The sequence below is a fragment of the Balaenoptera borealis genome (genome assembly GCF_965194805.1).
Source record: "Balaenoptera borealis genome assembly, chromosome: 8".
Taxonomy (NCBI): Eukaryota; Metazoa; Chordata; class Mammalia; order Artiodactyla; family Balaenopteridae; genus Balaenoptera; species Balaenoptera borealis.
The window spans coordinates 121,682,218-121,898,168 of NC_138865.1; the positions used below are offsets into that span (position 1 = coordinate 121,682,218).

The 215,951-nt window shown below is 61.9% G+C and overlaps 16 protein-coding genes and 6 long non-coding RNA genes across 50 annotated transcripts; 11 read left to right on the forward strand and 11 right to left on the reverse strand.

The window, feature by feature from the left end:
• Window positions 1–18,924: 18,924 nt before the first annotated feature.
• DIPK1B (divergent protein kinase domain 1B) lies at window positions 18,925–27,132 on the forward strand. 6 transcript variants are annotated; one of them, XM_082403217.1, is made up of 6 exons: window positions 18,925–19,187; window positions 22,615–22,749; window positions 24,866–24,982; window positions 25,187–25,294; window positions 25,398–25,574; window positions 26,007–27,132. In XM_082403217.1, exons 1-6 carry the CDS (start codon window positions 19,125–19,127, stop codon window positions 26,817–26,819), a joined length of 1,413 nt encoding a protein of 470 aa, XP_082259343.1. In that variant the 5' UTR covers window positions 18,925–19,124; the 3' UTR covers window positions 26,820–27,132. The 6 variants fall into 6 exon arrangements, with proteins under 6 accessions (XP_082259343.1, XP_082259344.1, XP_082259346.1 ...); XM_082403218.1 differs by having other exon boundaries at window positions 18,926–19,187; window positions 24,917–24,982; XM_082403220.1 differs by lacking the exon at window positions 22,615–22,749 and having other exon boundaries at window positions 18,928–19,187.
• Window positions 27,133–27,614: 482 nt separating this feature from the next.
• LOC309633902 lies at window positions 27,615–32,688 on the reverse strand. Of its 3 annotated transcripts, none has more exons than XR_014247754.1 (6): window positions 32,378–32,688; window positions 31,868–31,909; window positions 31,413–31,501; window positions 30,439–30,504; window positions 29,276–29,366; window positions 27,615–28,117 (listed from the first exon to the last, which is right to left on the reverse strand). It is a non-coding gene; the product is annotated as an uncharacterized lncRNA (long non-coding RNA). The 3 variants fall into 3 exon arrangements; XR_014247755.1 differs by having other exon boundaries at window positions 30,439–30,509; XR_014247753.1 differs by lacking the exon at window positions 30,439–30,504.
• A 6,600-nt stretch (window positions 32,689–39,288) lies between these two features.
• On the reverse strand, window positions 39,289–42,689 carry LCN10 (lipocalin 10). 9 transcript variants are annotated; one of them, XR_014248101.1, is made up of 6 exons: window positions 41,645–42,629; window positions 41,226–41,296; window positions 40,794–40,901; window positions 40,589–40,623; window positions 39,722–39,820; window positions 39,297–39,408 (listed from the first exon to the last, which is right to left on the reverse strand). XR_014248101.1 is itself a non-coding variant. In XM_082404495.1 (5 exons), exons 1-5 carry the CDS (start codon window positions 41,947–41,949, stop codon window positions 39,380–39,382), a joined length of 612 nt encoding a protein of 203 aa, XP_082260621.1. In that variant the 5' UTR covers window positions 41,950–42,629; the 3' UTR covers window positions 39,289–39,379. The 9 variants fall into 9 exon arrangements, 5 of the variants coding, with proteins under 5 accessions (XP_082260621.1, XP_082260622.1, XP_082260620.1 ...); XM_082404495.1 differs by lacking the exon at window positions 40,589–40,623 and having other exon boundaries at window positions 39,289–39,408; XM_082404496.1 differs by lacking the exon at window positions 40,589–40,623 and having other exon boundaries at window positions 39,323–39,820; window positions 41,645–41,739; window positions 42,540–42,689.
• A 90-nt stretch (window positions 42,690–42,779) lies between these two features.
• On the reverse strand, window positions 42,780–50,482 carry LCN6 (lipocalin 6). The gene is made up of 6 exons (XM_082400883.1): window positions 50,240–50,482; window positions 49,921–50,060; window positions 45,440–45,510; window positions 44,807–44,917; window positions 44,353–44,454; window positions 42,780–44,044 (listed from the first exon to the last, which is right to left on the reverse strand). The coding sequence occupies exons 1-6, from the start codon at window positions 50,327–50,329 to the stop codon at window positions 43,998–44,000; spliced, it is 561 nt and encodes a 186-aa protein (XP_082257009.1). The 5' UTR covers window positions 50,330–50,482; the 3' UTR covers window positions 42,780–43,997.
• Window positions 50,483–55,958: 5,476 nt separating this feature from the next.
• Window positions 55,959–57,287, reverse strand: LCN8 (lipocalin 8). The gene is made up of 4 exons (XM_082400652.1): window positions 57,074–57,287; window positions 56,465–56,569; window positions 56,140–56,241; window positions 55,959–56,064 (listed from the first exon to the last, which is right to left on the reverse strand). Exons 1-4 carry the CDS (start codon window positions 57,204–57,206, stop codon window positions 56,039–56,041), a joined length of 366 nt encoding a protein of 121 aa, XP_082256778.1. The 5' UTR covers window positions 57,207–57,287; the 3' UTR covers window positions 55,959–56,038.
• Window positions 57,288–59,506: 2,219 nt separating this feature from the next.
• Window positions 59,507–62,625, reverse strand: LOC309632940 (epididymal-specific lipocalin-8-like). 4 transcript variants are annotated; one of them, XM_082401022.1, is made up of 6 exons: window positions 62,416–62,625; window positions 61,309–61,439; window positions 60,796–60,866; window positions 60,380–60,484; window positions 60,212–60,301; window positions 59,507–59,631 (listed from the first exon to the last, which is right to left on the reverse strand). In XM_082401022.1, the coding sequence occupies exons 1-6, from the start codon at window positions 62,497–62,499 to the stop codon at window positions 59,525–59,527; spliced, it is 588 nt and encodes a 195-aa protein (XP_082257148.1). In that variant the 5' UTR covers window positions 62,500–62,625; the 3' UTR covers window positions 59,507–59,524. The 4 variants fall into 4 exon arrangements, with proteins under 4 accessions (XP_082257148.1, XP_082257147.1, XP_082257146.1 ...); XM_082401021.1 differs by adding an exon at window positions 60,089–60,114 and having other exon boundaries at window positions 60,212–60,484; XM_082401020.1 differs by adding an exon at window positions 60,089–60,114 and having other exon boundaries at window positions 59,507–59,756; window positions 60,212–60,484.
• A 16,202-nt stretch (window positions 62,626–78,827) lies between these two features.
• Window positions 78,828–80,797, forward strand: TMEM141 (transmembrane protein 141). The gene is made up of 5 exons (XM_082401904.1): window positions 78,828–78,943; window positions 79,221–79,287; window positions 79,495–79,578; window positions 79,847–79,954; window positions 80,355–80,797. The coding sequence occupies exons 1-5, from the start codon at window positions 78,890–78,892 to the stop codon at window positions 80,366–80,368; spliced, it is 327 nt and encodes a 108-aa protein (XP_082258030.1). The 5' UTR covers window positions 78,828–78,889; the 3' UTR covers window positions 80,369–80,797.
• Window positions 80,798–81,444: 647 nt separating this feature from the next.
• On the reverse strand, window positions 81,445–84,762 carry LOC309633291. The gene is made up of 2 exons (XR_014247412.1): window positions 84,673–84,762; window positions 81,445–81,633 (listed from the first exon to the last, which is right to left on the reverse strand). It is a non-coding gene; the product is annotated as an uncharacterized lncRNA (long non-coding RNA).
• Window positions 82,963–92,206, forward strand: CCDC183 (coiled-coil domain containing 183). The gene is made up of 14 exons (XM_082401906.1): window positions 82,963–83,192; window positions 83,732–83,853; window positions 84,324–84,401; window positions 84,607–84,774; window positions 84,973–85,077; window positions 87,718–87,840; window positions 88,982–89,107; window positions 89,184–89,238; window positions 89,748–89,848; window positions 90,465–90,625; window positions 90,819–90,987; window positions 91,073–91,183; window positions 91,254–91,350; window positions 92,007–92,206. Exons 1-14 carry the CDS (start codon window positions 83,123–83,125, stop codon window positions 92,123–92,125), a joined length of 1,605 nt encoding a protein of 534 aa, XP_082258032.1. The 5' UTR covers window positions 82,963–83,122; the 3' UTR covers window positions 92,126–92,206.
• Window positions 89,883–92,109, reverse strand: LOC309633289. 2 transcript variants are annotated; one of them, XR_014247409.1, is made up of 3 exons: window positions 92,011–92,109; window positions 91,145–91,292; window positions 89,883–90,572 (listed from the first exon to the last, which is right to left on the reverse strand). It is a non-coding gene; the product is annotated as an uncharacterized lncRNA (long non-coding RNA). The 2 variants fall into 2 exon arrangements; XR_014247410.1 differs by having other exon boundaries at window positions 92,046–92,106.
• A 339-nt stretch (window positions 92,207–92,545) lies between the features above and the next one.
• Window positions 92,546–113,162, forward strand: RABL6 (RAB, member RAS oncogene family like 6). Of its 3 annotated transcripts, XM_082401839.1 has the most exons (16): window positions 92,547–92,925; window positions 98,641–98,775; window positions 100,459–100,506; window positions 102,760–102,812; window positions 103,770–103,861; window positions 103,999–104,139; window positions 104,676–104,781; window positions 106,610–106,713; window positions 108,844–109,163; window positions 109,391–109,541; window positions 110,193–110,246; window positions 110,427–110,642; window positions 110,724–110,958; window positions 111,317–111,488; window positions 112,318–112,382; window positions 112,488–113,162. In XM_082401839.1, exons 1-16 carry the CDS (start codon window positions 92,796–92,798, stop codon window positions 112,677–112,679), a joined length of 2,214 nt encoding a protein of 737 aa, XP_082257965.1. In that variant the 5' UTR covers window positions 92,547–92,795; the 3' UTR covers window positions 112,680–113,162. The 3 variants fall into 3 exon arrangements, with proteins under 3 accessions (XP_082257967.1, XP_082257965.1, XP_082257966.1); XM_082401841.1 differs by lacking the exon at window positions 98,641–98,775 and having other exon boundaries at window positions 92,546–92,925; XM_082401840.1 differs by lacking the exon at window positions 110,193–110,246 and having other exon boundaries at window positions 92,548–92,925.
• A 126-nt stretch (window positions 113,163–113,288) lies between these two features.
• AJM1 (apical junction component 1 homolog) lies at window positions 113,289–121,026 on the forward strand. Of its 2 annotated transcripts, none has more exons than XM_082401837.1 (3): window positions 113,289–114,616; window positions 116,170–116,327; window positions 116,403–121,026. In XM_082401837.1, exon 3 carries the CDS (start codon window positions 116,455–116,457, stop codon window positions 119,380–119,382), a length of 2,928 nt encoding a protein of 975 aa, XP_082257963.1. In that variant the 5' UTR covers window positions 113,289–114,616; window positions 116,170–116,327; window positions 116,403–116,454; the 3' UTR covers window positions 119,383–121,026. The 2 variants fall into 2 exon arrangements, with proteins under 2 accessions (XP_082257963.1, XP_082257964.1); XM_082401838.1 differs by having other exon boundaries at window positions 116,244–116,327.
• A 508-nt stretch (window positions 121,027–121,534) lies between these two features.
• Window positions 121,535–123,156, forward strand: PHPT1 (phosphohistidine phosphatase 1). The gene is made up of 3 exons (XM_082401903.1): window positions 121,535–121,840; window positions 122,212–122,336; window positions 122,889–123,156. The coding sequence occupies exons 1-3, from the start codon at window positions 121,681–121,683 to the stop codon at window positions 122,979–122,981; spliced, it is 378 nt and encodes a 125-aa protein (XP_082258029.1). The 5' UTR covers window positions 121,535–121,680; the 3' UTR covers window positions 122,982–123,156.
• Window positions 123,157–123,976: 820 nt separating this feature from the next.
• Window positions 123,977–126,346, reverse strand: LOC309633290. Its single transcript, XR_014247411.1, has 2 exons — window positions 126,227–126,346; window positions 123,977–124,997 (listed from the first exon to the last, which is right to left on the reverse strand). It is a non-coding gene; the product is annotated as an uncharacterized lncRNA (long non-coding RNA).
• On the forward strand, window positions 124,994–133,458 carry MAMDC4 (MAM domain containing 4). The gene is given in 24 exon segments (XM_082401905.1): window positions 124,994–125,450; window positions 125,453–125,570; window positions 125,644–125,817; window positions 125,897–126,032; window positions 126,034–126,061; window positions 126,063–126,477; window positions 126,628–126,753; window positions 126,926–127,063; window positions 127,155–127,501; window positions 127,761–128,349; window positions 128,510–128,641; window positions 129,189–129,305; window positions 129,468–129,602; window positions 129,742–129,878; window positions 129,949–130,168; window positions 130,271–130,408; window positions 130,518–130,636; window positions 130,723–130,813; window positions 130,967–131,113; window positions 131,301–131,435; window positions 131,538–131,665; window positions 131,771–131,879; window positions 132,402–132,580; window positions 132,708–133,458. Coding segments are annotated over 24 exon segments (3,990 nt in total). The 5' UTR covers window positions 124,994–125,360; the 3' UTR covers window positions 132,750–133,458.
• A 432-nt stretch (window positions 133,459–133,890) lies between these two features.
• On the reverse strand, window positions 133,891–137,593 carry EDF1 (endothelial differentiation related factor 1). The gene is given in 7 exon segments (XM_082401891.1): window positions 133,891–134,341; window positions 134,901–134,994; window positions 135,283–135,443; window positions 135,804–135,855; window positions 137,373–137,477; window positions 137,479–137,526; window positions 137,528–137,593. Coding segments are annotated over 7 exon segments (573 nt in total). The 5' UTR covers window positions 137,579–137,593; the 3' UTR covers window positions 133,891–134,279.
• A 225-nt stretch (window positions 137,594–137,818) lies between these two features.
• LOC309633287 lies at window positions 137,819–144,779 on the forward strand. The gene is made up of 2 exons (XR_014247407.1): window positions 137,819–138,178; window positions 144,260–144,779. It is a non-coding gene; the product is annotated as an uncharacterized lncRNA (long non-coding RNA).
• A 4,578-nt stretch (window positions 144,780–149,357) lies between these two features.
• Window positions 149,358–169,463, forward strand: TRAF2 (TNF receptor associated factor 2). 5 transcript variants are annotated; one of them, XM_082401849.1, is made up of 11 exons: window positions 149,358–149,454; window positions 156,396–156,612; window positions 157,073–157,151; window positions 157,315–157,413; window positions 161,703–161,864; window positions 162,587–162,661; window positions 164,233–164,307; window positions 165,770–166,111; window positions 166,618–166,795; window positions 167,338–167,486; window positions 168,138–169,463. In XM_082401849.1, the coding sequence occupies exons 2-11, from the start codon at window positions 156,425–156,427 to the stop codon at window positions 168,354–168,356; spliced, it is 1,566 nt and encodes a 521-aa protein (XP_082257975.1). In that variant the 5' UTR covers window positions 149,358–149,454; window positions 156,396–156,424; the 3' UTR covers window positions 168,357–169,463. The 5 variants fall into 5 exon arrangements, with proteins under 5 accessions (XP_082257975.1, XP_082257976.1, XP_082257977.1 ...); XM_082401850.1 differs by having other exon boundaries at window positions 149,374–149,450; XM_082401851.1 differs by having other exon boundaries at window positions 149,406–149,415.
• A 7,240-nt stretch (window positions 169,464–176,703) lies between these two features.
• Window positions 176,704–181,063, reverse strand: FBXW5 (F-box and WD repeat domain containing 5). Of its 3 annotated transcripts, none has more exons than XM_082403123.1 (9): window positions 180,905–181,063; window positions 179,858–180,073; window positions 179,518–179,675; window positions 178,987–179,161; window positions 178,642–178,790; window positions 178,162–178,567; window positions 177,816–177,963; window positions 177,536–177,730; window positions 176,704–177,464 (listed from the first exon to the last, which is right to left on the reverse strand). In XM_082403123.1, exons 2-9 carry the CDS (start codon window positions 180,048–180,050, stop codon window positions 177,215–177,217), a joined length of 1,674 nt encoding a protein of 557 aa, XP_082259249.1. In that variant the 5' UTR covers window positions 180,051–180,073; window positions 180,905–181,063; the 3' UTR covers window positions 176,704–177,214. The 3 variants fall into 3 exon arrangements, with proteins under 3 accessions (XP_082259249.1, XP_082259247.1, XP_082259248.1); XM_082403121.1 differs by having other exon boundaries at window positions 177,536–177,748; XM_082403122.1 differs by lacking the exon at window positions 180,905–181,063 and adding an exon at window positions 180,575–180,761 and having other exon boundaries at window positions 177,536–177,748.
• Window positions 181,064–181,450: 387 nt separating this feature from the next.
• On the forward strand, window positions 181,451–183,224 carry C8G (complement C8 gamma chain). The gene is made up of 8 exons (XM_082403124.1): window positions 181,451–181,504; window positions 181,684–181,846; window positions 181,929–182,065; window positions 182,233–182,303; window positions 182,376–182,483; window positions 182,738–182,839; window positions 182,927–182,965; window positions 183,051–183,224. The coding sequence occupies exons 2-8, from the start codon at window positions 181,709–181,711 to the stop codon at window positions 183,062–183,064; spliced, it is 609 nt and encodes a 202-aa protein (XP_082259250.1). The 5' UTR covers window positions 181,451–181,504; window positions 181,684–181,708; the 3' UTR covers window positions 183,065–183,224.
• Window positions 183,225–188,419: 5,195 nt separating this feature from the next.
• Window positions 188,420–191,724, forward strand: LCN12 (lipocalin 12; the record flags this gene model as incomplete). Its single annotated transcript, XM_082400646.1, has 4 exons — window positions 188,420–188,536; window positions 188,898–189,034; window positions 189,402–189,437; window positions 190,342–191,724. The coding sequence occupies 4 exons, from the start codon at window positions 188,420–188,422 to the stop codon at window positions 190,526–190,528; spliced, it is 477 nt and encodes a 158-aa protein (XP_082256772.1). The 3' UTR covers window positions 190,529–191,724.
• Window positions 191,725–196,486: 4,762 nt separating this feature from the next.
• On the reverse strand, window positions 196,487–201,064 carry LOC309633757. The gene is made up of 2 exons (XR_014247710.1): window positions 198,777–201,064; window positions 196,487–198,457 (listed from the first exon to the last, which is right to left on the reverse strand). It is a non-coding gene; the product is annotated as an uncharacterized lncRNA (long non-coding RNA).
• Between the last annotated feature and the right edge of the window lie 14,887 nt (window positions 201,065–215,951).

A 215,951-nucleotide genomic window follows, 5' to 3' on the forward strand; every position in this document is an offset into this window, starting at 1 on the left:
CGCTTCGGGTCCGCTCCAGCAATTGAGGGGAGACCCAGCCTTGTGCGGCCCAGTGGGCGCAAGGACTGAGGGGAGGGGGCTCTGAGTAGGCATGAGGCGTGTTTCTGGGCGGGGCTGGGAGCAACGGCTTTGGGTGCCAGGGCCTGCGTGTTATCTACAGCGCTCCCGGTGCCAGGCCAGGGCCGGTATCAGGCGACTGTTCACCACATCAGCGGATGGGCCTGCGCTGGCCTTGGGGAGGAGCAGGGACCCTGCCCGGTGCTCCAGGTCACCCCCTGTGGGCACAGCCAACAGGCCTCAGAGCAGATCGAGGCTGTAAAACCAAGTTTCCTTTCTGCACAAGTGCCCTCCACCTGTGGCCTGGGTCCCGGGTTTGCCGCAACTTACCAATGGCCGCACGTGTGGAGCCCCAGGGGTCTTAAGAATGCTGTTATTGGCCTCTTCCCTTTTTCAGATGCTGAGGTGATCTGTTACTGAAATACTTCACTGAAGCCTCCCCCCTCCCCAAACTGCTATTTTGGCTGACAAGTACAAAAGTTTCCATCATGGAGTGAATGGGGGTCTCAGGCCCAAAGGGAAGAGTGGTTTCCCTGCTGTGGGTGGAGTACCCCATTCACAGGTGTTCTTAGCTTTTCACAAAAGTGGAGCGTCATTTCCTCTGCATTACACCTGCGGGCGATTTACAGTAAAACCTGTGAGAGCATTCTCTGGTTCAGTCTTGCTCCAAATCCGTCTGGCCATCATTCTGCATCAGATAGAACAGCTTGTCTCTTTTTCCACTCTTGGAACAGGATACTGCTGTCCCCTCTAGAGGAGGCCTGAGAGCCCCCCCGGGGAGGGGGTGCTCCTCCTCCCCCGGGGAGGGGGTGCTGTGCCAGGGCTGGCTGCAGGATTTGGGGCTCCCTGGACAGACCACAGCGAGACTCCAGAAAAGGCTCGTGGGTCAGGTGGGTGCATGACAGCCAGCAGTGCTTCAAGGAGCTGGGCATTGGGGCAGGAGGCCGGGTTCCAGGAGGGCTTCTCGGAGGGGGTGTAGAAATACATTGAGCTGGAGGCCCCAGAGGGTCCTTACAGAGGAACGGAATCCCACGCTCACGACCACCACGGGCAGACAGAGTTGCTTTACCCAAGGGCTCCTTCTGGTCCTTTAGCTCCCAGCCCACCACCCTTGCCAAGGCAGCCCCACCCACCGCTCACATCCCTTCCCGGGCTTCACTCTTCCGAGCGCTTCCCAGGACTCAGTTACGCGTTCGTGGGTTTTCGTGTTCGTGGCCGTTCTCCCCCACCTCCCAGGGCTGCGCCACTGAGCCGTGCCTGCTCTGGCGTCTGACACCCAAGAGAATAATGCCTGACACACAGTAGGTGCTCCACAAATACCCCCCAGAGCAAACACCTCCCCATTTTACAGAGGTGACGGGGAGAAGCCGGCCCCCGTCCCCATATCCCACACCCACTGCCCCGGGAAGGCCGCTAGCGCCTGCTGCGCTGCCCTGTCTTCCTGCTCCCAGGGGCAGTGGTTCTGGACGCCGCTGTTTTGTCCTCAGACAGACAGACAGGCTGTTGCTCAATTTTGCCTCCTTTCCCAGTTCCTTCCTCCTCTGGGGAAGTGTTGAAAGAAAACGTCCACTTTTCCCCTGACAGGGAGGGGGAGGAGGAGGGGCCTCAGACTCCGCTGGGTCTGAAACAAATATTCAATATTCTCCTGTAATGCCCCATTTGGAAGGCTAACAATAACTCTTTTTGTTTCTTGAAAGTGAATCACCAGAGAATCTTCTGGGTTGGTGGAGATACCGAGACATGAAATTTTCCTCTAAAATGAGTGATTCATGACGAAGCAAGGCCTGGTGTGGGCTCTCTCCGGGCTCCTCCCACGTGGAGAATGCTACTTTAACAGGCAGGGATGTACCGGCGTCCTGCCTGACCCTCTTGGGTGCCCCGAGTCCCCACAAGCACCCAGGGAAGGTGCTGGGTGAGTTTGTTGCTAAGTCAGTCCCATCCCCTGCTGGACGACAGCTGAGAGCCCTCCTGGGCATTAGCTGGGACCTGCCCAGCCAGACAGCACCTGACATCAGGTGACACAATCGGGGCTGAACCGGCACCGCCTCCTGAGGCCACAGGAGCCCGCAGCCGCCGAGGGGAGGGGCCCTGAGGTCCTTGTGTTTATCTGGGGTTGGGTGGGGTATCTGGAAGGAAGGGCCAAGCCTCTGGAGGCCCAGATAAAGCACCCCTCCTCGCCATGTGGCTTTAGGGGCAGGGGTGGGATGCCCAGCCTTTGAACTCCAGAGAAATGGCTAAGCTCCAATATCCCCGAGCCTCAGTTTCCCTGTGGCCTGTTTCCAGGAGGCCAGCGGGAAGCAAGGCCACTCCTGACTTTGCCTCTGGCATCAGGAGGTGGATTCCTCTCCCTTCAAACCTGCCCAGGTAAAAGGCCAGGACGCGAAAGCCAGGGAGGGGACAAAGTCTCAGCAGTCGCTGGAGATCAGGGACCATTTAGATGGAGAGCAGCCAGTTGCATAGCTGGTTGGGGGCGCAGGGAGGAGCCCCACTCCCTCCGGGGAGGCATCTCCAGGAGTCTCATCTGCTGGGGAGAAGCTCCTTGGGAGGAAGGAAGGTGGGGAGAGCAGAGCAGGGCCCTGCAGAGGGAGGCACCTGGGCTGCCCCGGGGCACTCAGGTGAGCTTGCTGGGACCTGTGTTCTGGGACCTCTTGGTGGGTGTGCCACTAGGCACCAGTGCCATCCCACCACCAGTAAATAAAGTAGCCTGTGAATCTTTCATGGACTTGTGCTTAAAAATAGATGAGGTGACGCCTCTGGGCCTGATTCCCAGGTCTCTGCAGGGGGCGGTGCTGGGGCCACAAACTCCCCAGGGAGTGGCGAGAGGACTGTACGGCCGGGCTCCAGGGGTGCTGGCCAGGGCACAGGGAGCCAGTGACACGGAGCCCGGGCTCCGGGGTCAACAGGAAATCGCCATCTGGCTGTAATGTCAGGAGCTCCTGGGTCACAAGACCGGGGGGAGGGGCTGGGAGGGCAGAGCAGCTTTTCCTCCCAGAGAGGGTGTCTGGGCTGGGAGACAGAGGGCCGTAGGAGCGCAGGGAGCGACGGGGGAGTGGGGCAGATGCCGCTGGACAGAGCAGGGGAGACAAAAGCCCCAAGAGGAGCCAGAGCTGAAGGCCCCGGGGTGAGGCCCTTTCCGCAGCAGCCCCTCCCATCGCTGGAGAGCTGGGCCCCCCCGTCCCAGGTGGCGGCCCCCTCGCACAGCCCCTCGTGGCCACGACACACGTGTCTGAGTGCCAGGCTTGGGTGGGAGGGGGAGCAGGGACAAGAGGGGCTGAAGGCAGAAAGCATCCAAGCAGAGGCCAAGCTGAGGCCCTGGAGCCGGCGCCCTAAGGGCCCCACCGGCCTCCCTGCCTCTGACATCAGCCGGTACCCCAGGTCTCCGATGGGTCCTCAGAGATGGCCTCACTCAGCCCCGCACTGGACAGACAGGGGCCCAGAAGGGCGAGAGGGCTCCCCAAGGGTCCCCGGCCAGCAAGATGGAGCAGGAGACAGGGTTTGGTGCCTAGGGTCGGACCCAGGCGTCCCTGTCCAGCCCCCTGGATAACCTCGGACCAGCCCTTCCTCTCTGGGCCTCAGTTTCCTCAGCTGTGTGTGGGGCCCGTGAGCTGAAGGGGGACAGGCTGGGTGGCGTGCCAGGCCTATCCTTGGGCAGCTGCCCTCAGCCGCCTCACCCCTGGCCCAGCTGGCATCAGACTCCGTCAGCTGCCCCGGCGCTCCGCAGGCCAGCCCGTGGTGCTGGACAGGCCTGGAGGCCAGACAGGTCGCCCGCTGCCTTACGCCACCCACTCCTGGCCTCGGCTGCTGCCCAAGGGGCTGCCTCTCGGGCCATGGGGCCTCGGAGGTGCCCTGGTCCCTTCTGTCCTGCCTCACCACCGCAGAGGGAGGAGGCCACAGATACTAGGGAAGCCCCCCACCCCAGGGCGGGTGGGGGCGTCCTCTCCACCGTGAAGGGGGAGGGAGGGGGAGGGAGGGGGAGGGAGGGGGAGGGAGGGGGAGGGAGGGGCCAGGGCTCTGCCCCGCTGACCAGGCCTCCTTCACCCTCCCCTGCATGTGCTGAATTGAAATCCCAAATCGGCCTGCTCCCCTCACGCCCGCCACCCTGAGCTGACTGAGGTCAGGTGGGACGTCTGTCTGGTCCATCATGTGGTCGGGAAGGGCCTTTGGTGGCAGCTCTGCAAACCCACCCCGGAGACTCAGACTCTCCGGTTCAGGGAGCGGCTCTTCACTCTTCCTCAGGCGGCCCCTTGACCAGAGGAGGCGGAAGGTGGGAGGCTGGGCGCTCCACTCTGCAGAGACCCGGGCCTGGGTTCCGCCCGCCATCGCTGGCCGGTGGCCTTCCCCTGTGTGGGCCATCGTCCCTCCTGGTCCAGTGGGAATAACGGACCGGGGGAGGCAAGGCCCTCCCCGTGGTTTCCTTCTGCCACGTTTCCTCTCTGTCCCCGAGCTGCGCTGGGTGACCCATGGCTGCCACCCAGGGCCTCCAGGGAGCCCCCAATCCCCCTGCAGCCAGGCCAGGCCTGGGCCGTGGGGTGCTGTGTGCATGGGAAGGAGCCGGTGTCCCTGGGTCCCGCTGGCCCTGGGGCTCCGTGGGCAGAGGTAGGCGGCTTCCTGCCCCACCTCGCCACCGCCCGTTGGCTCAGTCCGGCTGTCCGGCCCCTGAGACCTCTCCACGCAGCTCCCTGCTCCATGGCCGGGGCCTCAACAGTTCACTGGTCAATGAACGAATGAGCGCGAGAGTGAGTGAGTGAAGGACTCCTCCCTTACAAGTCCAGAGAGGAGCACGCCTGCTGCCTGCAGCCTGCCAGCTCCCGGGCGGTCAGGGGACACTCGAGGCCCTGAACTGCTGAGCTGGGCCCACCGCCCACAGAAAGGGACCGAGGGACTCGATCATCAGGGAAAAGCCACTGGCGGGAACGGCTGGCTTGCTTCTGCGCCAGGGATGGCCCTCCGGATAAGCAGACACAAGAAGGCACTGGTCATTGAAATGACCTGCACACAGGCCTCAGGTGCTGTTGCCGTTTCTGTCTGTCCTGCCCTCTCCGCCTTTCCCCGTGGAGACCCAGTCCCAGGAAGCGGGGTATCTGAGCTCTGGCTTCTGCCCCTCTGCGGCACTCACACACACCCACTCAAGCGAGCTGTGGAATGCTGGCCACGTGACACTGGGGCAGAGCAGCCCCAGGCGGATGGGAGAGTGAGTCAGAGACCTTATCTCCGTTCATAAACCCAGTGAAACTCCAGGTGAATTCATGACCTAAATATGACCAAGGAAACTCCTGTGGGAGCACAGGGACCGTGGTGGGAGCAGAAGCCTGGCAGGTGGAGATGAGGGAGAGCCCCTGGGTGAAGAGGCAAACAGAGACACGGCCCAGGACCACCTGGCACAGTTACGCAGGTTGTGCACTGCACAAGTCTAGAGAGTTCCAACAACATGAACTACAGCAGCCGTCCCTTTCAGAGTGAGCAGACCCAGTTCTCTGGCCTTTGACCCTCACCACACCCTTCACCATTCAGAGGCCTAGATAAATGAGTCAAAGTCAATGGGTCCTGCTACCTCTGGGTAAGAGGTCAGAGGCAAGGTTCCAGAGCTCAGTCTAAGCCACCCCGCCCTGCCCTGCCCCGCCCAGCTCTGCCTGGATGTCAGCCAGCACCACTGCCAACATTCACCTGAGTCACCATGCAGGGCAGGTGGCGCCTCCTGGTGACCCATGCGGACATCAGTCACTGAGCTGATGGACTTGGAGCCGGGGCTGCAGCCCCAGCCTGGACTCCTTCCCTGCACTTGCCTGTGCTGTCCCAGGAATGGTCAGCAGACCTAGCAAATAAAATAATAAAATACAGGGCACTCTGACTTCCCTGGTGGCACAGTGGTTAAGAATCTGCCTGCCAATGCAGGGGACACGGGTTCGAGCCCTGGTCCGAGAAGATCCCACATGCCACAGAGCAACTAAGCCCGCACACCATAACTATTTTTTTTTAAATAAATTTATTTATTTATTTATGTATTTATTTATTTTTGGCTGCTTTGGGTCTTCATTGCTGCGCACAGGTTTTCTCTGGTTGTGGTGAGCAGGGGCTACTCTTTGTTGCAGTGTGCAGGCTTCTCATTGCGGTGGCTTCTCTTGTTGCGGAGCACGGGCTCTAGGCACGCGGGCTTCAGTAGTTGCAGCATACAGGCTCAGTAGTTGTGGCTCACGGGCTCTAGAGCGCAGGCTCAGTAGTTGTGGCGCACGGGCTTAGTGGCTCCACGGCATGTGGGATCTTCCCGGACCAGGGCTCAAACCCGTGTCCCCTGCATTGGCAGGCGGATTCTTAACCACTGCGCCACCAGGGAAGTCCCACCATAACTATTGAAGCCCCCGTGCCTAGAGCCCATGCTCAGCAACAAGAGAAGCCACAGCAATGAGAAGCCTGCGCACCGCAATGAAGAGTAGCCCCCGCTCGCCACAGCTACAGAGAAAGCTCGTGTGAGGAACGAAGACCCAATGAAGCCAAAAAATAAATAAATAAAGTAAAATTACTTTAACAAAATAAATATCAGTAATAAAATATTTTTTAAAAATACAGGGCACTGGGCTTGCCTGTGGCTCAGTGTTCAGGAATCCGCCTGCCAGTGCAGGGGACACGGGTTCGATCCCTGGTCTGGGAAGATCCCACATGCCGCGGAGCAGCTAGGCCCGTGTGCCACAACTATTGAAGGCCGAGTGCCTAGAACCCACGCTCCGCAACAAGAGAAGCCACTGCAATGAGAGGCCCGCGCGCCGCAACTAGAGAAAGCCCGTACACAGCAACAAAGACCCAACGCAGCCAAAAATAAATAATAAATAAATAAATTTTTAAAAAAATACAGGGCACTGGGTAAGATCTGAATGGCAGATAAACAAGGAATACTTTTTTAGAACAAGTATGTCCCATACTAAAAAATGTCATTCGTTGTTTATCTGAAATGGAAATGTCACCAGGTGTCCTGTATTTTATCCGGTGACCCCTTCCCCAGAGTAGCGCCCCATCCTGTACCCCAGCCCCAATTCTCATTCTCGGCTGCACCTGCCAAGCCGGCCCGGCCTCTGCCGACGGCTGAGTAGCACTGCCTTCTAGTGGAAGCAGCCCTGGCCGCAGGGGGAGGAACGGAGGGAGGAGCTCCGGATTCCCGGGCCCGCCCCCCCTTCCCGGGCCCCTCCGCTCCCCAGCGGGGCACAACCCCCTGAAAGTCAACCTGGCCCAGGGCTGGCTGCCCCGGCGCTGCACACAGTGGTTGGCCCTGGACGGCCGGCACTCTCGAGCTCTTGTTGGTGCCCACCCTATGGCCGAGATGGTGTCGGGGGTTGTGCAGGGTTTGGGGGGACTTCTCTCCTCCCACCCGCTGGAGCTCCGTTTGAGCTCCGTTCCCTTCCTCCGAACCCCGCCCACCTGTGCACCCGGCACAGGGTCGGAGCCCGGCGCAGGCCGTCTTTCCCTGTCTCCTCGGTGCGCACAGAGCGGGAGTGGCAGCGCCGGCCCACGCGACCCTGCAGGCTGGGGGCAGCAGAGCTTGCCACCGCCACCAAGGCTGTGGGCTCCCAGCTCTGGCTCCGTGACTGTCCTCCCCCATCTCTCCCTCCCTCTCCTTCCCTCTCGCTCCCTAACCCTTCTCACCTTCGCCTCCCTGCTTTCCTCCCTAGCTGGGCACTGACAGGCCTCCGTCTCCGGTCCAGCGCCCCTGGTCCTCCCCGCTGGGGCCAGGGTGGGTCCTCGACCCTTGGCCTCCGTGGGCTCCTTCCTCTGTGAAAACATTGAAGATTTATTTTATGCCTGTGTTGTTATAAAAAGAACCCTAGGAGTTCTTCAGTATTTTTTCCTTCTGTTTCCTTTCTGATCTGAAAAGAGGTGAAAGCACTTCTGTGGGCCCCTAAAACCCCGTGGGCCCAGGGTCCTGAGCTATGGGCCTGGCAGACAATGGCCCTGCTCGGGCTCCGTGTAGGGGTCCTGGGGGGGGGGGGGTCACAGCAGCCATGAGCAGATGTGTGCGGCCCCGGACGTCCTGCAGCCTCTCCGTGCCCTGGGCCGTCCTAGCCGGCAGGTGGCTTTTCCTAGTTACCCTTGGGGGTCCTGACCCATGGGAGACCCCGGGCCTGGTCACCAGCTCTGCTTCCAGGTGGACCCGGCAATGCGGCAGCCACGACCCCTACGCGGACGGGCGCCGTGAGGGGGCAGGGGCTCCCGGGCAGATCCGCTCACCTCTGCCTGGCCCTGGGCCCCCCCACACCTGCCTCAGCCCCCCAAATCCCTCTAAGGCCAGCATCGGGGAGGCCCCGCCTGCTCTGTTGGGGCTGATGGCCCTGCCATCTGAATAGAACCCCCACTGAAGGCAGTGGCCGCTGTGGCGTGCTGGCTGGCTCGCTCCTGGCGCCACGGGCTCCCGGTGCACGGGCTGCGTGGGGTCAGTGGGGCACTGCCGCCCCAGACGGGAGGGATGTGTGCGGGGTCCACGCTGGCCAGGGCCTCCCCAGGGCATACGCGGAGTCCTCCCACCGCACTGTGCTGCCAGACGCAGCCAAGCCCAGCCGGTGCGGGGCCAGATCCTGGGCTCTGTCTGACGCCGAGTGTCCGTGAGAGCCCGGTCCCTGGCCCACGGCAGCCCAGGCAGCGCTGAAGGTGGATCTGTTTTCACACCACCCTCTTAATGCCTGGGCAGAAGCTCAGGCCTGCCCAGGGAAAATGGCCTGGCTGGCGAGACAGAGCGTAAAGAGGCCTGGCAGGCGCTCAGCGCCTGGCCCAGTGAGACCACAGCATCACAGGAGCCCGTCTTGAAGGCCACAGGGGTCCTGCAGGGTGCTGCCCACATGCTGCCCTCTGAGGAGGACCTGCCTTCAGAAGACTGAGCCCCGCAGGGCAGCCTCGAGGGAGAGGCCTCGCCCCCCAGGGCATGGCCTGTGGGTTCTGATCTGCTGTGGTCGTCCCGCAGAGCAGCCTCTAGGTAAACTCTTCCCTTCCTGTGCCCACCGGGCCCTGTCCCACAGAGAAAAAGTTGGGCAAGCTTCCCCTCCGTGTTTCTCTTAGAGGAGCACTGCACAAAGCGAGGCCAAGATGCCCGCACCGGGAGTCCACCCCAGCCCCCTTTGCCCTTTGGAGACCGGATCGAGCTGGCGTCCCACGGCGGGGCTGGCTGACGCCTTCTCCAGACCCTCAACGTGCGTGAACAGTCCCTGTATGTTTGCACACGCACCTACACACGTGCACAGCTCCCCTTTCTTAGGGCCATGACATTTGTCCTTCTGCGACTGGAGTGGCACTGCGGGGTGTCTTCAAGTGTTGTAGACGTGAAAGAGCCCAGAGTGGGACACGAGCCGTTTTCATGATCTGTGTTGATAACAGTCCGAACTTTACCTCTTGCAGATCCTGACTGTCAGGTGGGTTGAAGCCCAGAAGCAGGTGGGGGTGGAGGAGAAAGGGAAGCAGGACGGGAGAGGGGAAGGAATTGGGAGAGAAAGTGGGGAAATGGCCCCTGCGGCTGACTCATTCCTTCTCACGGAAGGTCTTAGATGATCTTTGTAAAAGATACAGGTAAATGTGCATCCACTGATGAATGTACGTTTCTGTTCATGAATGGAATAATAGTCCATTGTACGTGGTCCATCCATACAATGGGATACTGTTCAGCCATGAGCAGGAACGAAGTTCTGACACATGCTACCACACAGATGAACATCAAAAGGTAATTTTAAGTGAAAGAAGCCAGACACAGAAAGGCATATATGGTACGATTCCACTTATATGGAATATCCAGAATAGAAAAATCTTTAGAGGCAGAATTCAGATTGGTGGGTGCCAGGGGCTGGAGGGAGGGAGGATGGGGAGTGACTGCTTATGAGGTACGGGAATTTCCTTCTGGGGGGATGAAAATGTTCTGGGATTAGATAGAGATGCTGATTGCACAACATTGTGAATGTGCCAAATGCTGCTGAATTCTGCAATTTAAAATGGCTAATTTTATGTTATGTGAATTTCACCTCAGTAAAAAAGATACAGGTGGGCAAGAATAAACAAAAGTCACCTGTACCCTCAACATCTAACCAGTGTTATCACTGTAGCATCTAAGTGTGTGGCTTTCCAGATTTTAGGATTTTTTATTATACGCACCCATCAATATACCCCTGCATACCTGTGTGTAGTTCCCACAAATGGGGTCACACTCCCCCGACTTTTCTTTGCTCTGCTTTTCTCAGCAGAATTAGAGTCCTCAGCTATATTCTTGGGGATCCACAAATTCCAAGTGAAGTTTTTAAACGTTGTTTTTTCATTTGGATGACACGTAAAAGAATTTGTCTAAACGTCATCATAAAAATAAGCTTCCTTTTGGCATCAGAAAGACTTGTTTCTCCCCCAGATCGTGGACTTTTGAAGGCATTGAAGCAGGCTGTCGCCTCCCTGTGGGTGTGGGGCAGGCCCCCGGGCCCTGGAGAACGTGCATCTCTTGAGAAGCGCCCAGCGTTTGAGGGCCCAGGGCTGTAGCTCTGTTTTAAGGTTTGCACGATACTCTGTTGCCTGAACAGACCTCCATTTACGTAACCAGTCACCTCGACGGGGGCGTTTAGGGTGTTCTGAACTTTTCTCTTAGCAAGGCTGGTTGAGTGACCGGCGAAATCTGTGCCCCTTCCTTAATGATTAACTTAGGACGGGTTCCAGCAGGTGACATTTCTGGGTCAAAGGCTTTTAACCTGCTGCTTTCCACGGTAACACTGCATGGACCCCCCCACCCCGGGGTGGCTGAGGAAGAGACTCCGCCGTCCCCTGTCCCCGGGCCGCTGATGGGGGAGGGGCCAGGCCCTGGGCAGCGCTAGCTAACCGTGAGAACGCGGGGCCGCATTCCGGGGGGATTCAGCCTCCTACCTGCTTCCCTCGCTCCCTTCCGGGCAGCAGACTGTCCTTCCCGGTGATCCCACCCTCAGCACCCCCTCCCATTCTTCTTTCAGCCCCCGGAATGCGTCTGCTCCTTCCTGCCTCAGAGCCTTTTCCAATGCTGTTCCCTCTGCCTGGAGTTCCACCCATGCCACCTCCCCTCCACAGCAGGCCCCTTTGGGTGGGTCCCAGCCCAAACGACCCTCTCACAGAGGCCCTCCTGATCTGCCGGTCACTCAGGCCCCCTTAATGCTGGGCTTCCCCGTGGGACCCCCCTTCCATTCTCCCGGCAGTGTCAGGCTCTCCTCTGACCCTGAGGCCCCCGCAGCCAGGGCCGAGTCTGTCTCTGTCCAGCCCCGATCACTGGTGGATTCCTCATCCCAGCCCAGGGCTGGGCGTGCAGGCACCTGTGAACCTGCACGCGTGCACACACACACACGCGCACACACACACACACACATACATAAACACACATACACACACACACTCATACACAGACGCACACACACATACACACACACATAAACACACACACACATACACACATACACACACGCGCACACACACACACACATAAACACACACACACATAAACACACACACCCATACACACACACACACTCATACACACACACACACAAACACAGACTCATACACACACACAGCAGGGCCCGGCCCAGGGCTGGGCATGCAGGCACCTGTGAGCCTGCATGCGCACACACGCACACACGCACACACACACGCACACGCACACTCATACACACGCACACTCATACACACGCACATACATAAACACACACACTCATACACACACACAAACACACACATAAACACACACTCATACACACACATAAACACACACACTCATACACACACACACTCTCATACACACACACACACACACATAAACACAGACACACAGACTCATACACACACACAGCAGGGCCCGGCCCAGGGCTGGCTGACAGACGCGTGGCCCTGGGAACGCTCGTCAGGAGGGTGCAGGCTCGGGCCACTGAGACTGCGGCCCTTGCGCTGCCGAGTCCACGGTGCCCTCTGTCTCCCCGAGGCCGGCTGGACCTCGGCCTGGACCAAGACCTTGAAGGACGTGACCTCTGCCTCCCTCCAGAAACAGCAAGGGGGTCAGGGTGGGGATGGAGGAGGTGGGGGGAGGGGGAATAGAGGGAGGGAGCGACAGTGAGGGGAGAGAGGACACAGGAGGGAGGGCGAGGGGACCACACAATCTAAGGGCGTCAGGGGGCCTCACCCAGACAACAGGCCTGTGGCACTAGGCCAAGACAGCAGGGGTGTCGGGGGGGAGGGGAAGGCTGAGCCAGAATCAGAGGATGGGATCCAATCCTGGCCCCATCACCGCAGCGCCTGGCTTCTCGACCCAGCTTGGCCATCTGTAGAGCGTGCAGGAAACGTCCTCCGTCTCAGGGCTCCTGTGAGAACCCTCTGGGAAATATACTGCATTGTTTGGTGTCACGCTAAGAAAGTTCTGTGCTGGGTCTAACCTCAGGGTCTCCTGCTGTGGCTTAATCCCCTTGCAGCCTCCCTGTAGACCTGACTCGTCCTTGGGGTTGTGTAGTGCAGGCCCCCAGGAAACCCCAGGGACCCTCACTCCCGGCATAGGGAGGAGTGCTGGTGTGCAACTTCCAGGGACCGCGGCTCTGGCCTGGAGCTCAGATCGCTGGCCACCACGTTGTGAGGCTGCTCAAGCAGCCCCGCTGAGAGGTCAGCATGGCCGGGAACTGACCTCCAGCCAGCACCAACCTGCCAGCATGTGGTCCTCCAGTCCCACTTAAGCCTTCAAAGGACCGAGAGGCCCGGCTGACGTTTTGACATCGATGTCATAGAGATCCTGGGTCAGAATCACATGGCTGAGCTGCTCCGGGGTTCCTGACACACAGCACTGCTCACTGTTCTGAGCTGCTGGGTTTGAGGTGCTTTGTTATACCGCAGTGGATCACTGATACGGGATGCTTTTGCAACTGGATGCGTGGAAAAGAATCCAAAAAAAGAATCCATAGGGAGAATATTCTGGAAAGAAGAAGAGCAAGGAGGAGTCCAAAAGGCATTTTGAAAAGAATCCCTGAGCGTCTGGAAAATAAGATCAGTCCAGACTCCGGGGCAGGAGCTGGAAGCCTCACAGGACCAGGCCCACCAGCCCCATCTGTTCAGGGCCCCTGCTGCAAGCCACATTCCAGACACGGAACTTTCTGGTTCTTGAAAGCACCGCCCGTAACAAATTCCCACGAAGGGTGACTTAAAATGACAGAAATTTAGTCTCCCAGTTCTGGAGCCCAGAAGTCCAAAATCCCGGTGTGGAGGGCCGCACTTCCTCGGAGGCTCCAGGGGAGGGCCCTCCCCTCTCCCAGCTCCTGCTGGCCAGCTGTTCCTCAGCTTGCAAGCACGGCTCCTGCCTCGGCCCCGTCTTCTCCCCTGTGTCTGTCTCTCCTCTGTGAGTCTCCGATAAGGACACTGGTCATTGGATTTGCCCCCCATCCCCAAGGTAATCCAGGGTGGTCTCCTCTTCTCAAGATCTTAACTTCATGACATCTGCAAAGATCCTTTTTCCAAATAAGGCCCCATTCACAGGGTCCAGGGGTGAGGATGTGAACACATCTCTTTTGGGGGCAACTATTCAGCTCACGGCAGGCAGTGCACTAGACACCCAAGGGACCCTCCCACTGCAAAAAAAAAAAAAAACTTGGATTCTGGGATCTGAGAAGCGGAAGTCTCCCAAGACCTCTGACCTCTGTGGAGCAGGTGAGCAGTGAGCGGGCAGGAAGACCCCGGCCCCGAGGGCAGATGCCCGCAGCTGTGCCCTGAGCCCTGCACCTCCAGCTCTGCGGGGCCCCCACCTGCATAGGCGCAATCCCTCCCAGCACCCCGGATCTAGAGCTACGGGATTCCCATGGGTTAAAGTCAAGCAAACATGAGTCCAAGATCAGACTGACAAGCACGTGGTGGAGACGCAGCGTGAGTGAGAGAACGGGCCAACGCACGTCGGATTGAGACCCCCAGGACCCTCAGACACCTGACTAGACAGAACAGCGAAGTGTAAGTGCAGAGAGAGGCACGAGGGACTCACAGCCCCGCTGCTGCGTCACCTGAATCTGCCAACATCCATCGTGCAAAGTGCAGGTTCCATGTCTGCCCAGGGTCCACTGCCTCTGGGCCTCTGCAGGTTCTGTCCCTCTGCCTGGACTCCATCCTCCCCTTCCCTCCCCCTGCCCCCATCCTTTGGGTCTTAATGCAGACATCACATTCCCCAGGCCTGGGCTGGGCCTGAAGGCATCCACACCTCCCAAAACACCTGTCTGAAGGGAACTGCGTGACCCCTGACCTCAGTCCTAGGTCATCGGGGCCTGCGGCAGTGGGATGAGCTATGTCTGGAAGGGCAATGTGCCCAGGGCCCAAGTCTCCATTTCTCCATTTTCCCCGTGACGTACTTGTGCCCGAGGCTGAGGGGTACCAGAAAAACCTGGAGTTTAGTTGAACACGTGGCTGCCCAGGAAAAAAAAGACTACATTTCCCTGCATGCTTTGCAGCAAGAACGGTCATATGACTAATCTCTGGCCAATGGGATGTGAGCAGAAGAGATACGCTTTTCTAGGTCTTGTCTTTAAAGGGAAAGTCATGCTCTTCACGTCCCTTTTGCTCTTCCTCCTTGCTGGAGTGTGGAGGTGATGTTTGGAACTGGCGCAGCCATTCTGGACTGCCAGACAGAAACCAGGTGTTGAGGAAGTCCCTGAGAAAGTGCAGTCTCCATATCAGCCCTCGGACGCTTACACTCAGAGTGCTGCATGAAAGAGAAATACCCTTTCCTCCTGATTAAGCCATTTCTATTTTGGGGTCCCTTGATAAAACGTGTTATATTTTCACTGACTCTTGGGCCGTTTCCAATGATGTATCTGTTTGGTCTGTGTATTGGGTTGGATAGTGCCCCCCCCCCCACCCCCGCGCCGGGTTCATGGTCACCCAGAACTTCAATTAGCAATAATTGCGCCCCGGATAAACCTCACTGGCTACCATACTGCCACTGCGCAAAGCTACACCCAGAACTTCAGAATGTGGCCTATTGGGAAATAGGGTCTCTGAAGGTCATGTGAGGACACAAAGACAGAGAAGGCACAACATGGCTCTGAGCAGTGTCGTGTGTTTGGCTTCATTTGCAGCCTGATATGGTGCTTCTTCGTCACAAAAGCCGCCCCACAGTGGGCTGGCAGTCAAGGTGTCAGAGGCCCTTCCCCGCTTCCCAGTGCCCACAGCCGCTGGTGTCACAGAGCATTGGAATGGCCTCTCCAAAGTTCGCTTAGGAGATTTCTGCCTCTACCTCCATCCCCTCCTCCTGGCCCACACACCTTAGCCAGGCAGCTTGGTCACTGAATGTGGCTGTCCCCAGAGAGGAGCACCTCTGTTTGGTCACCTTGGCAATGACCAGCATGAAAGGGTGGGGGTGGGGCTATGCAGATCCTTTGGAGATAATCAGGATTCTACCCCAACCCCCCTGAGCAGATGCTTCTCCCTTCTCCTAAGGGGACCCTTTGGCCAGCCTGGATGGTCCACAAGGGGATCGAGGGGATGCAAACTTAATTCTGGTCCAGCCACCTGGACTCTCTTATGGGACCATCCTGGTCATTAATCCAAGTATAACGATCATTTGGTTGAGGACATTGGGTACCTGCAGGTGGGCCACATGGTCCAAAGTGTGGGGTGTAGTGGGTCTCCATAAGTTTTATAAAAATGTCTATGTCAGGAATTCCCTGGTAGTCCAGTGGTTAGGACTCTGCGCTTTCACTGCCGAGGGCCCGGGTTCAAGCCCTGGTTGGGGAACTAGGATCCCGCAAGCCGTGCGGTGTGGCAAAATAAATAAATAAAAATAAAAATGCCCATGTCCCTTTTGCACCGGACCTGTGTCAGTTGGGGTCCCATCAGGAGACAGAAGGCACATGGCAATCTCAACTGGGAAAGTTTGCTACAAGAATTACTAACTGTAACGGAGGATTGGAGTGAAGAACAGACACAAGAAGTAACCTGTAGGGAATTCCCTGGTGGTCCAGTGGTTAGGACTCCACGCTTTCACTGCCGAGGGCCCGGGTTGGATCCCTGGTCAGGGAATTAAGATCCCACAAGCTGTGCAGCAGAGCCAAAAAAAGAAGTAACCTGTAGGGCTGAGCTGGAACCCCTGCACCCAGGCTGAGATCTTGTTGGCAGAGCTCAGCTGTGGCTCTCGGGACAGCAAAGAAGTCACTGTGGTGTTGGCAGAATTGCAGGAAATCTGTCCTCCGGAACTTGCTGGAAAACCACTATCTGGGAGCTGGGGAAGCTGCTTGCAGGGCAGTGTCTTGTTGGAGGCACTCCGCTACAAAACCATCCCAGGGCTCATCTGTTCAACAAATGTGCTGGAACGATTGGATATCCATGCAAAAAACCCCACAAACAAAAACCCCCAAATCCCAAACCAAAACACTGTCTTGACCCATACCTTGCACCATGTACAAAAATTAGCTCAAATTGAGTCACTGACCCAAATGTAAAACCTAATACTGTAAAACTTCTAGAAGAAAAACACAGAAGGAAATCTTTGTGCCCCTGGGTTGGGTTAAGCAAAGATAAGATTTCTTAGGGCTTCCCTGGTGGCGCAGTGGTTGAGAATCTGCCTGCCAATGCAGGGGACACGGGTTCGAGCCCTGGTCTGGGAAGATCCCACATGCCACGGAGCAACTGGGCCCGTGAGCCACAACTACTGAGCTTGCGCGTCTGGAGCCTGTGCTCCGCAACAAGAGAGGCCGCAATAGTGAGAGGCCCGCGCACTGCGATGAAGAGTGGCCCTCGCTCGCCGCAACTGGAGAAAGCCCTCGCACAGAAACGAAGACCCAACACAGTCAAAAATAAATAAATAAATTTATAAAAAAGCAAGCAAACAAACAAACAAAAAGATTTCTTAGACTGGACACGTGCAAATGAATAAAAGGAAAAAATGGACAAATTGGACGTCATCAAAATTAAGAACTTGTGCTCTTTGAGAAGCACTGTTAAGAAAAGAAAAGACAAACCGCAGACTGGGAGAAAATCTTTGCGAATCACATATTTGATAATGTACTGGTTTCCAGAAGATATAAAAGAATTCTCAAAACTCAACAACAAGGAAACAATACAAAAAAAAAAAAAGATGCGCAAAATTTTTGAATAGACTCTTTGCCAAAGATTATATACAGGTCGCAACTAAGTACATAAAAAATATTCAACATCGGGCTTCCCCGGTGGCACAGTGGTTAAGAATCCGCCTGCCAATGCAGGGGACATGGGTTCGAGCCCTGGTCTGGGAGGATCCCACATGCCGCGGAGCAACTGAGCCCTTGCGCCACAACTACTGAGCCCGCGCTCTAGAGCCCACGAGCCACAACTACTGAGCCCATTCACCTAGAGCCCATGCTCCACAACAAGAGAAGCCACAGCAATGAGAAGCCCGTGCGCCACAACGAAGAGTGGCCCCCACTCACTGCAACTGGAGAAAGCCCGCGCGCAGCAACAGACCCAACGCAGCCAAATAAATAAATAAATAAATAAATTTATATAAAAAATTTTCAACATCATTAGTTGTTAAGGAAATGCAAATAACAACCACAAAGAAACACCATTGCACACTCAGTAGAATGGCCAGAATTTTTTTTTTTAAGATTTTTTTTTTTTTTTGATGTGGACCGTTTTTAAAGTCTTTATTAAACTTGTTACAATATTGCTTCTGTTTTATGCTTTGGTTTTTTGACTGCGAGGCATGTGGGATCTTACCTCCCCGACGAGGGATCAAACCCGCACCCCCTACATTAGAAGGCGAAGTCTTAACCACAGGACCACCAGGGAAGTCCCAAATGGCCAGAATTTAAAAACGGACAATACCAAGTGCTACTGAGGATGTGAGGCAACCAGGACTCCCATACCCTGCGGTGGGATGTCAACGTGCAGCCAGAAAGCGTCCTGGCAACTCTGGAGGAAGTTAAACCTACCCTGACCACACCGCTCAGCATCCCTGCTCCGTATCACCCCAGTGAAAATGAATTTCCTTCACACAGAAACTCGAACGCAGGCTTGATGGCAGCTCTGCTCCTGATCCCCCAAAGCCAGAACCAACTCCGAGGGCCTTCAGGTGGTGACTGGCTGATCAAGCTGGTGCCTGGTGCCGGGAGTGCCCCTGGCAAAGAGGGGGTGCTGAATTTCCAGGGCCCTCTGCCTAATGACAGAGGCCATACCTGAAGGCTGTGGCTGCTTTATTCCACTTATGTGACGTGCAGGGTAAGAGTCCGGGCTCCCCAGGGCTGGGCCACGGGAGGGCTTGGAAGGAAGAGGGGCCCCGGGGTCTTTCGGGGCGGGGGGGGAAATGTTCTGTAGCCTGAAAGCGCTGGTGCCCACAGGGCTGTCTGTGTAAACACCAGCAGAGATGCACAGTGAAAGGGCGCATTTTCCTGTATTTCTTTACACAGTGGGAGAAAGAGGCAAACGCTGCCGCAGTGTCCACGGCCCCTCCAGGCCGGGTGGTTGGCGCAGGACCCCACTAAGGGACCTAGCCGCGACACGCTCCGGTCCCTGGGCTCACCGCCCCTCCCGCGCCCCCGACCCTGCCCCGTGGGACCTCCTCAGGCCGCCTGGCTCCACCACCTGTCTCTTCCCTGCAGGGGCGCGCGCGACAGCCCCGCCCGTGACAGTCCCCTCCCGTGACGGCCGCGCCGCTCAAGGGTGCGGGCTGGGGGCGCGGGTGGGCGGGGCCTCGGCGCCCTCCCCTTTCTCTCCAGGGCGGGGCGGGGCGCGGGGAGGGGGGGCGGTGGGGTGGAGGCGGGGCCGCGGGCACCTCCCACCAGCACCGCCGCCGCGCCCCCGGCCCTCCCTCCCCCTCCCCTCCTCCCCCCTCCCCTCCTCCCCCCTCCCCGCCGCGCGCCCCCGCACCGCCCCCTCGCGGCCACGCGCCCTCTCCCGCCTTCTGCTCCCCGCCCCCACCCCGCGCGCGTCCCCGCCGCGCCCCCTCCCCGCGCCTCCCCTCCGCGCGCGCCCGCCCGGCCGTCAGAGGCGAGCGCTCCGGCGCGGACGCGGGGCGGGGAGGAGGCGCGGCGGCCGTTGCGGGCCGGCCCGCGGGGCTGAGGCCGAGCCGAGCCGAGCCGAGCCGGGCCGGTGCACGGCCCGCGCCCACCATGCGGCGGCTGCGGCGCCTGGCGCACCTGGTGCTCTTCTGCCCCTTCTCCAAGGGCCTGCAGGTAGGCGCGCCCCCGCCCCGGCCCCGGCCGGCTCTCGCCCCCGCCCCGCCCGCCGTGGGGCCCGGGCCTCGGCGGGGGCGCGCGGCGTCCAGCCTGGGGCCCGGGGCGGGTTCGGGACTCGAGGCCGATGAGCGCTGCGGTGCGTGGCCCCCGGGGAGGCTGGGGGCAGGGAGGGCCCTGGGGACTGGGGTGAGGGTTGTCCATGCGGTGAGCGGATGCTGCAGGGTGGCACCCCTGCCGCTGGGGCTGAAGGAGGCCCCGCCCCGCCGCGGGCTGGACCTGCTCCCGCAGGCCCAGAAGCCACACCAAGTCCGCCCCGCTTCCCTCGACTTAAAAGACCAGGTTTGTTTTTCTGTGATGGAAAACTTGGGACACACAGAACCACCCTAAGAAGGACATACCCTCCCCCCGGGCCATCCCCCAGCCAGCCCGAGATTAGGAGTGTGCCCTGACCCCACAGTGACCTTGGACGAATCACTGCCCCTCTCAGGACCCTGCCGTCTGCAGGGGAGGCCCAGGCTGCCTCAGGTGCCAGCTGTCAGGAACCCTGTCACCTCTGCTTTGGGTGACCTGAGCCAGGCCCACATCAGAGTCTCAGATCATCCAGGCCACACCTACGACCTCAGTGCCCTCCAGGACCCCAGCCCCTGGGCGGAAGGAGACAGCCCTGATCAGAGCCCAGGCCACGGTGTTCCCCTCTGGGGAGAAGGGTGGGAGCCAGGTAACCCGGTGCTTGTCTGCGCCAGAAGCCCTCCCTGCCCGCCTGGGGCCTTGGGTTCGGGGTGGTCCCCACCCAGCGCTGGGCAAGGTGGGAGCTGAGGGTCTGTGTCCACCCCCATGCTGGGAGGCAGGGGATGCAGCAGCCCCCGTCCTGAGGGAAAGGCCTTGACCGAGCTGCCGCAGGGGAAGCCAGAGTCGCGGGTCCCGGACCCTGGGTGTCAGGCCTCTGAGCTCAGCCCGGGAACGGCAGATGGGCATGGACAGGAGAGGGGTTCTGGTGGGTTCTCAGTGGCTTGAGCCCAGGACCCCCCTTAATGTCAGGACACACCCCGAGCCTCAGTCTCCCTGCCTGTGAAGTACACTTCTGGGTTGGTAGTGAGGGTTGGAGGTCGTGGCGCATGTGGGTCCCTGGCCCCAAGTGACCCCCCCACGCGGCTCCACGAGGAGCCGGGCAGGCCCCAGTTGGGGAGCAGCTGCACCGGACCCACTGAGGAGCAAGGCCCTCCCTGTCCTGGGGGCGCACTCGCCCATAGGTGACAGGACCCACGGGGCCAGGGCAGGGACTGCTCCTGGAGGAGGTGCCCGCCTAAGATAAGGGCCCGGGGCTCAGTCACAGCTAGCCAAGTGCGGACGGTGTCCTGGGAGCGGGGCCGCCACGCGAAGGCCCGAGCTGGAGGGCGTCCGGCGGGACAGTGGGCAGTGTCCAGGGTGGGCCCTGCAGTCAGTCTGGGAAGCTTGGGTCTGGCCCAGGGCAGCCCTGGGTCCAGTGCAGGCTACAGCCTGCCCTCCTCCTGGCCATCCCCCCAGGACTCCCAGCGCTGGCCCCCCCAGAGGCCCTGCCCACCTCCGCCTCGGGGCTTGGTTCACCAGCGGCTGGAAGTCCTCTGACCTCGTCCTGCCAGACAACAACCCCAGCTCCCCGGCCCCCCACCCACTGTTCCTCTGCTTTCCTGTTTTTCCCTTTGAACAAAACTGGAGGAAACAGATGCAGTGGCAGGGACTAGTGGGCCTGAGAGCCAACCCTCTCCCTCTGCCTCAGGGCCACCCCAGGCCCCTGGAGCTCTCAGAGGTCCTCCTGCCTGCAGCCCCTCCCCGGCTGGCCAGCCGCGTGAGTCGGTGCTAGGGAAGCAGGAGGTGAGGACCCCGCCTCTCCTGGAAGAACCGTAAAAATGAGCACAGATGCCTGGGCTGGGCCTGCAGGCCCCTGCCCTGTCCTCAGTGGGGACCCGTTGGCCGCATTTCTGGGCCCCGGCCCCCAGGTGACTAGGACCCAGGACTAACCAGGACTGGAGCCGCTCCCTGGCCCGCGGGTGGCAGGGTGCGTGACCAGGGCTGGCAGTGGTTCTCCTCTGGGGCAGGCTGGCCTGAAGCCCCAGGCCCTCCTGCCCTCCTGCCCTCCTGGTCCCTGGGCCCGGGCCCTGTTCTCTGGGGCTCAGCTGCCTGGTCAAGGTGTCTGAGCTCTTGCACGGGACAGCGCCTGGTAACCCCATCCCATCAGCTGGCCGCCCCTGGACAGCAGCCAGTGAGGCCTGTGAATTACCAGGGTAGGGGTAGGGAAGGAAGTTGATGCCCCTGCAATCCCGGCTTGGGGGCTGGATGGGAGACAGTGCCCCCAGCTCCTGCAGGGCTCTGGGACCCTCCCACCCTGTGATTCTACCCGTCAGCTGGGGAAACCTGGCAGAGGGGCTGAGCCCTCCATAGAAGCAGTTCCCGGCCCACCCCAGACTTCTGGGACAGAGCCTCTGGCAGCAGGGCCAGGGGCTGCATGTCTTAGTTATCTATTCTTTATCGTGGTAAATTATACATCACATAAATTTAGCATCTTAACCATTTTTAAGTGCACGGTTCAGGGGCATTAAGCACATTCACATTGTTGTGCAGCCGTCACCATCCGTCTCTAGAACCCGTCTCATCTTCCCAAACTCAAACTCCGTCCCCTTTAAACACTCACTCCCCATCCTCCCCAGCCCCTGGCCCCCCCAACCCTTCCTGTCTCTGTGGATCTGACTCCTCAAGGCCCTCGCCTGGGTGGAATCAAAGGATCTGTCTCCTTTGGAGACAGATGACTCTGGACATGATGTCCTCCAGAGTCACCGATGCTGTAGCCTGGATCAGGATTCTCTGCCTTTTCGTGGCTGAATAATATTCCGTCGTGTGGATGGACCACATTTGGTTTATCCACTCATCTGTCAACAGACAAGCGGGCTGTATCCACCCTTTGGCTTCTGTGATCGTGGGTGGGTGAGGCCGTGTCTCTTAAAGGCTCACAGGGTGACCGTGCCTCCAACCCCACGCCGCGTGCTGGCCCGGCTCCAGCCCGAAATCTCCACCCGCCAGGGGGACAGTGCGCGGGGGTGTGGGTGCTTCTCCTGCCTGACCTTGTGCAGAGGTTACATGTCACTATGAAATGCGGGCAGGACAGGAGGGAAAATTGTTCAAAATCTCTTTATTCAGCAAAATAAAGAGCGAGCGTCTACCCCATATCTCCCTCATTTTGGAATTTATTTTTACCTGCCCATGAGATTTAAAGGTCTGGGAGACACCAGGCCCCGGCCCCACCCATAGTGGGTAGGCGGAGGGGGAGGGAGACGTTGGGCTGGGTGGGTGCTGGCCCCCAGATGGGGGGCACCCCTCGGGAAGGCTGGGGTCCGGGACGTGGGGTCAGCACCCCAAATGCGGCGCTTCCTCATGGCCCCCTCCCCCGCAGGGCCGGCTCCCGGGCCTCAGGGTCAAGTACGTCTTCCTGGTCTGGCTGGGCGTCTTCGCGGGCAGCTGGCTGGCCTACGTGCACTACTCGTCCTACGCTGAGCTCTGCCGCGGGCACATCTGCCAGGTGGTCATCGTAAGTGTCACCTCGGGCCAGGCCTGTGGGCTCCTGGGCCAGTGCTCCTGCCGTGGCAGCTTAGAGATGTGGCTCAGAGGCGCCGGCTCAGCGGGTTTTAAGACACATCTGACTGTGCCGACTGCAGAGCTGCCCCCGGTGGGCCATGGGGGAGGCCAGAGAGGAATGCGGAGGCCAAGGGGAGGCCGCGCAGATGCGGGTGGCCGGGGACGGACAGATGGACGGAGACAGCTGTAGAGGTGTCCGGGAGGGAGACACTTTAGCCCAGACGGCGACAGGCAGGCACTGGTGGCCTTGAGGGCCTCTCCTGGGGCCAGGAGTCCAGCAAAGGAGGCTGCGGGGCATGGTCTTCGGGGCCTCAGACGGGAGACAGCGCTAAGTCGCCACCATGGCCTCTACAGCAAGGCCGTGCACGTGCACGTGAGGGCGCGTGAGCCTGCGTCTGCTTGTCCACGCGAGTGCTTGTGTGCCCACGAGCGTGCACACGGGGTGGCTCACTGCTCCTGCTGATGCCCTGTGACTGGCTGGAAGGCGAGGTGATGCCAGCCGAAGGGGCCCTGGCAAACCTCAGACTCTGATCCCCCGGCCGCCCTGCCTGGCCTCCCCGGGCAGGTTGGAGCCCTTGGCGAGCCGACCAGGGTTCTGAGGCCTCCATGCCACTTGGGGGCGGACCTGGGAGGACCTGCCCTGCCCCAGCAGAGCTCCTGGGGTCTCGAAGGGGGAGCCGTGGGAGACGCCCGGCCTTGAACCCGTCTCCATTTGCCTCGCACCAGCCGGCGGCCTGGAGTTTCTCCTCCTCTGCAGGATGAGGGCATTCCTCCTGGGGGTCTGTGTGGCGCCCCGGAAGGGCTCAGCAGGCCTGTTCTGGGCAAGGTCCCAGGGGGGCCACACTTGGGAAAGTCCAGAGGTGGCGGTGGGAGGGGCACGGGCGTCCAGAGCGGGAGAGCCCATGCGTCGGGACTTGTAAGGGGCCCATTGATGGTTGGCTCAGGCCTCCTGGGGGCGGGGCTGCCACCAGGCACCGAGGGCACAGTCCCAGCTCAGAGGAGAAGGCCTCGGGCCTCCCGGCCATTCTCAGGCAAGCTCGTTTATTCCAGAAAGGCTCACTGGGGCCCTCCAGGGGCCGGCCCGAGCTGGGGGGCTGGGGAGACCCAGGGGCAGGCGTGTGTGGGGATGGAGCCCGTCCTCTGGGTGGGGGCGGGGAAAGGCCCTGCTCTGGGGACCCCTCGGGGGTCCGCCTGGTGCTGGCAGTGGGTGGAGGGGCCTTTGCGGGCAGCAAGACCTGGGAGGAGGCATGAGATGGGGTCTGGCCAGTGGCATGCAGTGAGCAGACGCTCAGAGCTGGCGGGTGTTTTCTGAGTACCTCCTGTGTGCCCCCAGCAGCGCCCCAACATGCAGAGGACTGGGGGGCCCTGGGGGAGCAGAGGAGGAACCTGCCCCTCCCAGCCAGAGGAGCTGCAGCTTCCGTTTTCCCAGTGCCCTGGATGCTGGGCCCCGCGCTCCTGAGGCCCGTCCCTGGCGCCGTGGGGACACCCTCTCCTTTCCAGAGGAGACCTGCCCGCCTCATGGGGGTATCAGCTGTCTCCGAGATATTCCACAGCTTGTCCAAGGCCACCCAGTGTGTGTGTGGGGAAGGCAGGACCAGGGGCCGCGGAGCCGGTGCCCATGGACCTCTGGGTGCTCGGCCGGGTCCCCACCACCGCCCAGTCTGCACACAGTAAACAGGCTGGGAGGGGAGATGTCTGATGGGCCGCAGGAGCCCTGAGGCTGATGGACACACTGCCCACCTCAGCTTCCGTGGAAGCCCCTCCCCACACTGGTGGGCGGTGTGGCCGACAGGTCCCTTCCCCCGCCCTGGCCCAGCCCTGCCGCCCACGCTCCCTGGCAGACCACCCCACAAAGGCCCTGTGGCCCTGGGGCTTTTCAGGGGTCAGAACAGACCCCTGTGGCGGAGGGCCTCCCTCCAAGGTGGCAGAATGAGTGTGTGGTCTCTTGGTTTTCCTCTTGAACGGCTGTCGTGGCCTCCTCCCTCGTTCCCATAGGTGAGTCCAGGGCCTGTGGCGCCTCCCGCCCCTCAGCACACTCTCTGCACCGCCCTTCCCTCTCCTTCCTCCAGGCCCTCGCCACCAAGGGCCTGGGCACCATGGCAAGGGTGATGCACACCCAGGAGTTCACCCCACACTCGCTCCAGACTCCACGGCTCCCCCCACCCCGGCCTCACCTTCCTGCTCAGGTCAGCCCAGACCGCCAGGACTCAGGGGGCTGCAAGGCCTCATCTAGAGCCGAGAAGGGGCCAGCGGGGGCGGCAGCTACTCCAGAGCCTGACCTAATTACTGCAGAAAGCTTCTCCCTGTGCATCTGGCTAAAGAAGGGGCCGTTGGGCGGGCAGGACGAGCCCCCGCCCCCCAGGCCACTTCCTGCGTCTTCCTCTCCTCAGTGTGACCAGTACCGCAAGGGCATCATCTCAGGCTCCATCTGCCAGGACCTGTGCAACCTGCGCCAGGTGGAGTGGAGGACCTGCCTCTCCTCTGTCCCGGGCCAGCAGGTAAGCCCAGCAGGGTCGGGCCAGGGTCAGCCCCAGGGCTCAGACGCCCTCGGTGCAGCCAGAGGGGCACATCTGCACGGAGGGTCCCTGTGGTCCTGTGCAGGTGTACAGCGGGCTCTGGCAGGGCAAGGAGGTGACCATCAAGTGTGGCATTGAGGAGAGCCTGGACTCAAAGGCTGGGGCAGACATGGCCCCCCGGCGGGAGCTGGTGCTCTTTGACAAGCCCACCCGGGGCACCTCGATTAAGGAGTTCCAGGAGATGACCCTCAGCTTTCTCAAGGTCAGTTGGCCCTCCTGGGGGCCAGTCAAGTTCATGCCCAGGGACGTGTGACAGGGCAGGAGGCAGGCCGGGTGGAGGCCACATGGGCCAGCCAGGTGTCTGGCTAGCCCCCCAGCTCCAAGCAGACCCTCCCTCAGGGAGCACCCACAGGCTTGAGGCCCCGCCCCAGGGGCATCTTTGGGGAGAGCAGGAGGAGGAGGAGGAGCAGATGAGAGGTGAGTGGGCCCCAGGCTCCGAGAGCGCTGGGGGAGAGACGACGCAGGTGGGCTTCCAGGAGTGGCGAGGGGGCCTCGCAGGTCCCCGGTTGTCCCCTCCGTCCTGTCGGCTGGAGGCGGGGCTCCCCCTGCCTGGCAGATGCGCGGGGTCCGGAGCACAGCCTGCTGGCCGGCTGCCCGACTCCCTGGCCTCCTCTCTCCTGCTCCCAAACCTCAGGCAAACCTGGGAGACCTGCCCTCCCTGCCCGCGCTGGTCGGACAGGTCCTGCTCATGGCCGACTTCAACAAGGACCACAGGGTGTCCCTGGCCGAGGCCAAGTCAGTGTGGGCCCTGCTGCAGCGGAACGAGTTCCTGCTGCTGCTGTCGCTGCAGGAGAAGGAGCACGCCTCCCGCCTGCTGGGCTACTGCGGGGACCTGTACATCACCGAGGGGGTCCCGCACAGCTCCTGGCCCGGGGCTGCGCTCCCGCCCCTGCTGCGCCCGCTGCTGCCACCCGCCCTGCACGGGGCCCTGCAGCAGTGGCTGGGGCCCGCGTGGCCCTGGCGCGCCAAGATTGCCATCGGCCTGCTGGAGTTCGTGGAGGAGCTCTTCCACGGCGCCTACGGGACCTTCTACATGTGCGAGACCACGCTAGCCAACGTGGGCTACACAGCCAAGTACGACTTCAGGATGGCTGACCTGCAGCAGGTGGCGCCCGAGGCCGCCGTGCGCCGCTTCCTGCGGGGCCGCCACTGCGAGCACAGCGCGGACTGCACCTACGGGCGCGACTGCAGGGCGCCCTGCGACACGCTCCTGCGGCAGTGCAAGGGCGACCTGGTGCAGCCCAACCTGGCCAAGGTGTGCGAGCTGCTGCGGGACTACCTGCTGCCCGGCGCCCCTGCCGGCCTGCGCGCCGAGCTGGGCAAGCAGCTGCGCACGTGCACCACGCTGAGCGGGCTGGCCAGCCAGGTGGAGGCGCACCATTCGCTGGTGCTGAGCCACCTCAAGACCCTGCTCTGGAAGCAGATCTCCAACACCAAGTACGCCTGATGGCCGGCCGGGCCCTCCCGCTCTGCCCAAGAACCACTCCTGCCCTTGGCCCCCTCCCCCTTCCCGCCACCAAAGGACGGGGCTGCTCCAGGGTCCAGAGCCTGCGGGTCCCCAGAGCTCGGGCAGCCGTGGGGCTCCTGCCCCTAACCCCGCCACCCCCAGGGTTTTCTAGGCTCCCAGACAGGACTGTTCAGCTGGAACAGGAGAGGGAAGGACCTAGAGCCTGAGCACCAAGGGCTGGCCGAGGGACCTGCCCAGACCAAGGTTTTGTTACTTTGGAGAACATGTGTGTAAATAAATAGATTTTCCGTGAGCACCCCGAGTCCCCACAGCCCACTCCAGACCCCAGCCTGACGGTCTGCTGGAGGGCGAGGGCAAGGTGGGGGGCAGCTACATCCTGGCAGTTGGTTGGTTGGGGTTACGACTGGAGCCAAGGGCAAGGGCGCTGGAAGCTGAGCCCCCAAGCCGGATCCGGTGTGGTTCAGACGGGGACGTAAGGGTGGGCCGACAGAGGTTTCTTCTCCAGTTCTTCTCTCGTAAGAGCTTCTACACTAACTTCTCCCTGTACCGCTTGCTGCACAGAACAGTGCGGCCCAGCCTAGGAAGGCTTCTCCACTGATGCCAATGAGCCACTAGGTGTAACACCCACTGTCCAGGAAAAAGTCAAGGGTCCCCTTTTCCCTGTGCCCGCCTCCCCCCAAAACAGAAGCTGTGAGCCCAGGAGCCTGACCCTCTCACGCCCTCAACTGCTGCTGGGGCCTCAGCTGATCAGACAGAGAAACGCAAGTCAAGACAGTTTATTCAAGACCCATTTATTCTCTAGTTCTGCCCACATGGAGACACCCTCCTTGAAAAGGGGTTGAATCCTTCCGTTCACTTTAACACCCTGTGCTGAAAACATGTCTTCCGAGGTTTCAACCCCGAGATCCACAGTCTTAAAGCACTGATTCTTAAACCTCATCTAGATTTCTCCCCTTGGATGGGGGGAGATGACCAAACACAGAGAAGAACAGCTCAGGACTGTGGGCTCTGCTCGCCCAGAAGACCTTGCAGCTCCTCTGACCAGCCGGCTGGAGCCAGGATTAGGGCCCTGAGACGAGGGGCGCCTGCTGGGCTGCTGCCACCGCAGATGGGCCACGCTGCTGTTGGGCGCCTTCCTGCCCCACCGCCACCGGCCCCCAACTCCTGTCCTCTTCATTAGGCTGGCTGTCACCTTTAGTTTCCCTGGAGTCTGGGGATTCCAGACGGTCTCTGCTCACACTTCTGGATCACGCCTGCTGCCTCAGAACTGATTCACACTAGGGGGGAAAAGCACACAGAACTGCTTTTCAGCACACCAATGTTCCACACCAAAGTTATTTCATAAGCCCGCAGGTTCTTTTTCATCACAGGAGACTCCCAAGGCCATGACTTCCTCCGGCTGCCCACTGCCCTTGCCAGCAGACTGGACGTGCGTGGCCACCGTGCTGAGTCGGGCACACCCCCTGGCTCCCCTCCCGCGCTCTCCTGGGGAACTGAGGGCGGTGCCCTGGGCACATCCGCAGATCTGCAGACAGAGAACCGAGATGACCCACTAGCCGCGCCTCCCCGTGCTGGACGGACTGGACCACAGTCAAGCCTCCTCAGCAGAGCAACTGCTTCTGGAATGCAAGGTCACAGCTGCTTAAGCCTCTTCAGCCTCTCCTGCCAGACATGCCAAGCCCTGCTCCCCTCCTTCTGAACATTCCACCCAGTTTCTAGGGGAATTCAGCCAGGGAGGTTCTACCAAGTAGGATGGGACAGGAAACCCAGCTGCTGCCGGGCTCAAAGGTGGACCTACCGGAGGTACCGCCACCTGCCACCCTCTCTGCTCAGCAAGTCTGCTTGCTTCCGGCAATTACACTGTCACCCCAACCCCACTCCAGTTGACAAGCCACAGCGCACGATACGAGGAAGCGGGCAAAAACTCTGGTAGCTGCTTAGTAGCGGCCAAGAGTAGCCAAATGTTCAAGATTCTCAAAAAAACAAAACACAACAAAAAACAACAAAATAAAGAGCACACTCCCAAAACTTGGATTAAGAGCCAACCAGACACATGCTGTGCAGGCAGCTCCCGCCCGCCCTATGGTCCCTCCCAAGGGCATCAGCATGAGGGCTGGCTCTGAGGCTGGGTCACACTAGCTCTGGAGGGAGCCAGCTGTCGTGTCGTGAGGAGCCCCGGGCCCCTGCTAGCAGCCAGGCCGCCTGAGCCACAGGCCTGGCAATCTGCTGCCAACACGCCGTCTAACAGGGAGGTAGCCGAGGTCAGGCCACTGTCCTGCCTCACCACCAGTTCTGCCCACGGTGGCTTTCACTGTCAGCTACTTGGACATTCTCACCTCTCCTCAAAGCACACCCACAACTCATACCATGTGCTTGTATTAAAGGGTCCAAAAATTCTGTCAGACCCCCAGCCAGGCACCCCGCTCCCAACTTACCTGTCCTGAAGCCAGTCCTAGAGTGACAAGAGCCACACCTGCAGGTCTATTCCACTGACCAGACGCACAGGACCAAGCTGGGCCCACGGACCTGAGAAATGGAATCCAATCTGTGAATCCCTCCCAAATTATTTTCTATAACAGCGTTTGTCAACCTCGACCCTATCAGCATTTGGGACCCTGTAGCTTTACTGTGGGGCCGTCCTAGGCACCACAGGACATGTAGCCACAGCCCTGGCCCCCACCAACTAGATGCCAGCAGCACCCCATCCCTTTCCTGCCCTGCAAGTTGCCACATGCCCTGGGAGGGGGACAAACTGCCCTTAGTCGAGAGCCACTAACCTATAGCTTTTGTTCAACCCTCCAACTTAAACATTTCAGGAAACAGCAAAATGCACTCTCCACCTGCAAGGAGACCAAGACACCCCTGGTTTGGATGATCATTTTTTATAGGGTTACGGTCGGCCCGTCGAGGGGCTCCACAAAGGGGCCCGACTTCTGCCTCACCGAAAGGACAAAAGCCAGGAGCGAACCTCTGGCCTTCCTTCCAGAGTGACTCGTCTCAAGGTCCTCAGAGTACGCGCGCTCGTGGACCAGCGGCTCTGGGCCCCCCTCATCCCCACCTAGGGTCCTACTCTGAACAGGGCTTGGAAGCCCCACAGGACCTTGATACCAGCTCAGCGGCCCTCAGCCAGGGATGCAGGTCAAACTTGCCCAAGGATTCCTAAAAACTCCTCGCCAGACAAACCAACAGAACAATCATTTCCAGTAAGGAGACGCTCTCCTGGTCAATCCCATTGTGCCCAAAGCTTGCCATATGCCTGTACACATATCTCATTTAATTCTCACAACGAGCTTTATTTTATAAAGAAAAAGAATATCACTGTCTTCAAGGGCCTGCGCACAGCTCCCACCGCAAGCGCACGTGGAAACAAGGTGCTCCCTCACGCAGCTTTTGGGGATGTCCGGCTACAAACCATTCTTAGTGCCCACTGTTCTGAGCACTGAGCGTAGAAATAGCCGCTTCCTCTCCGCCCCAACGTCACAGGTGCAGCAGGGCAGCCGCACCCGTGGTGCCGGCAAGTCCGGCATCTGCAGGGCAGTGTCCCTCGCGCCCGCCCAGCAGGCCTCCAGGAGGAGCTCAGAAAAGCACTGCCTCTCACCTTGGTCTGGACTGTGTCGGCTGGTCATTCTTGCCTAGCTTCACAGGCCAACAGCCGCTGTCCTTCCTGTACTTAACAAAAGTGGTTGGCCCAGAATCAGAGTGCAAGAAAAGCTGGCTGCCGTTATTACTGTTGCCAGTATTTAAAACTAGTGAAGGCTGGGCTTCCCTGGTGGTGCAGTGGTTAAGAATCTGCCTGCCAATGCAGGGGACACGGGTTCGAGCCCTGGTCCGGGAAGATCCCACGTGCCGCGGAGCAACTAAGCCCATGCGCCACAACTACTAAAGCCCGTGCGCCTAGAGCCCGTGCTCCAGTGAAGAGGAGCCCCCGCTCGCCGCACCTAGAGAAAGGCCATGTGCAGCAACGCAGCCAAAAATAAATAAAATAAATAAACATATATAAAAAAGAACTAGCGAAGGCTGCTACTGACACATGAACCCTTCACCTTTACACTGTCACCTTTCAGACCCGCAATGGGCAGCCCGAGGCAAAAATTAAAAAGGGCTGCCTATGCTGGCACCTGGCAGTAGGCTGGTGTGTGACGAACCCAGGGGATCACAGTGCAGCCAGGAGGGCCCTCCTTAGAAATCTCTGCACCCTCTCCCAGGGAGCTACTAGTGAGGTCCTAGATGGATCAACGGATCAAAGAAGTACACTAAACAAGGCAACACAGGAAACAGTTCTCTAGAATTTAGAAAAACCTCACGTAAGGTAGCACAGCTGGCCTTTGGAATCGTCTCTGTAACGTTTAAACCTGGCAACTTTATTTCTAGAGTTTCTGGCTGCACAACCCATCATAAAATTTCTTTTAAGAGAGAGTAACTACCCATGGATCCACCTAAAATAAGTAAAATTATTTCAGATTCTTCGGTGGTACTATTGAGCTCACGCTGGAAACGAAAATTCTAGTGCCACCCTTTTTTAATCCAATGTGACAAATCTTCAGCAAGTCAGCCTTACTGAAACCCACTCACCTTTCTTGCTCATCACTGCACCAGCGGGTCACTCCTACCTGCTGCCGTCACACACCTGGCAACCTCGTGTTCCGCGGCCAGCCATAGAACTAGGAGGGAATTAAAGTGCTTTTACACGATAGGCTTCAGGCTGCCAGTAAACACATACCCCACCCCCCACCGTCAGCACACCGTCAAGTGTCAGACTATCAATCATCCAGATGTCCACGGGCCAGAACGCTGGGCAGAGTCAAGCCTCGCTTCTCTCCGCCCCCTAATGACACAAATGCGGCACAGCAGCCGCATCTGCAACGCCTCTAGGGGCAGTGCCTACAGAAGATTAAATAACTCAAGTTTTTATTCCCTGACCACATGGGTGCCCTGGCCCCGTGCTTAGGATGTAACAAAAAAGGCATTCCACTAGTACAAAAATTATTCTTCAGCGCAAACCTGTCGCAGCACACGTGTCAACTCACCTGAGACCCCAGCAGGCCCCTAGTTCCCAGCAGGCAAACTCCCTAGAGAAAAAAAGAAACCCACGCTTTATAACAACCTTACAAGCCCACAAAAAGGCCCTTCACCCAGGCTTTGTTTTGCTGCATTTGACCTCCAGGCCTACACGTGTCTACACACCAAACCCAGATACCCTCCGTGTTTTACTCCCTGTGTAATTTGGGGGTGTGTGTAGAAATTGGAGGTTACAATACAGTGGTGCAGACCGCAGGTGATCAAGGGACCACGCTATGAATGCAGCCACCCCTTCCACAAGGAGGCCACCGCATTCACACCCACTGTACTACACACACACACTATAATTCGGAAACCGCCTCACTCTTAGAGCCCAGTAGCAGTGACAACCAGTCCGTTTAGAGACAAAACAGATGGCTAGGAGTATAAAGTGACTTCCTCAAGGTCGCAAGCAGGGAAAGCAGTGGCGCTGAAGGGGGGGGGGGTGGGCAATTTCTGAATGAAATGTCCCGACTCACCCATTAAACTACTGCTGCCTAGCCGTGTTCTCGAGGCTTCAGAGCCGGGAAAGTGCGGAGAAGATAGCAATCCGCGGCGCCCACAGCCCCAGACCCACGATGCTCCGCGAAGGCGCCGGAACCTCGCCGCACCCACCCGCGCCAACACAAAGGAGCTCTGCGCCCGCCTGTCCCGCGGACCCGGGCGCACACCCGACCATCGCGACCCACGATGGAGACGCGGAGGGCGGGGCTCGGCCGGCGGCGGGCGCTGGGGCGGGCGGGAACCCGGGCTCCGATCCCGAGGCCGCGCAGACCCAGCCAGCCGCCCGGAAAGGACGCGCGACTGCGCGCCGCGCCTTTTATAGCGTGGACGGCGGCCCGCGAGGCCCAATCCGCGCCCGCCCCGAGTTCGCCGCCGCCGCAGCGCCCTCTAGTGGACCCTCCAGGCTGCACCGCGCACGTGGCGCCTCCGGACCTCGGCCGAGCTCCCCGGCCGGGCCTCCTGGGCTCACCTATCGCGTCCACGGGCCCTTCCCGAGCCAGCCCCTCCCAGCTGTAAGAAAGTCCCGCCTTCCCGCCCGCGCGTATGGCCCGGACCCGTGGCCGGCGGGACAGCACCAGTCAGCTTCTGCGAAGCACTTAGAACAGGGCCAGGCACAGAGGCACTTGATAACGTCTCCCGTAGTTACTGCCCCGACCCCACGAGCGTCCCTGAAGCTGGGGCCATCTCTTTGTTCCCTGCAGAAGGGCCTCCCGCTTTCTGGGGAGGCTTGGCTGAGCTGCTGTCTCTGCCGCAGCCCCCCTGGAGCCCCTGCCCCTCGGGCTGGGTCTGAGGCCCTGCTAAAGCCTTCACCTTTCCTACAGCGTAGGGAACTCTGCCTTCGCTCTCTCAGGAGGGCTCTCCTGGGTCCCACCTCTGACACGGGGTAGGGGCTGCCAGGGGGCGCTGGGGAGCGACACTTTGCCCCCTTTGACAGGGAGACCTCTGAGGTGGGGTCAGGAAGGACCCACCATGAATTCATTAGTCCCCTGAGATTTCTCACACGCTAACAAGTTATTGCTGACTTGGGCTACACCCCAGTGTAAGGTGTTGCCAACGAGGCAACAATCCTACAGGATTCTCTGTGGTTAGCAGCACCTGTCCTCGGAGCAGAGTGGGGAACCCCAGACCTGCCCCTCTGGGCAGCCCCTTTGGCCCCTTAGCCAAGAGCATTCCCAGCACCACCCTGTCCCTGGGCAGGGGGGGTGCCCTCCGCTTGAAGCACGGTGCAGACAGAAGGAGCAATGGGGTGTGGTTTTGCGGGCACAGGCTTAGCTGGTTTGGGGAAGGAAGGACCCGTCCCCACCCAACAGCCTGGAGGAAGCTAAGTCCCAGCCAGAGGGACCAGCTGGCAAGCCAGAGACCCAATTCTCCAAGAACAAGAAGTTTCCAAAACCGGAGAGGGATTTCCCCTGCCCCTCTCACAGCATCGCTCGGCCACACCCGGATCGAGTGCTCCACCACCCTGGCCCTGGCGCGGGCCGTCACGCTCCGGTCCCCGAGGCAGGTGGTGATGACGCAGTTGGCCACGCTGTTGAACTGGGCGACGGTGGCACGGACGGTGGGAGCCAGGTGCTCCTTGCCCCTCTCGTCCCGCTGGGACCAGATGGAGCCCAGGCAGTGGTAGGGCACCACCTTCTTGAACAGCTCCTGGGGGCAGGGGGAAGGTCACCCAGCTCTGCCGCACCCCAACACCCACAGTCCTCCCCAGGCCCAGGCAGGGTCACTGGTCAGAGCTGGAGCTCTGGAAGCTGGGGACGTAGGGCGCAACCATCTTTGCTCCCGGCCCAACCTCGGCCTCTGGGGACTGCTCCCTGTGGGTCCAGCACAAACCTTGTCTCATACGCTCACGCCCACCCCCCACACAGCCCCGCCTCTGCCGCCCTCCCGGGGGTCTCAGCCCCAGAGTGTGGACCCCTGCTTTCCCAAACAAGGCTCAGAGTGGTCAAGGAGATCTCAGATGTTGGAAACTGTGACCAACGTTAAAATCATGTTTGCATTAGACCGAGTCTCTCCACTTCCAGGGATCTGTTCTAAACAAATGAAGAAGTATGGACGCAGATGTTCCCTTCAGCACAGTGATGGGGGAGAAAAATAGGAAATGGACCCAACATCCACAGTAGGGGCTCTTCGGAAATTCTGATTCAGGGCCCCAGAAAATGCAAAAGAGGAAGAGGATGGACTGACCAGTGTCCACCAGGGGAAACCGGGTTCTGGAAGAGCACATGCCCCAGAATCCTCCCTGCCCGATTCCCGCAAAGGCACAGGCACACACAGAGGGGGAGGGCGGGAAATGGGGCACCACCTGCTAGAGTGGGAGGACTTTGTTCTTTACTTAATTCTTAAATCCTTTAGAATTCATTATTTTACATTTATTGTCCTTGGAGTAAAAACCTTTAAAAAATAAAAATGAAATAATGTACTTTACTCCATAGATGAGTGCTAGATAACATACAACCCTCCAGGTCCTCCCGTCCTGTCTCACCTCGGCCTGTGGGTGGGCCGCCCCACGTCGGCTCCCAGCCTCCCTGCCTCTGCCACACATGCCTGTGTCATCCTTCCCCTGAGGGTGGATGGGCTTTGGGACTGGGTTCAAACGAATAGAATTGGGCAAAAGGGATGGGCGGTTGTTTCCAAGACTGGTTTATGAAAAGTCTGTGACTTTCTGCCTGGTTCCCTCCCTCCTGTGTTCATTCTCTTTCCCTGTCTCTGTCTCCCTGTCTCTGGTCCAATGTTCTAGAGAAGCAAGATCAGGTATTAACGAGCTGCCCTAAGAGGCTCCAGTGCAAAGAACCGACCCGGCCCACAGACAGGAAAGACCCGAGCCCCCGTCCAAACTGAATCCCGCCAATAACCCGAGAATGATCTCAGAGACAGACCCCACCCTGACTGAGCCTCAGCTGAGACCACAGCCCAGCCTCCTGGGGGACCGCGGGGCAGAGGCTCCCAGCTGAGCTGAGCCTGCGTCCTGGTCACAGACACTGAGAGGGGCAGTGTTTGTCCTTGCACGCGCTAAGTTAGGGGATGCTGTCGCATGGCACAGACACCAGGACGTCCTTCCAGCCCCGGGTCTGGCCCTGCCCCCCCCATCCCCCCACCTCCGCTCCTCCCCGCTCTCTCCAGCCACACTGGCTCCTGTCTCACCGGCTCTCCGGCCAAATTCTCTTCTGCCTCCGAGTCTCTGCACCTTTGAGCTCCCCCCCAACTCACTGCTCACAGAGTGTGCAGGGCTGGCTGCTCTTGTCTTTCTGGTCCTGGCATCAGTGTCACCGTGGAGGCCTTTTAGACCCCCAGGGGCTCCCGGCCCTTCCTCCGGGGCCCTGACTCATTTCCCTAGAGCACTTGTTCTTCTCTCTCACGTGGATTTGCTTTATCTGCCCCTCCAGGCTGTGAGCTCCTGCAGGGCAGGGACCATCTGTCATGTCAGCACCGCCCCCGGGCCTAACACAGCCCCTGCTCAGGGTGAGTGCAGGGGGGACAGTAGCTGAATGATCTATAGGGGGTCTCAGAGCCCCCTCCCACCTCTGAGCAGCTCCCACTGTGTGTGGGCCTGGAGGCTAACAATAAAAGGTGCATGTTGGATCCGCGGCAGGGGGACGCCCAGAATGACCCCGGGTGTCCCTTCCCTGCTCCAGTTGCTCCATCCAGTAGAGTGTGCACAGCCCGCCCCCTGGTGGTCAGCCCCGGAACTGCAGCCCCAGGCAGGAGACCAGAAAACTAACCACAGAACTTGTTGGGGGTCCTCAAGGCAGTGGTTCCACCGGGGCCGAGGGAGCAAAGGAGCAGGACCTGCCGGCTCCTGGGGGACGAGAGGGACCTCTGAGCCTCTCTTGGTCCCCTCGTTCCCTCCACTGTCGTGGTGTCCAGTTCACTCCGGAGGCCTCCTCATCCCAACCAGGGCAGTGACTCCACCCACTTCCAAATGAGGACCCCCCCAGGTGCCAACAAGGAGGGTCTTGCCCCTGGTCCCCGATGAGTGGTCCAGTCTCTGCCACCTTCTGCACCCCACGTCCCCAGTCCCCCAAGTCCCCAGGCTGTCCCCTGCTCAGAAGGGCCTCAGGGGGTAGAAAGCACTTTCCAAGGACTCAGAGCACAGTGGGTCAGGGATGGAGAACCAAGGCCAGCAGACTCCTCTGCAAGCTTATGCGACCTTAGGGATCACCCCGTCTGTGCACCCACTTTACAGAGAAGTAAGCTGAGGCCTCCTCTCCTGTAGCCCCTCCACAGTAGGGAGGGGGGTCTCATCCTAGTGCCCGGTGCCAAGAGTAGTGGACACAGGGCCCAGACCCTGTCTTCTCCAGGCAGCTCTAGCGATGGCCCAGGCCAGGCAGCCCCCTGCGCACCCCTTCCATCAGCCTGGCATCTCTCGCCTCCCTATGCTAGGGCCGGGCATGTTGCTAGGGGGTCATTATCCCTGCCCCGTGGCAGAGCTGCCCCCAACCCCCTCCTTCTCACCCCTTGTTCCTCCCCCGTGTGCACTCCCCTCTGACCCCCGGCAGGACAGTCAGTGTGTGAGTGTGTGTGTGTGTGTGTGTGTGTGTGTGTGTGTGTGCACCTGTGCCCTTGTGGGGAGGCCCAGAGGGATGGGCTCCGCATGGGAAGGGTGGGCAGGGGTCCTCCAGGATCTGAGGGACTCTTATCTCAGAGTAAACCCCATGGGAGGGTTGAGGTTGGCCAGGGATCAAATCTAGGACATGGCTGTTAAAGTGCAGACAGGCAACAAAATTCAATCCTGGCGCCGCAGTGAGACACGTCCTCAGGGTACAGACCAAATCAAGATTGGGGTGCGATGTTTTTGTTGGACCTCTGGAAGAATTAAGGTGCCAGGGAGGTCCTCGAGGTGCACACAAGGGCCTCTAGGATGCTCGAGGCTGAGGGCCCCCAAATTCTAATCATCAAACCTGGAGAAAGAGGCACATTTCCCAAGGGACCCTGGGTGTGGCCCTGGGCACCTGGAGTACATTGGAGTCAAATGTACAGAAAACCCTCCAAGTGTCGGAAGCCCTGCGTGGCTGAGATAGGGGTGCGTCTGCCGCGGGGCGACTTCTCCAGGCAGGAGACGGGCTGAGCGCTTTGCACACTTGGCGTGCGTCCCGGCGCCTCCTTCAGACGTGGCCGGAGCAAGTGAACACGTGAAACGGAAGCGTCTCAGAGGACAGAGCCAAGAGGACAACACACCGGAGCCGCAGAGCCAGTGCTTCAGGGACACCCGCCCCCAGAGGGGGCCGCCCCTCCTCCTTCCTGGACGGGAGCTCCCAGGCCGCCATCTGCTCTTGGTCCACTGGGGATGCTGACCCCCGGGCTGGGGCCACTTCTCGTTTAGCTGGAAGGTGTGTGGTGTAGCGGAGCCCCTGCAGGACGCAGACCACAGGGGTCCACGTTCCAGCGCCCCGGTTACAGGAGACTCGGGGGACCTGAGACGCAAGGTGGGATGAAGACCCCTGACGTGAGCTGTTGTGGCCGAAGTGAGGACCAGGCAGTGACTCAGAGGATGAGGCAAAGTGACGCTGTGCCCGTTCTGAGCCTTCAAAGGGCCCATGTTCCTTCCCGGCCTGTGTGCCTCAGTCACGGCCACGAGACAAGCGCCACAGCTGAAGCACAAGGGGAGCAGAGCGGGCCCAAATCAACCCACCTCCCGCTGACCCAAAACTGCCAGAACAAATGCAGCTGAGCTCCACAGCTGAGCCCAGCCTACATCAGCCAATCCCAAGCTGAGCCCCAGGCAGGGAAGCTAAATGCATTTGTAGGGGGGAATTCCCTGGTGGTCCAGTGGTTAGGACTCGGCACTTTCACTGCCCAGGTGGTTAGGACCAGTGGTTAGGACGTGGCACTTTCACTGCCCAGGTGGTTAGGACCAGTGGTTAGGACTTGGCACTTTCACTGCCCAGGTGAATCCCGGGTTCAATCCCTGGTTGGGGAACTAAGAGTCCACAAGCCATGTGGAGTGGCCAAAAAAATAATAAAAATAAAAATACATTTGTGTGGTTGTTTGTTAAGCAGCAGGAGCTGACTGATTCAATCCTGTTGTTTTCTCCTTAGGTGAGCTCATCCATGTGCAACCTCCGTCACCAAATAAATATCAGTCACTCCAAAATATCTGTCTCCCACCTTGACCTCTGCTCTAGACTCCCACTCCCTCAGGACACCTGCATCTGGGCATCCCCGAGCTGCTCCAAGCTCGGCCCCAGCCCTGCACCCACGCCCTCCCCTCCATCTCCACCACTCTGGGCTTTTTCAGACTGTTTCCTCTTCCAGGGAGGGCCTGCTCCCTCCCAGCCTCACCATAACTTTCTCAACCCGCACCGTCTTTCCTTTCTCAGCTCAAACGTCACTTCCTCCAAGAAGCCCTCCCTGACCCCTCCTCCCGACCTGGAATGAGCCAGGCCCGCCGTGGTGCACTTGGCACCTCTGGACGTATTCCTGAGGGTCTGTGACTGTGTGCTTGGGTGCCTGAGTCCGCGTCCGCCTCTCCTAAAGAGAGAACCACGGCTGCCCGTGGGCCCACTGCTCTCTCCCCAGCAGCCAGCACGATGCCCGCGACATGCATGTGGTGTGTATACGTGCACGGCTTCCTGAGACAGTGTAGGGTGTCACGGGACGCGGAGGATGGTGGCAGAGACTCACTGCAGAGAAAGCACGTGGCACATTACACGGGACCTGTGGTCTATTTTGCAGCAGAAAAGGCCCAGCCGCATCTTTTTTGCCGCGTAATCCAGAGGACACAGGCTGAAGGGGCCTGGCTTCGCACCCCCCGCCTGGTCAGCATGTGCCCCTCACCCCATCCCTCAGTGATCGTAAAGGACCCTGCTGGGCTACAGCCACGGGCCCCGGGTTCCACACCATCAGAGGCCTGGGGTCCCCAAACCCCTCTCAACAACCAGTTGGATGTGAAGGCCTGCAATTTGGAACAACACTCCTGCGGTCTAGGTGGACCACAAGTCGAGCCTCAAAGGGAAGAGCAGGTGGGTGGCAGCTCTCTCTCATGGCAGGATGGTGTGTGCACAGGAAGCTGCGGGAGAGGAAAGAGGCAGTGAGGGGGTGGAGGGCTGGCTCTCCCGGGGGCCTCGGGCACCGCAGAGGGCAAAGCCGTGCAGCCCCGGCCCCCAGCCACACGGCAGAGACCTGGCCAAGGCAGCATTTGTACTCTGGGTGCCGCGGGCTCGCACACGTGGCCGTGCCTTCACGGTGGCTTCAGATCTTTAACAAGTGCCCTTGTCACCGCTCCACCTCTCCGTCCCCCACGGGAGTCAGCGCCCCAGCGGGACGGGCATGGGGCCGGGAGCGGTGCTGCCCGAGCCCGAGCGCTTGCGGCCGCACTTTACCATCTTTCGGGAGAACTGTCACACTGCGGGTGAGCTCCAAAGCCTCACACACGTCTATGAACTTTCTCATACTCAGGAAGCTGGCCGTGCTCTGTCTGCCTGCGGTGGGGAAGCAGAGTCGTGGCATCAGCCGTGCGAGGTTGCACCTGCCCCCCAGCACGGGAACGCCCCCAGGCTTCGGGACAGACAAGGAAGGTGCGTGCGCTCAGGGGCAGGCGGCTACTGTTGGGTGACAGGAAGCGTCAGCCAGGGCGGGTCCCCAGAGAGCCTTGGGAGGTGGGGTCACCACACAGGGTCACCACGCAGGGCCCTCTAGTTCCTTCTGGCCAGTCTGGCCGCTGCCCCTCTCGCTGCATCCCTGGACGGGCCCACCCCGATGGAAACGCCCCAGGACCCCCTCCCGCCCTCTGTGTACCACCCACCCAACCCGGGGCAGAACCTCTTCCTGGTTCACCTCCTGCCCCGCGATCCTGCTGTCAGCCTGGGGGCCTCTGCATCCACATGGACAGCCCGCCCCCTCCCGGCCTCTGGCTTTCTGACCCCCCTCTGCAATGGCCTCCCCACTTGCCCCTGGGGGTACCTCCCAGACCCTCCCGCATGGTCTCCACGCAAAGGGTCCCGCGCTCTGCCCACCCTCCCTCCCTCCCTCCCTCTGCTCGCATCGTTGGCCAGCCCTACCTCCCCACTTCACCCCTCCTGCCAGGCCGCACCCCACGGGCCGTGACCGACCACTGTGGGCTACGTGTGTGTGTCCCCCAAATTCACGTGTTGAGTCCCCAACGGGGTGGTCATAGGAGGCCTTGGGAGGTGATCGGGGTAGCTGAGGTCGTGAGCGTGGGGCCCTCATGATGGAATTGGTGCCCTTACGAGAAGAGGACGAGACCAGAGCACCGCCTCAAACCCTGTGCGAGGACACAGCGAGAAGGCGGCCGTCTGCAAACCACCAGACCCCACAGGCTGGCACCCTGGACTGAGGGGTGAGTGCCCGTCGTGTGGCCACTGGTCTGGGTGTCCGTCACGGCTCCCGCCCGGCCCCCACCCTCTGCCCCGCACGCCAGGCCGCTGGACTCACTGAGGAGCAGCAGGGTGTTGGTGGTCTGGCCCGCCCGGCGCAGGCGCAGGTAGACCACGCTGTCGCTGTAGTCAGTGGTCAGCACGTGGAAGCCCGCCACCCCCTTCACTGGACGGGAAGAGAAGCACGGAGTCGCCTGCTCGCGCCTGGACGGTGGGCCCCGACCCCCTGACCCCGTCCGCCTGCACGGCGGGGGCGTCTGGAAGGGCCGCAGAGTCCCCTCCACCCAGGCCCCCGGGCACACGCCTGCCACGTCGGCTCTGGGCCACGGTGGCCTGACTGCGTGTCCTGGGCGTTCATCCCCACCGGCCCATGTTCTCGGGGGAGGACAGCCGGGGCCAGTGCGGTCGGTAGCCCAACCCTGGGTCCCGGTGGCCAGGAAGCCCTGGCCACCCCTCCCCCTGCTCTCCCGAGGGCCCGGCGGTTACGCACAGGTGTTCCTGAACACAGCCCTCTTCCTGTCTTTCCGCAGGATCAGCGAGTGTGCCTGGCACCCTTGTGACCTGGGGGGAGGTGGGCTGTGAGCTCGGGGCCAGGGAGCCCCTTCTGGGCTCTGCTGCCCTGGGACTTTCCAGCGTGGACCCGGGCCGGTCCCACAGCTCAGAGGAAATACTCCAAACACCCTCTGCCCACTGAGCCCCTGGTGGACTGCGGGAGCCTCTCCCAAAAGCAGCCATTTGAGTTTTAGGGGCAGAGAGTGATGGGTATTGGGGTTTCGGGGACAGTCCTTGTGGGATTTCCAGACTGACCCACGGGCCTGGTCCCCGCCCCCACCCCCCGGCTCCCTTTCCCCTCCCTGGGCTCAGGGGTCTGCAAAGGATGTGCTGGGACCCCTGCCCTGGTCCACTCACCGGTTAAAGACGAGGACCACCTTCAGCTGGCCCATTTTGTGAACCTTCACTACAGATGCCCCCAGCTTTCTCTTGTCTCTGGCCGGCAACAACCCCTGGGTGTCAGAGGCGATGGCAAGGATGTACCAGAACCCTGAAAACTGCGGAGAGGGTGCTGGGGGCACGGGGTCTGGGCTGCCACACGGGTTCGGCCCCCACCCCAGGTCCCAGAGAACCCACAGGACAGGTGACCCTAGCCTGAGGCCCAGGGCACGTCCAGCACCCACAGGCTGGCACGGCCCCTGCCTTGGGGCCCTCGCTGCCATCCCAGGCTGAGGATGCGGATGTCCGGCTGCTCTAGGGTCCGAGGCAGCACCAGGCAGGGCCCTGGGCACCGGCTGTCAGAGCTTCCTGCCCACGTGGGCCTCGTGGGGGCCCCTTCCCTCCCAGCTGGCCCCTGCACCCCGTCCCACTGCTCTCCCTGCAGCAAAGCCCCTCCCAGACGCCCCCCAGTCTGCTCAGCCTGTGCCCGTGGCCGCCCCCACAGGAACCTTCCACCCGGCCAGCAGCCTCATTATTCCAGGACGTGTCCTGCTCGTGCTGCCTCCCCTCTGCCCACCTGGCACCTCCGGGCCACCTCAGGCCGCGCCTGTCTGGGGGCCTTTGCTACGGCCCCTCCTCGGGGCTCCTGGCTTGTGGCCCACGGCCGTCAGCTGAGTTTTGAAGCCCCAGCCTGTCCCCAAAAGAGGCCATCGGCTGCCCCACGGGGCCAACAGAAGCCTGTGCCAGAGCCCCCTGAAAGCCCGTCCAGCGGATTCCGGTGGCTCTGCGAAGATTTCCAGGGACTCCTCTTCCTGCTGCCCCTGCCCTCCCTGGCCCCGGCGCCCGGCCAGTGGGCTGGGGGCACGAGACTCACCTTGACCCAGTTGAGGTTTTGAGACTCCCTGGGGAGCTGCTTCTGCGCCAGGGACCCCCCAGGCAGCTCCAGCACCAGGACCAGCACGGGCAACAGCCAGCCTGGCCCCATCCTGGCCCTCCCCACAGCCGCCCGCCGGACGCCGCGCTTAAATGTCGCAGGCCACCAGCCCTTCGTGGGTGTCCAGCCAGCCTGCAGCCGCGAGCCAGCCTGGTGGGCCAATGGCTTGGGGAGCTTGGGGCCCTCCCTCCCCGCACGGAGGGCCAGCCCTACCCTCGGCCCTCGGAGCGGCACAGCTGCTGCCCCAGGATGCCCGAAAGATGGAGACCATGATGTTCCCGAGGTCACCTCCTGGGCTTCCGGTCACCACACGTCCCCTGGAGCCATTGCACCTGGCAGGGAGGCTCCTGGGCCTCCTGTCCTAGCCCCCCGGGGACAGAGGCAAAGGTCGGAACGTGTCATTGAGTCACTTCACAGGGACGAAAGTGAAGGACGTGAAGACGGGGCTCAGATGGTGCCGGCGCTGACGCGGGGGCTGCCTTCTCGATGCCCTTAGCAGGTACTGACGTGCTTGCATATGTGCACGTGCGTGTGTGTGAAGAGTGTGGCAGCCTGTGTGCACCTGACCTCACCTCAAGTGAAAGGCAGTCCCCACCCTGCTCCCAGCCCACCTCCCCTGACGGCTTGTGCTCTGCCAGGACTCCAGGACACAGGAGGACCGACAGGCTCGAGCCCTCTGGGGTCCCTGCTCCCCCGCCCCCCCATCCGAGAGCTCCAGCCAGGAAAAGCCAATCTTTCACACCCTGGGCATCCCAGCCCAGCGCCCTGCCCACACTTCATCCAGATCACAGGGTCTTCCTCCAAATTGAGCGGACCAGCCTCCTGCCTGCCCGGGGCCGTCGTGAGCCCTGCGGGAGGAGCAGCTGCCTCCAGCCCAGCTCCCACCTCCGGGCCAGAGGGACCCTGGGGAGGGACGGGGCGGCAGGCCTGCACTCACGTCCCCAGGCTGGCTCTGTGCTCTGTGCTCAGCCCTTGACAAGCCCACCCCGCCCATCCTCCTCTCTCTGCAGCCCCCCGGCCCCGAGGAGGCAGCTCCCTGTCGGCTCTTCTGTCTGCTCTCAGCCCAGGGCCCTGCTTGGACACAGGCGAGAGGCATGGCACAGGTTTGTGGAACCGCTTTATTTGAATCTGCATCGAGAGCCCCTGGGAGCAGCCGGCCCAAAGCCCAGCACCCGGGAGGCTGAGCAGGGAGGGTGGCGTCTGGCCAGCCTCCTCCGGTCCCCTGGGGGCTGCAGCATTCACTGGAAACCAAGAGGAACACTGGGGGACCCCGGGCTCGCCCGGAGAGGCAGCAGCTCCCCCAAGCCCCCAGCCCTGCACGGCGGGGGTAGAGCCACTGGGATGGAGGGGCCCCCAGGGCCCCCAAACTCCTCCCACCACACAGGAGCTCAGGGACGCTCACTCGGGAAGGCCGCTTACCTGGAAGACCTTGTGTGCACAGGTGACTGGGGGAGAAAGCGAGACAGTCGTGAGGACGGGGCGGGGCTCCCTGCCCAGCCGGGCACCTGGGACAGACTGTGGCCGCAGAGCACCCGGGGCCCTGCCGGCCCCTGCACACAGCCCCCCACCCCCCAGACGGGGGCCGTCCCCCCAGTTCTGACTTTGGGCGGGGACTAGGTGACTCCTTGAAGACCCCCGAGCCCTGCCTGACTCCCTGAGGCCTGGAGGGTCCCCCAGCGCAGCAGAAGCCAGCCAATGGCCCCACGGTCCGTGCCCCTCAGCGCACGGTGGCGTCAGGCACGGCGACACTCACGGTCCTTCTGCAGCTTGGCCTGCTGCTGGGACCGGAAGCCCAGGCTCCTGCTCCACTTGGTGAAGAGGCCCATGGCCTCCTGGCTGGCCAGCTCCGTCCGGCCTGCAGGGGAGGTGCCCCCGAGAGCCGGGCTGGGGGACGGGGGCGGGCAGGGGGTCCGCAGCAGGAATCAGACAGACACCTGGGACCCTGCGCTCTTCTGACCCCAAGGCCCTTTACCACGTGCAGCTCCCACCCCGTCCCTCCCTCCAGGCAGGGTCACGTCTCCCACAGAGGACAAGTGTGGGGAGGGGGCGACAGGGAAGGAAGGCTCGGGGCCCCGGTGGGGATTTCATGCAGGGATGAGTGAGGAGCAGAGCGGCCGCCAGCCCGCTGGGCTCTTTCAAGGCTGGGACCCTGGGAGGACGGAGGCCCATCCCGGCAGGGAGGCCACCACGCCCGCGGCCGCACTCACTGTACAGCTCCACGGTGCTGAAGGCCTCGTCCTGGAGCTCCAGCTGCGTGAGCACTATGGCGTAGTCCCTGAAGTTGGTGCCCAGCACCCGGTACTCCAGCACACCCAGGGCTGGGAGACAGGTGCCGCCGGGGTGGGGTCAGACCTCATGGGGGCCCCCCCCCACCAGCAGGCCGAGAGCCGCCCAGCTCTGTCCCCCCGGTCCCTGACCCCCACCCGGCTCCGGCACACAGAGGTTTGCAGTGGCTGATGGACAGCAGGCGAGTCCCAGCTCCTCCTGGGGCGCCCTCCCACGATCCTGTCCCCACGGGGCAAGAGTGCCAGCCGCCCCACCCGCGCGCACTACAGTGGGAGGCCTGGGGTCCCAGCTGAGCCTGCCTGACACAGTCGAGTCCTCGGCCCTCAGGACTGGCACCAAACCTCTCACAAAATGAGGACCTTTCACTTCCCGGGGGAGAGCGCCACTGAAGCCTGGGGTGGCGTCGCCCCCTCCCCTTCCCTTCCTGCGTGCTGACCCTGCCTGCAGGGGCAGGCGGCCCAGGGCTGCCAGGGGCAGAACCCGGCCCCGAGGACGGTCAGGGAGATGGAGCCGCCCACGCTGCCCGGAAGGACCACCGCGGCCGTCATCCTTACCGGGATTCCCGAACAGCCATCCGGAGGTTTGCTTCACCAGTTCCACAGCATGCAGGTGGCACCTCTCCAGCCTGGGAAAGAAGGGGGTCTGTCATCACCCAGGGTCTGTGTGCAGGGCAAGAGGTCTGGCCACCCAGACCCGGCCAGGGGCCAGCGTGGCTGCAGAGGGGATTCTGCCTCCCCCTCGGGGGCCCAGGTTACCCAGAAACCCTGCTCTTGACCAAAGCGAACCCGTCAGGGAAACGGGCCGGCTTGGGACCTGCAGAATGCGAATCTGCTCCGTCACCTCCCCAGAGACCCGCTCTGCCAGATCCGCACGGAGAAAACTTAGAAGTTTTGTATTGCTGCTGAGGGCACAAAAGGAGCATGAGACAAACAGGGGGTCTGCAGTTTTGTTTTGTTTTGTTTTTGTTGTTGTTGTTGTTAATTAATTAATTAATTAATTCTTTAAATTTTTGGCTGGGTTGGGTCTATCGTTGCTACGTGCGGGCTTTCTCTAGTTGCGTCAAGCGGGGGCTACTCTTCGTCGTGGTGCGCGGGCTTCTCATTGCGCTGGCTTCTCTTGTTGCAGAGCACGGGCTCTAGGCGTGCGGGCTTCAGTAGTTGTGGCGCACGGGCTCCGTAGTTGTGGCTCGCGGGCTCTAGAGCGCAGGCTCAGTAGTTGTGGCGCACGGGCTTAGTTGCTCTGAGGCATGTGGGCTCTTCCCGGACCAGGACTCGAACCCGTGTCCCCTGCATTGGCAGGCGGATTCTTAACTACTGCGCCACCAGGGAAGCCCCAGGTCTGCAGTTTTGGATGAGAGACTCAACACCAAAAGGGACCAAATTCCCTAAGCCGCCAGTCTGTAGAACGAGCAGACCCACTTCTGAAAGCGCAGCAAGATCAGCTCATGGCCCAGTTCCGTGCAGGACACAGGAATAGCGAGGAAAAGCCTGAAAGGACGTGTAACCAGCAAAAACAAGCCAGTAAACTGACAAGGCGTATTGTGGGGCCCTGAGAGGGAAAACAGTGGGACTTGGCACAGAAACAGACAAATCAAAGGAACAGAACAGAAAGCCCGAAAATAAAGCAAAACGCAGAGGAGGTTAGCGCGAGACAAAGTAGCATCTCAGTCAGTGGAGGAAGAGGGACCACTGGGTGAGTGGAGCTGGGCAACTGGGCCCTCCAGCGAGGGTCACGGCTCGCGCATCCCCAGGCTCAGGCCCGAGCAGGTCAGAGGTCAGAGGCCCTCTCAGCTCCAGGGAGACAGAAAGGCTTCTGAACACAAAACCCAGAAGCCCTGAAAGAAGCCAGGCGTTTACACCTGCACAAAAACTAAAAGAGCCCTTCCTATCAACAACTCCTCGGTGGTATAAGAAAAATGACCAACTGGGAAATATATTTGCATCTAACTTTATCGCAAACATGGCTAAAATCCCTAATACTTAAGGGTTCTTGCAAGTCAATAATAACCCACCCGAGGGAAAAATATGCAAAAGATATGAACAGACGTTGGGCTGGGAAGGAAACACAGAAGGAACAGGTACCGAGATGTCTCACTCCCTTGTGATCAGAGGAAGAAGCAAAAACTAACGTGGGGCAGTTTGTCGCCTATCAGAGCACAGAGGGAGCAAACGCCGGGTGCTGGCACCACCTCGGGGGACCCGCCTCATGTGACATGGAGCAACCTCTCCAGAAGGACAGATGCACTTCGGCTCCTAGGGATTTATCCCTCTGAGGCCAGTTCACCAGGGTCCACGCCCCAAAGTGTGTTTCCAGTTGCAAAAGACTGGAGACCACTGTCTGCCCATCAGCAGAGCCCTGGAAGACAGCCCGGTAGAGCATTACCCAGCTATAAAAAATAGTTCCTCAAAAAATGTCACATAGAGTCACCATATGACCCAACAATCCCACACCTGGGTGTGTCCCCAAAAGAGTTGAAAGCAGGATCTCAAAGAGATATTTGCACACCCGTGTTTACAGCCATGTTATTCACAATAGCCAAAAGCTGGAAGCAGCCCAAGTGTCCACTGACAGATGAACGGGAACAGGATGTGGTCCATCCATACAACGGAATATTACTCAGCCTTAAAAAAGAAGGAAATTCCGACACAGGCTGCAAACTGGATGAACCTGGAGTCCGTTATGTTTCATGAAATAAGTCAGATGCAAGACAAATGTAGGACTCCCCCAGGTGAGGCCCTAGAAAAGTCAAATCCACAGGAAGTAGATGGTAGGGCCTGGGGCTGGGGGAGGGGAGGAGGAGTGAGTATTTAGTGGGGACAGAGCTTCAGTTTAGGAAGATGAGAAGGTCCTGGAGGGACTTCCCTGGTGGCCCACTGGTTAAGAATCTACCTCCCAATGCAGGGGACGCGGGTTCGATCCCTGGTCGGGGAACTAAGATCCCACATGCCGCAGGGCAACTAAGCCCACATGCCTCAACGAAGAGTCCCGCGTGCCGCAACAAAGACCTGACGCAGCCAAAAATAAATAAATTAATTAAAAAAAAAAAAAAAAAAAGTCCTGGAGATGGATGTGGTGATGGTTGCACAACGATGTGAATGGACTTAATGCCCCTGAACTGTACACTTAAAATGGTAAATTTTATGTTATGTTTATTTTACCACAGTCTTTTAAAATTTTAATAAAGACAAAAGAGAATAAAATTTTAAATGTTTCAAAAGAGGGCAGATTGCCTGGTGACGCAGTGGTTAAAAATCCGCCTGCCAATGCAGGGGACATGGGTTCGAGCCCTGGTCCGGGAAGATCCCACATGCCGCGGAGCAACTAAGCCCGTGCGCCACAACTACTGAGCCTGCGCTCTAGAGCCCACGAGCCACAACGACGGAGGCCGCGTGCCACAACTACTGAAGCCCGCGCGCCTAGAGCCCATGCTCTGCAGCAAGAGAAGACACCACAATAAGAAGCCCGTGCACTGCAACGAAGACCCAACGCAGCCAAAAATAAAATAAATGAAATAAATAAATTTATTAAAAAAAAAAAAAAAAGAGGGCAGAGACCCCAGGGACTGACACAGAACAGCATTCGGCCCTCGTGTTTAAATGACGTGCGTGGGCCTGCACGTCCCTGAGGAGCTGCAGCAGATCAAAACCGTGGGCCACCTGTGGGGAGGGGGCCACTGGCTGAGGTGGGGGAGGAAGGACCCCTGCTTTCCACCCCTGGGGATTCTGAGTTTTCTTTTGGCTGTGCCACGCGGCTTACAAAATCTTAGTTCCCCAACCAGGGATCGAACCCATGCCCTCGGCAGTGAAAGCACCGAGTGCCAACCACTGGACCGCCAGGGAATTCCCAGGGCACTCTGATTTTTTGAAACACGCAAATGTGTTTCCTGTTCAAAATCTGGCAAATGAAGTTCACGTTAAATGACAAAATGAAACGGCTGCTTGCCTGTCCTGTAAGCCCTGGTCTGAGTGTGAGTCCTGTAGAGGGTCTGGCCGAGGTCCTCAGGCAGAGGCACCTTGACAGGGCTCAGAGCAAGGCCACTCACCAGCCACTACCACAAGCAGATGCCAGAAAGAGTGTCGGAGACCCCCCTCCCCCGCGATCGCCGTGGTCCTCTCCCCGTCCACGGCTGTTGCACAGGGCCCAGGGCTCTCCAGAGGCCTGTTTTCCCACCAGCCTCATCAGGACTCACCGAGCCATGTGGCTTTGGGGCTGCCACCCACGCCACGTGTGACCCCATGTCCACCCAACACAGAGGGGCCCCCACCCCAGCACAGACCTCCTCTGTCCTTGCTCGTCCTCGGCCAGGCCGGCCCAGGTGGACGGCAGCCCCGCCATCTCCTGAAGGGCGTGAGGGCGCCTCGGGGAGCAGGGGAGAGAGTTCTCCTCTCAGGCCGCGCGGTGGCTCCAGATACAGGGTGGAAATGCCCGTGGTGCACCACCAGCTGGTGACTGCCTGGCCTTCCCCACGTGAAAGGTGGGGGCGCTAGAACGACACCTCCCCCAGCACGCCATGCCCCCGCCCCCTGCCTGGCTCCCCCCAGGTGTCCCAGGCAGCAAGGTCCCCCAGCAGCACGACCCCTCCTTCCAGCATCCCTTCCCCCAAGGTGTGCGTGGGGTCTGCTCCACTGGCCCAAATCAGCCAAGGCTCAGCCTGACACCACAAGTCCTGTCTGATAAATGACCTCAGTGACCACGTCTTCTGGGGATTCATTTTCCGAGAGAACCAGGGCCTCGAAGCCACAGATGCACGGACCCACCTTAAGTAGCAGCTCAGAAGGGCCTTAAGCAAAGAAGAGGCCTCTCCCACTGACCAGAGACCCTGCCAAGCTAACCAAGGGCCTGGAACAGCAGGCGGGGCGGTCAGAAGCTGTGCCCGGCCCCGGTGGAGAAGGCGTGAGTCCCACCCAGGGGCGCCCCAGCCGGGAGTCCAGGGATGCAGACCCCAGACGCCAGGCAGAGGGTGGCGCTCAGAGCAGAGCCCAGCGCGGAGGGAGGTGAGGGCGGGGCCCGCCGTCCAGACCCCAGCCCCACGCACCTGTGCCGGGAGGACAGCATCTTCAGGGTGTTCTCTGGCGTGAGGGTCACCACGACCCCCTCGATGTTCTTTGTGGCCTTCTCCACCACAAAGTCCTTCTCCCCCGAGGCCACGGCGAGAATGTACCAGGACCCCAGGAGCTGACGGAGGAGGAGCGGGTGAGGGGGCCTGTCCCTCCAGCCCTGGCCCATCCTCTTGATCTGGGGGCCCTGACGCAGGTCAGCCCATCCACCCACAGCCCCCGTGGTCTGGGCTGGCACTGGGGGAGCCCAGAGGCTGTGCGGCCCCAAGGCATGTGCTGGCACAAGAGGGCTGTCACCTGCCGAGGGTCCAGCCTCCCCAGCCACGCGGCCCGGGCCCTGGGCACTAAGACCAAAGCCAGAAGGGCGGCGAGCAGCACACCCCTCATCCTCTCAGAGCTCTGCACACCAGCACACCTGCGCGGGGGCCCAAGGGTGAGCGAGCCCTCCAGCCCCTGGAAGCCTGTTTATATGGCTCTGAATGCACTGCTGTGGGCGGCCGCTAACCGCCGGGGCACCATCCTGGCCTCTCTTCTAGCAAGGTGGCAAAAGTACTGGGTGGTGCGGGGGGCGGGGGAATTAATCCTCCAGACGCGCCAGAGAGTGGGCAGTGGGCCCTGGGGAGCGTGTGCGAAGCCCCTCCTACGTAGACACCTTCGCGCCATCCCCGCTTCTCTCACTTGGAAGGTTCCAGAAGGAGCATCCAGCCCTCAGCGGCACCATCCCCTCCCCCGCCCCTCCCGGGAGCCAACAGTCTCTGGCTCAGTCTGGGCGGGCCAGGGACCCTGCCCTTGAACCCAGGCCAAGGTCATGTCTGAGGAGAGGGGCAAGAACAAGCAGCCCCTCCAGAAGCTGCAGCTTTGCGTATCTTTTGTTTTCATCCTTAAAAGTACGAAAAGTCCCCGCGCGGTTTTTTGGAAAGTTCCCACCTCCTCCCTGCCCAGCCACCCTCCTGCTGTGCGGGCACGGGCTCCTGCCCCGTCATGGCAACACCCAGCGGAATGCCCTGTTCCTTCCGCCCGCCGCCCGCCCGTCCGGACCTGCCCACTCTCTGGGCAGCCTCACCCTGCTGCCTCCTGCCCCTACTCACCATGACCCTGGCCAGGCCCCCAAGGCCGCATGGGAGCTCTCCCTGGGCCTGGGCTGCCCGCCCTGGGTCATCGGAGACCCTGCCTGGGCGTGAAGGGCAGGGGGCTCGGCAGGATCTGTCTGAGGCCCCGAAACCCAGGCGGAAGTAACTGGGAAGATGCCTTGCCGGGGTGGGGGACCCTGCACGCCACAGCTCCCAGACCCCTCTGCTGGTTGGCTTCCAGGGGTGCTGCGGACACAGGACAGGCAGGGTTTGGAAGGTGAGGGCAGATGAAGCCATCTGTCCTGCCGGGCCTTCCCAGGAGAGGAAAGCCACTCTGACTGCAAAACTCCGATGGACACGGAGCAGCTGCCAGGACGGGACCATAGGGCAGCACCGGACTCAGGAGGAAGCTTCAGAAAAGCGTCACTTCTGGGAGGGAGGAGTGCTAGAAAGGGCAAGGGTGCCTTTCCTCACTGGGTAGCAGGAGTTAAAAAAACTCCTGTAAACATAAGACCCTTCAAGGACTTCCCTGGTGGCACAGAGGTTAAGAATCCGCCTGCCAATGCAGGGGACACAGGTTCGGGCCCTGGTCCAGGAAGATACCACATGCCATGGAGCAACTAAGCCTGTGCACCACAACTACTGAGCCTGCGCTCTAGAGCCCGCGAGCCATAACTACTGAGCCTGCATGCCACAACTACTGAAGCCCGCACATCTGGAGCCCGTGCTCCGCAACAAGAGAAGCCACCGCAATGAGAAGCCCGCGCACCAGGACGAAGGGTAGCCCCCGCTTGCCGCAACTAGAGAAAGCCCGCGTGCAGCAACGAAGACCCAATGCAGCCATAAATAAATAAATAAATAAATAAAATTTAAATACACAAACAAAGACCCTTCAAGACGAAAGAGAACCAAACTTCACACACACACACGCACACACACAACCCGGTACCCAAAATGCCATTCATTAAAGAGAATTTTCTGCACTCACATTAGCAGATGCATATGAATTAGGAATCTTGTTAGTCACCCAAACTGCCAGCCCCATGCAGGAAATGAATAGACTTCAGTAGTCTTTATACTTTGCTCCTAGAAGAAGAAATCAAAATAAGAATGAAAACACTTCCTCTAATGGAAATCCCACCGAGGGGAAAGGGGGGTGCGTGGAAAGCAGAATAAAACCGTAACATAACGTTCCAAACGGAATTAAATATGCTGAAGCTTTGAAGGGCATTAAAGGAACATCTTGAATGAAGAATTTTTTTAATTAACCAAGAGCAGAAATGAGCAAAAACAGGAAAGAATTAAGTAAGAGCTAATTGTGTTCAGGAAACAATTTGACTATTAGACTTTACTGATAAAGAAAAATTCTTCAGGGTCTCCAGGCAAAATGATCAAATCATTTTCAAGGGTGAGAGACATAAGCTGGCATCAAACTTCCAAGAGCAAACTACCAGGCAAGGCAAACAGAATTACACTCACAGCAGATGTGCACACACCACTTCAACAAAGGCAGGGCTAATGGACCCACTGCAGGTGAGGATAAAGAAGCTCTAAAAAATCTAGGACAGGTCTTGAGGGTTTAATATATAATTGTACTCTTGATAACAGAGAGTAAAACATGCACAAAATTGATTGGTCACAAAGAAAGCATCGATGAGTTCCACAAAGTAGAAATATTACAAACAACGTTCTCTGACCAAAACACAATAAAACTGGGACTTCCCTGGCAGTCCCGGGGTTAAGACTCTGTGCTTCCAATGCAGGGCATGTGGGTTTGATCCCTGGTCGGGGAACTAAGATCCCACATGCCGTGCAGCACGGCCAAAAAAACCCCCAAAAACATAACAAAATACAGTAAAACTAGATTTTTTTTAACTTTCTATTTTAACAAATACTATTGGATGAAAGGAAAAATACAAACTGAAATTACAGGATTTATTTAAAATAAATATAATAAAAATACCATGTAATTCAGGGTCAGAGGAAACATCATAACCTTAAACACACCATTAAAAATAAAAGAATGAAACTAAATGCATTAAATTCCCAACTCTAAGAGCTGGACAAAGAACAAGATAAACCGTAGGATGTCACGAGGAAGGAAATAATAATGATAAAAGTGGGAAATAATAAATAGAGTATAGAGAACAGCAGATATAATTAATGAACCAAAGTCCTCATCCTTGGAAAAATGAACAGAATTTTTCTGTGAATTTGCAGAATTATTACCAAAATCATTAGTATTCTTTTTAAAAATAACAGAATTAACTAACATGAATAAGAAAAAATGGAGAGACCATAAATACATGAAGTAAGAAGTGACAAAAGGGTGGGAAGTGACCTTTGGGACAGAAGAAAAAAGTGTTGCATCAACAGAAAGTGCTTTGCTGACCTCTAAGCAAATCACTTTGAAGTCCTCAATGAGATGGATAATTTTACAGGAAAATTCAGTTTGCCAAAATTTACCCTATTAGACAAAGAGATAGATCTATAGATAGATAGTAGATAGATGATAGATAGGTAGGTAGATAGATAGATAGATATAGATAGATAAAAGAGAAGCTATGAGGAAGGACTAGATTAATGGATGGCAGAATGGTACCCACGCGGGAATAGACGGGACAGTGGAGCAGAGTAAAAGTTCAGAATGTAAAGGCTGCTTTAGACCTTCATCTTCCAAATCCAACTCTGGCTCTTCTCAGGATCACTTTTTATTAACTTCTTTTTTTTAAACCATAGGTCGTATTTTCCTGTTTCTTTGTATGTGTAGTAACTTCTGTGCTAGACGTTACTGATGATGCATTGTAGAAGCTCTGGTCTCCATTATCACCCTCTGATTTGTGTCCCCCCCCCCCAAGATCCTGTGCTAAAGCCCTCATGGCCCGATGTGGCCAAATTTGGCGTTAGGGCCTTTTAGGGGGTGATAAGTTTAAGTGAGGTCATAAGGGTAGGACCCTGATCCGGTAGGGCTAGCGCCCTCAGAAGAGGGAAGGGCACCAAAGATCTATCTCCGCGTGTCTGCAGAGAAGAGGCCAGCGGGGGACGCAGCAGGAAGGCCACCGTCCACAAGCCAACAAGGGGGTCTCACCAGACACCAGCCCTCTCAGCACCCTGATCTCAGGCTTCCAGCCTCCAGAAACCTGAGAAAGTAAACTCCTGTTGTTTCTGCACCACGCCCAGCAGGGTTCTGTGTTACGGAACCAAGCAGCCCAAGCCCAAGCAGACATCCTAGAACCTTCTATGGGGAAGTCCAGCTGAGGCAGACGACCTTGCTCCCTCGAGCTCTGGCCTGACAGATCTGGGGAAAAGTGCAAGTATTCCCCAAGCACCTCGAATGCGTCAGAATTCGGTCTCCAAACATCTGCCCTGTGGGTCTGTTGGGACTCGGTTCAGGATTTGCTAAGGCGAGTCCCAGGTAGGTCCTCCCTCAGGGCTGGTCCTTACTCCTGCAGGGCTTACTGGTGGCTGGCTGGACACCTGAGGGTCAGCAGGGTCTCTCCTCTCTGGCTGGACCAGCACCCCAGCACCCCAGCCGTGCTTGGAACCCGGTCACGCTGCTCTGCACGTGGGTAGGGGGCTGACACCCGCCCACATTCTCTACCCTGCCCCAGCTGATGGAAGGGGGGGGGGAATCACACATCACAGCGCAGGTCCTGGGGTGAGAGAATGCAGGGTGCCCCCAGGCACTGACGAAGGCTGGGCTGACCTGCGGGTGCGAGCCAGTGGGGGGCCAGAGGGCAGCCGTGGCCGAGGGCCTTGGACCCAATGCCCATGGATTTGAGTTCGGGGCAGTAGGGAGCCATGGGCGAAGGTAGACAGGCGCCGGCTGTGGTCACCTTTCATTTGAGAGGAGCTCTGCTCAGGGAGCCCAGCCTGGGGCTGCCTCTGGCTCTCAGGGACCAGAGAAGACCCTAGGAGTGTGGCAGACGACGCCCCGTCCCCCTACCCCCGCACCGCCCCCAGGGCAGCCTGGCTTGCGGCTGACTGAGCCCCCTGCAGGGGGACGTCCAGCCAGGGGTGGGACAGACGTGGTCACAGTAAACCCAGGCCACCTGGGAGTTGGGTTTGCTGTCCTTTTTAGGGCAGCCACAGAAAACACACCCCAACCACTCCCACCTGTCACCCCTCGGCCCCAGGAAAGACTCGAGGCAGCGGGTTTGGCAGTAGAGTTTATTCAGAGCAGGTGCAGGCGGGCCCCCCAGGGCTGGGCGGCCAGGGGAGGCTGGGTGGGCGAGGCTCCGAGCATCCCGGGTGGGGGCAGGGGCTCCTCTAGATCAGCTCCTGTGACACGGAAGGCCAGGGCCTCAGGGCGCTGCCTGGCCTCCGAGGACCCCGGGGGGCAGCGGTTGGAGCCATGGCCAGGAGTGGGTGTCCTAGCTGTGTGGCCTGGGCCTCAGTTTCTCTACCTGCAAAGCGGGGTAATAGTCCCAACCTCTCGGGGCCGTTGAGACAGAGGGGGTCGTGTAGCTGACGTGTTAGCACAGTGGGGGACCCGGGGAGCCCGAGAAGGGGCCCACAGGGCCTGTGCCCAACCCCCCTCCCCCCAGCAGGACCCTGCTGGATGGAAACGGGGAACGAGGGCCAGCCTCCTCCCCTCCCCGGCCCAGCCCTGCCCTACCCTTCCAGCCTCCAGGGTCCCCTCCTGGCAGCCTGATGTCACCACCCCGGAGGCCCAGGAACTAGAGCGAGCCGGGGCTCCCCTCAGGCCGGGACTCGGGTGGGGCTCAGACCGGGGCAAAGGCTTACCTCCCGATAGAACAGGACAGAGTGAGGGGCTGCAGGACAGGTGCCCAGACCGCACTCTCAGCCCAGCCTCTGTGACCAGAGGAGGAGCTGGCCCAGAACAGACAGCTGACGGCCTCGACCCCCAGGCAGCCCCTCACGGCTCGGCCCGCTGTCTGGACCTCGGCTCTGTCTGCCCCAGACAGCCCCACCGCCCCTCAGACCCCAAACTCCTCTTCCAGGCGTGATGGGAAGGCCTGGTGGACGGAGCCCCAGCCTCAGAGTCAGGGCAGGACCTCACCGCCTAGGGCAGCAAGTTCACGCAGGTCACTGTGGAGAAGAGAAGACGGTGACACGGGGAGATGGGTGCCAGGAGAGAGGCCTCCCCGGGGCCCGGACACTCACGGTCCTTGGAGAGCAGCTGCACGCCCACTGCTGACAGCCCGTGCTCCAGGGCCTTTACGAGGAACCTGTCCATGGCTTTTTCGTTGTGTTCCACCATCCGGCCTGCGAGGAAGGGTTGCCGCTGGCTGGGGGGGCACAGGAGGAGACTGGAGCCACAGACACTCTCCCTGCCCTGTCCTGTGCCCCTTCCTGCCCTACCCCGTCCCCCTCCCTGTCCTGTCCCTTTCCCTGCCTGTCCCACCCATCCCATCCACCTCCGAGCCCTCTCCTGCCCCCTCTCTGGGCTGGGACAGGGCAGAGGTAAAGAGTCCCCCCGTGGGCTCACTATAAAGTTTCAGGACACTGTGGGCCTTCCCTCCTTTGCGGAAGACAACGTTCATGATGGCATACGTCTTGCAGTCCGTCGCCACCACAGTGACCTCTTTGCCTCCTGGGAAATGAACCAAACACAGGCCTGCCAGGCTCTGGGTGGGGACCTCCCACGGGCCACGCCCCTGGGCGCACCCCCGCCTTGTGAAGGACACACACACACGGGTGGGCAGGGAACCCCGCTGACCAGGACAGGGAGACGCCCGATCAACATTGTCAGGGATTTCAGAGAGGAGGTCCTGGCAGCTGAGGCCAGAGGCTGGGGGCTGGAGACGGCGGCTGGGGGGCTTCCATGCGGGCTTTGCACTGAGCCTCGCGCCGAGGGCTCCGGGCCGGGTGACCGGGAGCGCCCCACGGAGGCCAGGTCCCCACGGGAAGACCCTCGGTGCCCAGTGTGGCGGAGCAAGGGCCACATGTGGCGGGACACAGCGTCCCCACCTGGTCCAGTCCACAGGGAAGGCACGGCTGGAGGACCCCAGCCTGCTGGGCACCATGCTGACCTCCAGGCTGAGCGGAGTGAGGGCAGGGAGCGAGGACAGGGCCCCCCGCAGGCAGCTCGCCTTACCCGACTCCATAGGAAGCTTGAACTTCCCGGGGGCGTCCCCCTTCACAGCCTGGCTCTTCTCCTTCACACAGCGGCTCACGCTGCAAAGAGCAGACGCCTGCCAGCCCAGCAGCCTCCAGCCCCGCCACGCCATTGCTCTGGGCCAGGGGCAGCCCCGAGACCACCCGGGAGCCCCCAGCCACCCGGCCGGGCAGGAGGAGACTGCCCTCTGGGAACAAACTTCTCCTGCAGCGAAAGTGTGCCCACCTCTGAGGCTCAGACTAGGGGTCCTCGGAGGGGCCAGAGACACCTCCCCAGCCCGTACACGTGCTGGGGAGGTGGCCAGGCCGGGGGCGTGCGAGCCTGCAGGCAGCATGGGCTCGTCCACAGTGCCTGGGCTGGGGCAGCCTCGCGGGGACGCCCCGACACCCGGCAGGGAGGGGTCCCGGGCGGTGGGGCTAGAGGCCGAGCCCCAGCCCGCACTGGCCCTGAGGCTGCAGGTCACCTCATCAACCGTCTTAGAGAATGACGGCCCCGGGACTCCTGCTCTGCTCTGCGGACCCCTCGTCTGGGAAGGGTTGTACCCCCAGTGTCCTTCTACCCAAAACCCACCCTCATCCCAGCAGGGTGACCGCGTGGCACAGGGGAGGGAGGCGCCACTCACTGGTCAGACACGGAGGCCAGGGCCAGGTGTGGCCCCTCCTGCTCCACCATTACGGCCCCCATCTTCTTCGTCCGGGGCGAGCCCTGGGGCTCCAGGTTGGGAGCGAAGGCAATCTCGTACCAGTACCTGAAAACTGGGGGGACGGAGAGCTGGAGGGGGGCTGCCCCGGGGGAGCCGCAGCCCGGATCAAGGGCCACCCCCGACCACAGGGCAGGACAGTGGTCCGGGAAATCCCGGGGCCCCGCACGCTGCGGAGCTGGCAGGGGCTCCAGAGGCAGCAGGCCCTGCAGGGTCTCCCAGGCACGCCGGGGCGGGCCTGTCCCCCACGGCAGGCGCCCTGACCCGGCCACCTGGGCAAAGTCGAAGTCCTTCAGGCTCAAGTCCTCCACACCGGCCGCCAGCGCCACGAACAGCCCCAGCAGGGCTGCGAGCACCTCGCCCCTCATGTCTGGGAGGCGGGGGCTGGGGCCAGCTCCCCAAAGCCGCAGGACATGGGCCTCGGCACCAGTCCAGGCTTATACCCTTCCCTGTGGGCGTCGGGGAAGGCACAGGCTGGCTTCATTACGCGGTCTGGCAGCTCGCGGCTGCCCACCAGCCGGCGGGGTCAGGCCCGAGGGGGACCCGCCCACGGGGCGCGGGTGTCGCCCAGGCTCCCTCCTGTGTTCATTCGCCTGATCCGCTCGCCTGCAGGCTGGGCCCAGGCCGCCCAGGTGCTCAGACCACGTCCCGTGGCCAGCGGGGCCTCCAGGGCCCCCAGGCTCCAGGGTGAGGGGATGGTGACATGAAAGGGCACGAGGTGCCCTGGGAAGCACTTTGGGAATGTGTGCTGAGGGAGTTCGGCGGGCAGGGCCCCTCACAGCAGCAGGACCCAGCAGGAGCCCTCAGCAGCACCCAGGTGGCTGGCTTGGGGCGCAGTACACGGCCCACCTGGGAGCCCCGGGCATGCTCAGGACGCGGGCGCGTGCCCCCCAGGGCCTGCCAGCTGAGCAGGCACGGGCCCGGTCAGCGGGGCAGGACCAAGGACATGGGTGCCCACGCGACGCTGACGCTGTGTAGCCCAGCCCACCCCGGGCTGCGGGCAGCGAGGAGCGGGCCAGGACGTCCTGACGCCTCCAGCCCTGCTGGCCGACTGAGTCCTTTGAAGAAGCCACACGCTCAGCAATTGGCCAATCAGCAGCAACCTGCCGACCAGACAGCGGCCAAAGGCAGCCCCACCTGCTGGTACCCGCTTTTCACCCACAGGATCGTTCCCCCAGGCGGGGACAGCGTCTCCCCATCTTACGGGTGAAGAGCTTCACCGGCAGAGGGCGGAAGGCACTCGTCCGAGTCCACGCAGCAGACACGCGGCGGCTCTTGTAATCCCAGCTGCCCTCTTTGCCCTTGACCCCACCCCACCTCCAAGTGCCACAGCCATCCTCACAGGCAGACAGGCCGGGTGAGGGCTTCCCAGCACACAGCAGACAGTAGCCAAGCCAGAGGGGTGGGGGAGAGACAGAGGAACAGAGACAGAGAGAGAGATAGACACAGAGAGGCAGAGACAGAGAGACCGAGAGAGAATACGAGGGGGGCAGGGTGGGAGAGCTGCACACGGAATGCAGAAATGACTCCTGGGGTCCCTGCTCCAAGGAGAGCTGAGAGGTTGTGCCCCTGCAGATGGAGCAGGGCCTCACGGTGCTCGACTCAACCCACCTCCTCATGGCAGAAGCTCCAGGGCAGCTGGTTTCACCTCTGTTGACCCCGCCACCTCCACCTGTCACCCCTCGGCCCCAGGAAAGACTCGAGGAAGCGGGTTTGGCAGTAGAGTTTATTCAGAGCAGGTGCAGGCGGGCCCCCCAGGGCTGGGCGGCCAGGGGAGGCTGGGTGGGCGGAGCTCCGAGCATCCCGGATGGGGGCAGGGGCTCCTCTAGATCAGCTCCTGTGACACAGAAGGCCAGGGCCTCAGGGTGCCGCCCGGCCTCCGAGGACCCCAGGGGGCAGCGGTTGGAGCCACGGCCAGGAGTGGGTGTCCTAGCTGTGTGACCTGGGCCTCAGTTTCTCTACCTGCAAAGTGGGGTGATAGTCCCAACCTCTTGGGGCCGTTGAGACAGAGGAGGTCGTGCAGCTGACGTGTTAGCACAGTGGGGGACCCGGGGAGCCCGAGAAGGGGCCCACAGGGCCTGCGCCCACCCCACCGCCCCCAGCAGGACCCTGCTGGATGGAAACGGGGGACGAGGGCCAGCCTCCTCCCCTCCCTGGCCCAGCCCTGCCCTCCCCCCCGCCCCAGCCTCCAGGGTCCCCTTCTGGCAGCCTGGTGTCACCACCCCGGAGGCCTAGGGGCTCCCCTCAGGCCGGGACTCGGGCGGGGCTCAGCGCAGACGGGGGCAAAGGCTCGCCTCCTTCAGGAGCTTGGCACACCTCCCTGTGGGACGGGACAGTGTGAGGGACTGCGGGACAGGTGCCCGGACCCCACCCTGGGGGCCCCTAGCCCAGCACCCACCCCAAGGTCTGGGGCTCACCGTGCCGGGCCACCAGGTACAGCCCCGTGTCTGCGGTCAACTCCCGGAACTTCCAGAAGCCTGGTTCATACTCGCCCTCAAGGCTCCGAGCTGTGGGAGCACAGGGGCCTGGGCTGGGCGGTCCCCAGGAGGACCACAGCGGCCCCGCACCCCCCAGGGGCAGCTTACTGAAATACTTGAGCACGTGGAACTCCTTGTCCCGCCAGTGGAGGGACACCCTCAGGATGGCGAACTGTTCGTAGTCTGTGTCTATCACCTGGATCTCCCTGTGGCCTGTGCAAGCAAGTGGGAGAGACAGGCCTGGGCGGACCGGGCACCCTCGGGGTGGGCGGACCTCAGAGGCCAGGGTCGGCAGGGCCGGATTCCATCCTCTCGCCACCCAGCCGGGACCCTCTCGGGATGCCAGGGTGGGGTAGGGGAGGACTAGAGCGGCCCTGGCAGGATGACCAGTCTCTTGATGGGAGAACGGGCGTCTGGGGCACGAGGAGGAGTGCAGGGAACAGCATGAGGAACAGCATGGCCAAGCATAGCCGGTGCGCAGGGCCAGAGGGCTGTGAGTGCCGCAACAAGGAAACGGCTCTTACCAGGAAAAACAAATCTCCCCGAAACATTTACTTCTGAGCTCACTATTTGTTCAGTCTCACAACTTCCTGAGCTGAGAGGCAGGAAAGTGCTCATTAGGAAAACGCCAGCCTGCATTCCTTCTGCTGGGCACACTTCCAGGGCGGGGGGTGTTGGGGGGGGTGGGTGCGTGTCTTCAGGAAGGGCTCTGGCAGTGTGTCCGTCCCCAGGAGAGCCTGGAGCAGGACAAGGAGGGCAGAGGCACAGGATGGGACCGTGCCAGCCTCTCACCCAAGGATTCTGTGACCTCCAGAGAGCCACCTACCCCTAAGTGCATTTTCCTTTCTTGTAAACAGATGGGGCTTCATTAAGACCCCGTGCTTTTATTTGGGAGAAGATGCAGCTCTAGGAGCCTGGGGGTCTGGTCTCAGGGGAGGGTCAAGATAGACACAGGGAGGCCTGGTCCACCCAAGTGACAATGAAGTCCGCATCCACAGCTGCAGCCGGTGCAGCCGGGCTATGCCCAGGCCCCTTACCTATTATACGCAGCCTTCACGGTCAGCTCCTCCCCAGTCAAGGTCAGGAACAAGGCCTCCAGCCTCTTTGGGGTCTGCAGTGCCAGGTTTTGGCTGGAGGCCACCCCAACTTCCCGCCAGAACCCTGCAATCTAGAGAAAGGGGCCGGAGCCAAGCCCGTCTCGGGCAGACGGACAGAGACCCCACCCCTGGGCCCCAGGAGGCAGACCCCTCTCCCCGGACCTCCCAGGCAGGGATCTGGCAGGCTCTGAAGCAGCAAGTCGTCGGCCTTCTGAGGGGTCCCTTGGGGGGCGACAGGGCGAGCCCCTCCCCGCACAGGCCTGTCTGCAGTTGCCACAGGGCTGGATCTCAGTCTCCAAGGGGAACCAGCCTCGCTGCCGCCTGTCCTCGGGGACGGGACGCCAGGGGCACTGGTGGTTAGAGCCTGAGAGAGGGGGGCTGGAGAGGGCCAGCCGAATGTGGCAGCCGCCGGGGAGCGCTGGCCAGCAGCGCTGCCCCCGCGGAAGAGGCCCGGCTCTGCCCGACCAGGCTGGGGGACCGAGCGCCTGCCGCAGAAACGGCCACCCGGAGCCCAGGCCTTCCATCTGAAACTTTTGAAAACTGATCATTTTTGCAAGAGAAACGAATCCATGTCCGACATTTGTCACTTCTGAGCCTGCTGATGTGCTCCTGGCCCAGCAGCCGACACAGAGCCGGCGAAGAAGGAACTTGGGCAAAGAAGCATCGGGTTGGAAACCAAAGCCCGCGGCCGAGGTCTCCGCACCAGGAAAGCCTCCTCTGGCTCCTACACTGTGCGGGGTCAGAGGGTACAGGGGGGACCCCACACCCTGGAGACCCCAGAGGACCAGCCGGCCGGGCTGAGGACACAGGCCTGCCCACAGGAGGCCCTGAGGGAGGGCGCCGCCCCTGCCCAGCCCTGGGCACTTGCCTCACACCCACTCGCTAGGAGAGGAGAGACCAGGCGGGGCTGAGCTCAGACACCCCACCACCTGCCCTCACAGGGCTGGCCTGGGTGAGTCCTGGGGCCCCGACGCAGCTGCCCAGCATCAGCTGGGGCGCAGGCGGGGCCTGGAGTAGCTGCACACGCGGGCCCAGAAAGAAAGCCACCTTCTGCAGGTCCAGGTCCTGCGCGGTCATTTCCACCTGCAGCAGGATAATGCCCAGGACGGCGCTCAGCAGCCCGGCCTCCATCGAGGGTCTGTGCTCCCCGCTCCTGTGGCCCCCGCACCCGGGTTTATATCGGGAGGGAGAGCTGGCAGGTGGCGCAATCACCCAAGAGTGTCCTCGGCGAACTTGGCCTCCAAATGCTCAGGGGGCGTGCATCCGGCCCCGTGACACCCACAGCCCCGGGGAGGGGCTGGGGGTGTGGCCTGTACTAGAGCAGCCGGCGCCACCCCCTGCCTGGCCTGGGGCTGATGGTGGACACTGCGGCGGGGCCCACCTGGGGGCTAAGAGCAGGACAAGGCCCCCCCTCCACCTGCACGGGGGTGACCCAGGACCGCATCTCCCACCCCGGGGGCGCTGACGGGATGGATACACCAAGCCCAGACCCCCAGGGGCTCAGAGCTCCGCACGCACACCCGGGCCCTCCTCCCAGGACACATGGTGGTTTTCAGGCTCTTTCTGATGGCTCTTGGGACAAGTGGGCGTACGCTCCACGGGCCTGGACCGCAGAGCCGAGTGGGGGGTCCTCCCCCGGGTGGGGGAAACGATGGCGGGGGGTGCGAAGCTTGCGTGGGAAAGGTCGTTCCCTGCAGAGGGAGCAGCGCCTGAAAGGCACAGAGGCCCAGTGGGAGGGGAGGGCCCACGGGAGGCGGCAGTGGGGCGCGGTGGGGTCGCACCAGCCCCGCGAGCCTCTGCAGGCGCCAGGGAGCCAGCAGCGGCTCCGCCTCCTTCTTGTGCCGGGGGCCTCCCCCACCCGGACAGGACCCACCCCACCCCATGCGTCCACACCGCACAGCGCAGTGGGGCCCGCAGCCCAGAAGGCCGGCCCCGGGGACACCCTGTCCGGCTTGCGCTCCACGGCCCATGAGCCGCCAGCGTCCACCTCCTCCCCTCCAGGCCCCAGGCCCCCGACCGCCCCCAAAGCGTTTCTCCTGGGCTCAGGACCAGATGACAAGCACGTCAAGGTGAAGATGGAGTCAGGCTTCCTGGGCACCAGCCCCGGCCCTCCAGCTGTGTAACCCGGGCGAGCTGCTCTGCCTCAGTTTCCCCACCCATCATGACAGTGAAGCAGAGCAGCAGGGGTTAGGTGCCCAAGAGGGGTTCCAGGGCGCCCAAAGCAACCACTACCCAGATCAGCACCCCTGGTCCCTGGCCGGTGGGGGGCAGCCTTCCCACCTTCGAGGCTAAAAAAGTCCACCCGGGAACGGCTCCAGGCTTGGTCAGCTAAAAGGGGAGGCCTGCTCACCAGTGGCAGGGGTACTGGCCAGCTTGACCCCGGACGCAGCACTACCTCCAACAAAGCCTGTGGGGTTGGGTCACAGGTATGGGGGTCAAGCTAGGACAGGGCAGCCCAGAGACCAGGGGGGCCATCCAACAAGCAGGAGCAGCAGGGGCCCCCGAGGAGGCTGAGCGCCGGCTGACCCAGCCCCAGGCTGAGCCCAGAACCGGGCTGAGGAGCCAGGGCCCCCCCGGGGGCTCGGCCAGGCAGGAGAGGGAGGGCAGGAAGTGTGGGGGACACCCACTGTCTCGGGGTGGCCAGGGCCAGGATGAGGACAGATGCACTCAGGGCTAATGGCTTCCAGCTCCGGCCCCGCGAGGGCTGCAAGACGCCGGCGAGCAATGAAGCGGGACGTCCAGCGCCCTCCTGCCCCACCGCAGGCCTGGCCCTTTGAAGTGTGTGCACCGGACAGAACTGAACGCTCTGAGCTCCACTGGGCACGACGTCGGGGCGGGAGCGGCAACGGTCCCCGGGCGGGGGGCTCCCCTGGTCCCACACCTCGTGGGGGGTCAGCACAGAGCCCAGGCCCTGGAACCTGGCCACCGGCCCTGGATCCCAGCCTGGCCTCTTGCTAGGCAAGTGGCCGTCCTCTCTGTGCCTCAGTTTCCTCATCTGGGCCCAGGGGTCCATCAAGGAGCGCTCAGGCGGGGCCGGAGGGTGGGGCTCGGACTGCACTGGCCATGACCGTGACCCATTCCCAAGCCTCACAGAGGCTCACATGACTTGCCCAAGGCCACGGTCACACCAATACCAAGAGGGAAACCCCAACAAGCGCCACCCCGCAGCCCCCCTGCCTCCGGGCCTGTGGAGGGGAATCTGTGCACCTCGAGGAGAGCCAGCCGCAGGGCTGGGCTGCACAGGGCACCTCGGTTTCCCCACAGGTGCCATGAACCCACGGGGGCTGGGCGGGGGCACCGGACGCTGCCTGTGGTTGCCGCCCCCACAGGTGCCATGAACCCACGGGGGCTGGGCGGGGGGCACCGGACGCTGCCTGTGGTTGCCGCCCCCACAGGTGCCATGAACCCACGGGGGCTGGGCGGGGGCACCGGACGCTGCCTGTGGTTGCCGCCCCCACAGGTGCCACCCTTGGCTGGCGCCTCCTGCCCTCAGCCAGGAGCCCAGCAGCCAGAGTCCCCGTCCTCAGCTCCCGAGCCTCCCTGCCTCAGTGGCCTCAGGAGCCCGGGTCAAAGCAGGGCCCGCTGTGCCCTCCCTGACGGTCTCTCCAAAGAGGCGAGGGGCCTCAAAACTGCAGAATCTGTTTATTGAGTGCCAGGGGGAGGCCCAAGGAGCTGCCTGCGGAGCACAGGGGATGGGGAGGCCAGGAGGGCCTTGGGTCCAGACGCCTCCGGGTGACAAGGCCTGTTGCTCCGGTTCCCCCTGCACAGACAGGAAAGGTCTGGTCACTCCTGGAACACCCCGAGCTGCCCCCCTCATGCAGCAGGGCCCCCCAATTTACTCATCACCAGAAAGGCCAGTGCGAGTGGATCCTGCCGCCAAAACTTCTGCAAATGTGGAAACGCACCCCCAGTGCCGCCCCCGCCCCCCGAGGGCCCAGGCTGGAGGCCGCCCAAGCACCAGCGCCGCCCCTGCCCCGGGCTCCTGGGGACCCAGCCACTCTCCCCAGGGCCTCGCTCACTCCCTGGTTAGCAGTGAGGGGCTGGCGTGGCAAGAAAGCCCCAGAATGGCCACTAAACCATGCCGGACCCAACAGACTCAGCACCTGAGAGAGGGTCCACATGGGGCACTTTACTCCGAAAGCTGCTTTTTCTAAGATAATCCTGGAGGGTGGGGCACAGAGCAGGAAGACAGGTTCACACCTTCCGCAGCTAGAACCTTCCTGAGGGTGATGTGACACGATCCCTAACCGCCCTCCTCGCACCCAGTGACATTGCTGAAACAAGCTCCCATGTGACAGGACACAGGGCTGGGGTCCTGGGCAGGGTCATCCAGACCCGCAGAAAGACGCAGCAGCCCCGGCGTCCCCAGGCCGGCCAGGAGAGCAGATGCGGTGAAGGCCTGTGAAGGCCGGAGGGGCACTGCCCGCGGGCCACTCAGGAAGCCCCCACCGAGCGACATCTGATCCTGCCAGGAGAGGCTGCAGGGGCGCCTCCCAATGCTGGCGACTGTCACGTCGCGTCCCTTATTTATTGTTTTACATAGGCTCCCAAATTCTTCACGATGAACACGGGTGAGGGGCCCGATGGTTTCCTGGTGTCCACTTTGGGAGAAGGTGTCCCCAAGAGCCCACCTGCATCCGTGTCCCAAGGGCTCCCGGGGACCCAGCCCTGTGATAGCAGCAACCCAGAAGGCTGCCTCGTGGGACCCTCAGGAAGCGAACGAGGACAGGGGATTCCAAGGCAGGACCCAGTGTCCCAGGGGTAAGCCAGGGGCTACGGGGACACAGAATGTACTGGGTTGGACCGTCTCCCCACAAATTCAAGTCCACTTGGAACTCTGAAAGTGATCTTATTTGGAAATAAGGTCTTTGCAGATGTAATTAGTTCAGGATCTCGAGATGAGATAACCCTAGATTTAGGGTGGGCCCTACATCCAATGACTGATGTCCTTATAAGAAGAGGGAAATCTGGCCAGGTAACAACGGACGCAGAGGTGGGAGTGATGGGTCTACAGGTCAAGGAACACCAAGGATTACCAGCACCACTAGAAGCTGGAAGAGGCCGGGATTCTCCCCTACGGCCTCCAGACGGAACCAGCCCTGCCCACAACCTGATTCTGGACCTCTGGCCTCTAGACTGTGAGAGAGTAAATTTCTGTTGTTTTAAGCCACCCAGTTTGTGGTAGTTTGTTATGGCAGCCCTAGGTAATCAGGAGAGGCTCCCTGGAAGAGGCGATGTGTCAGCTGAGGCCTGGCGCACACAGGTGAGTGTCCAGGCAGAACAATGGATGTTGGCGGGGGTCTGCACCTGCAGACCTCAGAAGGTGAGAGGGCAAGAGGCATGGCGAGAAGGGGCAGCCCACATGCACAGGCCCTGGAGAACGGCAGGGAGGAGTTACCCTGGCCCCCACCTGGGAAGGGCCACGGTGGGTCTCCCGAGCTGTCAGGGTGCTTCCTTGCCCCCGAGGAGCACGCATCTGTAGAAAGGCAGAGGGTCTGTGAGAGGCTGGGCTGGCTGGGAATGCCCACTTGCTCCTGGGACCTGCCCGGGACAGCCCCCCACAGAGCGTGGGGCCCCCGGCCCCCGACTGCCCCAAACATCTCCCTCATGTGTGTTACGGGGAAGGGCGGGGTGTGAAGAAGAGTGGCTGGAACGGCTGCCAACCCATCCTTAGAAGAGAAGGCCACCTCCTGCCTGTACCTCCCAGGACTCCGGAAAGGGGGCGGGGCAGGGCTTGGTGGGGCGGGGTTTCCCACAGGGCGGGGCTCGGCGGTACCTGACTTGGGCAGCGTGACCACCATGTCATCCGGCAGCCCCACCGTCGGGTAGAAGTCCTGGAAGGCCTTCAAGGCCTGGGGGCTCGCTTCCTGGGTCCGGCCTGGGGCCGAACAGGGGTCCCTGTGAACCCCTGTGGCTCACAGAGGTGAGAGAGAAGGGCAGATGAGGGTCTCCTGGCCTCACTGCACTTTCTTGAAGGCTGACAACAGGTCCGCCACCCGAGGTTGGGCAGGTTGTGCACTGCATGAAAGTGCCTGCCTGGCCAAGGGACCGGCAGGGACGGGCAGCTGCCCAGAGGAGTGCCCTTTCCTAATGCACACGGCGGCATCTGGGAGGTTGGGGCGGCCTCGCTGTTCTCCGGGACCAGGTTCCCCTGGGCCCACCCCCTTCAGGCATCCTTACCTGCAGCTCCCAATGCCAGCCTCCAGCCCTCACCCCAGCCTCTCTCCTTGGGGACCCCCCCCCGGTTCACTGTACCAAGCCCCCCAGAAATGAAAGCAAAATAGTATCTCAGCCCCCGCTCAGGGTGTGAGGCAGTGGGCCAAGCAGGGGAGGGTGGGTCCCCAGCCAGAGAGAGGCATGAGCTTTGGCCTGAGTGCCCAGCCCTTGGAGGCCCCTCCAGTCAATCCCTACCCAACCAACGTGCTGTGGGGTTCGACCACCCCCACCTTGACCTGGTCCCTGCAGACCCAGACCTGGGAGTGTGTGATGAGGGGGGGCAGGAGAAGAGATGGGGACAGGGCCTGAAAAGGCAGCCAGGTGAGGAGGGGAGTTGGTGGGGTGCACCGGGACCCTGGGCCACAAGGACGCAGATTTGTCTGAAGCCACACAGCCGGGGGTCTCCGGAGTGTCCATCTCTTGGGTCTGGGTCCCTGTTCTCCCACTCACCTGGGGCAGGTCTCATGGCCACTGTGAGCCTCAGTTCTCCCAACCGTGAAGTGGGTCGGTAATTACCCACACACATGATTGTTTCAGGATTAAATGGAGAGGGGCTCTAAAGGGTGTGCGGGCCCAAGGCACCGAACAACTGCTCCATGGAAGGCAGTAGGTACTATTATCACGTCGTCGCTATTGTTTCCAGTGAGGGCTCAGCCCGGACCCCCACCCGCGTGGCACAGCTCGGAGGCCTCCGATACCTTTTTGGCATCAAAATCTGGCTGTGCCAGGACCTCAGCCTGTGCCGAGGTCGCTCAGAGCAGCGCCAGGACGCAGCTCAGCAGGGGGGCCTCCATCCCCAGGCCAGTCCTCTGGCCCCTGGCGCCCGCCGGCCCAGCTTGGCAGCCCAGCCCGGCAGTGGGGCTCGGCCGATGAGCAGCTTGGGGAGCGAAAGGCACCTTGGCTCCGCAAACTCCAGGCCCTCTTTGCTCACTGTCTGGCACGATCGCTCGAGTGTCCGCACCTGCTCCGGGAGTCGTTTCCTGGAGGCTCCAGAGAGCCTGGCCCTCACCTGCCTCGTGTCCCGGCCACCTCCATGACCGCGGCTCGGCTGGTTGGGTTGCCCCCACCAGCGAGCTCCCCTCAGAGCCCCCAGAGTCCCCACCTCTCGCCTCCTCGCACGGGAGTGGAGCCACCACTGGCCAGGCCTCCGGACCTCATCTTGGGGTGACAGAGGTGACGTCAGAGGCCTGAGCACCCCTCACTTCCAGACCCCCAGCTGGGCCTCCAGCAGCCCAAGAGGAGGGTGGGTCTGGGCTGCCACTTAGGGTGGATTAGGGTGTCCGGCCACCTTATCCCTGGTTGCATAAGCGTGTGGACCAGAGTGTCGCCCGGGGGGCTCCACGGGCTGGAGGGGGCTCAAGCTGCCGAGGCCTCTCCAGGTGACCTCTCATGTCCACTCAGACAGAGGGCCCCAGAGACACTCTGAGGAACAGCGTGTGACCTCGGGACACACCACCCAGAGGCCTCGGGTCAGAGGCAGCGGTGCCCAGGGAAGGCCAGCACTGCGCTCTGGAGTGGAAGTGGGTTCAGAGTCAGAGGAAGACCCCATCGGCCAGCGGGGAGGGAGGGGCAGAGCCGAGGGCTCCCTCTCGCAGCCTCCACTGGGTTTCAGGCCACGCCAGCTCTCAGTCAGGTCCCAGAGTCATCAGACAGTATGCAGTGAAAGCCTTCCCGTGAAAATATTTACAAAACACACATCTATCTGATAAAGGACTTAAATCCTGAACCTGTAGAGAACTCTCAAGACTCAATTAAAAAAAATTTTTTTTTTAAAAACAGACAAAAGATTTGAAAAGATTCCCAGACAGAAAGCAAACCCACGCAGAGAGGCTCACGGGCGTTTGTCCTAAGGAGATGCAGCTACACACCAGCAGGATGGCGATTCTGTTTCTAAATCAAGGCTGTCACCACTGGGATGGGGAAAACGAGAGGGTGCAACACCCTGGGAAATGGTTTAGCAGATTCTTATGAAGGTAAACATTCATTACCATACGGCTCGACACTCGCACGCCTAGGTATTTACCCAAGAGAAATGAGACACACACAAAACCTGCCGGTGGCTGGTCATGTGATTTTACTGACAATCCCTAAAAAATGGAAATGACCTAATGCCGTTCGCGGGGCCCGATGAACAACCTGCAGACCCCTCCGGGGACCCGTCTGAGTCTCAGAGGTGCAGGGCAACCTCCCAGGCTGTGGAGAACCTGCCACCGGTGTGTCCCCGGCCGTGGTTTGGGGACTCTCCATCACGAGTCTTCGACGCCCGGTCATCTCCTGGCCTCCCCACTCACCCTCACCCCCCAAGTCCACCCTCCACAAAGTGGTCGGAGCAAAGCCTGTAAAGCATCGATCTGATGCGTCCCTGCTTGAGATGCTCCTGAGTCATCATGGCCCTGAGCACAGAACCCGCACGCAGCCCAGCCCTGTGCCCACCCCTGTGCCCACCCCTGTGCCCAGCCCAGCTCCCCAGCGGCCAGCCCAGCCCTGTGCCCAGCCCTGTGCCCAGCCCAGCCCTGTGCCCACCCCTGTGCCCAGCCCTGTGCCCAGCCCAGCTCCCCAGCGGCCAGCCCAGCCCTGTGCCCAGCCCAGCTCCCCAGCGGCCAACCCAGCCCTGTGCCCAGCCCTGTGCCCAGCCCTGTGCCCAGCCCAGCTCCCCAGCGGCCAACCCAGCCCTGTGCCCAGCCCAGCTCCCCAGTGGGCAGCCCAGCCCTGTGCCCAGCCCTGTGCCCAGCCCAGCCCCCCAGCGGGCAGCCCAGCCCTGTGCCCAGCCCTGTGCCCAGCCCTGTGCCCAGCCCAGCTCCCCAGCGGCCAGCCCAGCCCTGTGCCCAGCCCAGCTCCCCAGCGGCCAGCCCAGCCCTGTGCCCAGCCCAGCTCCCCAGCGGGCAGCCCAGCCCTGTGCCCAGCCCAGCTCCCCAGCGGCCAGCCCAGCCCTGTGCCCAGCCCAGCTCCCCAGCGGCCAGCCCAGCCCTGTGCCCAGCCCAGCTCCCCAGCGGCCAGCCCAGCCCTGTGCCCAGCCCAGCTCCCCAGCGGCCAGCCCAGCCCTGTGCCCAGCCCAGCTCCCCAGCGGCCAGCCCAGCCCTGTGCCCAGCCCAGCTCCCCAGCGGGCAGCCCAGCCAGCCCCCGCCCCACCCCAGGCCTCTTGCTTGCACCCTCCCACCCAGCGGCCCTCTGGAGGTCCCATCCAGCCCCCTCACCGGAGCCCCCTGCTCCCTGGGCTACTTTTCACCCTCTGCATCCTCCAAGCAGCCTTCCTCAAACCCCAGCCTTCACCTGCCAGTCGTTTTTCTGGTGGCTTTAGCATCATCCGAATTCTCTGCTGTGTTTATTTGTTGTCTGCTCTCCCGCACACACTGTAAACCCCGTGACAACAGGAGCTGTACCAGCCTGCTGGCAGCCTGTTGGTGTCTGTTTCCCCAGCCTGGAGCGCAGGGCCTGGCGGTGGAAGGGGCTAGTTAATGCTTGTGAATGAACAGGGGCCAAGTCGCTTTGGCCCGCAGGTCTGCTAAACTGGGATCTTCACAGCACACATTTGCTGCCGGGGCAGGGTTTGTGTGGCCACATCTGGCCTGCGTGGTCCGTGGGTGCAGCTGGCACTGCAGGCCCAGAGAGCAGCGGGTCAGTGGGAGCCCCGCACCCCTCCCCGCAGTGCAGGGGCACCGCTGCCAGGGCCTCCATCGCTTCCTGCCGGCCTCAGCTCCCTGGAGGAGACTAGGAGGAGGGCACAGGAGGCTTGCGGGGGCTCAGGACGTGGACGGGGGCACTGGCAGGAGAGGTGTGGGCAGTGGTCAGACCAGAGCTGGCAAGGCTCTGGACCCAAGCACAGCAGGTGCAGTCCCAGCAATGGCCACAGGGCAGCAGCAAAGGGACCCTGCTTGCCGGGCTGGCAGAAGGGCTTACATGGGGCTTCGTGCCTGCTGGGGCTGGGGAGGGGTCCCCGGGAAGGAAGGTCACCTTATATTGAAGTGGGGTCCGTTGCAGGGTTTCCAAGCTTCAAAACTGCTACCAATGAATGGATAAACAAACAGGGTCTATCCACACGTCAGAAAGTTGTCCGTATGAGAAGGAACAGGATGAACCGTGAAGACAGGGTGCTGGGTGAGAGACCAGGCCCCAAAGGCCATGTGGTGTAGGAACCCCCCTGTATGCAAAGTGCAGAGAGGCAAGTGCATGGAGACAGAAAGGAGATTAGTGGTTACCAGGTCCTGGGGCAGTGGGGAGCAGCTGTTTAATGGGCACAGGCTCTCCCTTTGGGTCAGGGAAATGTTCTAGAGTTGATGGTGGTGATGGTTGCCCAACTCTATGAATGCACTAAACCCCACTGAATTGTACACTTATATGGGTGAACTATACAGTCCCTGAATTAAATGTCAATAAGGCTGCTGGAAATAAAGCCCACTGCCAACTGCTATTCCACTTTTCATTGAGGACGGAAGTTGTGATGCTGCCAATGCCAAAGACTTAATTTCAGGAAAAAAAAAAAAGTACACGTGACGCCCTCCACCCCACCCCACCCTGTTCCAGCTCAGGTCACAAGGGCCAGCAAAGCGGACAAACCCAGGGGCCAGGGCCTCAGGCACAGATAGCCCACGAGGGGCAGGGGTGACTCCCCACGCCCTCCATAGAAGAGGCCCAGGGCACCAGAGGGCAGGGGCTGAAGGACGACTGCCTAGGAGGCAGGAACCAGAGCCCCTCCCAGCACTCTTCGCTGGGGAGGTTGGACTGACAGGGTGGACGCCAGGCCAGCAAGGGCCCCTCAGGGCAGGAGCTGCACTCAGGGCACTGGCAACGGTCAGCCTGGTGCTGGCATAAGGGGTGAGCTGGGATTGACCTGGCTGCCTCGCGCCTCCCCGCTGCCCGCCCCCTCCCCTCCCCCTCCCCTCCCCTCCCCCTCCCCTCCCCCCTCCCCTCCCCCTCCTCCTCCCCCTCCTCCCCCTCCTCCCCCTCCCCAGCAGCCCGCAGCCTGCTGTGAAGACTGGCGGGCGCTAGGGGGCGCTCCTGGGGGCTGAGCCTCGTGGGAAGCTGGTGGGGACGCCGCTGGTCGGAGCTCAGTGCCCCCCGCGTGGCCTCGGACCCAAGGCTCCCCTGGACGTTCCTGTTGGTTCCTGCTCAGCGCCTGGAGCGGCCCCAGTTCCCGCCACTCGGTTCTCCAGCCTCCCGCTAATCCGGGAGCCTGACATCCCTCCTGTGACCCGCCCTGGCTCCAGTTGTCCAGGGCTGCCGTCGTCCCCCCAGGCCGGGCCCTGTCCCCCTGACGTGGGGCCCAGCTCAAAGCCAGATGTCGGCTTCCTGGCACGGCTGGGCCACTTCTCGGTCCCAGCCCTCCGCCCTCAGAGGAGGACCTTCAGGCCGTGCCTCACTCCACCCTGCTGACCACGGAGGGACCCAACCTGAACGCACGGCGTCAAGGACCCCCGTCCCCTGCCCTGCTGGGCTCAGCCAGGGAGCCCGACGGGAGATGGGGAGGAGGGGGATCGAGGCCACCAGGTGCTGGCCGAGCCCCCCACCCTCAGGTCACTGGTCTCGCGGCTTGGGGAGCCTCATCCACACGGTTCTCCTCTGAATTCTGGATGCTGCCCTCCCCTCCACCCTTACGCCTGGGGACCGTCAGCTCTGCTGCTCTGGGCTCCCCTACGCCCCACCCATGTGTGGATAGATCGTTTCTTTGTAAACAAACTCCCCGCTTTCTCCTAATTAGAGTCTGCCTCCTTGTCCCTGCAGGAAATGGGTCAGGGCTGAACAGATGCTGGAAAAGCAACTTGTTCCAGGGATGACCCTAAAAAATAAACCACATTATCATAAAGACACCAGTTCTCCCTGAATCATCATCTATACATTTTTTAGAATTCCAAGTTTTAAAAAATTTCAACCAGAAAAAAAATTTTTTTTTCTAATTTCATATGAAAAAGTAAACATGGAATAAAAACTTAAAAAATTCTACAAAGGAAAAATAAACCCAGGCAACTAGTTCTACAAGACATTGAAACCTGTTATAAAATCATGAGCAGTAAGAGCATGATTGTAAATAAAATAACAGAAGAATCTAGAAAAATGGGAAGAGACACAAATGACAGGGGAATTCAGCATACGATGAAGGACATGTTTCCATCTGTGGAGAAAAGCTTGAATACGCAGTCAACAAAACTGTCACCACTAGGGACCATTTAGAAAATACATACGTAGCTAGATCACCACCTCACTCCTAACATCAAAATAAATTCCAGATGGATCAGATTTCCACATAAAAATGAAATTTAACAGTGCTGGTAGGAAAAAAAATTTTTAATTTGGTATGGACCAAGTCTACGAAAATCAGAAAAGGTAAACCTGATAAAGATTAACCAGTTTTCTATAGGAATATTTAGAACTTCTTTTTTAATAACAAAAAAGATGAAAAACATAAAAGACCGATTACAACAGTGGAAATAAATGAAGACCACCCAAATGAGAACAGGTAGGCATCCCCTGTGGTTGTTTAGGGGGCATATTTGTCTTTCTCCAGTTGGTCCTGAGTTGAAGATGCGGACAGAAATTATTGTTCGTTATCGTTCAAGTCCTGGCCATTTGGGCCAATCGTCACAGGGCACGTGTCCAGCTGCCCGTGATTCTCGGAAGCACCTTGGGTGGGGTCGGGCGAGGTGCCTGCCCTCCTGTTGGAGAAGGGTCTTGGGGCACAGATGAGTGAAGCTGGCCAAGGTCGGGGAAGTGGTGTGTTTGCACATGACTTGGGTTCCATTTCTGTGGAGAAAAGCTGAGCTGTGAGGAATGGGAGGCCCAGCCAGGCAGGGGAGGGGTCATGCCTGCACCTCGTTAGTGAGCAGGGCCCCTTGGTGGGGGTGGGAGGTCCAGGTCTGGAGCCAGAGAGCTGCAGCATTCTCGGAGGCATGGGGTGGTTTCCCTCTGGACCCTCAGGCCTCTCCTTTATGTGAAAATTAATAAAGGGAACCCTCACTAAACTGCAGTCAGGAGGCCAGAAGGGGGAGCTCTCACACCCTACCATGCAGCCTCAATTGCAGACCCAGCAGGAAGGTTACTGCTTTCTACCCAGCAGGAGGAAGGAAGATTTTCTCCCAGCCCAGCAACAGCCCAGCCAATGAGAGACCATCACAGTTCAGCCAATGAAAAGTCACTATACTGCGAACTCCCAGTTTCCTCCAATGGACATTTTGTTTAGAACAGCCCCTCTCAACTCCCTCTTCTCCTCTATAAAAGAGTTTCCTCTCCTTTGTTCTCTGCACTTGCTGTGGTTTGCCCTAGATTGCTTGTCCTGAATTGCAGTTCTTTACTGTTCCCGAATAAACCCATGTTGCTGTTTTATTAAGGCCAAGGGAGATTATTTTGAAATGTTGAGCCAGTATCTCTTTATTGGCTACATTGTTTTTTTTTTTAATTTTTTTTTGACATGAACCATTTTTAAAGTCTTTATTGAATTTGTTACAATATTACATCTGTTTTATGTTTTGGTTTTTTGGCCCTGAGGCACGTGGGATCTTAGCTCCCTGACCAGGGATCGAACCCGCACCCCCTGCATTGGAAGGTGAAGTCTTAACCACTGGACCTCCAGGGAAGTCCCAGGATACATCATTTTTACAAAAGTTTGACAGGCAACAAAATGCAGAATTTAAAATATTCGTACAAAACAGAATTAAGAGTAACATGACAACTCTAAATTGTGTGATGGTTCCAAACATGGATCTTATGCCTGAAGGTGGCCAACTGAACAAATCAAAGGACCACAGACAGGCAGGTGAGACTTGCAACTATGCCTGCTTCTATGCAGTTGAGTTTCCACTTTTTTTTTTTTTCTGGCCGTGCCACGTGTCTTGTGGGATCTTATTTCCCTGACTAGGGATTGAACCTGGGCTCCCTGGCAGTGAAAGCACTGAATCCTAACCACTGGACCTCCAGGGAATTCCCGAGTTTCCACTTTTCTGGTCATTTTTCATTGGTACTTAACTCTGACCCAAGGGAACAAGGCTCTCCCCATGGAGGGAAATCTGCAGTCAAATACGCCTCCTGGAAGTTCCCACTTAGGCAGCCATGAAGGTTTAGTAAAGTGGATCAATGGAAGGCCTCCGTTTTGTTATGAGGAGGAAATAGAACAGTAAATACAGAAGGAGCACACTCAAACTGAAAGAATTTCCTGAGTATGTTGGGAAGAAACAGCACAGAAATAAACGTGAAGCGATAGCTGATGAGCTCTGAAAAAAGAGCAAAACTTCAATTAAATACTATTAAACAATACTATTTACTATTAAAAATAGTATTGTTATCTCAAAAGAACTGTTTGGAACCAATTATATTATGAAAAATACAGCCTGTAAGTTTGCAAATTCAGAGAGTGTAGATAAGAACCCAGAGTCAGTTAATAGTTCAGATGAAATAAACACTGTGAATCCTGAACCGTCTAACGCTTCCCAAAAGGCAAGTAAAAGATTAATTTGTCACGGGATCATGATAAGGCTGTTTCCAAAAGGCCATAATCAAAAGAAGAGGTTTCCCCCTTTCACAAGGGTTTGGGAAATGTGGACAAGGGTGTTGTCTTCCCATGAAAGAGAGAGAGAAGCAGCAACAGTGAGAAAAGGGCGTACAGGCCTGGTCCAGACATCTTGGGAAAGCCGTCTGGTCAGATGTCACCTGCTTTAATTCCTGGAAATCTTTACTTTCAGGTCACCAGATGGTATGCAGCTCCAGTCAGGGGTTGGTGCTTTTTCAGATGTGATGCATGAATCCAAGTGTCTGCTCCTTGGAGCTTGGTGGCACATGGATAGGTTAGCGATACCTGGGCGGGGCTTCTTCCTGAAGATGGAGCATTTGGCAGGAACGCTTCTGCAAGGTTCAGCCTGGTCTGAAATGTATCGGTTGTGCCCTTTCCCTGAGAAGTGCAGAGGCCCAGGCCCCAGCCCGCTGACCTATTCGTAAGTCAAAAGAGCTGTTGAAGAAAATGGTAAACTTCAACAACTCAGTCCACCTTCAGATTATGGAGCCAAGAAGAAATGAATGGTACAAAAAGGGAATTTGGGAAAGGCAATGGTTTTTTTTGTGTGTGTTTTGGTTTTTGGTTTTTTTGGCTGCGTCGTCTTAGTTGCGGCACGCGGGATCTTTGTTGAGGCATGCAGGATCGTTTTTGTTGCGGCGCGTGGGCACTTCGTTGGGGCGCGTGGGCTTCTCTCTAGCTGTGGTGTGCAGGTTTTCTCTCTCTAGTTGTGGCCCATGGGCTCTGCAGTTTGCGGCATGTGAGCTCTGTAGTTGTGGCACGGGGGCTTAGTTGTCCTGTGGCATGTGGGATCTTAGTTCCCCGCCCAGGGCTCAAACCCGCTTCCCCTGCGTTGGCAGGCGGATTCCTTACCACTGCCCACCAGGGAACTCCCAAGGCAAAAGATTCTGAAGCAAAAGAATATTTCATATGTCAGTAGAATTTCCACACTGTCTCTTCAACACAAGAGAAGATGAAACGGCTTTCTGAGTTCATGTATTCTAAGACTTCCAAAGCTGATCTACAGGAGTCTGTAGGTGGCTTGCCTGAGAAACTAAATACTAAGATTATCAAAGCATCAGCCAAGGGTGGAAAATAGCTGCCAGTCAGTCCTAATGACTCTGTACTAAGATAGCATTGCACCCTCTGTTTAGGCTTGAAAGCCAATTTCCTCAAGTGACTTCAACAGTAAATTGTTGACCCACTTCGTGGTGATACTTCCAAAGACACACACTAACAAGTAGCAACTTTGGGTTTAACTGGAGTAGAAGTGAACCAGCCACACCTTGTCACAGAGGCAGTGGTGACTTCGATCACACTGCACCTGGTGAAATCGCCCTGCCCCCCTCCAGCCCACCCTGAGGGCGCCCCGGGCACTTCTCTCCAGAGCCCTGGGAAGGAGCAGGCGCTGGCAACGGCTGCACCCTATGTCTCTTCATCACCCCACGTCTCCCCCCATCCCCCCATCGCCCACCCCCATCACCCACTTGCACAGGGAATGTTCCGGCCAGCGCCCGCATTGGTGGTGGGGGACGTGCATTTTACTTCAGGAGCATCTGCACAGCTTTAATTTTTATATGGAATATACACTATTTTCATTAACAAGCAATAATAAATTTTTCTTTAGAGAAAGCATTTTTAACTACAACCTTGACCTCCCCACTGGGTTCCAGATTCACACATCCCAGTCTCCTGTCTCCAGACATCTCAGACCCGACAGAGCCCGAACCGCCTCCCAGTGTGCCCCACACCATCAGCTCCCCTCAGCCCCCACTGCTGTGCCCACCTGTGCTCAGGGCAAGCCCTGGAGGCCGGCCTGGGTCCCCTTCCTTCCTCACTGGCACCTCCAACACAATGCCGAGGCCTGTTAGTGCAGCCTCCAAACACACCCCAAGAGCACCCTGACAGCACTCTTGCACCCCAGTAGCCCCCTATATCCTGACAGCACGCTGCACCATGACAGCACCCCTGCCTGCTCCACTGCCGAAACACTCTCTAAACCTTAGCAGATGCACTCCTGGAAGGCTGGCCCCCCGCCGTGCAGGGACAGCGAGGTGTCCACTGAGCTGACATCCCTGGCTGTGCCTGGCTGTGCGCAATCAGAGGAACTTAAGTTCCCACCAGGCTTCAAGGCCCAGCCCAACCCTCGCCTCTCGCCCTCAGATCCAGCCACGTGGGCCTCCTGAAGCTTCTGCAAATAGGCCACGCTTAGTCCCGCACAGCAGCTCAAGGTTGAGGGTCCTCTGCCTGACCCTCCCACGCGGGTCTCTCCTTGAGGGCGGGCGCGCACACACACACGCACACACAGGCCCTGGCCTCTCTCCATACCCTGACCCATTTTGTTTTCCTGACCTCCTCCCAGGTCTGTTTACCTGTCTGCTCTATGAGGGCTAGGAGCTCTGACTCCTCCGTGGGACCCCCAACTCCTAGCACAGAACTGGCACCAAGTACGCGCTTACGGTATTTTTGGAATTAACTCGCTATATCATCTTCGGATACACTATTCCGCGGTCGTTTTCAGTAGATGTAATCCCGTAAGCAAAGCCCCACCCCCACAAATAATACTAACAGGAATCATTATGTCTCTGAGAGCTTGGAAATGAGGCGGACGACCCAGGCCGGGCCCGCGGGGAGGAGCGCGCGCCGGCGCCCGCGTTCGCGCCGCCGCCTCGCCGCCCAACGTCACAGAGCTGCACCTGGGGAAAGCGCGGCCGGCTCCGCCCCCTGCCCTCCGTCCGGCCCTGCGCAGGCCCCGCCCCGCCCCATCCGGCCCCGCCCCTCCGCCCGGTCCGGCGCCGCTCTGCCCCGCCGGCTCCCCGCGCCCCGCCAGCCATGGTGAACCTGGGCCTGTCCCGGGTGGACGACGCCGTGGCCAGCAAGCACCCGGTGAGAAGGCTGGCCTGCGACGCGGGCCCCTGACCTCAGAAGCTGACCTGAGCGGGGCGGGGGCCTCGGTGGGAGTGCCCTTATCAGGGAAGAGAAGAGGGACAGAGGTGGGGGACCCTCTTGCTGTGGAGATCGAGGCATCCTGGGTGGGCATGGGGGCAGGTGGGATGTGTCCAGGCCCCCAGGGCCTCACGATGAGTGGTCCCCTCCCCCAGGGCCGGAGTGTGCCCAAAGGAGGGACGGGGAACTGAGCCTTCAACCCCCTCCCCCATCCCAGGGACTGGGGGAGTATGCCGCGTGCCAGTCGAACGCCTTCATGAAGGGCATTTTCACCTTTGTCACAGGTAGGCTGGGTCCAGGTGTCTGTCCTTGGGGTGTGAAGAGACCTCACCCTCCTGTCTCACCCTGACTCCCCAGCAGGTGGCGCCAGGTCGCCAGCCCGCAGTGCTCGGAGCCTGGCAGGTGCCGCGAGCACTTAGGCCGAGAGCCCCGGTGGTCCCCTGGCCAGCCCCGTGGACGGGCTGGCTGACGTGGACCATGGCTCTTGGCAGGCACCGGTGCGACCGTCGGCCTGCAGATGCTCGTTCAGAGGAAGTTTCCGTACCCCTTTCAGTGGAACGTGCTGGTGGCCGTGGGTGGGTACTTCAGGGCTGGTGCCTGGGGCCCCTGAAATGCACCCCCGTTGCCGCTGGCTCTTCAGCAGAAGTGGATCCCACTAGGGGTGGGGGGGCTGTGGTTCCGGGCATCCCTGCCTCCGGGGATGGGGCTCCAGTTCTCAGTGGGAGCCCTGCTGGACCCCACCACTCCCATCTGCCCGGAACAAGCCTGCACCCTGCTCCCTTCCCCTGACAAGTGCAGAGGCCCTGGCCCCCTGCCCACTGGCCCCTGCCCCCCACTCCCCAGTCGCAGGCTCAGTGGCCAGCTACTGGGTGACCCGAGTGGAGTCGCAGAAATGCAGCAACCTCTGGCTCTTCCTGGAGACAGGGCAGCTCCCCAAAGACATGGACACAGGTGAGGGTCCCGGGGGCAGCAGGACGCAGAACCAAGGCTCCAGTGCCCGGGCCCAAGGTGTAGGCGGGACAGGCCTGTCCCCTTGACACGCGTGTGGGGGTGGGGGCTGGAGGGAGGGGGCCTGCGGCAGACAGAACTTCCAGGCCCTTGTGCAGGAGGAAGACCCAGGAGGGGCTGGGTGGCCCTGGGCGAGTGCAGAGTGAGGAGGGCGGGCACCCCAAGAAGAGCGGCCAGATTGAGAGGCCCCGCATTGGACACCAAGCTGATTGATCTCAAGCCTGGCCTCCACTGCCTGCATCCCTCCTGTTACGGGCCTCAGTTTTTGCCCTGGTAAAATGGGCACAGGGACCAGGAGCAGCTTTGGGGTGTGGTTCTAGCTGTCTCCCTTTGCCTCTTACAGATCGGCACAGCTAGGAGAGCTCCAGCCAGGGCACAGAAGACCTGGGGCCGGAGAGTTCTAGAGCACAGCCCTCAGCACCTCTGCACCCGAGGCTGGCCTCCCCACACCCATGTCCCCTGCACACATGCATGGCCATCTCTGTCAGACCTGAGCAAACTGCTCCTGCCCAGCCTGGACGCCCAGAAGGTCAGACCAGGAGGTGCTGCCCCTGGGGTGGCTGGCCTCCTTCAGGGCAGCGAGAAGCGTGGTGGACACAGAGCTGGAGAAGAGCAGGCCTGTCTCATGCATGTTTGGGGGTGGCAGCTCTGGGGTGGGGGGTTGGGCCTTCTGCACTTCCTGCTGCTGATATGCCCTTTCTGACCCCTGCATCCCCCCGCCCACCCCAGTCAGAGCCGACAGCTTCTGCTGGGGGTTGTGGGACTAATAAACGCTTTCCCGCTTCCCGCCTGAGTTCTAAAGCAGTTGGGAAGCAAGTCAGAGCAGTAAGAAGATGAGAGAAATGTCACCTCGGTACCATACAGCTGATTGGAGGAGGTGCCAGGGCAGTTCCTAACACTGAACCCCAGAATTCGACACTCTGGGCAGCCCATGGGCCCTCCACGCGGGGCTGTGCTTCTGCACCACCTGGCGCAGAGAAGCAGAGCAGACGGTGTGCAGCCAGGCAGCACCCGGCTTCCAGGAGACCAGGGACAGGAAGTGGCCGTGCCCACCTGCCTATCATTGCAAACCCACCTATCAGATTAAGTCACTTCTCCCCCGGGGAGGAGGAAGTGAGGGGTTCAGGGGACCAGAGTCAGCTTACTGGAGCTCTGTCCACATGGAGGAGTGTTCCTGGGTGGGCAAGACTGCCCACCTCACCCACCCGCAACAGAGGGAGAGGCAGAGATTATATAAAACCTGGGCAAATCCATCGTCCTTTATAAGCAGGCTTCCCGGTAACACTGAAGGCACACAGGGCCGCGCTGCTCCAGCCCCAGCTCCGCCCCTGCGCCTGCTGACCTAGCCAGTCATGCAAAAGAACATCTACTGCACACTCACTATGCACCAGGGAATCTGTTCGTGGGAAGGCAAAATGACAGGAAGCCCAAGATAACCATGGCATAAGCAAGCTAGAGTTCTCATTTTCTTTCATGGAAAAGTTCAAGTGGGTGGTCTGGGGCTGTGTGGAGTCAGGGACCCAGGCTTCTTTTAGCGTGTTCCGTGCTGTAACGGCCCTCATTCCAAATCCACCTCATGGTCCCAGGCAGCTGTGCTGGCTCCGGCCATCAGGTCTTCATCCCTGTCAACAGGAAAGAGAAAGGGGGAGGAGGAGGGCAGTTCACTCACTTCTCTGAACACTCCATTGGCTAGAACTAAGTCACGTGGGACGCCTAGTGCAAAGGCACCTGGGAGGGCAGCTTGCTCTGGGCAGCCACGTGCCCACTAAAATTCAGGGGTTCTCCATTGGAGGAAAGGAGAACCAGTATTGGGGGACAGGCTCTGCCTCACACCCTGGGAGAGCACGGGCATCAGGGGAATAGACCCTGCCCATGGCAGGCCCTCCCAACCCCCTGAGGGAAAGACCTGGGCTCAGAGGGAGGGCAGAGGGTGAACTTGGAGTTTCAGAGGGGACTGGACTCACTTTTTAAAAACTGAGAGTGACCAGAAAAGTAAAGGATCTGTGTGAGAGGTCACAGAGAAAGATGGCTGCTGTAACTGCACATGGGTGAAGACTATTGTTAGGGCTGAAATGTGTCTCCCCCATACTCACAGTTTGCAGCCCTAGCCCCCAGGACCTCAGAATATGACTGCATTTGGAGACAGGACCTTTGAAGGGGTGATTAAGTTAAAATGGGGATGGGCCCTCATCCAGTCTGACTGGTGCGCTTATAAGAGAAGGCGATTAGGACACAGGTGAGTACAGGGGAAAGACCCCATGAGGACATGGCCGTCTACAAGCCTGGGAGAGACGCCTCAGGAGAAACCAGCCCTGCTGACACCTTGATCTCAGACTTCCAGCCTCCAGGATGCGAGACAATAAATTTCTGTTGTTTAAGCTGCCCAGTCTGTGGTGCTTTTTAGCAAACTCATGCAGGTTGGAAGAAGTAACCCATCTGATGTGCACCCTTGGAACCCCAGGCTTGGGCCACATGGCTGTAAGGGAAGCTTGTGCTGGGGGTGCAGAGGGAGGGGACTAACTCCTCCTGGAGTAAGTGACAGCTAAAGCTGGACCCAGGACTTCCCCAGGGAAGTGGGGGTGGAGCAGGGAAGGTCAGGGAGAGATGGGGTAGTCAGGGCCGAGGCTGGGGGTCTCACGAGCCAGGTCACCAGGGTTGGAGTTTGAACTTGGGGTGGGGTAAAGGAATGGAGACCCTGTAGGCAGTGAGCAGTCAGAAGTTTTAGGAGGCTCAGTGGAGGACACTGGGGGTGTGGGGGGATGGGGAGGGTGCAGTGGGGCCACTGGGGTGCAGTGTCGCCACCGTGGGGTGCAGTGCCACCGCCAATCACCTCCCTGTGGAAGAAAGCTGCCTTGACCAAGGTATCACACTTGAGCGGAGAGCAGCCACGAGACTCGTATCCAGGAGAGCAACCCCAAGGCTGGCTGGGGGCAGAGGGTGGGGTCGTGGGGTGGGCCAGGAATTACTGGGTTCCCTGGGCGTTGAGAACCTCAGCCCCCGTCACAATGGGCCAAGATTCCAGGGACAATCTGAACTGTGGTTCTGCGGGGCAGGCTCAGCACAGAGAGGGTGGGAGGTGCGGACGGGCCCTGGAGGACCCAGTGGGCCACCATGAGGATTCGTAGTGAGGCAGAGATGGAGGAGCAGATCCGGGAGCTGAAGACCATCACTCGGCTCCAGGGTGCGGCTGCCGCTGGGGTGACCCAGGGGCTCCGGGGATCCTGGGTGCAGGACTTACGATCTTAACACAGGGACAGTCCAGGGCATATGGACTGGGGGCCACTCGACTGCTCACCCCCAAACAGAGCTGGGGGGAAGGGATAGGAGGGGTCTGCCATGCAGGGGGCAGGGGGAGGAGAAGCTGGGGGCTTCAAGGAGATTTGTGAGCATAGTGGCCTCAAAGCCAGAGGGGACAGGAGAGGATCCACCCACTTCTGTGGCTAGAGGGTCTGGAAGCAATCACAGGCCTGCCCGTCCCTGGTTTGCACCCCGCCCTCCCCACCTCCCAGCACTGCCGTCCACTGAGAGCCGTCCAGATGAGCACTGCTGAGCAGCGAAGCGGGCCCCCATGCAGGCTGGGAGGAAGGAGCGCGGCCTTGGAGACAGCAAACTCACGCCCCCACCTCTGTGCTCCCCGGCGTGGGGCCTACCCCACCCGGGAATCCCGGCCAGGCCCTTGGCCCTCGGCCTACGTCCTGGCTGCCCTGTCCCTCCACACAGAGCAATGTCGGGCGCTGCAGATCCAGGCGGTGAAGGAGACCACGGTCAAGAACAAGGCCACGCTGGCTGTCCTGCGCGGCAACATTCGCCGCGGGTCCCGCGAGTGGGCTTTGGCCAAGAAGGTGGACAGCGGGACCCTCCCTGTACCTGCTGGCTGGGGGGGGGGGGGGCGGGGGCGGGGCACGTGCTGAAACAGCCCCTCCCCCAACACAGGTGGACAGCAGGCACCTCCTCTCCTTTCCCCACTCTAAGCCCAACCATTCTGAAGCGGGGGGTGGGGGGGGCCAGTTTCCCCACCACCCACCTCAGAGGGCAGGGCCAGGGGCCCGACAGGGGTCCCTTTCCTGGGCTACCCCCTGCAGCAGCCATATAGGGGAGCCAGGGACCCGCCTCTCTGGACCCCCATCACATCGGAGCAGGGATGGCCCGGATGGGGTCCTTCAGCACTCTGCCCCTTGTAGCCCCAGGAGCTGGGGTCTTGCTGCTGGGCTAGCACATGGCAGAGGAGACCCGGGGAGAATCCCTGGAGGGGCCGGAGGCCGGGGGGCACGCAGAGGGGCCGGGGCCCCAGCTCAGCCGCCGCGTCCCACAGTACGACCAGCAGACCATCTCCAAGGCCTGCGGGAAGGACGTGCCCATGAGGCTGGCGCACAGCCGCTGCACCATGGAGGTAAGGCAGGAGGCGGGACCCCTCAGCCCCGCCCAGCCAGTGCACCCCCAACTAAACTACGATGTGGAGCCGGTGGGGAGCAGAGCGAGTTCCCAGCCCCAGCGTCCCTGTGGCGTTGCCACGGCTCCCTCCCCGCCCGCCCGGCGGCAGGAGCGCTCCGTGGCCCCTGAGCACCCACGCGCGGGGAGTGTCCTCCCCGACCCAGGTGGCGCGGGAGAAGCTGCGCAAGTACGTCTTCGACCGCGTGAATATGCACAACGTGCTGACCCACCTGGTGCGGCGGCGCGAGCAGAAGCTGGAGAGCATGCAGCTGGAGCTGGCCACCCTTAAGAACCAGCCCGAGGCCACCAAGGAGGAGCTGCGCATGCTGCAGGTGGCGGCGGGGAGCGGGGCGGGGCCTCCAGGGTGATGGGGCGGGGCCACAGGAGGAGAGGGGCGGGGCCCTGTGGAAGGGCGGGACTAGATGAATGAGGCCCCCTTGGAAGAAAGCCCAGCCCCGCCCCCGCCGGCCTCTGCACTCCCAGGTGGCCTGTCCCCACGCACCCTCAACGTGCCTTTCCTCCCCGCCCAGGTCATCCGTCAGCTGGAGAACAACATAGAAAAGACGATGGTCAAGATCACCACAAGCCAGAATATCCACCTGCTGTACGTGGACCTGCTGGACCACCTGAGAAAAGTGAGCCCCCTCACCCCACACCCTGAGACCGAGACCACATCCCGGTCCCAGGGAGCCCAGCTGGCCAGGAGGGGCGGGAATCTCAGGCCCTAGCCTGTTCGCCGCCGGGCTGGAATCTCGGTGGGGGCGTGCCCTCCGGGTTAGGCCGCCCCGCAGGCGCGCAGCTCTCCTCCAGGCCGGGTGACCCCGAGAAAGGCTGAGCCCTGCTTTGGGCGCCAAGCTGAGCAGCGGCACCTTGTAGGTGGGAAACGTTCTTTCAAGAATTTATTTGCTACTCCAAAAAGGCATATCATGTGCTACATCAGAATTGTTTGTTTTTTGGTTTTTGGTTTTTTATAAATTTAGTGATTTATTGACTTATTTATTTTTGGCTGCTTGGGTCTTCGTCGACGCATGCAGGCTTTCTCTAGTTGTGGCGAGCGGGGGCTACTCTTCGTTGCGGTGCGCAGGCTTCTCATTGCAGTGGCTTCTCTTGTTGTGGAGCACAGGCTCTAGGTGTGCGGGCCTCAGTAGTTGTGGCTTGTGAGCTTCAGTAGTCGTGGCTCGTGGGCTCAGTAGTTTTGGCTCGCAGGGTCCAGAGTGCAGGCTCAGTAGCTGTGCTGCATGGGCTGAGTTGCTTCGCAGAATGTGGGATCTTCCTAGACCAGGGCTCAAACCCGTGTCCCCTGCATGGGCAGGTGGATTCTTAACCACTGCACCACCAGGGAAGTCCTGTTTGGGTTCTTTACTTTTTTTTTTTTTAATTTATTTTTTATTTTTGGTTGTGTTGGGTCTTCATTGCTGAGCACCGGCTTTCTCTAGTTGCGGCGAGCGGGGGCTGCTCTGTGTTACAGTGCACGGGTTTCTCATTGCGGTGGCTTCTCTTGTTGTGGACCACGGGCTCTAGGCGCACGGGCTCAGTAGTTGTGGCACATGGGCTTAGTTGCTCCGCGGCATGTGGGATCTTCCCAGACCAGGGCTCGAACCCATGTCCCCTGCATTGGCAGGCGGATTCTTAAGCACTGCGCCACCAGGGAAGCCCCCCTGTTTGGGTTCTTATTTGATGGTTTAGTGTTGTTTTTACGTTGCCCCATCGTTTCTCATCCCCTGGCTTCTGAGGCCAAGAGATGGGTCCTGCACCCTCAGAAGTCCCCTAACATCATCCAGGGCAAGCTGCCTCTGAGCAGGTCAGTAACCTCCGCTTGCTGCCCACCTCTTCCAAGCCAGCCACCCTGCTCCCTGCCAAGAAGGCCAGGGGGAAGCCCCCAGGGGCCGTGAGCCCTGCTGTGAGGCAACCCCCCTTCACTGGAGGCCCCCCTTGGCCCCCACGCAGAAGAGCACAGGCACCTGCCACAGGCCAGGTGGTGGAAGATGGGGAGGACGAGGACAGTCGGAGAGGAGGGCTGGAGGGTGGGTGCCAGGGTGCAAAGAGGAGCAGCTTGGCAGGTGGGGCCCGGAGAGAGAGGGAAGACTCCACCTTCATCCTGGGGCTGGGGGAGGGGAAGCCCTGGCGGGCAGTGTGGCCGGGAGGGTGACAGGTAGAAATGCGTTTGGAGGAGGGTGTGGGATGGGTGGGCATTGCAGCTCTTCGCAGCTGGGGTCATGTCCCCCAAATCCTGCCCAGCAGCACGCTGCTTTGTCCTCCAGCCTGTCCCTCTTGCCTCAGGCCCCGCGTCCTGGAGACTCACCTTGTGGCCCTGCCCACGTCTCCTTCCTGGGCCCACTCCGCCTCCCCACACCCCTTCCCACTCCGACTGCACTCTGGGGTCCAGCCCCTCCTTCGCCTGTATGCATTATGTCCTCCCAGTGGTACTTGCTTATATTTTCAGAACATATGCACTAAAAAAAAATAACTCCTGTGGTCATCTGCTTTTTTTTGGCCGCACGGCACGGCATGTGGGTTCTTAGTTCCCTGACCAGGGATCGAACCTGTACCCCCTGCAGTGGAAGCGCCAAGTCTTAACCACTGGAACACCAGGGAAGTCCCCCTTGCATTAAAAAAAAAAAAAAAAAAAGTGAAGATTCTACGTTGTAGTTATCAACAACAAAATACTAAGAGCCAAGATATATTGGACATTTATGAACCTGACCCTGTGCTAAATATACATCATTATACCTTCTCAATCCATCCTGACAGTGACCTCCTGAAAGAGCCATTATTACCTTACCTTTACACATGGCAAAACCCAGGTTAAGTGGCTTTCCTAAGGTCCCACGCTAGCTGGTCAGGTTACAGACTTGGCCTTGAGTCCTGAGTCTCTGACCCCACACCAGTGTTTTGAGCCTCTCTGCTTCACTTCAGACAGCAGCCAGCCTCCCGGGGTTTCACAGTCACCTCTCCCACGTGGTGGGACATCCCATCACAACTTCTTTGGAAGTGTCTCTGGACTCTGGCCCTGGGCAGTAAGAGAATCCACCAGGAAGATGCTGTTTTCCCTCCCAAAACATTTCCTTTCACCTGCTTTGGGCCCGGCTGGGGCCATAGGCCAGCCTATACTTGTCCTCTGGGCTCGCACGGTCCGGGGTGAGAGGTGGGGAGTAGGCGTGGTCCACTTTGGGGGCCAGAAGAGAACGAGGGAGGGGCCAGGGGAGCCTGTGGTTGGCCCGCAGCCCCTGGACTGTCAGGCTCTGTGCCCACCTGCCCTTGCCCTTCTGCTGCAGAAGCTGGCAGGATACCCCACAGAGCTGGACAAGCTGCAGAATCTCGTGGTTGACTACTGCTCGGAACTGTCGGACATGGCAATCATGTCCCAAGATGCCATGATGATTACGGATGAGGTCAAGGTGAGAGCAGGTCCCAGGCTGGGGGCCCTGCAGGGCTATCTCTTGAAACTGTCTGGCCCAGGGTCCGTCGGGACACCCCCATGCCCACACCCCCTGTCATCACTGGAGGAGTCCAGTGGCTGCCCTGCCGGCCTGCTTGCCTTACCGCCTGTGAGCCTGGGCAGAGGGGGTCCCACCAGGCACAGAAGCCACGAGGTAGACAGAGAAGGCAGAGAATTGACCTGGACGGGGCAGGTGCCACCCCTTCACCCACTCTGTGCCGAGGCCCTTGCCAGGCCAGCCTGCCCCCTCCTCATGAAGTGCGGCCGCCCTGGGGTTCAGACCTTCTCAGGAAGGCAGTGAGTGGCGGATTCTGGGGGTTGGAGGTTGGGCAACACAGTCTTGGGGTGTAACAGGGCCAAAAGGAGGCGCGTGGGCTGGAGCCTGTGTGGGCAGCAGGTGGCGGGGCTGCAGTGGCGGCCCTCCTAACCTGGAGCCCTGGGAGGAGATGGGGGGAGACGGGATCAGGTTCGTGTCTCCAAACGGGTGTGCTCTGGCTGCAGAGACTGGAGGGGACCAGGGCCAAGACGCTGGTCACTTGGGCCAGCCCAGTGGTGGAGGTGGGCGGCCGAACTCGGACGGAGCCGAGAAGCCTTTAAGAGGTCAGCCCGATGGGGGGTGGGGCGAGTGAGACGTGCAGGCAAGGGCAGAGCATGGCATCCAGGATGCGTGAGCAGGCACAGACAGACCGTGGATTTAGCCACCACCGCGGGATGTGCTGGGAGACAGGAGGTCTGGGGGAAGATGATGAGTTTGTGTTTAGACACGTGGAATCCACTCTAGTGAGTTCTAAGGGGAGCCGGCAGAGGCAGCGGAGGACCGGAGCTGGAGAGAGAAATCTGTGAGGCACGTCCCAGGCGGTCCCTGAGCCTATGGCTGCAGCCGGAGTGACCCCAGCTGGAGGGGTGTAACGAACGCCAGGGAAGGCTCAGAGGCCAGGCAGGAGGGGGGCGTCCCAGAGGAGGGCAGATCGCACGGGGGAGGGTGATGGTCGCAGGCGCAGCGTCCCAGATCAGGGGGACGGGGCCTGACACTGACGCTGGCTCAGCACCCCGCGTGGCCTTGGTGGGACAGACCCCCGCCCCGCTTCCTGTGTCCCCAGATGAACATGAGGCAAGGGGAGGCCACCTTCATCAAGGAACGCCAGGCACGGGAGAACCGGCTGAACCAGCAGAAGAAGCTCATTGACAAGATCCACACCAAGGAGACCAGCGAGAAATACCGCCGGGTGAGTCCGGGCCACGCCAGCCACAGCAGCCCCTGCCCCAAGAGGACCCCCCTCACCTCCTCCTCCCCCTCCTCAGGGCCGGCAGGACTTGCACTTCCCCTCCAACCTGATGGGTCCCGAAACTCTGAAAGGTAAACGCTCAGCTCCCGCCGCCCCAGCCAGGGTCCCGAGAGGTGGGTCACCGTGAGGTGGGGGTAACCTGCGGGGGCCGGGGTGAGGGAGACCGACGAGCCCCGGCCCCGCCCTGGCTAGACCTGCACCGGTGCACACCAGCGGTCACAGCGCACGCTTCAAGGTGCTGCTGCCGGCTCTAGGCTCTTGGCCAGGGGTGGCTGAGCCCCCGGCTTCTCAGCTGTAAAATGCACTCGGCGATGCCCCCTGGCACCCCCGAGCCGCCTCTGAGAAGCCCCCCTAAGCCCCCCTCTGCCAGGCCGCTTTTGGTCCTCCTCTGGATGGAGCTGCCTTGGGGCATCCCTCGAGGGCTGGCCGAGGGGGGAGCCAGTTAAGGCGAAGGCGACTCTGACGGGTACCCAGCTCTTGCGTGGCCTCCCCTGACGACGTATGGGGGCATCCGACGGCCCCGCGCAGAGCTCCCACAGCATTCCTGCATGCCGGCTGACCTTCCCTCTGGTGTGCCCAGTGAGGAGAAGGGAGACCTCCAAGGCTGATATCGAATACCAGACGGACGTGACGGCTTTGGTGGAGAAAGTCAAGACTGCTGTGCGGTGCTCTCACCTCTGGGTACTGCTCCCTGGCACTTCTGGGGTGTGGGCAGAAGGACGGGTGGGGACCCTGCCCAAGCCCAAGGCCCAGCTGAGCTGGGCCAGGCTCTGCAGACACCTTCTGCGTGAATGGACACACAAAGCAGCGGCCCCACAGCTCAGCGTAGCGGGCGCTCCAGGGACGCAGCTGGCAAATCCGAGCCGTGCTCCGGGGGCTGCACAGAGCCTGCTGGAATTTGAGGCTCAAACCCCGAGGAGGTGGCCTTCACCTCTTAACTCCTTCCCCTTCCCAAACCAACAGCATCCTGACGAGCAGCTGCCTCTCCACCCCACCCGCTTTATTTTAATCCGCCCTGGATTTATTATTAGTAAGCCTTCAGCTCCTGTCCATGGTCCTGACGTAAGCTTGTCCACCCTCGGACGAGTGACTCAAAGCCACGCAGTCTCTTGGCGGTGGTCTCTCTGGCTCTTCCTTGGGGTCAGCTGGCCCCTCTGCCTGTCATGAGGGTGACACACACAGAGGGCCTCACAGGTCCTCAACACCCAGCCACGGTCAATGTTACTGACCACTGGGAGCCAGAAGAACAAGCTCCCTCCTGGCTCACACTGGCTCCTCGCCCCACTGGTCCCGCCAGGACATCGCCGGCCGGTTCCTGGCTCAGAGCAACACGGAGGAGAACCTGGAGCTGCAGATGGCAGACTGTGAGGGGAGGCGGGCGCAGCTGGAGGCCGTGATGAAGGAGCTGGAGATGAAGGAGGTGATGCTCAAGATCCACCAGACGCCCAGCTCCATCAGGTACCCGGGGGCCCCTGACTTTCTCCTCACTAACGGCCCCGTGGCTGGCACCAGGCTCGGAGCTGAGCGCGCCCGCTGCCGAGGGGCCCCAAGTGCCCGCCTCTGAGCTCCTGAGCCCGAATTAGCACAGCGCCCGCTCGGGACTCCGCTACCTTGCCCTCGGTCCGCTACCCACCTCCCTCATCCTCAACAGCGTGAAGTCTGTTGAGAAGAAAATGAAGGACATGCTGAAGGAGGAGGAAGACCGGCTGCAGCTGGCCCGCGCCAACATGGCCAAGAGCCAGAAGCTGCTGCTGACCATTCAAACCGGCATCGACAACCTCCACATCCGCCTGGTCGGCGTCCCCCTGCCCACGGCCCAGGTACCGGGGAAGCGTGGAGGAGCCCCCGGTACACAGGGTCCCCTGGAGGGGCCAGAGGGAGACGACTTGTTCCTCCTGGCCACAGAAAGAAGCGCTGCCCTCCGACACCCTGGATGTGCACAGCAAGCTGGCACACTGCGAGGAGAAGCTGCTGTACCTGGCTGACCGAGTGCAGATGCTGGCCAGGACAGAGGAGGTAGCCCTGGCCCGGGGGGTGCCCACACGCCCCGTGTGCCCTCGGAGCTGACAGTCCCCATGCCCTGCAGGTCCTCACGAAGGTGAGGGATGCCCTGGAGTCCTCGGCCCTGAAGGAGAAGCAGAACACCAGGATCAGCTTTGAGGAGATGGAGGAGGATGTCATAGGTACAGGCCGCCCAGCAGCTGGTGCTGGGCCTGAGCTGTGCAGAGGCAGAGGTTGGGGATGGCGCTTGCTGCATCTGACCAGGGCGGCCTGGAGGGACAGTGGGGGCTAAAGGGATGGAAGGGGTGTGTCAGTTGCACCCACAGGATTTTTAATTTATGGTGGTGACTTGGTGAAGTTAATGCCATTGAAAGAACTTACCACCTTTTGTGACACAGGGAGGCACCAGTGCCTGTAGGCAGGCAGGGGGGAAGGACTTGGCCAGGGCCCTTATTAGGGTTTCTGTGGGAAGGGCAAGGCAGGGCAGGGCACACAGCTTAAGATCTGCCCGTTCGAATAATTCCAGCAGGTTTGGGGCACAGGGGCTGTCCCCAGTTGCCTGGCACCTGGCCCTGGGTGATTCAGGCTTGGGGTGTGAGTTAGACAGAGGTGGTCGGGTGTGGGCTCTGGAAGGACTGGGCAAGCCCTGGTCTGTCTCTCTCCCTGGCTGCGCGAGACCCCAAATGCCAGAGCATCAGGGACACAGAAAGTAAGAAATATACGTCGTTGGTACAATTGGCCCTGCGGTGAACGGACGCCAGGGGACAATCCAGGATCTGGGGACCCTCGCGGGGCAGACGGGCTCCGGGCGCGGCTGCCCTCCCCCCCTCCTTTGCAGAAACTTTCCAGTTTGCCGATGTGGACCACAGTTACGTGCCTTCGCGGGCCGAGATCAAGAGGCAGGGCCAGCGGCTGATCGAGGGGAAGCTCAAAGTGGCCAAGAAGAAGAAGAAGTGACCGGAAGAGGAAGAACCCGCCTCGCCAGCACACCCCGCCCCCATGCTGTCATTGGTTACACAAATAAACTTTTTTCCAGGACTGCGGGGCACCTGAGGGGACGCAGATGTGGGGGACAGCGTTGGGAAGTCTGCGGGGAAGTGGGGTGTTCGGTGTGGATCTGGGCCCGAGGGTTCAGGGGTAAGAGTGAGTAGTGGGTACGGGCGGGGATGCGGACGGGGGTCTGGGCTGGGCTGAAACCGTGGAGGCAGTTCGTAAGGCGGGACTGCGGAGTCCGCAGCCCCGCACCTGCACCGCCCCGCGCAAGAGCGCACCTCCGCGCGCCACCCGCCCGTGGCCCTCGCGGCGCCCCGTAGCCGCACGCCCCGAGACCGCAGCGCTCTGCGCACGCGCACCTCTCCGCGCGCCGCACTCCCGTGGCCCTCGCGGAGCCCCGTAGCCGCGCGCCCCGCCGAGCCGGCGCCAAGATGGCGGCGCTGACGAGCGCGGAGCGGCCGCGTCGGGGGCCGCGGGGGCCGAAGCCGAGCCTCCGCGGCTGAGCCCCTGAGCCGCCCTCGAGGCAGGCGCCCGGTCGCCGGGGCCCGGGACATGGTGCGATCCGCGCCGCGCCGCCGCCGCCGCTGCCGCTGAACTCGGGAGCCGCGCCGGGCTCGGACGTGGGAGCGGGAAGATGTTTTCCGCGCTCAAGAAGCTGGTGGGGTCGGAGCAGGCTCCGGGCCGCGACAAGAACATCCCGGCCGGGCTGCAGTCCATGAACCAGGCGCTGCAGAGGCGCTTCGCCAAGGGGGTGCAGTACAACAGTGAGTGTGGCCCGGCGTGGGGTTCCTGCGGGGGCACGTGGAAAGTGGGGGCACGGGTGCCGGGGGCGCCGTCCCGTGGGGTCCGCAGGCCCGGCCGCGCCGTCCAGGACTTGTGGTAACCGGGGCGGGCCTCGCCCGGGAAGCGCTGGGGGGCCCGTCGCGCTCCGAGGGCCTCGCCGTCTGTGTGCAGGTGAGCTGAGCCCTTACCTGTGCCGGGCACGTTGCGGGTGCCCCAGGGGCGTTCCCTTGGGGTTGGGAGGTGATGCGGGCCGGAGAGGAGGTCCTAGAGGACCCCAGGGCCAGAAGGTGGGCTCCTCGGCCCGCGGCGCTCCCCTCTGACCTGTGGGTCATTCCCGAGGAATGCTGGCATGATGGGACATTCGAGTGAAATTGGTCCAGGTGGTTCCTGGTGCGTCTGCGGTACCCTCATTGGCCCAGGTGACCTCGTCTAAGAGAGATTCTTACATAACGTGGGGAGAGCCTGTGGTGTATGACGCTTCTTAAAGGGGGTGGTGGAGCTCTCCATCCATGAACCGTGGGGTCACCCGCAAAAGAGAGCGGAGGACTCCGCTGGCTCTGGTAGTTTGAGCTATGGGATTTTTCTTTGTAGACTTCGTACCCCGTTTGAAGACGGAATGTCAGCTACGCCGCACGTTCTTGTCCCCCTTTTTTTTTTAAAAAAAAAAAAAAGCATTTGTAAGGGATATATTTAGAAAAGCTCCAGAAGGCACAGGCTCTTACTTGTTATTGTAGAGATTTCTTTTCTCCTACGGGAAAGAGGAGTTATTTACCAGATGCCCTGAAAGCCCAGGTCGTTTCCAGTCCTCAGTTATAAATTATGTAAATTGTGTGGCTCCTAGAGGCTGACCGTCCTCTTGACCTCTTTAAAGTTTTTCCATCTTGCTGGCTTTTTGCTAGGAGTATTTAAAGATTTTTTAATGTTGTTCTTTGCTTTTAAATTGTTTCCCTCTTTAAGTATTTCCATATATTGCTACAAGATACTGGACATTTCCTCCCTTTGCTACTTTCAGGGGAGCCTTTCAGTCTCTGTGATGGCCCATATTTCAGTAACAATGTACCATATTAAGAAACTGATTGGAAAGACTTCGGGTTTAAAAGAGGGATCGTTTTGCATGTATTTTACCCAATTTTGTGTGTATTTCTCTCACATTCCAAGAAGAGGATAGTAAGTCAAACTACGCATTTACACAAGTCTTTACAACCCACCTTTGGTTTCCTTATTTAATTTTATTATTTATGGTATTATTTTTTAAAACTTAATCTTAGTCCTTTGGAAACTGGACCTGAAAAATGTTCACCTTTGGAAAAGCACTCCCTGGTGGGCACACCCCCTGGTCCTGGGTGGGCGGGAGTAAAAAGTAGAAAGGACATTGGAGTCCTTCCAGAAAAAGAAGAGACCCGCCTCAGGAAGTTGGGGGGAGGGGGGGCAGATTCTGATCTGGAACAAAATGAATGAAAGGTGGTGCAGTTGAGAGAAACGGGGTGCTGTGCCCACAGGACATTTCAGGGTGGTGCTGCCCCTGTAGTTGGCTAATACTGCAATTTTGAAACTTTTAAATTTATTAGTCAGTAGAATAGAACAGTTCTAATATTTATTTCCCAAAACATCTTACTTAGGGGAGCAAACCAGCAATATGATAGTTATAGACTCAGGACTTTTATGGGTAAGAATTAATGATTGTCTCTTACAGAACCTTGTCCTCCTGGGGCAGATAAGTCGTTTTCTTTTAAATTGCTATGACGATGAGAAGTGACACCCATGCAGTGTCCCAGCATACACATCCCGTTTAGAATCAAAACCCAAATGAGCCATTGGACGGCGTCCATGGTTTGGAAGTCATTCGCGTGTAAGGTGGAAGGACGCTGCCTGTGTGTGTTGGGTCCGGTGAGGAAGCACCGGTCTTGTGCATTTCGCCCAGACTGCCCTTGCTCCAGGCTGCGTTCCTTACTGAGAAAGCCTCCAGACGCTGGGACAGCCAGAGTCCTGGCCAGTCGGATTTCAGTGTTAGAACTTAAAATGGAGTTAAACACTTCCTTACCAAGAAACCTTTGAAAGGTCGGTTTCTGGGTAAGAGAGCTTTTTCTTTCGGAAATAAACAGCTGTGTTTGGCAAACTATTTGACCTGCCCCAGCAGGGCCAATTTGCAAATTCCCGAGCCTTTGCGGCCCGTGATCTGCCACGTTTTCATTTATAGGTTTTCCTTCCCTAGCGTTCCTTTACTTAGCAAATATTTACTGAGCGTAGATCAGTGAAAACCCAGACAGCAGTCTCTGCCTTGTGGAACTTCCATTCTAGTGGGGGTAGAAAGGCAGACTGTGGGCACTAAACATGATCAGGAGGTAACCATATAACCTATCTGAAGGGTGGAGGAATGGAGCAGGGTGGGGGCTGGGGTTGGGACTTTAAGTAGAAGGTCAGAGCGGGCCTTGTGGAGAAGGGCCGAGGGGGTCACAGCGGAGCGAGGTCAGGAGAGAAGCACGGGGGGCCAAGCCGCAGAAGTGCGGCCCTCACACCATCCTGGGGACTCTGTGAACGGGACACCTTAGAGGGCTCTGAGCAGAGGAGCCACTGCTGCGGTGGGGGTGAGGGGCTGCCCAGGAGGAGGTGGCCAGCTGGGCATCTGTCTAGTGATCCTGCTGCTGGTACGGAGAAAGGGCATCGTTGGATTTCAGTTGTGCCTCCTGCAGAGTGGTTGATTGCATCATTTGCATCCAAGATAGACCATACCTTTTTTTTTTTTTGTATGAAAATACAAAAAAAAGATTCCCTATCTTGCAGGAAATGGGTGGCAGTGTGAGTGAATTACTGTTGAATCAGGGAGTAGAAGAGATTCTTGGGTCCTGTAGTAGATCCCTGTGTCTTCTGCATTGTATCTTTACTTAGAATAAAAGAAAAGACGTAGAATAGAAATAGAGAGTTATTCTGTTTAGTAAAACGGCTTGCATGCCGCATGCTTCTTAAGTAAAGGGCTCCTCATCACTTCTTGGGTGAATCTTAATTAAAGGTTTTTCAGTGAATCACTTATTTAGCTTATCTGAGCCAATGTCTAAGGTTCTGAGATTGATTTGAATTTTTAATTTAAAAGTAGAGGCCAATTCCTTTTTTTAATGGATGAAACCAGATCATTTTATTTATTTCTGACATTATATGGTTTCTTCTAATTAACTTTTTTGAAGAGTAAATTTCAAGTTTTAAAAGGATTTCAGTTGAAGAGAGAGAAAATTAAGACTTTTCATTCTCAAAACAGAATAGAAAACAAATATCAATATATGTTAAAATTGGTAAAGATATAAAAGAAGGAAACAGTTCTAAGATTATATCAAGACTCTGGACAGACAAGCCGTGTTTGAAAAAAGAACCAAAGAGACCCTCCAGAAATGAAAGAGCACGGTCACGAAAACAAAAAGCCGGCAGGTAGGCGAAGCAGCATAATAGCTGAAGGTGGAGTTGGCACCTGGCAGGGAGATGCGGGCCCAGAACTGAGCGATGCCCACACACGTGTGATCCGAGGCTCAGAAGGAAAGAATAGCAGGGATGGAGAAGAGGCAGTTACTGCAGAAATGCAGGCTAGGACTTTCTGGAGTTCCCGGAGTACATGAAACTCCAAGAAACCCAAGGCCAGGGCTTTCAAACTCCCAGAGTTGGACACATCATGGGAATTTCAGGACAGCAAAATCAAAGAGGAAAATTGTAGAAGCGACCAGTGCAAGCAGAGGGACAGCCAAGAGCCTGACAGCACGCTGGCAGTGATGGTGGTGGAGGCGTTCCTGAGGGGAAAGCCTGGTCGGCCTAGAAATCTACACCAAGTAAGCGAGTGCGATTAAACCCCTCTCCAGTCTAAGATGGACAGTTTCTGTGCGAAGGTTCCTGCTGAAATAAATCCTGGAGGAGGTACTCCAGACAGATGGAGGGGGAGCTCGGGAGACGGAGGAGGTTTGCAAGGCACGGGTCAGCACGGAAATGGGTGAACAAGCATCGTGACCCCCGTGGGGGACGCAGAAGGAGAAGCCAGAACGCTAGCAACCAGCGTGTAACTCACGATGGCACTGACCAGAGCTGTGTTTTAAGTGGGAGCCAAGGACATGTATTAACTTCAGACTTTATTGCAGCAAAGGTGTGTGTTAAAAATTTAAGAATAGAAATAGATCTCAAATCTTCCAAATAAATACCAGGCAAAAGAGGAATAAAAAAAAAAAAAACCTCGCCCAACATGAAAGAAGGCAGAAAAGAGGGGAGGGAACCCTGGCAGTGACTGGAAATGATCACACGTGGAGGAGGGGGTTACCCGCCTCTGTTGGCAACCAGGGAATGTGAACAGGCAGACGCACCAGTGAAAGAAAGACTGCGATTTGATTTCTTTCTGGCTGTGTGGTGTGTAAGAGACACGTCCACCACACGATGGCATAGAAAGGTTGAAAGCAGGCTTGTGGAACCAAGCAGTGGGTCAATATCAGCCACAAGGAAGCTGCACCCGTGGGGTCCTCGTGCTGGAACTGTGGGGATTCACACTGGCTGCAGGTCAGACAGCCGGCCGGGTGAGAGGAAGACTCAGGAAGGAGCAGGTGTCTGCACCCAGCCCCGCTCAAAGCAAGGCGCGTTCCTGAAAGCGACAGTCCGAACAGACACCCAAGAATATGTACCATGCAGACCACATTCTGTGGCCACAGTGAGTAAAACTGGATAGGAATAACAAAAAAGTACAACTTTTGGGGGGAAACTTAAAACTATTTCTAAGTAATTTATGGGTCAAGGAAGTATTTGTAATCCAGTGATAATGAACACCCCACATACTTGTGGTGGTCATCGACCTGAGAATACAAGGTGAAAACCCAGAAGAACAGGGTAAACCTCAAGAAAGTAGAAGGAAGTAAGTGACAAAGAAAAAAGCAGAAGCAAGTGGTTTTTAAGAAGGATCAGTGGAGGCATCCAGCAAAACACACGGGGTGTGTGTACGCGACTGGTCAAGTAGATGAGCCTCTGGGAAGATTAATTAAAAAGACAAATATCCGGAAGGATGAAGAGTACACAGCAGCAACCACGAAGTCTAGAACATAAAATGTCATGGATGACTTTGTGCCACTACATTGAAAACTTAGAAGACGGCGCCCTGGAGGATGACCGGGTGAGAAGCACGGAGCCCACGCCAGCCCTGCCCGGCGCTCGGCGCCAGCGGGGGAGGCACTGCCCCCAGCCCTCCACGTGCACGCTCCTAAGTACTGGTTGAGCAAGCAAAGCAGAGTCCAGGCTTCCTGCTGTCACCCGAGTGTGGTCTTGAGGAGCCCTGCGTCCTGCAGAACCCTGCACCGAAGATGCCAGGGCTCTGGGAAGGTAGGGTGAGAGCCGACGTGCGAATCGTGCGGCCTGCAGAGGTGAGCACAGCCTGCCCCACGGGCACCCGGCTCTGGAGCACTGCGTTCCTGAGAGCAGAGTCCCGGGGTCGCCCACCTGCCCCGGAGGAAGTCCGTCGGGGGCCTGGGGGAGAGCAGGGCTGCCGGTGCCCCGAGTGAGCGAACGTGTGCCCACGGCCTCGTCCCTCCGGGGGCCCCCGGCCAGCCCACCTCACTCAGCTCTCGGGGCTCGCCAGCCACACTGGCCACGTCTGTGCACAAGAAGCCGTGCATGCACTCCCTCGGCGGAGTGAAAGTTTGCCTTTGCCGGGACTGTTTGCCTGATCTGTGCTTTCTCCCCCGCAGTGAAGATCGTGATCCGAGGGGACAGGAACACGGGCAAGACAGCCTTGTGGCACCGGCTGCAGGGCAAGAAGTTCGTGGAGGAGTACATCCCCACACAGGAGATCCAGGTCACCAGCATCCACTGGAGCTACAAAAGTGAGGGCGGCGGTGGGTGGGGGGCTTCCCGGGGGTCTGGGTGGGCACCGGCCTGCTGGGTAGGGGTTTTCCTCCTGTCGCCCTCCCCCAGCCTGGGGTCGTCACAGGAACGCCACACACGCGTGAACTCGGGGGCTCATCAAAGCCGCTTTGGGGTTGCCCTGAAGTCCCCTGTCCCGCGGGAGACTCGGTCCACTTGGGGAGCGGGGCCAGAGGCCCGGACCTTCGGACGTCCCAGGGGCAGAGCCTCCGGGCAGGGACCATCCCGGCCACAGCACGTGCTGAGTCCCAGCAGACAGAGGCCCCCAGGGCCTTGGAGCCCAGCTCTCAGCGGCAGTTGTGAAGTGCCAGTCCCCACAGGGTCCTGGGAGGGGGTTTGTTGGCGAGATTGCCTGATGGGCAGAACACACCTGGTGGCCACCCGGCCGTAGCCAGAACGGCGGGCACCTCCGCTCCGCTCCTGGGGGACAGCGACCACGGGGCGCCCTGCTGGGAGGGAGAGAATCCACTCTGCGTGCTCAGGAGCCAAAAAGCACAAGACCTTTGAGCCATTTTAAACATCCCTTTTCGGGGCTTCCCTGGTGGCGCAGTGGTTGAGAGTCTGCCTGCCAATGCGGGGGACACGGGTTCAGGCCCTGGTCTGGGAGGATCCCACATGCCGCGGAGCAACTAAGCCCATGAGCCACAACTACTGAGCCTGTGCTCTAGAGCCCGCGAGCCACAACTACTGAGCCCGCGTGCCACAACTACTGAAGCCCGCGCGTCTGGAGCCTGTGCCCCGCAACAAGAGAGGCCGCGACAGTGAGAGGCCCGCGCACCATGATGAAGGGTGGCCCCCGCTTGCCACAACTGGAGAAAGCCCTCGCACAGAAACGAAGACCCAACACAGCCAAAAATAAATAAATAAAAATTAAAAAAAAAAAGAACTGATCTAGAATTTAAAAAAAAACCCAAAACATTCCTTTTCGTTGAAAAAAAAATCCAGCGGGCCAACAGCAGGACACATGGGCCTTTGTAGAAGTTCCAACTCCCTCCTAGGGACGGCCAGGCCGCGAAGTAGGACAGCTGTGTGGACTCAGTGTTGCCCTGCCCGCCAGCTGCAGAGGGAAGCCTCACCCCCTAGGGCACCCCTTCCCGGTTTGGGGTGAAGTTGGCGGGGACAGCGCACTTCTTGTGCCCTGCAGCTTGGTGGCAGGTGCCCGGCAGTTCCCCGCCTCTCCCCCTTCCCCACGGAATCCCTGGGGTGGCGGGTGGACCCGCTGACGGCCCGGGCATGTGCACAGGCCCTGACGCCAGACTGGCCGATCCCAGAGCCTGCTCCCCTGGCCCCCCGCACGCAGCAGACCAGAGACCTCTGCCAAGGAGCAGGGGCAGAGTCACTGGAACCGGGCCTTCCCGCAGAAGCCAGGGGGCCTGCGGGGGCCTGGGTTCTGGCTGGGCACGAGCCCGCCCCAGGGGCCCTTCAGGACACGCGGTCGTGTCAGCTGAGGAGGTGTCCAGATTGTTCCCTGCCTTCCAGGGAGGGGGTGTCCTGGGCACAGCACCCGCCAGCCTGGGCGGGAGCAGGGGCCCTTGGGGAGGCGCCGAGTGGGGACAGTGACATCCGCACGGCCCCTGAAGGTGGTCCATTGAAACCGGAAGTTCACACTGGGTGCTGATCTTACTGTTTTCCCCCTATTTTAGCCACTGATGATATCGTGAAAGTTGAAGTCTGGGATGTGGTTGACAAAGGTAAGTCAGATCCTTCTATGAGCGTGCTTTTCTCTTTCAAGCTTTGCTTGTGCTGTGGAGGAGAACAGCTGTCCTCTCTCCCTTGCTGGCGGCCCCTCCTCTGCCGCCTCCTGGCGCCTCGGTCCCTTGACTCTGGCTCCTGGGCACAGGGGCCATCGGAGGCCTGGCTCTGTGCTGACCGTGCCATCGGGCTCCGGGTGTGTGGTCCAGGATGGAGCGCCCGGTGCTGACCAGTCAGGGCACCATGGTCTTTGCTCTTGAAACACCTGTTCCACCTGCTTGAGCTGAGCACGTGGCCATGGAGGGCGGACACGGACCACAGCCAGAGGCTCTGGGGGGCTGTTCAGGGAGCCCTTCCTGCAGCACCGTGGGTGTGGCAGCCCACTTGTTCCTGCCCCTGTGCCCAGAGCCAAGGGTCCTTGGCTTCTGAAGTGGCTTGAGCTTTCGGGGACCCCAGCACGCACACAGACCCCAAATGGCCGTGCCCTGTGTGCAGCAGGCAGGCCGGGGCGGGGGGCGTGGGCACGTTCGCCCCCAGCGTTCCATCTCATTCATTTCCTCCTTGCACCCAGGCCATCGGCCCCTCCTCTGTGATGCTCGTGCTCCTCCCTGGGGCCGGTGCCCTGTGCGCACCATGGTCTGACCTCTCAGGTTTGACCTCCGACCCCCAGGCCCGGCCTCGGACCCCGCAGGCCTGCTATAGCTCCTCCCGTCCTTCAGGGACAAAGGGACGTTGTCTTCTACGAGCCTGTGATTTCTGGTGCAGGACACGCGCGCTCTCCTACACCACGTTCTGTGGAGGCGGGTTTGGGTTCCGAGGACCCATTGAGCCGGGTGAGGATACTGCTGCCCCCAGGGTGCTTTAAACCCCACGGGGCCTGGAGGGGCCTTGTGCTGCGAGCCGTGCTTGCACGGCGTCCTGTGTGCGCGCGGCCGGGTAGCACTAGGAAGCAGCCCCTTGCGGCCCAGCCGCCAGCCCGGATGTGAGGGGGGCCGTCGCCCGGGCCAGGCTGCCCTCCGTGCCCCGGCACATCCCGCCCCCCCGCCCCCGCGTGCCTGGCTCCGACTCCCTGCGTCTGCACTCATTCGGGACGGGATGCCCATGTCCAGAATGGGCTCTGTCTTTGGCGACGGGACCCCTTCCATGCGGCAGCATGTCGTGTCCTCAGTGGGGGGAACAGCCTCATGGTACAGAGGCAGACGCTGCCCTGTTCTGGGAACCTCCGAGCACCCTGCTTCCCGCCCATGGAAGGGCAGTGATGGTCTGGCCACAGTTCCCTGGGTGGCTGTTCTCCACAGAGCTCCTTGCGGTGTGGAGAGGAGGCTTGCTCACGTGCTGGCAGCCAGGGGCAGGGGCGGCATTCCTTCCGAGCGCTCAGCATCCCCAGAGCTCCGTCATCTGGTCCCCCTCGGGTGGGAATCTTCAGAGTGGGAAGGAAAAGTGCCTTCTCTACCACCCTAACTGGTCCCCTGTTGGACACGTCCGAGGCTCGTCCACAGCAGCAAAGGGCATCGAGTTGGAGGGGGTTGGCAGCGGCTGAGAGGTGGTGCCCCTCATGGTGGGAGCGGGCGTGGCATAACTCTGGCTGCCCGGCTCTCCTCCCAGGAGCACTGGCCCAGTTTCCGCTCTGCTTGCAGCCGGGCGGTGGTGGCACATCCTGGGCTTCGGCCACACCTGTCGGCAGTCGCGGTGCTCAGGCCGCGACCCTGTAGCCCTAGGCGTCCACTGGGAGGGTGCGAGGTGGCCAGCGTCTGTTGAGCTGGGGGCGCCTCCAGAGACGGGATCACAGGGTGGTGAGAGGTTCTGGGAGAGGCTGCGGAAGAGGCAGAGGGCGGCCTTCTAATAAACGAACCCCGGTTTGTTGGTTTCGCCCAGCCCGCTGCTCTGAGACTGAGGGCCCCAGGACCCTAGGGTGACGAGTGGTCCTTCCTCCCCTGTCAGAAATGTCTGAGGTGGAGGGAAGGGAGGCTGGGCATGGGAGCTGTTGCTGCTCAGGTGGTTCCACGGCTTCCTGGCCCCAAGCCCAGCTCGTCCACCCTCAGCACCGGCTCAGGGAGCCTCCGTGGCCTCCCTGGGGTCCTGGCCGTGTCCTGCCCTAGGGTCCCGGGGGCTCCAACCCCAGCCCGTAAGGCACCTACTGGAGGTGGGGGCAGGGGCATGGGGGGCAGTGGGACACGAGGAGGGGCTGCTACCCCCTCAGGGCATCCTTGGGCCCAGCGTTTCCACCCCGTGACTTTGTGTCTTTTCTTAAGGAAAATGCAAGAAGCGAGGCGATGCCTTGAAGATGGAGAATGACCCCCAGGAGGTGAGCTGCGTCTCTTCCCACGTGGCCCACTACTTCGGGTGGGAGGTTGTGAGCAGGCATCTGTTTCTCAGACCCCTCTGCCCCCTGCCTGCCTGGCCCTCCCGAGGACTCCATCTGTGCTGGTGGACTCAGGTGGCTCAGTGGCCACTCCCATGCCGCCCTTGGTCGCGTTGGGGTGGCTGGGGTCCCCTGAGCTGCTGCTCTGTGTCAGGGATGCCCGCCAGACCCTACTCGGAGTTGGGGTGACCTGAGAGGTATTTAGGTGAAGTGGCCAAATTTTATATCCGTGTTACAAAGGCCTCAGCTGTTAAAAGCATAGGCATACCTTCAGGTGTGGCCCTGGGTACACGTGGGCATGAGTGTGGCTCCGAGAGAGCTCTCACCACGGTCGCCACCTCGACACAAAGAAGTCAGGGGCCAGCTAGCACTCCTTCCGGTCTGCAAAGCTTTCTGATGGCTTCCAAGGGCCCTTCTCTCCGTGTCCTCCTGCCCGTAGACGGCCTCCTGACAGCGGGCAGCCTTTAGGATTCCCTTTTAGGACAGGAAGATTCAGTGACCGCCTGGCCCAGGTCTGTGTGGTCTTTGTGGGCATGTTGCCACCGCCCCCAGCACTGCAGCCTCCCTGGTGTGTGTGCTCTGGAAGGTTCTCTGGGACATGCATCCTTAGCTCTGCGACGCACCTCTTCAGCTCAGTTGTCCCAGCAGTGGAGCGTCCGTGAGCCCCAAGGGCAGGACGCTGCCGACGGCCAATGCGGGAGACCCTCAGTTGAGGGCAGGCACGATGTGGCCTCCGCTCCAGATAACCTTGCGTCTACGTTTTTTTTTCCCAAAATGAAAATAGCCGTTGTCTTTTCAGTTGTAAAAGTCCTTTTCAGCCTTTCCCAGGAGATGGTGGGTGCTCACCTGTGGGACCTGGCCCGGGGCAGCGTCTCTGAGGCCCGATTCCCCCATCCCTAGGCGGAGTCCGAGATGGCCCTGGATGCCGAGTTCCTGGACGTGTACAAGAACTGCAACGGGGTGGTCATGATGTTCGACATCACCAAGCAGTGGTAAGGGCGCTGGCCCGCGAGGGCGTCCAGCAGGGCATTCAGTGCTTCTTGAGGGCTGGCCGTGGGCAGTGTGCACGCTGCCCATTCAGCCACGCTCTTCCCCGGGGGCGGGTCTCTCCCCACACGCGCCTCCCAAGGACCTTCAACTACATCCTCCGGGAGCTTCCCAAAGTGCCGACGCACGTGCCTGTGTGCGTGCTGGGGAACTACCGCGACATGGGCGAGCACCGCGTCATCCTGCCCGACGACGTGCGAGACTTCATCGACAACCTGGACAGGTGGGTGCCAGCCCGCGGGCGCGACTGCTGCGGGTCTGCCTGGCCGCCCGGGACGCTCCCGCTCGCGCCCTCCTCCGCATCGAGCCCTGGCCGCCCACCCAGCGGCACGGCCCCGGGGCCCCAGGTCCGCCAGCTCCCCCGGCTTCCCTGCCCCGCCGGGACGGGGACGCGGACCTGGAGGGTGGGGTGTGGGTGGGGCGGACCGAGGGTGGGCAGCTGGCAGTCCCAGGTGCCAGGTGGGGGCGGCCTCCCTCCATCTCCGAGGCTGGGGCCGGGCGCTGGGGATGGTGTGTCGAGGTCCTGCCGGGGCAGGCAGGCAGCACCTTCCTGGTGCAGGCATCCCCTGGTGGGCGCCCGGCCAAGCAGAGCCCTCTGAACTTCAGGTCTCCGCCTGGCGACTGTGAGCCCGTCACCCACAGGAGGCGACTCAGCCCTGCAAGGGGTGCTGGCGCCAAGGGTGGCCCGGCCCGGAGGGGCCACGCCACGCTGCCTGCTGCCACCACCGTCCCTCATGTCTCCGTGCTTTTCATGAACAGGCCCCCAGGGTCTTCTTACTTCCGCTACGCCGAGTCCTCCATGAAGAACAGCTTCGGTCTCAAGTACCTGCACAGGTTCTTCAATATCCCATTCCTGCAGCTTCAGGTGAGCCCTGCCGGCAGGGTGCAGGGGGTGGGGCTTGGATCTGCCAGGGCCACTGTGGTGCAGGGGTGGGGCCCCAGCAGGCGGGCAGCTTGGTGGTCTGGTTGGAGCGAGGCCATCAGTTCGGACGCCGCGTGCGGGTGCTGGCGGCCGCTGGATGGCCCGCCCTGTCCCCTCCCCTTGCTGGGGGGTCCGGGACCTGGGCCTTTCTGGAACCACGGACCCAGCTGCGGGAGAACGTGGGTGTCCTTACACGTTCCTCCCGGGAGCTGCAACCCTCTGCGCTGACCCCTGCTGGGGCCCTCGTGTGTCCGTCCTCGCTGTGGAGGTGCCCTTGGCCCCGGCACCCAGATCAGGACGCCTCGGATCCTCCCTGTGGCCGTGCCGCTGTGTCCCCGTGGTGGACCTGGCCCCTCTCTGGCGACAGGTGCCGGGATGGGCCCGAGAAGCCCCTGCCCTCCTCCCCCTGCTGTGCAGCCCTTTGCTGTTGGCGTTATTGATCCTCGTATTTGGGAACAGTTGTAGGTTTGCAGAGAGCGCAGAGGGTTCCCGTGCCCCGGTTCAGTTCCCCGATTGCAGCCTCGTGTTTCCACGGTGTTCCCGTCAAGACCACAGAACCAGGCTTTGTCGGCACCTCCTGCCGGCCCTCTGTCCTGGGCCCCACCCAGCCCACCCCACCCCACACGTAGTGGTCACTTCCGCGGCTGCGCTGGGCTGTGACAGTTCCTCAGACGTGCCTGGCTCAGGGTCTGTCTGACCTCAGATGGGTGATGGGCTTTTGTGCGCGAGACCCCAGAGGTGACTGCCCTGCTCATCACATAGCGGGACACGTGCCACCCACATGGCTTGTCACTGGGACACTGACCCGTGGCCCTTGCAGCCACAGTGGCTTCTGTTCTTTCTCCAAAAGGATGTAGAACTTACTCAGGCGAGCGGCTGTCTTTCCTTTTCTCTCGCCGCCTTTTTTTTTTTTTTTTTTTTTTTTTTTTAATTTTTTATTTATTTATTTATTTATTTATTTATGGCTGTGTTGGGTCTTCGTTTCTGTGCGAGGGCTTTCTCTAGTTGTGGCAAGTGGGGGCCACTCTTCATCGCGGTGTGCAGGCCTCATTATCGCAGCCTCTCTTGTTGCGGAGCACAGGCTCCAGATGCGCAGGCTCAGTAATTGTGGCTCACGGGCCTAGTTGCTCCGTGGCATGTGGGATCTTCCCAGACCAGGGCTCGAACCCGCGTCCCCTGCATTGGCAGGCAGATTCTCAACCACTGTGCCACCAGGGAAGCCCCTCTCGCCGCCTTTTGAAGAGACAAGGCCTCTGCAGGCCAGGGCTGCGGGCATTTTCAGGGTGTCCAGACCTCGCAGACGTGCCGGCCGCCCTATCCTGGGTGTTGATCCACGTTGCCTGTAGGGGTCCCTTTAACTTTCTGTCCAAGTAAAACGTGCACACAAATCGCAGGAAAACACCCCCAGCCTGGGTTGGGGGGGTGGCATCAGGCAGGATGGAAGCTGGAAGCCGCTGCTGACGCTGAGCCTGGGGCCGGCAGCAAGCGCGTGGTCTTCAGCAGGTGCCGGGCCTTCTTACACCTCGGGGCACCTCGCGCGCACAGGGCGCCGTCTCTCTGGGCGTTTCGCTCACGTCACAGCCTCTGCCCCTGGAGCCTGCAAAACAGCCGAGGCGTCACGCCCCCCGGGCGAGGCCGTGCGGCTCCCGGCTCCAGGCACCCCGCTTGAGGCGGTCTTGTCCCTCAAGGGCCAGCCGGGAGGGGCGCCAGGCGGAAGGGGTGGCTCACCGCAGTGATGGTCCCAGCTCAGGTGTCTGCTTCCTCTCTGTAGAGAGAGACGCTGCTGCGGCAGCTGGAGACGAACCAGCTGGACATCGATGCCACGCTGGAGGAGTTGTCCGTGCAGCAGGAGACCGAGGACCAGAACTACGACATGTATGTCAGCCGCGGCTGCCCTCAGCGCTTAGACCCTGCAGGCAGGGCTCTGTGGGCAGGTGACACGCGTGCCCTGTGGGCCAGGCCTCCCTCTGAGCTCGGGGTGCGCTTGGCGGGGCTGCAGCACGAGTGCCACCCACGTGGGTAGATCTGTCCGCGTGGAGTTGTGTTGCTCAAAGAAATCGAGTCATTTCAGCTTTGAATGTGGTCCAGGCCCCGTGGGAAGGGGGCGAGGGCGGCGTTCTCCATGCTGTCAGGCCTCGGCTCTTCCTTGGGAAGCAGATAGCGGGCTCCTCCTGACCCTGAGGATGTGACGTTGGACACCCCAGGGCCCTGCTGCCCCCTGCCCACTGAGCACTTTGGGCTGGGCCTGCTTTAACCGGGTGTGACAGGCACACAGTGTGGCCGTCAGTTCACGGAGGTGCTTCTGCAGCTGCTGCCCCCAGACAGCTGCCTGCCTTGCGGGGGTGGAGGGAACACGGCGTGCAGGCCTGGTGCGGCTGTAGGCGCTCTAGCTGCCTGGCCCCAGCCTGCCTCTGTCCAGACTGGCCCACCTGTCGGCCACCTGGCACGCAGAACGGGGAGCCACTGACCCGGCCACGTGTCCACCCCAGGCCCCGGCAAGACCGGCCACTCTGACGTTTTCCAGCCAAGGCCCCGTCCCTGTTTTGACGTAGGTTTCCCAGATTGATGCCAGTGGAGAGAGCTCCTTGACCTTGGGAGGGCGTGTGGGGTGGGAACCAAATCTCCTGGTCCTTGATAGTGGAGGAAGGGGCGTTGTCCTGGCACTTCCAGCAGGACGGCCGAGCGGGTGGGAAGCAGCCCCCAGGCAGGCCCTCCTGTGCCCTCGCAGGGTCTTGGGGCACCCAGAGCAGGTAGCAGGCCCATCCGCCTTCCACAGCTCGTGGGGGAAGGCCTAACCCTGAACCACCCCTAAAAACAGGTGCTTCCTTTGTTTTGTTGAATTATCCGAATGTCGGGGCTGGGGGGTAGGAAGCAGGCTGCTTCCCCGCCTGCGCGCACGCCTGGAGCACGGGCTCTGGCTGCGGCCCGGGCAGGACCCTCGCGCCTCCCAGCTCCCCCAGATGGACTCGAGGAAGGGCCTTTGGGTCTCCCAGAGGAAGATCCAGCTGCTGCTTCTGGAACAGCAAGAGGGGGAGAAGCAGGAGTCATTCTAGGGTGGGGGGAGGTGTTCGCACCTGCTCCGGCTGCCAGGCCGGCCTCACCGTGGACGCCACCCTGGGGCTGACCAGCTCCTGCAAGGTGTCCTCTGACTGAGAGCTTGGGCGCCCGGCGTCACCAAGCACAGGGTCCCTGGGGAGGTGGCAGCTGGAGCCTCCCCACAGCGCCCGTCCCCAGCCAGCCCCCGGGACCAGGCCATTGGAAGAAGGTGGTGCCATGGGGGGGCTCGGCAGTGGTGTCCCCGTGACCTCCCCTGAGCAGCCGGGGGACCGGACGAGGTCTGGGGCGGATCCCGCTCCCGGCCTGCGCCAGGACCCAGTGCCTTGCCCGTCCTTCCTCCCACCCCCCCACCCCCTCCCCCAAATACCAACCTAGAGGTGAGGGCGGCCGGCCCAGACACCCCAGGCCCCCGGGACCCCGGCCCACAAGCACAGGCCGGCTCTCCATTCCACACCTTCTGTTTGAAAGCCCACCCCACGGGAGGAGGGCCCTGCTACAGGCCTAGGTGACACCAGGGTCCTCAGCCAGTGGGACGGTCGGGCCCAGGCCACCCGGGTCTAGGCTCCTCCCTATCTGGGAGGCTTGCAGCCTATCCCTGTAGGTGGGTCCTAGAAACAGGGTCGGGGGCACAGCAAAGCCTGCCTGTCCGCACACATGCACGTGCACACACGCACAAACACAGGCACACACGCACGCACCCTTCCCCTCGCGGGAAGAGACTCCCAGCCAGCGTTGGTGTCCACACCTGTCACCCCCCGCCCTGGGGGCGCTGTCAGTGTTTGCCACCAGCCCGCACTGGGAAACCTCCTGGAAAGGCAGGTGGGGGCTCTGAGCCTGAGCGCGGGGACACCCCGTCACCACCAGCACAGCAGCAGCAGCCCCTGAGGAGCCTGAGAGCAAGAGACGCGGGGAGGTGGCTTTCTCACTCCTCGCCCTGTTTGCCCTCAGCTTCCTCGAGATGATGGAGGCACGCAGCCGTGGCCACGCGTCCCCGCTGGCCACCAACGGGCAGAGTCCGTCCTCGGGCTCCCCGTCTCCTGTGGTGCCTCTGAGCGCAGTGCCCACGGCGAGCTCCAGCCCCGGCACGCCCCAGCCGGCTCCGCAGCCGCCCCTCCAGGCCCCCTCGGCTTGCCCGGGGCCCCCCTCTGCCTCGGAGGCGCCGCCAGCCCCTGCGCAGCCCCTGGTCCCCACCGCACCCCCGCGGCGCAGCGTCATCTCGCGGCTGTTCGGGATCTCGCCGGCGGCTGAGGTGGCTCCTTCACCCCCAGGTAGGCCCCAGGAGCAGCCCTCGGGAGGTGGGCACAGGCATCCCAAGCGGGGCGCGGCCCTGTCTCGCTGGCCCCGGGAGCCCTTGCCGACCAGGACGGGGTCCCCCTTCTTCCTGCGGGGCAGGCAGCCCCACAGCCTAGCCACACGGCATCCCGCTTGTGGCCCAGCCTGGGGTGGACCCAGCTGGGCTGGGCGCTGGGCAAGAGTTGGTGCCTGCTGTCCACAGAGCCGGCCCCAGCTTCAGAGGCCCCGGCAAGAGTCCAGAACGTGGAGGACTTTGTTCCTGACGACAGTCTTGACCGCAGCTTCCTGGAGGATGCAGCCCCCCCGAAGGATGAAAAGGAAGTTGGAGCCACGGCCCCGCAGGACAGCGACAGGTTAGGGCCGGGCCTGGAAGGCCAGGCGGGTGTCGGCTGCCGCCCTCAGCCTTGGCCCTCGGCCCGTCAGGTGTGGACTCTGCTGCCGCCCTGGCACTGGGCGGGCGGAGGGGACAGGCACCCCGCCTGCATCTGGGCGCCGGGGACAAAAGCAGAGCTGGGCCTGAGGAACTGAGGGAAGGGCAGCCTCACACCTGCAGGGAGGGAGCAGGGCTCCCCGACTGCCGGTGACCCGCCTGTCGGCGGCATCTTCCTGTCAGTGACCTCCTCGGGCTGATGCCACTTGAGAGCATTGGGGCCACTGGGGCCAAAGAGCCGCTGTCAGCTTCTCCCCCAGGGGGTGGCCGGTCAGGGCCGCACGGGGGAGGCTCGAGGCCCGGCGCACACTCTCCCTTCCCGGTGTGAGCCCGAGTGAGACCCACTCCACCTCCACCTCCACCGTCACCGTGTGTCCCAAAGTGCAAAATACCAGACCGAAGGCAGCACTGTGCTCCTGCCAAGGCAGGGCCCTGGCATCACTGAGCCCCCCATCACCCTGGGCCCCACACCCCTCACCCCGCCACCCCCCGGGAGGGCACCCGCCTCAGATGTCCACCCGCGGGCCCCGCCGTGGCTTCCCGCCGCACGGGGGCGTCTCTGTCCTCTCCTCAGCCCACCTCACGCCTGCTCTCCTGTCGACCTCTGCCACAGCTCTGCTGCAATGTGGTGGGTCCCCTACACAGAACAGCCCCCAAGGCCACCCTCGAAGTGGGTCCCCCTTTGCTGCGTCCACGCAAGGGTGGACAACCCCGCCGTCAGGGCCCTTGCCTGGCACAGAGGTGCCTGGAGATCAGGGTGGGCGCTCCGTACCCCCCTCGTGACCTCTGACTGCCCTGCCCTTTGCAGTGATGGGGAGGCCCCAGGAGGGAACCCAATGGTGGCGGGTTTCCAGGACGACGTGGACCTTGAAGATAAGCCGCCTAACAGGCCCCTGCCACCCACGGGCCCCATCCCCAGGGAGCACATCACTCTGTCCAGCGAGGAGGAAGAAGAGGAGGCAGCAGGGCGCCACGAGGCCACCGTCCTGGTCCCCCAGAAGTGCTCTGAACCAGGGACCAAACGGTGTGTTGGGGGTGGGAGGGAAGGGGTGTCCTGGTGGGGAGGGCAGCCTCAGGCTCCGTGACCCTCCTGTGTGTCCTGCAGTTCCTCCACGAAGGCCTCGAGGCCACACCAGGATGCAGCTCCCAGGGCCACGGAGCCCCACTGGCCAGGCGGCACCAAGCGCCCCACCGAGGGCTCCTCTCCGGGGCTGGAGGAGGGGGAGGACAAGCAGGTGTCGTCAGAGAGTGACCCCGAGGGGCCTATTGCCGCCCAGATGCTGTCCTTCGTCATGGACGACCCTGACTTTGAGAGTGACTCAGATGCTCAGCGGAGAGCGGTGAGGACTGACCTTGGCACCCACGCTGCCTCCGAGTCCAGGGCGAGTGGTGGGTGGGGAATGGCAGAAAGGCACCGAAGGCACGAGAACGTGGCGGGGGTCTCGCGGGGCGTTGAGTCAGGGCAGCCTGGGTGAGCCGGAAGGGCTGCCCCGCAGGGGGCTGTGTGTGCCAGGCCCAGGCTGCCCCTGTTCTGGGGAGGATGTGGTGGGGGACCTCGGCGTCACGGCTGCCCCGCTCAGGCCGTCGTCACTCTGGGTGAGCCCATGGTGCGGGGCCGGTGCAGGAGCCTCCTTACGGAGTCACGTGACAGGGAACTGGGGAGGGGCTCGGCGGCCCACCTGCCCGCTCCTCCTCCAGGGTGAGTTCCCGGTGCGAGAGGACCTCTCGGACGTGACGGACGAGGAAGCCGGCCCTGTCCAGCCGCCCCCGCCCCCCAAACCCCCCGCCCCCTCCTTCAGACTGAAGAACGACTCGGATCTCTTCGGGTTGGGGCTGGAGGACACGGGCCGCAAGGAGAGCAGCGAGGAAGGTAGCTGCGGGGCGACACGCCTGCCCCTCCCTCCCCATCCAGCTGCGTCGGCACTGGTGACTTGTACTGTGTCCCAGCCAGGGGCCATGTTTCTGACCCCCTCACCTGTGCCTTTGAGCCTGGGGGCCCCAGAGCACAGGAGCAAGGTCAGGAGCACAGGGGCGCAAGCAGCGAGGCCGTCCCGCGGGGCCGGAAGCCCAGTCCCTTCTTTCTCTGTCCTGCTCGGGGTCCGGCTGTGTTGTGACGACATCCCAGGCTTTCAGGCCAGGACCAGGCTGGAAGGATGGGCAGCTGAGGCATCTGACCGAGTGGCCACGCAGGAGGCATTTGGCGGCGTGGGCAGCGCTGCTGCGAGCTCTTCTGGACCCTCCGGCCCTGCATTGCTGGCCCTCCGTGGAAAAAGCTGGCATGGTCTCCAGGCTGCTGAGCCCCCGTGCTCCATGACGACCCTGGCCAGCTCCACGGCTCCCTGCCCCATCCCCAGCCCCCACCCTGGGCAGCTCAAGCCCAGCAGCGTCACCTGGGCCGGTCCTGGAACTGCCTCGTCCCCAAAGTGGAGAGGAAAGGACCTTCCCGGGCCTGTCCTGGTGCTGAAGTGTCAGCCCGTCCACAGGAGTGGCTCCTGTTGCCTTTGTAGCCAGGGCCCCACCCAGACGCAGGGCAGAGGCTTGAGGTGCTGGGTGTTCACTCTGGGCTGTGCTCACACTGGGACCCCGGCTCAGGGCCTCTGCTGGACCCACCCACTCCCAGGCTCACAGCAGTCCGGGAGGCCCGGGGAGGGCCTGGCCTCTGGTCCACGGGGAGCTGACACTGCATCTTATCCGTGCAGATAAGGAGGGCAAGCCTCCCTCGAAGGAGAGGAAGACGAAGAAGAAGAAGAAGAAGAGCAGAGAGGTACACATGCTCCCTGAGCCCTCCCGGGGCGCCGCCGGGCAGCCTGGGCCCCAGGGCGGGCCCTGCTCTCCCAGCCCCCGGCCGACGCTGCACCCGCCTCTCCAGGAGGAAGAGAAGGCCGCGAAGAAGAAGAGCAGGCGTAAGAAGAGCAGGGACCAGGCGGAGGACAAGGGCCGGGAGGAGCGGCGGCGGCGGCGGGGCCCGGAGAGGACCGCGGTCCACGAGCTGGAGGCCTTCCTGGGGGGCGGGGCCCCGGGCGGCCACCTCCGCGGGGGCGGCGATTACGAGGAGCTCTAGGCCCGGCCGCCACACACCGCGGGGCACTCCGCGTGCGCTGGGGGCGCTGGGCCTGCCCTGCGGGAGGGGCAGCAGGCTCTGTGGGTGGCCGGCCCCCAGCGCTTCTCAGGGATGGGACTGAGGCCGAGGAAGCCCGTGAGGCTGTTTGCAGGGGTGGGGCGCTGTTCCCGTCGCCTGCCCGGCCCCCTGCTTGCCCTCGGCCCGCCGCACGCGCTCACCCAGGCCCGCTGCATGCAGCGGCCTCCGCTTCGGCTGCGCCAGTGCTGCAGACCTCCGGTCCCCAGACCCTCGGGGCACCTGTGCGCAGAGGGCAGGCAGCGCTGGCGCCTCTCTGGGGGCAGCTCTTCCCAGGCACGGCGACCGGCTTTGCACCTGCACCTGAGCTCGGGCGTGCGCAGGCCGAGCGGGGAGGCCCTCAACACTCACGTCCTTTCGCTGTCCTTCCACACCACTCGGACCATAAAGCTCTCCTGTCTTACTGCGCATCTGTGTACGCGGCTCCTGCTGCGGGGCTCCTGCCCAACTGGGACGGGTCCACCCCCCCCCAGCCCCCGGTCGGCGTGGGTGGGCAGGAAGTTCCTGAGCGCCCTACCTTCAGGCCACAGAGCCCTTTTTCCCTGAGAGATGACTGCCTTTGGGGGTAGGAAGCCTCAAGCAGGCCCAGCCCTACGCGTGCCATGCCCTATCCAGGTGGGACCAGCACGGCCACCATCCTGTGTGCCCGGTCCAGCCCTCTGAGGGCAGCTGTGTGTCCCTGCTCCCACCTGACACCCAACCCCAACCCCACAGGCCGCTCCCCGCCAGCTGTCAGCAGGGCCCTGCCCCGCCCCCACCCCCACAGGTGCCCTGAGAACTGCTCCCTCGGGGGGCATGCAGGCTAGGCCTTTGCAGGTGGAAGCGGGGCCTGGTGGCCGGGCCTCCCCCTCCCCAGTTCCTGTGCCTAGAGAGCTTCGCACCCAGGAGGCAGCGGGCCATCGCTCACTGGGCAGGTGTTGGGGGCTGGGCCCCAGATACCTTAGGGGCTCCCTTTAGCCCAGAGTTTGTGAGGTCGACTGTCCCTGTAGTACCCGCTAACGTGGGGACCACACTGACCTGAAGCTTGCCCAGGGCCCCTCATCTAATGGACCCACAGTGTGGCAGGTCCCGGCCTTCGGGGCCAAGGGCATTGGTGTCCCGCCCCTCTGCCAAGCTGGAATATTTCCTGCTCAGCATCTTGTGTGGGAGGGACCTGGAGGGAGGATGTCACCATGCAGTTCATGGGTGTGCAGAGCTGCCCAGGGCAGCGGCAGCCTCTGGACATTGGAGGCGGGGAGCGCGAGAGCGTGCCTTTGCCTGGGGAAGCTGGACATCCTGGGAACAGGAGGCTGCGGGCACTCAGGTGGTGCCCATCTGGCCCCAGGTACCTGGGGAGGGCTTGGCACCTCCAGCACCGCAGCACAGAGGCCAGCGGGGCGGGGAGCCGCCCATCTGCTCCTGCCCGGGCTGAACCGAGGCGTGAGTTCCGGGAGCTGTCCGCTGTGTGGGCCAGGGCTTGGGCCTCCTCCAGGCTTCCGCTCCAAGGCCTGCCAGGCCACCAGCTGCCCTTGGGCAGGTGTCCTGGAGATGGGGGCTGGCAGGACCGGCCAGGTGCTCCCTGGACCCGGGTCCCCTAGTTAGACCCCAGGCCTGCCCTTGAGGCTGCAGAGAGCCCGTCACCCCACGCCCAGCCACAGCCCCAACCTGGAGCCAGCAGGGCACACGCGTCCCAGGCCCACAGCGCGGCCCCTTTAAGTGCAGTCCTGCCAGCCGCCATCGGGGGCAGCACTGAGCGGCCCGGCGGCCTCGCGCCGCTGCCTGGAAGCTTCTGCTGGTGCCGGGGACGCGGCGGCAGCGCGGGGGACAGCAGAGCTCGCCGGGCCTGCGCAGCCCACCGGGCAAGGTGGGGGAGCACCGCCCAGGTAAGGGGTCGAGGCCGCTGCCCCGCGGGTCTTTCGCAGGTGCGGCACCCACAAGGATGGGGGTGCCGCCCCTGGAGGACGCCGGTCCCCACCCGGCCGCTCGGGGCAGGGGCCGGGCTGCTTGGCGGGGAGGCCACCCGCCGGGCTCATTAGGCCTAGGACCCCGGCGAGGGCGGACTATCCCATCCCCACGGGCAGGGGTGTCGCCCAGTCTAGCTCATCACAGCAGCACCAAGGCCGGGCTGTCACCTCCCTGGGGCGGAGCCTCACGCCCCTGTCATCCAGCCCCCAATTCCGGCCTAGCTTTAAGATGGAAGGGAGTGGGAAGGGGTGGTCCTGCAAACCAGGGGCAGTTGGGGTGCGCCTGAGGCTGAGATGGGGGCAGGCACTGGGCCCGGGTGGCCTTGACCCAGGAGGGCAGCCCTGCCGGCAGGAAGCCCCTGGCACACCCGGGACACAGAGGGTCAACCAGACCAGAGGTCCCACCAGGTGAGCAGCCAGCTCCCCGCTTTCCGCAGCTCACCCTGGAGCGTGCTCCCCCAGACTGTGTGAGGAAGTGGGTCCCTGTACCACTGAGCTCCTCCCAGCCTGTCCAGGCTCTGGGTACCCAGTGAAGCCGGTGGCTCAGGTCTGAACGTGAGCCTGGTACAGAGGGCTGGACCCCAGCTCAGCCTGCATGCGGGGGCATGGAACCTTCCCGAGCTGCTGTGGGGAGGGCCTGCCTGAGAATCGGGGGCGGCGGGGGCTTTACCCACCCACTGCCCTGCTTCCCCGGCTGGCAGCCTCCTGGCCTGGTGCTTTGCTCAGGGACCCAGGGGCAGCCTTGAGCTCCTGGCTCACAAGCCCCCACGTGGTCCTGCAACCAGGGCCCGGTTTCCGGCTGCAGTGCACTCACTGCAAAGAAGGGGGGTCGCTCTCCTGGGCTTTTCACGACAGCCCCAAAGATCTTAGTGGGTTTCGCCACCCCAAGATGAGGGAGAGTCAGAGGATGTTTCTGCAAAGGAAAGGGAGCTTTAGGGTCCACCATGATCTTTGGAAGCATTACTCTGGCCTGGGCCACACGGAGAGTTGAGGGTGGGGCCGGCAAGTCCACGAGCCGAGATGCCATGCCTGGACCTGACGGGGCCACTTCAGGATCTGGGGCCTGACACAGCGCTGGGGGAGGACTGCACGTCCAGCCTAGCCAGCAGGTGGGGCGGGAGGCTCAGGTGACTGTGAGCGGAGCTGCTTAAGGCTGGGGCCGGGACCTCAGACTGCAGCAGCGGAGGGCTCGCTCTGCACTGGGTCTTAAGGAAGGGGCTTCAGCCACCTGCTCTGTGGAGCCAACATCTATAAAGAAGTCTGTGAAGACCCCAAATGAGTACACAGTTGCTCCAGCAGTGGGCACCACGGTGGTGGTCCTGGGATCACACCCCCACTCTTCCTACCCCGCTGCTGGCCTGTCCCAGGAAAGGGGTCTACCCAAGCCTGCCCAGTGGTCACTAGTGGGCGCAGACATTCGGGAACCACTGCAATGACATCCCCGTTCTGGCTGACCCGCCTCATCCCAACAGAAAGTGGCCCAGAAAGGATGGTCTGGATGAGGGGGCAGGACCTGCGTGGCTGGACAGCTGGGTTCCCCCTGCAGGTGCTTCTGACGCCAGCATGGAGCAAGTGCCTGCGGCCTCGGCCAAGGCCCGCGGCCAGGGCTGCCCCGCCCACTGTGCCCCAGGTAAGCCGGGCCAGCGCTGGGGGTTAGCGGGGCCTGGGCTACAGAGGGGCTGCCCTGACCCGCGTCTCCCCTCAGGGCGAAAGCCCCGAAAGGCCGAGTGAGCTGCAGCCTGGAGACCTCTTTTAAGATGACCCGCACGGACCCGCCGGACCTGCTGGTGTCGACCGTGTACCAGGACATCAAGGTGGCGGCCCCGGGGCCCGTGTCGAGGCCCCCGCCATGTGAGCGCCCAATGGCCCGGCCTGCTGCGCCCGCGCCTTTCAACAAGCGCCACTGTCGCAGTTTCGATTTCCTGGAGACACTGGACGGGGAGGCCATGGAGGCCCGTCCGGAGCCGCCGCCTCCGGAGCCCGCCGCGCCGCGCGCCCGATCCCGCGACGGCGAGCCCCGGCGCCGCGCCCGCTCGAAGAGCGCACCCCGTGCGGCCCCGGGCCTGGCGGCGGCGCCCGCCTCGCCGCCTGTGCCGCCGCGCCGAGGCCGGGAGGCCCAGCGGGCGGCGCCGGCCGACGCATCGCCCCGCCGGGAGCCCGCGTACCCCGCGCTGCGCGCGCTCGCCAACGAGCTGCACCCCATCAAGCTGCAGCCTCAGCGGGGCGGCCCGGGCCGCATGGCGCCCCTGTGCGCCGCCGCCAACCGCTGTGCGCCGGCCGAGCCACCCGCGGGGCCGGCCCCCCACGTCCGCTGCCGCCTGGACGTCAAGCCCGACGACGCGGTGCTGCAGCATGCCGCCCGGGGCTCGAGACCCTGCGGGCCCACCGAGACCGCTCCCTGGCCCCGCGCCGCCCCGCAGCTCCACGGCCTCACGGTGCCCGGGCCTCGCCACGTGGGGCTCTCGCTCACCCCCACCCCCAGTGACTCGTACTGCGCCGACCCCCGGGCGCTGTACTGCGATGGGCCGCTTCCCGGGTCCCGGGACCACGCGGAGCGCCGGAGTCTGCCCTTCACCACCCCGCCGGGCCCCACCCAATTCTTCTACACCGAGGAACCCGAGGGCCACCCCGGTGGCTTCATGGCCAGCCCTGGACCGCCCTTCGACAGCTACTACCCCAGGCCCTTTCTGTCCGAAGAGCCACCCGGGCCCAGTCCAAGACGCGGGGGCGTCTACTATGCGGGGGAAGTTCGCACCTTCCCCGTCCAAGAACCACCCTCCCGTTCCTACTACGGGGAGGCCCCGCGAGCCTACGGCCCGCCCTGCGGCCCCCGCTACGCCCCCGAGGAGCCCCGGGCTCACCCCGCCGCCCGCCCCTTTTACACTGAGAACTTCGGGCGGTACCGCAGTCGAGACGCCCTGACGCGGACTTACCCACACCCGCGCGGCAGCCCGGCCTGGGGCGACTGGGGCCCGAGGCCTTACCGCACCCTGCAGGTGGCGCCTCCCCCGGACCCCGGCCCGTTGCTCGCCTCGTGGCACGGCGGCACCGGCACCAGCCCACCCCGGCTAGCGACCGACAGCCGCCACTACTCGCGCTCCTGGGACAACATCCTGGCGCCCGCGCCGCGCCGCGAAGACCCACTGGGCCGCGGCCGTAGCTACGAGAACCTGCTGGGGCGCGAGGCACAGGACCCGCGGGGCACATCCCCCGAAGGCCGGCGCCCGCCCGTCATAGTGAACCTGTCCACCTCGCCCAGACGCTACGCGGCGCTGTCGCTGTCCGAGACGTCGCTGTCGGAGAAGGGCCGTATGGGCGAGGGCCTGGCCCGAAACTGGTACGTCACGCCGGAGATCACCATCACCGACAACGACCTGCGCGCGGCTGAGCGCCCGAGCGCCAGGAGCTGGGAGCTGCCGGGGAGCCGCCCGCGGCCGCCTCCGCCCGCCGCCCCCGATGGCCCCGCCTCTGGCCGCCAGCGCAGCCTCGAACAGCTGGACGAGCTCATCACTGACCTGGTCATCGACTCGCGGCCCCCAGCCGGCCAAGCGCCCGAGCCCGCGTCCGACGGCCTGGGCCGCCAGCTGCGGCGCCTGCTAGACTCGCGGCCCTCGGGCGCCGGGGTCCCGACGCGGGCGCCGCGCTCGCCTCCCCTGTCTGCCGGCAGCGCTGAGGAGCCCGCGGGCCCGGGGCAGGCGGCCGACGCGTCCCCCGAGCCCAGCGCCGACGAGGACGACCTGATGACGTGCTCCAACGTGCGCTGCGGGCGCACCGAGACCATGTTCAACGCCTGCCTCTACTTCAAGTCCTGCCACAGCTGCTACACCTACTACTGCTCGCGCCTCTGCCGCCGCGAGGACTGGGGCGCGCACAAGGCGCGCTGCGTGTACGGCCGCGTGGGCAGCGTGTGCCGCCACGTGTTGCAGTTCTGCCGCGACAGCGGCCCAGTGCACCGCGCCTTCTCGCGCATCGCGCGCGTCGGCTTCTTGTCGCGCGGCCGCGGCGTGCTCTTCCTGGGCTTCCCGAGTCCCGGCTCCGCAGACAACTTCCTGCGCTTCGGCCTCGAGGGGCTGCTGCTGTCGCCCACCTACCTGTCGCTGCGCGAGCTGGCCACACACGCGGCGCCACTGGGCAGCTATGCTCGGGAGCTGGCGGCCGCCGGGCGCCTCTACGAGCCGGCGGAGTGCTTCCTGCTCAGCGTATCCGTGGCCGTGGGCCCCGGCGCTGCGCTACCCGGCGCCCCTGCCAGGCCAGCTCCCGCGCCGCGCAGCCCTGGACCCACGGTGCGCAAGTTCGCCAAAGTGGCTCTGGCGGCCGGCAGCCCGGCACGGCCGCCCCCGGCACGGGGCCGCGAACCCGACATGGAGACGTTGATCCTGACGCCGCCGCCCGGCACCGCGGGCCTGGACCAGGACGGCGAGGCGGGCCGGCGAGCACGCGAGGTGGCCTTCATCCACATCCAGCGAGAGCTGCGGCTGCGCGGCGTCTTCCTACGCCACGAGTTCCCGCGCGTCTACGAGCAGCTCTGCGAGTTCGTCGAAGCCAACCGGCGCTTCACACCCACCACCATCTACCCCACGGACCGGCGCACAGGCCGCCCCTTCATGTGCATGATCATGGCCGCCTCCGAGCCACGCGCGCTAGACTGGGTGGCCAGTGCCAACCTGTTGGATGACATTATGTGAGCCGCGGGGGCGCGCCCGGGGCCCGCCCAGTCCACTCAGGCCCCGCCCCGAGCTCACCAGTCCCCGCCCAGCTCGCCAAAAGCTCCGCCCCATTGCATTCTCCACAGGCTCCGCCTTCCTGCGAACCCCCTTCCCCCCCACCCCCAGACCAGTCCCGCCCGGCTCCCTCTCCCCCAGCTCGCCGTCGGGCGTCTCCAGAGGCCGGTCCTCGGCCGCTTGGTGCTCCCCGCTGGGAGGCGGGGTGGGTCTGAGGAACAGCCCGCCCTGCCTTTACGCGGAGGGGTCACTGCTGCAGATCCCACCCGCGCATATCCGGTTCGTCCGACCCCTGTCCGTCTGCAGGGCCTCCCTGGAACCTCTCCAACCCCGGCTCGCCCTGGTCCAGGAGCCCGAGTCGACCAAAGCCTAGTCCCGTCCCTTTAAACACCCTCCCCACCCGCCTCCTGTGGTCTGGGATGCGTCCTGCTCAGAGGCCTTTCCTCTCTAGAGGACACCCTGATTGGCCTCGGTGTGTCCGCATCCCAAGCACGTCCTGGCCTGATGGGCAGGGCCGGCGGGGACCTGCGCGTGGCGTCTCCGCCGGCCCCCGCCCCTGCTGTGCCGGACCTTGGCAAACTGACGGCGCTGCCCGCCCTGCTGCAAGGGTTGGGCAAGCAGCAGTGAAGGGGTACTCGGGGGTCCTCAGCCAAGGCGCAAGACACCCAGCCAGAGGGAAGGGAGTCCTGGGCGGGGGAAGCAGAGAGGACGTATGGGTAGGGGCGCTGGCCAGACCTGAGACCTGGCTGGGCGTGAGTCGGGCTGCCTGCCATCACCCGACAGGATGGCCCTAGGCGTGTGCCAGGGCAGACCCGGGGTGCAAACGGCAGCGCAGGCCCTAACCACATAGGGAGGCAGGAAGCAGGTACACAGGATGGATTTGCGGGAGGGGCCGAGGAGGCCGTCCAGCAGGGACCCTATCCCTTGGCGCAGGGAGGATCAAAGAAGAGGGGCGTTCCCAGTTTGGAGCAGGGTGGGGAAAGCGTGGATGGGAGCAGGTTCGCCAGGGCGGTGGTCCACCGGAGGGGTGGGGGCGCGATTAAACAAATGCCCCCGAGCGCTCGCTCTAGCCGTGCCCTGTGGTGCGGCCAGGGGGCCCGGCTCCGGCCCTCGGGAGCGCACACTCGAGTGTCCTTCGTTCCCCGCCCTCCCCCGGGGTGCCCGCTGGCCCTGGCCCGGGCTCCAAGGATGGCGAGTGACCTGGAGAGGATGTGAGGCCGGGAGCCCGGAAGGGCCCTCCTGTAGCCCCCACCCCCCACTGGGGCCAGGTGGGGCCCTCCTGGGGGCCCATTGTGGACCCCCCCAACCCCCGCCTCTCTTCCCGGCCCTCGCCCCTGACCGTGCACCCGCGCCCATCTCCCCTCATTCCTCCCTCCCCTAAATGCCTGTGCGCCTGCCTCGGCTCCGCGCATTTGCACCGGCCACGCGCCCCGCTTGCCCCACCCGCCTTCGCGGCCTCCCAAACTGGCCGCCGCGCCCCCCCGCCTGGGTGCCTCCGCCTTCTGCCCCACGCCTGAGGGCCGGCCCTCCAGGAAGGACCCTGGACCGGGATTACTTCCAGAGGGCGAGCGCTTTCGAACCAAGGAAAATAAAACTCGAATGTAGCCATTGCTGCCTCATTTTTTGTGCGGGGGAGTGGGTAGCACGCGGGACGGTGACTTTCGGAGGCGTGGCGGGGACGGCCTTCGGAAACCGGGGAGGGACACCATGGAGCAACGCGGGGTGGGAAGCAGGAGAGAGAGGCCCTCGGACTCGGTGGGGAACGGGGGAGGGAGGCCCTCGGGCACAGGGGGGGAAACCCGGAGGGAAGCCAAGGGACAGCGGGAGCGGACAGCGGGAGCGGTGTGGGGGAGGGAGGACTTCGGTCACGGTGGGGGAGGGGGTCAGGGCCGGCGCGCGTCCCTTGGGCCTCATGGGCCTCCTAACCCCCACCAAAGGGGCCTGTCACCCCGCCCCCCCCACCCCCGAGCCGCCTGTAAAGGAACTTTTCCGTGGGCTGGATTGAATCACCACCTACTCCCGGTTCCAAGTTCCTCTTTAAGCGGAGCCGGCGTGGTGTCCGGGCTGCAAGGAGCTGGATCGCGATTGGCCAGTCTGTGCCGCGGGTTGGCCGCGTGGTTGGCTGAGGCACTGGGCTCGGGCAGCATGACCCCGCGGGATTGGTCAGGGGCTCCCAGGCCCCGCCTCCCGCACTGTTGGCGCAGCCCTGGGTCGCGTGGGGGAAGGGCCGCGGGCCGCAGGGGGTGAGCGCGCTCCGGGAACATGACGGCGGCGGACCTCCCCCAGATCCCCGACGTGGACATCGACTCCGACGGCGTCTTCAAGTATGTGCTGATTCGAGTCCACGCGGTGCCGCCCTCCGGGGCCCCGGCCGGGGAAAGCAAAGAGATCGTGCGTGGCTACAAGTGGGCTGAGTACCACGGTGAGGGCGGGGTGGAGGGCCAGGGGGCGGGGTCTCCGGCGTCTGTGGGCGGGACTAGCCACGGCTGTGGGCGGGGCCGAGGGGCGTAGTGGGAGGTGATCCTGTACCCGGTTTCATCTCTGGCTGGCCCAGAGGAGCGTGGAGTACCCAGAGTCTGGAGTATCCAGATGGTCCTGGAGACAAGGAGCTGCCATGGCCCGACTCCTCCCTCCTAGTCCCAGCGCCCCTGCCTGGGTGCACCCCCTCCTGCCTTTGATCCCGTCCCAGAGGGTCTCCTCTCCTGGGGAGGGAGCTGCTCAGAGCGAGGCTTCAGACCCCTTCAGCCTCCAAGGGCAGCCAGGGCTCGTGCTGAGCCCCCCTTCCTATCCCAGCGGACATCTACGACAAGGTATCAGCCGAGATGCAGAAGAAAGGCTATGACTGCGAGTGCCTGGGGGGCGGGCGCATCTCCCACCAGAGCCAGGACAAGAAGATCCACGTGTATGGCTACTCCATGGTGAGCCCACAGCCTCGGGCCTGGGTGGGCCGAGGGCCCCAGTCCTAGCTTGGGGAGACCTGGCCCTCCAAGCTGCCTGACCTGGGGTGCTCAGAGTTTTCCGGCCCTTCTCAGCGGCAGAACCCTCCATCCAGGACCTGTAGGCTCCGCATTTCTCATGTGGCATGACACAAGAAACACACAGGGCGGGAGGGAGCCACCCCCTGCTCCTCTGCTCTGGCGGGCTGCGTGCTGTTCCTGGTCCAAAAGGCCTGACTGGCTGTCATCCTTTAGTGCTTCGAGGCCATCAGTGCTGGGGTGAAACTGAGAGGCCCCTGCCCCTCCCTTCACCAAGCTACGAGCAGATACACGGGGGCACCTAGAGGGGTCTGGGCCTCCAGCTAGAGGAACCTCCCTCAAGATCTGCTCACCCTGGTGGCCACGCTTCCACAGGAGAGCGCCCTGGGGCGGTCGGAGGGGATGACAGCCCCCTCCCGAGCTGTCCCCTGGTGTCCCTGCTGACCGGGCACCCAGAGCCAGGACCGGGCTGTGAGAGCTGCCTTCTCCCTTCAGGGTTACGGTCGCGCCCAGCACTCCATCTCCACTGAAAAGATCAAAGCCAGGTACCCTGACTACGAGGTCACCTGGGCCGACGACGGCTACTGAGGCCCACCCGAGGCCAGCCACCTCCAGCAGCCCACTCGGAACTCTGCTCTCCAGGCCGCCTCCCAAGAGGCTGGGCTGCACCCCCTGGCGCTTTGCCACCCTGGCTAGGCCTCGGTGCCCAGGATTACCTCTCTGGGGAGAATTAAAAGCATCGTCACCTCCACTGGTCCCTGAATGCTGTGTGTCTTGGCTTCTTTGTTCCTAGGTCACCTCTCTGTACCCCCGACTAGAGTGGGGGCAGCGGGTCACTCCTGGCTGCCCCTCACCCCGCTCCACCCCTGGGGGCCCAGGGAGTGGCAGTGCACACTCAGCCCTTTGGGGCCTGATAAGGGGGCCCCTGGGCTGATGCCCCCGTTTATGGCCTGATTGCTTCTCCACGCACCTGCTATCCCCAAGGACATCTGGGAGGAGGCCTGATGAGCCCTTACGCAAGGAGCTAGGGCTGAGTCCCTCGGGCCTGCCGAGGTGGGGACCCATCCCAGTGTGCGGGGAGGGCAGGCGCCAGCAACCACCCTCCTGGCCGGCTGCCAACTGAGGTCACGAGTCAGGCAGTCTACGACCCCTTGACTCCAAGGTCAGGTCCCACGGCACTGCGCCGCAGCCACAGGCTCCGCTCCAAGTAAACAGGCAGGGCTTCAGACTCGGAGCTGGGAGCCCCTCTCCCAGGACCCTTCTCTCGCACAGGGCTGTGGGGAGCGGAGGTGCCCCTCGCCGAGGCTGTGGTCCTGCTGTGCCAGCCCCCTGTGGGCCTCCAGCACCCTCACGGGAGCCTCTCCAGGCAGGCGCCATTGCGACCGCGTGTGAAAACGAAAGACTTCCCTGGTGGTCCAGTGGTTAAGAATCCGTCTTGCAATGCAGGGAATGCGGGTTCGACCAGGGGTTAGGGAACTAAGATCCCACGTGCCGCAGGACAGCTAAGCCCACGCACCGCAACTACTGAGCCCGCGCACCACAACAAAAGATCCCACGTGCCGCAACTAAGACCTGACGCGGCCAATAAATAAATTTTAAAATAAAGATGAGGAAACTGAGGATCAGGTGAGACAAGCTCCCCAGGCCGCATGGTAGTAAACTGTGGGTGGAGCCTGGCTCCAAATCCTCCACAGGAGTCGGTGCCACAAGCCCCCGAGTCTCTAGGCTCCTCTGGACCCTGTGCCTGGCAGCGTCCAGCCCACACTGTTCAGGACACTTGTTGACGAATAGTCTGGTCATCGTTTGTAAGTGAGCAAGCGAAGAGGAACCCACAGGCTGAGTTACGGAGAAGGCCAACGTCCTGGGTTGTTGGGGCTGCCCCCTCCCCATGCGGGGAACTCAGGGGCTGGGTGTGGGGTTTGCACAAGCTGGTTTCCTACTGGCAACCTGGGCCAGGCTGAGTTGAATTCCCAGCAGGTGTGGGGACAGAGACCCCAGGAGAAGCGGCCGAGGCCGGTGTCACTCGGTGCCGTCTCCAGTGGGGCCTCCACCCGGCAGGGCTGGGCAGCAGTGGGCATGATGGTCGGAGCCTGACCTTTGGCCTGAAGAAGCCAGGCAGGTGGGAGCCCACCTAGGCCAGGGGCCCCTCTCCTGGATGCTTTTACAGCCGGGCGCCCGTCCTTGTCAGCGCAGGGCGGGGCCAGGTGAGGGGCCGCAGGTACAGATGGGGCTGAGCCCCGCTCTCCAATTAAAGTAGAGTCAGCCTGTGGGGCCTCGGGCTGAGAACCAGGCAGAGTCCGCACCAGGCTGGCCGGTGTACACACTGCCCCTTGGTCTCCCTCCCTCTGGCCTGACCATGTCTCTGCCCGGCCACCACCTGCCTGCCTTGGTCCTGCTCCTGGGTGAGTCGTCGGGCCTGGTTCCCGAAGCAGCAACGTCCGGGGGCTCGGGTGCTGGGCCTACAGAGAAGGAGGGCTGCAGGCCCTGGACGGCCTGCGGTGGGGGACGCAGGCGAGCCCTTGGGGTCCTGGGGATGGCCCCGCCGGGGAAGCGTGCTGCTCTCCCTGGCCTCAGTCTCCACCTGGGCTCCAAGGTGAGAGGGCCCTGCAAGCAGATCGTAGTCAGCCACTCTTGACCTGGACAGAGCTTTGGGGGGCCTGGGCCACCCGTTGATGCATCCCCTTGAGGGGGCTCCCTGCTGGCAGCCCCTCCGGTCTCTTGCTGGGCTCCTGTTCTCTTCCCCAGGGAGTGTCCCACATCAGGGGTCCTTGGTCCCTCGCTCGCCCACGCACCACCCCCCATCCTGACACGCAGCCAGCCTCTCCAGGTTGTCATTCTCTGCTTGGCCCTGACAGGGACCCCCCAGGTGGCAGTTCTCTGGGTTCCAGGCCCCCAGACACAGACCCAGCCCCCTCCCTGCATGACTTCCTGGCCTGGACCCCAAAGCAGGGTGACCTATGTCCTGGGATGCCCGAGTCTGAGCAGTTTCTGGGCCATGGAACAGTCCCAGGCAAACTGGGATGTGGGGTCTCCCTACCCCAGGCCACCTGGCTGTCCCTCTGCTGGCAGCAAGGTCCCCGGGCTGGGCCTGGGTCCCCAGCCGCTGCAGAGCCCCCCGCGAGGCCGTGTGCAACTTCGTGTGTGACTGCAGGGGCTGCCCCGACGAGGCCCAGTGCGGTGAGCCGGGGCCGGGCAGGGAGCGGGCAGGGCCGGCGCTTGCAGGCACCCCACCTGACCACCTGCCCTCCAGGTTACCACGGGGCCTCACCCACCCTGGGCGCCCCCTTCGCCTGCGACTTCGAGCAGGACTCCTGTGGCTGGCGGGACATCAGCACCTCAGGCTACAGCTGGCTCCGAGACAGGGCAGGGGCCGCGCCGGAGGGTCCAGGGCCGCGCTCGGACCACACTCTGGGCACTGACCTCGGTGAGGCCTGGGCGGGTCTCCACACCAGCCCTCCCCTCTGTGCTTCCCGCCCGGTCTCCTGACCTCTTGGCCCGGCCAGGCTGGTACGCGGCTGCTGGCACACACCGTGGGAGACAGGCAGCCACTGCAGCGCTGCGCTCCCCCACCCTGCACGAGGCAGCCCCCTCCTGCGAGCTGAGCCTCTGGTACCACGTGGCCTCTGGAGGTGCGGGTCCCAAGGGGAGGGACCGGGAAAGGAAGGGGAGCTGCCGCAGAGACGGGAGAGCGCCCCCAGGACGGGACGGGCAGGGGCCCTGGGGCAGGGGCCACCAGGCTGGGGGAGGTCCCGGGGCCTGAGATGCCTGGGACGCCCCACTGCAGGTGTGGCCGAGCTGCGGCTGGAGCTGACCCACGGTGCGGAGACACTGACCCTGTGGCAGAGCTCGGGGCCCTGGGTCCCAGGCTGGCAGGAGCTGGTGGTGCCCACCGGCCGCATCCAGGGTGACTTCAGGGTGAGACGGGGACGGTCCGGATGGTGGGGGCAGCGGGGAGGGTCTGAGCCCTGCCTGAGATCCCAGGGACCTCGCTCTCTTCAGGTGACCTTTTCTGCCACCCGAAACGCCACCCGCAGGGGTGCTGTGGCCTTGGACGACGTGGCCTTCTGGAGCTGTGGGCTGCCCAGTAAGGTCCCCAGGCCGCGAACGCACACCTGGGTGGGGGAGGGGTTAGCAGGAGCCCGTGGTCCCCTCATTCTGGCCTTGAGCCTCTCCCCAAGCTGCCCCGCCCCGGAGCCTTGGGGTGGGGTGATGGGTTAACCCTCCCCCACCCTAGCCCCGCAGGCGCACTGCCCCCTGGGGCATCACCATTGCCAGAACAAGGCCTGCGTGGAGCCCCACCAGCTGTGCGACGGAGAGGACAACTGCGGGGACCGTTCAGATGAGGACACGCCCACCTGCAGTGAGCCGGGGCTGGCGGGGCCAGGGGCGGGGGCTGTCCCTTGGCACGGTCCTTCTGGGGGTGAGGCAACTCGTGTCCACCTGGAGCTGGGGCCATCAGCGCAGGCCCGGGGAGGCGGGGGGCCCAGGGAGGAGGCCCCGCGTGGTAGCCGGAGCCCCGCTTCCCGCCCTAGACCACCACACGGCCACCGATTTTGAGAGGGGCCTGGGCCTGTGGAACCACTCAGAGGGCTGGGCCCGGAACCGCAGTGCGGGCGGCCTGCAGCACCCCGCCTGGCCGCACCGTGACCACAGCCGGAACAGCGCACAGGGTGAGGCCCCCCCGGGGACCCCATCTGCCACCCGGACCACGCTCGGCCACAGCACCCCGGCCACCCCGGCTCACGCCTGCTGTCTCCCCAGGCTCCTTCCTGGTGTCCGTGGCCGAGCCCAGCGCCCCAGCCATCCTCTCCAGCCCCGAGTTCCAGGCCTCGGCCCCCCGGAACTGCTCGGTGAGGCGGGTGGGGGACACAGGTGGCCACCCTGATCGCCTGGGCCCTGGAGAGCCTCCCCTGACATGCTCGCTCCCCTTCCAGCTCACCTTCTATCACTACCTGCACGGGTCCGAGGCCGGCTGCCTCCAGGTGTTCCTGCAGACGCGGAGCCCTGGCGCCCCCCAGGCCGCTGTCCTGCTGCGCAGGCGCCACGGGGAACTGGGGGCCGCCTGGGTCCGAGACCGCGTTGACATCCAGAGCAAGCACCCCTTTCGGGTGAGGGTGGCAAGGGCAGCATCATGCAGGGACGTGGGGAGGTCCAGGGGCCCCTCAGGGAGTCCGGTCTGGGCCCCTCCGCTGTCTCAGCAGGAAGGCAAGCCAGAGCGGAGGAGGGGCTGCCTGCCGAGGCCCCTCCTGCAGAGCTGGGGTGGTGATGGGAGGGGGCGTAAAGCGATAGACAAGTACGAGGTGTGGGTCGTGGGGAGAGGGCTCGAGGGAGCAGACCCAGGGATGACAGAGCCACCTCTGCCCTCAGATCCTCCTGGCCGGGCAGACGGGCCCGGGGGGCGTCGTGGGCCTGGATGACCTCATCCTGTCTGACCACTGCAAACCAGTCCCAGGTGAGCCTGCTGGGCGCCCCCCTGCCCCACCCCGGCCCCCCGTGAGGAGAAGCACAGGCCCCGCCCGCCTGCCTGATTCCTGCTCTGCCCCCACAGAAGTGGCTGGCCCACCTCCTGGGCTCTGGGCTCCAGGTCCCCGGTCCCAGCTGTCCAGCCTGCAGCCCTGGAATTTCTGCGAGCCCGGACATCTCTTTTGTGGGGACCTGTGTGTCCCCCCCGAGCAGCTGTGTGACTTCCAGCAGCAGTGCCCTGGGGGCGAGGACGAGCAGGAATGCGGTAAGAGGCGGAGCTGGGTGGGGGGAGCCCTCACCTCCCTTCCCCCAGACCCGCCCCGCTCGCAGCGGTGGGCGGGGCCGTTCACACCGGCTGCCATTGCAGGCACCACGGACTTCGAGTCCCCCTCGGCCGGGGGCTGGGAGGATGCCAGCGTGGGGCGGCTGCAGTGGGTGCGTCTCCCGGCCCAGGACAGCGGGAGCCCTGGCACGGACGCCAGCGGGGCCGCTGGTGAGGCCCGAGTGCCCCGCCCAGGGCAGCCTGCAGCCTGCCTTGCAACTGCACCCGCACAAGGGTCCCCGCTCTGCCTCTTTTCACCGGGGAGGGTCTCTGAATTGGGGGGTGTCCCCGGTTCTCAGAGATCAGCTCTGAGAGGCCCACTCTTCCCCAGGGCACTTCCTGTCTGTGCAGAGGGCCTGGGGGCAGCTGGCAGAGCAGGCCCGCGTCCTCACACCCACCCTGGGCCCCTCTGGCCCCCGCTGTGAACTCCACATGGCTTACTATTTTCAGAGTCACCCCCAAGGTACCGCTGTCCCTCCAGGCCCTCTGCCCAGCCCTGGGGCGGGGGCGGGGCGGGCTGGCCCACAGTGACCCTTTACCAGGCTTCCTGGAGCTGGTCGTGGTGGAGGGCAGCAGCCGTGAGCTGGTGTGGCAGGCCGCGGGCAGCAGCTCCGGGGGCTGGAAGGTGGACACGGTCCTTCTTGGGGCTCGCCACCGGCCCTTCCGGGTGAGGAGGGCAGCCTGGGGCGGGGGGTGGGCACGCGGAGCCGGCCCTGACTTACCGGCCCGTCCCCCATGCCCCCGTGAAGCTGGAGTTTGTTGGGCTGCTGGACCTGGACGGCCCTGGCCAGCAGGGTGCGGGGGTGGACAGCGTGACCCTGAAGGACTGCAGCCCTGCGACGGTCACCGAGAAAGGTGACCACCGTGGCCCAGTCCCCACCCAGGGGCCTCCCACCCAGGCCTCCTCGAGGGACCCCCGGGAGTCCCCAGTCCGGGAGCAAGTCTCTCCCACCCTCTCGGGGCTCAGGAGGGGTGCAGGGGCTGCTGACCCCCCAGTGCCTCACCCCCAGAGATCTCCTGTAACTTTGAGCGGGGCACCTGCGGCTGGCACACCGGCCACCTCACAGATGCCCACTGGCACCGGGTCAAGAGCCGTGGCCCTGGGTACGACCACACCACGGGCCAAGGTGAGGCGGGGCGCCCCGACCCGGGGGCAGCTCTCAGACTCGGAGCGGCCTCTCGTACCCTGGGGGGCTCCCAGACCGGACTCCCAGGGGGCAGAGGGGAGCGCTGGGCTGAGTGTCCCCAGCCTGGCGTCTCTGCGGCTCAGCCCCATGGCCCGCCTGCAGGCCACTTCATGCTCCTAGACCCCACGGAACCCCCAGCCCAGGGCCCCGGTGCCCACCTGCTCACCTGGCCCCAGACACCCGCGGCCGCTCAGGAGTGCCTCTCCTTCTGGTACCACCTCTACGGGCCCCAGACCGGTGAGACCCCGTGCTGGGCGGGGCCACAGTGGAGGCCCAAGGGGGGCCCCGAGTTCTGTCTCCGGGACCCTCGGGGCTCTAGAGGGGGTGAGAAGCAGGAGTCGGGCTCTTGTCCCCTCCAAACCCCGCCTCCCCCTAGGGACTCTGCGCCTGGCGATGAGGCGAGAAGGAGAGAGAGAAAGGCACCTGTGGTCGCGGTCTGGCACCCACGGCAACCGCTGGCATGAGGCCCGGGCCACCCTCCACCACCCGCAGGACTCCAGCGCCAAGTATCAGGTGAGGCCCAGTGCCCGGCAGTGGTGGGCAGGGCAAGGCCCCAGCCAGCTGACCCCCCGCTGCCCCCCAGCTGCTGTTCGAGGGCCTCCGGGACGGGTACCACGGCACCATGGCGCTGGACGACGTGGCTGTGCGGCCCGGGCCCTGCTGGGCCCCCAAGCGCTGCTCCTTCGAGGACTCGGCCTGCGGCTTCTCCACGGGGGGCCGGGGCCTCTGGACACGCCAGGCCAACGCCACGGGCCAGGCGGCCTGGGGCCCCCCTGCAGACCACACCACAGAGACGGCTCAGGGTGCCGGCAGGGGGTGGGGCAGAGGCGTGGGGTGGGGGTGGGGAGCTGGGGGGCAGGGGCGGGGCGAGGGGGGGCCGGCAGGCTGACGCTGGCACCCCCCAGGGCACTACATGGTGGTGGACATGAGCCCGCAGGCCCTGCCCCGTGGCCACGTGGCTTCCCTGATCTCGGAGGAGCACAGGCCCCTGGCCCAGGCCGCCTGCCTGACCTTCTGGTACCACCTGAGCCTCCGCAACCCAGGTGAGGGGCTGCCGGGCGCAGGGGCCGTGGGTCCCCTCAGGCCCCGACGCGGAGGCCGTTGGGGAGCTGCCCCGCTGCTGCTGACCGGGGCTGGCTGCTCGGGCGGCAGGCACCCTGAGGGTCCACGTGGAGGAGGCCGAGAGGAGGCAGGTACTCAGCATCAGCACCCACGGAGGGCTTGCCTGGCGCCTGGGCAGCGTGGACTTGCAGGCCGAGCGGGCCTGGAGGGTGAGAGGGGTGGAGGGCCTTCCTCACCCCCACGGGCCGTCCAGTGCCGACCAGACGCGAGCCCCCCCCGCCCTGTGCCCGCCCAGGTGGTGTTTGAGGCCGTGGCCGCCGGCGTGGAGCGCTCCTACGTCGCACTGGACGACCTGCTCCTCCAGGACGGGCCCTGCCCTCGGCCAGGTGGGAGCCCGTGGCCGGGCCCTGGGACCTGCTTGGCTCCTGGTGGTACCGGCTCCGTGCCTCCCCCAGGACGCCTGGCCTGACCTCTACCCCCCGCAGTGGTGGTGCCCCGGGGATGGGGGCAGCGCCGCTTATTGCCCAAGTCCCTTGCAGCTTCCTGTGACTTCGAGGCTGGTCTGTGTGGCTGGAACCATCTGCCCTGGCCTGGCCTGGGCGGGTACAGCTGGGACTGGAGCAGTGGAGCCACGCCCTCCCGCTACCCCCAGCCCCCTGTGGACCACACCCTGGGCACAGAGGCAGGTGGGTCTGAGTCGGGAAGGGACCCCAGAGCCATACACACCCCCGGGCACACACCTCACTCACCCCAGCCCAGGCCAACCGGCCCAGCCCAGCCAGGCTCCCGCCAGGGTCAGAGGCCGAAGGTCGGGGGGGGGGGGGGGCCGGCTCCATCGGGTCCGCGGGGCACCGCGCCCTCTCTCGTTCCCAGGCCACTTTGCTCTCTTCGAAACGGGCGTGCTGGGCCCGGGGGGCCGAGCGGCCCGGCTGCGCAGCCAGCCCCTGCCCGCCACCGAGGCCTCCTGCCTCCGCTTCTGGTACCACATGGGCTTTCCTGAGCATTTCTGTGAGTCGGGCCGGCAGCACGGGTGCTGGGGGAACCGGGCACGGGGGCAGCCCCGCCTCCCGCCAGGTTGGGGGCCTGACACCCCTGGCCCCCTGCTCTCAGACAAGGGCGAGCTGAGGGTATTCCTGAGCAGCGCCCGGGGTCAGCTGGCCGTGTGGGGCGCGGGCGGGCGCCTGCGGCACCAGTGGCTGGAAGGCCAGGTGGAAGTGGCCAGCACCGAGGAGTTCCAGGTGAGGCTGGGCCGCCCAGAGCCGGGAGACCTCAGGGGACTCAGGAGCTCAGGAGGGGCCATCCTCCTCCTCGGATCCACCCAGCCTCTTCTCCCTCCCGGTTAGATCGTGTTTGAAGCCACTCTGGGCGGCCAGCCGGCCCTGGGGCCCATTGCCCTGGATGATGTTGAGTACCTGGCCGGACAACGCTGCCAGCTGCCTACACCCAGCCAGGGTAAGCCCTGCTCCGGGTCTGGGCCTGCACCAGCTTCGGTGGTTCACGGCCCACGTGGCTGCCAGCGGCCTGCTCCTGGCCCAAGAGACCAGGAGAGCCACCGGGCCGGGCCCTGCACCATCCCCTCCCTCGCCCGCTGTGCCCCACCCCGGGCTGGGCCGCCCCTGGTCCCTGTTCCCTCAGGACTGGGGTGCCCCTCCCGGGCCTCTGCACTCCGTGCTCCCGCTCCCAGTCAGGCCAGAGACCACAGCCAGCCTCTTGCTGGAGCACTTGCGGTTGCTGCTGATTCGTGACAAAGGCGGGGTGGGGCTCTAGCCTGGGGCCACGACTCCCCCGGCTCTGCAGCTGGCAGCCGCCTGCCCACCAGGGCCTGGCCTCAGCTGGGAGCCTTGTGTGGGCACGACTGGCGCCCCCCCTTTAGCGGGGGGCCCAGAAGTCCTCAGGGCTGTGGGGACGGCCGTGCCCGGGCATGGGGCTGACAGGGAGGGCACGGATCCCGGGTCACGTGCCCTGCGCCCACAGGAGACACAGCAGTGGCCACGTCGGTGCCAGCTGCGGTTGGCGGCACCCTCCTCCTCCTCGTGCTGCTGGCGCTGCTTGGACTTGCGGGACGGCGCTGGCTGCAGAAGAAGGGGGGCTGCCCCTCCTGGGGCGAGACGGACGCCGTGGCCCCCAGCTTTGACAACATTCTCTTCAACGCGGTAGGAGCCCTGGGGGGGCGGCGGGCAGGAGCTCCTGAGCCCTGCACTCGGCTGGACGGTGAACAGGACCCTCCCGCACGCGGGGCCACTGCCGCCCGGTGGTCACAGAGCTCCTCCTTCCTCCTAGGACCATGTCACCCTGCCAGCATCGGTCACCAACGACCAGTAGATGACGCGGAGAAGACCCTGGCTCCTCACCTGAGCTCCCCCCCCTTCCTCAGCAACCTGGCCCAGGGACCAACACCTTCCCCACCCCCCCAGGACACGTCGAGTCCCTGCATTCCTCACCCTCACAGGGACTGCACCTACATACCCCAGCGATAAGTGCCCCGGCCCACGAGGGACACCCCCGCTGGCCAGCCAAGGTTGAGGTCTGCACGTCCTGCTCTGCCTGTCAGCAGGAAGTGGGGGCTCCTCGGGCTCCCCAGACCCAACCCGACCTGCCCAAGAGTATGTGCTTGGGGGCCCCTCCCACGTGCCTCAGTGACTCAGGAGACTGGAAACAGGCAGGCCACGGAGACGGCGCCAGGGGCTAGAGGCACCAGGAGGGAGGCGCAGCAGGACCCTGAGAAGCCCCTGCCCCAGGCCAAGCGAGCCTCCGACCAACCTAGTGGAACTCTGACCCAGGGCCCATCAGGGGCCCTGCCTCACTGGGCGATTCTGCATCTGATTAAGACAGAGAGAAATCCCCAGAGGTGCTGGTGACAGACTTAGGAGCAGACACTTCACTGGGTCCAAGGTGGCATGGAGCTGAACTTGTAGGAGGAATGCCCTGTGTCCCCTGTCCCAAATAAAGGTCGCCGTGTCCACCCTCCCATGGTCAAGGTCCCCGCCCACATGCCACCCTCATCTAATAAAATGGAGCTGAGTCTTGCTGACCTAGGGACAGTCCCAGGCTCTGATCTTCCACGAGGGAGATTCAGACACCACCCGACAGGTCTGGAAGACCCCCCGGGCATGGCTGTCCTGGGGCAGGGGGTGACGGCCACACGTGCACGGCCAGGTGCTCCCTGGACTCCAGCCCAGGTGGCTCCACCCTGCCACCCCGGCCCACTGGGCTCTGCACGGAATGATGTGACCAGGGACTCAGTGCCAGGGGAGGGCCAGGGTCTGGTGCCAAGAAGCTGATGGACGCCCACTAACTGTCCCAGCAGAGGTGACAAGAATAGCCTGCAGAGCGGCCTTCCTGGCCCTCAGACTCCCCCCACACCGCTTCATGAAAACAGCCCTTCGCCACACCGTGGGCCAGAGGGAGGGGGAGCTGCGGGCGCACGACACGAGACTGGACAGCAAGGATTCAGCACCAGCAGGAAGGGCGACACATGTTTACTAGCTTCTCTACGGGCCGGGCTGGAGACGCAGCTTCTCTCCCAGACGGCGGCCGCCCACCCTGTGCGCGGTGGTCCCCCTCCGAGCTCCCTGGAGCCGCACCCGTGCCGGGGCAGACCCCGGGGGAGAGGAAGGCAGCGCTCTGCACCCCACGCGAGGGACGGGGACAGGGAGGAAAATAATCAGGAGAAGCAAACACTCCGCAAGGTTTTGTTAGTTTGACAGCAGGTACGGGTAGAGGGGGTTCCCGGGCAGGGCTATCGCCCTGTGTTCCGCACAGCCGCGTGAGGAGACCCACGCTGGCGCTGGTGGTCAAGGGGAACCAGCCAGACGAGATCAGCCGGAACGCACTGATTTCGAGGCTTTGTGTTCATTTCGCCCTCGGCCCCTTCTCGATCGGCTTCCCAATGTCTCTCCCCCGGAGCTTGAGGCCTGAAAGAGCCACCGGCCCATGACCACTGCAGCTCGCCCCCCGGATCTTCAAGGCACAGGGCAGCGCCGCAGCACCCCCACCCGCTGGCCCGGAGCGGGCAGCGGCACCCTCACCGACCCTGAGCGCGGGCTGCCAGGCTGCACTGGAGGCGGGGAGGGGGGGCGCGGGGGGAGGGGCGGGACGCCGATGAGCACGGTGCCCACCACGCTAGATTCCACGCCTGACCCTGAAGAGCACGTGCCTGCCCACCTTCGCGGGGACAGAGGACGCCCCTTCCCAGAACTAGGCCTCCTCGCTCTGGGAGCCCCGCGGCCGCCAATGCTGGGGGCGGGGCAAGGAGAGCGAGGCCCACAGCACAGGGGGCTCGAGGAGATGCCAAAGGGGGAGGCGCCCAGACACTACTCGCTCGTGGGAATTTTCTTCAGGCTCCAGAGAATTCCGGGGCCCCAGGGGCCTTCCTGCACCCCTCCTCACCAACCCCACCCAGGAGGGGCGGCCGTGCTGCGCCCGGTCAGGCAGCGGCAGCCGAGACCCACTGAAGGATGGCAGGACACTCACCGATGGCTCTCTCGATCTTGCCCAGAACCTGGTTGTTAGGAATGGCCCGGCCACTCTCATAGTCCGCGATGACCTGTGGCTTTTCGTTGATTTTCTAAAGAGAAAGTGTATTTGCACACATCAGTTCCAGAAGGAGATGCTGGGGGACTAGAACACAGCCAGGTGAGACGCCTCGGGCGCCGCCCCCCCGGGACAGTGTGCAGGCCAAGGGCCTGAGCGGACAGCAGCTCAGGACGTTACAGCTGACTCGTGTGGCCCCCCCAGAGGCCTCAGGGTTCCCAGGGCAAGAGCGAACTGAAGCCCTCAAGTCACCAGGCAAGCGGAGCCCACGCCTCCCGCCTGCCCGGCCACGGCCTGGGAGGGGGGGACCCGCTGCGCTCACCGTGGCCAGGTCCTTCTGCGTCAGCCCTTTGCTCTGCCGGCCCTGCTGGATCACCTTGCCCACCTCCAGGGTCACCCGGTCGTGGTGCAGCTCCTCCGTCTCCCGGTCCAGCTTGGCTGTGTTCTTGGTGATCGAATGCTGTTTGTTCTGGCCGGCGGCCCCTGGACCGGTGCGAGGCAAGAGCAGAGGAGAGGGTTTGCAACAAAGCCGAAGGAGAGCCGTTTCAGAACGGGAACCAGGCCCGAGAGGCGCCCTGTGCCCCGGGTGACGTGCTAAGCCAGGCCACCCAAAGTGGGGCCAAGAGCACAAAGTCCAGAATCCGTGGACTAAGGAGGGAGAACAATCCCTCCTGACCTGTGCCAGCCACAGCTGCCCTGACAAGATCTCTGACAGCTCCCAGCTCTGCAGCGGCTTCAGCTGCCAGCAGCCACGCTGACAGCCCGGGGGCAGCACTCACGCATCTGCAGATACGAACCCCAAGAGCACCCCCTGGTTTCGCGAGTGGACGCACGAGTACCTACATTTCTTGGAAGTCTCCACATCTTCTCCTCGTCTCTGAGCTGCTAAGATGGCCTAGAAAATTAGCAAGTGTTTTTCGGTCAAAATTAGCGTTGCAGTATCTGGCAAACACCAGTTTAGGCTGCTGTCAGCCAGTCAGCGCACTGCTAACGCCTGGTGCTTTTTGAGCCCGTGAGCTCCGAGCTCATGCCCCTAAGCGCCGTGCTACGTGCCTAGTACCTGATGCTTTTTCAAGGACTGACAAGTAAATGCTGGGTTTAAACCAAAGCTTGTTATACAAATCCCTCTACAACCAAATATCCAGGCAACTCTCAATAAACTCCTGCTAAGGAAAACAGAAAGAGATCACATCTTTGCTGCTGAAAAAAATGTGCTAATGGATTCCTTTCAGAAACCCACACTTGAAATAGATTTACCTCTCTACTACACTCTCCTGCAAAAGCAGGAAGGAACGTCAAGTGAGGACCTGGTCTGGCCTTCCTCAGCCAATCCGGCTCCTAATAAAAGACAGTACGTCGCGCAAAGCCTGCAGCCCCCGGCCCAAACATCAGCAAAGACAGCGACACCCCTTGATCTACAGTCACCGAATATTAACGTAATGTATTTCTTGAAGCTTCTGACACCTCAGAGACATGACTGTGCGACATTCTCAGTGTGACATGTTCACAGATGCTTTCTAGAGCTGTTCACACGATTCCTAGCTTGTGGCTATTAAGTTTCCTTTGGAAAAAAAAAAAGAGAGTGAGTTTGGTTTTGACTAACTGAGAAGTCCTGGGCAGGTCAATGAATGCTGGTCACCAGGGCCAAAGCTAGTCCTGGCCCAGACCTGGCACTGCGTGTCTAAGGCTGGCCCAAGGCGGCCTGAGAGTAGAAACAAGCAGGGGTGGGGACTGAACTGCCCTTCCCCTCTTCCCTCACACCGACTCACAGACGAACCCCTGATGGACTAGCCAGGGAACCTTCTGCCCCACGTACCCCTCAGGGCATGCCGGCTACCCTTGCAAGTTGGGGACGCAAGGTCCACCCGCATGCTGGGTCCTAGGCCACCTCAGCCTGGGGCCAGGGACCCCCTACGACCGGCAATGTGCTTCAGTGGGCTCCACAGGCGGCGGCAGACTGGCCAGGCACCCGGCAGCCCGCAGAAGCGGGAAGGAGACCCTGGGGCGGGGGTGCCAGGCAACCGTGCCCCTGTCCCATCCCTTCCCTGGACCCACCACCTATCTGCGCTCCATCCCCCATCTCCGCCCCGAGGTCCACCCCGCTAACCTCGCCCCGCTCCCCTCCAGTCCCTATGTACCTGTCCCCACCAAGAGGTCCAGCGCCTCGCCCGCAGGCCTGTATCATTGCCCTAAGACCATCCGGACCCTTCCACCCCCACCCCGCCCCTGTCTCCCACTCCTGCCCCTGGCCCCCGCCCCGTCGCCGCCCCCTGTCCCCGCTCCGCTCCCAACCGGTCCCCGCTCCAGTCCCCACTCCCCGCCCCCAGCCCCGCGTCCTCCCCGCCCCCGGCCCCGCGTCCGCCCCGCCCGCCCGGCCGCTCCTGGGCCCCGAGGCCCGCGCTGCGCCCGCACCTGCTTGGACTTGGCCTGGGCGGCCGTGGGGCCCTTTTTGCGCAGCACCGTCACCGTGTCCCAGTCACTCTCAGCCATGGCGGGGCAGGCGGGGCTGGCAGTCCGTCCGGCGGCTCCGCGGCAGCTGCTCGAGACCCGGCGTCGCGACGTCCCCTAGTCGCTCGGCCGCTTCCGGCGCCCGCCTCGGGCCCGCCCCCTCCTCCCATTGGCCGGCGGCTCGGGGGGCGGGCACTTCCCGCGGCTCGGGGCCAATCCTCGCCCGGCTCGTCTGTGGAAACGCCGGAGGTGCGCGAAGTGGGGCGGGAGAAGTCGCGGCCGAGGCGCGTGGCTCCTGGGGGGGCGTTGTGTGTGTGTTGGGGGGGTTGGGGGGCGGCCAGGGGCAGCTGGAAGGGCGCTTGGGAGCGCTGGGGGGTGATGAGGGGCATGTGGGGCAATGAGAGGTACAGGGGCCGTGGGCGGGGAGGCGAGAGGATGAGTGGGTGGGAGGAAGGGGAACCCGGCTTGGGGAGGCGGCGCAGGGTGGCTCTGGAACGGGGTCGGGGCGCAGGACGTGAAGAGGAGTACTGGGAGGGGAAGGGGAAATGTGAGTAGCGGGTGCTGTGCGCCGGGGCGAGAAGGGGAGAAGAGGGGACTCGGGGGTGGGGCAGGTAGGGGGAGGGAGACTGGGGTCCACACCTGGTTTCCTGGTCGCACCTTTGGGAATGGGGATCGACCAGCCTCGGCCTGGCCTGGCCCCTCGCGGGCAAGGTGGGCGCGCAAACTGGATGCAAGGGAAAGCTAGCCTCATCGATTTTCCTGCAGTTGAGGTTAGTTTCTGTTTCATGCCTTTTTTGGTCACCTTGCACGCAAATGGAAGTTCTTCTGTTTCTCTGGAGTTCTGCTCACGTGATGCAAAAATGATGGGGGCCAGGGTGCAGGTTAGGTGGGGCCTGAAGCAAATATGTTTTGTGGGAGGACTCCAAGGAAATATACAAAATTATAAAAACAAAATTTGTTACAAAAGAGAATGTTTTTGTATAACATGTATATTTTGAATAATATGATGTATACATAACTTTACAGTATGTAATATAATGTATACCTAATATAACGAATGAGTTATTTTACAATAACTTTGTAATATTTTATAGTTATTTTATGATAATCTTATATAATGAGAAAATAAGTCAATAAATTATAAATTTTTAAAAACTGGCAAATGCCACACATTACAAAATTCAGAAAAATAACGTTTGTATGAATTAATGAATGCACCTCTAATGCTTTTGCTTTCATTTTTGACTGTATCCTCATTGAATGCCACATCATGACTTTGCAGAATTGTTTTATGGAAAGAACAGAAAGACAATTCAGACATTTTTCTAACTTGTGTGATCAAATTTGTCTCTGATTGTTAGCGTTGACCTTGGTTTGGGTAATACTTGCGCTTCGCATAGATGTGCTCACTTTTTGTAGCATTCTTATAGGTTTATGCTCCACAACACAGGAATTCTGATAAATGTGTACACTTTAATAATATAATATCCAGTTATCTTACCAGCAAAAGCAAGTATATTTAGGAATGCAGAGGAATTACAGTTCAAAATATTAAAACCGTGGCAGACCATAGGCAAATCGGGAGAACAGGAAGAACTTGCTTTTATAGGGAGAAGGGGGAGTTGGGACGGGCTGTGATAACCAAAGAGTTCGGGGAGCTGGGGGCCCAGTGGAGGCTTCCTGTTGGCTGGACTGCTGTAGTCTCTGATTGGCTGGGCTGTTGGGGTGTTGCGGGGTGGAGGGAAGTTTCCTTCCTCCTGCCTGACGGTAAGTAGAGGCACCTTCCTGCCCAAGATGTAGGCAGAGATCGCTTCCTGTTTGGGGTAACTGACATGCATGGCAGGCGTGAGGGCGCACCGTACAGGCCAGTCCCGAGTCGACTCCAACTTTGGCTGAGTTCTCCGTAATTAAATCCACACATTCTATCCAGGAGTCAGGACAGCCGAGTCCTCTGCTAACAATTTTGCACAGACTCCCGTTTGGTTCATACGACAAACCTTGTTTCTCCTTTGCTCCGCGTACTTCCAGCTCCGGGCGCTGTGCGGGTAGGTAGTTGGCAGCTGTAGAAGACGTACCTGCCCCAGGACAGGCCAGCAAGACTGTGAACAGCATAAAAATATCCCATATACCCCAACTCAGGCTCCTCTTAGTGGGGTCCCAAAAATGCCTGTGGTCACTGCAGCGGGCCCAGGAAGAGTGTGAAGAGAGAGGGGGCTGCTTGGAAAGAGACAGCGGTCTTAACCTATTTCAGTCAAGATATCCTGCTCCTGGAACTTAAGCAACACCCGGCCATGGGAACCCTCGAGTGAGGCCCTCTCTTGAGGGCTGTGATCCCCAAAGGAGAAGTTGCGTCAGCTCCGTGGTGTTGCACCTGCCCTGGTTGGCTCAGCCCAGAGAGGGGCACCCTAGACCTTGGTGTCTTCTGTCCATGCAGGTGTCTGCCAGGATAGCCATCATCACATCTGGCCCTTGGTCAGGAGTCCAGGTCTGATGCCACAGAGACCTCTGCAGCCTCTGTCCTTGTGGCATGAGCTACCACCAGGGCACAGGTGGTACAGGTGTCTGTGCCCCTCCCCCCGACCCATTCCCTGTCGGGTCACCCACGCTCACCCCCTCCTGGCTCTGGGTGCTCCTGATTTACTCAGGGTCCATGGGAGAGTAGCTTTGGGGGCGAAGCTGCAGCAGGTGGCATGGAGAATCAGCTTCAGGAGGCCTGGTGAGCAGCTCACATCTCCCCTGAGGTGCCACACCACTGCTGTTTAATGAATCTCCTGCCTGCCTTGTTTAAAGTAACCAGTGTCACACATCTTCATTCATGGAGAAGAGAAAAGAGAATTCTGTAGCCTTCTGGAAAACAAAGATAAAACATGGCTATTTCTATATTTCCAAAATAAAGATATTAACTTGAATATTGTATCCCTGATGAAAATTAGATATTTTTTTTGATGTGGCCCATTTTTTAAAGTCTTTATTGAATTTGTTACAATATTGCTTCTGTTTTATGTTTTGGTTTTTTGGACGCGAGGCATGTGGGATCTTAGCTCCCTGAGCAGGGCGCGAACCCACACCCCCTGCATTGGAAGGCGAAGTCTTAACCACTGGACTGCCAGGGAAGTCCCTCCCTGATGAAAATCAGCATTAAAAGTTATCAACTAAATACTATCCAGTAAAATCTAGTAAATGTGAAGGTCTGTACGCCTCATGAAGGAGGGGTTACTCACACATTTAAAGGCAGTTCATGATCACCATGGCCAACAGCCCTTGAGGGGGCCCCATGATCCCACTTCCTGGCAGCCCAGCTTTTGTGTAATCCCTTTCCCCTCTGCAAACAAACATTTTTTATTGTGATAAAATACTCTTAACGTAAAAATTACCATCTTAACCATTTTTAAAGTGTAGAGTTCAGTGGCATTAAATACATTTATGATACTGTGAAACCATCACCCATAATCCATCTCCAGACTTCTTTATTTTGTAAAACTGAAACTCTGTTCCCGTGAAGCACTAATTCCCTATTCCTCCTCTCCCCCAGCCCTCGGCACCCACCACTCTACTTTCGGACTTTCTGACTTTAACTCTTCTAGGAACCTCATATAAATGGAATCCTACAACATTTGTCCTTCTGTGACTGGCTTATTTCACTCAGCATAACGTCCTCAAGGTTCATCCATGTTGCAGCCTATGTCAGAACTTCTTTCTTTTTCAAGGCTGAATAATAGTCCATTGCATGTACATACCACATTTTGCTTATCCATTCAGCCATTGATGAACACAGGTTGCTTCCATATTTAGCTATTGTGAGTAGTGCTACTGTGAACATGGATGTACATATATCTTTTTGAGACCCTGATTTCAGTTATTTGGATATGTATCCAGAAATGGAATTGCTGATCATATGGTGACTTTTTAATTTTTTGAGGAATTGCCATGTTTATTTTTGAAGGATATATTTTATAAATATTGTCCCATTGTGTTCTGATCTCCATTGTTTCCAATGATAAATCATCTGTCATTCATATCTATTTTGATCATTGTCCCCTGCACGTAATGTGACATGTTCTCTGGCTGCTTCAAGATTTTCTCTTTTTTGGGGGGGGGAGGGGGTTCCTATTATGTGCCCAATTATACCTTTCTTCATATTTATCCTGCTTGGGTTTGCTGAGCTTCTTGGATCTATATATTAATGTTTTTCATCAAATTGGGAAAAATTTCACTAGTAGTCAAATATTTTATTTATTTATTTATGGCTGCATTGGTTCTTCGTTGCTGTGTGCACAGGCTTTCTCTAGTTGCGGCGAGCAGGGGCTACTCTTTGTTGCAGTGTGGAGGCTTCTCATTGCGGTGGCTTCTCTCGTTGCAGAGCACGGGCTCTAGGTACGTGGGCTTCAGTAGTTGTGGCATGCAGGTTTAGTAGTTGTGGCTTGCAGGCTTAGTAGTTGTGGCTTGCGGGCTCTAGAGTGCAGGCTCAGTAGTTGTGGTGCACGGGCTTAGTTGCTCTGCAGTATGTGGGATCTTCCCAGACCAGGGCTCGAACCCGTGTCCCCTGCATTGGCAGGCGGATTCTTAACCACTGCACCACCAGGGAAGTCCCTAGACAGACACTTTGTGAAAAGAAGTAGCCTTTGGGGATTAGGAGTAACCCACTGAGGTTTTCCTTTGGGGAAGAGCCCTCTGGCCAGTGTGGAGGATGGGGGTGTGAACATGGGGTGAAGGCAGTGCTCAGGGGAGCACGGGTAGTGAATTGGACTGAGCAGGGCAAAAGGAGTGGTCTGAGGGGGCTGAGAGGGCTGAACACCCTATGGAAACTAACTATGTCAGGTTGGATCAACAGACCAACAAGCTACTTGTTACTCATTGTTAACTTAAAAGTGATTGGTTACATCCTTTGTTAGTATTTTGATGAATATGACTGTACAAGTATTGTTCACAGCAGATCTACATAATGCATTATGATTCTACTTCCTTTCCCCTATCACTTTTTCCTTGTGTTGACAAGTGTCTCTAATTTTTTTGGTTAGCTGCATGTTAATTCACTTCATTTTTACTTACCCCCATTAACTCATCCCCAGACTGTCTGTCAGGGCTGTAAATCTCCTCTCCACCCATCAGGTGACTGGCCATCCCTGTGTTTCCCAAGCCTCATCCTCTGCAGCCTGTTCTCCCCAGCAAAGTTGGGTGGGCTTCTTCCAGACCCAAGCCTGGAACTGTCTTTTGAGGAGTTTCTCCTCTCTCCTGGAGCCAATGCCAGCATCTTCTTTCCTTTCACTCTTATCTTGGTGGACAGGCTCTAGAAGCTTTCAGACCAAGACTACATGGGAGGAAAATTTTTTGAGACACAGCATGTTTGAAAATGTCTTTATCCCGTCATCAACTCTCAGGGTGATTGATTGATAATTTGAGCAACAAATTACAGGTTGGAATATGTTTTCTCTTAGAATTTCAAAGTCAGGCTCTATTGTCTTCTAGTTTCCATATTACTGTTGAGAAGTCCCATGTCTTTCTTGTTGTCAGTCCTTTATTTATGACCTGCTTTGTGTGGACTTCCTCCTCTCTCTCCCTTCTCACTCTCTCTCTTTGCCTCTGTCTCTGTCTCTCCCTCCTTGTCCTCTCCCTTCCCTCCCCCCTCCCCCCATCTGGAAGTTTCAGGATCTTCTACTTGCCCTCCTTTCTATGCAACCTCAGGGTGATGGCCTTGGTGTGCTTCCCCACCATGTGCTCCACACTCTAGACCCCCTAAATTTGGATAATAAGGCCCTTCAGTTTGGGAATGTTTTCTTGTGCTCTTTCCTCAATAACTTCCTCCCTTCATTGCTTGTTTCCACTTTCTGGAATTCCTATCACTAAGATCTTAGATTCCCTCCTGGGGCTGTGAATGTCCGTATCTTTTCTATTTTTAACTCCTTTTCTTTCTGCTCCACTTTTGGGAGATTTCCTCAACTTACAACCCTTTCACTGACTTTCCTCTTTAATTTGATCTCACATTTTTATTTTCTAAGTGCTCCCTGCTCTAGTCTATCCGTTCCTTCTACAGCACTGAAATTTATAGCACCCTGTTCCACATATTCTTCTCTCTGTCCCTCTGAGGTTACCAAGTTTAGTTCTGGTCACGTTTTTTTTCAGGTACCTGCACCCTCCCTCCCCCTCCTTTCATCTGTTTTGATCTCTGTCTTTCATGCAACTGTCCCAACCCTTGGCTGTCTGTCTCATCCAAGAGGGTGGCCCTTGGGAGCAGCTGGGAGCCTCGTGTGCGTGGCAGGACTTGCCAGGGTGGGCTCCTCTTTGGGGCGATCAGGGTGGAACAGAGCCATTTCGTCTGAGGGTCCCAAAGAGCAACATCTGGCCAACCCACTGTTTCCTGCTTAGCCTGACTGCCAGCCTGGTGGCCGCCGTGGGGAAGAACTGAGCCCGGCGTCCCTAGGCTAGAGAGCCCTTGGACTCATCGCCTCCTGCCTTCCATAGCAGTGACGAGAGGGAAGGTGCCCGGCTGTGTGGGCTGGAGAGAGGATCTGGGGTCCAGCTGCCCCTACACAGTGTTCAGCCCCTCCCTGCGGCCCAGCCTGCTCTGGGGCCGGGGCCTCTGGGTTTGCCTGGAGCCAGCGCAGCTAGCCTCTGATGACCCCCCTCACTCTGGGACCCAAAGGGTAGATCGTACATGATGCAATTAGCTAAAGGTTCATTTAGTAATCCTAAATCATGTCAGTGATAAAATACAAATACTCCTCCTCAAAATGTCTCCTGTCGGCCGCTGGCACCGGCAAACTCCAGCACACTTTGTATCCTACGTGGAAATCAGCTACACTCTGTGTTTCGGGGGGACGTTCCTAACATTTGGGTGTCATGTGTACTTCCAGCCCTGGCAGAACTCTGCGCTCCTGCATTTAAACAGCAAAGCAGGTGACATTCGCACCGCCACTACGCCCGACTTACTTCAACACTGTTGTTCTATACAGCCACTCAGAGTTTTCATTGGAATTTACAATCTTTCAACTGCCGAGATGTCTGAAAGGCACCAGGATCGGCTTTCACCAAAGACACTGACAGAATCACAATTTGCAGGACGTGCATATGGTTCTTCCTAACTTGGTGCATCTGTGGTTTCAAGTGAAAGAAAATTACCACAAGTTTATTAAGGTCAATAAAAAGTATTCTTTGATCAACTACGAGTGAAAATAGATGGACAAATATGGCTGGACTGTCTATTGAACACGACAAGAAGAAAAAAGACTGATTGTGACAAAAGCCCTGTGAAATTTGCAGATACTAAGACTCAAAAACAGAAACTGGTCTATAATGTTATTCATTAATGTGAAAAATGGATATGTTGGTGTAAGTATTCCCCTTGTTTTTGAGAAAATACATAATGTAAAGAAAGTTTTGATCCATCACTTTCCCCTTTTTTGTACTGTTTATTGAATGTATTTACTTTTTATTCACACGATTGTGTACATGAAGTTCAGCAAGAAAACATTTTCACAACTTGCTTTTCTTTTCAGCCATTGTTGTTGTCACCGAATACACTTGGTCCCATGGAGAAGCGGAGTTAAAAGATCCATTGGGCGTCCCCAGCGAGCACTGGAAAGGCCAGGTGTGCGGGAGGAGAGGATGGGCTATGGTCCAGGAGAGGATGGGCTGTGGTCCGGGAGGGTGTGGGGCTGGACTGGGCAGTGGAGGAGGCTGCCAGCTTCCCCTGCGCTGGTGGCCACTTCCTTCAGCTGCAGAAGGCAGGACCACTTAGACTGAGCCGGGTGCACGGCCTCTACAGATGGCCAGGGGAGGGGAGGGGGCCAGCTGGAGAGGGTGGGCTGCCAAGGATGGGCCCGGGGTCTGGGGAAGCAAGGAGGTACGGTTGACAGCTGGCAGAACCAGGGTCAGAGGTCCCAGCTGGGCTGAAGAATGCTGGGCCCTGGACAGGTGGGAGCCCCGTGGAAGAGGGTGGCAGTGGTGGGGCGGGGAATGCCTGCTGCGGTGGGGTGCCGGGAGACCCCTGAGGGCCACCCCGAGCCTCTCTGACACAGAGCTGCGGACCTTGGCCAGGTGATCACTTGCTGGGTCCGAGTGTGAGCAGAGCCATCTTACGGTTTGTTGCGGGTCCGAAGTGAGGCGGTGGAGCAAGGTCCCCACAGGGAGCAGGTGCGCGGTGCCTGGGCGGGAGTTCCGGCCGGAGTCAAGGGGCCAGAGCGGCAGTTCCGGATGCGGCCGGCAGAGGGCGCGCGCGGACCCGCCGCTGCTCCCCAATGAGGCCGAAGAGGCCGCTGCCCTCCAGGGACCCAGCTGACGGAGGACACGGGCACACAAACCGAGTCTAGTCCCACGGGGTGTGGGGGAGGGGACCCACTTAACACAGGGCCACCAGGAGAGAGACCTTCTCTAGCTGAGACCCTAGGACCTGCAGAGGGCCCAGGCTGAGCCCCTCACCCGGGGAGGGAGGGAGCTGGTCCCGGCAAGGCACTGGCTGGTGTAAAGGCCCTGGGGTCGGGTCGGCCTGGCGATCGGAGGCCGGGGTTGGCCGGGGCAGCCCGGGCACCTGTGATTCTGCATGCGAGTTTGTCCCCCAGGCCTTCGGTTCTGGGTGTGGGGTGGCGTCCGTTTTCTGAGATCGGCTGAAGGGAGGTGGGTGTTGAGTGGGGAATGTGGGCAGGGTGGGGGAATTTGGGGTGATCTTTTGCCTTCTTCTTGGTACTTTTCTGTGTTTTCCAGAGCTTCCAAAATGACCTTCTGTTGCTTAAAACCAAATGCTTTTGAATCGGTGGTACCATCAGGTGGTTTAAAAACTGTGGGATGGTGTACAGTGACCACGGCCTGCTCCTTGGCCCCCATCACGTTGATTACTTTCTCCTGCACCCTTCCCAAGTCTACAGAGAGTACAAACGGACACGAAAACCATTCTTTTCCACCTTTGCTTACAGAGGACGCAGCGCTATGTCACGCTGTCACCACCACGCTCTCTGCACCTCATTAGGGCCTGGGCGTGGGCGGTCCTGGTCCCAGAGCGCTGGCTGCTGCAGTGAAGCCAGCTGCGGGGCCTCACCAGCCTGGTCTTTCTCCTTTTCTTGGGGAGGGGCGGTGCTGGCTGTGCACTTCCAGGAGGGGGAGCGGGGGAGCCCCTTGTGGCTGGCTCCCGGGGAAGGGGAATTCTGGGCAGAGCTGCAGGCCGGCCTTTCTGGAAACTCATCCATCAGGTGATTACACAGTGAGAGTGAAAACAGCTCCTTTCAGAAGCTGCAGCCCCCGGTTGACCTTCAAATGTCTGAAAAACGAGAAAAGAAGCAGGGCCGAGCTCTCAGGACGGGAAGTGGGCCGTACTGGGAGGCTGGCTCTGCTCCGCACCGGCCTCTGCTCTGGGGACAGCACCGGGCACAGGAGGGGCAGCCCACGTCCAGGGTCCTAAGTGCGGGGCCATGGCGGCCTTCCTGCCTCCTGGCCCTGAGTGCTGTTCTCCCAGAGGCCTGGGAGAGTAAAGGATGGGAGGTGAGATGTCCAAGGGGACTGGCCACGCCAGTGGGGAGCGGAGGTGCCACCAGCATTCAGAAATGTCCTGGGCGCAGACCAGGACCCGAGGGAGGAAAGCCAAGGGGGTGCCACCAGCATTCAGAAATGTCCTGGGCGCAGACCAGGACCCGAGGGAGGAAAGCCAAGGGGGCAGGCCCCCCCCCCCCGGGAAGGGGGCCTTGGGGCAGAGTGGGTGGCCGCGGCAGAACCCTCCCCCGGGGTCTGCAGGCCCAGTGGGCAGCTGATGGGGCCTCTCCTGCCTGGCCGGCGAGCTGTGCAAAGCCAGCGTCCACCGCAGCATCGACCCGGATCTGTAGCCAGGCCCGCGCCTCTCTCTGGGGGGCACTGAGGCACAGGACAGAGGCCCTAGACCTCAGCCCTCAGGGGGCAGGTGGACGACGCAGGCCCCCTCTAGGGTCTGCTCGGGGCTGTCCCAGCCACCTCCCGCATGGCTGCCTCAGAGGCTGAGTTTTGCTTTCTTTTTGGCAGGAAGGAACCCGCGTGGGAATCCCCTGAGCTGCCCGACGACCAGAGTGAGTCATCCCTTTTCCAGCCCGCCTGGATCGAGGTGTCACCCTTCTGAGCTGGCAGGCGGGGGTGGGCTGGCTGCTTCTCAGTCAGCAGCCCCTCCCTGCCGAGGCTCCCTCTACCCAATCTCAGCTCGGGGGCCTGTCGTCAGAATCTCTCTCTCTCACACACACACATACACACACACAGACACACACACACACACAGTGTATTCAGGAAAATCCTCTGAAACTGGCAGTCTGAGAGATATGAAATCATTTTCATGCTGGAAGCATCGCCAGGTCCTTCGAGTGGGGCTCAGCCCTGTCCGTGCCGAGGGCTGCAGGCAGCCTCCTTCCCGGGAAGCAAGACCTTCGTCCAGGAAATCTCTTCGGGATGCAGGGTGGGCTGAGGGGGCCCTGAGCCCAGCGCTTCTGCGCTGACCCCGATGCTGGAAGGGTGAGTGAGGTCTGACCCCCCCAGGGAGTCACTGCACAAGGCAGGCGAACGACTTCCACTTCACCCTGAAGAAAGAGGCGTGCTGCTGAGCGGGGACCTCCTCTCTGCAGCAAGAGCCATTTCCTTCTGTGCTGCCAGTGGGTTCACAGGACGGCCTCGGCTCCCCAGACCCTGGGAGGAGAAATCTCCTTACAACTGAGAGCTCGGTTAGTTATGGGCCTTGAGGGAAACCTCATGGAACGCGTAGGTGAGGACTGGGGAGGTTTCCACGGCTGCTCGTGGCAAACTCAGCCTTGAAGTTCACGGAACTCGTAATGGAGGCCTGGTGGCCTTGCTGCTGTATCCCGGGGATGTGGCATTTGGGATCGGGGAATTCCGACTCCAAACCAAGTAATGATTTATGCAGTGTGATGCGAGTACTTCTGGACACAGCGTGGACCGTTTACATCATGTGGCTTCACAGCCTGCCTATGTCGTTTTACTCTGTCCTTGAACAGTTTGCGTGGCTTCAGACGCTCCCCCTGGAGCGGGGGCGCCCACTGTGCTGTGTGACCTGGGTAAGGAATCTTGCCTCTCGTAATCTTTCCTCTTCTGCAAAATGGAGAGAGTCGTCCCCATTTCCGGGTGCTGGAATCAGATGAGACGCTGTTCTCAGGTATTTAGAAAGCCGTATTCCACAGGAGAGAATCCAAATTGTCCCCACTCTCCTTTAGCAGATGAGAAACGTCTTGTCCTCAGGTCACACACTTAGCGGCAGTGTGCTGCCCCTTTTTTCTGGTCAAGACCACCGCTTCCTTTCTAAATATTTCCACTCGTGTGTGTCCATGTGCCATAGGCTGTGCGTATTGTTTCGTTTGGTGGTGAAATTCACATAAGATAAAATTCACCGTTTAAACCATTTTAACGCTTACAATTCAGTGTCATTTGTACTTTGTAATGTCGGGCAACCGTCGCCACTACCTAGATCTAGAACATGTCACTACTCCGAAAGGAGACCTCGCAAGCCTTCCTACCCTTTAGGTGAGCGGCGTCTGTTTGTACTTTTTCTCATAAATGTAACCCACACTGGGGTCCAGCCCTGCGCTGGGTATCGCCGTGGTGTCCTGCGCCTGGAGCTAACCCTCTGCGGGAAGCGCGTAACACACCCTCGTAGGAGAGAGCCGCGGCAGCGCAGACAGACTCTACCTCGAAAGAGTCCGCGGGCGACTTAAGTACCCTAGCCGCGTCAGCTCCGCCCAATCGGCGCCCGCTGCGGCTCCCTGCGCGCTTCTGGTAGGCTGTTGTGTCAGTCAGTCAGGAGTGAGGGCCCGAGGCGGGAGGGGCGGGGGAGAAAGCTGGCCAATCGGTGCCCGCTGTGGCTCTCTGCGGGCACTTGGTAGGCTTTTGTGTCAGTCCGTCAGGAGGGAGGGCCCGAGGCAGGGGGCGGGGGAGAAAGCTGACCAATCGGCGCCCTGTGTGGCTCCTGCGCGCTCCTGGTAGGTCCCCACATCAGTCCATCAGGCGGGCTCGTGGGCGGGGCGGCGGCGGCGGCGGCGACGGCGGCGGCAGGCGGGCAGGCGGGCAGGCAGTTCCGGGCGCGCGGCGGAGGTTGGTGAGTGGCGCCGCGGGGGTTGGGGTCGGGGGTCGGGGTCGAGGTCGAGGGGCGGGGGCGGCGGGGCGCGCGGCGCCAGGAGGCCCGGCGTGGGGCACGGTCGCCGCCGCGCGCGGGTCTGAGGGGATTTCTCGGAGCCGGAAACTGAAAGTCGGAGCGGGCCCCTCACAGGAAAGTTCGCGAACGGCGGGGCGTCCACGGCGGCCGGCCCGGGTCCGCGCGGGGTCCACGCCCCCCGAGCCGCCCCCGAGCCTCGGCTGCGGCCCGCGGCGCCCCACCCCTTCTTGCCCCCGAGGGGCTTCCTGCCCCGCTCGGGGTCCGGACGGGCTCCGCGGGCGGCCTGGACCTCGGGGGTCGCCGCTTGTCGCTTGCTGCCCCGGGCCCTCTCCCCGTGCCCCCGACCCCCCTGAGCTTGGGCCTTGTCTGACGGTGACACCGAGCCCCGAGGTGGATGGGGAGGATGCAGGGGTCTAGGGAGCTGCCGGGGCGGACGGAGCCTGGCGTGGGGACTCACAAAACTGCTGTGTGTGCGGGGCCAGACGCTCCCTGGAGGCAGAGCGGGCTCCTCGTGGACCGGACGGTGGGGACGGGGGAGAGCTGGGGACAGCTGCGCCTGTGACAGCAGCCGCTCCGCCCGGCCTTGAATCTAGCAGAGCAGGGGGCGTGCCAGGCCTGACGCCGGGCCCTGCGTGACTCAGGGGCCACATGTCCCCGGCTAGCAACTCAGTTACTGGCTTTAGGTGGAGGTTCCAAGCAGCCCAGAATTGTTGTTTGAGTTTTTTTTAACAGCTTTATTGCAGTGTAATTTACGGACCGCAAAACTCACTGCTGCTTGAATTTCAAACAAACAAAATCATAAGCAGTGCTTTTTTGAAAGCCTTTTCTGAGGAGCAGAAGCTTTCAGTGCTTTCAGCAGTAGCATCTTCACACACTCAAGCGGCCGCTCTCTCTGATTCCAGGCCCCAGCCTGGCCCGTCCCCAACCTCAGCCCCACGCCTGGGGACACAGCCCAGCCCCCGTGAGGCTGCAGCTCCCAGAGGCCGGAGCCGCGAGTTGGGCCTCTGTGCTCTCTGGTCCTTCGGCCTGGGACAGCCCTGAGCGCACCTCCTGACACACCCAGGCCGCGCCGTGGGCCCTTCCGGCGTCCCCCCTGCGTCCCAGACCTCTGCCACCTGAGGTGGCACCGTGCCCTGTGGCCCTGGCCTGCTGACTGCATCGGTAGTGGCGCTGCCCAGTCTCCCCAGCTCCCCGCGTGACGCACAGCAGGAGCCTGGAGACATCCACGCGGAGCGACAGGTAGAGTGAAGGTCGCGTGTGTACATCACTGGCTCGCTCACTCTGGGGAGACAGACACGCATGTCCTTCCTCTGGGGACCTGAAGAAACGGGTTGTTTCAACAGTGGTCGTAAACTGCGGACAGAGCGCAGAATTTACAGCCATCACTTGGTGCTGGAGAAAACGTTTTCTCCGGGAAGAAAAGGCCTTCTGACTTAGTTCTGAGCCAGGTGTGGGCCCCCCTCTGGCAGTGGGAGATGCCAGCCCGCCCGCCCGCATGGCCAGCACACCAGCGCGGACCGGGCACGGTCCAGCAGGTGGGTTTCCACCGCAGGGCAGCGCACACATGGGCAAGGGGAGGAAGGTCCAGAGAAGAAAACCCAGAAAAAATGACCCACAGGTTCCACAGGTCATGCCGAGAATGGGGCGCACGCCTTCCGTCTGTTCCTGAGTCCCCACCTGGGCTTGATGCCCTGCCCCCCCTGCGTCCTGGGCCTGCTCCTTCGCGGAGATGGGTGAGGACCGCTCCCTCAAGGCCTGGGCTGTGTTAGCAGAGGAAGGACGTGTCCCCGTTCCACAGTGCGGCTGAGCCGCGGGGGGTGAGGGGGGCAGGCTCCGCGGAAGCTGTCCCCTGGCTCCGGGCAGGACCAGAGTGGCCACCGCGTTCCCTGCAGGACCAGCAGGCGGTGGAGATGGCGTTTGGGGCAGGTGTTCCTGGGGACTGGCTGTGATTTAGGGAGGCGAGTACACAGCAGCGGCGGGGGTAGGAGGTGAGTAGTGGAGGTGACTACAGTGCGGGCTCCAGGATTGGGGTGCCCTGCTTTGTGGCGGGGTGGCGCCCGGCGGGGCCAGTGGTGCGGCACGGAGGAAGGGTCAGACACAGGGGTATAGGAGCCAGTGGCCGGCGGGAGCCTTGGGAGCAGGGAGGACACCCCCGCACCCCACCATGGGCCCGGGTCCCTCCTCCCTGCCTCCAGGCCCGCGATGCTGCCGGGCCGAGGAACGGTGCGGGGAGGCGAGGGTTGTTCAGGAAGCCGAGCAGCAGAGGCCCTGGAAGCCTGGGGGTCTGAGGGAGGAGCCCAAATCCCCAGCTCGTATTTAAGGGCCTCGGGAGGCTGCTGCGGTGAGTCAGGTCACAGTGGACGGTGGCCGGGCCCAGTGGTAGCAGTGTGGTCAGGTCCTGGATGTTTGTAGCAGGTAGAGCCAGTGGATTTCCTGGCCCGTTTGAGGTGGGCGTGAGGCGGGGCTGAGGCCTCAAAGGGGCAGAATCGCTGCGTCGTCATTGATCAACGTCTCCCTGTTGATGGCCCCAGTTTTTCATAAGAATCTGGGTGTGTTGATGGCCCAAGTAGCTGCGAGTGGGCGCGGGCGGGAAGGGACGGCGCAGCGTTTGCTGTGTGCTTTAGTGTAAACGGTTGTTGGGCGCTGAGTTGGTACCAGCATCACGTTGAGCTTGAACGAAGATGAAAGTAGTGTCAACGATAACGTTCACGTGGACCTGAGGTCCTGGGGGCTGCACTCGCACGCTGTGTGCGGTCACAGGTCCCTGAGAGTTGCTTCAGGAGGCTTGGACCTGGGGGGCCCAGCGTGGCACGCAGCAGGGGCAGCTGTCAGTGGAGCGTGGATTTGGGGGAGTTTGGTCCTTGCGTTGGGGCATCCCAGAGGGAAGCTCCTGGGTTGAACCCGTGTGTCTGCTGGCAACAGGTGGCCCCCAGCAGCCGAGTGCTCCGTCACCTGATGTGATGTTGGTTTGGGCAGCAACGTCCCTTCTGAGAATTAGTCCCTGACCCCCCCACACCGGGCTGAGGACGGAGGAGCCCAGCTGCCCAGCGGCCTCCGGCTCCGTCGGGGTCTCGGCTCTTTCCCTGGGTCCTCCTGCTCTGTACCCAGGCGGGACCTGGGCTTGGGAAGGGGGCCTGCAGCACACGAAATGGCAGAACAGCGGTGGGGTGCCAGATGCCCCCCACTCTCCTGGGGGTGGGGAGGCAAGAGGGAGCTGCAACCCCACCTGGGGGGGGCTTCTTTTGTGTTAAAACCGGTTTTTGAGGTTATTCTGCCATTGTTAATATTATGAAGCAGGGTTATTCTGGATAAACGTGCATGGGTGTACCATAATTAGGGATTTCACCATCTTTTTTTCGACTCTCCGGGAATAGAAACTCCGTCTTTTTCTTTTTAAAATGGGGTATACATACAGTAAAATGCACAAGCCCTAAATGTACAGCCAGATGCACCTGTGTCCACGTATACAGTCATTCGTCGCCTTCCAGAAGCCCTCACGTCCCTCAGGCAACACTGACTCTCCCGCACGGAAGGCTTCTGTGTTTCGCTTCTCACAGGGTTTCTGACTCCAAATGTGTGGGTTTCCCCACACCAAGCAGTTCTGCCTTTCTAGATAGATGCCGATGGGGTGGCCGCCTGGTGTTAGCACACACCCCTTGTGTTAAGGGTTTGGTCGCTCAAGGCTGCCCCCACCCCACTTCAGATGCCAGTGGGGAGGCGGGGCCTCCCATACTTCTCACTGACCGACTGTAAATTGAGGGTCCCCATGACCCCCTCCTTGGGGTCAGTAATTTGCTAGAAGGGCTCAGAGAAACATGCGTAACAGCCCGCTGGGAGAGACGCACAGGGCCAGGTACAGGGAGGGACGCGGAGCCTCCACGCCCTCTCCAGTCCCCCCTTCCCAGCACCTCCACATGTTCAACCCAGAAGCTCTCCAAACCCGGTCGGTCGTTTAGGGTTTTCACCGGGGCTCCATTCTGAAGGCAGGATTGATTGAATCACTGGTGATTAAGTCAATGGCCAGTGTCGCTGCCGCGGAGATGGGGGTGGTGGTGAAGGGGCTTCTGAGTAAACAAAGGTGCTCCTCTGTCCCCATGGCTCAGGAAGCCCCAGGGGTTCTGGGTGCTTTGTGCCAAGAACCGGGATGAAGACCCAGCGTCTGTTGTATCCCAGTTCCCAGCCCCAAGGGTAACTGCTGTTCTAACTTCTATCGTCGTAGGTTAGTTTCGCCTGTCCTCGAACTTCATGTAACTGGAATTATCCTGTAAATAATGTTTTGTATCTAGTAGAAATGCCGTTTCAACAAAATTCAAGTTTGTTGTATGAAGTTAGTGCGTTCACGTCTGGAGCATGTTTGGGGAGTGAATTAAGTGTGAGACCAGGGCCGGGCCGTGTGGGAATACTTGTTCACACTCCCAGGTGAGTGGTGTGAATGGATGTAGTTCTTGTTTTTTACCACGTCGCCTGAAAGTCAGGATTTGGAAAATAAACTGGAAGCTTGGAAGGACCAGTAGGGGGTTTTGGTTCCATATTGGAGGCTTGTAACATCTGACCCCTAAGTACAAAGGCTGCCGGTCGCCCAGCCCCCAGCCCCGTGTGACTGCAGGTGGGTGGAGTGTGCGGCGCCAGGAGGGTCCGAAAGGGCCAGAGACTCGGAGTTTTCTTCTAATGTTTGGGCAGGTGGCACGGCAGCGCTGAGTGTGGGCACGGCGCTGAGTGTGGGCACGGCGCTTTAGAGTCTGTATGACGTTTTCCATTACAGTTCTCGAGGGTTCAAGTGTATGACTGTGACTTGAATAAGACATTTAAGGCCTGAAGCACTGAGACCTCCTAGGGCGTGGCGGGGGCGCCCTCTGACCGTGTAGCTGCCGGCCCTCCTGCCGCGCCAGGTAGCCGTGACCGCTGAGCGGGGAAGACGAGGCCCACTGTGTGTTGGGGCCTTTTTCCTCTTTACTGCTCAGAAAAGAGACCGTTTGTGGTTCTTTTATGTCCAACAGGAGTAAAGGTCCATGGATTAATAAAATGGGCTCAATCTGCCACAGAAGGTGTGGTCAGTCGGCCAAAAAGTGTTTCCCCCAGGCCGGCCACATTCGGGCGGAAAGTCATCGCAAAAGAAGAAAGTCTCTCCTGACAGGTCCCCTGGAGACTGTTTTTGAGATTGGCAACAAGAAAAGCGTCACCCTCATCCTCGCGCCTTGCACGAGCTTCATTTTTTATTTTGCTTTCTGGCCCTGCCTGTGTAAAACATGGCTGCAGTCATAGAGGCCTTTGCGTTTAATCTTGTTTATTTTGTTTGTCTATTTATTTATTTATGGCCGCGCTGCGGCTCCCGGGATCTTAGTTTCCCCAACCAGGGATTGAACCCGCGCCCTCGGCAATGAAGGTGCGGAGCCCTAATGACTGGACCGCCAGGGAATTCCCACATTTCATTTAACACCTTATAATGAATACAGAGTTTCGATCTAAAGAAGATGGTTTTTTTTTTTCTAGTTATATTCAAAAATAAAAACTCTTCTTTCTCATGTAGTTTGGAGCCATGATATTTTAAACCATCAAGGTTACGAAATCAATTTATTAGCATGACCAGAAAAAGAGGGAAGCTAGGAACGTGATCCCTGTCACGCGGGAGGGAGTGCACCTTCACGGGCCTGTGTTCCAGACGTGCACATGTGTGTGGCCGCCACAGCCTGACCTTGAGCTGCCCTGGCCCAAACTGGGGGCGTATCTGTGAGCTCTGGGGACTTTTTGTTCACATCGTCCACCAAAAGCTTTTACTAATAAAGGCACCTCTCATGCTTGCACATCTGTGTTGTGAGGGCTTGAAGGAATGAGATCCCCCAGCTGTCGAATGGACAGATGGACCCTCCAGGGGCCAGGCCTGCCAATGTGAGGAGAGCACGAGAAAGGCAGAGCTGTGCCCTCCTGAGGTGCCTGGGCACAGCGTCCCTTCTGTTGGTGGCTGGAGGCAAGAATGTCGGTTGTGAAACGTCCTGGGAGCTGCGGAAGGCCCTCCGAGTAAGGCCTCCTGTGTTACAGACCCCACAGCTGACTGAGAGTGGCTTTGCCCAGCTGCTAGGGGACGACACCGTCTGTGCTGTCCCCTTGGTGTCAGGCCAGCATAGGACAGTGCACGTGGCCTCCTGTGCACGGTCGCTGCCCAAGCAGACACGCCCCCCCACCCACCCACCGGAAAGGGGCAGAGTTTCATAGCATCCTGACTTGACCATGCCCAGACCCCAGAGCAGACGGGGTGTGTGCTGGGGGCGTGCGGGGGCAGGGGGAGCTCTTTGGGGGTTTGCACAAAGGACTGGGGCAGCCTGCCGGGGTAGTGGACGATGAGCAGGTCTCTGAGCGCTGTGGGGGACCCTCCCCCCGCTCGCCCATCCCGGTTACCTTGCCTTGGCGGCCTTACCAAGGCCTGGTGGACGGCAGAGGGCAGCTCTGAAGTGAGGGGGACCCTGGCTGTGGGGACGGGAGCAGAGCAGCAGCTGCACACAGGCCGCACCCCCATCTTGGGGCTGAGGGTTGGTACGGCCGTCTCCTGGGCCTGCCCGGGGGCGTCGTCTGCCAGGCTGTCCTGTGTTCTAAGGACACATTCACACCTGGAGCCTTGGGGAGATGGCCAGGCGCAAGGATTGGGGTCCGCGATCACGGTCAGATGGGAGCCCGGCCAGCTGGCCTGGGAGCAGAGGCCCCGGCCGGGTGGCCACAAGGACAGCCCGCTGGGCCCAGGGCTGCGGCGGGTGTGCGGGTGCCCGCTGTCTCAGCCATAGCCCCGCCTGCGCAGGGCCCCCCGGAGCGCTGACGTCCTCCCTCTCAGAGGTCCAATGGCCCAGGCCTTGCATGTCCCCGGACCCGCCGTGACACGCTGTGCTCTCCCTTAGGGCTTGGCCTTGGTGGGGCTGCGGTGCTCATGGCTGCGGCCAGCGCGACCCCTCCCGGCTCTCTGGACCTGCTGCAGCCTGGCTTCTCCAAGACCCTCCTGGGGACCAAGCTAGAGGACAAGTACCTGTGCTCGGCCTGCAGGAACGTCCTGCGCAGGCCCTTCCAGGCTCAGTGTGGCCACCGCTACTGTTCCTTCTGCCTGAGCAGCATCCTGAGGTAGGGGCACCGGGAGCAGCCAGGAGCGGATGCGGATGCCCGCGTGGCCCAGGGCTGCTTTGGTGTGGGCTGAAGTCAAGCATCTCCTTAGAGTCTGTTTTCCCTGCTTCTCCTTGTCTCTGGTGGGAACTGGACCGTTTAAGATTGCCTGGAGGCTCCCGCTCCCTTTGTGCTGGGCGCCCGAGTCCCTGCGGGGTCGGGAGGTGGGGCCTCTGGCCCGTCAGCAGGAGGACAGCGGCCCTTGGTCCTGGCATCTGTCTGCGTGGGTCGCGTTCAGGCGGGCCGGGGTTTGGGGCTGGGCTCCGAGTGTCTCGCACGGTGTGCCGTGTCCGCTGGCTGCCCCGGTGGCCGACGGAAGCTCCGGAGCCCGAGCCGTGGCGTGGGCCTGTGTTGGTGAGGCCGCGGGCCTCCCACCCTCCGCGGCGGGTTTCACAGTGCGGCCTCCCCCTCTCCCCACCAGCTCCGGGCCCCAGAACTGTGCTGCCTGCGTGAACGAGGGCATTTACGAGGAAGGCGTCTCTATCCTGGAGAGCAGCTCGGTGAGTGAGCCGTCCACGCTGACGGTGTCGAGGGGAGAGGGAACCTGGGAACGGCTGCGGGAGAGGCGCCCCGGTCCCGAGCCTCCCCCGAGGCTTGTGGTGTGGGGCGCCAGGCGGGTGGGCGGCTGGGAGGGGGCTTACCCGAGGGACGCCCTCTGCCCAGGCTTTCCCGGACAATGCTGCCCGCAGGGAGGTGGAGAGCCTGCCGGCCGTCTGTTCCAGCGAGGGCTGCACCTGGAAGGGGACCCTGAAGGAGTACGAGGTACTGCCCCCCCCGCAGAGCAGCTTCAAGCCGGCCTGACTCCCGCGGGAGGGGTGCAGCTGCTGCTCCGGGCGTGCCCACCTAGACTCTGGAGCCGGGGAGCCGGGCGTGTGGCCCGGGGTGGGGTGCCCACCCTGTCTGGGCTGTTTCCTGGTGTGTCCGTGGACGCGGTCCTGCGGCCGCAGTGCGGTGGCGGTGAGCAGCGGTGTGCGCAGGGACCCTGGTCCGGCCCTGAGAGTGCCGCGCAGGCAGGAAATTAGCTTTCTCGCGGACGGGACTTTGTTGTCTTTCCTCACTTTGGATAGTGCTCACTCTGGAAGACGCAGGAATAGCCTGCACGTCCATTCTGGGGTCACAGGAAGGCATCTGGCCAGTGACAAGGGCAGTGGCTGGGTGCATATCTTGCCGGCCTGTCTCTGCCGCGCGAGGCTGGCCTGTCGGGGTCCCTGTGTGCTGGGCCTCCGGCAGCCGAACCTGCGGCTGTGAGCCCGGCCAGACGCTCTTCCTGGTGATCAAACGCCCTTAAAAACTTACGTCTCCAAGGTACGTGCGCACGAGCGTTCCCAGCAGCCAAGTGTCCCCGGCAGAGGGCGGGACACACAAGATGGGGGCTGGTCGTGCCGTGGAATAGTGTCCAGTCATGAAGGGAAGGGAACCCCGCCCCAGCCTACAGCGGGGACGGACCTTGGGGACATCATGCTGAGGCCACTCTCAATCAGCTTTGGGGTCTGAGTGAGATGAGCCCAGCACAGGAGGACAGAACCTGCGGGACCAGCCCTGTGAGACAGGAGGTGGAGTGGAGGCTGCCCGGGCTGGGAGGTCGTGTGCAGTGGTGCAGAGTAACGGGCTGGGTCCTCAAGGTGGGGAGGCCTTGGTGCTGTCCCACACGGCCCCGGCTGGCGAGGCTGGAGGGGCTGTTTGCGGGGGACCCGGCTCGCCTACGCCCAGGGCTGCCCAGGCCGCGGAGCAGCCTCCCTGCCACGGGGTGGGCGCCAGGCTGCGACTGAGTCACGACACGGGGGAGAGCCCGTCAGCCCTGGAACTGGGGTCCTGGGTTCCTGGTGGGCTCCTCCCTCCTGCTCCCGTCCCGGGCGCTGCGTGGCGGCGTCCTCTGGTCCTCTTGACCGACTCGACTTCGTGGGCTTCAGGCGCTCGGTTGCGTTTTGCCAGAGGAGCAGCTTGGCCGTGTCCGGGGAGGAGCTGGTGGTCGGGTGGATGGAAGCTGGGCTTTCCTCCGACGGGCGCCTGGCCTGGAAGCGGAGGCCTCTCTGTGCCCTTCCGGGGAGCCGGACTGCAGTCCGTGGACAGAGGCCCCCGACGCCCAGGGGCCACCGTGGGGCGGGGGCGCAGGCAGGGGGTGCTGCCACCGGGCCCTGCTCGGCAGACGGGCCTGAGCTGTTGTTGCCCAGTGCTGTCCAGAGAGCCGGCCTCGGGGCAGGGTCTCTCCTGGGGGGGGGGGAGCCCCAGCAGGGAGTGCAGTGGGTACTCTGTGTCACCTTTTGAAGGGACCAAAGAGCCCTGGGGACAGGCGGAATAGCCCCAGCTCCCGAGTCCTCTGGGGTTTCTGCCGCCTCCAGGCCGCCGGTGCAGGTGGCGGCTTCGCAGGCCCCTGGCCGAGGGCCTGGGACCGCAGCCAGCCCGTGGGCCCTGCGCCGGCCCTGCAGGCATGCGGGCTGGAAAGTCCCTGGCTGCACCCGGGGAGCTCAGGAAAGTCCCTGGGGGTTGGTCACGTGGGAGACGGGCACTGCTCTGGGTCTCTCGGCGCAGCCTTTGACGTAGGGTAAACCTGTCTCTAGCTGGGGTGAGACCCCACCTCGGGGCGCGGGCGGCCACCTTGCTGCAGCGGTGGCCCCGCTCCCAGCCTGGAGCCAAAACGTTTGCCCTTTGGGCTGCTCAAAATTGGGGGGGTGCTGGGAAATGCTGAGACCGCGGCTGAGCTCCTGAGAGTGTGGAAAGATGGGGAAAATCCTGGTCAGCCTTTGAATAAGTTTTTCCTTTGCAATGATGTCTAGTATTTTCTAAAAACTCAGTGAATTAAGACTCCGGTTCAGTTAGAAGGTGTTTGTGGAGTGGCTGCCAAGCACACAAGCCCTGGGGACCTGGAAGCGAGAAGCGGGGGCTGCGCGGGGACCCGCTCCTCCGGGAGCGAGAAGCGGGGGCTGCGCGGGGACCCGCTCCTCCGGGAGCGAGGAGCGGGGGCTGCGCGGGGACCCGCTCCTCCGGGAGCGAGAAGCGGGGGCTGCGCGGGGACCCGCTCCTCCGGGAGCGAGAAGCGGGGGCTGCGCGGGGACCTGCTCCTCCGGGAGCGAGAAGCGGGGGCTGCGTGGAAGCGACAGCAGGGAGAAGGGGCCTCGGGCTTCAGAGGAGGGGTCCGGGCGGCCCTGAGGGAGGACCAGGTTACGGGGACATTTTGCAGCTGAAAGGTGAGCAGAGTCGGATGTGCTCGCGTGTCAGGGAATCCAAAGCTGAAATGCCTGAGTGTTTAGCTGGAACTCTGGTTGAATGAATACTGATTTCTCTGAGCCATCTGGTGGGAGTGGGAGCCGACAGAGCCCGTCCCAGCCTGTGAGGGTGCTGGTGCCCCTGCTCCAGGTACGGGCTCCGGGGGCGCCTGCTGAGTGGCGAGCGGTGTGGGGCCGGGTGGTCAGCGCTGGCCGCGCATGACCCTCTCCAGTTGTCCGGTGGCCCCGGGGCTCACCCTTGAGCATTTTCTTTTGCTTTGATCAGATCCAAGTGCCCTCTGGGTGCTGTTGTTTTTGTTTCACGAGTGTGGTTGTTTCCGAGGCTCCCCTGTGGCTCGGTGTGATGGTTTGTGCTGTGCTCAGTGTGGCCAGACCAGGGCCCTGTCTGGGGAAGCTGGGGGTGCCCTGGCGGTCGAGGGAAGTTCCTCCCGGGTGTGGCCGCCGTGGAGCCTTTGAGGAGCTGTCGCCGGAGCGGGAGCCCTCGGGGAAGGTGTCCCCTCTGCTCTGCTTCCTGTACCTAGTGGCGTCCTGCCCACCCGCACGGCCAGTCTGTGTCCTGGGGCCGGGCCTCTGCAGCAGCGTCCACGGAGCCCCGTCGGGTTGAGTGGGGTCACCGGGGAGGCTTGCTGAGAAGGCCGAGTTCCATCTGATGTGTGTCCCTGCGGGAGACGTGGAGCCCAGGGTCCTGTGAGGAGGCGGGAGTGCCACGGGCACCACGTCTGAAGTCTCCGCGCCCCGGCTGCTGGGAGAGTGCCACGCGTGCCGTGTCTCTGGGGTTCACCTGGCACCACTTCTCACTCCCCGAATGGTGAGCTTTGGCCCCGGCAGCCAAGCCTGCCACATGGGGTGGAGACTCGGCCGGCCTGTTCGCTCGGCCTCGGACTGTGGGCCACGTGGAGACAGAGCCCGCGTGAGGCACCTCCTTCCTCAAGGTCACTGCGGCTGAGCTGCCCCAGCTTGTCAGGCGCCCAGCCTGAATCTTGGTGGAGGTGCTGACCCCACGGCGTGGATGTGCTCGGTGCCCAGGCTGCGTACTTACCAGGGGTTGATTTTGTGTGATGCGTATTTGATCACAGTTTTTAAAAAACAACAGCAAACAAACCATCATCTCCCGTTCTCTGCTTACCGGCCCGCCGTCTGTGCCCCTTCCTGGCCGGCGTTTCCTGAGAGCTGCACACAGCTTCTGTCTGTCCCCTAGGCTCGCGGCCCCGTTTCCAGGTCCCACCCTTTCTCACCTCTTCAGCCACCGCCACCTCCGCTCAGCCCGCTGCCGCGGCCGCCCCAGTGCTGCGCTGCTCAGGGCCACGCCTGTCCGGGTTGGGCCCCTGCTCTGCGCAGTGAAGCGGCAGCTGCAGCTCGCCTGCCCTCCTCCCTCCGCGTCCCTCCCCGCGCTGCTGGCTTTACCGGGCCCCGCCTGACCCTTCGGAGGCCCAGGCTGGGACCCTGCCTCCCTGGCCACATCACCCTGCGTGTTCTCAGCTCCAGGAGGGCGGGGACGGGGGCTCTCAGCCTGGGCGTCGGGACGAGTGGGCACCTGCGTTTCCGTGTGCTTCTCGCTCTGGTCCCCACGGCGTCACTTCTCTGCCCTCCATCCACTTAGAACCTGTTCCCGCAGCCCCTCTCACTGTCCCCTCTGTGTCCCGAGGGTGGGGTGCCGCCGGCTGGATCTGGGTCCTGATCTCTGCGCTGGAGCAGGGGTAGTGGAGCGAACGCGGTGGCCCCCGTGGCCCAGCGCCGAGAACGAACCCAGCCCGGGCCGCGGCCGGTGGGGCAGTGGCCCAGAACCCCACGGGCGCTCCGCCGACGCCTCACTCCCTTCGTTGCCAGAGCTGCCACGAAGGACACTGCCCGTTCATGCTGACCGAGTGCCCGGCGTGTAAAGGCCCGGTGCGCCTGGGTGAGAAGGGGCACCACCTGGAGCACGAGTGCCCGGAGAGAAGCCTCAGTTGCCGGCACTGCAGGGCGCCCTGCTGCCTGGCTGACATGAAGGTGAGGGCACGCCTGGCGGGGTCGGGGCTGAGCTCACACGGGGGGACGGCAGCGTGCGGCCACGTCCCCCTCGCTCGGCCAGCAGCCTCCCTGGGTTCACGCTGAACAGGCCCCGAACACCGTGTGGCTTTATCTGAAAGTTGTCGCGTGTTTGTGAAGGGCGGGCCACCTTCCCGTGGGTTACATCACGGCTGGAGCTTCTCAGGGTTCCTGAGGTCACGAGCGAGCTCGGTGCCCACGTTTCTGGAGTCTGTCCGTGTGGGTCACATGGATCTGCTGGGTCGGGACGCAGACGCCCCCTGCTGTCTGCAGGTCTCTTCACCTTCCGCCTTTCCCTGTGGGCGTCTTTTTCTCTCTGCCGGGCCGTCAGTCTGCATTTGGCTGGTCGGGTCCCTGCGGTGTTTTTCACGCCCGGGAAGCCCAGCTCTAGAGGCAGCCCAGGGCCCGAGACTTCGGGCGCCCACCCTGCGCTCCTCGTCAGGGGTCTCGGAGGTGTTCTGGCCGCTTGGCTCCCCCGCCACCAGGAAGTCCGCCAGCCTGGCACCCGGGTGGCAGTACTCGGGGCGCTGGGGTGCTCCTGCTCCTGGTGTTAACCCCCGCAGCTGCTGGTCGAGGGCAGGCCCTGAATCTGCAGACCTCCGTGTCGCACGCCGTCTCAACCTCGGGGCTCAGGAGCGATGCTGGCCTGGCCCCAGCTCTGACGGCTGCCACGTCTCTTCCAGGCGCACCACCAGGTCTGCCCCAAGTTCCCTTTGACCTGCGAGGGCTGCGGCAAGAAGAAGATCACACGTGAGAAAGTAAGCACTCCCCTGGCGCCCCTGAGCGCTGACCAGCTTGGTGCTCAAAGGACAGGCTGCACCTCGGCTCTGGGGGGCGGGGTTCCCAGGGTGGGGTCGCGGGCTCCTCTTCCTGCCACCCCCCTCCCGCTGCGCAGCCTTGCATCATCTGAGCCACTTGGCCCCAGGGAGCGGGGATCTGGGCAGTTGGACTGTTTACCTGACGTGTGTGTTGATGGCTCTTCTCACTGCGGGAGGTCTGTGTCCCTGAGGACGGGGCGGTGGCTCGTCTGTGCTTCTGCTGTGGCGATGGTTCCACAGGCAGGCCCCCAGGCCCGCCCTGGCTGTGCTGGGAGCTGACTCGGGGCGGCCAGGCAGCCTCCATGCTCTGGGAGGGAGGGCGCACGCTCACATGCCTGTGGGAAGCCTGCGCTTGGTCCCCGGGGAGGCAGCTGCAGTTTGTTCGATGAGGCCCCTCTGTCTCTGTTTGAGCTTCTGAGGTTGCTCTTTGGAGATGACGCATCTCGTGGATTTGTCCAGCAGTTATAGTGCTCCAGGGCAAGAGCTGGGAAGAGAGTGATTCCGGAAGCTGGTGGGGCTCGGATCCCTCCCGAGCTGTCCTGGTCGCGCAGGCCTCGCCCACACGATGGGTGAAGACAGCATCCAGGCTAGCTTAGGTGGCATTTCTCAAGTTGTGAGCGTGACCGAGAGCTTTTTGCCTGAATTTCACCTGCGTTTCTCTTCCTGGGGAGCATTTGTGACTCCCGTGCGTTTCTTGGCAGGGCATTTGTCCTCTTTTTTCTCTGTTTTTGGAGCTCTTTGTGTATCAGAGCTGTAAGTTGCAGTTATTTGTCCTTTTATTTTAGTTAATGGTATTTTTGGTTTGTTTTTGTTTTGAGAGGCACTTTTCAAGGTTTTTCTCATTGTTTCTGGATTTTGATCCAGAGTTGGGATTGTTTTCCGCTCCCAGGTACAGAGGAAATTCTCTGCTTCCTGCAGGTGTAAGTCTGATTTCTCACGTTTTGGGTCCCTGGCAGGTGGCGGCCAGTGGCGGCCCCTGCCCCTCCCCCCACGTCTGGCAAGGTCGGCCTGGCTGCGTCCCCCTCGGCCCAGGCGCTGCCCGGCTCAGCTGGCCACCCTCTGGGTCTTGGGTTCTGCTCTGCTCGGACTGTGGCCGTGGGCCAGTGCCACGCCGGGTCAGCGCTGGGGCCCTGATCCCTGGTCAGGCTGGTGCTCCTCACTCTTGGCTCGGTTTGGAACCCAGGCTGTCGGCCCCCAGGCCCCAGGGCCTCAGACCGGCCTGTGAGGGAGGAGGTGGGCAGGGCTGCTCTCTGGGACGCAGAGGCCCACGCACGGGACGGGCTCTGCGGGCGATTCCAGACGGCCCACGCGCCTCAAGCACACACGTGCACGCGTTTGCGTGTGTGCGCGAGGGTGCACTGCAGCTTTGGGAGCAGATTGTTGGGTTTTGTCCGGCCCGAGCGTGCAGAGGCCAGTGGGGCGGGTGCGAGGGTCCTTTGATGAGACTGACCCAGTCGGTGCAGACGTGGCTGGAGCAGAGGAGGACCAGTGTCTGATGTCAGGCCCGTCAGTTTCAGGACCACGTGAGGACATGTGGCAGATGCCGAGTCCCCTGCAGGTTCCACGCTGTCGGCTGCCCCGAGATGGTGAGTCCAGGTCTGCGGCGGGACCGCCGGGAGCTCCTGGTTCCCAAGCAGAGGCCGGCGGACGTGACCGCGCCCTGCGGACACTGTCTCCACTCCACCTCCAATCCGGCCCTCAGGTGTCCCGGCTCTGTCCACTCGTCCCCCAGGTGAACCCTGGTGCCCGGCCTTGACCGCCCAGGTGCTGGGAACCCCCAGCGTGTCGCAGCCCCCCGCGCTCTAGCGATGCCCCCTCTGCCCGTCCTCTCACCTCACCCAAAAGGCTCACCTTGCTCCACCCGGCTCTTCTGGCCAAAAGCCCAGTGGTCGTTCTGGACCCGCCTCCTGTCTCTCCCACCACGTCCAGTCTCCCAGAAGAGCCTCCATTCTGCCTGCAGAGGGGTCCTGGAGCCTCTCTGCCTCCCCGTCTCACCTCTGTGGCCTGCGTGGCCCTCCTGCGCGATCGCACCCTGGTCACTGGCCTGGCTGTCCTCCAGCACGCTGACTTTCCCCGGGCCCTGACCCACCTCCTGTCTGCCCGCCGCACCTGCCAGCTTCTGTGCGGCTCCCTCGGGCCTGGGCAGCTCCCTGCTCACGTGGCCCTCGCCCTCCTTTCCCACCTGTTCTGTGCCCCCGAGGGCTGGGCGTGTGCAGGCCCTGCAAGCGGAGGCTGGCTCCACAGATACGGGCACCCCAACCCTCTGCTCTCAGCGACACCCCCGCAGCACTTCCGGTGGCAGCAGTCCTGGCGGTGTTGTCACTTGGTGACTGGACGACACTTGGTCTCCGTGTCCTGCTTTGTTTTTTCTAACGAGGGTGAACAAGGGCAGCGCCTCTTCCGTTCGCTTGGTTTGTGTGTGACATCCTGCTTCTGGGCAACGCGGTGCTGCTGGTCATTTCCCGCTCAGGCCCGGGGATCCCTGGCGTGGGGGCCGTTAGAGGCCAGAGGAAGGGCCTAGGGCACACGCTGCCACGGCCTCTTCACGTCCCACTGAGGACGAGTGTCCTATTGACCCTGTGGATCCAGCTGGCCTCGGCCCAGCTTCTGGAAGCCTCAGGTGCCCGGCCATCCCAGGGTGCTCCAGGCACTGGACCTCACGCGGAGGTTCATCCCTTTCTTTCCATTTTAGGCTTTTTGAGGCTGTCTGATCCTCCAAACTCGTTGTGGAGCTTTGGAAGGGATGTGGCTGCAAAGCCAGATCTGTAGGGACTATTGAAGATGCGTTTTATCCCCCTCCCCCCGCCCAGCCGCGGCCGCTTCTTTTGCGGTGTTTCTCCCGTCACCTGAGTCACGGGTGAGTCACGTAGGGCGGTCTGTGATGCGCAGACGTGGTTGAGTGCAGACAGCGGCAGACGCGGCGCTGGCAGGTGAGCGAGAGGGCAGGTCACCCTCGTGTCGCCGCCGCGCGCCGGGCGCCGGTGCTCCATCGAGGTGTGCGGCCGCGGGGCCCCGCTGGGGCTGAGCGCGGGCGTCGTGCCTCGGCAGGTGGAGGGCGAGAGGCGGCAGGAGCACGAGGCGCAGCAGCTCCGGGAGCACCTGGCCCTGCTGCTGGGCGTCCTGCAGGCCGGGCCCCCCGCAGGCGACGGCCGCCCCCTCCTCGGCCAGGGTGAGCGGGGCTGGGGGGCCAGCACGCCGGGCCCGGGGGCAGCGCCCGCCACGGCGGCGGAGCTGCTGCAGCGGTGCGAGGCCCTGGAGCGGAAGACGGCCACCTTCGAGAACATCGTCTGCGTGCTGAACCGGGAGGTGGAGCGGGTGGCCATGACTGCCGAGGCGTGCGGCCGGCAGCACCGGCTGGACCAAGACAGGATCGAAGCCCTGAGTAATAAGGTTCGTGCCCGGGGTGCCCAGGCCTCGTCGGGCGGGTGCCAGGGGCTCAGGGGGCTGCAGAGCCAGGAGTTTGAGGGCAGCGCCTGCATTTCCAGCGGGCACTCGGCTCTCCGCGCTGTGCCTGAACAGAGCTCCTCTCTGAGCCCCTTCCCCGCAGGGTCCGACGCGAGGCTCAGAGAGGCCGAGGGTGGAGCCTCTTCTCCGATTGGGGGGCAGAGGTAGCCGTGGGGAACGTGCCTGGTGCTTCGTGCGGGTCCCACGAGCGCGTTTCCTCCTGGGGTCGGGGGTTTCGTGGGCATGGAGCCCATCCGAGAGCAGCTGACCCAGCAAGGCTGAGGCACTGGGCACGGGGGCCGTCCTCCTGGAAACGGGGGGAGACAGGCGTGGGGGTCGTTTCATAGCGCGTTCCTGCCAGACGGAAGCTGGTCTCTGTGGAGGCGGGTGAGCCCCAGGCTCCTCTGGCCCGGCGCCCCAGGGGCGCGTCCTGACGGGCCCCGTGCCCCCAGGTGCAGCAGCTGGAGAGGAGCATCGGTCTGAAGGACCTGGCCATGGCCGACCTGGAGCAGAAGGTCCACGAGATGGAGGCGTCCACCTTCGATGGGGTGTTCATCTGGAAGATCCCGGACTTCGCCAGGAAGCGCCAGGAAGCCGTGGCCGGCCGCACGCCCGCCATCTTCTCCCCAGGTGCTCTTCTGGAACTTGCCCTCCCCCTGAGCTGCTGCCACCCTGGGCCCCCACATCCCCGGGCTGGGGTCCGCCCCCTGCTGCGGCCGGGAGCCGCAGGGTCCCCCGGCGGAGCCTGCCCGGCGAGCCGGCTCGTCACCCCGCAGTCACCAGCCTCGTGTCAGGGTCACGTCTCGTTCCTTAAGCGGCAGCCCCACCACGTCCGCGGTCGCCCCTCTGCTCCCCGTTGGACATGAGGCTCGTCCAGCCGCAGCCCCTCTGCCCAGAGCCCCTGCCTGGTGCTCGAGCCTCAGTCCAGCCCCTGAGGTTCCTTCCCGGTGGGTAGCAGGGCCAGTGCAGGGTCGCATTTAGGGTCTCTTAAAAGTGCCGTGTCTGACGAGTGCTTCCATTTTCAAGAGAAGTCTGTTTGCACGAGCAGCTGACCGCGTGCCTGGAGGAGCACGTTCCCTCCTGTGCCCTCCACCCTGAGTGGCGTGTGTGTGTTTCCTGGGGAGGTGGCCGCGTGGGCTGAGCCCTGGGCGCTCACCAGCACCTCCCCACAGCCTTCTACACCAGCAGGTACGGCTACAAGATGTGTCTGCGCGCCTACCTGAACGGAGATGGCACCGGGCGCGGGACGCACCTGTCCCTCTTCTTCGTTCTGATGAAGGGCCCCCACGACGCCCTCCTGCGCTGGCCCTTCAACCAGAAGGTGCGCGAGGCCCTGCCCCGGCTGTGCTGGCGCGCGGGAGCCCCTGGGTGACAGGTGTCGGCGTCACCACGCCTCAGTGCTCGGCCAGTGTCCATTGTCTCCTGGGCCATGCCCCTGGTCAACCACTCGGGACCAGCAGTTAGTGGTGGTGCTGCTTCAGAGAGTTTGTCGCAAGGAAGGAGGGCCGCCAGGGGGCCGTGATCGGAGGGCATGGCCCAACCCTTGGGAAGCCAGAGCCCACGCGGGGGAGGAATTGGAGACCCGGGCACTAGTCAGGACAGACGCCATGATGACGCTGGGCAGCCCCGTGGCCCTCGTGGAGGAGGTGGCGTCACTGAGCGCAGGGCCGACTCGTGCTTCTCCCTGAGGGGTGCTGTTCCTGGGGGTGGGGACAGCTGCGTGAGCTCTTTGGTGAGAAAACGTCCCTTAGACAAGTGTTGTCAGAAAAAAGCACAAATGGACATGGCGCGGGGTGCTGGGCTTCAGCCTCGGATCCTGGTGTCAGTGGACAGAAAACGCCAGGATGGGCACAGATGGACAGACCGGGCTGACCCGTGGCGGCCGTGCTCCCGGCACTCGACTGCAGACCGGGCTCCTGGCGGCTGGGCAGGCTGTGACTCACGTGCTGTCCCCTGGGCGCTCTCCTCCCAGGTGACCCTGATGTTGCTGGACCAGAACAACCGGGAGCACGTGATTGACGCGTTCAGGCCTGACGTGACCTCGTCCTCTTTCCAGAGGCCGGTCAGCGACATGAACATCGCGAGCGGCTGCCCGCTCTTCTGCCCCGTCTCCAAGATGGAGACCAAGAATTCCTACGTGCGTGACGACGCCATCTTCATCAAGGCCATAGTGGACCTGACAGGGCTCTAGCTGCTGCTCACGGGAGCGGGGCCACCGCGCTGGGCGGGCACCTGCGAGCTCACAGGCAGGGGCCGCCTCCCGAGAAGGGGTTCAGCCCAAGGCCATCGGCGTGGGCTGTGGGCCGTGCAGGTGTGGAGCCCTCAGCCTGCAGCGGGGCGGCCGGGGCCACAGTGAGGAGCTGCTGGAGAGGAGGGACGGTCTCAGGCCCAGCTGCCGCCCCAGGGAGAGCCCTGCTGGGCTGGTCTGACCAGGCCGGCAGGTGGGGAGGGCGTCCCGTGTCCCCTGCCCTGCGGTGCGTTCAGGGCGCATGTCCAGCGCCCCCCCCCCGCCCAGCTCCCGCAAGACACGTTGGCTTCCCTGTTGGGTGTGGAGAAGTCACTGTTAAACCCTTGAATCTCTGCGGTGAGTGGTGTCCATCTGGCTCTCGTCCTGGCCATCAGTGACTCTGGCCGGGGCCTCCTGGCCTGCTGGCCTCCACGCCCCATGTGTCGCCAGCTCCTTGAGCGGTTCCGTGGGCTCCCTGACACTGCAGGCTGGCTCGTGCGGGCCTCGGTGAAGCCAGCCATTCTCTCTTCTGCAATGTTACTAGCTGGGCAGCTCCTCGTCCCTCAGGCCTCCCCAGGGGCTGCCCTGGAGAGCAGGGCCACGTGCGTGCCCCCGATTCTGGGCCTGCCCCGCCCCTCCGTGCAGGGCCCCCGGGCCTGGAAGAGTGGCCGATGGCTTCGGCTGAGTTTGGGACCTGACAGGTGGTGTCTCCCCAGGACCAGGACTTGCCCGGCCTCCAGGTGTTTCCTCAGCAGCGGCAGAGCCCGGGCAGCCTGAGCACAGGCTTGCACCTCGGCTGGACCCGGTCAGGGCCTCAGCCTGGGGGCTGCAGGATGGGCACGGCGTCCTGGCCGGCGGCTGGCCACACCCAGGTGCGCTAGTGACCAGGACTGGGTGCTCAAGAGCCGGGGTCCTTCCAGAGAACCTGTGACAACATCGTCACTTACTTCTCTATTTTGAGAAGTTAAAGAATTGAAAGGCACAGAGAATAATAAGCTCCGTGTGTCCAGACTTAACAGATGTACACGTTTTGAATTACGTATTTTAATTAAAAAGAAACATTGCAGAAAAGTTGAAGTCCTTCTGCTTCCTTTCCCTCTCACCACCACCTTCACTGGCCAAGGAACCGGCCTCATGGATTTGGATCCTTTTCAGTTTTAATTTTTGTCTCTGTGTGTGGTCGCCCACAAGTAAGGCTCGTGTACCGAGTCCCCTGCGGACCCCTCTTCCCCTCCCCCAGGGAATGCCTGGTGTGCTGACCACCGCGCGGTGGGCCGGGCGCAGACACAGACGGTATCCCTCCTCCCCGTTCCCTCGGGCACGTGCCTCCCCGCGCTGCCCTCCTGACCTGGACACAGCATCCCCGCTGCTGCCCGTCCCATCCCGTCCAGCCCTTGCTGCTTGTGCGTGCAGGCTTGTTGCTCCTCCAGGGTCCCTGCCTGCCGCCCGCCTGCCTGCCTACTGGGGTGTTGGTCCTGTTTTCCTCCTGGTCGGAGAGAGCTCCCAATATTCCCGGAACCTGGCCCTGGAGCACGTGCGGGCTGTGTGTGCAGGTGTGTACAGAAATGGAGCGCTTGGACACACTTGGGTCATGGACAGTGCCGCTGGCCACTTAGTCAAGAAGTCCCAACCCCCCGCCCCCACCGGGCTGACAAATACTGTTTTCTTCTGATGGGTTTTTTTTTTTTAATTAATAAATTTATTTATTTATTTTTGGCTGCGTTGGGTCTTCATTGCGCGTGGGCTTTCTCCAGTTGCGGCGAGCGGGGGCCACTCTTCGTTGCAGTGCGCGGGCTTCTCATCGTGGTGGTTCCTCTTGTTGCGGAGCACGGGCTCTAGGCGCACGGGCTTCAGTAGTTGTGGCACACGGGCTCTAGAGCCCTGGCTCAGTAGTTGTGGCGCACGGGCTTAGTTGCTCCGCGGCACGTGGGATCTTCCCGGACCAGAGCTCGAACCCGTGTCCCCTGCCTTGGCAGGCAGTTCTTAACCACTGTGCCACCAGGGAAGCCCTCTTCTGATAGTTCTAAAGTTTTGTTTTTAACATACTGGGTTTTTACGTTTGAAGTTTGTCTATACGTGGTGTTTGTGTATGTGTTTCCATCAGGTCAGTTCAGGTTAAACCAAGTAGATTAGTGAGTTTGTTTCCTTACCCTTAAAATGAAACAGAACAGTAAAACGAGAGGCGTAGAAAGGTACTCTTCACCCACGAGGACAAAGAGCGGGAAGAAGGTGACAGCAGAAGGAAGACTTGAGCCCGCTGGGAAGGTGGGACGTGGGCACGGGAGTGGCTGCCCCGAGGTGCCCAGGGTCCGGAGCAGGCAGCGCTGGAAGGGCGTGGGCTCGGAGACTGCAGCGGGAGGGGTCTCCATCTGGGGGACTTGCCAGAGGCGCTCGGGACAGGTGCCCGCCCTGCGATGGAGCGAGGAGTGGACGTCTGCAGTCAGGACTGCAGGCGCCGGCCCTGCCCTCGAGGAGTGTGAGCTGCTGTGGGGTCACTTCTGCCGGGAAACCAGGGTTCCGGGGGGAAACTGAGCTCCAGAGGAGGAACCCGGGGGCGGGCCGCTGCCTTGTAACCTGGTTTAGGACGTTCCCGTCACCCGCCCCCTGCCCCTGGCAACCACTGACTCACCAGTCTCCCCCAATTTGCCTGTGCTGGACATTCGTATAAGCAGAGTCGCGCAACCTGGCCTTTGACGCCTGCTTCTTGGAGCATAAGGTTTTCAAGGTTCTGCAGCCTCAAGCTGAGTGAGCCTCCCGGTGTGGTGGACGGACACACAGTGGTGGACTCGTGGGTGGGCCCGCCTTTGGCTGCTGTGAGCACGTGTACGAGTCTCAGCGTGGACGTGTGTTTCGGACACGCAGTGGTGGACTCGTGGGTGGGCCCGCCTTTGGCTGCTGTGAGCGTGTGTACGAGTCTCAGCGTGGACGTGTGTTTCAGACACGCAGTGGTGGACTCGTGCGTGGGCCCGCCTTTGGCTGCTGTGAGCATGTGTACAAGTCAGCGTGGACGTGTGTTTCCCTCTCTCCTGGAAGATGCCTCCGAGGGAAGCTGTGGGGCGTGTGTTCAACTATGGGAGGAGCTGTCACGTTACCTTCCGAAGTGGCTGCACCATCTGGCATTCCCACCGGGATGTGAGTTTTAATTTACGCCTTTATTTGACCTTCTACTCCCTTGCCTTCCATGTTATCTAGAATTTTAGTTCCATCTTATTTTTTCAACGCACAAAATAATCATTTAGAAACATCGAGTAGGGACTTCCCTGGTGGTCCAATGGTTAAGACTCTGCGCTTCCACTGAAGGGGGCACGACGAGTTCGATCCCTGGTTGGGGAACTAAGATCCCACATGCCATGCAGCGAGGCCAAAAAAAAAAAAAAAAAAAGCTTCAAGTAGAGGGACAGCATCATTGTGTGCTGTCTGCTCACAGCTGACTTGTGCCCCCTTGTCTTCCTGTGTCTCAGGCTCGTTTTGTGATGCAGGCTGTGGTCCACGTTGGTGGCTGTTTCATGTGCACTTGAAAAGAACATGTCAGGGCTTCCCTGGTGGCGTGGTGGTTAAGAATCCGCCTGCCAATGCAGGGGACACAGGTTCGAGCCCTGGTCCGGGAAGATCCCACATGCTGCGGAGCAACTAAGCCCGTGAGCCACAACTACTGAACCCGCGTGCCGCAACTAATGAAGCCCACGTGCCTGGAGCCTGTGCTCCTCAACAAGAGAAGTCACCGCAATGAGCAGCCCGCGCACTGCAACGAAGAGTAGCCCCCACTCGCGGCAACTAGAGAAAGCCCACACGCAGCAACAAAGACCCAACACAGCCAAAAATAATAAATAAATTAATTAATTAAATAAAAAGAGAAAAGAACATGTCTTCTGCTGCCGGTGAGGGGAGTATTCCGTACGTATCGATTAGATTCAGTTAGCTGATAGTTGTCATGGATTGAATTGTGACTCCCCCAAAGATAATGAAGTACTAACCCTCAGTAACTCAGACTGTGACCTTATTTGGAAATACGGTCTTTACAGAGATAAGTTAAAATGAGGTCATTAGGGTGGGCTCAATCCAATATGACCGGTGTCCTTCTGAAAAGGGGAAATGTGGACATAGACGTGCACAGAGGGAAGAGGACGTGAACAGGCCCAGGGAGAAGGATGCCACGTGAAGACAGAAGATCGCAGTGATGCGTCTACAGGTCAGGAGCACCTGATGTCTGGCAAACGCCAGAACCTAGGAAGAGGCCAGGAAGGGCTTCCCCCAGAGAGAGTGGCCCTGCCAGCACCTTGACCTTGGACTTTCATCCTCCAGAACTTTGAGACAATAAATTTCTGTTGTTTTAAACTTCCCAGTTTGTGGTACTTTGTTACAGCCACCCAGGAAGCTAACCCAGGAGAGGGGCTCAGTTCTCCTGCATGTTGCCGCCTCTGTGACTAGTTTGACCTTTACTGAGAGAGAAGCACCTAGTCTCCAACTGTAACTTCAGATGCATCTGTTTCTCCTCTCATTCTGTCACTTCTTGCTTTGTGTATTCTGAGGCTCTGTTGTTAGGTGCACACACGTAGGATTGTTATATCTTCTTGGTGAATTTACTCTTGTATCAGTGTGTAATGTCCCTCTTTTTTCTTGGTAACAGACTTTTTCTGAAATGTGCTTTACTTTGTCTGATATTAAACATCCTGTTTCTTTTCATTGGCATTTTTGTGGTATACATTTTTCCATCCTTTTACTTTTAACTAACCTATATTATATTTGAGTGAGTTTCTTAGAGATGGCATAGTTGGGTTGTAGGTATTTTTGTTTTTAAGTTTCACGTTGACAATAATGTAATTATGGATATGCTAGATATAAGTTGACCATTTTGTGTTTGTTTTCTGTTGGTTCTCTCTGGGTTTTTTGTTTGCTTGGTTTGTTTTTTGACCGTGCCATGCAGCATGCAGGATCTTAGTTCCCCAACCAGGGATCGAACCCGGGCCCCCTGCGTTGGGAGTGCGGAGTCCTAACCACTGGACCGCCAGGGAAGTCCCAGTATTCAATTTGAGTTTATCTGTTGTGATGCTGACTCTCTTTATGGTTTTAGTGGTTGTTCCAATCTACTTGGAATCAGGAGTTTGCTCTTTAATTGGGATGTAGAAACCTTACCACCCTGGAGGCCCCTTTGTGGTTCCCCCGTTACCTCTGCGTGTGCTGGACATGTCACCAGACGACATCATAACAAACTTCCTTTCAGCGGCCGAACGTGTTTGAAGAACTCGAGGAAAGTGTTTACCGTTTCTGTTGCTGCCCCTCCCTGCTGACCGCCCAGGTTTCCTGACACCACCTCCTTCCTGCCGGAAGAGCTCCCATCGGCATTTCTGTTAGAGCAGATCATTTTCACTGGATATAGAACTCCCGACTGACTCTTTCCTTTCCCCCAGCACTTAAAAAATGTGCTACTTCTGGGAGTTCCCTGGTGGCCTAGTGGGTAGGACGCCACGCTTTCACTGCCGGGGCCCGGGTTCAATCCCTGGTCAGGGGAACTAAGGTCCCTCAGCGCACCCCAAAAAAAAAAAAAAAAGTGCTACTTCCTGTGGCCTCCGTGGTTTCTAATGAGGAATCTGTAGTCACCACAGGCTGCTCCCCTGGGGCCGAGGTGCATCTTCTCACTGCTTTCAGGTTTCTCTTGTCTTCAGTTTTCAGCACTGATTTAGATGTGCCCGGGTGTGGATGTCCTTGAGTTTGTCCTTTTGCTCCACCTCTTGAATCTGTAGGTTTGTATCTGTAGGTTTATACCCAAATTTGGGGACGTTTTCAGCCATCATTTCTTCAAATCGCTTCCTCCTCTCCTTTTGCGCTTAGACCTTTGCTTGCCGTCCCACAGGTCCTTGAGGCTCTGATTTTCCTTTACCTGATCTTTTTTCTCTCTGTTCAGGTTGGACAATCTCTGTTGTCCTGTCTTCAGTCAAGTTCACTGACTCTTTTCTCTGACTTCTCCACCCTGCTATTAAGTCTGTCTGGAGTTTTAAATTTTTGGTTATTTCCCTTTTTTGTTTCTTTGCTGAGATGTTTATATCTTAATATCCACTGCAGAATGTGTTTGACTGCTCACTCAGGCATTTTATAATAGCCACTCTGTCTCTGTCAGGTAACTTCAACATCCTTGGCTTCCCTTGAGTTGAACGTTTCCCAGCTCTTCGTGTGCTGGGTAACTGTAGGTTAGATTCTGGACGTTGACTTCATCAGGTCTGGGTCTGGTTAGGCTCAGGCTCACGTTCCCACTGCCACCCGTGGGCTGGATCCCCCGTCAGCCCAGCCCCCAAAGCCATGCTCTTTCGGCCGGTCCTGCCTGCTGCTCTGCAAGCTCACCAAGCCTTGGGTCTGATCCTTAGGAGCAGACCGGCAGCTCAAGGGTGGTCCTGGGCGTCACAACCACTTCACGGGCTGTTTCTCAAGCTGCTCCCTCTGGTCTGGCTGCTGGCTCCCTGTCTGGCCTCCAGCCTGAAACCTGGCACTCCTGTTAACCCTGCCCTGTCGTGCCCCTCCTTAGTCTGGCCGTGCCTGGGGCCACACCTGGGGCCACACAGCCCCCGGCGATCACCCGGCCTCTCCGCACTCACTCAGCTTCCCGAGTCCCCTTTCCCGACCCCATGGCAGGCTGGCGGCTGTGCCGCGTGCAGGCCCAGGAACTGAGGGTGGGCACTGGTGAGAGGTGCCGGTACTGGGGGCCCCAGTGCTGCCGCCGCCCCTGCCCCGCCTGCCATGGCGCCCTTTTCAGAGCCCTCGGCTGCCCCGTGCCTCTGCTCAGGTTTCTGGCCACACCTCCGGAGGAGCAGGGCCTCGAGCCAGCTCCCCACCTGCACCCACCTCCCACGGAGCTCGGAGGCTCAGGCGTGCTTTGCTGCCCTCCGTCAGACCTCAGCTCGCGTGCTCTGGGGATGGGGCTCCTCTTCCAACCCCCGTCTCCACGCGCTCTCCCTCCGCCTCCCGGGCCTCCCCGTTCCTCTGGCACGTTTGTTTCTCTGCTTTTTGTCATCCGCTTCCCAGTTCTCACACCAGCTGGGCCTGGTCCAGCCTTCTTTCCGTGGGTTAAGCATTTAGTTCCAATCACCCTATCTCTTCTCTGTTGGCTCCCTTCTAATTTTTTGATTTCTGCATGTTCTTGACTCCGATTCCGCTGCTTTTGTTTTATAGATTTTGTAGGTTTCCTTGATGGCTTTAAATTAAACATATCCCCAGTCTTTTCCAGAAACCGCATCACCTTGCAGCTACCCCAGAGCAGTGGTGTCCGTGGGGTTTCCTGGCTCCTGTCTGAGGCCGAGCCTGGGCTCCTGGCTGCGGTTCCAGGCGGGTTCCGGGCAGACTGCTCGGGCTCCGCTGCTGTCGGGCTCCTTTCCCTGTTCTCACCCGTCCAGTGGTTCGGAGACAGACCCAGGGGCCCAAGCTTCCCCGCTGCAGCAGTGGGGCCGGGGCTCTGTCCTCGGGGCGCAGCTGTGCTACTGGCTGGCTCCTCCGGGGACTTTGCCCTCCAGTCCGAACTCCTCCTGGGTCAGCTTCCCCGACCTCGTGTCTGTACCCGGCCCTGCCCAGCCTGTCTGCCTGCGGCCAGCTTGGCTCCGACCCCGCAGGCGACTGGGGCAGCCTCTGCTCACCGCTGCCTCTGGCCTGGAGGAACATGCTGTCCCCCAAGGCCCGTCCACGTCTGTCTTCTCGACCGTCACGTTGGCGCGTGCCGAGTGTGGAGCCGATGGCAGTTCAGCACCATCACTCCACGTGCAGCCGAGCTGCATTTCCACCCTGGGGTGTCCCGAGATGAACAAGTGGGGCAGGTGGGCCCCCAGGATGGGCCTGGGCCAGGCCTGAGGGTACAGCTGGGGCCACCCCACCCCTCTGCTGCCACCTCTGCTCTGTGTCCACACTGTCACGTGCCAGGCCCCAGAGGTCTGCCCCTGCCCCTGCCCCAGCCAGGGCACCCCCTTGAGGACTCAAAGCCCTGAAACTGGCCCCCCCGCCGCCCGCCCCGCCACCCGCCCCGCCTGCCATCCCTGGTGCCTGGCAGCACTTGCCAAGCCGTGTGTCCCTCTGTGCCCCCTGCTGGCGGGGAGCGCACACGTGCCGGACGTGCTCTGGAGTCTCTGCGCTCAGGGACTTGTCCACAGAGGCAGCAGGGGCGGCGGCTGGGGACGCAGACTCGCGTCCCGCTGCCCAGTTCAGGGCAGCTCCAGCGTGTGGCCTGGGGCACCCGCCCTGTCCAGCAGGCACAACGAGGGCCCGTATAGATGCCATGCCCCTCCCTGCACACACTGGATGCCACGCCCCTCCCCGCACAGACTGGTCGGCACTGTGCTGTTGCCAACTGTTTATTCAGACCCTGAACAGGTGACCAGTGACATGCAGGTGCCCTGGGCCCATGTCAGCCTGGCCTGCAGCAGCCTGACCCACATCTCGACCCTGACGCTGGGAAGTTCCCAGAGGAGGGAGCCTGGGCTCCCTGGGCAAGGCTGGGCCCAGCAAACACCACCAGGGCCCCACAGGGCTGGCCGAGGAGAAGGTGTTGTGCAGACTGTCCCAGAGCCCAGGCCCAGGGGAAGGGGGTGGGTGAAGAGCGGGGGCCCAGTGTCCTGTGCAGCCCAAGCCAGCCAGAGACGGCCCCGGCTGCCCAGGGCTGAGTGTCACAGCTGTGGGAGGCGGTGTGCGTGCACGAGCGTGGTGGGGGCCGGGCCGCCCCCCCCGTGGCCCCCGTCCTAAGGCATTTCTGCAGCAAGCTTTCTGCCTCCGCGCGCTCTGGGCAGCAGCTCAACCCCCGGAAAAGGGCCATGGGCCTCTGTAGCCTCCTCGGTGGGTCCCAGCGCCCCTCAGCGCCTCTGGCTGGTGAACCAGGAGAAGAAGGGGCGAAGGCGCGGGCGCGGACGCGGGGCTTGGCAGACACGCACCGTGCGTGGCGAGCGCCAGGCTTTGATGGTGGCGTCGTCGCTGGCCGTCAGCAGGAGCTCCTGCTCCTGGGGGCTGAAGACCACTGAGTTGACCACGTCCTGGTGCCGCAGCTTGGCCAGGCAGATGTTGTAGTGGCGGTCCCAGATGTAGCCGTGCCGATCCTCCGCCCCACTGCGAGAGCGCTTGGGATGAGCCCCCGCCCGCCCACTGGGGCCCCTCCCCACCCGGCTCCGCCCCCGGACCTGGCCACGAAGTCCCTGCTGACGTCCAGGAAGATGAAGAAGCACTCATCATTGGGCGTGTAGGCGCGGTGGGCGCGCAGGGCCCGCTTCACCTCCCGCATGGTCTTGAGGTCAAACACCAGCAGGTCGATCTCCTCCGCGATCGGCGGTGGCTGCATGGGGTCGGCCACCACCGAGCCGCTGGGCCAGGCGCGGCTGTTTACGTACAGGTACCTGCGTGGGCACGCTGCTCAGTAGGGGCCTGCGGACGCCCCCACCCAGGCTGCCAACAGAGGCCCACCTGTTGTCGGGGGACAGGCCCATGCCGATGATGTGTCCGTGCACGTCGATGACGTGGTCAAGTGCGTCGAAGAAGGCGTCGGAGCCCCGGCCCTCGCCCAGCACGGGCCCCGCCGTGGTCATCTGGTGCGGCAGGATCTGCTTGATGCCTGTGGGGGCCGGGCGGGCAGCACCTCGGTGCCTGGGAGCGCCCAGACGCCCGTGGCGCCGCCGGCCCTGTGCCCCCGGATCTGAATGTGCGCCCCGGGGGGCTGCACAAGTGCTCACCCCCAGGGCAAACGGAGGAAGGGACTCTGCGCACAGACTGGCCCCGCCCCGCCCTGGGAAGCCTCGCCCGGGCCCCTCACCGATCTGGTGTGGTGAGTAGGTGAAGCAGCCCGTGGTGAAGATGAGGAGTTTGCTGCCGGCGGCGGCCGAGCCGCGCTCGGGGGGCTTGGTGTGCCCCTGGGCCAGCAGCTCGGCCGCCTTGGTCTCCAGCGCGCACTCTGACGGCTGGGGCTGGGCCCGGCCCTCCAGGAGGCGCCGCAAGCCCTTGGTGCGGGCCGGGCCCGGGTCGACCGCCGGCTCCTCGCTGTCGCTGCTCAGGTCGAAAACACAGCCGGGATCCGCGCCAGGGGCGCCGGCGTCCAGCAGGAGCTCCGGGCTGTCAAAGCGGCTGCAGTCGGCCACCATGACGGTGCGGATGGTGCTCGCGTTGAGGTTCTGGATCTTGAAAAGCCGCTTCACCACATTCACATTCTCCGACTCCACGTCCTGGGGGCAGGAGCGCGGCGGTGGGCATGGGCTGCTGGGGGCCGCCGCCGGCCGCAGGGCCCCCCCGCGCACACCTGAAAGGCGTTGTTGAGCCAGAGCACAGAGCACGACGTGATGTCCCCAATGCGGTGCAGGTTTCCCGAGATCAGGCTGGTGTCCGTGAGCCAGCAACCGAACACGTCGTAGGGCTTGTTGCGCACGCGGGACAGCAGAGCGAAGGTGTCTGGGGGGAGCAGCAGGATGGGGCGAGGGGGGGTGGGGGGTGGGGGGGGGAAGAGGAGCTGGAGGGATGGGGTGGGGTTGTCCAGGCAGGGGGCGGGGCTGGGCATTAGGGGCGGGGTTGTCCGGGCAGAGATGGAGCAGGGGCCTGGGTGGGACGGCCCCGGTGGGAGGGCCGCCCAGCCTCGGCCCAGTCTCACCTAGGCTGATGACAGCGATCTCGCCCGAGGAGGAGTTGTGGGGCCCCAGGAACACCCCGGATGCCAGCAGCAGAGAATCATCCTGGTTGAACTGGGAGAACTGGGTGTAGCTCCAATTGTAGGGCCGCATGTCTGCGCTGTGCAGCAGCGAGATGGTCAGGTCGTTGTTCCAGATCTGCATGGGGGGGCCAAGCAGGTGTGCCTCGTGATCCCGCCCTGCACGGGGCCCCTCTCCTGGTTGGCTCGGCTGAGCCGGTGCTTGGAAACCGCCATCCGGTGGGGGCCCCTTGTCTTTGGCTGTCAGACCGCCGGAGGGATGTGAGTACGCGGGGCTTGGGGCCGGCTCTGGAGCAGCTGCGGGCAGGACCCTCTCTTCTCTGTAGGCAGGTAGGGCCACCCAGCCCCAGCCTCCCAGCCCAGGTGATCCAGGCCAGTGGTCCAGGTCCCGGGCCTCCCCATGCGGACGCAGCACACGGGCCGGCTGTCACTCGTGGCCTGGCCCTCTCTTCCTACAGGGTTAGACGCTCTCACCTTCACGGTGCAGTCCTTGGAGCAGGAAGCAAACTGGTAGCCCGAGTGGGAGAAGCTAAGGTGCAGGACCTGGTCGGTGTGCTCCTTGAGAGTCTGCACCTCCACGCAGGGCACTGTGTCATAGAGCCGCCGAAACTCCTCGTACCAGGATGTGGCCGCTGTGTGTGTGTGGGCGTGTCACACTGGGGCCCCACGCCTCAGAGCCAGGGCCCTGACAGCCAGGGGCCAGCCCTGCCCACCCTTTGGCCTCCCTCCCAGGCCCTGCGTTTTGAGGCACAGCCTGGCTGTCCTCGACCACCATGAGGACCAGTGGGCTTCACGGCGGAGTGCAGGTGCTGACCTGGGTGTCGGGGCACGTTGCGGGCCACCTGGTAGTAGCGGTAGAACTGCTCCCTCCACAGGAACTCGTCCCGGGACACGGCCTGCCATTGGTGGCACACCAGCCCCGCGGCCAGCACGTCGGCCGGGCCCAAGTTCAGGAAGATCTGGTAGACGAGGCTGTCGGGGAGCAGGGGTGTGCCCCCCTCGTCCATCGTGACATTCTGCCCAGGCGGCCCTGAAACCCATGCATGGTCCCCTTAGCCGCCAGTTGGACCAGGGAGGACACCAGCCCCCAGGCCCAAGGAGAGGCGCAGGGGCCTGGGGCTGAGCTGAGGCAGCCCACCAACTGCCCCGCTGGGAATTCCATTGGACTAAGCATGTGCGGAGAACCCCCCTGGCCAAGGATCCAAGAGCTTCATCAAGCCTCCTGGACAGCCATGCTCCTCGGACCCCACACTCCTGAGGGTCCCCCCCCCGGAAAGGCCAAGTGATCCCCGGAACAGGCAGCTTCCCGGCCTGGTCCAGCCTGAGGTGGAGCTGACGGCGGGCCCTGAGACCCCAGACCCACCCTCACCCCAAAAGGCCCCCTCCTCAGGACAGGCCTTCTGGGTGGGGCCCTCTGACCCCCCCCCCCCCACACAGGATCCCAGGGAGTCATCTGGCTGGCAGGGCTGGTGACAGCTCGGAGGCCGAGAAACGAAGGGTCGGTGAAGCCTGTGCACCCTGCCTCTCTGACCTTGCTGCCCCAGGCTTCGGAGCTGTCAACATGGGACAGAGATCCTTCTCAGGAGAGACTTGGGGCCGGCGGGACGAGGGCCAGCCCGCCCGCCCCAGACGCCGCCAGGGACACCAGCCGGCCCTGGCCTCTGCCCTCTGGCCTAGGGGAGCCCTGCCAGGTGGGCGACGAGCCAGTGCGGCCACTGCCGGGTGAGCTGGGGCCGGGGGCCGGGGGGCCGGGCCGGGGATCGGGGCGGGGTGACGACGCTCCCCGGGGCCAGGGCGCTGGGGTCCGGGCCGGGGTTCGGACATGGCTGGTGTCGACGCTCCCCGGGCCGGGCGCACTCACCGCGGCCGCCTCCGCCCGGCTGCGCTGCCCCCGCCCCGGCGTCAGGCCTCTGCCCGCTGACCCGCTTCCGCCCTCCGTCGCCGCTCCGGCCGCCGCGTCTCTATGACCGAGGCCGCCAGGCCAACGCCACGAGCCCCGAGGCATCGATGGCCGTCGAGGGCCGAGCCCGGCAGCCCGCGTTGGCTGTTACTGCGCCTGCGCCTCAGTCCCCGCGGCCCGGGCGGTACTTCTTTGTGCGCCTGTGTTTGCTCGGTCTCTCCAGAAACAGCGCCCCTGGCGGCCGGGAGGGGCGGCGGCCGAGCGCCGTGGGTCGTGGGCGGGGCTGCGGGCGAGGCTCGAGATCTCCGGTTCGAGACTTGGCTCCGGCGCTTCCCAGTGTCGGGCGCAAGTGTTCTTCGCTGTGGGGATAAGACTAGTTCGTACCTCAAGGAGCTGTTGGCAGCTTAAGGGAGATGAATGTGCAAAGGGATGAGCACCAGCCACACTGGAAGTCACGTGGGGGCTTGTGGGCAAGAAGCCAGAGGTCAACTCGGACTTTGTACACAGGACATGGCGACAGGGCCCTGCCGAGAAGTGCAGGGTCGAGGTCAGATGTCCAGGGTGAGGCTGAGTTCGTGAGGAGGCTGGGGCAGGGGCCGGGGCCGGGGCCGGGGATGGGGGTGGGGGGGGCGGTCCGTTGGCTTGGCCCAGGGCCGGGGAGGTGGGAGGATGGACACAGACAGCACTGGACAGCGGACTCCGACCCGGGACTTGACCATCCTGCCCTGCGCCTCCCCCAGGCCTGTCACTGTCGCTGCCGTCGCCATGCTGACCCCCAGGACGGCATCCCTCTTGACTCTGCTCCTGGCCGTCGGCTCCTTGGGTCAGAGGGCTCAGAGACCCCCTCGGCCCCCGTCCCCCATCAGCACCATCCAGCCCAAGGCCAACTTCGACACTCAGCAGGTAGACTTGGAGGAGCTGGAGCAGGGGCTCGCCCAGCTTGGCAGCCCCCGTCCCCGCATGCCCTCACGTGGCCTGTTCCCAGTTTTCAGGGACCTGGTTCCTTGTGGCCGTGGCCTCCTCGTGCCGCTCCCTGCAGGAGCAGGGCCACCGGGCTGAGGCCACCACACTGCATGTGACTCCTCAGGGTGCAGCCATGGCTGTCAGCACCTTCCGAAAGCTGTGAGTCCCGGCACGGAGGCCCGCCCCCACCCAGCCCCCCGACTCCCACCCCAGCCCCCAGCCCTACCCCTGCTGCGGCCTGCGTCCCTGCGACCAGTGTCCCGGGAGGCCCCACCCAGTTTGGGGTCCCCAAGCCTGCTGTGCCTCCTCCCACCCCGAATCCCCAGGGATGGGATCTGCTGGCAGGTGCGGCAGCTCTACGGTGACACGGGGCTCCCAGGTCGCTTCCTGCTCCAAGGTGAGGCGCGGGCCACTGGGACAAGGGTGCAGGGCTGGGGCTGAGGCTGACCGCCCACCTGGCTCTGCCCAGCCCGAGGCGCCCGAGGGGCGGTGGACGTGGTCGTTGGGGAGACGGACTACCGGGGCTTCGCCATCGTGTACCTGGAGCGGGCGCGGCAGCTGTCGGTGAAGCTGTACGGTACGTCCCCGCAGGACCGGGTCTGCACACCCGCAGGGCCGTCTGGGTGGGCCCGATGGGCACATGGACCCTCCCCTCCCTTTCCCCTGCCCTTGCCGTTAGGCCCAGATGTGGGGACAGAGAGGAGACCAGTGGGGGGTGGGCAGGGGTCAGATCGCAGCCCCCGGCACACAGCCCAGCTCCCAGAGCGCCCTGCCCGCCCAGCCCGCACCCACCCAGCGGGCGCCCAGGAGCCCTGTGTGTCCCGCACGCAGCCCGCTCGCTCCCCGTGAGCGAATCATTCCTGAGTGTGTTTGAGCAGCGGGTCCAGGGTGCCAACCTGACCGAGGACCACATCCTGTTCTTCCCCAAGTATGGTGAGTGTCCCTGCATCTCCCCGCGGTCCACCTCGCCCTCCCCCGTGCCCCATCCCTGCCACCCCTGACCCCGGCCCCGGCCCCCAGGTTTCTGCGAGGCCGCGGACCAGTTTCACGTCCTGGACGGTGAGCGGGCAGCGCCGGCAGGGTAGTGTGGCAGGGGGCTGGCAGCCCGCGGTTCCCTCCTGGTTGAGTCTCGTCTGTGCTGCAGAAGTGAAGAGGTGAGGCCGGCGGCAGCCCTGCACCGAGAAGCAGCCAAGGCCCTGGAGGTGGCGGCAAGCGCCGCCCCCCTTGCTGAGTGGGGACTCTCTCCCGTCCGCCCCCGAAGCTGCGCCTCACCCCCAGGAGCTCGGGGCGCTGCCTTCATTAAACGCTGTCAGTCTCAGCCCCTGACTTCTTCCTTTCCACACTGGACCCGGACGGGGTCTCTGCCCACCCGTCATCTCACGGACACATGGGGCTGCTTCCCGGGTGGGCCAGGAGGGCATCGGCTTGTCTCCTGGTGAAGAGCCCTCCCCAGGGGGGTGGGGGTGGGGAGTGGCTCCTTCTCAAGGCCTAGAGTGCCCAGACTCCCCGACCCCAGTGTCCCCTCCTCTGGCCATCGCGCTGTGGTCACCCTTGTCTTTCCTGCTCCCTGACTCTGTGCACGCCTGCCCTGCTGGCCTCGCTGGGCTGCCCCGGGTGGGCCCAGGACCTGAACTCGCCTTGTCCAGACACGTTGGCCTTTCCTAGAGGGATGCGGAACCCGCCCCTCAGGTCCTTTTTGTTACCTGCTGACCACTGAGCGCCCTCCTGGGAGGCAGGGGCCCAGAGTCCCGGGGGCCCTGTGGCCAAGGCAGGACAGGCCCTTGGGGAGGGTAGGCAGTTTCAAGGGAATGGGCAGGGAGGCTCCACTCCAGTTCCTGGGTGGTGCCTGGGTCTGGGGGGAGCTGGCATCTGTCTTTGGAGGATGGGAGGCTGGGCTGCGCCTCAGCTACCCCAGGGGCTGGCAGGGCCAGACAGGGCACAAGATTGGCCCGCGATCGGGACTGACCACCCCGGCGCTGAGTCCACTCCTGGCATCGGGCATCGGGTGCCCCTGAGGGGAGATCATGTGGGTGGGCGGCCAGGGGGCACAAAGAGAGTTGGGGGGTCTGTACCCCAATCTGGGGGAAGCAGGCCTGCCAGTATTGGGGTGAGCACGGGGGCCCTGGGTGCAGAGGGAGGGACCCCTGGACAGACGGGGTTGCCCCCAGGAGCCCACACCCAGTGTCAGCCCAAGGTCACCAGCCATGAGGGCCCACAAGATGACCTCTGGCCTATAGAGAAGACCTTTCTGGAACGTGGGAGCTCCGAGGCCCAGGGAGAGGCAGGCGGGGACTGGAAACGGTGTCCTTGCCCCCCCAGCCGCTGCCTGGAGGGGCCCTTCCGAGTGACTGTGGACCGTTGGGAGGGGGTCGAGTGCCGGGACAGGGCCAGCCCCCTGCAGACTGCACGTCCCTTCCACACACCAATGTCCCTGCCAACCCGCCCATCCCTCGCCAAGGGTCCCCCGACAGTGGAAGAAATGCCAGAGAGAAAATCCGCGGTTGTAAACATTTGATGCCCGAGAAACAGAGACCAAAGGGCGCGAGTACAGAGCAAATCACTCTGGGATCCAGCTGTCCTTCCGTCCCTCCAGCCAGGGTCTGCCCGGGGCTCCCACCAGCAGGGACAGCTGCTGGGGGCGGTAGGGAGGGAAGTGCTCCCGCCCGCGGTGCCAGGGTCCACGTGGGCTCAGCTCCGGCCTCTGCCCACGAGAGCTCGCCTGTCCAGACCCGTCCTGTTAAACAGCTGAGGACTTCGGCCAATTCCCACAGCGCTGGAGACGTGAGAGGCTGCTGCCCCCCACGCACGCCCACCCCGCTCCCCGTGGGAGGCTGGCGCTCTGTCCCGTCGCCCCACCCCACTCCCTTCCTCACCCCGCACCCGCCCCTGCTGGGCGAGAGCCACGCCAGTCAGCGCCGACCCCGGGGCGTTGTAGACGCCTGTGCCTGCCTGGCCCCCTCCCACTGTGCCCCTCCCCCAGTCGGGAGAATCTGGGGAGAGTTTCAGGGCAAATGGCAGCCCCAGGCTTGGGCCGGACCGGGGCTGGAGGGTCAGGGAGCTGGTCATCGGCTTGGCCAAAGCTGGGCCTGGGAAAAGGGCCCAAGTCGCCCTGTTTGGGGAGCCTTAGGGTCTGTCTGATGAGCATTCCTGAAATGCCCACTGTATGCCAGGCTCTGGGCACACAGGTGGCCGGTCCCTGCCCCTGGGAGCTTGAGGTCCAGTGCTCACCATTCCCTGACGATGGCGAGGCTGAGGGGGCACCTGGGAGCTGGACCCCCACCCCAGCCCCATGTCATGCCCCCCAGCAGCCTCTTTCCCTGGGTGAGCTGTAGGCCACAGAACAGGAGGGACCACTGCCTGGTCCCTGGAGAGCAGGTTCAGAGGCCCCTGCTCCCACCTCTGCATGCCCACCCGCCCTCCTCACCCGCTGGCCCAGTCCAGACCAGGAGGCCTGGCGTGGCGGTTGCTGGAGGGCTCGGTGTCCACAGCGGGCAGGGACTGTGCCCAACACCCCAGTCTGGGCCGTGCCCACCCCGTGTCCCTCGGCGCCGGCCTCCCAGAAGGGCAGACAGGGCTGGTGGGAAGAGGGGGAGACAAAGACCCCAAAGAGCAGAGCTGGAGGCCACACGGGCACCTGTGTCACATGGGCCGCAGCTCAGAGCTGGCAGGGCCCCAGAGAGCCCCCTGCACGCCTGGCCCCACGTCCCCCAGATGGAAAGGAGGGCCTCTGCTCTGGGGTGTGGGCAGGCCGGGCTCCTTAGAGGCCCCGTCTCAGGGCTTCTGGGGAAGAAAGGGTCCTTCCGGCAGAGCTGAACATCCCAGGGACCACGCCAGGACCTCTCAAGGGATCAAAGGGCCGAGGCCACAGAGCAGGCCAGCCCCACCCCCGGCTGGCTCCTTATGCGGGAGAGGGCGGTGGGGAACGGCTACCGTCTCGACGCATTTGGTTTTGCTAAAATGTTTAACAAGCTCTAATTAAATTTTCAAAAACTGGGTGAAACAATTGTAGCTCTAGATGAATCGTTTTTGTTTTAAATTTATTTATTTATTTGTTTTTATTTTTGGCTGCATTGGGTCCTTGTTGCTGCGCGCGGGTTTTCTCTAGTTGCCGCCAGCAGGGGCTGCTCTTCCTTGTCATGTGTGGGCTTCTCATTGTGGTGGCTTCTCTTGTTGCGGAGCAGGGGCTCTAGGCGCGCGGGCTTCAGTAGTTGTGGCACGTGGGCTCAGTAGTTGTGGCTCGCGGGCTCTAGAGCGCAGGCTCAGTAGTTGTGGTGCATGGGCTCAGTTGCTCCGCGGCACGTGGGATCTTCCCGGACCAGGGGTCGAACCCGTGCCCCCTGCATTGGCAGGCGGATTCTTAACCACTGCGCCACCAGAGAAGCCCCAGATGAATCGTTTTTATGTAAAGGTATTTATTAATTACAATTTGTTTGGGTCTTTTAATTATGAGAGGTGGTTTTTAATATCTTAGAAGAAAGAAAAACCTTGAAAAATCTATGGAAACTACCCTCTAACTGGCAGTCTTAGTTGGGGAACGTGGAGGGGCCGCTCATGCCCAAGGAGCACTGACCTGGAGCGCACTGGCCTCGCCCAGACCTGAGGCTGCCGTGTCCCAGGCCCCCGGCACCATGGTCCCACAACAGGTACATCGCTGGCCCCGTCACGGGACCGCCAGGTGCTCTGTGCTTAGCCCTTCTCTCTCTCTCTCTCTTTTTTTTCTTGCCACGTGGCTTGCGGGAGGTCCCAGTCCAGGGACTGAACCTGAGCCACGCAGTGAAAGCCCCGAATCCTAACCACTAGGCCACTGGGGAACTCCCTGTGCTTGGCCCTTCTTGCTGGGCGCCTGCCCTCCCCGTCCACACAGGAGCTCCGGTGGGCAGGTGGGCCAGGCCCCTGAATGTGCGGACAGGGCCAGACTTCCCTCACTGCAGAGGGGCCCTCCAGCTCCCCCAGCGCGTGGGGGGCCTTCAGGGGGGTCATCCCACGCTGCCTGCGCTCACCCAGCACTGCTCCTCCTCTGCTGGCTCCACCCCAGGGAGATGAACAGGGCCTGGAGGTGGGACCCCTGGGCCTAGGGCACCACTCAGGCCTGGGGTGGTGTGGGGACCCCGCCTGGCCTCCGCTGCTGCAGGGGCTTTGTGCCGTGGCCTGTGCTGACCAGGGAAGGCCAGGTGGTCGCAGGGGTGGGCGTACTTGTGGAGGGGCCGACGGCTGCCCCCGAAGAGCTCCCCAGAGCGCCCATTGGGAGGGCACCACCTGGGGGGGCAGAGCGCCCCCAGCCCGGGACGGGTGCATAGGGGCGGGTTTTAGGCACGATCTCGGGTGGGTTTAGGATCAGGTTGGGGTCAGCGGGGTCGGGTTGGGGCCTGCAGGGTGGGAGGTGGAGGCCAGGTCTTGGGGGAGCTGCCGCCCCAGCTTCTGTTGGAGCGTGATGGGTCCTTTGGGAAGTTCCAGGAAAACCACCTTGTTGTCTGCAGCTTCTCTCACTGTGGCCAGAGTCTGGAAGCAGGTGAGTTGTGCTAACCGACCAGGCCAGGGGAGGTCAAGGCATGGGGGCTCGGCTCCCCAGACACCCCCCGCCCCTTCCCCGCCCGGGGCCTGCAGCTGACCTGGAGAGGCCTCGGCGGCCGTCCAGCTGGCAACGGGAGACACTCCCAGGGGAGGAAGGGCCCCAGCGAGGGCCAGGCCCTTCCCAGAGGAGAGGGGGCCTGGGACAGAGCCAAGGCCTGAAGCCCTGGGCCTTGGGCTCTCTCAGTGGCCTGGCTGGGACTCCTGCTCAGGACAGGCTGCCCCAGGCCAAGGGCGGGAGGAAGTGGCTCAGGATGAGCTCACGGGTCAAGTACAGGTCCTTCCCGCTATCCGATGGAGCCCAGGACCCACGCACCCTGCTGCCAGTGGGGAGGAGGGGCTCTTTGGGGGCTGCCCGCGCCCTCACCAACTACCCCCCAGCCCCCAGGACCAGCGTGTGGGTGCCCCACCCTGCCAGGCTGGCCTGCCCTGCCCCCTGCCCTCCCTCTGGGTCGTGACCGCAGGGCCCCCCACTTTGGCTTCAGGGACTGTGGAGCAGCGTGGAGGCTGGCGGGCCCAGGCTCTGCGCCGTGTTCCTGCAGCGAGAATGCCCCAGCCCTGACTCGTCGGGCAAGGAAACGTCATGCCCCGGCCTGGGACGGAGCCAGCGTGGGGCGCCCGGGATGGGGGCCAAAGCGGTGCAGAGCCTGGCTCTCAGGAATCTGAATGGGAAGGTCGGGGCCCTCCCTGGGAGCTGCTGGACCCAGCGGGCACCCCACCTCCCCAGGCTGGGACCCAGATGCCCCCCCTCCGAGGTGGGCCCCGCCCCTGCCCAGCCCACCCCCAAACCCTCTGCACCCACCTCTCCTCCCGCCGGGGTCCTGAGGAGGAAAGCGCAGGAGACACACCCCCAGGGAGGGGCGCCTGCCAAGCAGGCCCATAAAGAGGTGAGTCCCTGCGTCGGCAGCACCGTCGGCCACTTCTCTCCCCTCCACGCCTGCCGGGATGGGGCCGTGGCGTGCCCTGTGGGTGCTACTCTCCCTGCCGAGGGCCCTGAAGGGCCAGACCTCACCCCCACGGACAGTCCCCAGCTCAGTTTTGCAGAGCTTCCAGGAAACTCAGGTCAGGGGCTGGGAGGGAGGGGGAGGGGGCCGGCCAAGTGCGGGTGCAGGGAATCCAGCCCGGCCAGCCCTGCTCTCGGCACCCCCATGGACCCCTGAATCCAACAGAAGAGGACCCTAGATTCCCTCCGTAATCCCCGTCTGTCCCTGAGAGGTGGAGACATCTCAGTCCCTCTGCGCAGATGAGGAAACCGAGGCCCAGGGAGGCCAGCCACGGGCCAGGATCACCGTCCCCGCCAGGCCCAGGGCAGCCTCAGGCTCCTGCCCATGTGACCGGGGCAGGCCCAAACTGGGAGCCGTTGCCTAGTGCAACGGGGGGTCCTGGGCCATCCTGGACTCTGCCTACCCCCAGCCCCTTGAAGTTTCAGGGCGAGTGGTTTGTCCTCGGCCTAGCGGGCAGCACCCACAAGCCAGCAGACAGGTCCCTGCTGAGCCCTTTCACAGCAACGTTCACGCTAAATGAAAACAACCTCTTGGAAGTGGCATATGCCATGATCTGGTGAGTGAGGATCCGGGGCCTGTACCCCCAGAAGCCAATGGCTCTGACTCAGGTCCTCCATAGGTCCAGGCCACACTCTCCCAAGGCCTTCCTCCTAATGTGATGTCCAGCATAGGCTGCTAATGACCTAACCCAGCTCCGGGGGTGTCCACAAAAGAGGGGAGGCACTCGCTAGATCACAGACTCAGAAGAGCCCAAGGGCTGGTGGATGTCAGGTATAGCTGGATCCAGGAGCTCAAACACTGTAATCAGGGACCCATCATCCCTTCCCTTTCCTCCTCTCAGCTCTGCGTGCCCTAGACTTCTGTTCAGGCAGGTTCTCACCTCACGGGGATAAAACGGTGGCTTACGCTGATGTCCTTCTCAGGGTCCCAATTCCAGAAAACAGGGACCATCCAGGCTGGCCTGGCCATGGTGTCTGATTGGCTCTTCTGGAGTCCTGTGCTCCCCCTGGACCAGTCCTCGTGTCGTCCAGGGTAATAGGTGCTCTGGTGGGCCAGCCTGGATGACCAGTTGGGGAGAAGTGGGGAGCCTTGATGGACTGCCCTGGGAATCCCCTGGGGGGTGGCACAGCCCTCTTTGGGGGATGCTGAAGCCCCGTGGCCTTCCTTGCTCACCCGCCCAGAGACCCCTTTGCTTAGGGCTCTTTGGTTCCAAGTAACATGAAAAAGGAAGCTCCAGCAAGGCAGTTTGTTGACAGGGGTAGCTCTTGGAGGCCAAGAGTGGGACGCAGTCCAGCCCCTGAGGGTCTACACTCAGCCCCCTGCCCCAGCCCTCTGTGTAGGCTCGGCCATGCCAGACCCCCACCGGGGAGTCTCCGAGTCCTGGGGGTGTCTGACTCGCCTGCTCCCCATCCCTCAGGAGGCTGATTAACTGGGGGTCAGGGACCGAGTGCAAATGCAGCCACCGGACGCCTTCTCTGTTGCTCTTCAGACAAGTGTGTTCACCTGGCCAGGTCACCGAGCGCCGAGGAGAGCAGGGGGTGCTGCAAGCCCAGCTCCCACCCTCTCGCTTCCCCCGGCCAAATGCAGGGCAGCTGGCAGGGCGCCGGCCCACCCAGCGCTCCCACAGGGGACATCACGGCCCAGAAAATGCCCTCTCTCTCGGGCTTGCATATCGGGTGCATTTCGGGTCCAGTTCCAGGCTGAGGAGTGGCCAGCGGGTGGGCCACGCTGATGGGAGAGATCATAGGCCCGAGCCCCCGCCCCCTCCCCGGGAGGCAAAGCCCCCAGCCTGCCCGGCCCTGTGCGGGGCTTGTGACCAGGGGCCCTCCCTGTGGGCCCACCTTGGGGCTGCCCCTGGGAAAGGCCCAGCCAGGTTCTGGAACCTTCTTCCTGTGCCCGTCCCCCCTCCCACAGGGGCCAGCACTGTGTCACCTGGTCTTACGTGCTGATTTTGGGGACCCAGCCTGGGAAGTTCTCGGTGGACCACAGTGGCGGTGAGAGGGAGGGAGGTGGGGAGGACGGCCTGGGGGCACTGGTGCGAGGACCCTGACTGTGGCTGTACCACCCGCAGTGCACAGGCCGGACCCCGAGGCACTCCAGGTGCACAACACGGACTACGCGTCCTGGGAGTATGCGTGTGAGTGCGTGAGTGTGTGGCTTTGCATGGCGTGATGGGTGGCACGACGTCGTTCCGGGACAGGGCCCCTCCTCCTCCCTCCCAGCCCCCTGCTGGGTGACTTTGCAGACCCACCTCCACCCCCAGAACAGAGGAGGACCCGAAACAGATGCCCCCGTCTGGGGAGGGAGGGGGAGATGGGCTTCCCGCCCCTGGGGATGTGTGGACAAGGGGCCCACGTGCGACCCCCAGTGGGTGTAAGGACACTTCGGGAACAGAGACCCCAGTCTGAGCACGTAGACACTGCCCTACCCGCCGCCAGGAGCAGCGAACCCCTCCTCAGCACCCCCTTCGAGACCCCCATGGAGCTCCCTGCAAGGGATGAGTAGGGTGCCCCCAGAGCCTGTGTAGAACTGGCCCCACTAGAGGGCAGAGGGCATCCAGACAGACCCCTGCTCTGTGTCTGACCTTCACCTCCAGGAACACCCACCCTCAGGAGTGTGCCGGGGTGGGGCCTCATTAGCAACCCCCTGAAGGCAGACCTTCCTGTATCCCGCCCTGGGCGATGGCACCTGGTCGACAGACACTTCCACTGAGCGGGTTATAGCAGAGACCAGGCAGGTTCTGGGCCAGAAGTCCTCCCGGATGACCCCATAATAGACCCAAGCGGCACCACGTATGGCGCTTGCACAGTCGTGGTTTAAGGTCCATCGTGTATCTGACTACAACAGCACAAGCTGCCCAAGCACAGGTCTGTTTTGATCATCACTCTGTCCCAAACAGCAAATGACACCTGTCACAGGGGATGCTGTGAACACCTGTCAACTGGGCGGAGGGGGGTGGACGGTGAGTGTATGGATGGATGGAGGGTGGGTGGAGGGATGGATGGAGGGATGGAGGGATGGAGGAGTGGAGGGATGGATGGATGGAGGGATGGAGGGATGGAGGAATGGGTGGATGGAGTGTGGGATGGATGGATGGTGGGATGGAGGGATGGGTGGATGGAGGGTGGGAGGGATGGAGGGGTGGAGGGATGGATGGATGGAGGGTGGGTGGAGGGATGGATGGAGGGATGGAGGGATGGGTGGATGGAGGGTGGGAGGGATGGAGGGATGGAGGGATGGATGGATGGATGGATGGAGGGTGGGTGGAGGGATGGATGGTGGAATGGATGGACGGTTGGAGGGTGGGATGGAGGTGGGTGGGTGGTTAGATAGTGGGAGGATGGAGAGGTGGAGGTAGGTGTGAAGGTGGCTGTGTCTTTGACAGAAGGGGCTCTGGTTGTGGGGGTGACCTTCCCGAATGAGCCAAGGATCAGCCACTCCCCTGTGACGGGCCGGCTGCCAGGTGGTGGTACACAGGGATCCCCACGACCGCGGTCTCTCTCCCTCCTGTCTCGCTCCTTCCCCGGTCCTTCCTCCGCTGACCCATGGTGTTCTCTGTGAGTCAGGTCTAAGCCCTTGCCAGCCTGGGGCCTGGACCAGGCAGGGGACAGCAGCTGGGTGGGGTCCAGGCACAGGAAGCAGGCGGAGAAGAGGAGGCACCCCACCCAGCCCCCGCCCCGTGAGTGGGACCTCACAGGCCACATTCCCCCCTTAACCCTGAACAGCCCTGCAGGGGGTGGGTTCCTCTGACAGATGGGGAAACTGAGGTTCAGGGGTGCTGGCCAGCCCCTTGGCAGGGTCACCGGATGCCTGGCCTCAAGGCAGCCCCCCCGCCCTGCACGCCCCTCCTGGGTCTGGCCAGTCGCCACCCTCCAGGCCTCCCCACGGTGGTGGGTCTGCGGTTCACTCTCAGCTGGGCCGGAACCACCGCCTCGGCTGCAAGGTTACGACCCGCCGTGTGCGGGTGGGAGCCGCCTCCTTCCAGGCACTCGGCTGCACCCTCGGGTGGTGGCCGGCTCCCTGGTCACCGGCACAAGCGGAGAGTGACACCTGGGTCACAGGGCTGCTGGCGTTCCCCAGTCCTTGTCACTGTGGGGCACAGGGAGGACGGCCTTCAGGCCCTGCTGGGTCCGGGCCCTGACTGCCGTCAGCCGTTCTGCCAGCCTTGGCTCCAGCCGTGCGTTCCCATGGGCCCGCCTGGTTCCCTGCAATAGGTTTTAGGGGCCTCTCTCTCCTGGCCGCGCCCGGCACTGGGCAGCCCCTCCGCGCAGCCCTGGGGAGCCCTCAGGCTCCAGCACCAGACCCTCGCTCGCCCTCCCGCCGGGGCGCTGCGGCTCCCTCCGGCCATGGGCCCCGGGGCCTGCCCCCTCTCCCTGCTCCACTCGGAGGGCCCCTCTGTTCCTGGAATAAAGACCCCTCCTCGTATGCCCACTTGGGGAAGGGGCTGCGAGAGGCGCTGAGACCAGGCAGGGCAGGACCAGGAAAGTCTGCCCACCACAGAGGCCCAGCCCAGAGGCCGACGGCTGGACACGGAGCCGCGGAGGGCAGCCCTGCCTGCTGCCCGCCTGTCCGCCTGCCGGGGCCTCCTTCTTGTCCTGCCCCCGGCAGCTGGATTGAGGGTCTTTACCTTGGCCTCAGTAAAGGCCCTTCAGGGCCTCCCCTCCTTCAGGGCAGGGTCAGTGGGGGACGATGGGGGCAGCTGGATTGTGTGTGGCCCTGGGCCGGCCTTCGTCCCTTTGGTGCCCACCCGGGCCTCCAGCAGGTGCAGGGAGGGGACCTGCATTCCCGCCAGCCGCGGTCCGGCACACACCAAGGCCACACAGAGCCCTGTGTCTGGGACAGCGACATCGAGGGGCCACCTAAGTCTTCCCCCGGTCCGGGGAGGGCAGGGCCTCATTCAGGAGAATGGTGGCAAGCTGCCCTCGTCCACCCGCCCAGGACAGAAGCCAAGGTGACTCGTACATCTGACGGCCGGGCCACATGGGGGCTGGGATCGGCTGGGAGCTGCCCCGGCCCTGTGGCAAGGAGGCCCCTCTGGCCCTTATTCGGCCACACCCTTTCCCACTGATGTCCCTGCCCGTGGGGCACTTTCTCTGGACCTGTGTCCACCTGCAGGCTGAGAGCCAGCCAAGGATGGCTGGGGGGCGGGGGACAGGTGCTCAGGTCCTGAGGGGCGTAGCCGGGGCTGGGCAGAGAGGGACGCTGGAAGTGTGCGACCGGGCCTGCGGCTGCTGTATTTGTCATGGTGGGAGGACAGAGGTGCCTTGTTTAATAGTCTGAAGATCGAGTTCTGACGCTGATCTGCCCACGCCTGCGGGCAGGGGGAGGAGGGCCCTGGCCCTCGGTGACAAGCAGCACAGGGGCCCTGCAGGACGTTCCTGCCCCTGCACCCTCCTACCTGGCCCTCTCCTCGAGGGCAGGGGCCCTGCCTTTCCCAGTGGCCTGACTTTGGCCAAGTCAAGGCGTAGCTGTTCAGGGTCAGTACAGTCTGAACGGTCACCGTGAACAGTACGCCGCCCCCCCCGCCGGCCTGAGTGTTGCCACAGCTGTCCTGCTGGCCGGCTGCGCAGGACACCCCCTCGCCCATCCCACCCGCAGCCTCTCTCTGAGCCTGGCTGGACATCCCTCCCCACGCTCTGGGCAGCCTGGTTACCAGCCTGTCCCCAGGATGGGTCAGTGTCGCCTGGAACCCCACCTTCTGCCCTTCGACAAGCAGAGACCCTTGAGGGGCCCTGAGGCCAGGGACATGGGTGGTCCAACCAAGCCCTGGACGCAGACTCGCCGGCACCTGGATCTTTAGAGGCACAAAGACATCAGAAGACCCAACCCCCCAGATGGGCTCAGCCCCTCATCTCTCTCCACCAAGCCCTCCCTGCAGACCAGCAAGTGTGGCAGCTGTGGGCCAGGCAGGGGCAGACGTGGGCAAGGGCCACAGACCGTGTCCCACCCCCCCGCGGGGGGATTCTAGCCCAGCTGGCCTGGGCCCAGCCCGAGCTGTGCCCATGACATTGGTGGGGACACTGAGTCCAGGAACCTGCGAGCTAGCGCAGTTCTGGTTCCTTCTAGGTCTCTGAGGTCCCTGAGGGCAGTGACATGGGCGGGAAGACGGAGCTGCATCTGGGTGGACGCAGTGACCGCCACCTGGGGGACCATTTCAAGGGGAGCAGCCCCGCCCCAGGGAGGGAGGGCCCTTGAGGTCTCAGGAGCTTGCTGGGGTTTAACCGTGCATGGTGGGGACAAGCCAGGGCAGCCAGAGGACGGCTGCAGAACTGTGGGAGCTCGGAGAGAGACGGGACACGGGCTCCGGCCACCTTGGGACCAGCCTGGGTGTGGGAGAGGGCGGGACCACAGGAGGGTCAGACCCCCCCCTCCCTTCCCTGCTGAGGAAGCCACAGCTTTCCAGGCTGTTGCGGAGAGGAGTGGGGGTGATGCTGAAACGTGGCCTCCACCTCCTGGGCCTTGCCGGGGCCTCCCGCACACGTGCCACACGCACACCACACACAGAGACACCACGTGCACACGCACACCACACACAGAGACACCACGTGCACACACACACCACACACAGAGACACCACGTGCACACGCACACCACACACAGAGACACCACGTGCACACGCACAGGCGCACACAGCACACGTGCCCACACAGCCTTTGCTCCTGGTAACTTCGGCGCACCTGCTGTGAGTGACCGAGGTCCGCAGCAGCCATACACGGGGGACAGCCGAGTGTCCGCCCACGGATGAATGGACACACAGGGTCCCGGCCATCCATCAACAGAGGACGTGACCGCCGCTGACCAGGGCGATCGAGGCTCCTCACGCCTCCCCCAGTTCCTGCACGCAGAGCTGTTTCCAGGACGCAGCCCGGAGGCAGCCCTGTGTGGCTGGGCCACCTGGGCTGCACACGCGCCCGCCTAAGCCCCTAAGGCCCCCGAATGAACTGTTCGGATTCGTTGGGTGCAGAGAGCTACTCGTTTTGCGGCCCAGGACAAGCCTCGTGAGGACGTTCCCTGTTCCCTTACTCACGACGCCTGCCGACCTGCAGGGTCCGCCTCTTCTTCTGTCTCTTGTCGCCCTCCACGTGCGGAGGCCGGTTCCCGGTTTCGGCAGGAGAGCTCCGGGGGCTGTGAACCTGCACCGCAGTGTGGATCTCTTTCAGCCACAGAAAGGAAGAGGATTCTGACACGCGCTGCACGATGGCTGAACCCTGAGGACACCGAGTGAAAGAAGCCAGACACAAAAGGCCACAAATTGTGTGGTTCCGTCTGTATGCAAGGTCCAGAACAGGCAAATGCACGGAGACGGAAGGTAGAGCAGCGGTTCCGGGGGTGTGTGGTTAGGAACCCCTACGAAGCTCGAGGGTGGGGACTGGTCTCCAGCAAGGCCAAGGGGCTCTTCCAGCCCCACGCTCGACCTCCAGGGGGTTAATCACCTACGGGCAATGATTTCATCAACCACGCCTGCGTGATGCAGCCTCCACCAAACCCCCCAGCTGTGCTGTCCCGAGAGGTTCCGGCTTGGTGAGCACGTGCCGCCGGGGGGAGGGCGGCGCCACAGAGGGTGCGAAGGATGTGCTCCCCAACCCTGCTCTGCGCATCTCCGCCACTCGGCTCTTTCTGCCTTGTGTCCTTAGTAATAAACCGGAAATAGCAAGTAAACTGTTTTCCTGAGTTCTGTGAGCTGCTCTAGCAAATACTGAGCCTGAGGAGGGATCACGGGAGCCCCTGATTCATAGTGGGTGGAGAAGCAGTGGCGTCTGGTGTGAGGACAGTCCTGTGGGATGGAGCCCTTCATCTGCGGGGTCTGCACTGACTCTAGACAGTTAGTGTCAAAATTGAGTCGTAGGCCCCCAGCGGGTGCCGGAGAACCAGAGGGCTGGCTGGCGTGGAAACCCTCACATTTGCTGTCGGCGTGTTGCCGGTAAAAATGGCTCAGAGCTGTACGCTCAAATGGGGCTGCTGGGTCACAGGAAATCCCGTGTCTAGTGTTTCTGTGGTTTTTTTAAAAATTTATTTTATTTTGACTGCGTTGGGTCTTCGTTGCTGCGCGTGGGTTTTCTCTAGTTGTGGCGAGCGGGGGCTACTCTTCGTTGTAGTATGAGGCCTTCTCATCGCGGTGGCTTCTCTTGTTGGAGCACGGGCTCTAGGCACGCGGGCTTCAGTAGTTGTGGCGCGTGGGCTTCAGTAGTTGTGGCTCGTGGGCTCTAGAGGGCAGGCTCAGTAGTTGTGGCACGCGGGCTTAGTTGCTCCGCGGCACGTGGAATCTTCCCAGACCAGGACTCGAACCCGTGTCCCCTGTGTTGGCAGGCGGATTCTTAACCACTGCGCCACCAGGGAAGTCCCCATGTCTAGTGTTAATAGACTCTGCTGACACACATATATGCACACACACATACACACACACATAGTATATATATACATGTATACATACATGCATACACTCACACATACACATATGCATATATGCACACAATTATATACATATATACACACATATATACACATGTACGTATATATACATATATTTATTACGCATTAGTAGAAAGAAAATGATGAATTAAAAAATAATCCAAGGAAGTGTCAGGAAGGTAAAAACAGGTGGGGAAAATATAAAGCACAAAATAAGATGGTACATTTAAACCCCAATGCATTAGTTATTACATTAAATAAAGTTAACTAAATGCGCCTCTTAAAATAACAAGCTGATCAGACAGGATTTTTAAAAAATCCATCATACACTGTTTTATGAGAGAAATATTTAAGACAAAAGGGTAAAGAAATGTTAGGAGGTAAGGAAAGAAAAAGATTCCCTGGGTAATACTAATCCAATAAAAGTTATAATAATATCAGACAAAACAGACTTGAAGACATAAGAATTACTAGTGATTAAAAGATTATTTGATAATGATAGTAGAATCAATCCATCAAGAACATAAAAGAATTTTAAATTTGTATGTGACTAATACCATGGCCTTGAAACAACCAAACCAAAAATAACAGAACCACAAGAGCCACAAACCCACAATCCCTGTGGGATTACTTTACACACCTCCCTCAGTAGATAACAGTACAAGCTGGGGTGCTGATCGATAAGGACAGCGGGATTTGAATAACGTGGTTATGGAGAGGGCACTGCATTCAACAGCCTTAGGACGGACGTTTCTCACCAAGCACACAAGGAAATCCTTTCCAACAGCTCTACTGAGGCAAAACTGACATACAACAAACTGAACACATTTAATGCGGACACTTTGTTAAGGTTTTAAATATGTCTGTGTCCATGAAACCATCACGATGGAGGTAAATAAACGTGTTTGTCACCCAAAAAGTTTCCTTGGACCCCTCTCCCCACAAGGACTGCTGTCACTACAGATAAGTTTGCATTTTCCAGAGTTTCACGTAAGTGGAAACATACAGAACCTACACTTTTACTGGCTTCTTCCACTCAGAAAAAATGATCTTGTGATGCATCCGTATTGTTGCTTGAACTGGTGGTTCATCCCTTTTTGTTGCTGAGTAGTATCCAAGCAAAGATGTACCGCAAGCTGTTTGTCCGTCTGCCCGCTGATGGACATTTCTTTTTTGTTTTTTTTTTAATTTTTTATTTTATTTTATTTATTTATTTTCTATGACTGTGTTGGGTCTTCGTTTATGTGCGAGGGCTTTCTCTAGTTGTGGCAAGCGGGGGCCACTCTTCATCGCGGTGCGCGGGCCTCTCACCATCGCGGCCTCTCTTGTTGCGGAGCACAGGCTCCAGACGCGCAGGCTCAGTAGTTGTGGCTCATGGGCCCAGTTGCTCCACGGCATGTGGGATCCTCCCAGACCAGGGCTCGAACCCCTGTCCCCTGCATTGGCAGGCAGATTCCCAACCACTGCGCCACCAGGGAAGCCCCGTTGATGGACATTTGAAGTGTTTCCAGTTTTTGACTATTACACATAAAGGTAGCCCACGTGGGTATTTACAAAAATTGATGAACTACTAGACCACAAAGCAAAAAGATTAAAGAGAAACGGGAAGATTAAAATGGAGGAATATATTATCTGACGACAAAACAAGCATATTGTACATCAAATCTTCTAAAAAAATCTTTGCAGGCCTGGCAATTAAGAAATGTTCTTCTAGCAATACTGTAAATTAACCATACTTCAATTTAAAAAAAAGAAAGAAAAGGAAAAAAAAAAAAAGAAATGCTCTTCTAAACAGCTGATGAGCCGGGGAGGAAATCACAACTGAAATCAGAAAATATTTTGAACTAAACAAATTAAAAACACTTTACATCAAAGCTCGTGAAACATACCTGCAGCTGGAGAGGGGGGCCCATGGCCTCGTCTGCGTGTGTTCACGGCAGAGACCAAAGAAGGGTTAACCCTCTCGGTCAGGAAGTGTAGGAGCAGCAGCGCGAACCCCAAAGGCGGCTCAGGAAGAAATAATGCAGCGCGGCCACGACTGAAACGGAAAAAGCGACAGGGCAGGTAAGCATAGTCACAGGTGGTTTCTGAAAAGGCTAATCAAGCAGACAGATCTTGGGCAAGTCTGCTTACGGGAAAGAAATGAGGAAATAAGGGAAGAAGGAAAGGAAGGAGGAAGGGGACAGAGAGAGAGACAGAAGGTACAAATAACCAGTGTTGCAAATAGAAGACACGGCGTCACAACACAGCCTGAGGCGATTGAAGTGGTCACAGGAAGATGTCATGGACACCTTTACACGCCCAAGCGGAATATTTCGAACAAACGGGAAAAGTCCAAAACAAAACAAAACACCTACTAAACTGTCACAAGAAAAAATAGAAAGTCAGGAGGGCAGAGAAGTCGGCTGCGGTGGCGCTGAGGTCAGTAGACAGGACCCACCTGCGTCGGGACTGGGGCGCGTGACGCCCGCTGCGGGTTGAGCCCCGCGGGATCGGGAGGAGGAGGGGGCGCGGGAGCCCGCGAGGGGACCCCTACACGAACATCAGGCCAGCGGCAGAGAACTGCCCGCAGCGTGAAGTTCTTATAAATGAAGGGTAACGGAGGGCAGATTTGGGCCGAAAGGCACTGAATTGATGAATGGTGCCCCTGCACGGTGGCCTTCTAACTCCCCTCCAGGCCCACGCGATCTTCCCGGCAACAGGGGGAGAGGATGATCCCCCCTAAGGAGACCGGGGTCCCCCGTGCAGGTGAGGAGGTGCCCGCCTTCTCCTAACCCGAGGGACCGCACCGCCCCTGCCGCTGTCGCCCGGAGGAAACACCTACTTCCCACACTCGGCCGCAGCCCCACTGAAGGCTCTGCTTCCAAAAAACCACGATTATAAAGTTAACCTCCAACGACGTGTATATAAAACAGTAATGGGAAGAAGGAAAAAACACGAAGGAATCACACACGTGCACGAACAGAGAGACGCGGGCCAGGCTGCTGGGCCTCACTCTGGGCCTGGTCTGGGGTGCGGCCAACACGCGGGCCCTCCTTTCTCCACTGCCCGCTCCGCCTTCCCTGCCCGCGGCCCACCTGGTTTCGCACCTGATGGACGATCCCCCCTCTCAATCCCCCAGGCGGCTGAGTCTTTGGTGGCCGTGGTCCCACCAGCCTGTCCTGCAGACCAGGAAGTACCGGGCGGCCCCCAGGGAGCTCCGTGCTCCCACGCAGCCCTCCTGGCCCTCATTCTGTACAGAAACCCACTTTCCCCTCCTGACTGGGGTCAGTAGCCAGTAGGAGAATCCTTCTCTTTGCTGGGGGCAGTCACCTTCTCTAATTCTGTTATTGTGTCCCCTGGGGGGAGAAGCAGGAGTCCTGCCTGGACAGGAGGTAGGTCACAGAATGTGTGAGTGACCAACCCCCTGCCCCCCTGGTTCCTGCCCCCCTGGCACCATACGCATGTTGCCAGGTTGAAAACATTCCCTGCGTCCTTTGAGATAGAAGCCATCCTCTGGGCACTGCCCCCGCTGTCACTGTGATCAGCCCCAGAAGCCAGCCCACAGTTCCAGGGACAGGGACCGCATGAGGATGGGGGTGTCCACAGCAGGAACCCACCCTGCGTGCTTCCCTTCTGTGCAGAATGCTAGGACCTGGGTAAGGCATCCCGTGGGCACGGACAGTGGATGTGGACCCACCCGATGTGGCCTGACCATCAAACCCAAGCGGCATCAGGAAGGGGCAAGGAGGAAGGGGCAAGGAGGCAGGTGCCCGACCCCGCTCGTCCCGCACATGGACCCCGTGACCCGGCGTCAGGGAAGGGAGGGCCTGGGCATGGGGACAGGGGATTGTGCGAAGCCCCAGCACCCACCTCCCCTCTCAGGTCCCGTGGTGGGTGGCTGAGCTGGACGGGGGGAGGGCAGACCAGGCAGAGCTCGTCCTGGAATGTTGGCCCCTGAGGGGGTCACGATGGGACCTGGGGGGCTGCTGGCTGGAGCCGTGCGGGCCTCACTGTGGGCCCCGAGCCGTGGCCTCAGGCCCTGTGGGTGGCTGGATCAAGTCTCTTTATCCTGGCCCCAGAGCCCCCATCACCATCTGGGCCTGCTGGGCCCAGGACCAGCCCCCTGGGCGCTTCCAGAGCTGACGCTGCCTGTTTTCTGGAAGAGGAATGTAGGGAGAAGGTGGGCCGGGGTGACGGGGTCCTGAGTGGTCGGCCCTGGGGAACAGGATCTTTGGGTGCAGAGCTGAGCTGGAGCCCCTCCCACCCTGCCCTCTGCCCTCCCTTCTGGGTCCTGAGGCCTAGCGCCCACTCTGGCCCCTGGGGAAGCACCTTTCCCGGTAGCCCCCGTTCAGAGGGTAACCTGGGCCTGGTTGCCTGGTTCCCGGAGAGTCACCCCATGGACCTCCCCGACGCAGACTGTGAGGACACAGGGCCCCTGAGGAGGATGGTGCCACGTGGCTGGGACCCCACGTGCTGAGGGGCCAGTCTAGGTGTGACAGGGTAACCTGGGGAGTCCCTCTGTTCACCCGGGCCTGGGGAGGACCAGGAGATGCATGCTCCCAGTTCCCGAGGAGTCCAGACGCCTCTGCTGGGAAGAGAGAAGGGGAAGCGTGTGTGTGGAGGGGGCTCTGTGCACCTCCGGGGGGGTCCATGGGGCAGGTTCCCAGGGACCGGGGCTGGGTGAGGCCTCCAGGGCCAATCTCGGCCTGGGAAGGGGCCCCCACCAAGCTGCCCACCTCTGCAGGCCCTCTGCCCTGGCCAAGGAGCCAGGCAGGAGGGGCTTGGATCCCAGCACAGAGGGGAAGTACGGGGGCTGACAGGCCAGGCTCCCCCCGCCCCACCCCCCTGTCAGCTGACCGGTTCCCAGGAGCCGGAGGGAGGGACAGGCCCCAGGAGGGGGGACAGGCCCACCACCAGCCCAGCAGGCAGGGCCCTCCTGACCCCTGCCCTGGAGCACCCCAGAGCCATCACACCCCTTCTTTCCTTGCTGGTGACCTTGCTGGAGAAGGCTTGCGAGGCCAGGGTGCCCGGCGGCCAGAGCTCAGGCTGCACTGTCCCAGGCCTGGATGTCAGGGTGTCCAGTGTCACCCACCACCCGTGACTGACAGCAAGACAAGGGGCACCCAGGGTTCCTCCCGGGCAGCCATCCTGGGGACCACCTCTGGTGTCTCCAGGCAGACTAGAAACGGGAGTGGGCTCGAGGGGAGGGGCTCCGGCCACCGTGGAACCGGCCTGGGCGCCCGCAGGACCGCGGGGAGGGTCTGACCGCCCACCTCCCTCCCCCGGCGAGGAAGCTACAGTCCCCCAGGCTGTTGTGGGGGCGGGAGCGGGCGCTGAAGTACAGTGTCTCCCGTGTTCACGCACACAGACGCACGTGCACACATGCACACTGGCCTCGGACCCGAGACACGCTGTCTCTCGTGTCTCTTTGGAAGGCTCTCCCCGCGGGGCGGGATGCTTGGAGGCTCAGGTAGGAATGCCCTGGCGGGAGCTATTTTGTTTTGAAGGAAGTTATTGGATTTCTTAGGTCTGTGCGGATTAGCTGGGAGTCAGGTTTTTTCCACTCTGTCAATTACTGGGCAGCTGAGACCCTAGACAGCACATGTGCCCTGGAGCAACTGCACCTCAGCGGACGGGGTCCCCTGGCTCTGTCCCGGGGGGAAGGCCGGGCTGAGTGGCACAGCGGCCCTGGGTCTGGGCTGGGGAGGGCAGCAGAAGGCCGGGGCTGTTCCAGAAGCAGACCCCACTCTGGCTTGTCCGACCGGCCTGATCTCGGGGTCCCCACGCCAACCTTCCCCCGCGTCTCTGGGGCCTGTGTCAGGTCTCACCTCCCACAAGGCCCCTGGGGCTCGGGGGCGCCGGTGCCCGTTGTGCCGCCGGGTCCCATGGCGCCATGGGGTGGGACCCTTGGGAGGCCACCGCAGCATCCGTGCCTACCCTGCCCTGGCCTGGCCCTTCTCGGGGCCAAGTGGGCAGGGTGGCTCCGGGGCAGGGAGCTGCCCCCCGCCCAGAGCCGGCCATCTGGAGACGGTTGTGGCGGAGCCCTGGGGGGCCGGGACAGGGCGTGGGCGCAGCACGTGTGTGGGGAGCATGCGGCCCTTCTTCTCACCCTGCAGTGCTCGTTTTGCAGATCAAGATGCTCAGAGCCCCAACCCCCAGACCTGTTTACTTCTGGGGAGGGGGAGGGGCACCCCACGCCCACCCCTCCCCCGCCTGGCTGGGGGAGGAGCCACGTCATCCTTCAACAGGTGCCCGACAGGTGACCCCCACCTGGTGGTGGAGGGGAAAGGAGGAGGGACGGGAAGGAGGGAGGGAGGGGGCCGGCCGGCGCTCCAGGGGAAGGGGCCGGGCAGGGACGACGGAGGGACGTGAACCCCAGGGCTGCAGACGCGGGTAGCCCTGAGTGAAGAACAAGTGGCAGTGAGCACCTAGGTGTGTGTGTGCAGGTGTGTGTGCGTGCATGCTTGTGGGGATGTGCATGTGGGTGTGTCCCCAGGAAGGGTGCTCACGGGCCACACCTAGGTAGGGGACGGGGACGGGGACTGACACGGACTCGGTTCCGAGCCCGGGAGGAAAGAAGGAAGGACCAGCCCCCAAGCCCCCAGCCCCCGTCTGGGCAGAGATGAGGGTCTCGCTCCGCCCGGGCTCAGATAGGTGCTATGGTCGCCCACACGGGGCGCTGTGATCTGGAAGCCGTGTCTGCGTGCAGCTCCTAGTGCTAGGGGACATCGTGGCCTTCCCCCGGCGCTTCCCGTGAGGGCCGCCAGCCAGGCCAAGGATGAGCCACAGGGGCTGTAGGCAGAGCCCCCAACGCCGCCCCAGGGAGCCCAGGCCAGCAGCCCCTCCCCAGCAGCGGGGCCCCGGCTGGGCCTGCGCGGCCGAGCTTGGCAGGAGCCGTGGGCTGGGGAGGCCGCCCTGGGCCCGCTGACAGCGACCTTGGCCACGGCCGGCCCCTCCGAGCAGCGCTCACCCTGAGGCTGTGGAGACAGTCAGTGCCGTCACCGCCCCGCCGCCAGCCCTGCCACCAGCCCAGTGCAGCCCCCCCAGGCCCCCGCCAGCCCCGCCGCCAGCCCGGTGCAGCGCCCCCCCAGGCCCCCGCCAGCCCCGCCGCCAGCCCGGTGCAGCCCCCCCAGGCCCCCGCCAGCCCCGTCCTTCTCTAAGTCTGGCTCTGGATGCTTGTACAGGCCTGGATCTGGGTCTTCCGAGCCCTGGGCAAGGTCAGCCCCGCCGCAGGGCGCGGGGAGCTCAGGCCCGGGCCTGTGAGGAGGTGCTAGAGGCGCCGTGCAGACCCCGACCTCATCGTCTGCCAGACAGCAGGGCAGCCAGCCCCGCCCTCCACCACGCCGAGCTCCCGCCCCGCGTCAGGACGGCGCCTGCAGCCCCCGCCACTTGGCTCCCTGCCCGGTGCCCACGCCACCTCTTCCCTAATCCTTCCAGCCGGGGACCCTGGTCCACGGCCCCGCCGAGCTCAGGCCTGCCTGATGCCCAGAGGACCTCGGGGCTGAGGGGCCAGCTGTGCCCGAGCTGGACGGAGCCCTGAGCCCAGGTCTCGGCCATGGGAACCCAGCCTGGGCAGTGAGGCCCCTGCTTTGCCCACCTCTCGGCCCCTCCCCTCCCGACCTGTCCCGGCCCCGTCCCCTAGTCAAGCCTCCATTAGGGCTGAGCGAGCATCTCAGCCTCCCTCCCCCACGGCCAGACAAAGTCCCACGCACAACCGTCCCCGTGGCTCTGGGACAGCCGGGGGCGGTGCCCAGGGTTCTCACACAGGAAAGGACGCGCCTCTGTCCAGGAGTGGGCAGAGCCTGGGTCCCGCCAGCCCACGAGCCCCGTTCTGGGCCGTAACCTCTGTGGCCTCCCTTGACCTCTGATCCCGGTGGCCGGTCTCCTCCCCCAGGCCTCACCCCACGGCCCTCCTGGTTCCCCTCTGGCCTCGCCTCTCTGCAGCCTCTAACGAATCTGGTTCCTCTGTGTCAGGGCCTCCAGGCACAGGCTTCCAGCCGCCCCTCCCTCCCCCCATTCTGTCACCACCTGTGACCGCAGCCCTGTCCGGACTCTGGGCCTGGGTTTCCAACCACCCCTGGGACCCCACTGGCTCCTTCCCCACCTGCCACTGTCTCCCTTCTGCTCCTGCCGTGGGTCAAGGGAGCCCCAGCGCCCCACATCCCCACTCCACCTCCCCTCGAGATCGGCTGGCCGTCCCTCTCTAACCCGGGGTCCCCCAGGTATCTCATCTGTGAGCCACTGAAGCAGGCCCTCGCTGACCCCCCTCCACGGTGGGCTGCCACTGTCCCACCCCGCCTCCGCCCAGTGTGGGGACCCAGCTGGCCGCTGGACGGGAAGGTCTGCCCGGATCTCTGGCGCGGACTAGCTGGGGGTCAGGGTGTGCCCTGGAGGGCCTGGAACCTGGGAGCCGCAGAGCCACGGCCCAGAGGACGCTGACCTCACATGGAAGGAGAGGAGGGTCGCCCTGGCCTCCGGGCCTGTGCGGTGGCCGGACTGTGGGTGACTGGGGAGGTCGGCCACAGAAGACGGTAGACAGGGAGCAACTTCCAGGCTCCAGCACCAGCGGCTACCAGGCCAGGGCCTTCCTTTCCCCCCAGAGAGCAGTCCTGGCCCCTTGTGCACCAGGGCCTCCGTCAGCGCTGCCGCTTCCCGGTGAGGTTGCCCGGCCCCTGCTCCTCTTCCACACGCGGAGGTTCCGGCCAGGACACCGGCAGCCGTCGGGAGCAGACACCTTGGCTTCAGGCTTCAGGTCTCAGGACTGTGAGAAGCTCCTCGAGACCCAGAGGACAGGACGTGGCTGGGGGTGGATGTGGGCCTGGTGCGGGGCCTGTGGCCATCGCCCTTGGGGAGGGGTGCAAGCTGCCTCCCCTTCTTGTCTGTGGGGCTCAGCGTGAGCCAGTGACACGGCCACGTGGAATGTAGACTGCGATTCCCGGCTTCCCAGGTAGCCGATCTTGGCCTCGCGGCTAAGTCTAGACAGCAGACGTGGGGTGACCGTCACATCTTTCCAGAAGCCTTCTGAGAGAGGGGCACCCTCGCCCCTGTCCTTGGTGCCGGTGGAGCCAGCAACGTCGGGCAGAGGCCACGCACGGTGGTGACACCGGCAGGAGGGCCAGCGAGCCTCGAGGCCCCACGTGGGCCCCAGCCACCACCTCTGGGCTTTTACAACAAAGAGAAACAAAATCCCGTCTCATCTAAGCCACAGTCACGCCCGGCTTTTTTTGCCAAATCCCAGCAGAGGGGCGGTCTACAAGATCCCTGCCCAGGCCTCCAAACTGTCAAGGTCAGCAAAAGCCAGGAGCATTTGAGAAACTGTCACAGCCCAGAGAGCCTGAGAAGCCGTGACGACCGACTGTCGTGCTCTTTCCGGATGGGGTCCTGGGACAGGAAAGGATATTTGGGGGAAACTGAGGAAATGGGATAAAGCACAGACTTCAGCTAATCATGTCTCAACATTGGTTCATTAACCGTGACAAATGTTCCACGCTAATGTGACATGTTAACAACAGGGCAGCCGGGTGGGGGGTGTATGGGAACCTTCACAATTCTTCTGTAAATCTAAAACTAGTCTAAAATTTCCAGTTTATGTAAAAAAATCTTATCATTCAAACACTCTGCACACGTGCAGGACATGGCGAGTCAGCGACCCCCCAGGAAAACGGCTCGCACTGTGGGCCAGCGGTGCGGATTTGTCGACGGACCCTGCTTCTGCTCAGACTTTTTCTTCTTGAATCCACTTCGGTGGGCTTGCTCGGAAGTTCCCCGTGTCTTTGTGGAGGTTTCCTCTCGTTATCCTTTGGATGTCTGTGGACTTTTTATTCATTCCTGCCTTGTTTCTGTGTCTTGATTAGTCATCCCAGGTTTCTACCTCTGTCACTAGTCTTTCCCGAACCTCAGCGTTTGCCTGATATTCTGTTATTTTACTAATTCTTGGTCTGCTGATAGGACGGCCCTTCGGAGCAGCCAGGTTGCCCCTCCCCCAAGCCCACGCCTCCGGCAGCAGCCTCCTCCTCTCTGCCCAGCCCCCACTTTAGCCCCCGAGCCCCGGGGTCTGAAATCAGCCAACCCCGGGGTTGTCTACAAGCCCCTGTGTGTTCCCCGGAGAAACGGGACCGATAGGATACGTGTATAGATGCCTGTGAGGGAAATCTGTTCTAGGAACGGGCTCACGCAGTTATGAGGCCGTGAAGCCCCACGGTCCGCCGTCTGCGAGCTGGGGTCCCAGGAGACCGGGGGGTGCGATTCAGTCCAAGTCCGAAGACCTGAGGAGCTGGGGACGGGCGGTGTCGACCCTGGTCTGGGTCCAAAAACCCAAGAACCAGGAGCGCCGATGTCCGCAGGCAGGGGAAGAGGGTCACGGCTCAGCTCCAGTGGAGTGACTTTGCCCCCCACCTCTTTGTTCTATTTGGGCCTCCCAGGGGCTGGATGGGGCCCCCCAACCCCGCTTTCCTCTGGCCCCCAAATCACAGGCTAATCTCTCCCAGAGACACCCTCCCAGACACACCAGGAATGAGGTTCTACCAGCTCTCTGGGTGCCCTTAGCTCAGGCAACTGGCCTGCCTGGGGCACGGCCGAGCCCCTCAGCCCCTAGCCGGGGGGCTACAGCTCCACACACAGGCCAGGATTCCCAGGGACCTGGCTCCTGAGAGGATCCCAGGTTCCCGGAGAGCAGGCCTGGGAGTGGGTGTCTGAGGGTGGGGGCTTTGGGTGTGTGAGCAGAGACCCAGGATCCATGAGAAGCTCTGGTTCTGCCAGTGCAGGCTGAGCTCCGGGCGGGGGCGGGGGACCCTTTGGACTGCTCAGTCCCAGGAGAGGAGAATACCTCCCGAGGCCTTAGGGGGTCCAGAAGCCCCCCAGGCCCAGAGGGAGGCGCCCAGACCCTCCAGCCTGCACACTCCCCACCTGCCTGACACCTCGGTGGGCAGGTCCCATGCTGAGAGCTGGGTCTGCACATCACGGGCCGGGGCTCTGTGGGTGAAGGTGCTCTGCCCCGCCCAGGGTCCAGGCACCAAGCCCTGAACCCAGAAACTCCGGTATCCCCCCGGGCCCCCAAGAATTGCCCTGCCAAGAGTCAATGGCCAGGCCGAGTTCTCTCTGGGGGACCCCGGGCCGGGTCCACCTCACCCAGGGGCGCCCGTTCAGGACTAGGGGAGTGGAAGGGCGGGGGCCACCGTGGGGCAGCGGAGCTTGCCGTGTCCAGGAAAGAGGAAGTTTGCCTGCTCCCCCGGGTCTGGGGTCGGGGGCTGCCAAACACGGTGGTGGCCTCAGGCGGCCCTGGCGCAGGCCGGACCTGGGCGCAGAGCGGGGTCAGTGGCCGGCCAGCCTGGCACAGACATTCTCTGTCCCTCCCTGCCCTCCCTCTCCACCACCCAGCCACCTGCCCCGGGACCAGAGCACGACTCAGCCGTCTCCCAGACCGGGCAGGCGGGGGCGGGTTCCACACTGTGGGCCCTCAGCTCGGGCGCCTGCGTGACCCCCCGGGCCTGGCTGGGAGCTCCCAGCAGGTGTCCTGGCCCAGGAGACCCTGAGGTCCAGTGTGGGGTGGCAGCTGCTCGGACAGTAGATACAGGGGGCCGGGGGCATGTGAGTGTAAGGCCAGGCTGGGGCACGTCCCCATGAGCTGGCAGTCTCAGCAGGTGCCCCTGCCCCACCCCCCTCTTGGGCCAGGGCCCAGAACGGGGCCGGATGGGCAAAAGGACCCACTGTCTGATCTTTGCTGGGCCAAGTCCAAGGAGGGCCCTCACAGCCTCCCCACCCCAAGCCCTCCTTGGACGCCCACTCTCCCACCTCTCCCCCTGGCCCAGTTGCACCCAGGAGACAAAGGGGTAAAACCTCACCCTTCCTGGATTTGGAGGAAGGTGAGCTTGCCCTGAGGTGGCGGCCAGCAGGTGAACCCGTTAACTAGGGCTCCCAGGCCAGCCCCTCTGCCACGCCTCCACCACCTGCCAGGCCAGCGGCCACCCAGGCCTCCCGCCCCATCGCCTCAGAATGGAGCCCCTGGGACCCTTGCGGGTGGCGTCATCCTGCTGGGAGCGCGGCAGACCCAGGCCCAGGGCCCCGAACGTCTCCCGGGGCTTCAGTCACCCCGGGGCCCGAACTGGCCTTGCCACAAGGTCTATCCCTGGCACAGCCTGGAGAAGGTGGGCCCAGTGGGCATCCGGGGCGGAAGGCCCGGGACCCGCCTGGACAGAAGGAAAGAGGGCGGGCGCGGCCGGGCCCAGGCCGACTCCAGCCCTGCCTTAGGCCACAGCCCTCGGAGGACCGGTGGGGCGGGAACATCTCAGTGCCTCTGCACAGATGGAGAAACTGAGGCTCGGGAAGGTCAGGGTCATTCTGTCCCTGCCGCACCCAAGGGAGCCTCTGGCCCCTGTTAGTGCCTCGGGGCAGGTCCAGCGCGGGGACCTCCGCCCGGTGAGAGGGCCCCTGGCTCCTGGATGCCCGGGCGGTGTGGGACGGGCCTCCTGGGGCCTGCTCAGCCCCAGCTCCGCGCAGTTCTCGGGGGCGGAGTTCCCTCCTTGGCCCAGCAGGCAGCACCTTCAGGGAGGACCAGTCCTGATTCAGGATGACCTCGACGATCTTCAAGCTCAAGGACGACCATCGCTTTGCCATCACCTCTCTCTCCTCAGGATGAGGCTGGACACCCAGAGCCCCTGCCTGGAGGCGGGGCTGCCCGTACAGACAGGTGGGCAGGCCAGCAGCCCGAGTGAGGGCGGCCAGCACGGGCCGGGCACCCGCTCCCTCTCCCCGCAATGGGGAAAGGAGCCAGGCAGGTGCAGCCAGAGCCCGGCTGGAAGGAGGAAGGTACCAGGTCCAGGCTGGTGGCAGAGAGACGGGCCTAGGTGACCTGGTGACTTCATCCAGGGCACCCTGACTTCTGCATCCGCCAGGCTTCCCGCCACGCTCCCCTGAGGGATGAGCCGCCGTGGGAAGTGTGTGGGAACAGGACTGTTCCGGAAGGACCCGAGCCGCCCCGACCCGGTCCACCCCCCTGCCCCGCCCCCCGTCCCCAAAGCCCCTGCAGCCAGGGGCCTCCTCCCTCCTCCCTCCGCCCAAGCACTCCCCACGGGGCCCCACCCTGCGCACACGGGGTCCACACCCTGTCCCCAGGGGCGGCCAGACCAGGACCCCTCGGAGGCCTGGAAGGTGAGTCTCCCACCCAGGAAGGGCCCAGAACTGCTCCTCAGGTCACAGAGCAACCAGGGGAGGCCTGGGGGGCACCCAGAGGGGGGCCGTGATCAGCAGCCCCCCCCCAGCAGGAGGAGATGCACGGGGTGGAGACGGCTGTCAGCACTTCTCCCTGGTGCTCCACGTGGAGGTCGAGGGCAGGTCCCAGCTCGCCCCGCCACGAAGACAGAGGCGCCCGGTCTGGAGGGAGGCGCCTCCCTCCCTCACCCCTTTCTCGGTCACAGGGCCGAAGAAGGAGCTGAATTTTGAGCTGAGGGAGAAACTTGTCACATTTGTCCAGACCCTGGGCATCACCCGTGACCACACTGCCTTCTTGCCCCAAACCAGCGCCGGGAGGTCTGAGGCGGCTGGGGCGGGGCACCGGGGCCGACACTGGGGAGGGGGCCCAGGAGCCTGAGGGGCTGAGGTGCAGGGGCCGGGCTGCGTGCCCAGCTGGGACAGGTACCAGACCTCAGACACGCCTGTGCTGGCCCAGGTCCCCCGGGTAAGGAGGTCGTCAGGAGCCAGGTAGCAAGGCTGGGGCTGGGGCTCGGGGAGAGGCTCCCAGGCGGGACCAGTCGAGCAGCAGAAGGTCACGAGGGCAGCAGCCAAGCAAGGGCACAGCGAGGGCGGCCCCGGACCAGGGGCACGGGGGAGGGGCCTGAGGGGGAACAGCTTGTCAGAGGGCGGAGGCCAGGGCAGGGGAGGGTCACCCTGAGGGCAGAGAGGACTCACAGGGGCCCGTCTGTGTGACCAAGGGAAGGAGGGGACAGGCCCGTGGGACTTGTGCTGGGGGGCTGGGGAGGGGGCAGTCCTGAGATGAAAGATTAAAGCTACAAAGACACAATTAGGTTCAGGGCCTCAGAAGAGACCCAGCGGGTGAGACAGGCCCTGACCTGGGCCTCCTTAACTGCGTCAGGAGCATGGTGCGGAGGCCGCAGGCCGGCGCCAGGACCCCAGACCCAGGCACCTCCTTTGCTTCTGCCCAAACCTCTAGGTGCCCCTGCTCCAACCACCTCCTCCCCCTCCACATGTCCCCCCTACTCCGGGCCACCCCCTCCCCACCTAGGTCCCCCTGCCCTGGGTCACCCTGTCCCCTCGCTTCAGGAGCGTTTCCCAGCGTCCCTTGTGTTTCCTGCCTCTGGCCCTGTACACGTGATAACCACACGCACACACGCAGAGCTCACGCATGAGCATATACCACTTACACACACACACACGCACACGTGTGCACAGGGAGGATGCCCCCGGGTGCACGCACGCTCACAAGCACGTGCACACCCACTGTGCCTGGCGGCCCGTTCTGCAGTGAGTCTGGGGCCCACGGCGTTGCCTGAGGAGCCTGGGCTGGGGGCAGGGGCTGTGCAAACAGGCGCTGCTCCTCTGACCAGCACTCCGTCCTCACAGAGCGAGGCCTGAGGGGGCTGTGAGGAAGGCTGGGGCGCTGGGGGCTTCCTGGGGCCCAAGCGGTACCCCCCGAGGTGAGGAGGGGGCAGCCTGAGGCCCTGCCCCTTTCCCTCCCTGCCCCCCAGGCCTCTCGCTCTCCCCGCTTGCTTCAGGGCCCATCTCCCCCTTCTCCTCCCTCTCTCCAGCGCCCGCCCCGTTTCTGCCTGGCCTCCCCGCTCTCAGATGGCCCAGGCGGGCTCCTCTTGTGAAATGCTGGACCCACCCCCTCTGGAGCCCAGCCTGGCCCTTGGCTGACCCCATCCTCACAGCCAGTCAAGGCCTTGCCTGTGCCTCGTCTCCCGAGGCCACATCTGTCCCCCTCACCCCTCCCACACCAGGAATAAACATTTGGTGCCCGGATGGGCCGGCAGGACTGCCCGATGACAGTGGCGTCCTGGGGCTGTGGGGCGAACTGCGGGCGGCACCCAGAGCCCCGGGTCGCAGGCCCAGGCCGGGCAGCCTGAGTGTCCTCTCTGACGTTTGTCCCCACTTAACTCTCCGGCACCCCTCCCCAAGGGCTGGGCACGCTCCTGGCCAAGGTGCCCCCTGCCCAACACCACCCCTGCTAGGTGCCCCCCTGCTGCAGGCCCTGCTCAGAGCTGTGGCTCCCACCCCCCAGGGGTCACCTTGGGCCATGAGTGAAAGGCAGGAGCGCCCACCGCAGGAGAATACTTAGGCCCAGGTCCAAGGACCTCAGGCCCGGGCCCAAGGGGTGGCCTTGCTTCCCCTGGTGGGACCAGGAGATCCTGCAGAGCCTTGGGCCAGCCTGACATGGTCAAGTCACAGGGGCGAGAAAACTTCCAGAATCAGGAGACTCCACTGAGGCCCTGGATGAGCAAGATCCCACAAGAAACAGTCCTGGCTTTGGGGTCCTTTCGGGGGGCGGTGGTGCCCAGCCTGGCTGCAGTGACTCAGGAGGGCCCATCCGTGGGTGCCCCCAGGAGACGTGGTGCCCGCAGGCCCCTCCTACCCAGAGACCGTGCACCCAGCCTTCCCCAGGTGAGGGGACATGCTTCAGCTCCAACCACCCCCCATCGGGCTGGGTGCTTCTGGAAGCCACCTGTTCTGGTCACCCTAATCCAGAGTGTCACACCCGTGGGAGGCTGGGGGCATGCGGGTCGTGGTGGGGGGCAGGCTGCTCTCCCCACAGCCCTGCCAGGCCCCTCTCTAAGGCAGAATGCTGCAGCCCCTCTACCTCCCCAGAGGCAGCCAGCCGGCCCTGGGCTCCTGCTGGCCAGGAGTAGCCTTGGGTTGGCCATGACCATTCTTGGGCCCCTTGGGGTCTGGCAGCAATGCTTCATCCCATCCCCCTGACCCTCCCCCAGCTTTGGCTCCTGGACCAGCCCAAACTCCTGGGCTGGGAAAGAAGACGCCAGGTGGAGACATGGTCATCACCAGGTGTCGAGAGTGGCCAACCCAAAGCAGAGAGGGGACGAAGAGACAGAGACCAGGCCAGCACAGGGGGAAGAGTGGGCCCCGTGTGGTCTGGGTAGAAACTCAGAGAGGGCCTCATTCGGGGACACTCCGCGTCTGGGGCGCCTCCTTAAACTTCCGAGTAGCCATCCTCTGGGGAGCCCGGGTGGGGGTGTGGAGAGCTTCTGGCACCCGGAGGAGCCCTGAGCTGGCTGCCCCGTCGGTACCCAGCCCTGGTGGTCTCATGCTGCAGACCCAGCACCCCACCCCCACTTCCGGCCCCGGTGCCCCACCAGGGAGCACGGCCACTCTCCGCTTCGGCCATCTCTCCACCGGGCTGCCTCAGGTCTTTCCCAGGGCAACCCTGGAGGTTGGACCAGTCCAGCCCTGGAGGTTGGACCAGTCCAGGAGCTGGGAAAGCGGGCAGGGAAAGGGGATGAGGCCTTCGGTGATTTTCTGGAGTATTCTGCCTAGCAGCTTCTAGGTGACCCCGGGCACTGCCCCTCTTCTACTTACAATCTACTGGTTGGGGATCCCCCCATGGGAGGAGCATCCTGGATGGGGTGATCTCCGGGGCTGTGAGCCACCTCTGGAGGGCGGGGGACAGGCCTGAAGGGTGAGGTGGGGTCCAGTGGGGCCTCCCCTGCCCACCAGCTCAGTGCTCCCTCAGAGCCCCTTCCCGCAGGCTGGGGGCACGGATGGCCAAGCAGCAAGTAGGTGGGGTCCATGCGGTCCCTGTGAGTCCCCCATCCAAGACCAGCGGACACTCCATTAGCCACCGGCCAGCGAGAGGCCACCAGGTGTTGGGAGAGCCTCAGCCCTGAAGGGCCAACCATCCCTGGGGGATACTGCCTGGGGACTGGGACCCGTCACTGCCCCCCAAAGAGATCAAGCCTAGGCCTGGGCCCGGGCTTGTCTCCGACCTGCTGGGCCAGAAGCAGGGGGACGGCATCAATGAGCTCTCAAGGTCCAGGCCAACTCCTGGCATCCCTGTAGCCCAGCAGCTCGCCTCCCGGGCAGATGCCCATCCCCCTCACGCCTGGGCCTTGGGCTCCAGGGAAACTGCAGCCTCAGCTCCGCTGACTGCTGAGCCGCCACGTCTGCGGCTCACATGCCCGCCAGGCCCACGGGAGGCCTGAGCCCAGCCACGTCCAGAGCTGCCAGCTTCTGCGATGGGCCCAGAGATGGGGAGGAACCTAAGGCGGGAACCCCAGGTCAGCCTCTCGGGGGTCTCTCCTGATGCCAGGGCTGGGAGTGGGCTCCTGAGAGGCCAGGGTCTGGCTCCCGGGCTCAGGGCAGGCACCCTGCCCTCCCGGGTCAGGGACAGGTCCGCTCAGACACCCCACCTGCCTGTCCCCCTGAGACCCAGGGAGCAGCTCCTGGTCTGCCAGGACCGGGCAACTCGGCTTTCAGTGGGAGGAGCCTCACCACCCCCACGCCCAGCACGTACCCACCACCTGGAGGGCAGAGATGGCGCAGCCGGCGCTGCTGACCACACGCGGGGCCAAGCTCAGAGCAGAGCGAAGGGGCCCAGAGAGCACAGAGGGGGTCCTGGTGCCTGTGGGATGCCCCCTCCTGCTCCCGTCCCCAGCCCCCATCCTGCACAGCCCCAAGGGAAGGGAAGAAAGGGGCAGAAGTCTTGCAGGAGTTGCTGGCAATGGCCCAACCCCACCTGGACCTGGCGAAAGGTGAATCATCGGCCCTTGGGGGGCTGATGTCAGGTGTCCCCATCAACAGGGCTCTCAGGGGGACCCCTCCCCGACCTGCCGGGCCCAGCAGCTGCCCGGGCACCCACTTCCTGGGCCCTGAAATCGTGCCCTGGGTCCTCTGCACCTGGGCCAGGCCCAAGCCCCCCCCAACCCCAGTCTGCTCAGGGTCCCCTGCAGCCCGAGTTCCAGGAGGACTGGGTGAGGGGCTGGAGGGGCACCTGAGGGAGAGCCTGGGGGGGGGGGAGTCCAGGGCCCCAGCCTCAGCCCAGCCCTGCCCACAGAAGGCCCCATCGCTGCAAAGGGGTTCCCAGGGTAGCCCAGGGGCAGTGCAGGGTCCGGGCATCAGTCCCCACTCCTGCCTGTTCTGATGGACTGTCCCCGCACAGCCTAGAGCATGAACAGTGCCTGAGGGGCAGGAGCTGATGGGAGGCCAGGCCAGAGGGGTGGGGGTCTCAGGCCTGCCTCTGCCCCCTCCCCTGCACCGTTGCCCTTCTTACCTCCACCCCATCCCCCATCATACTCCCCCCCCAGGTGCCTCCTGTCTCTCTCTGCCCCACCCCTTCATGTTGCCCTCTGCCTGGTACACCAAAGGCTCCCACAGCCCCAGCACCAGTGAGAAAGCAGGAGACCCTCTGCACGGCACTGCCCACCCAGCAGCTCCCCAAGGCAGCCCTGCTGATGGAGCTCCCTGGTGCCCCCCCCCCCCCCAGGAAACCCGAGTCTGTGCTCCCAGACCCCTGGGCCACTGGGGAGGGGAGACAAAGGGCGGTACATGCCGGCCTCACAGCCCCAGCGAGGGGTCCAGCCAGGGCTGAGGTGCAGGCACCCTGACCTCACCAGGACCCCCGTGGGCCTGATGCCCCCCTCCTGCCCCCACCAGATGGGTGGCAGGGCCCATGCTGGTCCCATTCAGGCAGTTGACCTGACCCACACCTCCCCCGCGATTATTTCCGGCCAGGCTTGGGGCCATTCCAAAGCCCGAGGCCAGGGCTGCCAAGATCCAGCTCCCGGGCGGAAGGTGCCAGGCACTGGGGCAGGAGCCTGCGCCCTGCAGGGGGCTGGGCCTGTGTCTGGGGATGACCAGCCCCTGTCCCCTCACCGGCCACAGCTGCGTCCCCTCTGTGTCTGCACCACACACGGGACCTCCTTCCTCAGCTTCATCCCTCCCAACCCCTACCCCAGATAGATACTCGCGCCCACCCCGCTCACCGTTGCTCAGAGCTGTTGACCCCACTCAGTCCTGTGCTGAGGCCCCGGCTGGCCTGGGGTGGCCTTGGACAGGACCAGGGGGACAGGTGACACTTGCCAGATTTGAACAGGGCCCGGGACCCCATCAACCCAGAGAGG

Excerpts from the sequence above, each read along its gene's own strand:
- DIPK1B (XM_082403217.1), top strand. The coding sequence starts at position 19,125 with ATGCGGCGGCTGCGGCGCCTGGCGCACCTGGTGCTCTTCTGCCCCTTC. Across the intron at positions 25,295-25,397 it reads CCTCTGTCCCGGGCCAGCAG|GTGTACAGCGGGCTCTGGCA; the intron begins GTAAGCCCAGCA and ends GGTCCTGTGCAG. Across the intron at positions 25,575-26,006 it reads TGACCCTCAGCTTTCTCAAG|GCAAACCTGGGAGACCTGCC; the intron begins GTCAGTTGGCCC and ends CCCAAACCTCAG.
- LCN10 (XM_082404493.1), bottom strand. The coding sequence starts at position 41,949 with ATGGCAGCGAGGGCCCCAAGGCAGGGGCCGTGCCAGCCTGTGGGTGCT. Across the intron at positions 41,297-41,644 it reads GTGGTCCTCGTCTTTAACCG|GTCACAAGGGTGCCAGGCAC; the intron begins GTGAGTGGACCA and ends ACCTCCCCCCAG. Across the intron at positions 39,821-40,793 it reads CAACACCCTGCTGCTCCTCA|GCAGACAGAGCACGGCCAGC; the intron begins GTGAGTCCAGCG and ends TCCCCACCGCAG.
- LCN6 (XM_082400883.1), bottom strand. The coding sequence starts at position 50,329 with ATGAGGGGTGTGCTGCTCGCCGCCCTTCTGGCTTTGGTCTTAGTGCCC. Across the intron at positions 44,918-45,439 it reads ATGGCTGTTCGGGAATCCCG|CCCTGGGTGTGCTGGAGTAC; the intron begins GTAAGGATGACG and ends CCTGTCTCCCAG. Across the intron at positions 44,045-44,352 it reads GGCCAAGCTGCAGAAGGACC|TCACCTGTGCACACAAGGTC; the intron begins GTGAGTGTCGCC and ends TTTCTCCCCCAG.
- LCN8 (XM_082400652.1), bottom strand. The coding sequence starts at position 57,206 with ATGGCGTGGCGGGGCTGGAGGCTGCTGGGCTGGCAGGCGTCTGCTCTT. Across the intron at positions 56,570-57,073 it reads CAAGCTTCCTATGGAGTCGG|GAGGCAAAGAGGTCACTGTG; the intron begins GTAAGGCGAGCT and ends TTCATTTCCCAG. Across the intron at positions 56,242-56,464 it reads CAGTGTCCTGAAACTTTATA|GCCGGATGGTGGAACACAAC; the intron begins GTGAGCCCACGG and ends CCTTCCTCGCAG.
- LOC309632940 (XM_082401019.1), bottom strand. The coding sequence starts at position 62,499 with ATGGAGGCCGGGCTGCTGAGCGCCGTCCTGGGCATTATCCTGCTGCAG. Across the intron at positions 60,485-60,795 it reads GGGGAGATTTGTTTTTCCTG|GCCACAGGGAGATCCAGGTG; the intron begins GTAAGAGCCGTT and ends TTGCTTGCACAG. Across the intron at positions 59,632-60,211 it reads GTACCTGGTGGCCCGGCACG|GAGCTGATCTAGAGGAGCCC; the intron begins GTGAGCCCCAGA and ends TCTGTGTCACAG.
- TMEM141 (XM_082401904.1), top strand. The coding sequence starts at position 78,890 with ATGGTGAACCTGGGCCTGTCCCGGGTGGACGACGCCGTGGCCAGCAAG. Across the intron at positions 79,288-79,494 it reads CATTTTCACCTTTGTCACAG|GCACCGGTGCGACCGTCGGC; the intron begins GTAGGCTGGGTC and ends GGCTCTTGGCAG. Across the intron at positions 79,579-79,846 it reads GAACGTGCTGGTGGCCGTGG|TCGCAGGCTCAGTGGCCAGC; the intron begins GTGGGTACTTCA and ends CCCACTCCCCAG.
- CCDC183 (XM_082401906.1), top strand. The coding sequence starts at position 83,123 with ATGAGGATTCGTAGTGAGGCAGAGATGGAGGAGCAGATCCGGGAGCTG. Across the intron at positions 85,078-87,717 it reads TGCTGGACCACCTGAGAAAA|AAGCTGGCAGGATACCCCAC; the intron begins GTGAGCCCCCTC and ends CTTCTGCTGCAG. Across the intron at positions 87,841-88,981 it reads TGATTACGGATGAGGTCAAG|ATGAACATGAGGCAAGGGGA; the intron begins GTGAGAGCAGGT and ends CTGTGTCCCCAG.
- RABL6 (XM_082401839.1), top strand. The coding sequence starts at position 92,796 with ATGTTTTCCGCGCTCAAGAAGCTGGTGGGGTCGGAGCAGGCTCCGGGC. Across the intron at positions 100,507-102,759 it reads CTGGGATGTGGTTGACAAAG|GAAAATGCAAGAAGCGAGGC; the intron begins GTAAGTCAGATC and ends TCTTTTCTTAAG. Across the intron at positions 103,862-103,998 it reads TTCGACATCACCAAGCAGTG|GACCTTCAACTACATCCTCC; the intron begins GTAAGGGCGCTG and ends GCGCCTCCCAAG.
- AJM1 (XM_082401837.1), top strand. The coding sequence starts at position 116,455 with ATGACCCGCACGGACCCGCCGGACCTGCTGGTGTCGACCGTGTACCAG.
- PHPT1 (XM_082401903.1), top strand. The coding sequence starts at position 121,681 with ATGACGGCGGCGGACCTCCCCCAGATCCCCGACGTGGACATCGACTCC. Across the intron at positions 121,841-122,211 it reads CAAGTGGGCTGAGTACCACG|CGGACATCTACGACAAGGTA; the intron begins GTGAGGGCGGGG and ends TTCCTATCCCAG. Across the intron at positions 122,337-122,888 it reads ACGTGTATGGCTACTCCATG|GGTTACGGTCGCGCCCAGCA; the intron begins GTGAGCCCACAG and ends TTCTCCCTTCAG.
- TRAF2 (XM_082401849.1), top strand. The coding sequence starts at position 156,425 with ATGGCTGCGGCCAGCGCGACCCCTCCCGGCTCTCTGGACCTGCTGCAG. Across the intron at positions 157,414-161,702 it reads GGACCCTGAAGGAGTACGAG|AGCTGCCACGAAGGACACTG; the intron begins GTACTGCCCCCC and ends CTTCGTTGCCAG. Across the intron at positions 167,487-168,137 it reads GCTGGCCCTTCAACCAGAAG|GTGACCCTGATGTTGCTGGA; the intron begins GTGCGCGAGGCC and ends CTCTCCTCCCAG.
- FBXW5 (XM_082403121.1), bottom strand. The coding sequence starts at position 180,050 with ATGGACGAGGGGGGCACACCCCTGCTCCCCGACAGCCTCGTCTACCAG. Across the intron at positions 179,676-179,857 it reads CAACGTGCCCCGACACCCAG|CGGCCACATCCTGGTACGAG; the intron begins GTCAGCACCTGC and ends ACACACACACAG. Across the intron at positions 178,791-178,986 it reads GATCGCTGTCATCAGCCTAG|ACACCTTCGCTCTGCTGTCC; the intron begins GTGAGACTGGGC and ends TGCTCCCCCCAG.
- C8G (XM_082403124.1), top strand. The coding sequence starts at position 181,709 with ATGCTGACCCCCAGGACGGCATCCCTCTTGACTCTGCTCCTGGCCGTC. Across the intron at positions 181,847-181,928 it reads CCAACTTCGACACTCAGCAG|TTTTCAGGGACCTGGTTCCT; the intron begins GTAGACTTGGAG and ends GCCTGTTCCCAG. Across the intron at positions 182,840-182,926 it reads CCTGTTCTTCCCCAAGTATG|GTTTCTGCGAGGCCGCGGAC; the intron begins GTGAGTGTCCCT and ends CCCGGCCCCCAG.